General features: G+C 37.0%; 8 protein-coding genes across 11 annotated transcripts; 6 read left to right on the plus strand and 2 right to left on the minus strand.

The window, feature by feature from the left end:
- Window positions 1–4,045: 4,045 nt before the first annotated feature.
- Window positions 4,046–32,797, minus strand: LOC140165644 (osmotic avoidance abnormal protein 3-like). Of its 2 annotated transcripts, XM_072188938.1 has the most exons (14): window positions 32,659–32,797; window positions 26,554–26,782; window positions 25,577–25,862; window positions 24,227–24,466; window positions 23,316–23,465; window positions 22,558–22,785; window positions 18,315–18,490; window positions 16,042–16,186; window positions 14,491–14,701; window positions 13,145–13,367; window positions 12,003–12,128; window positions 10,589–10,852; window positions 8,531–8,630; window positions 4,046–6,299 (listed from the first exon to the last, which is right to left on the minus strand). In XM_072188938.1, the coding sequence occupies exons 2-14, from the start codon at window positions 26,776–26,778 to the stop codon at window positions 6,115–6,117; spliced, it is 2,559 nt and encodes an 852-aa protein (XP_072045039.1). In that variant the 5' UTR covers window positions 26,779–26,782; window positions 32,659–32,797; the 3' UTR covers window positions 4,046–6,114. The 2 variants fall into 2 exon arrangements, with proteins under 2 accessions (XP_072045039.1, XP_072045040.1); XM_072188939.1 differs by lacking the exon at window positions 8,531–8,630 and having other exon boundaries at window positions 6,166–6,299.
- Window positions 32,798–33,405: 608 nt separating this feature from the next.
- On the plus strand, window positions 33,406–66,050 carry LOC140165645 (L-fucose dehydrogenase-like). The gene is made up of 9 exons (XM_072188940.1): window positions 33,406–33,635; window positions 38,544–38,582; window positions 40,650–40,747; window positions 42,854–42,920; window positions 47,527–47,618; window positions 48,305–48,409; window positions 52,491–52,558; window positions 64,342–64,438; window positions 65,736–66,050. The coding sequence occupies exons 1-9, from the start codon at window positions 33,539–33,541 to the stop codon at window positions 65,898–65,900; spliced, it is 828 nt and encodes a 275-aa protein (XP_072045041.1). The 5' UTR covers window positions 33,406–33,538; the 3' UTR covers window positions 65,901–66,050.
- A 9,233-nt stretch (window positions 66,051–75,283) lies between these two features.
- On the minus strand, window positions 75,284–140,255 carry LOC140165647 (integrator complex subunit 11-like). 2 transcript variants are annotated; one of them, XM_072188942.1, is made up of 20 exons: window positions 140,249–140,255; window positions 137,580–137,665; window positions 135,906–135,979; window positions 135,057–135,168; window positions 134,062–134,121; window positions 133,123–133,179; window positions 132,348–132,446; window positions 131,098–131,132; window positions 130,115–130,195; window positions 126,381–126,503; window positions 124,443–124,497; window positions 122,031–122,126; window positions 119,770–119,982; window positions 85,008–85,045; window positions 84,647–84,771; window positions 82,791–82,969; window positions 80,674–80,801; window positions 78,794–78,863; window positions 77,546–77,599; window positions 75,284–76,331 (listed from the first exon to the last, which is right to left on the minus strand). In XM_072188942.1, the coding sequence occupies exons 2-20, from the start codon at window positions 137,616–137,618 to the stop codon at window positions 76,251–76,253; spliced, it is 1,719 nt and encodes a 572-aa protein (XP_072045043.1). In that variant the 5' UTR covers window positions 137,619–137,665; window positions 140,249–140,255; the 3' UTR covers window positions 75,284–76,250. The 2 variants fall into 2 exon arrangements, with proteins under 2 accessions (XP_072045043.1, XP_072045044.1); XM_072188943.1 differs by lacking the exons at window positions 135,057–135,168; window positions 135,906–135,979; window positions 137,580–137,665; window positions 140,249–140,255 and adding an exon at window positions 134,921–135,023.
- LOC140165298 (toll-like receptor 6) lies at window positions 95,969–97,933 on the plus strand. Its single transcript, XM_072188639.1, has one exon. The coding sequence runs from the start codon at window positions 96,078–96,080 to the stop codon at window positions 97,158–97,160; it is 1,083 nt and encodes a 360-aa protein (XP_072044740.1). The 5' UTR covers window positions 95,969–96,077; the 3' UTR covers window positions 97,161–97,933.
- Window positions 111,916–115,496, plus strand: LOC140165646 (uncharacterized). Its single transcript, XM_072188941.1, has one exon. The coding sequence runs from the start codon at window positions 111,934–111,936 to the stop codon at window positions 115,219–115,221; it is 3,288 nt and encodes a 1,095-aa protein (XP_072045042.1). The 5' UTR covers window positions 111,916–111,933; the 3' UTR covers window positions 115,222–115,496.
- Window positions 140,256–157,458: 17,203 nt separating the features above from the next.
- LOC140165649 (ceramide-1-phosphate transfer protein-like) lies at window positions 157,459–164,317 on the plus strand. The gene is made up of 3 exons (XM_072188944.1): window positions 157,459–157,616; window positions 159,820–159,960; window positions 162,299–164,317. Exons 2-3 carry the CDS (start codon window positions 159,848–159,850, stop codon window positions 162,813–162,815), a joined length of 630 nt encoding a protein of 209 aa, XP_072045045.1. The 5' UTR covers window positions 157,459–157,616; window positions 159,820–159,847; the 3' UTR covers window positions 162,816–164,317.
- Window positions 164,318–175,001: 10,684 nt separating this feature from the next.
- On the plus strand, window positions 175,002–208,077 carry LOC140165650 (RUN domain-containing protein 1-like). Of its 2 annotated transcripts, XM_072188945.1 has the most exons (16): window positions 175,002–175,149; window positions 181,891–182,063; window positions 183,155–183,175; window positions 187,064–187,208; window positions 188,720–188,812; window positions 190,439–190,546; window positions 191,406–191,558; window positions 191,887–192,009; window positions 193,338–193,448; window positions 193,994–194,130; window positions 200,447–200,555; window positions 202,944–203,039; window positions 203,790–203,906; window positions 205,021–205,211; window positions 206,753–206,847; window positions 207,658–208,077. In XM_072188945.1, exons 2-16 carry the CDS (start codon window positions 181,933–181,935, stop codon window positions 207,762–207,764), a joined length of 1,737 nt encoding a protein of 578 aa, XP_072045046.1. In that variant the 5' UTR covers window positions 175,002–175,149; window positions 181,891–181,932; the 3' UTR covers window positions 207,765–208,077. The 2 variants fall into 2 exon arrangements, with proteins under 2 accessions (XP_072045046.1, XP_072045047.1); XM_072188946.1 differs by lacking the exon at window positions 183,155–183,175 and having other exon boundaries at window positions 207,658–208,075.
- A 31,089-nt stretch (window positions 208,078–239,166) lies between these two features.
- Window positions 239,167–245,790, plus strand: LOC140165651 (uncharacterized). The gene is made up of 3 exons (XM_072188948.1): window positions 239,167–239,418; window positions 242,956–243,161; window positions 243,753–245,790. Exons 2-3 carry the CDS (start codon window positions 242,964–242,966, stop codon window positions 244,467–244,469), a joined length of 915 nt encoding a protein of 304 aa, XP_072045049.1. The 5' UTR covers window positions 239,167–239,418; window positions 242,956–242,963; the 3' UTR covers window positions 244,470–245,790.
- Window positions 245,791–288,358: the final 42,568 nt, after the last annotated feature.

Raw genomic sequence — 288,358 nt, forward strand, 5'->3', positions numbered from 1 at the left:
CTCTCGCACTTCAAACCACGGCGTGAACCACTAGACCATCACAACCTGCTATACCATACTCGTATCTTTTACAATCTTATTTCTCATTCAGGGACTCGATCAGCGATAATATTTTTAAAACTGCTTTCAGTTCGGTCAAATGAGGTGATACTACTTTTATATTGACTTCAATATTTTGTAAGTCAATGCAGTATTTTCTTGAATAAATAAATATCACTGGAGTCAACTGGACGATTCTGGCGATTATTATTCGATATAATGACAAGGCGGCTGCTATTTTGCTAGTGACACTTGTCACTAACAGGTCGCATAAGATTGCGACACGGGGCTGTTTTTGAGAGTAACTTTCCAACCTACGACTCGATTATTCCACCAATCATTTTCGCTGAAAATTTAATACAAGCTAACGTTAGTTAATATCTATCATTAGAGAAAAGCATCGACCGGCGTTTACTCACTGTTGTAGATATAAGCATTTTGGTGATCGTGACATGCAATTTTCTCATTTTCCCGGCCACTTTGGACATGTTCAAGCTTCTTTATTTTCAATATTATTCAACTTTTACTCGTTTTTTTGTTCTTTGCACAAATGTTTGGTATCTTATCCGTGATCATAGTACATAATTTAAGCAAAAAGCGACCCGTGTCTCCATTTCTGGAGCTATTTAAGCTAAAACATGTTTGCCGGTCAAATTTTCAACATTTAGTTACGTAACCCGTGTTCACCAACCCGTAAAAAATTTCTATCGAACAAAAGAGGTCACAAAGTTGCCGTCGTACTGATAATAACTACACAAGTATTCATCACAAAATGGGAGCATTGACTGACACTTGCCCCAGTCTGCATGTAGCTTCTGATCCATGCCCAATATATGTGTACTACACTCTAACGGTACTGTTGTGGCACCAACTGACCGTATGTACAGTCAGCAATTATGAGATATTCTCATGGTTATTTTTAGAGTGTATAGTTAACTATCTGTTCCCAAGTCATGAGAGGCTTCTTGTGGCATTGTGGTTCTCAGGAAATAGCAGTTTTAGCAGGGAACAGGTCTATGAGGTAGACTAAGAAAATAATGGTTGATAAATACTTTTGATCAGTTCCAAAGGGCATTTTGAACCGACAAAGAGCAGCATGGAGTTGAGAACAACATACACATGCCAAGTAATGTAGGGTTTATTTCATATACAGAGATACACCAAAACCCACACATTTCTTGTCTACTTTGGAACTGATCACAGTTATATGCCATTAAGATTACACATTAACATTGATTCAGACAATAATGAACTTGTGCGACAGGCACTTTGCTCATCTCATCAATCACAAGCTTCAGTTAAGTTAAGAGTTATATATGTGGATGTATGCCTAGCCCTACTCTGGGCGTGCATGTCCACAGTCAGTTGACTCATAGAACAATATCTTGTAACGTCATGCATCCTAATAGTGCATCCACTTTGCCTGTTGACTGAAACTTTTTAATTCAAGAGCAAATGTACACCAGTGCACCATACAATAACCTGCATTTCTGCATGTCAAGCTTGTATTCAAGTGTGCAATTAACATGCACCATTCTTATTCAATGGGTGCGTCTTGTAAAGAATTCACGTAATTTGATTGGTTTTCTGGTGTATAATATCTCACAATAGTTGAACTTGATAGTGATATTAGTCAGGTAGCGCTCCGCCCGCATAGCGGCACGCTTATTGCTCCTAAATGACCGTGCGATAATGCGTTCGCGTAATACGCGTCGGCGAGAACTAAAACGCGATTTGGCGGCTTGGATGTTCGTGATGGTTTCGTTCATTTAAAACAACGGGGATGTCCTCACAAAAGTAACGTTATTTTTTTCTGAAAAAAGGCAGTTTTTCTCGCAAAAATTTCATTAAAACTGAATAAGAATGAGAATAAAAGATAGGATTTTGTCTTTTGCCTATCCAATATCGTGTCATAATGGATGGGGTGGCCAATATTTTTATCGTAGTGTGCGCCAGCATCCACTACTCAAAATATTGGCTAGCCCATCCATTATGACACGATATTGGATAGGCAAAAGACAAAATCCTATCTTTTATTCTCTAACTGTATCAACTGGTTTGTGCTTCTAAAATGTTCAACAATTAGTAACTATTATTCACCTGACTTGCATGTAAGTAACGATGTTCGATAAACGATGTGTGCATCGACATGACATCGAGTTCTCAGGTGTACTCACAAAGGCATATGGTCCCAATCAGGGTCCACAGTGTCTATATCAATGCCGAGTGTTGCATGTTGACTATAACATACAACTAGTTTTACATTGAAACCCAGTATTCTTTTTGAGCAAGAAAAAATACGATAACATTTGGAATACAGCAATAAGGTAACATAATTTGGAATACAGATAAAACATAGGACGGAAAAGTTGAACGCAAGGTGAGAAACAAATACTTTATATTGCAAACCAGTAAGTTTACAGAGAAATAATAGCCACACACACAAAACACTAGTACTACATATGGAAGCAATAAATATCAAGCCTATGTACATCATTGACCATTGGCAAGTACTGAAATCACTTTCCCAGCGTAAATCTTCATCAGTAGTACTACAACAATGAGAAAGTGTCACCAAGTGGTGGTCATGATTGGGCGGGCAACTCTCCTCAATATCAGATTTGGCTAAAAACAGACTCTTGGCAAGTTAGCTTACTTCTCTACATTTCTAAGCACTGCAATTGTCTGCTGGACCTTTAATTACTAATTAAAACCTGTTAATTACTTGTTGAGAGAGAAATCGGGCATACCATGGCACACCCATAAAGGTGCTAATGCATCCAATTCACAAGCTTCATCAGCTATTCAGTTCTAGGATATTAATTTACAGTAAATATTTAAAGAATATTTGGTTGGCACTTCAACATTAAGGAAAATTGAAAAAGATGTTAATAACTGATCTGCTCTTTTAACCAAACACTAACTTTGGCAAGTATGACAAAGTGTGCAGGTCAGGCCTAAAATAAAGACTTCGTAAATACTAAGCACACGTCAAGTCTATTAGCTCTTAGCAATGGGTATCTATACTAAACCATGACCTAATACCTATAGTAGTACACCAATTATATACACATTTTGTTTACTATATTATGTCCAGAAGCCTGCTTCAAGATTAGCAATGATGGCTATGTAGGCTCATACCGAGTTTAGTTACCAAAAATATTAGCAGGTAAATATTTATTTATTTGCCTTCAGTTTCCGTTGAAAGTTTTAAAATTTTCTTGGTTATTAGCAATGATCTTTTATTTCATTTTATAAAATTCAATACTTGATAAACTGAGCTTGAAATCGACTGCAAGTTTAGTGGAAAGAATTTTCATGCATTGAAACCTGTTTCAATTGTTCCTGCCATATCATTGACTTAGTATATGTAATCACCACATTTAAGTGAATGAAATAAGTCCGGGTCAATACTAGTTCTAACATGTTATATCACCAACTGGTAATGGTCCAGAAAGAATGTGCAGAAATTTGGACAAAAAATAAATAAATCAGGTTTACAACTCGCAATTCTCATGCCAGTTCCCAGTGGGTTCTGTGACTTATGATGGGTAACTCTTTCTGATTCAAGAGCAATACAGAATTTGAGTTTCATTTTATGAGAGGATCCTAAGCTTAGATTCTTTTTGCCAGTTACATCATTGGCAATTAATTGCAGACGTGTAAGCGAGGTAACGATCCACTCCCTGAAAAACATGCGAGCCAAAGGCGAGCACCTCGCCAAATTTCTGGAAGTGCACAGGGCTTGTCCGGGGAATAGGCTGCAGGGTATCACCCCCCTCAAAAAATTTTTGTGCTCTTTTTATGACAAATTATCATCATATAATCCCGGAAATGTAAAAAAATAAAAAAAAAAAAAAAATAAATTAAAAAAAAAAAAAAATTAATTTTTTTTTTTTTTTTATTCCTAATTTTTTTATTTTGGCCACATTTCGAATTCGGGAATTTCGGAAGACTTACACCTCTGTAATTGGTCAGGGCTGAAAGCCATAGTCCTGCACCAAAATCAGAGAATGGTAGCAGCATCCTTACTAATAGACTAGACAAGATTTCAATAAATTGGATTTCATAAGGCATTGTTATTAAATGTTGGTCACCTTGGTATCTCAACTAATTTAACTTGCACCTGCTAAATTAAAATTAAAATTAAAAGGGTGGATTACCAATTGTTATTTTGAGTCCATGGCCCTCAAAATGCTTTTGAGTGAAATCAGAGCATCTTTAATTCAAAGACTCAAAATAATGCTTGGCAACCCCCAGGTCCAAATTAATTGTGATACCTACAGGTAAATTAAGTAATTCTTGGCCAAGCTGGAATATGTGTTGTGTCCATGTAGTGTACTAAGCGTGTACATAATGTAAGACACGAGTATGCTTTCTTCTGTACCGTGCAGAGCCACTACCGTTCATAATATTTAAGCTTGACCAAGAATTACTTAATTTACCTGTAGGTTACCAACTATTATTCAAAAATGCTTCAACTATTTTTTGCAAGAATATATTTGAGATTTTTCTCTTGTATAGAAGTGGCGACACTATTGGTGGGAGCAAAGAACATTTAACAAATTTGTGAAAACAAACTCATACACAGTACAAGCACACCTGTAGAAGAGTATAACCACAAAAGAAAACATTCAATGTAAATGATGTGCAGATCAAATTGCTCTATAATAGCAGATTTGGGTGGCAGCCTACCCAGGACCATGTAAAGTGACAGACAAAATTAAACATTAATTGATAAATACAGGAATGTGTACTAAAATTCTGCCTGACAACTCAGTGTTCAGCACTCGGACACTATGCATTATATTAACTAACAGACTTGATCATTACAGTACAGCAGATTCGCATCTCTTCACCTAAACATACTTATCTCTGACAATCAATACCCCTTTTTCTTTTTTTAGCACATTTCTATATTTTCGTTGTAAAAAAATCCTCTCTTAGTCACCATTACTCGCCAAATTTCGATGTATGATCCAAATTAGGAATGTCCAGCCTTTTAATTGTATGCAACAATGCTTGCCTTGATGCTACATACATGTAACAGGGGTCAAATGTCATCAGACAGCCCAAGTTTCAATTGATCTTTTTCTTAGAATGGAATATGACAAGAATCGTTTGCTTCCACAAATAAATTAATGTGTACCTCAAAAGGTTACCAGCAGCAACAGTTACAAAACCGATGGGTTAGTGCGAGTAGGCCCTATCTACAATAGCTCCCAGATGTTATATTTTTAGATGTAAACAATATAAAATGCAGAATTTATAAAAATGTCTACAGGGCAGCTATTGCAGATAGCGCCATCTGGCTCGAAAACCTCAAAAATCTTTCTCAGAAGTTATTTGCAGATGTTCACTGAAAATCTATCTGTGTGAAAAACTACTGTTTTGCCAATCCTTTTATAAGGTAAGCATACTGATAACCGTCTAGCGCTTGCACAAGGTACAATGTGCGCGCTTACCGTTGTGCGTATGCTATACAAGGACTAAGCTTTGTAAGGATTTGGTAAAACATATCTCCTGATGAATGTGAGATGCTTACATTTTGATAACACTACTTAGAAAATCCAAGTAGGTGATTAATTTCAAAAACTCCTTGATTATTACTTCCCCTTAGTAGGTAACACAGACCATAGAATACAGACTGGACACCCCTGTTAAGCTACATCAGTATATGTAATATTTCTCTATCGCCATATATTATATCACATACACCCTACCAACATTTCTAATCTCATAATAAATAAAAATATCATATTCATATGAACAATGCATAAGATTTCTTTCTGATACATTTACAAATGGACGGTAAGTTCACAACTTGCACATAAGATTTCGTTTTGCACATATATATAAATTTACCCCATTCGTTTTCGTTCCTATCCAACCGTCAAATATACACAATTTCAAGTTAGTTACACATCAAAAAGTCAGACGTGGAAACGAAAACAAACGTGAGCAGTTTAAAAACATAATTTTTGTCTATAAAAAGTCACAATGAATAAATTAAAGCTAGCACTATATAAAATAAAATATAATCTGATCCAATTCGATGCTCGATATTCATAGCACTCATAGAGGTTCTAAAGCGTTGTGCGATTTCTTCTTGCTTTTCTTCTGTTTACCAACCGGAGCAAGAGATGTGAGCCTTGTGGGTTTACGCATCGGAACATCGTTAGGTCCTAATTGTCCATGCACTGCAGCTGCTGTGAAGTCCACAGATGACAAGCTAGCTGGAGGTCCTATCGGGGAATGATCTGTGAAAGAAAACGGTTAGAACATAAGTTTCAAATTTGACTCGTATAAAAATTTAATAAAGACTCTTTTAACAAAGGTCTGTTCATATATTTGATCCCATGGCTCAATAGTACTTAGTTTGCAGCCAACATTAATTAAAATTCTTAAAATATAACCAATTAACCATCTTTTTTGATGTGGTTACATAAAATACCAATTACAACTCTCAAGTTTTTATCTTACAGATCAGTTCAACATATTTTAAAATGGCTGAATATTAGGAATAATGCATGCAGTGAGGTGCAGTAAGTAACCCATTACTAACAACATTGCAACAGCTCTATAATATTGGTTAGGCGACAAAAAAAAGAAAACCATGTTCTACGGGCCAGACCGACCCAGATTTTGAACAAATTGGGAAAAAAATGCCAACCCAAATTTTGGACATTTCAGGAACAATTTTTTTTTCTTTGTATTTTCTCAAATTGCAAATTATTTACAGATATTGGTGACTTTTTTGTGTCTTTTTCAAAAAAAAAAAAAAGCTGACCGACCGACCCTACTTGAAAGGTCCGTCCGCCCGTAGAACAGGGTTTCTTTTTTTTCGTCGCCTTAGTGACTGGTTGACAATATTAGTCCACCTATGTTAAAGAAATACCATTTTACATTGTAGAAATATAACAATAAATATAATAATTATAAAGTCAGGCCATGCACAATTAGCCATGCACTGTTATCAATTTGTTCTATCTAAGTAATTGGGAGAATTGTTACATATTTATAACAAAAACATGCCATGCTGTGACAAACAGTGTAGGGGTGTGAAATTAACCAAATCTGTGTCATAAGATTGCTTTGGTTGAAAGCTGTAATGTGTTCATAAACTGGCTACTTTTATTGAATTAAACTGTTGTGATTTTGATATAATACCCAATAAGTTTAGCATATTTTTGAATCGTCTGTGAAAAGGGTGGTAACTTAATTAATTTAAAAGGAAGAGAGCCAGAGGGTAGCATATCAATTATTAAAAGGGAAAAATATTTATTTGGTGTGTTAAGTGAGCTACAGAGGGTGGCATACATGGTTACATCTACTCCCTGAGAATTCATGCGTATATGTTAGCAAGAAGACAAAGGCTATTTGGCATTCTGCAATCACCCCCCCCCCAAAAAATGATATAACATTACTTGTCAGACAATTTGCTTGCTCAGTTATTCGAGAGGAAAAATCCCATTGATTGGAAATATTTAATCATGGAGTAAGAAGAAATGATTAAAAAAAGCTCAGAGATTTATAGTGTGCTACGCACAGGCACAACCACTGCCAAGGTTCTACCCACAGCCAGGGTTTGAACCCACAACATCTCGCCTTATTGATTGAGTTAACTTTACCAAGTACCAGCAATCCATCAGTGCTGAAGAAGTGATGCTCAGATGAGCCACGAAAAATTCACGTTTGTTTTCTACTTGCTTGTGTGAATATAACATCAACCATGCATGGTCATCTTAGTTTGTCCTGATTTTAAATCTTTTCCTCAGGGGCCCTAACCTTCAAACTACGCATGATTGATCTTGCATTCTCCTATAACTATAAGACACAAGCACGGTAGTTTGATGTACAATGAATATGCAGTGTTTGAAGCACCTGTAAGGCTATGCTTATTCTAATGGGTATTGTAATTTATAAGGAGCTGCCATAATTTTTGAATTTGAATTTGAATTAAATTCTTACATTTGATGACAGAACCGTTTGATGGAAGAAAGGTTGCACTTTGATTTCAAGGAACACAAGGCGTTTTTTTTTAAAACCACAAATCTCACCTGCTTTGGCGAGATAATAAATATTCGTTTGTGACAATTCATGTCTTCTTGATTACACATGCACTGACTTAACATGATGTTATATCCCATTTCCAACCCAAAATATACTGGGGTATATATCATTAGCCTGGCTTCGGCCGAATGTTATAAATAAAAAAAAATAAATAAAAAATTATCTATGATCTGTATAATTTGATCATTTCAATTAAAATAAGAAATAATTGCAACACACTCATGCATGGACTATAAACAGCAGCCATGCTTGGTTTGGTGTGCTGTGATAGTGTTACAATATCCTGCAATATTAAAATATTTTATGCAAAGTTTCTTAAGCAGGGGAATACAGTACTTCATTCATATTGACACTGTCAGCGAATAAGGGTCACAATACCTCTGGTCATTTTTTCTGGGCATCTAACCCTCACACTCACCTATCACATTCTTGTTAGAATCAGTCTTATTCAAAAGTTTATTGGCTCGTTTGGGTTTGAAATAATCCACAGCCTGTTCATGACTGGCACGATTCAGTTTCTGTTAAGGTCAAAGGTCATGCAAACACACACAAGAAAGAAAAAAAATATGATGCAGGATGGAAAAAACATGGAAACATGCAAAGAAAAAGAACAATGGGCTATTCCAATTAAAATCCACACTGCACCTGTGAAGATTTTGGAAATATCTTCCACAGGGGGAGTATGAATTTCAAATGGAATTAACACATTAGGCAGCTCCATTTGAAACACACCCTCCCTCAATGGAAGATTCAGATTGAATCTTTCTCAGAGGGTGTATGAAATTCAAATGGAGACCTAATGTGTTCATTCTATTTGAAATTCATACTCCCCTGTGGAAGATATTTCCAAAATCTTCCACAGGGGGAGTGTGGATTTTAAATGGAACAGCACAATTCTATCTATCAATGAGACACCAAATTTAGCATGTTACTTCAATCTGTCTTTTACACTATTTAAATAAGGAAACTCAGGCCTTGCCGTCTAGATTTTAAAGGCGAGTGGTCAATCACTCGCTAGCATGATGCTAGGCGAGTGTTCGAATCACTCTCTACATTTTAATCGAATCACTCGCTAGGTCTGAAAAATTATTCATATATACTAATATGAAACAATATTACACACTGTTCACAAAGCTTCACAACCTTTCTTTCGTATCCAGGGTTTAAGGGTAACTTATTACGGTAGATCGGATACAGGATACACTGAAGTGCTGAAACTTACATGTAAATTGATATTGGATTATTTTGGGCGATTCGCAGCGAGCGATATTTAGTGTCTTTGGCGAGATTAAAATCACTCGCTAGAAATTGAGTTTGGGCGAGCGGTGGCGAGCGAGAGCGATCGCTCGCCTCAAACGGCAAGGCCTGGAAACTGTTTATTTTGTTATGACATCATTAAGGCTGGTTAAATTGTTATCTTCATATCACAATACAGAAATCCATCAAGCTTCTAAACATGTCACATCCTTAAACCAGGACTAGTCTCAATCATGTTACTATCAACAATTTAATAAGTCTTATTGGTTAGAAAAATAAGGTATACTAAAACATGAAATACACTGCAATATTGTACAATTAACTTCACATCTATCATTTGGAATGTATTGTTATGTTATATTACAAATAGCATTACTTTTTGACAAAATTATATGACACAATATAATTTGAAACTTCTTTTTATTTTAACAAAGGTTTTATGTTTTTCTTGGAAAAGAACTTTTTAATTTCTGAAGATGTGCCAATTTGCCTAATTCAAAAATGTGATTAATGTGCACTTGAATCAGAAAAAGATACTCATGAACCAGAGCAAAGTAAAATAATATTATAATAAAAACAAGTACATGTAAACAAACATGCTATAATACAATGCAAATGTTGATCCCAAGGAATTTAAAAGGGGGAATGTATACTACACAATACAATGTTTCACTCCATGATCAGCGGCAGCATGGGAATGGGGCCCCAATCAAAGAACTCAGAAAAATTAATACTCATGTGGCAAAAAAATGACCCCCCTGCTGATGGTGATTGCTAGGTTCTGTACACATGTGCACAATTTGAATGCTTAATCATCATAGTTTTTGCTTTTGCTGAAACAATACACAAGGTACACAAATTTGGCTTCCCCAATGACCTAATATGACAGACAAGTGCTCATTTGAAGTTTTCACTTCCCTTCTTAAATTCCTTGATCCACTCTATTATCGAGGGTTCAGAACCAGAAAGCCGTAACTCACTTTGACCAGCTCTCATAAAATGAGCATAAAGTTGGCTCCTTGCTTTGGCCTTCAAAAATCAATACTTCCTCCACAATGCCTTCTATTGAATTTTGTCATGATTAATGGACTGTATCTTCTATAATGCCATTGCGACTTTATGCTCATTTTGTGGGAGCAGGTGATAGTGAGTTGAGGCTTTCTGGCTCTCAACCCTCGTTGTGTCAAATAAACACCATGTTCTTATTGGCAATACCCACCTGTAGATACCTGTCCTCTTCCTGTGAATCCATAGAGCTAGGTCCAATCTGATGTCCACCGCCATTACCTGCAGGACCATAACCATTGACCATACGTCCTTGGGGTGGGGGTCGACCACCTGGCATAATGTTTCCTGGTAGCTTGGTCTGAGATACTACTAGATTAGGTAACTGCCATAGACCGTCTTCTTCATCCCATACACTCTCTGCTTTGATTTTATCCATGTTATAATAGTTACAATCCCGTCGTAAGCATGGGTGCACCTGAAATGGTAGGAATACAAGACAGTAATATGTGACTTTTCACCTTTTTGGTAAATCCCATAAGCCTTTGCGGGTAGACCTGTGATGTTGTCACGCCGAGGTGTGCATTGTTACTGCGCACTTTGGCACGGCTTTCAAATGCACAGTAACAATGTGCACATTGCCATGACCTTGGGTCTACCCGCAAAGGCTTATGTGTTGTCACTTTATATGATGTTATCAAACACTGTGTGCCAGATTTGAGCTATTAAAAGAAAAAAAAAAAACAATTTTGAGATGGGATCAAGCAAAATGAGTCGGATGTTGGAAATATTGACCCCAAGATATAGCCAATAGTAGTATTCATCTTCCTTTGTATTTTATTGCTCTGAGTAACACTAAAATGGTCATATCTCTGGAACAGTAAGTCTAATTATGATAGGATTTTCAGCAAAATAAATCTCTGAGAATGGCTCATGTAATGATATAGAAATTGAAAAAATCGACAGACTCATTTAGCTTGATTGCATCACAAATTAGTATACATCATTCATTTTGTGTTAAAGAAACTTGCATTGAATATGGGTGGTATTTGAATCATGAAATGGGGAAAAAACCCACTTTTTATAAAGTCTCACTGCACTAAATTTTGCTTTATCAAATAACAAAATGTAAAAACTTTTTCTTGCTTTAGGTTTACATTTGTTATCCAGCCTAGATAAATAAACAAAGATTTACTAGATCATTAAATTACACTGAAAAAGATTCTTCACAATCAATGTTGTGCAAAAACCCTTTTGATATGTATTAAAACCTCATCGCAAATTTTTTGTGCAACTTAAATCTTGATATTGGGTCAGGATTATTAAATGAAATAGGTCTAATTCACAGTTTTATTCCAGGCGGCAAGTGGCATGATAGAGCCGGCAACTTGTGAAACTGCCCGGCCGTATGGCATTTTCCATATACTCGGTTAGTTTTGTGGGGTTCATTATCGAACACCAACGGTTTTAGCTTGTATTTATATTATTTATTAACATAGGCCTATTTGTCTGTGATATTTCAAGCGTTTTAAAATTTCAAAATAATCCCATTCAATTACACAGTTGACGATGGAAATTTACTGAATTTAGAGAATGCACGGCGCATACTACCTGGTTTTATTGCTTACTTTATCTAGAATCTGTTGGAACAGCTTGAGTTGTTTCTCCTGTTTTCGTATCGTGTCAAGATAGTCAATACGTTCAAACTCAAACTCAGAGTTCAAATCACTTATTTCACACTCAGCAGCTCGCACCTGTAAGAAAAGATGACATTGAAAGTGATTGTGATGATTGTCATTCATCCAGTTAGTAATAACTATGTGAAATAATGCCACTCATAGAGAGTAGGTCCATTAGATTAGATTAGATTAGATTATAGACATTAAATGTGAGCATTTTAATTCCCAGAGTTGGGACCCTATACTTTTCTCATCATAATGCCAGCTCGTAATGTTAACTACCGTATTCATTCCAATAAGCGCCCATGCCCCAATAAGCGCCCACCCAGGGTATTTTCAATTTGCCAAAGAGTACCATTAATGTTGAAGTGACAGACAGACGTCAATACAGGGAAATAGCTGGAGGACTACAAGTCCTGTGTTCACTTGCAATACATTTTCTGCATCAGAAAAGCTACTAGATCGTCTCAGGACCCTTTTATAACCTACATCAATTTGCCTCTAATAAACGCCCCTTATGAAAAAATTAGGTAAACCAGGTAAAAAATAAGCGCCCATGCAAAATGACTTTGTTAAGCGCCCTGGACGCTTATTGGAATGAATACGGTATATCATTCCTAACATGGGTCTTCTTTTCAGGCCTCACATGTCACTGGCAGGGGAAAAAATAACCGCAGGCACCAAAGTCAATTGCCTTGGGTGCCCCATGCCTTTGCCTTGGTGACCCTCAAAATGTTTATCTTTGGATGTATTCTTTAGCATGTGATTGTCACGGTGCTCCATCTAGCAGGTCTTAGCAGAATTGCCTGGCTGCCCTCACAAATGTCAAAATGAAGTTTTTTCCCTGCACTGGGGTTATAAGAAAAATAATAAGCTTTCACCTGATACCAAAATCTGAATTTTGATGAGGTGAAGTGGGGTCACATATGTTTAATTGAAACACACATTATTTAAGGTTTTCTCCGCAGAAGCAAAGATGTATAGATCTAGAAATAATGTTTTGACATCTTAGCATTATCTTATGCTATCATGTCTAATGAAAGAAACTGACAAACATTATTTCTTACACACAAAACTCATTAATGACATACCTTTTCTTTTTCCTTTTCAAGTAACTGGTTTTTAACTTTTAATTCTTCTTCAATATTACTATAAATGTTAATCATAATTCCTTCATCGTCCATCTTGGCAATAGCTTTAGCCAGTTGCAGCTTACGCATCTCCGAATGTTTCAGTTTTTTACGTCTCTTTTCCTTGAGGTCTGAGTCTGTAGCACGCTCACCACCCACCATCTCATGCTCCAAAGCTTGTAACCTGAAATGAAACAAATTTGAAAGATCTTTGAAAATGAAATCCTACGTACAATAAATGTATACATTCAGAAACAATAAAGTCATAAATGTATTAAAAAAGTGTTAGTCAAGACTAACAGAGTTCTTGCTAGATCTAAATATAATGGGGACCGTCTTCTGCAAACTATATGGGGTCCCAAATAATTGCTTTAGGTATGTGGACACAAATTCTGACATAGTTATCAAGTTTTCAGTCTATTATGGGATCCAGGTAGACCCTGTAGTCTTCAAAATTTGAAAAATACAGGGTCCCTCATGGTTTTACTCCGTAAAAGGACCCAAGGACCCCACAACTCGGTCTAGCCAGAACTTTGTGAATATTGTGGTATCATGTTGTGCATACTTAGTTGCAAAGTTACAAACTTTATAAAAGTCCATTGTCATAAAGTCCATTGTTTTTATATGTTTTTTGCTCCTTATTTTTGCTCCTCAATTTCATTATTGCAGACTTTAGTCTGATTGGATCAGATCATGTCACATATGGGTATTATTGCATTTTCCTTTCTCAGATATAAATCATAAAGGCTCTTATCCGGACACCTTTTATATGGATCACTGTTATCCGGACATGTGATCTTCATAGAAAAACATGTTTTTCATGTTTTGAGAACTTGATTTCATGCACTGAAGCATTTAGAAGGACATAACTATGTGGCATACATAACTCAAATACCATATTTCCGTGTTATTACCCTATTTTGAGTAACCTTTGCTGTTTCATTTTTGTTAGCACTTCAGACGTTAAATGCAGAATCACATGTAATTCACTTATCCAGATTTTTCACTTATCCGGTCAATGCTTGGTCCCATCATAAGTACAAGTATAAATCATCAATGTACAAAAGTATAAGATAAGCAAACAACATGATTACCTTTTTCTTATTTCTCACAAACTTTGATTGCTTACCGAGAGGAAGCTTTCTTCCAGAATTCTCTTGGACGTCTTCAGCCCCAATAACTGGCATGTGGGGGCGCTGTTGACACCAGACGGTGTCAGCAAACGACATGTTTATCTACCACTTGCATTTAAAAAAAAAGAGCATGCCAAGAAGAATGTGCTAATAAAAAAACCCAGCCAAACCAACCTTTTCATAGCCTCTTCTTGGTCAAGTACTGGTCTTCCTTCTTTCCTTGCCATTGTTGGTGATGATCTTGGTGCTGCGACACCTTCATCATCTGCTGCTGGTTTGGCCTGCTCAGATTTGATCTCTGCTTGTACCGTCTCCCTATGGTCCTGGTCTGATGATACACTCATAACCTCATCCTGTTGGACATCTGTCACTGATTTATCTGCAGCTGAAATAAGAGATGTGTCAAGTCAAAGTTATTATCTCCCTAGTAAGGACTTTTTCTTTGTAGTTTGTAGGAACATTAATTAGCACTATAATAACAAAGCAAAGAGTGAGCTAAGTGAGGCTAGTATCTCATATTTTTGATTTTACCCCACTAAAAGGTCCTAGTGGGAGCCTGAGGCAAAGTTGCAGCAAGGCCTCAAATTCGATGAGAATCACAGAATCGATTCTCGCAACATTTTTTGCAAGAGTCAACTTCTTATATTGAATCATGCAGTAAGTGAAGTGACTCTGATTGTTTTTGATTCTCGCAAACTGTGCAGCATAGGTCCATGAAACAGAGCAAATGGGAATGAGAATCATTCATGAATGCAGTGTAACAATATGGCTGGGTGCAAGAAGGTTGTAAGTGCTTTGCTTCACCAGGGCATAGAACAACTCAGGAACGTCATTCCCAAACATCATAAGTGGCAAAAAATAATTGGGATGACTTGTAAAATGCAAAAAATTATTACATTTGCCACCAATTTCCATGTGCAATTGTAATTTTGTATTGTCTAATGCTCATATTAGTGCATCAAAAGGCTATTTTTGTAGCCAGAAAAGCTTAATGTATCCCTAGTATGTTAGACAAACTGTTTGACTCCAAGAAAATTTCTGATATTTGTTCAAATTGGCTTGTTAGTTCCCAGAAAAGTAAAATTATTTCTATGGTCTGACACACAAGAATATGACCATGCCTACTACAGGGTGTATCAAAATTAAGTATACAGTTTGTAAAATGCCGCTAGATTAAAAAGTATGAGGTCTTTGGTCAAAATTCTCTAGTTGATAACTTAATTATCATCTTGTCCTCCTACAGCTGAAAAATCACTGGTGTGTGACCATTAATAAGGATTTGGTGGCTGCTTTTGTGAGCCGAGTACAAAAAGTAGTTGCGCGAAGTCAACTGGGTTTAAATGCCCGGTGCTTGTTATTGTTGTGCAGCCAAGAGAAGCATGCAGGTGTACAGATCATTTGTCCTCATTGTTAGGGTTCCAATCCTGTGCATGTGTGAGTTACATATCACGTGACTTTTGGTAAATCTGGGCAACTATCTCCTTACAACTTTGGGCAACTTATCTCCTTATGCTAGGGTTTACTTTTTGTGCTCGGTTCACAAAAGTAGCCACCAAATCCTTATTATTGGTCACACGCCAGTGATTTTTAAGCTATAGGAGGACAAGATGTTGATTAAGTTATCAACTAGAGAATTTTGACCACAGACCTCATACTTTTTAATCTAGCGGCATTTTTTAAACTGTATACTTAATTTTGATACACCCTGTATATTGAGGTACATACCTTTAGGTATGCGCTTGCTATCTACATCAGATAATTTAGACTCATAGAACATCTTAAGTGCATCCATATCTTGCTGCATCTTGGCTTTAGAAGATTGCTCTTCCTGATATCTGGCCTCCATCTCAATGATCTTGGCTTCATATTCCTTAAGAAATCAAATTAAAAATCATTCAGTTAGTATTACGGAAGCACAGTGGGTAAAAAAAACCCAAAAACATCAGCACTTATAGAATGCTTCTTGCAATATCATTTCCATGATTTCTTTTCAAAGCCACCAAACTTTCACTGAACAAGAGGCAGTTTAAGTGTGTAATAATATTAGCAATATTTAAAGGGGCATTTCGTGATCCACAGCCTCATCCCCCCACTTTTCCTTAAAAAAAGTTGAGATTTTTACACCACTGGATACCTCTGGCTACATAATGTTTATGTACCAATTATTTCTTGCAGATTAATTCGTTTAGCAAAAATATCGCCAAATTTGAATTTCGTTCTGGTGCACCAGAACGAAATTACAACACATTGTCTATGGAGCAGTGTAAAACACATAATCATGCATAACTCGCAAACGCAAAATCGGAATCAACTGAAATTTTGAAAATAAGCTTTTTTCGTGGATATCTACTGAAAAATGTCATAAAAAGAGGATGCTAGGATCACGAAAACCTCCTTTAATAGTGTAATATGACCATTTGTGTAATTAAGTAGCAAACCTTTTTTTAAAAAATTGTGTGAACATGGCCTTAGGCTTATTTGGCCAATGTTGCAATCAAAATTTTAGTTTTCAAATGTGTATATAAAATTGAAATGCTGATGAAATTTCTTACTGTATCAATTTTAGTGTGTTAAAAATCTTGATTGTTTTATAATTTGAGAAATATGTTTATTTAATTCAAATACTAAATGATGAATTTTCTTGTTATGTAAATTCTATTGTGTCATAAATCTTAAACTGTGTAAATTATTTAGTTTCCAAAACATGTCTTTTATGCTGTATTTTGGCAAGTATAATGGAAATCTGAAATTTCTTTCTTGAAAAAAATTCTGAATTCTTAATTTTATCTTTGATAAAAACAATTTGTAGTTAAATTTGATGCGCTGTGTTGGTTATGTATTTTATAATATGTATTTTATAATATGTAAAATATGGGTTAGTTTCCCCATTTTAAATTCATGATTGTGTATGCTTATATATCCTATGTATTTAAATATTTTGTTTCATTATTTTGATGTATTTTAATGTATATTTTTATGTGACCCCTGGGCCTCATGGAAGAACAGAGGATACCTTAAAACATCCACTGAATGAGTAACCCAGGCAAAAGAAGAAATAAAACAAACAAACAAACAAAGTTGCTTGAACGGTTCTTTTCAGAATCACCAAATCTTCAGTAGGAAAGGGGGGACCTATTACAGTGGAACCACATTAATATAAAATTGCAGGTGCCTTGGAGTTTGTGTTACCAGGTCATTATATTATACATTGGGACTTCACCAACATTTTGTATTATTAGGTATTTTGTGTTAACAAGTTTCCACAGAATAACTGACTCTTTTCAGAGCCACCATTAGATAAGGGGTACTCTACTCACACATCATTGGGCAAAGGGACAGGACACTTTGAGACTCTTGTAGACAAGGGGCAGTGTATCTTGAAAAAATCTTGAAAGTTTCGTGCTTTTATACTGAACCAATGATTAGAAGAAGGTAAAAGATGTGTGTGAATTTTGAAAAGAACTGAATGATTCCGATAATGTCCAAATTGAGAGTATCCTAAATTATGAAATCAACCTACAAGTATTTAATGGATGGCAACCTGTATATCTAACTGACTTTGTCAAGACTAAATAGCAGAGACATCAAATGTGACACCTTCATGTGCACTGGCTACTCTGGGGAAAGATTAAAATTTGTTCATCCTATTAACCCAGAGAACCAATTATAATAACTTATGTGACTTTGTGTATTTGTTATAAATATGCAGTTCTGATACCAGCGTGCCTCTTTAGCTTAGTTGGTTAGAGTGTTGTGTTAGTATTAAGAAGGTACCCGATTCGAATCCAGCCAGATGCACTGGTTTTGTTTTTTCAATGTTCATGTGCACTGGCTAGCTACTCTGGGGAAAGATTTAAATTTGTTCATCCTATAAACCCAGAGAACTAAGTATAATAACTTTCAGTGATCTTGTTTGTTTGTTTTTTGTTCCACTCAGCATCTCTAGTACACTTCCTACTGCATGAATGTCAACACTGTAACATAGATATTGAACTAACCAGTCTAAGTGTTTCAGCCTCTTCATTAGACTGTGGTGTAATTACTGCTGTTCTATTATCTGTTGTTGCTGCTGCAGGAGCTGCTAGTGCTGCTTGTGTTGGTACTGCTTGTGCTAGTGCTGCCTGTGCTGGTGCTGCTAGTGCTGGTATACCTGCCTTTCCAACTAATGCTGCCACTGTAAAATGAGTTAATAGTATAACATGGTACGATGAAGTATATGGATTACAAGTCATTCAATCATGGTGCAAGGTTATCAACAGCTTTGAATATTGTTGCATATTGGGCTCTTCAGAAATTTTTTGAGTATTCCCCTAAAGAAGACATCAGTGATACCCCTGACCTTGTAAATCATAAGACAAATCAAAAGAAAAAAAGAGAAAAAGAAGAAAAAAGATGCCAGCAGGGCTAGTATATCCAGTATCATGCTTCAAGAGATCATGATCGCAGTCTTAACTTAGCATGCTGCTAATTGTCAAGCAGCAATTGAGTTGGTGTGTGGGAAACAAATGATAGCCGATAATCAATGACCAATTAGTAATTAATTAGATTCTAAAACAAAATATGCAACTGATAATCACAGACATGAACAAGAACTCTTGAGCATGATACTGTGTGTACTGCTGGCTTTTTTTTCCCTTGTGTTTCCAGACATTTTTGGCACCATCCCTAAAGAAGACATGGGAAAATCTTCTTTACGGGGTACAGAAGACATTGGGATCCCATGTCTTCTTTAGGGTGGATGCCTTTAAAATCTGCAATAGTTCATTATATGTGATGGTTTCAAAACACACAAGAAAGAAAGCAGATAGACTATCCTGCATGTAAGCCTACACCAAATTAGCCTATAATCAGGACTCTATTGAGGGATTATACAGCTTTCCGTAAGCTTTATCATCCCAGTCTTGATATTATGCTAAGTCTGTACATGCCTACATGTAGGCCTACATGAAGGTAATGCTGAAGACATAGGTTAAAATATTGTCTGAAAAATAACCTAAAACTTATTCAGGGGTATGGGGTCGCATGAAAAAAAAAGACGTGTAATTTCAATTATAAATTTGGCATCATTTTCCTTCATCAGGCCATACATATATCTATAGTATTTTAGCAAAAATTAAACCAAACTGTGTGTGCTAGAATCCCAGTCCTTTTGTTTGTAGGAGGAAATGTTTTAAGTGAAATCTAAATGAATCCTAAACTGGACCCTTTGTGAACCCATACTCAATCAAGTTATCACTGAACCAAGTAAACAAATCATTTCTATGAGTTCGTTTCAATTTTTCCGTTGCTTGGATTTATCATTCATTTCATGTGATCCAATGCTAACATTTTGAGGTGAAACACTCCCCTTCAATGTACACGAGTAAGTAGCATCTCTAATAGCAGTAATGGAATTTCCAAACAAGCTTTCTGTTAAAACCAAAGAGATTAAACCAAAAGAGCACTGCCTCAGAATTGCACCGTGCCAAATCCGCCATATTGTTTTGCCACACTTGGGGTCAAAAATAGTGTTAGCTCTTGCATTTGCTATCAATAGCACCCATTATCGGCACATGTACGATGCACACAAGCACACTCTTTAAATCAAAGTTTTATGGGTACATGATGAACCCCGGAGGTACATATTTTGCCCTCCATGAGTGACACATAAACATGGAGGAGTCTGTTGTCTTTGGTTGTAAGCTCTTTTGGTATACCTTGAATCAGGAGCAGATCCAGCATTATGAAAAACAGTCAAATTATTGGGGGCTAAGAGGCTCAAATTGGAAGAATTTGCAAAGGAGGTGTGAGTGGAGAGCAGGGGGGGGCTGGCTAGTGCCTCATCTACCCCTTCTCCTGAATCTGTGTCTGTTGAATTAATTATCACAGTAACTGGCTGTAGTTATGTTGAAGCCATATTTTCATTTACACAAGCACATGAAATTTGATCATGCAAAAGCCATTTCCTGAATACACAGCCAACAATAATTCTGCACCATATACTCACTTTATTTACAGTGTAATTCAAAAGTTTTGATATTGTTAAGATTGTTAAGAACACATCAGTTTTCAAACACACTCGCATTCCTGAATTAGTTAGTTTCATAAAGGTGGTCAGATGATCATGAAATTGGGATGGCTACATTAATTTACAAGCAGGTAGTTTTATAGATTATGTTGAAATACAGATATGTTAACTTATATTGTACACTGGTATATCAAAATTAAATATACATAATGCAATCACAATTATTGTGTTGAGTCAAAGAGAGAGAAAAGGTTTATGCCATGGTAAAATTTTATTCTTTCCCTTCTTTATGTTAGTATAAACTTGCATCCTGTTCATTATCTAATTTGCAACAGCCAAACTTAAACCCTGTTCATTATCTCGTCTTGCAACATTCAAATTTGCATCCTACTTGCACATGTACTACCTCATAATTCCCTGTTGAACTGTTGACCCCCCTTTACATGCATAAACCAACAACTCTTGTGAGCGCATCATGCCTAGTTGAAAGAACACAATGAAATTTAAATGGCAAATCACATGACATGTCTATGAGATGCTTACAATTAAATAAGTCATCAATGACATTGCTTCCAGAATATCTTTACATTTGTTATTCTCTTTACAATTTTTGTTTTGAAAGGCCTCAAACAAAAATTGATGTCAATGACAAATTTCAGAGTGTTCTTATTAAGATCAGTGGAAGGTGGGTAAGGATCTTCAGAGGTCTCACACTCACAGCAAATGTAGAAAACAATTAGTATGTTATTTCAAAAGTTTAAAGTTAGTCATCATAACCAGGACTGTGCTTCTTTTAGTTTTTTCTGGCTTGCAGCAGCTAGCAGGATGATGAAGTTAAAATACTGCAATGGCAAAGCCTAAGTTATTCCCTGTCGTAGTGCATTTTAGAATATGACTGTTGATAGGTCAACTGGCTCACGCTTTCTTTGTTACGAACCACTGATCGAGATGATCACAACACAAAGCCTATAGCATATCAAAATTCGGAACAGGCTTGAACCAGTAACCAGTGGTTGATAATGTGCACTACGGCAGTGAATTATTACTTCAGTTCAGAATAGTATGTCTCCATTAAATTCTCATTTGGAGCGACCGAATGGTCAAACTTGTTACACAGCCCTAGTTAAGATCACCAAGAATCATGGTTATAATGGAAGATCAAAATCATAACTATAATAGTATATTAGTTGTATAGTCAAGAGAATTGTTAATATATCTTTTTGTTTGAATAATATACACACATATACATCTATAGTTCACCACAGCTACTGATATACTTACAATTTATACCTCCTAAGTCTTAATAAGGAGAGAATATTAGAGGAATGAGCAAACCCAGTCAATATTTAAAATGGCATACAAACAGGTACAAATGCAAAAAAGCAAACAAAATGCACGAAAAAAAAAAAAATAATGAAAAGGCTTCCTTTGCACTAAAACAAACATCTGTCTCTAAAATGTAATTACTTTTACATGTTAGGGTTCAATTGTTAAATAAGGGTCAATCCTTCATAAGGGCGGGCATATGGGTTATAATTCATGCGATTAGTCTATTATTATTTTAGGTAAACTGATGAGAATAAGAATAATGTTTGGGTAATGGGCCAGGGTAGAAAACATGTTACAATCTGATTAGTCTGATAATTTTTTAGTTATATATCAAAGCTTTTGTATGAAAGTTACTTTACTGGCTGACATAAAGCACAATAAAACTTTGCATCAAAATGACATTCAAAACACAAGGAATCAGTTAATATGTTGATTTAAAGGTTTCTCATGCAAATCTACTTTTCTGTTGAAAATTGACTCTACTGGGCTTTATTAAATACAACAATGTACACATCTGATGACGGTTTACTTTTGACACGATACCACAATTTTCTCAAAACTCTCAGCATCTTTTTACAAGTTGCTGCACATTATAAGTTTCATCGTAATGCCTTTGAGTTCTACTTTTGACTCATTTTTTTTCAACTAGTAAGCTAGTAACATACACTATTATAGGCTGGTACTATTTCATGGTCCAGCAAAAATGGATCCTTGATGTACAGCGTATTAAAATGCAGAAAGTTTCACAAGGTAGTTTGTGCAGCAACTTAGTAACATCTTTTCAACTTAACCAGACAAACATGATGTCAATATCACTTCACAAAGATGCTGTGATTTTTAGAAAAATTGAAGCAAGGATGTCAACTCTCCACAAGAATCATGTTGATGACATGTTTACAACTTACCATCAAGACCTCCTTCAGGAATGGGAATCTCTCCCATTAACATAGCCTTCAGCTTCTTGATCTCATCCTGATATTGTCTAAGAAGAGCGTCTTTGGGATCTTCATTAATCTTGGGCTTATTCTTGATGTTCTTGGCACGGTTGGCGTACCGTAGAGTACTCAGGGTCTCATCATAGTTGTTGTCAGCAGGAGACAAACAGGCAACCATTAATGTTTTGGTGTTGCCACCTTGAAAGGAAATAATAGTCAAATGACAGATTTCACAAGGATACTATGGTTTCATTATTTGTCTGCAAACACTTTCTTGAATTATACTACTTTTGTTTGATAACAAGCCCTACTACTTCTTACTCAAAAATTCAAAAATCAAACTTTTCAATTTGCCCGTTTTTAACCGCATTATCGGAAAACCATATTTCTAACTATTTGTCTTCAGCATGCTAACAATGAGAAGTTATATATGGTTAGTTGGTCTAAAAACATCAGCCATATGTAGGCTAGTTTAAACTTCAGTTACACATGAAATTGAAATCTGATGTGCTTGATCATTTATTACTATTTTGGAAGATTTGCTTTCAACCACTTAATGCTATTGATATTAGTTAGTATTAATTTTAATGTAAATACTTGGGTAACTCATGAACTAGTCATTAATCATTCCCTTGAATCCACAGTGATCCATATTTAAGTAAAATATTGTGATCTAAAAAGAAAGATTAATAATAATAATAATTTCAAAAAAAGAATATGATACGTACCAAGTGAGTCTTGTAGTAACCGAGTAAGCTTGGAATCTCTGTATGGAATGTGTTTAGATTTACCATCAACAAGAGCCGAGATGACGTTACCCAAAGCTGACAGCGACAAGTTGATTTTGGTTGCTTCTTTAAGTCGATCACCAGTGGCACCTAAAAAACATATGAAATTCTGCAAATGTACTTCATGGTTTGAAAAACAAAATCATTGACTGCTTACACAAACACTGTGTTACAGAGGGAGAAAGCATGAAGTTATGATAGAGTTGGAGTCACCTGTGTTTCAGTTTATAAATGGTAGCAATTCATACCAAAATGTTTCATGACATGATCTAAAATATCTTAAGGGTTTCGCTGGCTCGGCCAGTGATTCTGTGAGTATATATGACTTAAGGTGATTGCATCATTACATCAAAGCCTGGTGGTTTTGCTTGTGGTATTTCGTAGTAATTATGGGTGTTAGGGTTCATATAGACAGTAAATTACAACTGTTGTAACCAGGGTCTTAGCTAGAAATTCAGGTTTGCCCGTCATTTGAATAAATTTGCCTGTCCCAATTTGACCTTTAAAACATTTACCAGACTTCTACAGCCCATTGGGGGTTCAAATATGTGCTGCTATAGCCTTGTTTGGCAAACCTGGTCTACTAAAAAGGTCAATAGACTTTCTAAACACCTACAATTATAATGTAGCATCTGTCAAAGGCATTAATTTTGCCCGTCCCAGGAGCAAACTCCCCATCTAAAATGATGGCCAGACGGATGGCTAGCTAAGACACTGGTTGTAACTTTCTGTAAAAACATTGATGGCCAGTACAGTGGATCCATTTTCATTACAGAGTGAGGTCAGCTTTATTTATAACAAAACTAGCTGTGTTGATAATGCATCATCCATCTTTTGGTTTGCTCCCTTACCTGTTTTTGCTTGTCTTTCACTACCAGCCAAATCCACCAGATTGAGTTTGCCAGCTTTGATTTTATCTTCCCCATCAACACTAGGGTCCGCTTCACACATCTCAATGTGTATCGTAAAGATGGAATGTGAACGTGACGAGTCTGCATTCATCAGAGTTGCTCCGACAGAACGATTCTTCCAACCTAATTCCATCACTTTTTCACATTCTCTCACGTTATGTACAGAATGCATGGTCAAGTCTGAAAAAAACATGTTTGGAAAATTGTGAATTAGAACTTGATGGATTGGATTAAATTTGCTGAAAAATGTAAATGTATGTCTATTTGCGACAAAAATAAGTGTGTGATTCAGATATGCACAAGACAGAGGGAAAAATACACATGCCTGTGGTTTGGAAAAGCATATGAAATAGATGCAGGGTTGTAGCTAGGCCAATTTCTATGCCAGGTGGCAAATTATTATGGCCGAGCGAGCGTGAGCGCGTGGAGCTCTCAGACTTACGGCCGGGGTCCAGGGGCCCGCTTAAGGGGTATCACCCCACTAAAAATTTTTTTTTGCTCTTCTTATGATGAAAAAATCATTTATTAAAAAAAAAAAAAAATTAAAAAAAAAAAAAAAATTATTTATTTATTTTGTTTGTTTTTGGTGCCGGGTGCCGGTCGGCCCCGCCCGGCAGCGCCCGGCGTAGCTACAACCCTGAATAGATGTAAATGTAAACATAGCTGTGGTTCAGATATGCATAAATATACATGTAGATTGAAAACTCGGAATTGCTGAAAATATTTCCTGGTATTAACATTTGTGATGTGCTTCTCAACAATACTAACTCACTTGTGTGTCGAGTTCAATTTAAAAAACAATCATAAATAATAGAAATTGACACAGATGTCCAGAGGCATACCAGGTCTGGCTCGAAATAGCGGGACAAAATTTACCAAAAGTTGTAATATATGCATCCTCCTTTGGCCTGGTTTTCGGCCACCCTAATTTTGACCCATTTTACTGTCAGGTCTTATATTAAGTATGCTGGTCCCAGCGATCGAATTCGACGGTATCGCATCGCAAAATGCGATGCAATTTCCATCAACTGCTATGCACTTTTCCAAAATGCATAGCTAAAAGGGCTATACTGCTATGCAAACATGTGTTTTGCATAGCACAAACTGCGATGCAAAAAAATTGACTGAATTCGAACCCTGGCTGGTCCCAAAGATGGCTCCTGGTCCTATAGGTTGTAGTGTAAAATAGTGGACACACAGGAGTAAAAACCGGGCAACCTTGGGGTAAAAAAAAGCATGAGTACTTATAAGCCTGTTTACCATTGTTAAACAAGTGTAAACCATACACACCTTTAACATATACACCTCTGTCAGGATGTTCTTTCAGCTCCAGTTTCACCTTGTGATCTTTCCCCAGAAGGTCCCGGACATCTTCGTTGTAAATCTCCAGATAGGATGCTCGTACTAAATATTTGACATTTTCCGTCACCTGAATGGTCTCAAATATGTGCTCAAATGCACGGGGAATGATTCCACGTTGGGTGGGTGGGTCGGTGATGCCCTGCATACTGAAGGATTTACCACACCCTGTTTGGCCGTATGCAAATATAGTTCCATTGTAGCCTTCCAATACACCCTAATTTAAAAGAAGGAAAAAATTTTTTTTTATGTTGGCATTCTCAAAGTGGCCGAGCGGAACGAGCTCCGACTCATAATCGGAAGGTTGCGGGTTCGAGCCCCAGCGACGCCATTGTTGTGCCCTTGCGTAAGGCACTTTATCTCGAATACTCCTCTCCACCCAGGTGTATAAATGGGTACCGGTATTCTTAAATGATGGGAAGGTAACAGACTCGCTGTAGAGGAGGTGTAGCGATCCCCCTATAGCAACATTACATCCATGGAGGAGTCGGGCACAATCGCCAATGAAAGAGAAATGGGGACTCGGATCTGGATGTAATGTGTTTAGATTTAACATCAACAAGATACAGGATCGTCTCCTTTACACAAACTCATCTAGCAAGAATCAAGTGAGAATCAATCAGGGCCTAGATATCGACAAGAATCACAGAACCGATTCTCGTAAGATTCGGTTGCGAGAATCAACCTCTATCATTGTATCATACTGTAAGTGCAGTAACTAGGATGGATTTTGATTCTCGCAAACCAAGACGAAATCTAGGCCCTGTCAACTGATTGCCGAAACTTAATTATCATGTGTAATTTTGATTCTCGCAAACCATGTTCATGAGAATCATTGCAAAAAATTGATTCCCTGCCATCTTCGAATGCTTTTTCTTTTTTTACGTATACAATGTACATGTACTCACATCAACAAGTGGATAGGCAATATCAGCATAAATAGTTTCCGTTGTTGAATCTACAAAGTAGGCACCATCAAATGTGAACGACTTTGGAGGATCTTTGGAGGCAGGCTTGCTAATTGCACAAAATCCTCGTCCACCGTCCATTTTCACCACCGTCTTGCATTTCAGATTCTTTTCTCGTTCATTTAGAGGGCGACACCGCACGATTACCTTCACTGCTTCAGCCATGGTTCTGTGAATGAGAATCAGGTAAATCATGATAGTATTACATGTGCAATATTAGTATAATATAGAATCCACAAGAGTTGCCCCCGGTGATGCTTTTTGAATCAACAAACCGACCCTACAGCCTTCAAAGCATGTCTACATGAAATCTAAATAAGTGAGCAAAAAAGCACACATCCGGTTTATTTTCCCCACCTGGGGTGTGTAACTGTAAAGAACTTGAACTTGAAAAAATCTTAAGATTGGCTGCCTCTTCAAGAACGCCGCAGATGAAATAGAATCTCTTGATTTCATAAGATCCTGAACAGCGTTATAGACATTGAATACACAAAGTTAAGCACTGGAGAAAAACACAATTTTAGAAGACAAAAAACGCGACCCGCCCCAAAAAAAATTATAAATTCTGATATTTTTTTCAATCTTAACACTGGCTGCCTCTTCAAGAGCGCCACCTGATTTCATATATCCTGAACAGCGTTACGGACAATGATTACACAGAGTTAAGCACTGGAGGAAAATGCAAGTTTAGAAGCCAAAGATTTCTCCCAAAAACACTGCAAAGTTAAAAAAATAGTTAATTCTGAGGGTTTTTTCAAAGCTGGATACAGATGTACCGGTATTACTAAATTGCTTCAAGAACTATTGAACAGCTAGCAATGCCATTGCATTCAATATGTTCCTGACTGTTCAATAGAAGCAACAGTGAAAACGTACAACTTTATCCAGCTTTTGAAAAAAAAACTTTTTTTTTTTAACTTTCATTTTTTTCCGGGAATCACATTTTATGGAAAATTATGGTCACTGCCACTGGCTGCCTCTTCAAGAACGCCACAGAAGAAACAGAATCTCCTGATTTCATAAGATCCTGAACAGCATTATGGACATTGACTACACAAAGTTTTACACTGGAGGAAAACACAATCTTAGTATCATTTTTGCGATCAAAAACACAATTTAGTAGTCTTTGGTCTGGACGCATGGACATACTACTATTTGTCAACATCGTGGCAAAATGCATTATTATAATTGCCAAACAATTAATAGAATGGAACATTTTGATGTCAACTATAACTTGTCAAAATATTGAAGAAATGTGCTCCCCAAACAGGTGGAAAGTAGGCAAAATAATTCCCATTCAAACGAGTGTGGAACTGAAAGTGCATAATCCCGGCTATTTATAGTTGATAGTCTAAAGCTGAATTTATACTCGATCGCCAAGCAATTGCGATTAAACGCTTTTGAAAAGCGATGGGCAATCGCCTAAATTTTGCGATGCATCGCCCGTCGCTTTTAATTTGCAAGTTGAAGAAATCTCAACTTCCCAGCGATATCGCTGACTTGCTCAAGAAGTCTAGCCAAGATTTTGCTCACCGATAGCTTCACATTAGAGACCATTGTATTCAAAATCTAGTCGGATTCGCTGAAGCATAACACTGTGTAAAGCAATGGAAGTTAAGAAGTAAACACAGCCGATCACGACAGGCGACTGCATCAAAAATGTTGCTAAAATTACACTTCAGCAAAATTTTAGACTGTCCAAAAGGCAAAAAATTGCAACGCTGTCCGACCGAAAAACAATAGCAACGCACTCTAGCATCGAATGCGTAGCTATCGTGTGCAAATTCGAAGCTAGAGTTCTCGAGCAATGCTTGACACGTGAATGCGTCAACCTATCATATACAACTGGATCTATTATTTTGCTAATTAATTTACCTTTCTTGATTTTTAACTTTTGGTGATGAATATAATTCAAAGCAATAATAATTATTGACAGCAACTAATGTTTTAAAAATGTATTTTGTGGCATTTAGAATATTTTAATTGTCGTCTGCAATCGCTATCGCCGTAATAAGTATAAATGCAAAAGCGACGGGCGATGCATCGCAAATTCGGCGATTGCCCATCCCTTTCCAAAAGCGTTTAATCGCAATCGCTCGGCGATCAAGTATAAATTCAGCTTAAAGCTGAATTTATACTCAATCGCTTTTGCAGAAAAGCGATTTTCGCGCATGCTCAATGTTTACTTAAATTTCCAGAGCGTCAAGCCGATTCAAATCGCCGAGGCAAAAACGACATGAACGACGTCGCTTTTCTTTCTTTCTTTCTCCCTTTGAAGTGCAGGCTTCATAAAAACGAAGATAACTCGCACTACGTTGTAGTTGTACACATGCGTCGTCTCAAAGGCGACAGAAACTTTGTTCTCGGTGCAAATATATATACAAGGTGCAAGTAAAAACTGGAGATGAGGTGATGGAGCTACTTCAGCAGGAGGTCCCTCAGGGCGGCCTTGAAGACGTCGAGGGATGTATACTCAGCTGGATCCACAGATAGATTGTTCCAGTCCCTGATGGTTTGGGGAAAGAATGAGCTGGTATAAACTGAAGAGCTGGTTGATGGAATGAAGTACCGGGAGTTGTGACCTCTGGTGGATGTTCTGAGTGGGGTGAGGTAGTTGACACTTGATGTCAACCAGGTCATGATGGATCTTATAGAACATCAGCAAGCGGCTTTGGAGGCGTCTTTCTTGAAGGGAAGGCCAGTTGAGGGCGCTGATCATATCAGAAACACTGCTGGTGCGTTGATAGTTTCCAACAACAAATAGAGCGGCGCTTCGCTGAACTTGTTCGACCTTGTTTAAATGTGTGTGAGGATCCCATGATGGTGATGCAAATTCCACAGTGGGGCGGACGTATGTTGTATAAGCAGCCTCCTTCACTTGATTACTGCAATGGCTGAGATTAAGTTGCAGGAATGCTCTTGTACAGTTGGCTTTCCTGGTGATGGCATCAGTATGGGTGTTGAAATCCAGATGACTATCCATGTGAACGCCCAGATACTTTGCTGAGCTCACCACCTCCAAGACTTGGCCATGAACTGTGTAGGAAGCTGGCAGGGGGTTCCTCTTGTTGGTAATTTGGAGGACCTGGCATTTGGCGGCATTAAACCTCATTAGCCATTTAGATTCCCAGTCTTGGAGAGCGTCACTGTCTTTCTGGAGTTTGATGGAATCAGCACTTGACGATATTTGGTGGTACAAGATGCTGTCATCAGCAAACATTCTAGCAGTGGCAGATGAAACACACTCAGGTAGATCATTAATAAAGATCAGGAAAAGGAGGGGGCCTAACACACTCCCCTGTGCCCGTGTGGAACACCAGATGTTACATAGGCTTCCGAACTCTTCTGACCATCCACCAGTACGACTTGTGTTCTGGCGTGAAGGAAGTCGCTGATCCAATGGTATGTGCTGCCATGGATGCCATAATGCTTGACCTTTGCTAGGAGATGGCGATGAGACACTTTGTCAAACGCTTTTTCAAAATCCAGGAGGATGACATCAGTTTGAGATTTCTTGTTGATTCCCTTAGCTAGATCATCTACAGTGGCAATTAATTGTGTGTCGCAAGAACGTCGTTTCCTGAACCCATGCTGGGCGTCTGACAAGATTTTGTTGTCAGAGAGGTGACGGATGATGGAACAGTGGATGATATGTTCACATAACTTGCTTGCACAGCACTGAAGTCAACGAAATAGGGCGATAGTTGGCTGCAGAAGAATGACTTCCCTTTTTAAACAAAGGAACAACCAGCGCCTTCTTCCATTGAGATGGAACTCTTCCCTGCCGAATTGATGCCTGGCACAGAAGGGTGACTGCAGGAGAAACTTCAACAGCCGTCTCTTTCAGAAGTTTGGTTGGTATACCGTCTGGTCCCGAGGCAGTGTAAGGCTTTAGATTCCTCAGAAGCTTAATCACACCATTCTGACAGACTGTTATATCATCCATGGCAGGGTGCTGGACTTCAGGCAAGTCGGGAAGAGGAGACCCATCATCGGTGGAAAATACAGAAGTACTTCTTCTACTTCTACTTCTGTACTCGGTAGGATCCACATGTGGATGTATAGCCGAGGGACTTTGTCCATGAGCGGTGCAGGAGTGAGTGTGCCAGTGCGTATAATACAGTGTGCGAGTAAAAAACCAACAGCTGCAGACTAGATTGATGCAGCCACAGCTCCCCTGAAAGTCTCAACAGACGGTGAGACTAGGATGGTACCGGGAAGCGAGTTCCACCACGTGACTGTCTGAGGAAGGAAGGAGTTGGAGTACAATTGAATTCTGGCTGGAAGAAGCTGGTATTTGCTGGGGTGGTAGGCTCTGGTGTTGGTTGGAAGAGCTGGAGACAGATAATGATTCGGGTTTACTGCAATGATGTTGTTTTGCATCTTGTACAAAAGGATGAGGCTAGCAACTTGACGTCTCTTCTCTAAGGTGTCCCACTGGAGAGTGTTAAGCATGGCAGACACACTTTCTGTGCGATGGTACTTCTGAAGGACAAATCTGGCAGCCCCTGCGTTGGATTGCTTCAGTCCTTGCTATGTCTTTCTTTGTGTACGGACTCCACACCGGGCTACAGTACTCGAGGTGGGGTCGAACAAGAGATACATACGCTTGCTGGCGAATTTTGGTGGAGCACTTGCGCAGATTACGCCTCACAAGGCCAAGCATCCTATTTGCACGTAATGTGATGGTGTTGATGTGTTTCTGCCAAGACATATTATTTGCGAAGGTGAGTCCCAGGTACGGATAATCGGTTACAGTGGCAAGGTTTCTCCCTCCAAGATGGTAATCAGCCAAGGTGGTATTACGGCGAAGGGTGAAATGCATCGTAAAACACTTTTCAACGTTGAACTGCATTTGCCATGTTTGAGACCAACGATGTAGGCGGTCAAGATCCTCCTGTAATTTGCTGTTGTCTTCTGGTTTTGAGATGGTGCGGTACATGAGGCAATCGTCCGCAAATAGACGCAGATGTGAAGAGATGCCATCGGGAAGGTCGTTGATAAACGAAAGGAACAATAAGGGCCCCAAGACTGTGCCCTGTGGGACACCTGACTGAACCGGAACCCATTCAGATGATTGACCATCTACTACTACTCGCTGACTACGTTGCGTGAGAAAGTTCTCGATCCACAGGAGAAGTGGCCCTCTTATGCCATAATGATTTAACTTGGACATCAATCGCTGGTGGGGTACTCGGTCGAAGGCTTTTGAAAAGTCTAAAACCACAGCATCTACTTCCTCCCGGTTATCAAGAGATTTGGAGAGATCATGGGCAGTGATGAGAAGTTGCGTTTCACACGAACGGCCTGGACGGAATCCATGTTGGACATCAACTAGGACGCTGTTCTTATCATAGTGGTCCATAATGCTACTGAAGATTATATGTTCTATCAACTTACTACAGATGGAGGTGATAGATACTGGTCTATAATTAGATGGGGTGCTTCTATCCCCCTTCTTGTAGATGGGAGTGATATTGGCCAGTCTGTCTGTTGAGGATGTTTGATTTGACTTTTGCAAGTTGAAGAATCTCAACTTCCCTGCGATATTGCTGACACGTGAATGCGTCAACCAATCATATACAAGAAACGATCTGAATCTATTATTTTGCTAATTAATTTACCTTTCCCGATTATTAATTTTTGGTGATGAATTAATTCAAAACAATAATTATTGACAGTGGCTCAACTGATGTTCTAAAAATGTATAATTTTGTGGCATTTAGAATATTTTAATTGCCGTCTGCACATGTGCAATCGCTATCGCCGTGATCAAGTATTATGCAAAAGCGACGAGCGATACATCGCAAAATACGGCGATTGCCCATCGCTTTTCAAAAGCGTTTGATCGCAATCGCTCAGCGATTGAGTATAAATTCAGCTTAAGATCATGAAGATCCAAGACATGAAGATGAACATGAATGATGAATGAAAATGAACCGGTATTTCACGGGCGGCTTCATAACAGATGGGGAAGCTTATACGTTTAATTAAAAAGAAACAAACATTGAATATATTGCAAATCAATTGAAAACTAAATCTTACCTTTCCTTTTATCGCGTGGTCAAGTCTCGAAGGGCAGGAATGTTTTTTTTATTTGTACAAAATCTCAATAGAAACATCAATTCACAAATTCCGTCTCCTTCGAGACGACGGCCATATTTTCTTCGGACGTCAATTGCGCCTCGTTCTAGTATAGGTGTTAAAAATTAACAATAACCATATAAATAAAATATATTATTTGACTTAATTTATTTACTTAAATAAATTTATAGCTATAAAAATATTTTGAATTTTAGAAATCTGATGCAATATTGGATATATTAAATTTATTCTTATTACCTAAGAAATATTGTGTAAACGAGACTTCAACTTTGGAGTTTACTTCTATAAAGTAGGGGTGTTTATATAATTTTGATCCTCAGTATCTGTAAAAATCACCTAAAAATGATTGATTGATTTAATTATAAATACTAGCAGAAAACTGTATTATTTTACCACTGTGTTTGGAATTTGTTGTTATTCAAAACGTGAATTGCTTGTTAATGCTTGGAAAAATACAATTGCTCTACCCTATTTTAATATTAAATCACTCCAATCTATTTTTAGAATTGTTAATCCTATTTTGTGTTTTTACTTTTCACCTAAATCATGCCTATTTTATTTTGGTTTCTTTAGCTGAAACATCTTTAATATTATCACACCTTAGATAAATACCTGTTTCAGGTTGAATTTATTATAAACGAATAGAAATAAAATTGGATTGTATTTATCATTCCATCAAATTAGGGAAATCACACCAGCTGATCCAATCCTCTGTGGGCACCAATGACAGTGGCACCACGGCTCCACTGATCACCAACAGGAATCCAAAGTTCAGCGAAGGGGTGTAACTTGAATAGCTTGTACTGTAGTAAGAATCAGAATGGCGAGCGAGACAGGAGGATTACGGTACAAAGATAAAGTAGCACTGGTTACTGGGGGATCAAAAGGAATTGGTGAAGGGGTAGTACGAGTTTTTGGTAAGTAATATTTGAGGAAGTGTCAGCAACATAGTTTGTGTACGGTACTGTGTTATGCGTGGGAAATACAACCAATACAAGATACAACAGAACAGGCTTTTCCATACAGTGAACAATAAACAAGAAATTGAATCCAATGTTAACATATATCTGCACAAGTGACTGATAGCCTATCTTTAGTATTGATGCTTTCAGGCTTAGACTGCCTAACTAGCCTGTATCTCGTTTCGGCCAAAGAACGTCTGTAATACATACCTGTTTTTAATGACTTTGCAACAATGTTTCTATTGTCAGCAATAACAGCTTGCATTCACACTTTTGAGTTTATATGGTTAATTTTCGTACACATCATAAATAAGTGAAATCAGAATATCCTGAAAGGAATTTAGGTAAAGAATTCAACGACACTGACCTCGCAGCAGCTAATGTTTTCATGTAAACATGGCGTCATTAAACATTTTTAGCCTCACGTTTCAGTATCCTACTACCGGATCGTTGAAACAACAAAACCTCAATCCCGGCCTCATTCACGAATTCACTCACCTTCCTACACCACCAGTTGAAATAAAACTCGAAACATCCCGTGTTATTCCTCAAAACTACATGCACCTTCATTAATAAAAAATTGAAATCCTAGTAGAAATCCGTTATCGAAAATTGTTTGATATAAAACGTCACCAAAAGTAATTTTTCTGAAGAGTAGATACCAGCGTGTCAAAATGGCGGCCGCAGTCGCATCCCCCAGCTTTGTACGTGTACCCAGGTCACGGTATGTCACGTGACGAACAGTCAAGGTCAGAGAACAGCGCAACCTGTCTGCTGTAATATAATGGCTCCGCCCAATGAACGGCGCTGTCAATCATCCTTATTGCCTTTGTCGAACAGACTTTTACGCAGGTAAGAGCTCACGCTGTCCTCACTTTTAGGATCGACGAGCGTCAGGCCGACACAAGCTGGTTGTGTAGGAGACTATCATTGTGATGCCCACGTTGCAACCATTGGATTACGGAAGAAATATTCATACCAGGACTGAAGCAAATGTGGCCATGTCTATGTTTGTACCGGGCATGTACCGGCCAGCTTTCAACACGGAGCTAGCGGAAAATACTGCAAATTCGGCCCAAGGTAAGCAAAGGGTTGGGGATCGCATTTTTAACTTTGACTAAACTGTTTCGGAGTTAAGGCACGCTAAAAGTAGACCATTTCGGGGCTGTATTTGGTGTACATGGACGTTTTGAACAGAGTAAAAACGACCACTTATTCGCTATTGCTGAAGTATACCCGCCGAATCATGTACCAATACACAAGGTATTGGTACATGAGATCAGGTATATTTCAGGCTTTAAATGATAGCAAGAAATGGAAATCACCCCAAAGGAAAGATTTTAATTGTGAAATTGATCGCCACATCAATATGGATTCACATTTATAATACGTCGAACAACTGAATACAAGCACAACGTATGGACCAATATATTTTTGTAAACATTTTAGGCCTATAACAAAATGTATATTTCGTTCAAATTGTACAACTATAGTTTCTACCCTATGACCTATAAAAGTTACCTGTTATCAAAGTGTCCGCAAAAAAATGGTCATCGCAAGTATCTTTGATGCTGAAAACTAAGGATATTCACGCAGGGACAGGCCAAAAACCTTACCTCGATCGTAAAATCCAGCCGATGCATGTCATAAATAATTCATTATTCCATTGTGTAAATGTCACTGATTGTGTCCATGTATGGTTATTGCACCTGCGATCTCGCGCAAGAGCAGTTGTCAACCTGAATTTATACTCTATCGCTGGATCACCACGTGAATTCGCCTCTCGAAAACCTCTACGAGGTTGTTGCATCGAGCACGCTGACTGGCTTAGCAATTATCAAAGTAGTTTTGTAAACCAATCAGGTTAGACGTACTTTACTGGCGAGTCACATTAATTAATACCGTAAAAGGCCGTCGCGTTCATTGATTGGCTTACGATTTCAAAGAATGACTTTTGCAACCAATCACAACACGGGTTATATGACGCCCGTCGGAAATTTTGCATACGTCCCCGATGACGTCATGCGCCTAGCGCCACGAGGCTGGCTTTTCTGCGAAAGCAAGCGAGTGGTATAAAGTCAGTTTCACACCTGTGATTTAATGGAGCACATCTACAACGCATTTGACAGATAAAAATGAAATTGGCAATTCTGAGCAACGGGATTCCATGAAATGGACGATTATGTAAGTTATTCTACAGGATCGGTAATAATTAACAGCTGGTCTGCTGTATTTGAAGTGCATATTGAAGTTTGTAAGTTTGTGACTTTGTATGTTATGTGCAATTGATATTATAGGAAGCTTAAATTGGCAGGCTCTCATGCAATGTATCCGTCTCTTCCGAACATATATGGACGTTCAGGGCAAGTCATACTGAAGTATGACTTGCCCACACAGGGTATAGATTCACATTAGGCCAAATAAAAAATAAAACATCTTTCCCGTCCCCTCCCGCTTCCTTTTTTGAGGTTTCTTCAATTTTATTTTTTATTTTTTGAAATTCAGTTATAACTTTTCAAAAAATATGTCTAGGAAGTAGAGGTGCTTTCTATAGCCTTGCTAAGATACAAGAAACACTTTTATAAGGTTTTGTGATAGTTAGAGGGGGCCTATCTCTCAGAACAACAAATAAAAAGAGGCCTCCTCCTCATTCCAGGCATTATTGTATACGCTAAAATAGCTCTAATTATGGGTATTTACACCGATTTTGCGATAAAAAATAAAAAATAAAAAGCCCCCTCTTCCTCCTTTTTTTTAAAATCCCGGACGTGAAACATGTTTTTTATTTTATTTGGCCTTATCCTCCGGCGGAACTGTCAAACTGTCAATTACAACGTCTACTAGCGGACTGGTTTTTAAATCCACTCTTATCAAACTAATCAAAACTGTTAACTACAATTTTATCGAAAAAATCAAAAGAAGAAATACTAAATATTGCTTAGTTTCAATGATGCTTACCGATCGAGTCGCCTTGATGGTGTATTTCCGATCATTTTGCAACGTGGTTAGAAAAATATTTCCAAGACCGTAAAAGATGTGAGTATCGCCATTAGGCATGGCCCGGTAACCTGGACAAAATTTAACGCAATCGATCGTCCAATCCTAGTTCACCTGAGTGATTATGTGGTTTGCCGAATGAAGCCGAATGAACGGTATTGGTGTCGGAACAAGGATTGTTACTTGTAAACAAATCGTTTCGCCGGCACGTTTCAAGAAATTAAATTTACGATCTTTTGATAATTAGTTAGGGATCGTCTTATTTTAACCTCTGGCATGAGAGATTGAGAATGTGGGTTAAAGATAAGCCACTCTGTGTTCTCATTTTGCAACTAAAATAGGCTTCTCATAAAGCTTAAATTTGCGGGCCATTATGCTGGCCATCCTTGTATTTGAAACATGGCGGATATACCAAGCACCCTCACTACGTTCGGGTCTGTGAGGGTGCTCGACCAGGCATAGTGTACTGTATCCATGACCATCATCATGATCATGGCATGCAACCAATGCAATCATGCAATGGCTGCTTTCTCAAGTTTAAATGTTGATGGCAAACTGGACAAAAGAAGCGCATGGTCATATCATGGGAACACCTCACACTCACACTCACAGCTTTTTAGTAATCCCCAATTCTTCCCAAGCGTCATTTGCCTGTGGAACACACTACCAGCTTCAGTCGTATCTGCCCGTCTTTGGAGACTTTCCGAAGCCGGCTGAGTCCACTGTCGCTTCGTTAGACTGGAAGAGGACTTTTTTACTCGCATATCAGCACCACTTCATCTGCACATCGCACACTTTGCACTGCACACAGTACAACTATATACTCAGGAGTGAAAACTTTTAAGTAAGAGGACTGTACTTATTGGAAGAAAGAAGATGCAGCGTGAATCACAATTTAGAAGGCAAACCGTGCCCTTGGTTATTATAAAAAGAAAAGATAGGTAAAAGGAAACCTATATACATAATATGTTGTCTATACTACACTTGACTCAAATATATATTAAAATTTCATATTTTGTGATGAGAGAATCGCACATGGAATGCTCTATCATGAGAATTTGACGAAATTCAATCTTTGACAAGATGTAAATTGCCACAGAAAGTGCTTTGACAAAACGGTTTTCAGTTTTGGCTTTCTTTACAAGAGTTGTAGACTGTGACTTGTGACTTGACTTGCAACTTTTGCAAATGACTTAAGACTTACTTGTGACTTGGACAAAATGACTTTGACTTGACAAAAATGACAAAAATGAAGTTACTTTCCTGTAAAATGGATGAACATAGAATTTATGAATTTATATACAATATTACATCATGAATTATCATTTTGCTCTACAGATTCGATCATTGCCACCTCACCACACATTTCCTCATAGGTTTTTTTTCTTCTTCCAAAACTACCATCGTGCCGATTTTTATAATTATAAAAGAAAGCAACATCAAAACCAGACTTGTTTGATGATGACATTCTTCTAGATGATTTTAAAGGGATCAATCTTCTTCTTCTTCTCTTCCTCATGGTAAATCACCTTGACCTTCAGCCGATCTGATCGCGTCTGCCAAATTATGATCAACCGGGACAAGACCAAGTCTTTTCTTTACAATCTTCGCTTTTGTGGCCAAAAATATTTTTTTTTAGATTTTGTTTTTTTCAACATGTCGGAATACGTGCCGATGTCGGCATGTCGACGATGGCCTTTATTTGAAAGTGAACTTTGCTTTTCTTTGTATGCACTGCAAGGCACAAACAGATGCCTGAAACTGATCATGAGCCACACTCTATGCAATCCAAAGATATTTGCCTTATTCCCACAGAGTGGTCAGTTAGTAGATCATAATTATTTTGTCTTTCTTTTTGCTCTACAGTTCGAAATGGAGCCAAAGTAGCGTTCTGTGCAAGAGGAGGTGAGTATAAAGTTACTTATAGTACAGTAGCTTCATGGAGCAGTGCGCTTTAGGTGCTGAAGCCACCCGCAATTTGTTAAAAATCATGTAAAATCAGCCGTTGTTTTGCCAATTTTAGCCATTAAGCCCCCCCAGCATAACTCTGAAAGCCCCTCTGAGCCCCCGGAAAAGATCCTGGGCACACCGATGTGGAGGTTAACCATATAGCTATCTAGGCACCAACCTGTCAGCTTTATACCATAATGAAAAAACCTGTTCATGCCTTGATATGTCTTCATGTTAAAAATAATAATTTTGTTTTGTCTATTGTAACTGTAAAATCATTACCAGTATTTATGTAAAATGTATTCTTATTTGAAATAAGATTGGAAAGGTGATCTTATAGGATAAAATAATAATACCAAGATAACTCATTTTATTCTTGTATCATTATTTTATTCAATTAAAATACATGCAATATATGGGCAATTCCAAGCGTTGCGGAATGATGCAAACTGCCTTCGTACAAATTTCTTTTTGATGCAGCGGCCAAATATGTATTAACAGCATAAGGTGAATAGCATAATGTTAAAGTATTTTGGTAAGTGAATGATTAAGGTAGGAGAAACCTTTCCAAACCACCCTAATTTCCTAATTTGCATATGCAAAGTTCGTGTTATGGAATGATGCATACACGGGAGCAGTATTTTTGCACTAAAACATTTTTGACAAACTCTGTGAGTTTAGTAATCTGAGATATTAAATTTGCCACTTAATGAAAAGCTTGGGATGTAAACTGACAATTGTCAGTATCGATTAAAAACAACAACTTGGCATCGTCTCTTTATGCCAAATTTGCCGACACTAGGTCACGTTGCGGAATGTTGCAAGGAGCGTTGCGGAATGATGCTGTGTGTAAAATCCCATAGGAAATGAAAAGCAATCCATGTTTGAAAATAAAAATAAATATATCAATAAATTTGAGTAAATTGTGTTTTATATACTTAGCTACTTATGTTAGCTGACAAATATCAATATTTATCCAAAAATATTTATCACCGATTTTTTTAATCCGATAACTTGTGTTGCATGGTCACATTTTGAAACTAAAATTATGTCAACATTCTGCTAGTCTAAAATTCTTGGAAGTGAAATTTAGCACTGGATGTTAGCCATAGGATGTAACATAACAAGTATCACCATCTATCAAGAAATAATCATCACTGTTTTTATTTTATTGTAAATTTAAAGAAAAAATCCTTGCAATCCATGAATCCTTATGGCGTTGCGGAATGATGCAGGGGGTTTTGTGGAGAAATGTCACTTACAATGGTTCAGGCAATGCTGAAACATCAATTACTGTAAAGATAGTTTTGTGCAATGCATTTCAGAAAGTTCTAACCCAAAATTGTGAATATTTTTTTTTAATTGTCTCATTATGAATTATGCATCATTCATAACGCTATGCGGAATGATGCAACTTTAATTGGTCGTTACGGCCGCAAATTAGACTTTTTGAAAATTATTTTTGTTTCATTGGATAGGGATGAATAAATTTGCTTTGCATTCTAGTTTCAATGAAAATAAGCCTTCTATTAGAATGGCAGTGAAAATAAAAGATACTATTGCGTTGCGGAATGATGCTTTTAATCGTAAAATTGGTACTCAAACAATGCTGACGAAGCTACACATTATAAAATATGAAAATTTCTGGTGTTTATATTTTGATTTACTTATAAACTTTATATTCACATGCATAATTTGTTTCCAACATTTTATAGTACAGAGCAGTTGCTGTGTTTTTAGTTTTGCTGCTTTTACCAGTCAAGAATATGCAAATGTATGCAAATTAGGATGTTTTTTCTAACAATGGACACCATTTCTTCCTAAAAAAGTACATTTTCAGAAAATATAGCTTTTTAGCTATAATATGAGACCAAAATCACATACTTGACTTGATTTTTAAATTTTGACAATTTGGGCGAGGTTGCTTGGAATTGACCATATTTTACATGTCTTTTTCTTTGTTTTAAGTTTTAAGTTACTTATTGTTCATTTAATCAACTTTAATATGTTAATGCATTTCAGTTGAGGCAGGTAAAGCATTGGAAGCAGATGTAAACAAGACGGGTCCAGGGGAAGCTTTCTTTATTCAATGTGATGTGAGAAATGAAGCAGAAATCAAGGTATTTGTAGGCTAGTGCACAAAAATGTTTATGTGTTTCCTGTAACCAAGAAAATGCTAAAACTTTCAACAGAAACTGAAGGCAAATAAATAAAAATATTAACCTGCTAATATTTTCAGTAACTAACTTTTACCATCCTCAGGCAGTATAATGATTGGCTGGCTGATTGTTTTCTTCACAGTTGGATGATTTACAACACATTTTATGTTATACGCAAGTTCCAAATATATCAGGTCACCTTCCTTCAATAGTTAGTCCTAACTGGCAATAAAAGTCAGATTTTACTATTTGGTCAATATTTGGAAATATTAAAAGGGCCAAAAACATGCATTTTTAGGGTATATTTCATATGCTGTGACAACCAAGTCTAATGACTTGTATGAAGTCTAATTTCAATAATTTTTGGAAAAGACATATTTATTCTTATAACAAATAATTTAATTAAAGTAACACACAAAAAAAGTGAAAATTATAGCAACATTTTGGAATAAACACAACTTTTTGCATGCTTAGACTTGTTCCAAGTCTTTAATTTTTTGACTTCATTGTCAGAAATCACACCGAAAATGCATGTTTTTGGCTTTTGTTTTTTCAAGAAATTAGTAGAATAGTGAAATTTTTCTTTTATCTCCAGTTAGTACTAAATGAATAATTAGGATTGAGCTATGTTTCATTTGGCAGAACTTGATAATATTTTTTAATCCCCCAAAAATAGTGCTGTATTTTTCTGGAATGCATGAATGGGGAGTAGGTATTTCTCGAAGAGGGGGGGGGGGGTCACTCACTACTTGACTTGCTATGCACCCGTGTCCAAGAAAAACGTCTAAAAGGGTATGTTTTTCACCACACAGCGGCGTCGACGTCTTTGAAGGCATCGCCATTTTTAGGGGTCCTTTTTCAGCCAAATCCTTGGACATTTAGGGTCAGTAATATTATTGTTTGAGTGAGTTTGCACTAATTTGATAACAATCACCACTTTTTAATTGATTCTTGTTACCTTTGTGCATGTTTTCTTTAGTATCTATATGTCTGCAACATCAAAAAGACACCATGGGTATCAAATTATGTGAAAATTCGCCATTAAGGGTGCATTTCAGAGGTGTTCGGACGCGGGTGGGAGGCACTTTTATGTGAGAGTGACCCCGGCCTTCATATCCATGTTTCCGGTAGCATATGAACAATCTGTCACTCAGCTAAATATTTCATTTTTCAAAATATATTTAGAATTCCGGCCACATACTGTTGAAAAATGACTTGGTTAGTCATGCAGAAAAACTAATCACAAGTAGCTAGCCCTTCTTTTTTGGCACATTTTCCAATAATTAGTGATATGGATTACAACAAAAGACCAAGTATGTTTTGCACATTCAATGTACTTCGAGTGGAAAGATACAGATTTTAATGTTGCACTGAAAACCTATGCAAACCATGGAAATACTACTATTTCCATGCTCAAACCAATAACATGACATTCTCTGCATGAATGGATATGAATGACACAGCACAAATAACATTTTCATTGGATTTATTAGGTGGCAAACTTGGTTACAGTGTGCTGCACAGAATTGCTTTAAAATAATACAGGATTGTTTATGTTGATAAGAAAAATTTACTTAGTAAGTTTTTCCAAAAAGCATTTTGACTTTTTTTGGGGGGGCAGGGGCAGAGTGAATTTCAGGGGGGTACATTGGGGAAATGGAACGATATGAAAAATATTGATAGAATCCCCCTTGCACCCCATGCCCTCCAGGCAAATCCTGTTTAGCGTATGTTTTGAAAATCTCTGGTCGCGCATGTGTACACTATGAAACTTGATTGGTCCCTTGGGATATAATGCATGTGGGAAGTACAGTACACAAGATGGCTGCCATGGCATGAGTGATTATTGGATGTGCAGTAAAGGTCATTTTGAAATGGTTATGAAGTAATTGACCTTTTCGGTAAATCCCATAAAGCCTTTGCAAGTACACCTGAGAACTCGTCATTTGACGTCACGCCGACATGAAATGCGCAGTGATGATGTTCGATAAACGATTGTTGGTGTATTTATGTGATATGAACGAAGGAAGTGTTATAATAAATCATCATAAGTGATTAAAATTTCAGAACACAATAGAGAAAACCATAGAGAAATACAACCAGCTGGACTGTCTAGTCAACAATGCAGGATGGCGTAAGTACCCCATAGCAGCCCTGGACCAAATAAAGCACATTAGAAATGTACTTTATCTGTACTTTATGGGTACTTTAACTGTACTTTCTGGGTAATTAGTACATATAAAGTGTACTTTAAATGTGCTTATTTTTCATATCCTGGAAAAACTGTGTACTTTAAAGGTACTTTAAATGTGCTTTATGTGACTTTAATTATACTTTATGAATATTTTGATAAATATGGGAAATTTTTTATGCTTTAACTATACTTTATTTGGACTTAGTTTTTTCCCAGTGTCAGTGAGTATACTTTAATTGTGCTTATTTTGGACTTAACCAAATTTTGAACATCAGTGTGTACTTTAAATATACTTTATCAGTACTTTATGTATACTTTACCTGGATTGGTTTTCCCCGGTATTGTCATCAATGTAAGAGTACTTAAAATGTGCTTTTCAGTGTACTTTAAATGTACTTTATTGTGGACATCATGGATATATGATGTTTACATGTACAAGCAGGGGGGTGACACTAAATTCACGGCTTTTGTTTAGCCACGCAAACCTATGGCAAATTTTGTTGGCTTGCTCTCAACAAAGTGAGGCAAGGTATCGATCGGTTATGAATAATTCACATCGACTCTTACTCAGCCCATGTGATTGAGGTCACCACATAAAGATGTCGTAAGTTTAGCGAATCGAACCTGTTGAAGATAGTAAAAAGCGCCCCCAAGCAAGGTTAGACCGGGCGGAAGTGGGTCACCTACTATGATCCCATCAGGCCACAGTGATTTGTTTCTGCAAGAAAGTCTTTTAATTTGATAAGGGAATGTCTTGTTGATATAGTAATGTCGAAATTAAGACTAACTATCGATAATACAAAGGAAATATACGACAAGCATAAGATATGAAATAAAGTGAGTATTTGAAGTCACAAAATCATTTGTCACTTCACGTGACCTTCAAAATGGCGCCCTGCAATAGTATTTGCCATGTGCTTCCTCCCTGTGGAAAAGTATCCCGAAAAAATATCAATCTGCACTAAAACACTTATTGGTGTAGCCTGCCAGTATGAATTATTGTTGACAAGTAGAATAGCACCGTAATTTTGACATTTAATTGTATACCGCCACTAATAATCCAAAAATCCGATCTTTTTTATTACATGTAGCTTTTATTCATCACGTCTATTGGCTCATTTTCTTACATTGAACTATTATAGGCACTTCAACATCGATGATAACCAGCGTACACCACAAGACCCCAGAAAAAAAATCATAGGCTCACGTCAAGCCGTCTGTACACCTGTCTTCAATCGTAATGATAGATTGAAGACAATGCCGTTCATACCGCTCTTTTCAAACAGACTAATCTTACAGGTGCAAGTGATTAGCGTTTTTTTGACATACATGTATATGGTTCAATGCATCGGTAGGTCCTACCACATGAACGTGAGTGCGGGCGATATAGTCAAAATTGTATTCATCTATTGTTATGGTAGTTAATCCGATTTAAGTACATCACTTCGCCAACGTACGTATAAACGTATTCTGTTAGGGAGTAACCTACATTAAACAATTACAATTTCAAACTTTGTGATTGGCAATAGGCCCCTATACCGGTAGGCCTACATTAAAAAGTATGCATGAGTGACATCCAGGAGCGATTATAATATTTGTTTCCTAGCTACATCATATTTTGATTGTTTCCGTTTGCCATAATTAAAACTCACTGCAAAGTAACATTTGCTGAAAATTCAACAAAGTTTAGGGAGTGTTCAGAAATACTTTGGTGGGGGGGGGGACAATGTATTTTTTCGTGTTACAAATTTTTAACCCCCCTATCCCCTCTTCGTGAACCCAAAACTTTGTTGACCCCCGGTCTCACAAGTTAATGGACCTAAAACTGTTATAACCCCCACCCTCATATTAAGTACAAAACTATTTTGCCCCCGACCTGTACCATTGTACATCAAACGATAGAGGAAATAATATTATTAAATAATACTAAAACTTGTATTCATGTCAGTGTTGTGAGTCGGTAAATTACCGGTTAATTTACATGGTACCGCCATCTTAATTGACCGTAGTAAAATAGGGTAATTGTTTTAAATTAAAACTTCAAGTAATATTGTTTTTGTTTGTTTATTTTAGATGACAATTACATTTTCATGCAAAAGAGTTATGCAAATACTTGAAAATGTACGTTCGGCACTATAGGCCTACTCGTCATGGCCTACCCTGCCTGGCGCAAAGCTAGTCTGGTCGGAATGAGCATAATAATTATGTTTCGTTCGGTAGCCGATACATTTGGAAACTACTCTGTCCCTTGATCAAACGTCTATTATATTAACGCCCTCTGGCCAGGTCAGACCATCATTTTAATAACAATATGCTATTAACATATGAATTGGACACATGCAAATTACGAAGTGTCACATCCTGATTTAATAATCCTTGGTACAAGTCACATGACTACATTCATCTAGATTTGAAAAATACCAACGGCCATCTTGTGCTAAGGTTGTATAATGCAATGGATGTATAAAACTGTTCATATTTATATAAAATGAGGGACTTAATGGACTTACAAATACAGGCTTGATTACAGGAGATAGGTATGTGAACATATAATTGTGTTACCAATACTTTGATAAGCTCCATAAATGTGGTAAGCTTATAATTATAAGTAAGCTTATAATTATAAGCTTACTGTATGCTTCAGTATGCTTTAAATGTACTTTTATAGTCATTGTGCTTTATTTGTACTTAAAAGGTACTTTATCGTCGTTCCAAATGTCGCACATTGGAATGTTGTTTAGAAAGCATATTTAAAGCACAGTGCTTTAAATATGCTTCTTTGGTATAAAGTACAAATAAAGTACAGTACTTTAAATGTACTTTTTTCAGTATGCTTTAAATGTACTTTTCTGGTCATTGTGCTTTATTTGTACTTTAAAGGTACTTTATCGTCGTTCCAAATGTCGCACATTGAATGTTGTTTAGAAAGCATATTTAAAGCACAGTGCTTTAAATATGCTTCTTTGGTATAAAGTACAAATAAAGTACAGTACTTTAAATGTGCTTTTTCAGTATGCTTTAAATGTACTTTTCTGGTCATTGTGCTTTATTTGTACTTTAAAGGTACTTTATCATCGTTCCAAATGTCGCACATTGGAATGTTGTTTAGAAAGCATATTTAAAGCACAGTGCTTTAAATATGCTTCTTTGGTATAAAGTACAGTACTTTAAATGTGCTTTTTTCAGTATGCTTTAAATGTACTTTTCTGGTCATTGTGCTTTATTTGTACTTTAAAGGTACTTTATCATCGTTCCAAATGTCGCACATTAGAGTGTTTAGAAAGCATATTTAAAGTACAGTGCTTTAAATATGCTTGTTTGGTATAAAGTACAATTAAAGTACAGTACTTTAAATGTGCTTTTTTCAGTATGCTTTAAATGTACTTTTCTGGTCATTGTGCTTTATTTGTACTTTAAAGGTACTTTATCGTCGTTCCAAATGTCGCACATTGGAATGTTGTTTAGAAAGCATATTTAAAGTACAGTGCTTTAAATATGCTTGTTTTGGTCCAGGGCAGGATTAAGATTGAATTTAAATCTGGTCAACCATACATATCTCTTTTTGCCGGATGATGTTGTGACTGAAACTTTCGGTCTTCAACTGAGTTGTGATAAAATGACCTTGTGGACCAGTAACTTCTGGTACAGATGACAGTCAGCGAGGAATGTCCTTTAATGATTCTGTCCCAGCCGTGAGGAAGTTTTGCCCGGACTCCACCAATGGTGTTCACTGGCTTTCAAATATGTGACCCCTCGGCACAACTGAGCCCGGATGTCGCCAGTGCCACTATTGAGATATGCTCCATCGAACTTAACAATAAACAATAGGAAACAAAGGATTTATTGACTGTTTTATTGATTTTTCACTACTTAAATGTCAAGTACTATAGACATGATATACATCATTTTAAAGCTAATTTCAAGCAGAATATTTTGGTTGAATATCTCAAAAATGATGATTGGCGACTTCGGGCTCAGTTGTGCCGAGGGGTCACATGTAGAAAACAGCCGAGTCATTTCCACTTGAGCAGGAATTTGTACTGTTCTGAGCACAGTCAAAACAGCTGCACATTATTGCCACAGGTTAAAAATACTTAATATATATTTAAAATATTTTATGCTGATATAAAATTTCTGATATAATATTAAGGCTACACAAAGCAGCCAAAAAATTGGTTTTAATTATTTAAATCAATATATTATTGAAAAATAACACTTTGATGTTTTGAAAAAGTTCATACAAATCATATACTTTGAAAACTTGCTTGCTAACCTTAATTTGGTCTTATGATGTTGTCATTGGTATGTGTATTTAAGGTTATTAATTATTTTAAACTGTTGTGATTTGGTAGTTCACAGCATCTTACGAATGGTAGTGAGCTTTGGCAAAAACTGCATTGCTCAATTCATACCGAGTGTGTAGAAGAATTAAAATATCACAGATATACTTTTATATGTGCTGCGGTTCTTGAGTTCCGTTGTAAAGAGGGCTGAAACAACAGCACTTTTGTAAAACGTACAATACATTGATTTGATTATTTGACAGATCCACCAGAGCAATTTATTGATGATGTCTCAGTAGAGGAATTCACTTCACTACTCAACTTTAATTTAGTCAACTATTTCACATTCTCAAAGGTATGAAATCATATATCTACATATTCATCACTTTAGGCCATGTAAAAAGACCCTGTCCTACAATGTACGGTGGATGGACTTGCCATGTAAGGTTGGTCAGTCAGGATTTTCTTTTCTGGATATATACCCTAAAAAATCACAGAACGCTTGAAAAATCTGAAAAAAATCTGGAAAATTAATGTTTGGAACCCAAATTTGAAGCTAATTTTGGGATATTTGGAGGGAAATGTAAGTATAAGTCTGGGGTATAAAAAAAAGAAAAACCATATAAAAGAGTTTTGATTCAAACTTTTTAGCTTGACAAATCCATTAAATGAGTACTCACGACTTAAGCTTTCGCCATCATGCAGGGCTGATGGCTTGATCACAGGTGAATTGGTCCACTGCTTTTCCCGAGAAACGGCTTGTTGACATTTCCCGGAAGTGAAGATGTTTTTGTTTTGAGCAGTGGATCGTACACATGCTCGAGAGATACAAGATCTTCGTCGTGGTTGATTGCTTTGGCCCCCTTTTTACGATTGTAGATTGCTTCCCTAAACTGATGGCGAAAGCTAAAGTTGTGAGTACTCGTTTAATGGATTTGTCAAGCTAAAAAGTTTCAATTATTTATCTACAATCCTACAAATGCATGTATTTACTGATATATGAGTTTTGTTTACAAGCATATTTTATCTTTTATATTTCAGTATGCATTACCACATTTAAGAAAAACTAAAGGAAATATTATCAACATGTCTAGTTTAGTAGCCAAGATAGGCCAATCCCATGCTGTACCCTATGTCACCACCAAGGTATGTATGCAAGGTTTAAATAAACATCTCAAAAAAAGTAACTAACCCCCCTTAAGGGATCTGGAATGAGCGTTTCAACAGTATTTTTTATGGGACATGATAGCACCTCAGTCGTATCGAATTGCATTCTGAATACGAAGCATGTCTTTCTGATATCAGATAATTTCATTTTTTGAAAATCACGATATAATACAAATTTTATGACAAATTATAAAATTTGATATTTTTCAAATTTTGATATATAACAGTCGTTGAAGTAAATTTTATAAATCTAATGATATATTCTTAACGTGTATGTAGCTGGGAGGAAAAGCCGACGATCAATTGAAAATTTTGACCTTTCATATTGAAGATATGGATTTTTTTCCCAAAAGACCTAATTTTTTTGGTGTTTTGCGAAAAAAAATCCATATCTTAAATACGAAAGGTCAAAATTTTCAACTGATCATTGGCTTTTCATCCCACCTACATACACGTTAAGTATAAATCATCATATTTATAAAGTTTACTTGAGTACTGTTAAATATCAAAAATATCAATTTTAATGATTTGCCATAAAATGTGTATTGCATTGCGAATTTCAAAAAATCAAAATTATTTGATATCAGAAAGACATTCTTCGTATTCAGAATGCAATTCGATATGTCTGATGTGCTCTAATGTCCCACAATAAATACTGTTCAAACGTTCATACCCCTTCCCTTAAATAATGACCATTATTAAAAAACGGGGAATTGTATTACAAATCAGTAAAATGCGTTGGAAGCAGAATTTATTTCTGCACATTTTGACACCTCATTTGTAGCAGTTGACTAAATATTGACATCACAGCGTACATTTAAATCAATGTAACCCAAGATTTGAAAGTTGCGGTAAATTGTATTGATTTTGTATTCAGTATAATGGAAGGAAATCTGTGTAATAATATCTGAGTGTTTTTGTATCGTATGTAAGTGCAACTTTCAAAATCTGGACCTCACTACATTAAATTGACCAGTGTTTTATTGTTTTCTGGGCTATCGTATCAAAATGCGCAGACATAAATTCTGCTTCCAACCCATTTTACAGATTTGTAATATAATAGCCAGGGCTGTCAACTCTCACGCATTGGCCGTGAGTCTCACGTATTGGGTCACTTTCTCACGGTCTCACGCCAAGGTAGTATAATCTTACGCCTAGGTAGTAAATCTCACGCAAAAAGCTGGAAAATGAGTACAATCTCACGCATCGTCATGAATAATTTGTTGCTCCTACCCCCCCCCCCCCACCCCGCTTTTCACATTCTCGAGTGCTGTGGCTCAAATAATCATGGTACAAAATGAACATTGGAGTCCGCAAATCCCGGTACGCCTCTGTCTCACGCCAAGCAATTCCAAAAAGTTGACAGCCCTGTAATAGCCCCTTTTTGAATTATGGCCATTATTTAAGAGAGGTTAGTTACATTTTTTGAGATGTTTAGTTGATGAATGTTCTCAGTCATCAAGTTGTAGTAACATGCAATTTAGAATTAAATCAAAATACTCGACTTACTATTTTTAGCAATGCTATGTTGCGTGTGAAACCATCACACTTCATCAGTCAACTGTCCCGCTGGACTGGTCATGTCGTGTCCAGCGGGTTAGTTGCCCGATGAAGTGTGATGGTTTGACATGCAACATAGTATTGCTAAAAATAGTAAGACCAGTATTTTGATTTAATTCAAATTTCTAGGTTTAAATAGTATTGATTCTATGTCACAAAAGAAATGTATCAATACAAAAAGTATTGATATTGATATCGGGGGGAGGGAGGGGGAGGGGACTGTTCCAGTTTCCAGTTGAAATCCATAATTTCCCTATGGAAGATATGACCTTAATCCCCCCACACAGGAGGTATAGATTTCAAATGGAGTTACCCATTCAGGTACCGCATTTGAAATTCTCACTCCCTATGTGGGGATTAAGGTGGTATTGGAGGCATTATGAAAGTGCTCCAAGCATGTTGTAAACAGATTAATTGAGTAGAGCAATGCATGCTTATCAATATGCCTTTTGTTTGAAGCAGATCGGACATACGGTTTTCAAAATATATCAATTTATATTTTCTTTATAACTTTTTGTTTTTATCAATAATCAATATAGCTAATGAGCTAAAATGACTGGAGAAGCTCATTAACATATAATTTTTGCCAATATTTTGCTAAAAATCCATGCATAAATGTTCAGAGTACTTTTTTTTGTGCATTCTTTTGCCTTGAAACTTGGTCAAAGTGTTCCTAATGTGTTCTAATGTATTATATAATGAAGCCGCCCCTAATTTGCATATTTGCATAATTAATTAGCATTTATGCAAATTAGCTCATTAATTATGCAAATATGCAAATTAGAAAGCTTCACTATTTAATACATTAGAACATGTTAGAAACACTTTGACCAAGTTTCAGGGCAAAAGTATGCAAAATAAAAGTACCATGAACATTTATGTATTGATTTTTAGCAAAATACTGGCAAAAATGACATATTAATGAGCCTTTGCAGTCCTTTTAGCTCATTAACTATATTGATTATTGACAAAAACAATAGGATACAAAGAACAAATAAATTGTAAAACCGTATGTCCGATTTGCTCCAAACAAAGGGCATATTGATCAGTGTACATTACCCTACTCAATTAATCTGTTTAAAACATGCTAAAAGCACTTCCTAATTTCTAGAAAATGCATCCAATACCACCTTAAGGTCACATCTTCCATAGGGGGTGTATGGATTTCAACTGGAATAGACCTATGAAAAATAAGACTTGTCTTGAGTTTGACCCACAATGGGCTATTCCATTTAAAATCCACACTCCCCCTGTGGAAGATTTTGAAAATATCTGCCACAGAGGGAGTATCTGTGGAAGATTTTGAAAATATCTGCCACAGAGGGAGTATGAATTTCAATTGGAATAAGCACATTAGGCAGTTCCATTTGAATCTCATACACCCTCTTAGAAAGATTCAACCTAAATCTTCCCCTGAGGGAGAGGGAGATTCAAATGGAGCTGCTAATGTGTTAATTCCATTTAAAATTCATACTCCCTCTGTGGAAGATATTTCCAAAATCTTCTACAGGGATAGTGTGGATTTCAAATAGAATAGCCCAATGTGTACCACTTTCCAATTGAAGTTGGATTTGGAATGAGCGTTTTGAGCGTTTCGACAGTATTTTTTATGGAACATGAGAGCACCTCAGACATATCGAATTGCATTCTGAATCTGAAGCATGTCTTTCTGATATCAAATAATTTTCATTTTTGAAAATCACGATATAATACAAATTTTATGACAAATTATAAAAATTTGATATTTTTCAAATTTTTGATATATAATAGTCCTCAAGTAAATTTTATAAATCTAATGATATATTCTTAAAGTGTATGTAGCAGGGAGGAAAAGACGACGATCAATTGCAAATTTTGACCTTTCATATTGAAGATATGGATTTTTTTCCCCAAAAGCCGTTATATTGATCGATCACTCCACTACTTTAACCAAAGCAGCAGATCGCTAGGAGTCGAATTCAAGTCAACTCTGGAGAGCGGCTCTGTTGTATGAGAACAGGAAACATTCTATTTGGCATTGCTGAATGGCTACATTGGCTTTCATTGCAGTAAAGCACGGTGGTCCAGTGGTTAGGGCGCGAGCTTCATAATCGAAAGGTTGTGGGTTCGAGCCCCACCACGGCCAGTGTGTTGCGTCCTTGAGCAAGATAGCTTAATTCCCAATTGCTTCACTCCACCCAGGTGTAAAATGGGGAGCTGCTAGGGGTAATCACAATCTAAGTCGCTGAGAGTACCTGCGCATCAGTTGCGGACTTGGTGAGGCGGAAATGATTCTGATATATCCTAATGGCAGCGGAATAAATTGTTGAAGTGTGCTGATAATTAGGTCATACCTAGCTGAAGCGCACGTTAAATCAAACAACATTTATTTTATTTTATTTTATTTTAAAGTACAAGCTGCACGATGAAGCGTCACACCGCTCAGCGGCAAGCGGCAGAAAGTATGAAACCAGCATTAAACTGGCAGCGGAGGATTAAGTTGTTATATATTTTGTTTCAGGGAGGTATAGATGCTATGACGAGGGCCATGGCAGTAGATGAAGCCAAATATAATGTCAGAGTTAATAGGTAAGCTAAGAATTTGAAAGTGGACCCATAAATATACCAATTTTTCAAGAAATTTGGACCCATTGATATACCAAAAGTCAACATTTTCGGCTGAATTTAACCCAAATTGTCCTAGTTTTTACAAATTTTCCCAAAATTGTGGGAAAATTTTGAAAATTTTGGCTAAATTAACAAAAAATTAGGCTATTTTCCAAAAAATTGACAAAAATTTGAAAAAAGGACCCATTCATATACCAAAATAGGCTTTGAAAAAGGGGTCATTGATATGCCAAGAGGCTGAAAATGCTACCCATATTTGAGGCACGCCCCGTATGGTCATTTGTACTGAGTACCCCGAATTCCTGAGGCAGCGAATCTGTATTCGCCTTCTTGTAAATTTATGCAGCATTGTATGCATGGATTATTTTTGAATTTTGGCCTTACTTGCTTTTTGATCATCTCCTCCATAATTGTCTTTGTATTATTTTATGTTTTAATGTGTAATATCAATGTATTTTTTTTTATTATGAAAATAAAGATTGATTTATTCATTCAATTAGCGAACGAGGGATCAATGCTTTAGATAATAGAGGGCAGTGTATTAATATGTAACAGTGAACTGCAGGGGTGGAATTTCGGCGGGAGTCCGAGAGTCGACTCTCGCAGAGACTCCCGTAAAAGTCCTATTGCGAGAGTCCATGTGAAAATGATCAGCTAAGCGAACTTACGTTTAAGTTCAACACGCCTTAAAACTCAAAGCCTGCAAAATATAAAGGAAAAGTCGCCAAAGATGCAATGACATATATGGAAGTGAGAGTATGATGACACATATATTAAAAACTTAACTTTATTAGTTTATTTGTTAGTTTGTTTGTTTGAATGCATTTTTCGTAGGCCTACATATAATACCTTTTGGACTCCGCAAGATTGTACAACGCGAATCCATTTACGGGAATCCATGGACTCTCGCAAAACTCTCTTGCGAGAATCCACTTGGACTCCTGTGGCACTTTACGAAATTCCACCCCTGGCGGTGCAGTATGGTCAAGGATGATTACTGTTAAAAAATTGATATGATGCCCTCTCTAACTAAAGTATTAATGCCTTCATGTGTAACATAAATTTACTAAAAGGCAAATACAGATTCGGCAATCTGACAAACTCATATTGAAAGTGTGTATTTTTGCCTCACATGATGGATCGTTTCAAGTTGTATGCATAAAACAAGATATATTAAAATGCGCATTACGCATGCAGCGTCGACGTGCTGCCTGCCAGCTGCAGTGATGCGTAGGCTGGTAACCGATTTCATAACAAAAACCCTGTTTTTACCCATATTTTCACTGTTTTTACAGCCAGTTCTTGACCGTTTCCAACCAAATTTTGGCATAACCGTCTCGGTATATTCCTTGATCTCCCGTATGAATTTGGCGACATTTGGATCGAAACTGACGGAGCCTTTTCACTTTCATACATAGATAGATACATAGATAGTAGAAAATTAACTGCGTCGACATTTAATGAAGAAAGCAAACACGTAGAAGAATAATTATAATGTCGTAAAAGAATATACCATTATTGTCACCTGATGAAGGGTGAGGCCCGAAAATTTGTGTAATAAATATTCTTTTACGACATTATAATTATTCTTCTACGTGTTTGCTTTCTAGATACATAGATAGATACATAGATACATACAACATTCCCCTATTTATAGTAAGATTCCCATCCATGTTCCATTTAGAAAAAAGAATTGACCAGATTGCTGAATTCTAATTGGCTGTAATCACTTTTCCATTTGTAAAGTTTGTTCAATTTATGTAAGGCGGAAAAAATAAGACTCATAACACAGCGTATTGATATTGAATGACATGCACACAGTTGGGCGCAATGCTTACACTATAGATGTGCGGTGCGTAATGCTTATGAGATACTTTGTAATTGCTAATTAGGGGACAGTCTGGTATTGAAAGCTTGCGATTATTATTTAAAAAAGGAAGTGAACACAAAAATATTTATTTATTACGTATAAGAATACAAGAAGGCAGTTAAAAATTGATACAAATTGCTTAAAAATCAAAACATATAAAATATATACATGGTCGCATGTCATATATTGATCTCTGTAAAATGTGAGAAAAATCACCAATTCTGTGGGTCTGAAAAATGTGGACATCCTCAGTTGGACGTCCTTGTTCTTTGTGTGTCCACCATTACGGAGCTTTTATTAATGAGTATGTCCACGGTTTATGGTGAAAATAACATACCACTATAAAACACCCTGACTGACACACCTCATACACATCTGCACAAACCATACCTACTTTCCCCAACACACACACCCCATACCCCACCATGAACCCGCACACACCCTATACGACATATGCATACACCCCTACCCCCACACAAACCACCTATAGCTACCCACCATATACACCCCCTCACACACAACACATCGCATACCCATACAAGCACAATTAAAGTCAGTCCGTATTCCATAGTGGCGTATAGTGGGCGCCGCTTGAATAAACAACTTTTCGAGAAAATCGGGTTTGAAGAAATGCCAATTTAAAATCGAGTTGTGTAAATCAGACATTCATTATATTTTGTAAATGATGTAAAATTTCTGTAGTAAACTAAATACATTTTATTGTTATATATTTTTCAAAGGAAATAAATACATACTATTGCTGGCAAACTGACAATAAAACTATACGTCACTATGGAAAAGCGAACAAAACGCATAATACCCTAACCTTACGTTAACCGTGACGCCACCTCGGTCGCCGTGTAATCCCTATGGCGTTACTTTTCGTCGTTCAGTATTCCATAGTGGCGTATAGGTCCGATACGCGTACGCGCCACTATGACATACGATGTTTTTCATTTTTGCCGATATTTCATAATTATAAAATGTGTATAAAAAAAGTGGCGTATGGTCGATACGCCACTATGGAATACAAAAAATGTCACTTTGTAACTATACGCCACATTTAATTAATTAATTAATTACTAATTAATTAGCTAATTATGACTGATGAGACTTGGAAAAATGAAAGAGAACATCATTAAAAACATATGTGCCAATTTTCAAAAAATGACCAAAAATCACTATACGCCACTATGGAATACAGCCGATTTAATTCTATAAAGAAGCAACATTACACATCATCATTCATGATCATTATGTGCAAAAAGGAACTGGTGCATCTGACTTTCTTTGCACTCAGCCAATTCGCCCCATGGCTACTGGTTCATGCTTGGTTTGCACACCTGTTAGCAACCCATTTACTGTGTGTTGTGTTCATCTTGATTGTAGTTCCAAACACAGAAAATCTGAACCAGTTGACCTACAATGTAGCAACAATCGTCACACTACAACGTTGAATGGTATTCGCCACATGTTAAATAAGTTTTGCTGTATAAATATATTTTGGTGTCAGTTAAAATTGATCTGTTTGGATTTTGAGCAGTTTCACTGTGCAATATTAACTTTGTTCTTATTCAATGCATATTTCACGTTTTTACCATGCTTTTTTGCTCTTGATTTTTGTGCATTTTCCCTGTGTAATATGCATTGTAATGTATTAAAGTTTGCCATTTATTGAATTTTACACAGTGCTGTTTTCTGTTCGTGCGAAATATTTGCCATACTGCATGTGTAATATCCATTGATGTGCTTCATTCTCTCTGTATTCGAGATGCTTGATCTTATTTTTATTATTGTATATTCAAAATATCTTTTATTGTGTTCATATATTTTATGCTTGTAAAATGTTCAGCACCTTGAGATTTTATTGTAATGCGCTTTATAAGAATAAAATATTATTATTATTCAAAGACATGCTCAGCATCATAGATTCACATAGCATTTAGTTTATTGGGTCCTGACCATGTGATCACCCTATGATCTCCTGATTGGCTGGAGTGGAATGTTTTCTTGCCTGTTCCTTTTGTTCTTACTCAAAATAAATGAAACCAAAGTATATAGGAATGGATTAATTGAGGAATTGATTGGTAAAACAAATGTTGCTATCCAGACATAGGCAACTGGGTCAACTTCTACTGCCCCAGCTTGGACTAGAATTGACAATATACCTACTGAAATCCAACAACAAAAATCTGTAAAGACTATGAGAAAACATTTCATAGCCATTCTGATTTCTTCATTTGTATTGGTGGAACGACCAGCTTTTTGAGCTGTTTGCCTGGCAGAAATGAAAATAGCTAGATAGCAGTAACCTACAACAAAAAAACACCCCAGATTAAGGATTGTGAACACAGCAATTGAAAAATACATAGCTGCCCTACTCCCAGTGTACACAGCATGGGAATCAGTTGTTGTTATGAAATTTCTGTCCCATACACTCATTCGACTATGTGATGTTTCATTTGTACTCTGAGAATGATATCTTGATATTGGTAACCCTACACAAATTTCAGAAACTGCGTAGATGTCCAAATTGCCTTGTGATAATGCAAATGTTGCTATGCTTATGGCTAATGCTACAAACCACAGCAGGGCAACCATAATACGGGAAAGTTTAGTGCTTATTTGATACCTGAATGTGTACTTCACCCCCAGAAACCTATCAATGGTTATCAGTGTTATGAAGAACGCCGATGCCTCACTTGATAACACAGATAAGGCACCAGCTATTCTACACAACATACTAGATCTCCATGATTCAGAAAATGTTGGGAAATAGTGTGTGTAATATATGTCTGCTGAAACTAAAATAATCAGATATATACCCATACAGAAATCAGATATTGACAGATTTGTGATCAGCAAGGATTGGACCTTATTACTTTGCTGTTTATGCTTGAATTTAACATACAAGACCAATATATTTCCAATCAGAGAGCACCTATAAACCATACAGCTATGCGAAGACCATTATATGGCAACAAACGTTTGCATGTCAGGAATGGGGATGGAGCTTTGTTACATATGCAGTTAGCTGATGTAAAACAACAGATTGAAGGGTCACTTACAATTAAATCTACAGTTTCATTCAACCCTGCAAATGTATTGGGCTCAAACCACAAAACTGGATTGTCAGTCAAGTCAATTCTTTCCAATTGAAGACAATGAATAAATAGTTCAGTAGGAATGTGAACTAAGTTATTTACTGACAGGTCTAAATGTACCAGCTGGCTCAGGTTGTAAAAAATATCTTGTGGAAGGAACTGCAATTGGTTGTGATCAATGTCAAGATATCTGAGTTCAGTTTGATTTTGAAATGTACCAGAATGAAATATGGAAAGGTTATTGTGTGATAATGATAGGCGGAAATCTTGTGAGGCATATGTGCTATTTATAACGTAAATTGTTAATTTGCTGCAGAATTCACCAAATGCACCAGGAGGTATCTCAGTAATGTAATTGTTTGAAATGTTCAATACAAACAAGCTTGGCAGATTGCTAAATATACCAGGCACTATTTCGGTAAGATGATTGTTTGCAAGATGTAAACCTCTTCAAGTTGGTGAATGCACCAGGTGCTATCTCGGTGAGATTATTGTTCGAAAGGACCAAGGCTGCCATGTTAGTCAAGCTGCTGAAAATGCCAGGTACTATTTCTACAAGATGATTGTTTGAAAGGTCTAACCTTCTCAAGTTTGTCAGGTTGTTGAATATACTAGGCACTATGGTAGTAACATTGTTGTTTGAAAGGTCTAACCATATCAATTTTGTCAGGTTGTTGAATACACCAGGCACTATGTCAGTCAGATGATTGTTTGAAAGGTACAACCACTCCAAGCTTGTTAGGTTGTTGAATACACCAGGCACTATGGTAGTAACATTGTTGTTTGAAAGGTGTAACTCCTTCAAGTTTATCAGGCTGCTGAATACACCAGGTACAATGACAGTAACATTATTGCTTGTTAGGTCTAACCATTTCAAGTTTGTCAGGTTGCTGAATACACCCAGCACTATGTCAGTCAGATGATTGTTTGAAAGGTACAACCACTCCAAGCTTGTTAGGTTGTTGAATACACCAGGCACTATGGTAGTAACATTGTTGTTTGAAAGGTGTAACTCCTTCAAGTTTATCAGGCTGCTGAATACACCAGGTACAATGACAGTAACATTATTGCTTGTTAGGTCTAACCATTTCAAGTTTGTCAGGTTGCTGAATACACCCAGCACTATGTCAGTCAGATGATTGTTTGAAAGGTACAAATGCTCCAAGCTTGTCAGGTTGCTGAATACACCCAGCACTATGTCAGTCAGATGATTGTTTGAAAGGTATAACGTCTCCAAGCTTATCAGGTTGTTGAGTACACCAGGGACTATGTTCGTTAGATCATTATCTTGTAGGAATAGATACCTCAGAATGGTTAACCCATCAAAAGCTCCTTGTTGAATGTACTGGACCAGGCGCGTCGCAAGCGGGGCGCCAGGCGCCCATGGGCGCCCCACTTTTTTGCAAAGAAAAGAAGAGAAGAGAAAAGGAAAGGGGAAAGAAGGAGAAAAAGAGAATAGAAAAGGGAAAAAAAGAGGAGAGAAAAAAGTTAAATTGCGAGTAGTCATGATAGTAGGCTCATGCCTAAAAAACCGCGCAGTCGGGGCGATCGGAAGTAAGTCTTATGATGTATACCGGGATACCGTAGCCCTGCAATTATTTTAGGCATTGCTTGAAGGCGGGTCCCGGTTCCAGCACTCCGTGTATACCGCTGGTCACTCATGCTCGTCGCGAACTTTGAAAACACCCCTTTTGAATCTCATTTTCGCGAACTTTTCAGGATAAAAACAACCCTATTTTTAGCAATTTCGCGAATTTTTTGCCCTTCTACAATGCCCTTTTTTTTTTGCTAAAACGCGAATAATATTTCTAATATACGGTACCCCTTTTTGATGGAAACGCATTAATTAATGTACGGCACCCGCGGTTGTATATGCATCGTATAATGTGACCTAATGTAATGTGCACCAAACGGAAAAATGAAACTGAAATTTGTAAATGAATTGAATAATGAAACTACGATGATTTATACCTGTGATTGGTACCCTTTTTCAATTTCGCGAACAAGTGTATGAAAAATGACCCCTTTTTTCTTACTGTATTTCGCGAATCGCGCTTCTTTTAGTGCAACCGGTGCGGATACACTGAGTGCCAGAACTGGGAGGTGCGCGGCGAGTCCTCGTCATAATTAAAAGCACACATAAAAGCATGTGAAAATTACTGCCGGCCCGCCGATTTGCAGGGCCCGTCACATTTTGTCAACAAAGTCGGTATTATTAAGACGGACTCCATGCTGAGTCTTAACTTAAATAGTGTAAAAATGATGCACCAAAATGGCTTCAATTGGACCTTCCTTTTGCGAAATTTCTTAAGTTCTGAGGGGGGAACATCCCCCTCAAACACCCCCTGCATAGTAGGTAAATAAGTGCCCATTTTCGCTTCTGCTTTCAACATTTGCCAGTTTAGGCCCTATGTTTAACAGATTTATAGGCCTACAATAATAGAGAAAACTACTTGTACACGAAAGGCTTCATGGACCGTCATTTCACAAATTTTCGGCTTTTTCAAACTAAACTTTTCTCACTAATAGTGCTAAAATGGTCCACCAAATCGCTTCAATTAGGTCTTCATTTTGCAAAAGTTTCTTACTTCTGAGGACTTACAGACACCCCCCTGCGTAGTGGACAAACAAGTGCAAATTTTCGCTTCTCCTTTCCACATTTGCCAATTTATGTTTCAACACAATTTATAGGCCTACAATAATAGGGAAAACTTGTCCACGAAATTCAAACTAAAGTTTTACACACTAAGTGCTAAAATGGTCCAACAAATCGCTTCAATTGGGTCTTCATTTTGCAAAAGTTTCTAACTTCTGAGGGGGCCACATCCCCCCTCAGACACCCCCCTGCGTCGTGCAAGCACGACGCGATGGCCTCTTCGCGGCCATTTCTTTACATTCAGTTTTCAGTGTCACATTGAGGTACATTGGGTCCGTCTATTGGGCGCCCCACCTTTACACGCCTTGCTACGCGCCTGTACTGGACTCTGATATTGTTTAGATGTAGTCCATCTAATATATCAGCAAACATTGAGAATGTTTTTGGTTTGACAGCATGCAATGTGGTGTCAGCCCAGCTCAGATAAGTCACATCAGATGGGTATGGGATTGTAGTCTCAGCTATGTCTCCATTAGTGCAGGTGCTTGACACTGTATAGTTACCAAGGATACATGTGCAGTCTATGGGACAATGGATGTGACATTTTGTACCATTACCACCTGATGTATAGGATTTATATCCCCACCACCAGTTGGTAATATCCTCTTCTTCACATGTTATGGATATGTGCTCTGGATGTTCATCTGCAGCAGTTGTGTTGTAAAGTACCATAACAAACAGCAACATTATCAATGCAGAGATATTGTAATAACCATACCAAGCCATGATAATAGTTAAAGGTGGTCAACGTTGCTCTTACAAAATGTTTTGTCTTTCAATATGTTCCTATATCACACTGCTCTTCACACTGCAATGGAACAAATGGTGGCATCCAGTACATATCGTTATGAATTCGGCAGACGGCCGAATCCGTATTCGGCTTTTGGTAAATTCATTTTACGCATGCTTAACATTTGAATTGGAGAACAAGGGATCAATGATGTACATAATAGAGGGCAGTATATCGGTTTTTTAACGGAGATCAGATGATAACAGCATAATAAGTAATCAAAAGAGGCGACATACAGGGTTAGCTAACGGTGCATCGAAAGTGCGGTCAACAGCGATAACCGTTAAAAAATCGATATGCTGCCCTCTATAGGTAAACCATAGATCCCTTGTTCTCTAATTCAAAAATAATGCATGCGTAAAATGAATTTACCAAAAGCCGAATCTGGATTCGGCCGTCTGCCGAATTCATAACGATATATAGTAATTGGTGATTGGTGTTATCTGTCTATGATTCAAGTATAAGTCATTCCACACCAGCAACTTTGTCTGTTTATAAATCATACATAATATGTGATGCGATGAAGCAAAATCAGACGGAACTCGGAAATATTGATTTTGAAATATAGCCAAACAAAGCGAATATTTCCTTTTGTTTCCTGCTGTTGCTCCTATCTTTGGAACTGGTTGTCCAAATTCAATGAGCCACTATAACAAATACACAGTCTCTTTTTTAGCACAAGTTGTAACTTCCAACGAAGATGCGCTTATGAGAAATGCAACACGTAATGTGATTATATTTTATCTTATACAACGATGGGACGGTGTATTACAACAACGTATCATGCTGTTTTTGTAAAAACAAGAAGAGTATATATTACATCAATTAATTTCCGCACTACAATCATTAGAGCAGAAAGAGGCATGAATCCCTTGTTTATATGACATGATTACTTTGAGCGGGTAATGCTACAGTTTACAATAATATCAAAGCTGAAAAACTATATACAAGTTTTGTCTTGGGTATTCCCTTTGCTCATGGGTCATGATTATGTTACATGTAACACTCATATCAATGGTGAAACTATATACAAGCACTGTCAGGGGAAGGTATTAGGTGATAATTTATCGCCATTGACAATTTCCGATCAGTATAGAAGCATTAGGTTATTCTTGATGAAATCCATACACCCCATATGAAAGACATGATCGTAATAATCTACACAGGGGGTGTAAATTTCAAATGGAGTCACCCTTCCAGGTAGCCCCATTTGAAATTCACACTCCCTGTGTGGAAGATTAAGGTCATGTCTTCCATAGGGGGTGTATGGATTTCAACTGGAAAACCCTATTAGTAGCATTAAAAGGGCATGTAGAGATAGTTGATAAAAACAACTTTGCCTTACTGCTACATTAGAAAAAGGTTTTTTTTTAAATATTTTCTCATAATAATAGATATACTATTAGCATTTTTGCTGAAATATATAATTATGATTGAAATTCAGACAGGGGTCTGAAGGCAATTAATAATAACATGATTCATGCGTCAGACCAAAAAGATACTTCCTACCTGAAAGTTTCAGGTAGGAAATATCTTTTATATATATTTCAAAAATTAAAAACTTTTAAAATGTGTAATTAAGGTTGCTATATAATCAGATTTGATCCATTGTTCTCTTTAGGGCAAACAGTTATTTCCAAGGACAATTTAAAAAAAAAAGCAAACTCATGTTTTTACAAAATGAGCGAATCATGATGTATGCAAATCATTTACATTCTGTACGGGTGGTGCAATAATTATGTGTACCCTGGGTTATTAATTATACGGGGGGATTTGGCAGGCCAAAAGCAGGGGAGCTAACATTTTAGGCAGGTCAAAAGGGATGGGACAAGCATTTTTTGGGAGGTCAAATGAGGGGAGGCAAGCAATTTTTGGCACAGATGTTTTTGGCACAGTTTCTATATTATGCCCTTAAAGCCATATTATAACATTTGCTAAGGAGAACGCCCTCAATTTTTTTTAAATTCTGGTTTTTACATGATTGTAATGTACTTTAGTCAATAAAGATACTCTGCAAAAATCAAGACTTGAGGGGACTCGATCTTTTGTCGGTAATTATAGAGGGTCAGTGGATTCACTCTATCATTAAAAAAATTATTTGAAGAAGTCAAAGAGCCCTAGGAATAAAAATTGTAGTGTAATTCACGCCAGATACAATTTCTTTATACGACAAAAATTAATTTTTGTAATCGATCAAAAAACAAACGTTTTATATCAATTTTAAATTTAGCCTGAATCCGTAAATATGGTACCTCTCGCCCTTTTTTTAGGTCAAGGCTATTTTTACCATTATGCAGCGAACCATTGTTGAAGCTATTTCACATACATGTACAAAACATTCTAGAGAAAGAATGAGGATATATAGTGTTGAAATATCTTTTGTTGATTTCGAATGATAATGTCATGAAGTCGTAAATTTTAAGGTCAAATTCCTAAAACCAAAACAAAACATTGCGACGCAGATAATTCCAGACTTACGCAATTTCATCATCACATCAGTGTCTTTATTATTTGTTTGAAACCTTTCCCAAACGTTTGTGCTATTTATGCATAAAACGGCTAATCTATCTTTACAAAACGCGTCTTTTTTAGTAAACAAAAGGCTAAAGATGGCCTTATGAGATTTATCTTTTATCATTACACTCATCCGCTCAACTGCCACGGTGGCCGAGCGGTAAAGCACTAGATGCGTAATCGAAGGAAGTTTAGAATCGCTGGTTCGAGTCCCAACGAAGCCTCTGGAAACTTTATTTCTTCAAAATTCATGATCGCATTCCAAAATGAGTCACTTGTCGGTAAATCATGTATCGTATCCTTAAGGTGCTGTGGTTTTGTCAAAATCCGAGATTTTGAATAAAACGATGGAACCGGCGTTTTATTATTACAATGGAAATATTAGTCGAACACGTATGCACAGTGCGTACACGGTGTGCGGGATACACATACACACACACCCCGAGGATCGTACCATATTACAACTACGGGAGTAACATGCATGGGCGCTAGTAGTAAATTCCAATTTTCTATGCTTTACCTCACTTGTTCGGCTCATAATTAAAAGGGGATATATCTGACAGTAAAAGCTAACATTTTATGGAAAATAAATACTAATCTATTTTTACAGAAATGTTATAATATGGCTTTAAATGGTGAAGGAAAATATTGGGTTATGCAAAACTGTGAACTACATGTATCCACCACAGGGGTACACATTAATATTGCCCATAACAGTAATCAATGTTATCTTTTTCATTTGAAACTGGTCCATGTGTTGGTACCACACACACGTTATTTTTTCATTCAATAATTTTTGTTTTTGCTCAGTGTATCACCAGGCAACATCTGGACACCATTATGGGAATCTGGAGCGAATGCATCGGGAAACCCAGAAGCTATGATAAAGGGTGGTGCAGAGGCACAGGTATGCAACACAATAAGGGACCATTCACAAACACTTGTAAGGCCTGATGCAAAAAGTGGGGCCCTGAAATTTTTTATCCCTCTGAAGGGGAGGGGGGCTTGAAAATATCACCTTAATTTTTCTTGTAGAACATGAGTATACACTATTTTCTATGGGGTTGATGCTCATTTTCCATGGCCAAAAAGGGAGCCCTGAAAATAATTTTAGGTCCAAAAGGCCCCCCTGTTACAAGTTTTTGTGAATGGTCCCTAATGAAGAATTGTGTGACTTGATATTTTTCTACTACTTTTATGTCAAAAATTGTGAAGTTTTTAACTGTTAAGAACCTGAGTCTATTATAGCATACATAGTTGTAAAGCTGCAGGCTTTTCATTGAACAAATAGGTTATTCCAGTTGAAATCCATACACCCTATGGAAGACATGACTTCCACACAGGGAGTGTGGATTTCAAATGGGGTTACCTGAATGTGCTACTCCATCTGAAATCTACACCCCTCTGTGAGAGATTAAGGTCATGTCTGCTATAGGATATAAGGGTATACACATATTTACTGCTCATGAGGGATCTGGTTGAATCTTTTGGTCCCCGAGGTGAACTGGACACCGAATTTAGAGCAGTAAATATTTGTTTTATATCCTTCATTAATTTATTCTTTGTTCATTGATTGGTTAAAATATTAGAAACATAAGCCCTTTATTTATCATAGACATAGGCCTAGCCATACACTAATCTTAATTACCGTATTCATTCCAATAAGCGCCCAGGGCACTTAACAAAGTCATTTTGGGTGGGCGCTTATATTTTACCTTGTTTTTAGTCATCAATCACCGTCTGAAAGTATTTAGTTACTCACAGTTAGTGCGCCCTCACAATATTATGTGTCTTAATTTAATATTATATTGACAAAATGTTTTGAGGGCGCACTAACTGTAAATAAATAATGACACTGGCATGTACAGCAAAAAATACTAATTTGAGACAGAATTAGCTAAAAGTTGGCCTTTTAAAGGCATTTGCAGGTGGTTATTGTGAAGTATTTTTAATATCTATACATCTGCCCACTATGAAATAGCGTCATAATTTAAATTTGGTGCACATTTTGGGTGCTTTTGATGCTCAATTTCCCTCATGCATGCATGTAAAATTACTCGACAGGTAAGCTTACTGGAAGTATTTTGACAGGTAAGCTTACTGGAAGTATTATTGGGGCATGGGCGCTTATTGGAACGAATACGGTACCTCAACTATTATCCTATCCTAACCTGACTCTAACAAAAAATTATTTTCCATTTCAGTTGACCGGTAGATTTGGTACCTTAGAAGAGTCGGGTCAGATGTGCCTATTCCTGGCAGCAGAGGCTACCTTCTGTACTGGTAATGATCTACTGCTGAGTGCAGGAGCTGAACTCAACTATGGATGCAAGACACAGATGAAGGAACGCACTAACATCTATGAATAAATAACTGCCTTTCACTTTTGGGTTTCTTCCCAGCATCCTTTGCAAAAACCTGAGACTGTCATTGTCGATGCGCATATCATCATTGTGTAAGTTGAACTGGTCAAGTGTAACACGCTGAATAATCAGAGACTGAATCAAAAAGACTAGTATGCATTTTACGTCATTTGTCAATCAAACTTGGAAACGATTTGCTGACTATTTGTCGTGATGATTGAAATTTCTGAACACAGCAGAGTAAAATAGCTTGCCCTATGCTTAATTTTGCACCTTCAAAACATCTCAAAATTAGACCTTATACATGCAATAGTAATAGAAAACTTTCTTTTTTAGGCACTATTTCAACTATGTCTAGAAAATTGCTTTTGCCTTGTAAAAGTACCGACATTTTTCTCCATTTTCTGCAATTCCTTTTCTCCGATGAAGGCACCAGATGAATCAACCTTCCTTTTCACCGGCTGTGGGGAGTTGATCATCAGACGCAAACCAGTCTTTTAAATTCAGTCTCCTATTATAGTCACATTGAACTGGTGTGCATTGGTGCTGACATAGTGATGGTTTCTTTGCAAAGTGTCCCAAAACTGCAAAAACTGTCCCACAGTGCATTGCAAATTTCCAATGCCAATTTGGCTATTACCCAAATGGTGTATCCTGGTGGGTCAACTCACAATTTAGACTTTCACATGTGAGAATTACCCAAATGGTCTTAAAATGGTTTTAAAAGCCATTTTGTTATTTTCTTTAAAAAATCAAAATGACCTTGAAATTGTCCAAAATAGAGGTTTAATTGGACTTTTGGGTAAGATATGTGCCATTCTTGAATACAGAGTTGATCCACCTGGCCGGTAATGTGCTAATTGATACCGACATATTATGATACAGCTCATAGATTTGAATATGACTTAAAATCATATAAAACCAAAGTATATCAAATGATTGTATATATGAATGTTTCATTTATTTTTGATTTTCATTTGTTTGTATGAAGGCTGAAGAACAGTAATATAGCAACTGATTTTAATTACTAGTATTACAAGAATTGGATAGCTGATTTAATATTCATACACACTTAGATAGCAAGAACCAATCGGAGCAAATATTAGCAAACATATTAGCAAATATTAGCAAAAATGCTAACCATACATTAATTGTGTATAATGTGCGGGCACACACCCCAGGGCGCACACTCTGCATACTATGAGCAGTGCTTTTGGACGTGTTCATTTTTCTTGCAGGTTGATGTTTTTACATTTTTAGTGACAATTTTGTTTTGAAAAGAGCAAAAATCGTGGGATTGTACTGAGATATTGATGCCTCTAATGCACCCCCTGCAGGGCTTTTGTATTCGACACATCAACATCTCAATATATGTGAAAAATTTTGTATAATTTCACTCCCAACCCAACAAGTGATACGCATTTATTAACCTATAATCAGTCACAGACAGCAGACAATGCTATGAAATTTACTATACACCAATATGTGCCAGATTCTAGATAGAAATTAATCATAACAATTCCTCAGTTAGAAATGCATTTGAGAGCTTTAACACCTTTGTTTCAGATGGATATTTTATTTTTGAAAAGACCACACATACATGTACAATGCATAAAAAATAATTTGAATAGCCTCTTCGAAAACTCTACTTGCTCAATTATCATAATGTGCAAATTTTATTGCAAAATTGTATGCATTTATATTTTATGGGCCTTAGAAGGCTGGTAATTAAAGGTGCTATAATTTAATTTCAGGCCATTTTATCAATCCATCTGTGGCACTTACAAAGGCCCATTAAAAGAAGAACCACATATAATTTTGTAAAAAAAAATTGCACATGATGCTACTTGAGCAAGTATATATATAATGAAATACTTCCTAATTTGCACATAATGGTACTTGAGCAAGTATGTATGATGAAATACTTCTTAAGTGGGGATATAGCCAAAACAAAAAAGAAGGCTAGCTATACATTATTGGTTATGTAACAAAGGTGTGTAGAGGAGTGTGAGAGGGATCCCTCACCATGGCTCTCTTTATGTTGGTTTCATATCGTCATGGCCAGCAATCAGGCCCGCAATGCCAGCGGTGATCGGTGGCAAGCCGATATATCGATCACTCCTGTGCTTTGCTCAAAGCACCAAATCGCTCAGAGTTGACTTATACCACAGAGTTGACTTATACCACAGAGTTGACTTATACCACAGAGTTGACTTATACCACAAAACAAAGAGTTGACTTGATCACTCCTGTGCTTTGCTCAAAGCACCAACCAAATCGCTCAGAATTGACTTCAAGTCAACTCAGGAGCACTGCCGCTCTGATGTACAGCACTGGATACGATCTTTGGACACAACAACACAGGCTTTCAGAGTTGTGCCGCTGCATCTGAGCGGTGTGCCCTTGGATCATGCCGAATTATATAAAACCAAAGTATATCAAATGATTGTATTTATAAATGTTTCATTTATTTTTGATTTTCATTTAATTATTTATTTGTTTGTATGAAGGCTGAATAACAGTATATAGTGACTGATTTTAATTATTACAAGAATTGGATGTAGCTGATTTAATATTCATACACTCTTAGATCGCAAGAACCAATCGGAGGCAAATATTAGCAAAATGCTAACCATACATTAATTGTGTATAATGCGCGGGCACACACCCCGGGGCGCACACTCTGCATACTATGAGCAGTGCTTTTGGACGTGTTCATTTTTCTTGCAGGTTGATGTTTTTATATTTGCTTATATATATTTTCAAACATTTTTAGTGACAATTTTGTTTTAAAAAGAGCAAAAATCGTGGGATTGTACTGAGATATTGATGCCTCTAATGCACCCCCTGCAGGGCTTTTGTATTCGACACATCAACATCTCAATATATGTGAAAAATTTTGTATAATTTCACTCCCAACCCAACAAGTGATACGCATTTATTAACCTATAATAAGTCATTGACAGCAGACAATTCTATGAAATTTACTATACACCAATATGTGCCAGATTCTAGTCTAGATAGAAATTAATCGTAACAATTCCTCGGTTAGAAATGCATTTGAGAGCTTAACACCTTTGTTTCAGAGAGAAATTTTATTTTTGAAAAGACCACACATACATGTACAATACATAAAATAGCCTCCTCAAAAACTATACTTGCTCAATTATCATAATGTGCAAATTTTATTGCAAAATTATATGCGTTTATATTTTATGGGCCTTAGAAGGCTGGTAATTAAAGGTGCTATTAATTTCAGGCCATTTTATCAATCCATCTGTGGCACTTACAAAGGCCCATTAAAAGAAGAACCACATATAATTTTGTAAAAAAAAATGCATGGTACTTGATGAAATGATGTATGATGAAATACTTCCCAAGAGGGGTATAGTCAAAAAAAAAGAAGGCTAGCTATACCTTATTGGTTATGTAACAAAGGTGTTTAGTTACAAGGAGAGTGAGAGAGATCCTTCACCATGGCTCTCTTTATGTTGGTTTCATATTTCATATCGTCATCGTGACTTCGCTAGTCCAAAGGTTCTGTTGGTTTAGGGTTAGGGTTAAGGTTTATGGTTAGGGTTAGCGAGCCTTATTCTATATACGGACTAGAGAACCCGATATTCGCATAAGCGAACCTTTTTCAGAATTCGGACTAGCGAATAGTAAATTACGTGTTCGGACTAGCGAATCTTCAGACTAAGGAGCCTTCGGACTAGGGAACCTTCGGACTAGAGTTGTCACAATCGTCATGGTCAGCAATCGGGCCAGCAATGCCGATATATTGATCACTCCTGTGCTCTGCTCAAAGCAGCAAATTGCTTGGAGTTGACTATCGCCACTCTGACGTATAATAGCACCGGATATGATTTTTGGCCAATGAGCAAAGAGCAACAACCATGGCTTTCTCAGAGTCTGCGCATTGCCCTTGAGGGCTTGAGTTGGCTCTCTCCATACACTGCCATAGGAGAAGCAACTTTGATAGTGTATTTTATGCAAGGTTAGAACACTGAAAATTATTTATATTTTTGTATAGCCCGCAACACCATTATTTACTCATCAAACTGGGGCTCTCATCCAATGAAATCACAAAACTGATAAACTTACTTCTGAGGTACATGTGAAACTCTATATCGCTTTCTGTTTGACTGCTAAATGCGATGATTTATTCTTAAAAACAAACAAGAAATTGTTTACTAAAAATGACTTCCAGCTGGTTGCCAGGTGGCATGGCAACTAATGAATTATATTTTATTGATTCAAACTTTATTACAGAAATACCCCCAATAAATATTCATATGATACAAGTATGCTGTGCATAAACAATATTATGCAGGAGTTTGAGGAAGGAGAATTGAAATAATTTTGTGTGTTGATGAATAGTGCATTAACCTAAGATATTAGATTGGCTTTATAAAATTCTGATGTATATTTTTGCAATAAATAGATAATTTTGACATTGGTACTAACTTCTTGGTGTGGTCACTGGTCAATTATTTTGTTTGTACTTCATAATGCACCAAAAATCGCACAAGTCCAATTTTATTGAGTCCATCTTGAATTTTAATTTATTGGTCAAATGTTTGACATTTTCACTATAATTGCTCAAATTTTCAATTGCATTTTCAATATCATATTTATTATAATAGGCCAGTTTTCTATTGTGCCGCTTGATCTTCTAATTCTAATATTATTATATGGTGTGTTGTCAACATGAATCCAATTTGTTGTATAAGTAGTGATGTAACAGGATTACCATAGGTATGGGTGAAAACAATATTTGAATGTCTGTCATGTCTGCACATGTGTAATGTGAAATTTCCATAGAATTATGATCCAGGTATTTATGCGATGGTGTGATGCAGAGTTACAGTGTACATCTAGTGCAGGGCAATGCATTCAAATATTGTTTTCACCTATAGCTCTGGTAATTAATCCTGTTACATCATTTCTATGGTGAATAACTTCAGACCAAGAGCCTTATTTGGTTGTGCTTGGGCTCTCTAAATACATAGTGCATTTATTTGACTTATTTTAATCTCCAAAAGATTGTAGTGATTTATTTGTTCAATTTCTTGCTTGTTTTATTATTACACAGCCGTGACTAACGTCACGGCTGTGTCTTTTTTCTTACAGGTTCTTTCTTTCTTTCTTTCTTTCTTTCTTTCTTCTGTCAACCATTACATTTGCTCTAGCACTCACATGCTTACATCGATTTTGACCTAACTTGGTCACAATGATTATTGACCGTGCCCCTACATGTCACATGAAACTCGTCGGGTCAAAGGTCACACTTGAGGGGTCACAGGGTCAAAAAGCGTGATTTCAACTAAAAATGCATCTTCTCCCACAACTTACGTAGGACAGTAACCCCACTTGCACACATGAATTGTTATTACCCAGTGTCTATGTAGTGTACACAGATTTGGGGTCAAAGGTCATTAAGGGGTCACTTCCGGTATAAAACGAAAAACCTTCAAAAATTTTTATTAGCTAAATAAAACATAGCACAGTAACGGTATGTTCACATATGATCTGCAGTCACCCAATGTATATGTGGTATTTTTTTTATTTGGGGTCAAAGCTCATTAAGGGGTCACTTCCGGTATAAAAGGAAATACCTTTAAAATGCATCTTCTTCAACAAATTATGTGGGACAGAGACGCCACTTGCACACATGCATTGTTATTACCCAGTGTCTATGGGGTGTACACAGATTTGGGGTCAAAGGTCATTAAGGGGTCACTTCCGGTATAAAACGTAATACCTTCAAAAAATTTTATTAGCTAAGTAAACCATGGGACAGTAACGGTATGTTCACACATGATCTGCAGTCACCCAATGTATATGTGGTATTTTTTTATTTGGGGTCAAATCTCATTAAGGGGTCACTTCCGGTATAAAACGAAATACCTTTAAAATGCATCTTCTTCCACAGATTCTGTAGGACAGAGACACCACTTGCACACATGCATTGTTATTACCCAGTGTCTATGGGGTGTACACAGATTTGGGGTCAAATGTCATTAAGGGGTCACTTCCGGTATAAAACGAAAAACCTTCAAAATTTTTTATTTGCTAGGAAAAACATAGGACAGTAACGGTATGTTCACACATGAATTTTGATTACCCAGTTTATATGTGGTATTATTTTATTTGGGGTCAAAGGTTATTAAGGGGTCACTTCCGGTATAAAACGAAATACCTTTAAAATGCTTCTTCTTCCACTAATTACGTAGGACAGTGACACCTCTTGCACACATGCATAGTATGATAGTTATAACACAGTGTCTATATGGTGTACACACATTTGGGGTCAATGGTCAGTAAGGGGTCACTTCCGGTATAAAACGATATACCTTCAAAATGCCCCTTCTGCCACAAAAAGCATAGCAATGTGATGCCACATGGACATGTGCATTGACATTAGTACAATGTCTATGGGGATTTCATATAGTTTGGGGTCAAAGGTGATTAAGGGGTCACCACACGGCTGTGTTCGTGGTCTTAGACCACAGCTAAGTCTAGTTGGGTTTGTTTTTGTAAAATGAGGCAGTTTTAATTATTGACCTTCATTGGTTTATTTAATTATGTATCAATGTTCAAAGTAGCTAGCATTATTGGGTCCAGCGTTCGAAATAGGGCCGGCCATTGGCCTGTAACTTTTTGACCTGGCCGGTAACTTTTCTGACTGGCATCTAGTTGCCGGCCCGGCTGGCCAGTAACTTTTTAAGGTCAAGCCCGGCTGGCCTGTAACTTTTTGAGGCATATTTCGAACACTGTGTGGGTCATACTCTCGATTACAAAACAAAATTGAAATGTGAAATAATTTCTCATTTCTGAGTAAATACCATAAAATAATTGATTTCTGCTGTGAAAAGTTTGGAACCAATTTGTATAGCTGGTGACCCAGTTAATTATAAATTTAATGTCTTCCAAAAATGACTAGCATTGAGATAATCCAATTGAAATCCATACGCCCCCATGGAAGACATGACCTTAATCTCCAACACAAGGAGTATAGATTTCAAATGTAGTTGCCTATTCAGGTAACCCTATTTGAAATTCACACTCCCTGTGTAGGAGATTGAAGTCATGTCTGCCATGGGGGTGTATGGAATTCAATTGGAATAGCCACTTTTGATCAAAATTAAAATTAAATCAAAATTAAAATCAAAATGAAAAAAATCAACAGTAACTACAGGAAATAGATTTTGTATAAAAGTTGACAATAAAGTACAGATTATGGAATATTAAATAACCTCAAGTACGATGTGTTCTTATTATGTGTTTGTCTCCACATTTGTTTCAGTTTTTCAGTTAGAATTAAATGCCATGTCAAACCAAAAGCTGAAATATATCAATATAATGCAATTTTGTTTAGGATCAAATCTGCAAGTTAAACTTCTCTGATAAGTAAACCACGCAGACGAGCCGGACGCGAGTTCTTAATCGGTGATGAACAACGGTGAAACATGATTGAATCCCTTTCAACAACGAAAACAAGCTAAAGATCATATAATTCATATGATTATTTCCCTGATTATTTCATGAGGAATGTCAGTTAATCATTGACAGTCAGCCTTACAAAAAGGTCGGTGATTTCTGTTGATATCAGCAATAAAACTGAATAAAACAGCAATCTTTATCCGATACTTCCAAAATACTGAATTCAACTTGTAAGCATGATCGCACACAGATTCCAGACATGGCGAATTTTACGCGCTCATGCGTAACACGGATGTGCGCTGGCGTTCGCGTATACGCTTACTGCAAAAGTGTTGATTCATCGTGGATTAACAACTGTTGGGTCCTGTACAAAAGTATAGGAAGAGTTGTTGAATATATAAATACTACATCTACCATGCTATGGCTGGGCATGCCCAGCTAAATACACAATAGTAATAATGGACCATGCTCAAGAATGCGTGGAATGTGGGTTAAGTCTATGCAAGTTTCGAACTTCAATTATTTTCAAAAATCTGCATACATGTATAAACTTTTTTGGCACACCCGCTATTTCTAAAGCAATTTGCAATTTGTGAATGCAATAATATCAGTAGCTAAAAAAATAATAAAATAATTACACATGAATGAAACAACATGAAATGGAAGTAGACTTACAAAGCATTTCTTTCTGAATGTTTATTTGAAGAAAAATATTCTTACATTTAAGACGGGTTTCAAGAAACACTGTTGCATGTTGAAGTGCGCAGAGGCGTACTATGCCCGTTGATGGCACAATGCACACATCACATTCTAGTCAATTTCGTTTTTTCACTGAGGAAAGGGCCGATTTCCCTCTGAATTCCTGTATAGAGTCAAAGCTCACCTTGATGTAAATATCTCTTACTTGGCTGAGAAAAAATCTTGAAGAAAATGCATTCTTACATATTTCACACATTTTGGGGCAATATTTTTGCTGCTCTCAGCACCTTTTACTGTAACCTTTGGGTGTTATAATACCTCTTCAGCATTCCTTTATATTTCCTATTATATAACTGTTTTCCTTTTTTCCCTTAAACCAGAAAATGATAGAGTCCAATGGAAGTAAACTAGAAGTGAAAATAAATTAAATGACACATGACAAAATCACCAGAAATACGTACAAAATCGCTGAAAAGCGAAACCCCTTGTGCTTGGCATGCAAGGGGACTAAGGTTCGATCCAGGGGGTACCAAGTGACTTCTTTGTTCACCTTCTCTCCTTTTTGCTCCTTCTTTCCCTTCCAATAGTAAATAACCATGGGTTCTGTTAGGGTTAAAATACAAAACATTTCCAGCCCTATATATCAGGGAGAGCTGATGGTCTAATGGTTTGGATGTCTGCCTTGCACACAAAAGGTTCAGGACTTGAATCCTGTGTTAGTGCATTCTATGATCTTTTATCTGGGGTTTACGCTGCCACTTATTAATTTTTATTTGTCTCAAGTTTTAATTGTAACACAGTAGGTGGGTTAACTGTTCTTTTCTGTTGGCACAAAATATTTGTTGTTTAAATCCTTTCCATCTTACAGTATTTTGATCTTTGTAAACACAACAATGTTAATCTATTGTATTTTTCAATTTCAGAGGAAAAAGGACAAATCTTGCCCCTGTATCACTCAACAGAAATGTAGTGGCATATCGCTTCCTCAATACTAAAGGTAAAGGAGACGATCCTGTATAAACAGTGATCGGAGTGCCCATCTCTCTTTCATTGGCGATTGGGCCAGACTCCTCCATGTAATGTTGCTATAGGGGATCGCTACACCTCCTCTACAGCGAGTCTGTTACCTTCCCAGCATTTAAGAATACCCATTTAAACACCTGGTGGAGAGGAGTAATCGAGATTAAGTGCCTTACTCAAGGGCACAACACGATGGCTCGAACCCGCAACCTCGGTGCCCTCAATGCTACATTGCTCAAACTGTATTAGCTGCCTTCCTCTTCTTACCTAAGTTAGCAGGACATTTTAATAAATGTCACAAATTTCTGACACTATAGCATTTTTTTCAAAATTGTAACACAGTAGGTGGGTTAAACTATTCTTTTCTGTTGGCACAAAATATTAGTTGTTTAAATCCTTTCCAACTTACAGTCTTTTGTTCTTTCTAAACAGAACAATGATAATCTTTCAATTTCAGAGGAAAAAGGATGTGGACAAATCTTGCTCCTGTATCATTCAACAGCAATTTAGTGACATAGGTTCTCCACATACAGCTTTCTTAGTCCTAAACTGTTCTAACTGTATTAGCATGATGTCTTTATAAATTTCGATGACACTATACCATTTTTCACCCTGATATGACAGTAAAATCGGTGTGCATTTCACTGGGCCAAGCATCAAATCGCTAGCGTTTGATGAAAGCGCTGAAGTACACGCGCAGGCACTTAATGACACTGTGATGCGCGAGCAAAACAGCTGCTTCAATGTGTTGACGTCACTGCAACAAAAATGGTACAGTGTAGCGAAGGTCAAACTAATGAACATTAAGTACCAAAGATGGTTTAAGAGAACAAATGAAATATCTGGCAGAATGGATAAGACTGCCACAGAAATTCACCATCTACATCAGAACAGTTGGAGTCAGTTTCTGGATGATATTTACAAGCTTGTCAAGTCTTGATGTACATCTGAGTTGCATATACATGTACCAACAGGGATGAAAACAGACTGGCATAAACTTTAATATTTCCTGAAAATGTGTATTTCCCTATACTTTGTACAGGGAAGATCCAAGCAAAATTTCCTGAAATCAGGAAATTTCCTGAAGATTTACATCCCTGTACCCAACACATGCTTTATTATATATGCAACAATGTTTTTGAAATAGTTAGCAAAGTTCAGCATTCCACTTCCCAAGTAGCGTCAATAGTCTCAATAGGCTTGTAAATCAGTTGAGTGAGATGGTAGGCCATGTTGTAGCATACTGAATAGAGAGCTCCCCAAATCTTCCTCCTGGCAAAGACCAATCAGATTAACAAGATAAGATTAATATTAAGCAATACACAATTTGATCAAGTCTTAAAGACACATTTTTATTTGAAAGCCTCACTTTTGTTTCAAGCTCCTTTGGGAATTAGTAAAGGTTAAAATTTATCCCTGTAAATTCTGTTCTGTCTGTCATCAAAGTAACAGGTGTAAGTCAGTTCTTCTGTGGAGAACTGGGCAAGTGGGGCTTCCTGTTTAAAATATGGACAGTTGTCCAAAAGGGTTGTCTGATGATTAATTAACACCGTTATTACATACAGATTTCTATAGACCACTTGACATCATTGTTTATCAACAAAGGCAAGGGATTGGTCTATCGATATGCTCCAACGAACCGCTTCACTGTTCAATGGCTTTCTTGTACTATATGAAATGTGGTGGGAGATTTAAAATGCACATGCCCTGAGCAAACTATGATGCGTACACACACTGCAGGGCAAAGAACAATGGAAAGTGCCATAATTTGTGCGCATACTGCCGGGCAATGATGTCACATGTCAAGTGGTCTATACTGCAGCTTTGAAAGAAAGCTCTTACCATTGTCCACAGGGGCACAAAAATATTTTTAAAATGTTCCAATTTTGATCAAAGTGATCTCAAATTGTTCTGCATGGAAAAACATTTAAACCAAAGAATAGCTTGCCATGTCTTTGGTGTTTTGTTACCTGGGTAACAGGGCAAATATTTTAAAGCCCATTAGATCATGTTAACCTTGACCTATTTTGTGATGTTACCCAGGTAACAAAACACCTGAGATATGGCAAAATATTCTTTGTTAAACAATTTGAGACCACTTTGATCAAAATCAGAGCATTTTTTAGTTTCTTACTCCTGACAATGGTGGAGGCCAAAATTTAACATTTGACCTTGATGCCTATAACTCAAGAAATGTACATCACAGATAGGTCAAACTATATTTTTTCTGAATCCTACTATAGATGGTTTTTATCCATATTCGCCCAATTTTGAAATTTGAACCCTGCATTAGCGGCCGGTTTGGATATATGCAAAATACCATTTTTTCCCCTTTTTCTCCTTTTTTGGATGTTGTTAAGGAGGGTGTTTAGAATCACTAGCAAGCAAAAACATTGATGTTCTAATTTGAGCTCAAACATAAATTGACTCGTCTATTAAGGTCTCCCTCAGGCGACCTACAAATGGAATGAGGAGTGGCTACCTACCTGATACGGCCATGACACCAGTAAATTGAGGGCTTCTTCTGTCTCTTCTGACATCTGTCAATCAATAAAATAAATAAAACCTCCAATCATTAACAGTAAGAAACATGTAATGCTTTTTTTTGTAATGTAATTAGATACAGATTTTTCCACATTCATATAAATAATCATGCTGAAAATCCAATCAAAACATTCCAAAATTCACAGTGATTCCTTCTTTAAAATATTCATCATTAGAAGTCCTGAACTCATATATGTGTGCGCTTTTGTAAACGCTGTAAATCAGACGGACATTAGGAAACACCATGTGAGTAGGAACATCCAAGAACAATGGATGTTCTACACTTGGTGGACCATGTCGATACAATACAATACAATAAACGGAATTTATATAGCGCCTTAGCATAAGTATGAACAAAGCGCTTTACAATGATCTTAAAAGTACAACTTACACTACATCTTAGGCTACACTTAATGTACAACTTAATTAAAAATAATTTGGAAACAAATAGGTTTTCAGATCAGATTTAAAAGTGGCCAGACTATGTGAAGTACGAAGTTTTACAGGTAATTTGTTCCAGAGAGCCGGCACAGAATTGCAGAAGGCATTATTCCCATATGTTGTGTGAGTTCTTTTACATTCAAGCAGACTGCCATCAGCATGTGATCGTAGGAACATACCATCAGAAAATGTATGAGATTTTAAGAGATTTTGTATGTACAGTGGTGTTGTTTCATGTCTACTTAACATCCAAAACAGCATAAACACACATTACAAACAATGTCCACAGTTACAGATGCAGTGTCAGTCCAAGTTGGAGCGAATAAAAGTGAAACAGCACCAGTTTGGTGAATGAAACTCTGAGGAAGGATAGTAAAATGTAAAGTGTGTTTTGCTTTCTGTGTTTCCCTGTGGTTACACTTATGTGACCTGCTCCCATGAAAAGAGTTTAATGTTGCCAAGTTGGGTGTTTCAAGATGTTCCATCTGTTGAGTTGATGTTCTTGAAGACACCTGTATTGGCAGTGGTAGGTCCTTTGTGAATGGGGACAGAATTGAATATAGTACAGCATATTATGTCCCAATTCACATTCATACCATTGACTATACAGCTGTCTTCAAACAAAAAAGAACAACTCAACAATTGGAAGGTCTCGAAACTTGCCACTCTACGCTTATTGCATGGGAGTAGGTCGCATTTGTGTGTATTGTGCGTACATACTTGCGGATACCACAGGACGTGTAACTTACTTTGACTAGTACTGAGCTGATCATGATGGAACCATCTGATGTGAGTTGCACACTATGCATTGGAAACCTCCTGTAAATTAACAATAGCACCAGAATAGAATAAGATTGCACACCAAACTACTTAAGGGCTGGGGTATGAACGTTTGGACAGTATTTATTTTGGGACATTAGAGCACATCAGACATATCGAATTGCATTCTGAATATGAAGAATGTCATTCTGATATCAAATAATTTTGATTTTTTGAAATTCGCAATTTAATACACATTTTATGGCAAATCATTAAAAATTGATATTTTTGATAAACTTTATAAATCTGATGATTTATAATTAAAGTGTATGTAGGTGGGATGAAAAGCCGACGATCAATTGAAAATTTTGACCTTTAGTATTGAAGATATGGATTTTTTTCCCAAAACACCCAAAAAAAATTAGGTCTTTTTTGGAAAAAAATCCATATATTCAATATGAAAGGTCAAAATTTTCAATTGATCGTCGGCTTTTCCTCCCTGCTACATACACTTTAAGAATATATCATTAGATTTATATAATTCACTTCGAGGACTGTTATATATCAAAAATTTGAAAAATATCAAATTTTTATAATTTGTCATAAAATTTGTATTATATTGTGGTTTTAAAAAAATGAAAATTATTTGATATCAGAAAGACATGCTTCTTATTCAGAATGCAATTCGATAGGTCTGAGGTGCTCTCATGTACCACAAAAAATACTGTCGAAACGCAATAAACGCTCATTTTGGATCCCTTAACTTAGACCTAAAAAAATTGTTTGATTGGCGTAACCCGGCCTACACTAAAAACTTTTTTTCATATTTTTTAGTAAAAAAAATTTAATAAAAAAAATCTAATTAAAAAAAGGGAAAAAAAGTTCCAAGTTCCATATGCAATTTACAGCTTAAAAAGTGTTTAAAAAGAAGAAATTCCTAATGATCTACCCTAATTTTTCTTTATGTTACGCCAATAAAACAATTTTTAGGCCTTATACAATACAATACAAAATGTAGCAAAGCCTAATATATTGCACAATACCAAGACCACAAGGTCTCAGCACACTTAACAGATTGTCACTGACCACTATGGCCTTAACCTTTCCATAAACCATTTCACAGCAACTTGGAGAGCCAGTGATATTAACCATGCCCACAAGAAAAAGAATTTGATTGAGATTTACGATTTAGGATATGACGTCTGGCGATGTCAGACATGAGATTTTAGTGTGGTGGATTTGAAGAAAAAATGCAGAAAAACTGAATAACACGTAAAAAGCAGGCAATTTTACTAATGAGTGTGGACTATTAAATTAAAAGGGCATTTCGTGATCCATAGGCTCATCCCCCCACTTTTCTCAAAAAAAATTGAGATTTTTATACCACTGGAAACCTCTGGCTACATAATGTTTATGTACCTAAAATGTCTTGCAGATTAATTCGTTTAGTAAAAATATCGTCAAATTTGAATTTCGATCTGGTATACCAGAACGAAATTACAACAGTGGCCTATGGAGCAGTGTAATACACATAATCATGCATAACTCGCAAACGCAAAAATGGAATCAACTCAAATTTTGGGAATACGCTTTTTTCGTGGATATCTACTGAAAAATGTCATAAAAAGAGGATGCTAGGATCACAAAATCCTCCTTTATAATGACCTAACAGCAGCAACCATAACAATATAGTCAGTCTTAAATTTCTTTTATAATTTGCACTTTCAAACAGCTATACACTATAAACCCTATGGGTCAAAAATATTTTCCCATGCTTTTTAAATTTGCATTTTGAAGCAGTTAAGGGCTCAGATAGATACGTCGCTATCTGATTCCTCAAGTGAAAAGCATGAAATCAAAAATGTCCTACCTCTTGAGTTTCTTCTGTAGTACCTCCATTGTCATGGGTGATATGGCAACGGTGGATGTAAAACGTATCTCATGTTCCATCACTCCTAGCTGCTGCATCACTTTGCTGGGTTCATCTAATTGCAATTTCTGGAGGTCAAAAGGTCAATTCAAGTGAAAATCAAATAAGAGTTACCTGCTGAGTTATTGCAATAGGCTATTCCATTTAAAATCCACACTACCCCTGAGGAAGATTTTGGAAATATGTTCCACAGAGGGGTAGGAATTTTTAAATGGAATTACGATAGGCAGCTCCATTTGAATTTCATACACCCTCTGAGAAAGATTCAATCTGAATCTTCCACAGAGGGTGTATGAAATTCAAATGGAGCTGCCTAATGTGCTAATTCCATTTAAAATTCCTACTCCCTCTGTGGAACATATTTCCAAAATCTTCCACAGGGGTAGTGTGTATTTTAAGTGGAATAGCCCAATTCCAAACAGATGGGTCAGGAGAATAAGACTACTTGTAAAACTCTTTTCATTTCACATCAGTTCATGTATGGACAAACAGTATTTATTAAGTACAAATATTTCTTAAGCACCAAAATGTTTTTTGTATCCAAAACATTCACTAACTAAAAAGGTCAAAATATCTTTTTGATTCACAAAGAAATCTTATATATCAAGTAATTTCTGTCCAATAGGGAACATGATTAGGGCATCAACTTCTGATTGCAAGGGTGTGGTTTCAAATCCAGCATGCCCAACATGTTGTGCACTTGGGAAAGACCCTAATGGGAGCTGTTAAGGGTAGCCATATACTGGTGCCATTGTTGGCAACCACACTGTGAGATATTTCCCAGCAGCAGCGGAATATATGTGACGTGTCATGTCAAAAGGAGACACTTTTGGGCAGGTTATCAATTTTGAGGTTTTTACATATCTTAAATATAAAGATATTTTGCTCCACAACGCCGTTTTCCCCAATGAAATCAAACATTCCTAAGCGAAGATATTGAGTTTGTAAGTTATGGTATTATAAAATTGGAAATTGAGATATCGGCCTTTGAAAATATTATTGACAATGGTGAGAGTAGGAATTACCTTGAAAAATGTCTCAAAAAATACAAGATGCCACTTATATTCCGGTCTGAAACTATCAGACAATATTTTTAACATTAATAGCATCACAAATTCGCAATAAACCAAAATTGTGAAAAAATCACCCCAAGCAGATTTTTGTCTATTTCTCCATTTACGATCCTGCCCAAAAGTGTCTCCTTTTGACATGACACGTCACATATAATGTAAAGTGCTTTGAACAAATTGAAAAGGTGCTACCACAGTCAGATCCACAATTAAACTCATTATTGTTGCCCAGCAATAATCACAAAGGTTGGGACAATGTATATTTCATGCATCCCCACTCCTGGTCGATCCTTCATGTAATTATTTTGTGTAAGCTAATCCTAACTCTAACCCTAATCCTAACCCTAAGCCTAATCCTAATCATAACCCTAATCCTAACCCTAATCCTAACCCTAATCCTAACCCTAAACTAACCCTAACCTTAACCCTAACCCTAATTTTGTGTAAAATTACATGAAGGAATAACCCCACTCCCCTTAATCAATGTTCAATGCTGAAAAATAGTGTAAGGTGGTTGCACTAAATGTTAGCTCCATCTTTACTTCAAGAGGAGAGAGGGTAGGAGAGTATAGCAAGTGCATAACATCAACTATGAACATATCATATTTTACCACCTCATCTAAAATTAAAAACACCAACAAGTGTCCTAACAATTTTCGCACAAGATGCATGGTTAGTATCAACTGCTACCAGAATAGTGTTTCAAGATGTGACATACATACATTCGAAATTGATACCATACACTACGTGCATTTTCATTATGATTCAGATTTAGTTGAATGGGATGATGACCAGCCAAGTTTAGTAATAAAGTGATAATGTTGTATATTATTGTTGAGTGACTTTGTTACTGATTGTAGCAACAAAACTGGCTACCTTTTTGATTTTATAAATTCCAACATGCATCTACTTCCGTAACTGTGTTTGCATAATGTTTAACAATTTAAAATCTCTTGCATTATCTAGTCAATTACATGTACAACTCACATCATCTGATATGATCATAGCTCCATGCATGGTCTTGGGCCTCTTGACATCATGTGGCCCTGTGCCAAGCATTGGGAATGTGCTCCTTTTGAGTAGATTGAGTGAGACGTCTGCGATGACATTAATTTTGCCTGAGATTAGCGCTGTCTCACCATTGGCTGGCATGAAACACCCAATACCTGCAGAAGAAAAGATACAAATATTGGCTGGTTTGAAAATGAAGTTTTCATTGAAAAGTTTTATCTGTACATGTTGGATTACATTATTTTGCAAAGACCCTTCAAACTGGCTAACTACTTGTCCTGATCAATCTGTTAAAAGAACAGGTCACGCCTGGGTCATGTGATAAGCTATGCAGCTTGTTCGGCGAATAAGGTGCTGATGTGATGATGATGGGAATATGGGATTCAAGTGGCCAATCAGAACCCACTTCCTATTTACACAGCAAACAGCACCAAATCAGATAGTGCGAAGGGTATTTGCAAAATAGTGTAGTATTATTATGAAAACAAATCTAAAACTTGTTTGCAAATCACATTCCCCACCACTGATATCAAAGGAAGCAGTGTACCAAATAATGTTTGAGAAAATAAGCTATCATCTAAGAGGGTCACAAAAGGTTAAAGCTAGCACTGTGTAACAAAATTCCAATGAAGTATTCATGTCAAGCTAAGGATTGAACAGATTTACCCAACAAAGAACTAATTCACCTAAATAATGAAGTACATTTAGGGTGGGGGTGGGTGGACAGACCATGAAATTTTTGCATCATTATATTGGACAGATGTTTCAAATGGACAAATCATATATCAAAATGTTAAGTAGAGTCTGGAGAATCTTTTCTGGCATGTTGTCAAATTTGTAACCTGTGTGTTTTATTCTGTTTCCATGGCAATGGTCACACTATTTAAGGATTTTTAAGTAACTTTATTTTTCCTAGTAAAAAGCAGTTTCACTTATACAAATTACTTAAGGGATCTAGAATGAGCGTTTATGGCGTTTAGACAGTATTTTTTGTGGGACATGAGAGCACCTCAGATGTGTCGAATTGCATTCTGAATCTGAAGCATGTCTTTCTGATATCAAATAATTTTCATTTTTGAAATTAGCGATATAATACAAATTTTATGACAAATTATTAAAATTGGATATTTTTCAAATTTTTGATATATAACAGCCCTCGAAGTAAATTTGATAAATCTAATGATATATTCTTAAAGTGTATGTAGGTGGGATGAAAAGCCGACGATCAATTGAAAATTTTGACCTTTTATATTAAAGATATGGATTTTTTCCCAAAAAGACCTATTTTTTTGGTGTGTTTTGGGAAAAAATCCATATCTTCAATCTAAAGGTCAAAATTTTCAATTGATCGTCGGCTTTTCATCCCACCTACATTAACTTTAAGTATAAATCATCAGATTTATAAAGTTTACTTCGAGTACTGTTAAATATCAAAAATATCAATTTTTAATGATTTGCCATAAAATGTGTATTAAATTGCGAATTTCAAAAAATGAAAATTATTTGATATCAGAATGACATTCTTCGTATTCAGAATGCAATTCTGATATGTCTGATGTGCTCTAATGTCCCACAATAAATACTGTCCAAATGTTCATACCCCTTCCCTTAACTGAATGACAATAAAAGATAGGATTTTGTCTTTTGCCTGTCCAATATCCTGTCATAATGGATGGGCTGGCCAATATTTCTATCGTAGGGGACACGCCGGCATCCACTACTCAAAATATTGGCCAGCCCATCCATTATGACACGATATTGGATAGGCAAAAGACAATAATCATATCTTTTATCCTCTAATTCATACTCGGTGATAATTACCAATCTCTTACCGAATTCTTGAGTGATCTTATTCTTGAGGAATTCCATCTTCATTGCTTCTCCGTGCACTAATAACACATTCCTGGGTTCACATTGCCTGATTAGCTGCATTATACCCTTAGCATCAGCATGAGCGCTGAAATGAACAATATCATACATGAATTGAAAATGATAGCAGTGACAAAATTTGTTCAACAACACACTCGTAACCAACCTGAATGGAGAAGGCCAGTTATTAACAAGCTTGTATTGGTTGGAGGTCAAACAGAATCTAGAAAGGCAAGATTTCACCTCAAAATATTTCCACCTGACAATCTATTTATGGATGGGGGAATCAAGAGATATATGTTTGCACTTATAAACAGTACTTACCTGAAAGACATGTACTGCACTGAAAGCTTGACCTCAATCTGAAGTTACAAAATAAAGAAAATAATCAGTTATTTGGTGCGATTATTAAAAGACTCATTTTGCTTGATTATGCATGTATCCTGTAAAGTGTGCTGAGGCTTGTAGACTATGCCATAGTCTATTTTTGATACTAAATAAAAGCATGTTATTAATGTTAATCATGATGAAAGCTTCTCGAAATTATACTGATATTTATTACATCAAAATATATACTAGTATAAAATTGTTATGAAAAAGTTTATATAATTATATTAATGACAGTAAAAGTAAAGTGTACGTAGGCTTATATTATTGAATGCAACATAAATGATCATAATGTCATAATTGTATTGGCACTTCACTGAACAATCTGCAAGTTTATTAATCATAAAATTCCAGGTTAAAAATAGACTATGGACTTCCAATTTTAAGCGGGATTTTGAGTGGGCAAAGTCCCTGACACTCATACTGTCAATCACACTTGTTTATCAATCAAATTTAACCGCAAGCAAATACAATACGCGCTCATGCACATAGTGACGCGTTCATGCAATTACACAACACAATGGCGGCAGACTTGTGTACCATGTAGTTATTAATGGTAATGATAGGTACCGGAGGATTTAAACCATAACGAGATCTGGGCGACCAATCACAAGCCAGATCCATTTAAAGATGCATTACATCATGGCCAATTTTAGTAGGCCAGATTTCCGACAATCTCATCCATAGAAGCTCATAGACAGCCGTGTTAAGCATCTCTAACCGCAATCCAATGTCAGTAGTCCACTTGGGGAGCTAACAAACAGAGGGTGTAGGGTGACTAAAAAGATCAGATGTGAAAATCTATCAATTGTGCACACATTAATTAAATCAGAGTTTTAAGCCCAAATACAATACCCAGAGTATATGCAGAATGGGCAAGTGGACTACGGGGTAGTCTATGAGGCTTGTGGATCACTGTCTGTGCGTAGCACACTATAAATCACTGCAATTTTAGTTGCATTATACCCTTAGCATCAGCATGAGCACTGAAAATAACAATATGTGAATTAATGTGTGAAATCATGTAACCTGTAAAGTGTGCTGAGGCTTGTGGATCAACGTCTACGCGTTGTGCCTGTGCGTAGCGCACTATAAATCACTGCACTTTTTAAAATCTTGTGTACAGTACGATAAAATAGAGCAGCACGACCAAGTTAAAATAGCAAAAAAGAATCTCCATGAGGGAAAATCATGAGGGTGAAATCACTCTTGGAGAGTGAAATCACACTTGGAAAGGGAAATCACTCTTGATGAGTGAATCAGTCTTGGAGGGTATAATCAGTCCTGGGGAGTGAAATCACTCTTAGGGATGAGTCACTTGGGAAAGCAGTAGTAAAATACCTGAGGTTATCTGTGGTATTAAACATATATTTTTGCAACCTGATGGGGTTATGCCCCTATGATGCTAGGTCACTGGGATAAATAAGTAATTTCATTTGACAGTGGGTGAAAGCCTGGGTGAGTGATAAGTATGGTAAATAAATAAATAGGGGGACTTGTACTTTTTCAAAGTGGTTTTGGACACTTTTTTTAGGAAACAGAAAACCTTTGCACACACTCATCCCCTTCAGAAGGACTGGACATATAAAACAAAAGAATTTGAAGAAAGTTAAATACTATTATTGGCTATAATTATTATCTCAAAATCAATAAGCATAAAAAATCAGGAACACCAACATTTAATTGACCTACATGTATAACATCATGCATTATTTTCCTCTATCCCAGTCTAGTTTTATATTAATTCTACATGCATCAAGGCAGGATGTAAATAAGCACCATAACACTTGTGCAGTTCCTTTTAGTACATTTAATACTTGTGTATAGTTCCTTTTACATGAAATACATGTTCATAGTTCCTTTTACATCAATTACAAATTCAAAGTTCCGTTTACATCAAATACTTGTTTATAGTTCCTTTTACATCATAGAACCTTGTCAGAGATAATTCTGCCAAACTAAATCAAGGATGCTTAAAGTGAAGCAATTTTCTCACACACACTGGTTTTCTCCTTGCTGATAAATCAAGTCTCCATGATTTGTTTTCACTGATCCTCTGTTTGAACACATATTTACTGCAGATCAAGTTTTCATCATGACGTTCTCACTGATCTACCTGTTTGCTATTTTCATTTCCACCATGGAATCATCCGGTGAATTCATCTACCCAAAAGGATTACCTTGTAAAGTACACAACAGGACAGCCTTAGACTGTAGCAACAGGAAACTTACAAATATTCCACTGCTGAAAGAGGACAACATCAAGAATTTAGATTTGAGTTATAATCAACTTGAAACTGTCATTGGCACAAGTTTTATTCATCTCAATTCACTTCAAGAGTTAGATTTGAGCCACAACATTGTGACTAACATATGCTTTGAAATAGACTTATCCTTGCGAGTGTTGAACTTGAGCTACAATAAGATTTTTAGGAGCAGCACCACTGCATTTACAGGACTGAAAAAGTTGGAATTTCTACAGGGTGTATCAAAATGATTGGTACCGAAGACTTCTCATTTTTTGCCGATTTTTTTTACTATTTTTGTGTCATTTTGGGGTTAGTTGTTTAAATATTTGTAAATATAGTAGTTTTATCTTCTCTAAGAATTTTAGATAATAAAGATAGCATATTCTATTTAGAAGTTACATGATTCTAAAGGAAAGTAGGTGTTTTGACACTTTTCATCGTAACGCTGGATCAGTAGCACACCATTTTCAAAGCTCTATTTTACTGCAAATACCTTGTGAGGATGATATGTTGAAAATCATGGAAATGTTTAATATTTTCTTTGCCTATTTCTTCATTCATAATATATATAAATGTTATAATCAATATTTATTGCTTGAGAGTAATATTATTGACTTGAATAATTTAGGTGGGGTGAAGAAGAAGTTTGTGTATCAACACCATCCAGGGCGGTAATTTAAGTTGTATTATTGAGATTACTAAGTAGATGGTGTGTCAGAATGGCTATAGACTGTAGACAGCGTTGGTTAGTATAGACCTGGTAAAAGTTATTGGAATGGCTCCACAATATTCGACACTTCAGTGTGCATTCATAGTTAAGAATTACTGGTCGACACGAAGCTATGGAGAAGTGCAGAGAAGATTTAGGAGACAGTTTCTATAGGCAAGGCGTATCCCATGCAAACATGCAATAACTTGCAATGCTTCAAAATTTGATATGGGCAGTTACAGAATGGACCCATCCCAGGTGTTAAGTTTTTTTCAAGATAGGGCTTCACCTCACACTGCCAGAGTCGTAAGGCAGGGACTTCAGGAACTATCTTTCTAAAAGCATGTGTAAAGCAATTTTATGAATTGAAGAGTATGTATGCAATAAATGGTTCAAGCAGTGAACATATTCAACTTGTGTTGTGTAAGTCAAACCATGATTATGTCGATCTTCGTTTAAATGACAATAGCTCCCAGATGCATCAACCTATCAACTTCAGATTAATAGATCAACAAGTTAACATATGCCCTTTCTATTTATAGTACAAAAACTATATTAATTAGCAATTTTATATTTTTTATATATTTTTGAAAATGTCACATAGCCCGGTACCAATCATTTTGATACACCCTGTACATCTAAGCCATCAAAATGACCTTACATTACATAAAATCACGTTTCACTCTACTACATCACTGAAAAGGCTAGATATTGCTCACTGTAGTTTGGACAGTCTATCACCAGCAGTATTCAATGAGCTACATGTATTGAAGGAGCTTGATATATCTCATAATTTCATACAATCTTTACCTCGATCAGTATTCAAAGGACTGACCAGTCTTACTCACTTGGATATAAGCAATAATTTCAGAGCAGCATTAATAGATTTACCAGCTGGCCTGTTCAAAGACCTCATCAGTCTGAAATGTTTAGACCTGCATCGGAATTACATATCAAGTTTACCAGAGACATTGCTTGTGAATCTCATCAATCTGCAACATTTAGATCTATATAGGAATGGCATATCAAGCTTACCAGAAACATTGTTTGTGAATCTCACCAATCTGGAATATTTAGATCTGCACTCGAATGACCTATACAGCTTACCAGAGACATTGTGTGTGAATCTCATCAATCTACAATATTTAGATTTATCCGACAATATCATATCCAGCTTACCAGAGACATTGTTTATGTGTCTCACCCATCTAACATATTTAGACATTTCTTGGAACTCATTAACCTCTACACCATGTAAGGCAATAGAAGGTCTCAAAATGTTATCAATGCTGAATATGGATGGCAATAAATTTGACTATGTAACTTGTCCTATTGGGAATATGACTGATCTCAAAGAGCTGTTTATATCAAAATCTATAGGATATATGCCAAAATATACTGAATATTGGAATGAAACCAAATGGTCAGAACTAATTACAAGATTACCAGCTTCACTAGATACCCTGCACCTTGAGGTACATCCTTGGGATAGTGTATTTCAAACTGTCAGGACTGGATCAGTATTGAACTCATCTGTATCATCATTGTACATTTTGCATTGTGGTATGGGTATATTTGATGATGCCTTTACTATGTTTCCAAATCTGCAAAATTTGAGTATTACTTTCAAATGTTCGAATTATGTTGAAAATGCCATAAATGCATTTAAATATGCCTTTCGCAGCTTATCACAACTGAAGTCACTGGATCTCAGTAGGAATGGTTTTACTGAATTTCCTGGTGAAGTATTGGCCGTACTTGCAGACTCACTAAAACACCTGAATTTAAGCAATAATAACATAAAGGGTCTATTCAATTCTACACAAAAAATCAGTTTACAATTGGAATCTCTGGATGTCTCACATAATCCCATATCTGAATTGAACCTTGACTCACATGGCAATGTGACTGATGTGCATTTGAATGATATCGCTACATATGAGATCTGGATGTATCACATCAATACAGCCCTTGGATCTATTGACATTTCACCTGAAGAAAATAGAGTTACAGTTTATTATGCAATCTCTCAGCCATTGTGTACAACAGCACCGGGACTAAAGGAAATTAAATTCAATAAACTAAACTTCCTCAATGATACATATCAATTTGTATGGGGTAAATGTTCACATCTCATTTCACTTGCCATATCAGACTCAGAAGGAAGCATTTTTGATAAACAACAACTTTCCCATTTTCCTCACCTAAAAAACTTGACAATGGCCAACTGTAAACTGTCATCAATTTACCAATTCTTGCTAAAGAGTCATAGCCTGCAATATTTAAATTTGAGTAACAATAACATAATCAGCATTAATGGAAATGACTTTTCTTCACTAGTAAACCTCAAGCACATGGATCTCAGTCATAATAAGCTAGAAAGCTTGCCAGAAAAGCAATTTCATCATATGTCAAATCTGGTCTACCTTAATTTGACAGGAAACAAACTTGTCAATTTGAATGGTTTGAAAGGTCTTCATAGCCTACAAACACTAACTGTGTCCATCAATGCACTGACTACACTTCCTACCTTCTTGATAAAAACACCATACAACTTGCTGCATGTTGACTTTGGCAACAATTCCTTTACTTGTACATGTGATATAAAGCCCCTACAAGACTGGATACTGACCAATAAGAGAACACACATAGATCCGAAGCATTGGTACATGTGTCAGTCTCCAACAATCTATTATGGACTTGGTATCACACGATTTAGTTTAGACTGCAGTTTGCACCTTGCATACTACATTCTCATCAGTAGCTTGACAGTCCTGATTGTAATTTGTGTAATAGTTGCTACCATTTACAAGAAATATCGATGGCGCATACATTACAAATTCTGGGTTTTATTTTATCAGAGAAGATATCAACGATATGTAGACAATGATGATGATGCTGACATCATGAATAGCGATGATGAGGATGATGTTGATGCTGATCACAGATATGAAGCACCAATCATGCGGCGTCAATATCATGCTTATGTTGCCTACCACAGGGAGAGTCAAGCATGGATAGATGATCAACTCATTCGAGTCATTGAGGATGGACAAGAACAGTTCCGCCTTTGTCTGAAAGAAAGAGGCGACATTCCAGCGGGGCACTATATTCTCAATGCCATATGCCACGGTATTTATAAAAGCCGCAAAACTATTGCTGTTTTATCAGAGAATTTCATGGATGACGGATGGTGTCATTATCAGCTACAGATTGCACAAATGCGATTGGTTAGAGAGAACGATGATGTACTTATTCTTGTACAAATTGGAGAAATTCCTGATGACAAAAAGACACTGTTGCTTCGTCAGATATTATGTAACAAGGAAGTGTTGAAGTGGACTGAAGATCCAATTGGACAAGAATTGTTCTGGAATCAGTTAAAGATGGAACTACGGAAACCAGCGCGAGTTGATCGTAGATTTGAACAAATTTAAAAATATAATTCATAAAAAGAATATTGTTTTAAGAGATTTCCAGACTTAATAATAGTCTGATAACAATGATTGTATAAATAGTTGTGATATTAAGAGCTTTTCGATAATTTTATTTTATTTTAACAGCGCTGTGTAAATATTAAAGTGGATAGATAAAGGATATATATTACTACTCTTGAAGTTCCTTGAATCTGCTGTTATGGCCTAAAAGTTTTTGAGTTACTAACTCTGACAAAATCCGGAGGTTTATATAATTTAATAAATAATCACCATTCAATTGGTGCTTGCATATTGTTTTAAAGAGTTGAGTTGAGTTGAGTTGAGTTCCCTACTTAACAAACACTGAAAGAAAAATTTCAAAATTTATAACTTTTTATAGGTATGCCATCTTTTCAAGCCTAATATAACTCGAAAATATGTTCAGCAACTTGTTCAGGATTAGTAGGACTGTGTCACATTATGTTTTCTTACATATTGACAGATATCTAAAAACTCATAAGAGTTGTTAAGGCGAGTATACAATGTTTAAAAGTCCTTAAACTCTCTACAAACTGGTCCAATTGCTCATTTCACTATGCTATTGTGAATTTTGAAAACAAGTTTTCCAAAAACTGACTTGACACATAAGTGTCAGCTTAAACAATTTAATTAATTTAAATACTTTGGTGTTGTTCTTGATTCTTTAATGTCTTGGTCACAACAAGTAAATAAAATGTCAGCATATATCTTTAAATGTTGTATTAAGGTGTCTTGCAGGATCACTCAAAGTGGGAAATTTTAGACAGTGTTTTGTATTGTACCGAGTGTCCAAAAAAAGGTTACATGTAGATTTTTGAAAATAATCTAAGTTAATGTTAACAAATACAAATGACCTTTGCATGACAAAATCTATGTACCCTCTACTAGTACCCCTGTGAAAGTCAAGCTCATAACTTGCATACTTAGTCTGCATTCAACACATTCCTGAGCAAGCTGATTACGTGCAACACAAAGTTCATTACCACCGTCACATTCACTGTGCATATTTTGGCGAGGCATTTGAGTAGACCCAGTCATAGCATGGCAGATGCAGTATTTTATACTGATGCGCAGATATAAAACCCTGTGTTTAACTCTCAATTAATCATTGAGGTTAGATTGAAATGAGAACAAATAGATGCCATATATATAATTGAGAGCTCAGACTCAATGATAAATATTTGATCTTGGGCACAGCATTTGTGATTATTTGTAAGTGCCAGTGACATTTATTAGCATGCTGCATGTGTAGTGTACACCCTCTCTGATATTTATCACAAGTATATTACCTACAAAACACCAACATCAAATGAGAAATCAACATCTCTAAGCTCAGCAATCTTTTAAAATGTGACACAATATGGTCCATGGAAGCCAAAGGCGGCAAATTTGAAATTGAAATAAAGCAAAAATATGGAGTAAAAACAATAACATACATAAGAAAATACATATCACAAACCTTCATAACTTTTGAACCAAATATGCTAAACCTTTGGTGTTTTCAGTATATGATAGCCTATTTTGTATTTGGTAAAAATTAACCAACTCAATTTTCAAAACTGACTCCTTGGCCTCCATGGACCAACTTGTGTCACAAATACACTACTAAAAAAAATGTAAGGTTGGAAACCCGACAATCCAGATTTGCATCCATTCTTTTCGGTTCTTGTGGTGATGCCTGAAGTGTTTTACAGTGTCATGGACTTCAATATTCAGTGGTGTGAGTGTTCTGTTGTCTAATCATTACTTAATGAAATGACACTCATCTGATTTACAATGTTAATGTTGTTTTGAAAAATAAATGCTAATAAATAAGTGTGACTCTTTAATTTTTTGAGTATGTAAATTTCCAAATTACCACTTTGGGGAACATATATATATACACATGTATTTGGTATACATGTAGGTTTGTGTCTGTAACAGTCTATACAGGATGCTTGATGGCCAATGAACTTGATTTAATAGAGAGAGGATGAGTTTCCTGCATAAACAAAACCTAGATGTCCTTCATGCCATCACGTGCATTATTTCCTTTCAGTTCTCAGCTTATGTATTCATTCCACATTGTGTAGGAATGAAAACAAAACCTAAATGTCCTTCATGCCATCACACATGTTATTTCCTCTTGGTTCTCAGTTTATACATTCATTCCACATCGGTATAGCAACGAAAACAAGTTATTTCAGTATTAAAGAAAACTCCCAAAGATAGTTGCAACATACTAAACAAGGAAAAGTGACTGGACAGTGGAACACAATATTGACACAAAATCAAGGATAAGTCTTCTTCACAATTCAAAAATTTTCTATTTGATGCACATTTTGTAAATCAAGTCTCCTTGATTTGTTTTCACTGATGCTCTGTTTGAACACATATTTGCTGCAGATCAAGTTTTCATCATGATGTTCTCACTGATCTACCTGTTTCCTGTTCTGGTATTCGGTGTTGAACCATCCAGCAAATTTATCTTCCCAAAAGGATTACCTTGTAAAGTACACAACAGGACGGCATTGGACTGTAGCAATAGGAAACTTACAAGTATTTTGCCACTGATCGATGACAACATCAAGACTTTAGATTTGAGTTACAATCAACTTGAAATTGTCAATGGAACAAGTTTTATTCAATACAAATCACTTCAAGAATTAAATTTGAGCCACAATTCTGTGAATAACATCCATTTTGAAACAAGCTTGCCACTGAAAGTGTTGGACTTAAGCTACAACAAGATTCTAAGTATCAGCACTGATACATTTACAGGATTGGATAAACTGGAAACTCTACATCTAAGCTATCAAAGCCATCTCACATTGCATGGAAGCCCATTTCACTCTACCACATCATTGAAAAAGCTAGCTATTGCTAACTGTGGTTTACACAGTCTACCACCAGCAGTATTCAATGGGTTACATGTATTACAAGAGCTTGATATATCTCATAATGTCATAGATTCTTTCCTTGAATCAGTATTCAAAGGTCTGGCCAGTCTAACTCACTTGGATGTAAGCAATAATCTAAAATATCCGGTAATTTACTTTAATTTACCAGCTGCACTGTTCAAAGACCTCATCAGTCTGGAATATTTAGATTTCCATTCCAATTACATTCATTTCATACCAGAGACATTGTTTGTAACTCTCATCAATCTGCAACATTTAGATCTATCTACCAATTTCATATCAAGCTTGCCAGAAACATTGTTTGTGAATCTAACCAGTATGGAATTTTTGGATCTGCACTGGAATCGCATATCCAGCTTACCAGAGACATTGTTTGAGAATCTCATCAGTCTGCAATATTTAGATCTATCTTCGAATAACATATCAAGCTTACCAGAGACATTTTTTGTGAATCCCACCAATCTGAAGTATTTAGATCTTTCTTGGAATGGCATAACAAGTTTGCCAGAAACATCATTTCTGGGTCTCGCCAGTCTAATATATTTAGACATTTCTTATAACTCATTAATCTCTACACCATGTAAAGCAATAGAAGGCCTCCAAATGTTATCAACAATGAAGATGGATGGTAATGAATTTGACTATATAACATGTCCTATCAGGAATATGACTGATCTCAAGGAGCTGTTTGTATCACATTCTATAGCGGGATATGGACCAGTACAATACACTGAATATTGGAATGAAACCAAATGGTCAAAACTAATTACAAGGTTACCAGCTTCACTAACTAATCTGCACCTTGAGGTATATCGGAGGAGTGTATTTCAAACTGTGATGGCTGGGTCATTATTGAACTCATCTGTGTCATCACTGCAAATTTCTTATTGCAGATTGGACCATCTACCAATTGAAGATGATGCCTTTAGTATGTTTCCAAATCTTCAAAATTTGAGTATTGAAAACTGTTACTCTTATTATGAAAGCACCATAAATGTATCCAAGTATGCCTTTCACAGCTTATCAAACCTTAAATTGCTGGATCTCAGTAAAAATGGTCTTACTGAATTTCCTGATGAAGCACTGAGAGTGCTTGCAAACTCACTAAGATACCTGAATTTGAGCAATAATAAGATACAGAAACTATTTCATTATAACCAGAATATCAGCTTACAATTGGAATCTCTGGATGTCTCACATAATCCCATATCTGAATTGAACCTTCACTCACTTGGTAATGTGACTGATGTGTATTTGAATGATATTGCTACAGATGAGATTTGGATACATGACATTAATGCAGCCCTCAGAGCTATTCACATTTCACCGAACATCTATGTTAATATAGCTACAGTTTACTATGCAACCTATGAGCCATTGTGTACAATAGCACCGGGACTAAAGAAAATAACCTTCAATAAACTTTACTTCCTCAATAATACATATCAATTTGTGGGGGTAAATGTTCACATCTCATTTCACTTGCAATATCAGACTCTGAGGGAAATATTTTTGATAAACGAGAACTGTCTCATTTTCCTCACATAGAAAACCTGGCTTTATCAAACTGCAAACTGTCATCAATTGACCAATTTCTTCTGGAGAGTTCCAGCTTGCAATATTTAAATTTGAGTAGCAATAACATTGATAGTATTAATGCAAATGATTTTTCCTCACTGGTAAACCTCAACCACATGGATCTCAGTCATAATAAGCTAAAGAGCTTACCAGAAAAACAATTTCATCACATGTCAAATCTGGTCTACCTTAATTTGGCGGCAAACAAACTTGTCAATTTGAATGGTTTGAAAGGTCTTCATAGTCTACAAACACTTATTGTGTCCGATAATGCACTGACTACACTCTCTACCTTCATGATGAAAACTGCATACAACTTGCAGTATGTTGACTTTGGGAACAATTCATTTACTTGCACATGTGATATAAAACCCCTACAAGATTGGATACTGACCGATAAGAGAACATACATAGATCCGCAACCTATGTATAAGTGTACATCTCCTAAAGCGTCTTATGGACTTGGTATCACACAAGTTAGCTTAGACTGCAGTCTGCATATTGCATACTACATTCTCATCAGTAGTTTGTCAGGTCTGACTGTAATCTGTGTAATAGTTGCTACCATTTACAAGAAATATCGATGGCGCATACATTATAAATTCTGGGTTTTATTTTATCAGAGAAGATATCAACGATATGTAGACAATGATGATGATGCTGATATCATGAATAGCGATGATGAGGATGATGTTGATGCTGATCACAGATATGAAGCACCAATCATGCGGCGTCAATATCATGCTTATGTTGCCTACCACAGGGAGAGTCAAGCATGGATAGATAACCAACTCACTCCAAACATTGAAGATGGACCAGAAGAGTTTCGTCTTTGTATGAAAGAAAGAGGTGACATTCCAGCGGGGCACTATATTCTCAATGCCATATGCCACGGTATTTATAAAAGCCGCAAAACTGTTGCAGTTTTATCAGAAAATTTCATGGATGACGGATGGTGTCATTATCAGCTACAGATCGCACAAATGCGATTGGTTAGGGAAAACGATGATGTACTTATTCTTGTACAGATTGGAGAAATTCCTGATGACAAAAAGACAATGTTGCTTCGCCAGATATTATGTAACAAGGAAGTGTTGAAGTGGACTGAAGACCCGATTGGACAAGAGTTGTTCTGGAATCAGTTGAGGATGGAACTACGTAAACCAGCGCGTGTTGATCGTAGATTTGAACAAGTTTGAAACAATAGTACAAGAAACTTAAATAGTCTTAATATTAACAGTTTTTAACACTTTCATAAGTTCATTTTACTTTAACAAAGCAGTGGATGTACTAGAGGGAACATGTCAAAGATATAAATTACTGCACTTCACATTTCTGCAATGAATGAAATTGAAAATTGAAATGAAAAATATAAAAATTTGTTCACCTCACAGTTCTGTTTGTCTTTTTGGATTTGAGATATTGCATATAAAGTTTGTAAACATTTGCAATGTGCTCTGACAAAACTGCAACAAGTGTAATATTGGACATTCAGATATTGCAACATAAAGAGAGCACCAACCATTTTTTTAAATGATACTAAAGCTACCTTGAGATGTATATACACTTTCTAAGATACAGAATGATTTTGTAAATAGTATTAACCTTCCACTGCTGTTATGAGAAATTTGTCAAGTATAGTCCGTATACCTTCCTTGAGTCAGTAAAGCAAAAGGAATCTGTTATGCTAGTTGGATTTATTGCATCATTTCCTTGATGAAAATGTATACTTTTATATAAAAAAGTAAAGGTTAAAGGAGACGATCCTGTATAAACAGTGATCGGAGTGCCCATCTCTCTTTCATTGGCGATTGGGCCAGACTCCTCCATGTAATGTTGCTATAGGGGATCGCTACACCTCCTCCACAGTGAGAATGTTACCTTAACAGCATTTAAGAATGCCGGTACCCATTTATACACCTGGGTGGAGAGGAGTAATCGAGATTAAGTGCCCTACTCAAAGGCACAACACTATGGCGTCGCCAGGGCTCGAACCCGCAACCTTCCGATTATGAGTCGGTGCCAGTTCCGCTAGACCACCATGCTTTTCATCATTACATTAAGAGATACAATAAAAAAATATTATCTAAATTACTGACCAGAGGCCGGTATACAGAATACAGTTCTCTACTCTACAGGGAATGTGAACTTACATAACTATTATTGAAATATTAACAATCAGGTATTTTCTTACTCAATAATAAACTTTGAAGGAAACAAAAGATTTTTTATGAGTCATCTTTGAATCATGTCTGGCAGCTTTTCACCTACAAAATATAGGATGCTAATTTTTCAGGAATTTCCATGAATTTTTAGAATTGGTTGACAATGGCAACTACATCCTCCCTTGCATACAATCATACATTAAATTCATCAAAAGTAAATCCCATGCATCAAACTAACTGCCATCAACAAATGTTCCATTTTCACTGTTCCCCTTAAAGACCCATCAGTATACGCCCATCTTTCCTTTCAAGAAGCCCCTCAAAACACACCGCTTTCCTTCCAGTTAACTTCTCCCTAACCCCCATGCTTGCTGTTCTATTCAAACTGTGGGGAGCTAATAACTCAAATCGTCATTTTTGAAATTGAGCTTACTCAAGTTAATTATTGTTAAAATCAAATGTAAACATACTGTCCTTATTAGAGATTGGTTTGATGCTTTTATTAAAAGCCTATCTAGAGTAGCTGCAGTTAGAGAGCGAGCTTGTGTAATATGTTGCTTGGGGGTTGGTGATCACCTACTCCACACAGGCTATGTTACACCAAACTTCTGTTCTAATGGGTGGTTAATAAGGACGGTAAAGTTACATACAAAGGACATATTGTGCTATATCAAAGGAATTTCTGAACCACTTAACAGAAATTTACAGAAACTTGGCATAAGAGAAGCATTTAGGGCATTGCACCGATTGTTAGTGGAGCCAAAAAACAAAACTGAGAAAAATGATGTCACTGGTCAGATAAATTTTATTCCATGCCAGGGGCAGACCACAAGAAGAACTGCCAAAAATCATACATTGTAGAGACTGGACGTTCTCTCAAGACCAGGTTTCTTGAAAATAGAAATCCAAGTTTCCTGCTAAAACAAAACCTAAACCTACTTAATATGGGTCATGTCGTAATAATGCATGTCCTTTCTCTCTATCTCGGTTTCAGTATTCATTATATGTAAAGCAATACTAAGCAAGGCTTTTCCATACCAAGTAGAGAGTATACAGATATAGACTGCTCATGAGGTAGATGGTGAGAACTGTTTCCCTGAGGTGATCTTGACACCATGGGTCTTCATTTTCCTGAGAAAACAAATAGCTATAAATAGCCCAATGCACCTGTGTATATCATGATTCATAATATGTGATTGACAGGTGGCTGTATAGGATTGCAGATTTACCATTTCCTTGACTGTGTTTGTTTTCAAAAATAATCTTTTTATCTTGAAAAAAGCATGCAAATTTTTTATTTTTTGAGTCAATCTGGAACAGGCAAATAAACTTGGTTGTTTTTAGGATTAAATATTTTGTACAATGTTGAAAATTGATCTGTGACCATAAGCTGATTGGCAATTTCTCTCAAACCAAGTTCCATTTAACAATTTTAACAGGATGCATGATATAATAGACTGTATTTAAAAGAGAGAAAGAATTTCCCACTAAAACAAAACCTATATATATATCCTTCTATGATTTCTATCTCAGTTTCAGTATTCATTATATATAAAGCAACACTAAGCAAGGATACATGTCAATCATTCCATAAACACCATGTAGTTATTTCATTTTACATAACTGACAACTCACTGTGAACAAGGAGGAGAAAGTAACTGGGCATATAAGTATAACGATTCTTCGAACAATCTTGGATATATCAAATAACTTCCTTTACAATTTGATCACTGTCTATTTGCTGTACATTTGTTGGTACTGATCAATCAAGTTTCTACAATTTGTTTTAACTGATCCACTCTGTTTGAACACATATTTTTTTGCTGCAGATCAAGTTTCCATCAATATTAGATTTATCTTATTTTGTTTACCATATTTTTCTATTTTCTCTAGTTTATCAAATTGATAAATACCCCGTATGAAACGTTTATGTTAATTTGATTTTCATTAAAACATTGAACATCACCATATCGTTCATTCTTCTTTAAGTTTTCATCATGGTGTTCTCACTGATCTACCTGTTTCCTATTCTGGTATCCAGTGTGGAATCATCCAGTAAATTCATCTATCCAAAAGGATTACCTTGTAAGGTACACAACAAGACGGCATTAGACTGTAGCAACAGGAAACTTACAAGTATTCCACTACTGAAAGACGACAATGTCAAGAGTTTAGATTTGAGTTATAATCAACTTGAAACTGTCAATGGCACAAGTTTTATTCATCTCACTTCACTTCAAGAATTGGATTTGAGTCACAACACTGTGAGCAACATCAGTTTTGAAACAGATTTATCCCTACAAGTGTTGGACTTGAGCTACAACAAAATTCTCAATATCGGCATCGATACATTTACAGGACTACAGAAACTTGAAACTCTCGATCTAAACCATCAAAGTCATCTTTATTTTTTAACACTGCATGGAAGCCCTTTTCTCTCAACCGTATCATTGAAAAGGTTAAACATTGCTCAAAGTGATTTGTTAAACCTACAACCATCAGCATTTAGTGGATTACATAAGCTGCAAGAACTTGATTTATCATATAATTTAATCAATTCTTTACCTGATTCCATTTTCCAAGGTCTGACTAATCTGACTTACTTGGATATAAGCATTAATAAGATCACATTTTTACCAGCTTCTCTGTTTAAAGACCTCATCAACCTTGAATATTTACATCTACATGATCTACATATATCAAGCATTCCAGAGACAGTGTTCACAAATCTCATCAATCTGAAATATTTAGACCTATCCAACAATCGGGACATATCCAGGCTACCAAACACAATGTTTGTGAATTCCACAAGTCTGGAACATTTAGATATATCCAGGAATGATTACAGCTTTCCAGGGACAACATTTGTAAATCTTACACTCCTGAGACATTTAGATCTTTCATGGAACTCATTAACTACTACACCATGTAAAGAAATAGAAGGGCTGCAAATGATATCAACTCTAGACATGTGCCATAATGAGTTTGACTATGTAACTTGTTCTATTGCGAACATGACTAGTCTTAAGGAGTTGAGAGCTTCATATAATTCTAATTTATATTCACCTTTTGATATTGAATATTGGAACAAAACCAAATGGTCAGACCTAATCACACGGTTACCAGCTTCACTATCTACTCTGTATCTGTTGGTAAATGATAATTGTGTATTTCAATCAGTGATGGCTCCATCATTATTGAACTCATCTGTGTCATCATTGCAAATATTTTATTGTACTTATTTCGTTTCTTCTCTATCAATTGAAGATGATGCATTTAGTATGTTTCCACACCTACAAAATTTGACTATAACAGCCCCCTGTTGGAATAATTTTGAATATCCAATATTTCTATCCAAATACGCTTTTCGCGGCTTGTTACTCCTGAAGTCACTGGATCTCGATACAAATGGTCTTACAGAATTTCCTTATGAAGCACTGGGAGTGCTTGCAGACTCGCTAAGACATTTGGATTTGAGATATAATAACATGCAGGATATATCATCAGATAAGCAGAATATCAGTTTGCAATTGGAATCCCTGGATGTCTCACATAATCCAATTGGTGAATTCAATCTCAGGTCATTCAACAAACTGACAAATATGCATTTGAAAGATATTAAAACAGATGAAATTTGGTTATACTCGATCAGTACAGCCCTGAGATCTATTTACATGTCAACTAACGAAAATATAGCTACTGTTTATTATGCAATTTCTATGCCATTGTGTACAATTGCACCAGAACTGAATGAAATAACCTTCAATAAACTTAACTTCCCTAATGACACATATCAATTTATATGGGGTAAATGTTCACATCTCATTTCACTTGCCATATCAGACTCTAAGGGAAATATTTTTGAAAAACAACTTTTCCATTTTCCTCACCTTGAAACCCTAACATTATCAAATTGCAAATTGTCATCAATTGACCAATTTCTTCTTGAGAGTGCCATCCTGCAATATTTAAACTTGAGTAACAATAACATAGTCAGCATTAATGGAAATGATTTCTCTTCACTGGTAAAACTAAACATCATGGATCTCAGTCATAATAAGCTAGAAAGCTTGCCAGAAAAAAAGTTTCATCACATGACAAATCTGGTCTACCTTAATTTGACTGGAAACAAACTTGTCAATTTGAATGGTTTGAAAGGTCTTCATAGTCTACAAACACTTATTGTGTCCATCAATGCACTGATTACACTCCCTACCTTCCTGATGAAAACTACATACAACCTGCAGTATGTTGACTTTGGAAATAATTCATTTACTTGTACATGTGATATAAAACAACTGCAAGACTTTATACTGAGAGATAAGAGAAGATACATAGATCCAAAGCATTGGTACATGTGTCAGTCTCCTGCAGACTATTATGGACTTGGTATCACACGATTTACTTTGGACTGCAGTCTGCATATTGCATACTACATTCTCATTAGTAGCTTTTCAGGTCTGCTTGTAATTTGTGCTATAGTTGCTACCATTTACAAGAAATATCGATGGCGCATACATTACAAATTCTGGGTTTTGTTTTATCAAAGAAGATATCAACGATATGTAGACAATGATGATGATGCTGACATCATGAATAGCGATGATGAGGATGATGTTGATGCTGATCACAGATATGAAGCACCAATCATGCAAGCGTCGATATCACGCTTATGTTGCCTACCACAGGGAGAGTCAACCATGGATAGATAACCAACTCACCCCGAACATTGAAGATGGACCAGAAGAGTTTCGTCTTTGTATGAAAGAAAGAGGTGACATTCCTGCAGGGCATTATATTCTCAATGCCATATGCCACGGTATTTATAAAAGCCGCAAAACTATTGCAGTTTTATCAGAAAATTTCATGGATGACGGATGGTGTCATTATCAGCTACAGATCGCACAAATGCGATTGGTTAGGGAAAACGATGATGTACTTATTCTTGTACAGATTGGAGAAATTCCTGATGACAAAAAGACAATGTTGCTTCGTCAGATATTATGTAACAAGGAAGTGTTGAAGTGGACTGAAGATCCGATTGGACAAGAGTTGTTCTGGAATCAGTTGAGGATGGAACTACGTAAACCAGCGCGTGTTGATCGTAGATTTGAACAAGTTTGAAACAATAGTACAAGAAACTTATGTTTTAAAAAACATTTCCTAAATAGTCTTAATATTATCAGTTCTGAAATAAATGAAATTTTGTTAAATAGATTTGAAGAAGTTTGAAACAAAAGTCACAAGAAACTTAAATATTCTTAATATGCCAGTTTGTCTGAGCTTCATTTCTTTAATTATTATATATTTTCTAAGGCATGAATCCTCTGGATCCTCACATTTAATATTTAATGTCTCATATTGACTGACGTCCTGCTAGGGCACAGCAGATAGGCCGCCCTCTCTAATTATAGTCTTAATATTAACAGTTTTTAACACTTTCATAAGTTCATTTTACTTTAACGAAGCAGTGGATGTACTAGAGGGAACATGTCAAAGATATAAATTACTGCACTTCACAGTTCTGAAATGAATGAAATTGAAAATTGAAATGAAAAATATAAAAATTTGTTCACCTCACAGTTCTGTTTGCCTTTTTGGTCTTGAGATATTGCCTAAAAAGTTGTAAAACATTTGTGACTTGCTCTGACAAATTAAACTGCAACAAGTGTAATATTGGACATTCATATATTGCAGCATTACATAATATGAAGCTTCCATAGCTAACTTCAGAGTACAGGGTGATTTAAAATGAACTGTACCCAACTTCGCCCAATTTTTATATATATTTGCGGATATTGTACATATCAAAAAAACTATCATAGATAGCAGTTATAAGTGTTCTGTAGCAGAAATTTTGAATTTTGATAGTAAGTGGTTTTAGTCAGAATATATCGCATTTTCAATTTATCATCCCATTTTTAGACCAACACACAGAACTAAGTTTATCCGTGTTCTCTACCGCAGTAACAAAATGCAACTACCATTCTACGTACATGTACAGCAAACTTAAGACAAATGTTATTTTTGCATTATTAAATCAGGTTTGCAAATATTACATGTTAAATAATACATGTAGAACAAAGGACCCGTTGATTGAAATTGTATAGGGAAATTTGAATTCAAATAGAAATGGTGCTGGTGCAATATCCATTCACTCGTAATTGAGACCTGATTTTTTCACCAATAATAGGAAATATAGCCTACTACCCTATTACAGCTTGCAATATAAAATTATAAATGTCGGTAAGTATTTAATTTTAATTTTAATTGTATTTATTTATCAATTCATCTTATTTTCATTTTTAAATAAACATGCGCAATTTATGTTGAACTGAAAGTGTCTCAGGGCAGTTGAGTGAGCAAAATGCTGTAGAACAGATAGTTTGAATAAAATACTCATCGGTGTGCAACATCGTTTTTGGTGTGTTTTCTAAAAATGTACTTTTCTTCAAAACCATTTGAGGTAAAGACATGAATTTTTCACCAATAATAGGAAACATACTATCCTGTTACAGCTTACAAACACAAATTATTTAAATGTCGGTAAGTATTTTGTTTTAATTTTTGAAGTTGGGTACAGTTCATTTTAAATCATCCTGTATATACACTTTCTAAGATATAGAACGATTTTGTAAATAGTATTCCTTCCACTGCTGTTATGAGAAATATGTCAAGTATAGTCCATATACCTTCCTTGAGTCAGTAGAGTAACATGAATCTGTTATGCTATTTGGATTCCTTGCATCATTCCCTTTATGAAAATGTATACTTATATATACTTCTCGTCATTATATTTAGAGATACAATAAAAAACAATATCTAAATTACTGACCAGAGGCCGGTATACAGAATACAGTTCTCTACTCTACAGGGAATGGGAATTTACATAACTATTATTGAAATACTAAATAATCAGGTATTTTCTTACTCAATAATAAACTTTGAAAGAAAAAGATTTATGAGTCATCTTTTGAAGTCATGTCTGGCAGCTTTTCACCTACAAAATATAGGATGCTAATTTTTCAGGAATTTCCATGAATTTTTAGAATTGGTTGACCATGGCAACTACATCCTCCCTTGCATATAATCATACATTAAATGCATCAAAAGTAAATCCCATGCATCAAACTAACTGCAATCAACAAATGTTCCATTGTCGCTGTTCCCCACCTGATCATACATTAAATCCATCTGCCATCATAGCAAACCGAGCTTACATCCCATCACTTGAGGCAAAACCTTATATCTGGTGATGATCATCTGATTCTAGAAATCCCATGCATCAAACAAACTGCCATCAACAAATGTTCCATTGTCATTGTTCCCCACCCCCACATGTGGAACTTGTTTCCACTAAAACACCCATCAATACATCCATCTTCAATTTGAGGAAGGCCCTGAAAACACATCCCTTTTATTCCAGTTAACTTTCCCTAACCCCATGCTTACTGTTTGATTTAAGCTGGGGGAGCTAATAACTCAATTTGTCACTTTTGAAATTGAGCTTACTTAATTTAATCGTTGCATCTTGCTCAAATAAAATGTAAACATACTATCCTTATTAGAGATTGGTTTGATGCTGTTGGGCTTACTGATTTTATTGAAAGCCATGGAAGGTAGCCGCACTTAGAGAAAGCTTGTGTAATATGTTGCTTTTCTTCAAAAAAATGCTTGGGGGTGATTGATCACCAACTTCATATGACATGTATCACACCAAACTTATGTTCTAGGTGGTTAATAAGGACAGTAGAGTTACATCCAAAGGAGAGATTGTGCTACCCTATATCAAAGGAATTTCATACACTCCTCCGGGACACTCATATATCAAAGCAGCCAATCAGAAAAGCGGTTAGAAAAGTACACAGAGTGCATTGATTGTGTATAATGGCACTTTTGCACACTATCATTTTTTCGGGTGGGTTGATGGATAAATAATCACATTTTTTTCTTGTGTATAAAATAGCTTAATAAAAGCATATTACCTGTTGCTTGAGAAATTGTATGAAATAATGGACTTGTACTGAGATGTTGATGCGTCACTCCCAACTTCTGAACTCCTTCATTAGACACGTCAACACCTAAGTACCCATGCATTATTTTGTACAATTTCACTCCCAACAAGTAACATGTGTTTATTAACCTATAATTCAGAAGTATTCACCGAAATTTCCAGATATTTGGCATTAGAGTGGCATTTACTAGGACATTGCACCAAAAGACAAAATAGAGAAAATGGATGTCACTGATCTGGTATATTTGATTCCATACCAGGGACAGACCACAAGAGGAACCTGCAAAAAATCATACATCAGAGAGACTGAATGATCTCTCAAGATCAGATTTTTTGAACATAAATGTCCAAGCAGCAATTTGTCCTATGTATATTGACTCAACAGGCCATCAAGTTGACTTTGAATAGGGAGCTCTGTAGTTTGAAAGCCATCCACATCAGGGCCAAAGATGGGGGGGGGCTCTACAAGTTACCAAAGGTCTATAACCCGATCAATACATCACACTACAAGAGTGCATGATCATGTCATTCTGCTTCCGAAGGCTGTAGTAGAAACAACTGAATACAGGGTGTCCCAGAATGATTTATACTGTGTTTGAACAAAATATCAAAAATATATAGTCAACAGTGTATCTAATCCTAATAAGTGCAATACAATGCCACACATGTCTCCTACTTATTCTGTGACTTTCATGGAAATAGTTTGATTCGTTTTGGCGTGACATTGCTATTACTGAAAATGGACAAAAACTGCATGTGTATAATTTACAGTGCAAAGGCATCATAACAACTGAATATTACAGAGGTAACTATATATTTGGTATTTTTGGTATTGATGGTCATGGTTTATTTCTAATTCTTAGTCAGTGGGAGTGCTCTAGTTCGTAGACACATTTCTGATTGGACAATCGCATGATTTGGTGCCGTCTATCAGGCCGTAGAGCGACCCCACGTCATCATGCGTCTTGATAATGCGTAACACGCGTGTAGAGGTGCGCGTATGTATCGTGCTGGATGCGAGACTAGTGCGGAATCTTGTGAACGCGCTAGCAATACGCCGCAGTAGAATACGTGAAGTTGTAAACAAGTTTCGTTCATTTTATAATGAGGGGAGTTTTTATGACGGTAACTTAGTTTTTGCTTAAAAAAATTTGTTTACAGTTATTAAAATAATATTTAACTGACTAAGAATGAGAATAAGCGATAGAATTTTATTTTGCCTATCCTCTACCTATGATAGACGACAGGCAGGTCCAATATTTTTATCGTAGTGGATACCGGCTGTGCCGGCATCCACTACTCAAAATATTGGACCTGTCTGTCGTCTATCACACGGTAGAGGATAGGCAAAATAAAAATTCCTATCGTTTATTCTCTAAGTTGCAGATTAGAATTTCAATAAAGTTGCACCATTTTTTTTACTGTAAGAAAAACAAACATCCTTTCATCTCAAATACTAGCAGGTGAGGTTTGGATTTTTTTGGTCAGTCTAAAAGGGACAAACAAACCTCTATTTAGGACTTAGTTTCAATTAACTATTTTAACAGGATGATTGACATATTTCTAGACTTAAAAGATAAAATGAGTTTCCTGCTAAAACAAAACCTGTTTTTACATTATGGTTCATGTCTTTATCCCAGTTTTAGTATTCATTATAAATCAAAGCATCACTAAACAAGAATGCATGTCAATCATTCCATTAACACCATGTCATGTGACTTACAAAACAAGGAACATATAGTAATTGGGCATATATACCCTTCCATTATTTCTCACTTTCAATATTCATTATAAATCAAAGCAACACTAAGCAATGATGCATGTCAATCATTTCATTTACATCATGTCATGTGACTTACAATACCCTTCCATTATTTCTCACTTTCAATATTCAATATAAATCAAACACTAAGCAATGATGCGTGTCAATCATTTCATTTACACCTTAGAGTTATTTCATTAAAAAATGATTGACAGTGATAGCTGTGCCCTTCAAAACAAGAAAGTGAAGTGTGGGTCAGGGGTGTCTATTCTTCCAGAAAATTGAAATTATTCCCTCACCCTGCCGCGCTGTGTCACATCCGTCCCCAGATTCTTCCCCAACTGAGATCCAAACAAATGGACCCAAAAGGGAAAATTTTTGGCTAGTTGCTATCGGCATGTACTTATCCTTATTTTCTTGTTCCCTCCCTCCCTTGTCTGAATATAAGTGTGTTGTCAGACCCAGAAACTTCTTTATACAACTGTTAGGCTAAGTTGTGAGTTGTTTTATTCTATCTTCCCTAAAAACATTATGCTTTCCTAGATGGTACAGTCTGGACACTGAACCACTGCATCTAAGGACTAATGGTTCAAAGGGAAGACAGACTGGCAAACATCTCTAGGCTCTTTATTATTTTTAGAGCTAGCTGTGATTTATTATTTACTGAGTGTGAGAGTTCAGCTTTGTTTGTTTTGATTTTCAGCTTTTTTTTGTACCAGTACACTTGCTCTGTACAAAAGTATAGTCCTATTGCAGCTTTTTGCTAGGTGTTTTTAGCTTTTTGCTAATTCTGTTTTCAGCTCTTTTATATAGGTGAATCACATGCCCCTGATTAATAAAGCCTTAGAATTGAAATTCTTCTGTAGCAGAGTTCGGAGATTGCCACTGACTGAACTATTGCATCTAGGCCTAGGAAGGATAATCATTGGATTTGGATATGAAGCTGAGGTTTAAAAGGGAAGATAAACTTGGACAATAGAGCTGTTAACTAATTGATGGTTCTGCCTTCCCTTAGAATCCCAAATGCTTCCCTAGATAGGCAGATGTCCAAACTAAAAAGAAAATGGATTTTGTATGAAATATGCAAAGCAGAGCTCCCTTAACCTTTGTGTTTATTACCTATAGTATGACCACTAGTCACTATTGCCCAGGCAGGGAAGAATTACTGACCCAACTTTTCCCTGTTTTATGCTTAAGTCCATGGTTTCCCTCATAATAATTATTTTTGGGATGGGAATGGGTAAAAGCCAAGCAGGGGCTATTTTAACGTGCCTCACTGTCACGTTCGTGCAATGAGATAAAAGTGTTGATGAAGTAGAGTGCGTTTCAAAAATAAAAAATTGACATTTTTACCTGAATGTGACCGTAAGAAAGGCTCTACCATTGTCTACTATTAAAGCATATCTACACGGATTGTTAATTGTCACTGCACGAATATTTTATCTCGTGACGAACGTGACAGTGAGACACGTTAAAATAGCCCCTGAAGCCAAGGGAGCACTACATGTATACTAATGCTATGTACCCATTATAATTCTTCCCTAAATTACACTTGATGAATTACCTACCCTGTAGAGCAGTCACTGCCAGCCAGTGACCATCTATTCCATTCCAAAAATAGCCATAAAACATGTTCCAGTTAAACATTCCCCCCCCAAGTTTGTTATTTTTAATCTTCCTTGAATCTTGTTGACTTTCTTCTGTTTTTCCCCTCTATTTTTTTTTCTTTTTCAAAATGCAAAATTCTTCCCCAAAGGGGTAAAATTATTCCCTCCCCTTTGGGGGCGATTAACGGAAGAATAGACGCCCCTGGGTGGGTATTTGGTGGGGAGAGCACCCTAACACTTCAACATCATTTCACCTACTACACTAGGTCATTCAACTGAACTATTCTTTCCTTTTTAAAGGAATTAACAATTCCTGTTCCTAGTTATTCCATTTTTTACCCTGATGTGGCAGTGACGTCAATGCGTTGAGGCAGACGTTTCATGCACACATTTATGCAGTGTCTTTAACTCTGTGTGTATACGCCAGCACTTTGAGCGAACACTAGCAATTTCAAGCTTCGCCCAATGAAATGCGCACTGACGTTACTGCCACATCAGGGTGGCAAAACGTGATTGACATTGCATGAATTGTTAGATGTATTTTTTTCGTAGATATTGGACGATACCCCTTCCTGAATAAAAAATGATACCCTTCGGTTTCCCATACTAAGTAGGTAGTACTGAGCTTGTGCAATTCTTTGAATTGAAATAATGTAACACATTTTTTTAGCATAAAATTTGACAGTAATGTCAGGAATTAGTACAGATATCAAGTTTCACAAATAAGAAATAACATATATATAAGCCTATAACAGTCATACATGGAATAATCTGAATACTAGAGTCAAATTTGAAACTAGGAGTAAAATACTCTCCCTCAGTGTTTAAAATAGTTAATAAGCTAAGAAAAGAGGTTTGTTTGCCCTTTCACAGCATTAAAAAAATAGGGATGGTGGTCCCAGATAGATCGTCCGAAGATATGGGTAGTGAACACTACACATAGTAAGTATTCATGGGAAACATTTTTGTGCATTGTCGTGAAACCCTTTTTTTCATTTTCAGGCAATTTTACAAGTCAACCTCAAATGACCTTTGACCTCAGCATGTGACCTTGAATACTACCATTACATGAAAGCTCCCATAATGCAGTTTTGCCTCAAGTCTGGTTGTAATTTCATGTTAACTGTTCATGTGAAACCAGATTTTGTATTTTCAGCCTATTTACAAGTTGAACTCAAATACCCTTTGACCTCAGCATGTGACTTTGGACACTATCATTACATGAAAGCTTCCATATTGCAGCTTTGCCTCAAGTTTGGTTGTAATTGCATGTGAACTATTCACGTAAGACCAGATTTTGTATTTTCAGCCTATTTCCAAGTTGACCTCAAATGACCTTTGACCTTAATATATGACCTTGAACACCACCATCACATGAATGTTCCCTCAATGCAGCTTTGGCTCAAGTTTGGTTGTAAGGCATGTGAACTGTTCAAGTGAACTGTTCATGTGAGACCAGATTTGGTATTTTCAGCCTATTTAAAAGTTGACCTCAAATGACCTTTGACCTCAGTATATGACCTTGAACACCACCAATAGATAGGGGTTCTCATAGTGCAGCTATGACTCAAGTGTGGTTGCAATAGGAATTTTAACTGTTCCTGAGACAAAAAAAAACACCTTACACAATTGTTGATGGACACACACACAATTTTCAGCCTATTTACAAGTTGACCTCAAATGACCTTTGACCTAAGTATATGGACTTGAACTCCACTAATAGATAAGGGTTTCCATAAAGCAGCTATGACCCAAGTTTGGTTCATATGAGATCAGAAAGCCTAGCTTACAAAACTGTTGACGGACGGACACACGACTCATGATGCCATAAGGTCTTTTCCTTCGGACGACCTAAAAAGAGGTAATAGACATGTCAACGAACATTATTTACCATCCTAATGGTTGAATAGATATATCCATTAAAAAAAAAGCTTATTTCCAAAATTTCAGTTGGATTAGGAACTTCCTCTAATTGCATGTATTACAGTGCCATGTTGTAAGTTGATCTGTCAATCACCCACCAGTAACCTGATCTTAAAGAGAGAAAGATTTTCCCACCAAGATGAAACCTATTTTATATCTTTCTGATTTCTATCTCAGTTTCAGTATTCATTATAAATCAAAGCAATACTAAGCAAGAATGCATGTCAATCATTTCATTAACACCATTTAATTATTTCATTTAACATAATTGACAGACCATTGTGACTTACAAAACAAGAAACAGAAAGTAATTGGGTATATAAGTATGCCAATTCTCAGGACAGGACACACTTGGATACATTTGATATTATCAAATGTCCTCATTTACAATTTTATCACTGTTGGTACATTTGTTTCTAGTACTGATGAATCAAGTCTTCATGCTTTGTTTCCACTGATCATTAGTTTGAACACATATTTGCTGCAGATCAAGTTTTCATCATGATGCTCTCACTGATCTACCTGTTTCCTATTCTCATTTCCTCTGTGGTATCATCCAGTGAATTCATCTACCCAAAAGGATTACCATGTAAAGTACACAACAGGACGGCATTAGACTGTAGCAATAGGAAACTTACAAATATTCCACTGTTGACGGAGGACAATGTCAAGAGTTTAGATTTGAGTTACAATCAACTTGAAACTGTCAATGGGACCAGTTTTATTCATCTCACTTCACTTCATGAATTAGATTTGAGCAACAACTCTGTGATGAACATCTGCTTTGAAACACACTTGTCACTGCGACTGTTGGACTTGAGCTACAACAGAATTCTCAATATCAGCACTGATACATTTACAGGACTGGACAAGCTGGAAACTCTAGATCTAAGCCATCAACACCACCTTCCATATACCCACCTTACAATGCATGGGAGCCCATTTCTCTCTACCACAGCATTGAAAAGACTAGATATTGCTCACAGTGATTTACACAGTCCATCACCATCAGTATTTGATGGGTTACATGCATTGCAAGAGCTTGATATATCAGGTAATCCAATATATTCAACCACGTCAGTTTTCACTGGTCTGACCAATCTAACTCACTTGGATACAAGGTTCCTAGATAATACTTTAGCCATATCAACACCTGATTTCTTCAAAGACCTCACCAGTCTGAAATACTTAGATCTAGCTGTTTGTAGCATATCAAGCATATCAGGTACATTGTTTGAGAATCTCACCAGTCTGCAACATTTAAATCTATCTACAAATTCCATATCAAGAAGATTACCAGAGACAGTGTTTGTGAATCTCACCAGTCTGCAACATTTAAATCTATCTACAAATTCCATATCAAGAAGATTACCAGAGACAGTGTTTGTGAATCTCATCAGTCTGCAACATTTAGATCTATCTTGGAATTACATACTCAGCTTACCAGAGACATTGTTTGTGAATCTCACCAATATAACATATTTAGATATATCTAGGAATGGCATATCAAGCTTACCAGAGACACTGTTTGTTACTCTCACCAGTCTGCAACATTTAGATCTATCTGACAATTTAATACCCTGCTTACCAGAGACATCATTTGTTGGACTCACCCACCTAATATATTTAGATATTTCTTGGACCTCAATGACCTCTACACCATGTAAAGCATTAGAAGGCCTCCAAATGTTATCAACACTAGACATGCATGGTAATCATTTTGACTATGTGACTTGTTCTATTGGGAATATGACGAGCCTCAAGGAGCTGTTTGTATCATATTCTAAACAATCTTATGGGCAACAATATACTGAATATTGGAATGAAACCAAATGGTCAGAACTAATTACAAGGCTACCAGCTTCAATATCTACTCTGCACCTTGAGGTATATTGGCAAAGTGTATTCCAATCAGTGAAGGCTCCATCATTATTGAACTCATCTGTGTCATCATTGCAAATATTTTATTGTAGATTTTTGGGCTATCTACCAATTGAAGATGATGCCTTTAGTATGTTTCCAAATCTGCAAAATTTGAGTATTGAAAACTGTTACGATTATAATGGAAACACCCTAAATGTATCCAAATATGCCTTTCGCAACTTAATACACCTGAAGACACTGGATCTCAGTAAAAATAGTCTTACTGAATTTCCCTCTGAAGAACTGAGAGTGCTTGCAGACTCACTAAAACACCTGAATTTGAGCAATAATAACATACAGAATCTATTTAATTATAACCAGAATATCAGCTTACAATTGGAATCTCTGGATGTCTCACATAATCCCATATCTGAATTAAACCTTCACTCACTTGGTTATGTGACTGATGTGCATTTGAATGATATTATCAGTGAAGAGATATGGATGTATGACATTAATACAGCTCTCAGATCTATTGACATTTCACCTGACAAAAAAATATGTACAGTGTATTATGCAATCTCTATGCCATTATGTACAATAGCACCTGGACTAAAGGAAATAACCTTCAATAAACTTTACTTCCTCAATAATACATATCAATTTTTATGGGGTCAATGTTCACATCTCATTTCACTTGCAATATCAGACTCTAAGGGAAATATTTTTGAAAAGCAACAACTTTCTCATTTTCCTCACCTAGAAAATTTGGCGTTAACAAACTGTAGCTTGTCATCAATTGACCAATTTCTTCTTGAGAGTCGCGATCTGCGATATTTAGATTTGAGTAACAATAACATAGTCAGCTTACTAAAAAATCAATTTCATCACATGCCAAACCTCACCTACCTTAATTTTGCAGGAAACAAATTTGCTAGTTTGAGTGCTTTGAGGGGACTGCATAGTCTACAAACACTTATTGTGTCCGTCAATTTACTGACTACACTCCCTACCTTCTTGATGAAAACACCATACCACTTATTGTATGTTGACTTTGGCAACAACTCCTTTACTTGTACATGTGATATAGAGCCTCTGCAAGACTGGATACTGAGAGATAAGAGAACATACATAGATCCAAAGCATTGGTACATGTGTCAGTCTCCTGCAGATTATTATGGACTTGGTATCACACGATTTAGTTTAGACTGCAGTACTGGTCTACACCCTGCATACAACATTCTCATCAGTACCTTGTCAGGTCTGATTGTAATTCTGGTAATAGCTGCTACCATTTACAAGAAATATCGATGGCGCATACATTACAGATTCTGGGTTTTGTTTTATCAGAGGAGATATCAGCGATATGTAGACAATGATGATGATGCTGATATCATGAATAGCGATGATGAGGATGATGTTGATGCTGATCACAGATATGAAGCACCAATCATGCGGCGTCAATATCATGCTTATGTTGCCTACCACAGGGAGAGTCAAGCATGGATAGATGATCAACTCATTCGAGTCATTGAGGATGGACAAGAACAGTTCCGTCTTTGTCTGAAAGAAAGAGGTGACATTCCTGCGGGGCATTATATTCTCAATGCGATATGCCACGGTATTTCTAAAAGTCGCAAAACTATTGCGATTTTATCAGAGAATTTCATGGATGACGGATGGTGTCATTATCAGTTACAGATTGCGCAAATGCGATTGGTTAGAGAGAACGATGATGTACTTATTCTTGTACAGATTGGTGAAATCCCCGATGATAAAAAGACAATGTTGCTTCGCCAGATATTACGCAACAAGGAAGTACTGAAGTGGACTGAAGATCCAATTGGGCAAGAGTTGTTCTGGAATCAGTTGAGGATGGAACTTCGTAAACCAGCGCGAGTTGATCGTAGATTTGAAGAAGTTTGAAACAGAATCCATGAGAAGGACATTGTTTGGAAATATATCCCGACAGATAAAAGTTTGACTGCATCAGTTGTGTTATATTAGTCTTTCGAGAACATTCTTTTATTTCTATTGGACATAAGCAGCCGTGTAATTACTCACTATTTACACTTTATTTTGGCTACATAAAGACTTTTATCTGATACAGTACTAAATACATTGTACATTAACAAAATTGCACTTCTGGTTTATTTTCCATATATTTTCATATTGTAGCATGAAATTAACTACCAAAGAAAGTTTTGGTTTACAAAAATAGTGTTTGTCTGCTCATTTAAGACTTATTATTATCATGTAAGATATGTGACACGATCTGGTCCATTGAGGCAAAAGGCGGCAAATTTGAAACTGAGATAAAGGTAAAAATATGGAATAAATAAAGAATAAAATACATAAGAAAACAGACATCAAAAACTTCTTAACTTTAGAACCAAGTATGCTAGACCTTTGGTGTTTTCAGTAAATGACAGCGTATTGTATGTATAATGTAATAATTACAGTAACTCAATTTTCCAAAATGCCTCCTTTGGCCCCCCATGCACCAGATCGTGTCACATATGTTAATTTGATGTTTTATCTACATAAATTTGCCATATGTTTAATTCTGAACCTTGACTTCCCTTTGAGCAATGTTTCCACATCATTTTCACATTTTTAACATATGAAATAAGTAGTTTTTTACAGCAATGTTTCACTATATTTTTCATGAAAGTCAAGGTGATTTTGGAGATTTTTGCTACAAGAGTTAGCAATAAATTATACCTTCAAAAGGCATTCTGAGGGGAAACCACCATCCATTTTAAGCAATTTACAAAGGATTGATTAGGAAGGATCTTTACAAGTGCAGGTACTTACAAACAAATACTACATGGTACTCAATACTCGCTTAGTCTCGCTACAAGCCTATCACCCCTCAACCTCTGGATTCAGGGCAAAGATCAGAACTAGTGTACTATGTACATGTTCACGTAACCTCCTTCAACTCATTTGCATAGAATTCGATACCAGGATCATATTCTCATTCGTTGAACTTCTAATTAGCATACTTTTGGATACCTCCATATTTGGGTTTACCTAATTAATTATTAATGATGATTATGATGTTTACATCATGACGTCATTATAGCTTGTCACTCGTTCGAATCGAAACATAAAAAACATTTGCACTTTTCTTTCCATTAATGTTATATCGTGAAATACCATATAGCGGAGGTGTTAGTTTTTTATTTAAAGAAAATATTCCTGGCGATGACCCCATGTTGACAATGGCTAAATATGCTGTAAAAGTTCTGGAAAGGGTCCGGCGATATGTCCACCATTTTTTTTCTTCAGATTTTGAGGTCATTTAGTAGACTTGCTTACTAGTCGTTTTCATTATCCTAACTACAGTTTGCACATTGAAAAGTGAACTTCGATGGACATGATGCGAAAAATTCTTGCTGTACCTTTTTTGATTCATTTTTCAGCCGGGACAATTACGTTTGCGGCCACGCATTGGTATATGGATGACCAGTTCTTGTGTATATTAGAATTCTATGGTTCAGAGTGACCTATAACCCCTTACCCTCTGGGTTTGGGATGTCAAACCCGTAGCCAGTACTTCTGAAAAATGGTTTGCTCTACTTCCCTGATAAACCAAGTAGTATTTGATTTAATGCATTGTACTTTGACTATGGGGATGAATGAGGATGTAGGGAAATAGTCAAAAAACTATTACTAGAGAAATAGTGTTTGTTGTTAGTGATTTAGAGGTTAATAACGGCACATCGGTTATTTACTGATGCAAAGTTATTAACCTCATTCATAACTGTCACTTTCATCTCTTCACTTTACCAAATAACACAAAATGTTCCTCAAAAATAAACAATTTTTATGTTTTGCTTTTTCAAAAATCGATCAGTCTAAAACAGGACGACCAATAACAAAAGTGTGAATCACAATCTGCGCAAATATGGTAGCGCGCAATCCAAATACGGTGACCAGCGCTCTCGCAATTTGAATGGACAACAAGGCACGCGCGGAGGTTACTAATATTTACATTGACGGCGTGGAGGTCCACTGTTGAATATTAGTGACCGCGTTCAGCATTTGAGTTTTGGTAAATAAATAATGATTGGACCGCATATATTAATGAGGTTATGAATGACCAATAAATTTGCATGACTAGCTCATGAGTATTTATGAGATGCAATAATGTTTATTATTTAAGAAATAAAGGGTGCAGCATTATCCTTTACACCCAAATAATGTGTCCGAGGCAGTAAAAACGTAAATAACCCATTATTAAACGTTTTTACTGCCGAGGACACATTATTTGCGTGTAAAGGATAATGCTACACCCTTTATTTCTATTCTATTACCAGAAAATAGTGCGATTTAAAGAGAAAATATAATTTTTGGCACAAATATTTTAAGTTGTTTACTTCAAGGTGGAGCGCGTACGCGTAAGTGACAGTGCGTATCGCGGAAATATTGCATGTGTAACCAAGCGTAATGCTGTGTGCGTAGAATGTGTTATGGCGATTGACCCATTATTGCAGAATAATGTGCTCTCACGTGATGTTGTTTTAACAAATCACAGTGCGTGATTTTGAATAATGGGTCGTGAGAGTAATATAATCTAGAATAAGCCACTTGTTTGTGCAAGTGAAGTCATTCACTGATCTCATGAATATATAATCCACAGATGTGCAGATGATGCTACAAAAATGTAGACTTGAATCAAAACTGAGTGTCAAAGGGATCTAAATTTTTCAAATGAAAATTAGTGAGAAACTCAACAAATAAGTAAATTATGAGTTTATCATTCTCCCTATGAGAAAAAGGTTTCATAAAACAACAGTTGTGTTACAATCGTAACTGCACTCACAGATCGGGGACAATAAATTTTAAAAAGTACAATAAAATGTGGCAACTTTCAATCAAAATTATGGGATAAGTCTGTCCTGCTATTGAAGTAGTACACAAGCATTGTTGGATTTACATATACTCATCAAAATTTTAGCCTAAAAATCTCCAAGTTGCCAATGAAAGTGAGTATGTGATTTCATTGCTTGTGCAGAACGTATTATCAGAGTGTCACCTCCCAGGGTCACCTCCTTGTTCTTCTTCAAGGCCCTTCCTACTTCTTATTTTTAACAATGGTGCACATAACCATCTATCTAATAGGTAGATTAGTAGATAACATGGCGCATAAAAATGTGCCTGCCAGAAGGGCGGTTCTTTTGCGGAAGAATTAAAAACTTTTTTTAAGCAAAACTGAACAAATTTGCACAATGACCTCAAGTTACCCCTAGATGACCTTTGACCTCACACCTGTTGACATCAACATGTCAATGTACCCAAGGGTCATTGTGTCCAAAAGTCTCATTAAGATCCATCAAAGCATGTGGGAGAAATCAAAAAATGAAGCCAAGGGTTAACATTTTTACAACAGGCCACTTCAGGGATCTTCCTCCACTCCAGCTAGTCCCCTACGACATTAGTCTCTTGCCTGCTCACATTTCCCCCAACTGCCCAAAGACACAGGCAGTGGTTGATGCAAGTTGGCAGCTTATTGGCTAATGCAGTCGCAGAGCACAGAATGGGAATTTATTGCATTGCTAGCATCACAGTTGCGTACAGCAAACTGAAAATGATCTCCTTCCCAACCTGCATTAACATTAGTCTGCTGTGTTATTTTACACTACTTTAGTGCCTGATCGGGTTGAATTTTTGGGGAAATGTGCACCTTGCTCCTTTTCTTTTTCTTCCTGATTTTCTCTTTTATTATTTTTCGGGGCACTTTTCTCTTTCATTTTTTGTCGGGGTGGGGGGAGGCATTCTTCCCCCTTCCCACTGGCTAAACTACTAGAATAGTGACAAAAAATGTAGGTTACTGGACACAAAAAGTCCCATTGCGCTCAACCCCTGCCTGCGGTCTTGGTCAGTCTGAGCACCGCAGTGAAGCACCAAGATTTCAGGGTATCAGCGTACACTTACCTATTCTCCGCTGTATCAAATCTGTTTTATCTGCCAAGAATCTTTATGTCCTACCATGCCAGCTACACATTACCCAGATGAAAGTAGTTTTCCAAGTAGAGTGTTGGATACGTGCCATTAGAACATTAGGCCAATAAAATAAACACCATGAAAGACAAAAGTCTTTGAACATGGACTTTAGACTTTTGTTGTCTGACATGGTGTTTATTTTATAGGCCTATTGGTCTAACAGCATTTATCCAACACTTTACTTAGAAAACTACTTTTTATCTTTTCCTTTGCGTGCCGATGTAGCAACCTTGTCTTCTACACATTACCCTGGCCTGATCACCAACTCATTATACAACATACATCAATATCACACAATCAGAGTTCTACTTCTACTCACCACTTGTCTGTTCTCCATTTCAATCCTTTTCTGATTGTTGAGAATCTTATGTCCCACCGAGCCGGCTACACAATACCAGGCATGACCACCAAGTCACTCAACATACATCAATATCACACATTCAATTTTCTACCTCTACTCACCACTTGTCTGTTTTCCATTTCAATCCTTTTCTGATTGTTGAGAATCTTATGTCCCACCGTACCGGCCACACAATACCCTGGCATGATCACCATGTTATTCTCATTAGAAGCCCATCGTTTGAAGATCTGCAATGATAGACCAGCGTGAAGCATTCCTGGTGTTGCAAACACTACCATGGCACCTGGATTGTCTATGTAGGCTCTGTCAAATACCTGGTAGGTAAAACAAACAAACAAACAAACAAATCTGTAGTGAGCCTTTATTATGAAAAAAAGCGCAGTGATTCATAGTGCACTATGCACAGGCACGATGCCTAGACGTTGATCAACAAGTCTCAGCACACTTTACAGGTTGTCGCTGACCACTACGGCCTCACATCATTCCATAAACCATTTAACAACAATTCAGGGACTTTGCTGCTACAAGAGCGTACACCCTAGACATTCCACAAATAACCTTCGCAACCAGGATCAGCTCCTCGAGTTTCGTACGAGTTACAACAAGACAATTAGCAGTAAGTTCCTGGTCCAGGGGAATTTCAAGCTAACTCAATGAAGCATTCCCAGTGTCGCTCAACTATACTATAGTCTGCCTTTTTTTTCCAAGTTTAGAGTAATGCCATTTTGGATTTTGTAGTGGCAGATTCAAATTGCACGCGCTAACCTAATCCTGCGGTTCATATACATATACACATGCGTACAAGGAAGATTTATCCGTACGCTGGCAAACTGGCACACTGATTCGAATCTGCCACAGAAAATTCAACATGGCATTACTCTCAACTTGATATGAAACACACTATACTCAACAAAATGAAAGGATCAGACAATCCTGATTTACATCCTATCTTTTGCATTTTTAGTGTCACAAGAATTCACCTCATATGTACTTTTGGCCCTTGAACATGGATAAAGCCTTGTAGGTGTAGACTTTATATTGAAGAGGTTGCTTCATCCATGTTCAAGGGCCAAAAGTACATACAGGAAACACTTCGTATTTACTTGTGGCCCTTGAACATGGATAAAGCATTGTAGGTTTAGACTTTATATTGAATGGTTTGCTGCATCCATGTTCAAGGGCCAAAAGTACATACAAGGTTTTTCCCGCCCAGTGATGATGTGATCTGTTGGCTGGAAATTACTGAGTGATTTACAATGTTATGCTGTTTTTGACATATATTAATAAATAAGTCTAGATTCTTTAATTTTTGTGAAGTTTAGATTGATGCATAACTTACCCCATAATATATCCTTTATATCTTGTACCATACTTGGTGATTTTACTGCCTAGTACCACTCTGTCTAGAGTGGAGTCAAAACCCATGTACCACTCCCATGTACCACTCCAGACGTAACCAGTCACATGGGAGATTACTTGTCCAACCCTCTAGTATAAACTTCAAAAAGTAAACACACCCACCCAAAGAGTGGTCCTACTCCAGACATAAAAACATGTGACATGGTAGACTACTTGTACCATCCTCTTCCATTTGGGGGTATACTTTTAGGACACAACCATGACCTCAGCATGTTTGTAAACATAGATTGTCAACATACAGCATTTAGTGTAATAAATAGCAGGTGTTGGCCAGACAGTGTTCCTTTTGGCCATGTATCACTCTGGGCTGGTACAAGTAACTTATTCCACTCGTGGCCTGAAGGCCACTCGTGGAATAACTATTACTTATTCTATTAACTCCACTGTCCATTATTCAAAATCTTGTGATTTGTTCATATGTATCATGTGAGGGTACACTATTCTGTAATAATAAGCCCTGATTGCTTCTGAAACTGTGGACTGCAATGGACTATTCAAGTTGAAATCCATACCCCCCTTATGGAAGACATGATCGCAATCTTCCACACAGGGAGTGTGAATTTCAAATGGGTTTACCTGAATGGGTAACTCTATTTGAAATCTACACCCCATATGAGGGAGCTTATGGTCATACTGCACCCTGCGTCATAAACTGTAGACAACTTAATAAATTTACTGCTGCCAGATCTACCGTAAAAACTCTATAGTTAGCATATGTGCTTACTATCGAGCGCTTTTGAAAATATGAAATTGTTCCAAAGTTTGGCGCTTTACCAACTGTACTAACGGAGTTGAGACAGAAATTTGCAGGTTTACTTGTTTGTTTATAACTATGTGTATTGATGATTTGATCAAAACCTTTACACTTTTGTGGATAGGGCACTTCATGTTTGCATGTTTTAAAAGCACTCGATGCTAACTATTGAGTTTTTACAGTACTCACCTTAATGTGTTCAAATTCAAAGAGATTCTTGTCTACAAATGTTTTCTTGATCTTCTGATTGGTCCATGTGATGAACAGTTTATAGTAGTGATTTGCCTATATAAGAAAATAGAAATTCAAAATAAAATATACATAATACTCAATATACTTGCCTTGGGGTCAGGGGTTAATTCTGTCACTAGAAGATAATATTGTCACAAACCACCCAGCCATTACGCCTAATTTCATCCTGCGCGTATCTCCCAGTCACTCGGTCCTGGCGAGCATCAAACCCACGATACTATGGTGAAAAGGCGAGTGCGCTCGTGTATAGACCAAAAGAGGACTTCCCTGTCTTGTCTATGGCACTAACACACTTACACTTTGGCGACAATGCTCCCCTTCTTCCTAAACCGGATCCTTGTGCCTTAAGGTCTGGTCGTCCTTGATACAAGGCATATACTCAGCCAGGCATTTTTTATTAATTCCTAACTCTTTCCAATGGATAGGTCCGGCTGGTGTTAATAAACACCAGGGACCAGCGCTGCCACTATTTTGTCACAAACTGCCCAGCCATTAGGCGTAAATTGACCAAGGTATCATGCGCTATCTTCGAGTCACTTGGTCCTATCTAGCCTTGAACCCAAGATCCTGTGGTAAAAGGCGAGCTTGCTAGTGCATAGACCAAAAGAGGACTTCCCTGTCTGGTCTACGGCACTAACGCACTTATTCCTCGGTTACAATATAATACCACATTCTAATGCATAAGTACCCCGTCACAGATATCTTATAAAGCTTGTTGCTGGAGCCAACTCAACTATGTCTTAGATTTAGCTACAGCAACTTTCTTTGCATTTCAGCAACCTAAGGTACATGTGCACAACCGAGCTTTGCCAATTTCTACAGCAGTATTAAGCCTAATACCGTACTATAAACCTTTTTCCAAAATCAGGGGTGTGATTGGTGCTTTTTGAAAAAAACCCCAAGGCAATGAAATTGCGAAGCGGAGCGTGCGAAGCGGAGCTCTCGCCTGTTGCGGCGGGGGTCCAGGGCCCCTGGTGGGGTCCAGGGCAACGCCTGTGGGGTCGAGGCGAAGCCCCTGAAGCCAGAGGGGTTTTACACACTTGAGCACCACTGGAGATGCAATTTCATGGGGTAAAATGCAAAATGAGAAACTGTTAAAATACTTCACTTTATAGTATAAAAACATTTATTATCTGTGAATACATACTTCCAGTATCACATCATTCACATACACATGAAAAATTGCATCACCATTTTTGCACAGTACAGTGTGTCTATAAATCATCCAGTCAGGGTTCTAAGGAATTTTCATTTTAAAATTGGAGATTTTCTCATATCCGGAACAGAAAATTCTGGAAATGTGACATCTCTGTTAAGCATTTAGCTCTTGGTCCAGGGCCACTCCAAAAGCGGGAAAAAAAAAATTAAAAAATAAAAATAAAAAAATAAAAAATTTTTTTTTTTTTTTTTTTTTTTTAAATCGGATTTTTTTTTTTTTTTCTTAATCCCAAAAATCCGGAAATCCGGAAAAATCCGGAAAAATCACACCCCTGCAAAATGCAACATACCACGCTGACACGATAAGTCGAGTGTTGTGTGATGAGCTACGCCATGTGCATAGTGACGAGCTTGTGATATGTGTTGCATTCATCATGCTGTTATGTAAACAGACTTGATAAAAATAAAGATTGATTTTCAAACAGCATATAATGGTAATGATTTTATGTTAGTTTATATTGTAAAAATTAATGCAATTTGGCCTTTGGGCCAGGATGTTATTTTTATAAAAATTGAAATTGAAATAGCATCAGATTATTTTGTATTTCTTTTACATTATTTAGGATCAAAACAAGCTGAAACAATAAAGAGCTGCATATGTTCAAACTATAGTTTTGTGGAAGTGCAAGTAAAAAAGACAAAATCAAGGAGAAAATGAGCAATGTAGTGTGTTTATCACATTGCATCCACCGGTCCCTGGGTAAGCATATGTGTTGTTGTTTACATCTGGACCTAATTTGGATTAAGTGACATCACAGGCAAAATGTCTCGATACAATATTACACCCACGAAATTAAAACCAGAGAAACCGGACTGCCTATATAGCCACATTCAGTAGTGCCGTCAGCTATGAGAGGAAAATTGGGCTATTCGGATCCTTGCCTACGGTGCGCGGCAATGAACAAAAACAATTCTGTGTCATCGGAAGTGCAATACATGTAGGTATCGTGTGAACTGCATCGCCCGGTATCCATAACCTCCATCTCTCAAATGCTTCTAGTGTTCAATGTCACTCTACAATTAAGAGCATTCTGAGTGAAAGCAAATACCCCCAAGTTTGGAGCCATGCAGATATCAAGATGGCAGTTATTTCCGGGTTTCTCTGGGTTTAATTCTGTAATTACAACAAACCTTTTCTGTCAATCCAGTGGAAAAGTAAATAGGCACCTTGAGATTCATTCTGTCCCTGAAATAACAAGATTCCAAAAAGATAAAGTGTATTATAGCCAAAATATTAAATTCTCGATAATGAGAGCCAACTTGGGTACGCACAGTTATTTGCGCCGAGTGTACTACGCAAATACCGGCGCTTACGGCGCAAACACACCTTTTGAGAACTGACCAATCACACAGTCGTTGCTAGGCAAGGTCAAGGTTCGGTAATGCAGGTCGCGCGATCGTGTTATTCTATGAAAAGTACGCTAACACAGAAGGTACATCCTCTCATGATCGAGAAATTGTTATTTTGGCTATAGTGAACTACAGATTTCTTAACAAACACACCAATAAAAATGATGAACAGTTTTGTTTGAATAACCTTTCACTTGTAATTTTAAACATCAATATGTTTCCTTAATTTAAAATTATCACCTTATAAAAAGTTTTCTATTCTAATTTGGTATTAATTTGAAAATTGCACACATGAATCCAAAATTTATTATTATTATATTATTTATAATGGTTTTAACGCAGTGAATGCACGGCCGCATATGCCAGGAACTTTCAATACAAGTTAGCTTATTTATTGAGTAAGTTGGTAATGGTAATAACTAATAGACCAAAAGAGGACTTCCCTGTCTTGTCTATGGCACTAACACACTTACACTTTGGCGACAATGCTCCCCTTCTTCCTAAACCGGATCCTTGTGCCTTAAGGTCTGGTCGTCCTTGATACAAGGCATATACTCAGCCAGGCATTTTGTATTAATTCCTAACTCTTTCCAATGGATAGGTCCGGCTGGTGTTAATAAACACCAGGGACCAGCGCTGCCACTATTTTGTCACAAACTGCCCAGCCATTAGGCGTAAATTGACCAAGGTATCATGCGCTATCTTCGAGTCACTTGGTCCTATCTAGCCTTGAACCCAAGATCCTGTGGTAAAAAGGCGAGCTTGCTAGTGCATAGACCAAAAGAGGACTTCCCTGTCTGGTCTACGGCACTAACGCACTTATTCCTCGGTTACAATATAATACCACATTCTAATGCATAAGTACCCCGTCACAGATATCTTATAAAGCTTGTTGCTGGAGCCAACTCAACTATGTCTTAGATTTAGCTACAGCAACTTTCTTTGCATTTCAGCAACCTAAGGTACATGTGCACAACCGAGCTTTGCCAATTTCTACAGCAGTATTAAGCCTAATACCGTACTATTGTTATTTTGGCTATAGTGAACTACAGATTTCTTAACAAACACACCAATAAAAATGATGAACAGTTTTGTTTGAATAACCTTTCACTTGTAATTTTAAACATCAATATGTTTCCTTAATTTAAAATTATCACCTTATAAAAGTTTTCTATTCTAATTTGGTATTAATTTGAAAATTGCACACATGAATCCAAAATTTATTATTATTATATTATTTATAATGGTTTTAACGCAGTGAATGCACGGCCGCATATGCCAGGAACTTTCAATACAAGTTAGCTTATTTATTGAGTAAGTTGGTAATGGTAATAACTAAATTGTCCAAGTTAGGTCTAATTGGATCAGATCATGTTCACATACATATGGAAGTGGGGTCCCGATAGGCTCATTCAATCAAGCCGCATAGTAATGTGACCCTACTGTGAATGTGACCTAGTGATAAACAGGGAAAACTATTCAGTAAGTGGCAAAAGAACCTTTCAGAGAACTGTAGTTTGATACCCAACATATACATTCCAGTAGGTTTTTGATAGGGTGTTTGTGTAGGTGCACAGGAGGTTATCTATCCTATCAAAAACCTACTGGAATGTATATGTGGTGAAGTACAGCATGTCTGGCAATGCCAACTCAACTAGGACCAGAACCAGAACCAGGACCTATAACACCCCCACCCCACCCCACCCCACCCACACTTACCAATATGTTTCTAATAAGATGCACAACTCTTGTGCTCTGCCTAATGCAAACACTGGAATGAGAACCTTGCCTCCCCTGGTCACACAGTCATGAACCTTCTTCAGAAAATCACGCTCTCGACATCTATGTAGAATTAAGCAAAAACATATCCGTGGAAAGAAATAGGTCAAATAAAGTATGTTACGCGATATGCCAGGTTGGCACCCGGGGGGGGGGGGGGTACTCAAGTTTGGTTTTGGTAGAGACATGCCGCTGAGAATTTAAAAGTGGACCCATAAATATACCAATTTTTCAAGAAATTTGGACCCATTGATATACCAAAAGTCAAAATTTTCGGCCGAATTTAACCCAAATTGTCCTAGTTTTTACAAATTTTCCCAAAATTTTGGGAACATTTTGAAAATTTTTGCTAAATTAACGAAAAATTGGGCTATTTTCCGAAAAAATTGAGAAAATTTTGAAAAAAGGACCCATTCATATACCAAAATAGGCTTTGAAAAAGGGGTCATTGATATACCAAGAGGCTGAAAATGCTACCCATATTTGCGGCACGTCCCCGTATGGTCATTTGTACTGAGAACCCCCGGGTTGACACTGGCGCCAGTGTTTAATCAATTTTCTAGTGTACGTCTGTCTATCAATTGGAGGTTGATAACTGTGCATCGAATATTTGGGGGGCATTGTGAAAAATCTAAAGACATTTTGCCTTTGGAACCGAGGAATATATTCAGAGTCCAAAGTAAAATGTTTAGATTTTTCAGAATGCCCGACATATTACCGATGCAAAGTTATTAACCTCATTCATAATCGTCACTTTCATCTCTACACTTTACAAAATAACACACAATTTTCCTCAAAAATAAACTTATGTTTTGCCTTTCCAAAAATCGATCAGGCTAAAACAGCACGGCCCTAACAGAAGTGCGAATCACAATCTGTGCAATAGCGCGCAATCCAAACACGGCGCACGCAGAGGTTATTTATTTACGCTGACGGCAGAGAGGTCCACTGTTGAATATTAGTAACTGTGTTCAGCGTTTGCGTTTTGGCAAATAAATAAAAATGATTGGATCACATATATATTAATGAGGTTATGAATATTTTCTAAATCATCCACCACAATGGATGAATATGGACAAACAGTTTGCAAAAAAGCTACTTTTTTTCCTACATTTAAGATTTCTGTATGCTATATTTGCCTGTATTTTTGTGAACAGCTACTACTTATCGTGCAAGGCAGATTATTTATTAACTGGATACCACTTCATAAACTGCCGCTCCACGACGATCATTATTTACTTAACACTAATTGCAAATAAGTCAAATTTTACTCTAGTTACAAATAAAAGCCCCTACAGACTTTTTAATGGATGTAGAATATTCAATTTAACAAGTCTTCATTATTTGTGACGTGGCATGTCAATAACAGACACTTTTGGGCAGGTTATCAATTTTGAGGTTTTTACATATCTTTTTTTGGATATATTTTGCTCCACAACACTGTTTCCCCCAATGAAATCGGACATTCCTAAGCGAAGATATTGAGTTCATAAGTTATGGTATTATAAAATTGGAAATTGAGATATCGGCCCTTATAAATATTATTGACAATGTTGAGAGTAGGAATTACCTTGAAAAATGTCTCAAAAAATACAAGATACCAGTTATATTCCGGCCTGAAACTATCAGACAATATTTTAAACATTAATAACATCACAAATTTGCAACAAACCTAAATTGTGAAAAAAATCACCCCCGGGCAGATTTTTGGCAATTTCTCCATTTAAGCTCCTCCCCAAAAGTGTCTGCTTTTGATATACCACGTCACATTTAATCTATTCTTATTCTACTTCCAGTAATGTTTAACTTCTAACGAATGTTTGATGACGTAAAATTGATGATATATTTCCGCCCGATATTCTACATGACATATTATCAATTTTACAACATCAAATATTTGTTAGAACTTAAACATTACTGGAAATAGAATGGGAGTCTGTAGTGGCTTTTATGAAGAAAAACAATTAAGTGTTTTGCATGAAACAATCAAATAATAGTAAATGAAAGTATGTGCATCTTTAGGTAGGAAATGATGCAAGGAATAAGTAATCAGGATTTGAAAAAAATGAGATCCATTTTCAAAAGAAAATATATAGATATAGGGTAAAACAATATAATTATGGGATGTTGATGCTTAAGGTGGTACTACACCCCCTGATAAATTTTGTGATTTCTTTTGGGATTCCTTGCCCTTATAATATACGAGGGGCAGTCAGTATGTTTTAAGAGTTGACTCGTGAAGTCATATGTCGATTGTTTTCATGGCATTTCTCAATGATTACATAAACACTGTACCTTTGTCTTTCAAACAACACATGTAAAAATTATATCATACACATGATTACGTAACAGCATTAGCATAAAATCAATATACTAGGGACACTGCCAAATCACGCAAAAAGGCGGGCCTTTTAAATTACATAAAAAACACGTGTTTACAATGTCCGAAAACAGCAAAAGTCCTCCGTTTGCATGTGATAAAATATGGGACTTGCCATTAAACTTGGGTGGAAATGGGACGTTTGGAAACTTCAACAACTTTAGGGCTTGAATGGAAGCAAAATTATTCTGCAAAAATTGCGAAAATGAAAAAGCAGTTATTACAAATGACATTAATTATCTGCAAAATGAAACAGACTAAAATATAATGACTGGTCACGTGTGAGAGCTAGTACTCAGTGCAATAATAACTGGTGCAAATGGAACAACAATCTGCGCATGCGCAGGTGGGATGACCCATACAACATGGTGGAAATGCACGAGAATTGCTAAATTCCATGTAAATAGGGCCTAAAATATTACAAAATGCTATGAAAATTGTAATTTAAATATTCATATGAATTTTTATGGATGATCTCAACCTGAAATGAACAGAAAAGTTTTAAAATAAATTTCTCATTCAAACGATGGCCTCTCTCTTTGTACCACTACTTTTTGTATAAATGTAACAATGGTACAATAACAGTTATATTTTAATCACGGATTCAAATATTTTCTAGGGAGACTCCCGTTTAAATGTTTAGAGATTAGTCAACAGAACTGGCAAAAAAATTTTAATTTCCACGTTTGCTATTTTTGGCAATATCAAGATTTGTAAAGAAAGAAAAGCCTTGTTTTTGTCAAAAATAAGACAAATTTGACCACGCATTTTAAATAAACTAAAACCTTTATAGCCCAACAAACATGGTTTAATGATTTGGTAGTTTGTGTTCTATTACTGTTCCAAAAGGCAGCATTCTCCATTCTTTAATTCCCGAGAAAATATAGAAAATACAACAATACCTCATTTCAGCCTCTTATTTCCCCTAACAAAAACGCCACAATTTCACCAGGTGACTCTAGACCATTGATTTTATGCTAATGCTGTTACGTAATCATGTATGCGATAGAATTTTTACATGTGTTGTTTGAAAGACAAAGGTACAGTGTTTATGTAATCATTGAAAATGCCATGAAAACGGTCCACAAATGACGTCACGAGTCAACTCTTAAAACATACTGACTGCCCCTCGTTACTGTACATAATCTTTGTTACCAGTGTGTTATTATTTTTTGAGAAAAATGCAAAAATAGTCACAAAGTACCACCTTAAGCACTTCATCAGTCATAGTGTGCTGATTGTTCACTGTGGGTTGGTCCTATGTGCTAAAATATTAAGAAAGAAAGAATTTTACCTTTTTGAGTCTCGTATTGTGGTAGCATATGTAGATTCTGTTATCAGTAAGTCTGGTCTACATTTGTCTATCCATGCAGCTCTGAATACAATAAATTGAAAAGGTGTACATGACAAACATTTTAGGTTTTTAGAGATGTCATTATTAAATATTTTAAATTTATGAAAACTGCAGTTTCGTCACAAAAAGGTTGTGTAAAGCGCCTAGAGGCATTTGCATTAGGTGCTATGTTAAATCTGTCTTTATTATTATTATTATGTGACATGTTCTCACAAAATTAGCTTAAAGTTGACAAAATGACTTTCTGGCATGTTCCAGATATGAAATTCTTATTTCATGAGATTTAAAATCACACTAAACGTGTGAAGATTGCTGCTTGCTTTGGTTTCAAAAATCGATATTTCATCCAAATATTCATTCATTTTCTATTGAAATTTTCCATGTTTAATGGACTGCATCTTCTACAGTAACCTGACGACTTTAATAATGCTCATTTTCTGGTAGCAGGTCACGTTAACCTTATATACAAACGATGATATACAAACTAGATGTCCATAACTATTGCTAGAAATTGCACCTGCACTGGAGCTGAATGAAAAGGAATGAATGATATCAATTCTCGCGATTCATAATACGATGCACCGCCAGCGGTTGCTCTTGTCAGTCCAATTTTTGACCTCCAGGGTCGACATAGCCTTTCTAGCCACCATAAGATTTTCATGCGAGTGTGATAATAATAATGATGTTGAAAACAGCTCCATCAAGGATTTCATGTAATCAATAGATAGAAAATGGATCTACTAATGTGCTTTCACGTATAACATAATTTAAACACACAATCGACATATATATAATGTTCGTTCCTGTTGTATTCGTATTAGCAGGCTTAATTTGGATGTCAACTTTTTCCCATGATGCACTGCATATTTTGGCCTCCGCTGGAGGCGCAACATATTGTGAATTGACCGAATTGTGAAGCTTACCCTAAATGCCTGTCTGGTGTCATGTTGTAATCTCCCTGTAATAAAATAATAATTATGCTTTTATGATCTATTTTTTTCTACAATCCTGAATTAATAAAACAATAATTATGCTTTTATCATCCATTTTTTTCTACAATCCTGAATTAACCAAAACCCAAAACTATTCTCAACAATGTTCCCCTCTCCCTTTTATTATAATGATTGATATGGATATTGTCACCGTTCATTCAACATTAAATGAACGGTGAACAGCCGGGGAAAAGAAGGATGTACAATGTACATTGGGATATATTCATGCATCCCCTATGTAAGACATGACCTTTATCTCCCAGACAGGGGAGTAGATTTCAAAAAGAATCACACTTTCAGGTAAGCCCATTTGAAATTCACATCCCCTGTGTGGAAGATTAAGGTCATGTCTTCCATAAGGGGTGTGTGGATTTCAAATGGAACAGCCATTGCAAAAAGAGATGTAGTTTCACAAAAATACACATTTACAAAATGGCTTGTACTGGAGCATGGAAAACACTGAAAGAAAGATGTTGATGTGCCAACCATTTTTTGTTTCCAGGATCTCAGTTCAAAACAATTTAAATCACAAATTCTGTTTCAGATCTACACAAGATGTTCAGGAACCGCAAACGTTCGCCTGTACTCATTTCTCATGTACAGACTTCACATTAAATAAGGTACAAGTTTTGTAACATGATCCGCAGCAAATGGGTAGATTTTGCAAATCAAGGTGACAACAATGTGCGCAAAGATGTTTTCTTTAATTTGAGATATCAGTGACAGCAAATAATGCAGTATCACCAAGTTATGACACAAAAAAGATGGAGATACAGATTCAAAAGTTTTCTAATTTAGTCAATGTTTACCATTGTCAGAACTCACCATGCATGTACTTGTACTGATTGACTAATTCAGTAGGCTTTATCATGTAGCACTAATAATGTGTACAAATGAACCTGCTGGAGTAAAAGTGAGAAATCGCACCTTTTGAATTGAGTTAGTACATTCCATCGGTTTTTGTGTCATAACTTGGTGATTTCGGTATTGTTTGCCATCACTGATATCTTAAATTAAAGAAAATCTCCTTGCACACATTGTGATCACATTGATTTTTGAACTCTACCCCTACTTTGGCAGTGGGATCATGTTACAAAGCTTATACCTTATTTATTGTGTAGACTGTATGTGTCTCCGTTTGGCAATGTTCCCAAAAGCAAACATACACACATACTACTTACTGTGTAGACTATAGACTGTTCTCCTACTTTGATGTGAAACATGGCGGCCCCTAATACATGACCTGCATAATAGGCTTTAATCTCCATTTCATCATCAACCTACACAAAGAAACAGAATTAGACCAGTATTAATATTTGGGATGTAAGATATAGGATTTTGGGATATAAATCATTGCCCTTCCACAGTTTTTATCAGTAAAGCTGGTTTCATACTTTCTGCTGCTTACCGCTGAGCGGTGTGACGCTTCATCATGCACTTTTGAATTGATTGAACACTGCCTGACATAGTCTGATGATCTTTTGCGTACACTTGCGGAAATGAATCCAACCATGCCATATCACTTGTTTAGCAGTCAAGCTAGCTCAATCAATAAGGCGTTCGACTTTGGTGCGAGAGATTGCAGGTTCGAACCCTGGTGGTGGCTAGTACGCTCTCGTGAATAAATTGAGTTAGCTTGAAATTCCCCTGGACAAGGAACTTACTGCTAATTGTCTCGTTGTAACCTGTACGAAACTCGGGGAGCTGATCCTGGTTGCAATGGTCATTTGTGGAATGTCTAGGGTGTGCCCTCTTGAAGCTGCAAATTCCCTGTGTTGTTGGTAAATGGTTTATGGAATGATGCGGGCCGTAGTGGTCAGCGACAATCTGTAAAGTGTGCTGAGGCTTGTGGATCAACGTCTAGGCATTGTGCCTGTGCGTAGCGCACTATAAATCACTGCGCCTTTTTTTTAATATAATATATTTCATGTCATTTCCTACATGGATATTACTTACTTGTACTGTTTGATGGAGATTGACAACAATAACTTTCTTCATGCAGTCTTTGATCATCTGAACAATAAAAAAGACAAACAAAAACAAAATATTATTCACATGAAAACAGTAAATTCCAATGATATGATACAAATACTTTGTAATGCATTAGGCTATTCCAGTTGAAATCCATACAACCCCTATGGAAGACTTGACTTTAAACTCCCACACAGGGAGTGTGAATTTCAACTGGGATTACGTGAAAGGGCGACTCGTTTTGAACTATACTGTTAACACCCCCTGTGTGGAAGATTAAGGTCATGTCTTCCATTGGGGTGTATGGATTTCAATTGGAATAACTTATTGTTATTATTGTCAATGATTAATACGTCCAAAGGATTCAAAAAGTGGTATAGTTCAATCTTGCTCATACTGACCTCTTTTATACAGACCTCTGTTGTCATAGGCAAACACATGATGTTTTTAATTTTTGACACCTGATTTTCATGCTCTGAAGACTCTAGATGGATATATAATATGTTGCATACCATCTTGCACTGTTATTACCCCATATTGAGTAATCTTATGTTGTCCCAATTTTAGGACTTCAGAAAATCAATGCAGAATTACAAACAATTCACTTATCCATATTTTTCACTTACCCAGCCAATGCTTGGTCCCATCATGGCTGGATAAGAGGTTGGACTCAGGGTTATAGCCATGCTAGTCGGGGGTAACCGGCATGGACCGGCACCGACCGGCTCTTAATTTTTTTAATTTAAATTAGATCCCACAAATGATTTATTCTCCATAAAAAGCCTATTTCCCGATTGTGCCCTGAGCCGACGCTCTAATTGGATAGTAAAATTAGCCGGCACTCAACTTGGGCTAGCTATAACCCTGGTTGGGCTGTAAATAGTAATTTGACTCTATGCAAAAGTAACAGTGATTTACACTTACAGCAGATGTGAAGAAATTTGTTTCTCCTTTTCGATCCACAGATATCTTCCTGAAATCCTCCTGCAATGATATAACAAATATTCATGTAAACTGAGAATTGGTGCATGAGTTATAAGGCACCACATCAAATTTGGTCCTATAACACTATAGGTGCCTGCTTAGGTACCGATGACACTTTCTATCATACCCTGTTGAAGTAATAAAAGCACTGTACAAATTTTCAGGGTACAATCGAAAGAGTCATCGGTACTTATCGGGACACCAATAGTGCTATATAACAAAATTAGATTAGACTACGGTACATCAAAAGGGGTGAAAGTGCACAGGACAAATGGCGAAACAAATGGTCAGATATGAGCAACAAGTGGTACATGTACTAGTTTTACAACGTATAGTTGTTCAAATTTATTGTTAATATGTCAAAGCTGCTCTGGGTATGAACAGCAGGTATCTATTTCGGTAACATTGCCAGGTTGGCACCTAAATAGCTATTAACCTCCCGCTTGAAGATCTGCAAAAACTGATTTGAAGCTACATGTGCTGGTAGGGCATTCCAAATGCCTGTAGAATATGGGAGAAATGATCTTCTGTAGGAAATCAAGTTGGATCCTGGGATTTGCACAGCAAGATAGACAGACTGTGACAGACTGGAACAAGCTTCATGGGGACACCACTTCAGCAGCCACACTAGAAATCTTCAAAAATAGAGTCCAAAAGTAGTTAATGTAGTCATATCAGTATCAGCTTGAGCAGCATCAAAGTTGGCGAAAGTACAGCTAGTCTGAACCTGCCGACTTAACCAAGACAAGACAAGACAAGATAGTATGACCTGATTCGTTACCAAGAATAGAATACTTACCAATAGAATTGGACAAATAGCTTTGGTGGGTTGTGTCATGTAGATAGGGCCATCATAACCAACCATCTCAGACATATATGGTAATGCACCGCAGTGGTCTAAATGAAAACACACACGTCACTCATACAACACTTACCAATAGAATTGGACAGATAGCTTTGGTGGGTTGTGTCATGTAGATAGGGCCATCATAACCAACCATCTCTGACATATATGGTAATGCACCGCAGTGATCTAAATGAAAATGGCTGAAATACAAAGGTATAAATACACTGGAATGGTAATGATAGTTATAGATTAAGCCTCCAACAAATATACAGGGGGAAAGAAGAACCACACATTACACACTGGCACATTTTAACATGAAATTACAATGGAAACTTAACATACATAACCAGATAAACCAGAGAAATAATTCCGGACATACCTGCCTGTGTGAGAATTTGAACCCCAGACCTTCAGATAGTGCATCTGATGGTCTAACCACAAGTCTGAACTCTGGTACTCATGGAATAAGCGGTCAGGGTAAACAGGACAAACAGTACACAACAAACCAGCGTACAAGATCAATTTAATGATGCATACCCACCAGCTTAATGTACAGATAAGCAAATAATCAAGGGGAATGAGTCGGATGTCGCTAATATTGTTTTTGAGATATTGGCAAAAACAGTGTTCAAATTCTTTTATTTTATATTGTTTTTAGTCATTGACAAATTGCTCATAACTCGGTGACCAGATGTTCGATTTTGATCGGGTTTGCATCAAAATGTAGCATTTGTAAAATGCCAGAAAATGATGAAAACCTTTTAATTGAAAATTGTCGACATGTGACTCATTCCTCTTGATCATGTCACAAATAGGTTATTGACATTTTAAAAAAGCGCAGTGATTTATAGTGCGCTACGCACAGGCACAACAGACGTTGATCCACAAGCCTCAGTACACTTTACAGGTTATACCCTGTATAATTGATCAGACCTACCTAACTATGACACAGTCCAGATGTTCTGTCAATTTTCCCGTCCTTGTGATGTATGAAAAGTCAGGAAACTTCCTCTGTAAATCAAACAAAATATATTGCAATAAATTCATCATTATTACAACTGAGCTTTTCACATGCCACCTACATGTAATCAGAATTTTGGAATACAGGGTGTCCCAGAAAAAATTACCGAGTGAATAGAATTGAACATAAGTCGAGAAATAGACATTAGAATCAAACAATTTAAAATGTAGCGCATAGCCTATTTTATTGTGCATCACATGCAAAATGTTTATTTGATTCGGTTGACAGGTTGCGAAGAATTTAACGATTACATAATACGATCATCAATGCAGTTCATTCCAAGTTTGATCAACAGCCGCTTTTTTCATACTCGCTCACCGCTTCCTAAAGTTTGTGTATCTCATTAAATTTAGCCCACATTATCTACTTTATAATCCGACGGTGTTATGTTATTCATGCTTTCACTGAAGATGAATAAAAATTTGTCCGAAAAAAACTTTGATTTCTGCAATTGGAAGCTTTTCAACTTTAGTTTCTTTAGGTTGTGCAAATATGTTATATTTTAACTTTCCAAAGAACATTTGAGCCAAGAATGATAATGATCAAGTGCTTACAGCTTTTACCGTGTGATTTGTGATACCATGCAACATTAATGTTGAAGTTTTAAAAGATTTAAACTTTGCATTACAATTTCTTGGAAATATTCCAAAAACATTAATGTGTGTGAGAAAGAATTTAAGCCAGCTGGAATTCTGTATCTGTATGTAATAATTCTTTATGCAACATTTATATCAACATTAACGAAAAAAGATATTTACAAGTATACCTAACCCTTACATGCAAGCTTTCATTTTCAATATCGTGCAGATTCTCAAATTTGAACACAACCTAATTAAATGTTTTGCAAGAAAGATTTAAAAAGAACAAAAAGGATTTCACCGAACAAAAAATGAAGCCGATTGACAATTAACCACTAGTGCGCATTGTGTTGAATGATCTTTCTTTCAAACTTGGAATGAAGTGAATTGGCGCGCGTTATGCAATCGCTCATTTCTTCGCAATCAATCAACCGATTCCAGTAAAATTAACGTATAAAATGCAGAATAAGATGGGCTACACGCTGATTTTTAGATTTTGGGATTCTGATGTACATTTCTTGACTTACGTCCAAATTCATTCGCCCGGTAATTTTTTCTGGGACACCCTGTATAAGCAAGGACAGACAAAGATAGTGCCTGTCTCTCTTTCATTAGCACTTAGGCCAGACTCCACTGTGAAATACTGCTGTGAGAGGATCACCAAACCTCCTCTACAGCAAGTCTGTTACCTTCCCAGCATTCAAGAATGCCGATACCCATTTATACACCCTGGTGGAGAGGAGTAATCGAGATAAAGTGCCTTACTCAAGGGCACAACACGATGGTATCGCCAGGGCTCGAACCCAAAGTGCTACCTATGAAGGAAACCCTGTCAATTGATTGAGCTGACTCAGGACTTAGAATATATATTTGCATTTTGTGTATGCTTTTCTGGACTCATTGAAGTGCTAACAATAAACTGAGCTGATGACACTTCATCACCATTGAGCAAATAAAAAAATATGAATAAAATTGACCTCAAATGATAAAAATCAAAATTCAATCAACTTACATTATCTTCATATCCCATATGCATGCCACAGTCAAGCATCACATTCTTCCCTCCGATAGACACCAATATACAGCTACGTCCAACATCTGAAATAGGTAGTAGGCATGTGTTATTCCGTTTATTTTCTCGAACATTTAACACATCAGCCTGATGTGTGCGTTTAACGTTTAACACGCATCAATTCCAGCCCCGTCTGGCGGCAAGATTTCATGAATACACGATAGGTGCGGTGCAAACAGGAATGTCTAACAATGGTGCCGTACATGAGGTCAAATTTGCGATGGCCCTAACATGTCAGAAACTATGCATTATTACGACATATTATTGTTAAAGAATGAATGTTTTGAGCAAGTTTCATGTAAATTATTATGGTCGTCTTCCAATTTTGTTACTTTCAACTGTTGATACACATCTACCGCAATTGCTAAACGTTTAACGGATCATGTGTGCGTTTAACGGTACATGCGTTTAACATTCCCATGCCTAATAGGTAGGTGTTCAAAGTACATCAAGTCAATTCCTAATTTTCATTTGCAGTTCACTTCAAATGACAGATTTCTCAGAATTCACATAACATAATCAAAACTCAATCTGTCATCAGTTGGTGATTGATCATTTTTTAAATGACATTTCTTGTACGCCATCTTTGTCAATAGGGTAATCATTCAACAATCATTTAAGTCCTTCAACATTATATGCATTGGGTAGTTTTTAGCATAAAATGTATATGTACATGTACATGTATGTGTGCAAATGATAATGCTTGCGTACTACTACAATAGTGAGGAGGATTGATCATCGATGGTAACTACAAGATAAGATAATTCCACTACTGAAGCAGTATGCACATTACTTTTAGGCCCAAAACTCCCCAGCCAATCAAATGTGAAATGACTTTACAGTTTGTACAGGGATCGAATATGAGTGTCACAGCCCTGTTAGGGCCCCAGGTCTGAACTCATTTGACATTTAATAGGGCTTACATTTTGAGGGTTTAGAAAGCTGTAACTCACCATGACAAAATGAGCATCAAGTTGACTTCTTGCTTTGGTCTTCTGAATCAATATTTCCTCCACAATGTCTTTTGTTTTCTATTGAATTTTGTCATGATTAAAGCACTGCATCTTCTATAGTGCCCTGGCGACTTTATGCTCATTTTGTGTGAGTAGGTGATTTTGAGTTGAGGCTTTCTGGCTCTCAACCCTTGATTTAAGGCGATATAATACCCCGATTTTCATCAGTACCCCTCTTCTTTTTTTTCTTGCAAATTTATTAAGTACATATATATGTTTATCACCTCATGTCCTGAACTTATAAAATATATCTACATATAAAGTGAATTTCAACAATTTTTGTAAGTCATTTTAGCCCTATATATTTTTTGTTTACTGTAACCTAGTAACTCAGATCTGTGTTTCATAACAAACCATAATTTATTCTTTTGAAAATGTTCAAGTAGGGTACATGAATAGAATACATTAAATCCTTTGTTATACTCTCTATAGAAAATCTATAGTGGTGCATGCAAAATACCTACCATGATATAACACTGAATAAATTAAATAAACACTTATACAATGGATGCATAGTCATTAGTTGTTAGGAGAAGAAAAGGCTATTAGGTCACCGTATGTCAGGTTATAGGTCAATTGGTTCAGGTCAAATTTAAGCATCAATTTTGAATACACATGTGAGAGTCTGTGATATCATATGAGGCATAATTTTGATATTCTGTCTTTAACTGGATATATATCGAGAAGTGCATGGTGGATATACTAATATACCTTGGGATGTAAATGGTGAGTACAATTTAGAATGCCTAGTTGAGACGGATTTCACAAATAAATATAAAATAGTTACCAAAATCACAAAACTTAAGCTTACGGAAAACTACCCAATATGGTTGTATAGGTGACAAGAAATACAATTTTTTTCATCATTGCTGTAGTATGGTTGTTGTAACCTGTTACCTATGGCTTAATTAAGTTTCAGTGCAATAATGTCGCAAGTTAAAAATGCAAAATATAGCTCAACATTGAAAATAGAAGCATTTTAACCAGTTCCTTTTTGATAGTTGTGGAGCACCAAGTTCATGAAGTCATAAAAGAAATCAGGAACCACTTATTCCCATTTTACATATCAACTTTATTTCCCTAATGTGTTGGCAACACATATCCAAAATTTTAACGAAATCCGTTGATAGTAAGCTTTCCAAAATGAAGTGAATTTAAATCATCAGTGATGTACCTCCTTTTGGCTTCTATCTGTAAAAGCATGTAAGCTACATTGATACCGATACCACCAATAAAACGAGAAGATTTGCCCCTTCATTTTGCATACCACTTTGTCCAATTTTTTTTTGTAATTTCTTCACAAAATGCAAAAAAATGCAAAAAAAATCAATGGGTGTAGTACCCCCTTAACTGTAAAGATTTCATGTTACACTGGTCCACATTTTGTGACACCTTCTAAGACTTGTGATTTTAAATCTACAACTTGCAATGCCAAATAGAAGTGAAGGGTTGATGTTGAAGTCTGTATTGAGTCCCTCCATCTTGATGACTTTAGAACAACATTTCACTGGCTCTGCAAGTCTGCAGTGATTTTCACGGGATTTTAATCCAAGTTGGCCTGCCTTATTTCCCCATGATACTTAGAACTTTTCTTACCTTGTCCAGCTCCTGTGATTGGAAGAACAAAAGAAAAGAAAAAGTAATCATAATTATAAATAGGCACAAAAATTAATTTTGTTTAGCTGAAATAAGTTTGCAAAGTAAGAGAAATTAGTCTGTTTATTTTGTATGGGTATACATTGTGTACTTTGCAACTATATTGTTCATACTCAATCTGACAGTTTGTTTTAGGATTGAAATTGGTGGTATTTGTGTGATGAAAACAAGTGAAATGAAAGTCAAAATTAATCAATTATAAACATTATTATGTTTTCAGGGTTATAATTAGTTAAGAAAACCTAATAATGATAATATTGGATGGCTTATTTCACATGATACCATAACATATCGGATTTGTCATACAAATATCGAACTCACCGTTGGCTCGTCCGATATTTTTATGACTCATCCGATATGTTATGGTATCATGCTCAGCCATCCAATATTATATCATTATCTGAAGTCAAATCTTCATACCGTAATCCTAAGCCTATGCATTCAACGCCAGAAGATATAGTAATTATCTAGAGTCATTGACTCATGAGGAAGATCAGGCCTACCAAATGTGTAACACATGCATTCAAAGCCAGGGATATAGTAATTATCTAGAGTCAATGACTCATGAGGAAGATCAGGCCTACCAAATGTGTAACACCTATGCATTCAAAGCCAGAAGATATAGTAATTATCTAGAGTCATTGACTCATGAGGAAGATCAGGCCTACCAAATGTGTAACACCTATGCATTCAAAGCCAGAAGATATAGTAATTATCTAGAGTCATTGACTCATGAGGAAGATCAGGCCTACCAAATGTGTAACACCTATGCATTCAAAGCCAGGGATATAGTAATTATCTAGAGTCATTGACTCATGAGGAAGATCAGACCTACCAAATGTGTAACACCTATGCATTCAAAGCCAGGGATATAGTAATTATCTAGAGTCATTGACTCATGAGGAAGATCAGGCCTACCAAATGTGTAACACCTATGCATTCAAAGCCAGAAGATATAGTAATTATCTACAGTCATTGACTCATGAGGAAGATCAGGCCTACCAAATGTGTAACACAGATGCATTCAAAGCCAGGGATATAGTAATTATCTAGAGTCATTGACTCATGAGGAAGATCAGGCCTACCAAATGTGTAACACCTATGCATTCAAAGCCAGGGATATAGTAATTATCTACAGTCATTGACTCATGAGGAAGATCAGGCCTACCAAATGTGTAACACCTATGCATTCAAAGCCAGAAGATATAGTAATTATCTAGAGTCATTGACTCATGAGGAAGATCAGGCCTACCAAATGTGTAACACCTATGCATTCAAAGACAGTGATATAGTAATTATCTACAGTCATTGACTCATGAGGAAGATCAGACCTACCAAATGTGTAACACATATGCATTCAAAGCCAGGGATATAGTAATTATCTAGAGTCATTGACTCATGAGGATGATCAGGCCTACCAAATGTGTAACACCTATGCATTCAAAGCCAGGGATATAGTAATTATCTAGAGTCATTGACTCATGAGGATGATCAGGCCTACCAAATGTGTAACACCTATGCATTCAAAGCCAGGGATATAGTAATTATCTAGAGTCATTGACTCATGAGGAAGATCAGGCCTACCAAATGTGTAACACCTATGCATTCAAAGCCAGAAGATATAGTAATTATCTAGAGTCATTGACTCATGAGGAAGATCAGGCCTACCAAATGTGTAACACCTATGCATTCAAAGCCAGGGATATAGTAATTATCTACAGTCATTGACTCATGAGGAAGATCAGGCCTACCAAATGTGTAACACAGATGCATTCAAAGCCAGGGATATAGTAATTATCTACAGTCATTGACTCATGAGGAAGATCAGGCCTACCAAATGTGTAACACCTATGCATTCAAAGCCAGGGATATAGTAATTATCTACAGTCATGAGGAAGATCTGGCCTACCAAACAAGGGTGAAAATAAGAGAGCTTGAACCAGGGGCCACTTTGGCAAAAAAGTGCCCCCTGGTTCACCAAGATTTGGAAGAACCAGGGGCCATTTCCAATTACCAAAGGGTCAATAAAAATAAAGATGTACTGGATGAGTTAAATAAGCACTATTTGCTTGTAATTTGATATTTTTGGTTCACTATCCAGGGGGCCAGTTTTGTGAGAAAAGTGTCCCCTAACTAAAATTGAGATGGAACCAGGGGCCATTTCAGAGTTTCTGGGGGCCGAACGGCTCCCATCTCCCACTTAATTTCACCCCTGTTACCAAATGTGTAACACCTAGAAGTATTACAGAAATAGCACACACAGCTTGTGTGCAGGTAAACACAAAAGAAATGGCATAACTCTTTTGTATATACATGTATGCCAGTGTGATTATGTAAGTGTGACCTTTTGTAAGTAAGATCTGTATCTTCAACGTAACTTTCCTATACGTTGATACTTCCTTATTTAAAAAATAGATTGTATAGATTCTGTACTAGTAAACTCACTGTGTAGTAGTAATTAGTGTAGAACCGACAGTGTTCCAGCCACGCCGGTCTGCACCGGTCAGAGATATCTCTTAATCTCACTCCTTACACACAACTCAGCTAGCCTAGCGGTTAAGGCATAGGACTGTGAACCCAAGGGTCAAGGGTTCGAATCCCAGGTCCGGCTCTTTGTGTCCTTGAGCAAGACACTTCACTCTACTTGCTTAGTGCTTCGGAGGGCACTTTAAGCTGTCGGTCCCGTGTACATGCATATTTTCTCACATTAATGTAGTGTGCACGGTAAAGAACGTCACAGGCTATTCGAAAAGAGCAGGGGATCATCCCGGTCATGTTGACTGTACTTCAAAATACACTCATCTACTCTAGGTTCCAGAGTAAAAAAATAAGTACAGCTTGTCTGTACGCAGTGCGACAATACTCATACATATGAGGGAGGCACTTATAAGGAAGAAGAAGAAGAATTAGCCGGCACTAAAATTGTGCTGGCTATACATGTAACTCTGAGAACTGATTACATTGTAGATCATGATTCATGAGGTTCTGAATTGGGCTGATTTTAAACTTATCTGATCTGAATCTGAATCGGTAGAAATTTGTTACTTTCACCGATCTGACAAACCGATCTAACGCTTTCATAATAAAACAATATTCAGCATTAATTTTTTTCGAAAACAGGTGATTACATCTTATATTTTCAAAATTTTGCAAACAAATACTTATGATAAATAAAGTGCATTACCGACGATTTTGTATGGTAATAGGTAAACATAAATTTGCGTAAATATGTGCATCTCAAAACTAAATTGGAATATATTTTTTCTGAATGCATCTTTCATCTTATCCATTCTGAAAATTTACATGCACGTGAGCAGGTATGTTAGGAAAGCTTGATCTTCCGTGAACAGCAAACAAATTGCGTGCATTTTGTGTGTATGCATGCTGTATTTTGAACAAAGTTCCATGGCCGTGATTACTAAATGTATGAATAAGAAATCTGAATCGGATCGGCCGATCAAAAACAAAAAGGATCGGCGATCGGCCGATGCAGGCATGATCGGTAGTAATAGTAATGGCCAGTGCACTATTAAAGCCATATTGTAACATTTGCAGTGTTTGCTGCTGAAGACGCCCTCAATTTTTTTTTTAAATTATGTTTTATACAGGATTATATTGTACTTTATTAAACTAACATACCCTGCAAAAATCAAGACACCAGGTGTTGTAGTTTTGTCAAAACTGTTTTGAATAAAACGCAGGAACTGTCATTATTACGATGTTAGTCGAACGCATATATGCAATCTTCATAACACAGTAAGTACAGAAGTTTAAGGTGGTATTGGATGCATTTTCTAGAAATTAGGAAATGCTTTGAGCATGTTTTAAACAGGTTAATTGAGTAGGGTTAAGTACACTGATCAATATGCCTTTTGTTTGGAGCAGATCGGACATACGGTTTTCAAAATACATCAATTTATATGTTCTTTGTATCCTATTGTTTTTGTCAATAATCAATATAGTTAATGAGCTAAAAAGACTGGAAAGGCTCATTAATATGTAATTTTTGCCAATATGTTGCTAAAAATCAATGCATAAACGTTCAGGGTACTTTTATTTTGCATACTTTTGCCCTGAAACTTGGTCAAAGTGTTTCTAATATACTCTAATGTATTATATAGTGAAGCCGCCCTCTAATTTGCATATTTGCATAATGAATTAGCTAATTTGCATAAATGCTAATTAATTATGCAAATATGCAAAATTTCTACCGAGGTTCCTACATTGTGTAAACAAGATACATTCTACCATGTAAATGGCAGGGACTCCAACTAATCTGACTATATCCTCATGCGCTGCGACGAGAGACTACCATGGGGTACAACTTGATTTCTACCAATGTGTCTGATAATAATAATAATAATAATAATATTTATTTCAATTGTCACAAATTACAAACATGAAAAAAACAAAAACACTAAAAGCAATTTAAATGACAATCCAGGAAAGAAGAAATAGACTAAACAGTCCAAACACAATGTGTTCTTCTTTCCTGATTATAAGTACATATAAAAATAATAATAAATTCAAGATACATGTACACATTAAAATAAAAAACATTTTTAGAAAAAAAAAAAAAAAAAGAGTGAACACTCTAAGACATAACATATGCACATAGGATGTATCAACAGTGCACAAGATAGGCCGCGGCAGCAAAATAAATTAATACACATGTGAACAATGTTACTACCTTAGAGTGGGCCTACATGTAACTCAAATTATACAACTATTGGAACTATGTAAGTTTCCAAAACATTTTTAGATATACATGCATATGAAAAACATAATTACATCATAAAATGTTCTTTACACATTGCCTTAATCATGTTCCAGTCAAGGTCGAGATTAGCATCAATGTTAATCCTTCTAATGGGAGTGGCAGAGCTGCCAGCAGATCTTTCATGACTCTACCTAAGATAAAATGGTCTAATATTGACCTTGACAAGTACCAAATCCTCACTACAGGCTCTTCTGTACATGCTGGCCATGTAAGGGAGGACAGTTTTATGGTCTACTTAGCTCAGCAATGCTTTGCTGTCTTCGATAATGGTTCATGTACGCTAGAGCGTTCGATAGGAACAAGCTAACAGTATACGAGTTTGCTGATATCTATCGGAGCGTTCAGCAGAGCAGCAGGATTATAAACACGGTCGATGGTAAAACCAAAATCAATTTCCTTTGTGTTCAGTAAGTACATAACGACCCACTCATCAACTACTCAAGTGGTCATTAAATACGCATGTCTCGGGTCCTGTCTGTGGTCAATAGAAAGTAAATAATGTGTGTAAGTTTATGTTTACATAAAGTGGTGTAATTAGGTTTCAAGGGGTTAATTCAAGCATGGTCGTAAAATTGATTCGATCGATATTTTGGTCAATGCGTTGTATCGGAGCAGAGTTGTCAATTGAGCGGAGCCTAAAAGAGTTTGCTACAGGCTTTAATGGGTTTGGGCTTTGATAAACGCCAGGCACCTCTCCGATACAATGCGCTATCGGAGACAGCAAAGCATTGCTGAGCTCAGTAGACCATAACAACTGTCCTCCCTAAAAGATAATTGTGACCTTGTTTTTGCTGTGGAAAATCTCACTGCAGCACTCAACAAGGCTGCAAATGACAGCTGCTATGTTCCACCAAAGAAACCTAAGAAGTCTAAGAAAGGACCTGATATATGGACACTTGAAATAGCCCAACTTGTGAAGAACAACAAAGAAAAGCATGGTGCTTGGGCTAATCCAAAAACAAAGATCCAATAAGACTTCCAACACAGATACACTCATGACCAACAGAAATCAGATGGTTGGTGATGACCAAGTGATGCTAGGATTCAAAGAACATTTTGAAAATCTTGCTACACCTCAGGAAGAGACTGATTTCTCGGGTGACTACAAGCTGACCTCCGAATTCAAAGAAGGGCTTCTCTCTGACCTGTGCAATAGTACCGATCATTCCATTCCCGTTGAACCACTCAATCTAGATTAAATCAAGCCAGGGTGGAGCCTCTTCCGCACCCATCTATAAAGCATATACCAACCCCTTGCTACACCAGCTGGAACAGCCCTCGAATCAACCCACAGCACCCATGGCATTTTGCCGTGGGTGCCCATCCCCACTGCCGTAATGCCCTGAAAATATGTCCTTTACCCAAGGCAGTCACTTGCCGTGCCCTCTAATTAAGTTGCCGTCCGTGCCCCAGCCCTGCCCCTTCATTATAAAATCATCTATCTATGTCTGTGTGTGTTTTCTTCACTTTTGAGAAATTGCCTTGGTGCCCTTCTCAAATTTTCAACATACATTACAATATTACAAACTGCCATGCTGTCTTGCCTTTTCAACTTGCCCTAAAAAAGTTGCAGTGCCCCTTCAGATCCTTTTAAATTAGAGGGCTGAGCTGGAAGCTCATCATCAAGCCTACAATATTGGAACCATCAACATCCCAGCCCCCACATGTGCTGATGATATGGCCATTATAGCTCACCATCCTTCCGATATATGCAAGCTGCTATTGATTTAGTTGGGGTGTACTCGAAGAACCATCACTACAAGATTAATCCTACCAAAAGTGCAACTCTGGTGTACAATATTTACTAAGGTCTAGTCTTCAGTTGAGTTGGAAAGCAGCGAGATTCCATATCCAGATGACTACACTCATCTTGGGGTCCTGAGAAACCAAGCTAACCAAGTTAACTCTGTCAATATAGATGACAGAATTCAACTGGCAACAAGATCTATATATATATGCACTAATGGGCGGTGGCATGCATGGCAAAAATGACCTTGCACCTCAAATATTTCATCATTTATGGATGTATGGACTCTAGGTTTCTTCCTACAAGTTATCAGATCTGTCCAAACTCGACACTTTTTAGAGGAAGACGCTTCTTTGTTCAGAGCAAATCCTGATTGGTCACCGAAATTCTGTGCCGATCAATTGGGGCTGTTCCGTTTTGTGTCCAAACTCCCTGGCCAGGTTGTTCATGTTCATTTTTTTTATATTCATGTGTGGGAGCAAGTATATTGAAGAATGTCCTTTCCTCTAAAAAAAAAAAATTTAGTCAGTGGAACTTGCCCTTTCACAAATAGGGAGGGAGTAGAGTGGATGTAAGAGAGGCGAAATCGCCGAGACATCCGGTCTGAACCAGAGCAGATCAGTTCTGAAGGGTCTTTCGTGGGCTAGAGACGTACATCTGGTTTTGTTTTAAAAAAATTTTCAATTTGTTTGATAGGTTTTTCATCTGAAGTTAGTGTAGGAATAATTCCACTTTGAGAGTGAATTCCCTGCACAAGTTTGGTCAAAAATTTTAGCTCGACCAACGTTGAGAAAACAAAACAGAAAAAAATAAACATGTGTGAAATTTTGAGATCAAAATGGCATCCAATGCCCTTCGCTACAGAGTTAATTGATGTATTGGTGAGTGTAAGTAAACCTTTAAAATCTGTTGAATTGGATCTAGCTCAAAGATAGCTTGCTGTGAAAGACATGGAAAAGTAGGAGTTGGTTCATACAAATTAAGCAGCTTCTGCTCAAATATGATCTTCCATCCGCTTATGAGCTGCTGGATGCCCCACCTAAGAAGATGGAATGGAGATCATGCAGTCAACTTTTACTGGGATCAGGAAACCAGAAAAGAAGCTTCTACCAAAACGTCCTTGAAATATCTCAATATTGACGCCCTTGAAATTGGCACAATCCATCCTGTATGGCGAAACCCTCTCAGCAAACACAAGGGAAGTTGAAATGGCGGCTGTAAAGGCTAGACTTCTTACTGGTACCTATGTACTACAGCAAGTAAACCGTGCAAAGTTTAATAAGTTTTTGTGATTGCATAGCAATTGGGCTAGATTATGTAGCAAAATGCGATGCGATACCGGTTATATTATGCCCTGCTGTACGCACAAATCACTTGATAATGACGCATTTCTCCTCAACTGAGCACACTGAGTGACGACATTGAGCCTATGACCAGACGCTTATGTTTCAGTCTACATGCGAAGAGAGCATCGCTTCTGAACATCTATGATCTACATTGGCTAAGGCTAGACTGCCTAACTAGCCTGTATCTCGTTTCGGCCAAAGAACGTCTGTAATACATACCTGTTTTTAATGACTTTGCAACAATGTTTCTATTGTCAGCAATAACAGCTTGCATTCACACTTTTGAGTTTATATGGTGAATTTTCGTACACATCATAAATAAGTGAAATCAGAATATCCTGAAAGGAATTTAGGTAAAGAATTCAACGACACTGACCTCGCAGCAGCTAATGTTTTCATGTAAACATGGCATTATTAAACATTTTAGCCTACGTTTCAGTATCCTACTACCGGATCGTTGAAACAACAAAACCTCAATCCCGGCCTCATTCACGAATTCACTCACCTTCCTACACCACCAGTTGAAATAAAACTCGAAACATCCGTGTTATTCCTCAAAACTACATGCACCTTCATTAATAAAAATTGAAATCCTAGTAGAAATCCGTTATCGAAAATTGTTTGATATAAAACGTCACCAAAAGTAATTTTTCTGAAGAGTAGATACCGCGTGTCAAAATGGCGGCCGCAGTCGCATCCCCCAGCTTTGTATCGTGTACCCAGGTCACGGTATGTCTCACGTGACGAACAGTCAAGGTCAGAGAACAGCGCAACCTGTCTGCTGTAATATAATGGCTCCGCCCAATGAGCGGCGCTGTCAATCATCCTTATTGCCTTTGTCGAACAGACTTTTACGCAGGTAAGAGCTCACGCTGTCCTCACTTTTAGGATCGACGAGCGTCAGCCCGACACAAGCTGGTTGTGTAGGAGACTATCATCGTGATGCCCACGTTGCAACTATTGGATTACGGAAGAAATATTCATACCAGGACTGAAGCAAATGTGGCCATTTCTATGTTTGTACCGGGCATGTACCAGCCATTTTTCAACACGGAGCTAGCGGAAAATACTGCAAATTTGTCCAAGGTAAGCAAAGGGTTTGGGATCGCATTTTTAACTTTGACTAAACTGTTTCGGAGTTAAGGCACGCTAAAAGTAGACCATTTCGGGGCTGTATTTGGTGTACATGTGACGTTTTGAACAGAGTAAAAAACGACCACTTATTCGCTATTGCTGAAGTATACCCGCCGAATCATGTACCAATACACAAGGTATTGGTACATGAGATCAGGTATAGGCTAAGGCTACCCTTATTAAATTTTGGCATTGTGGCATTTTTTTTCTTGCATGTTTCTTGCATATCTTCGTGGCTACATATTTGAATGGACATATTTATTGTGACGGAAGATTGATTAATGCTGATGGTTGACGCTATTTGTGTATTTCTACGTGTCTACCTGTTTTTAAATGGACATTTCTTTATGAACTAGACACAGTTATATATGTGGTGCGCCTGTATTAAAGGCGGAAAATTCTACCAACCAACCAACCAACGTATGGCTTTAAATTGGTCTGAACTTGGCTCGGAACTTGGCCAAAGTCCAAAAAGCACTGCCACTGTAGTACAAGGAACGTATACGATGTCCTCATTCACAAACTGATACTATCTGTCCATCGTATATAAGACTGTTACCGTACGGCAGCGTGTTGAAGGAATATGCAAGTCCCACATCATCATGTTTTTTTACTGGAGTTAAGCTAGGCTGGTTCTAGGTACATGTATGCTCTAGGTGAATTCAAATTTACCATCAAACTGCATCATTTTATATCAAATTAAAGCCCTTGAGTAAAGAAAGCCAAAACTGAAAACCTTTTTGTCATAGCACTTTCCGTAGCTAAGTTACTTACATCTTGACAAAGATTGACTTTCATCAAAAAGATTCTGCTAGCAAAATATTGAAAATTCCACAAAACAGCATTTCGGTGGTGTTTCTAGATCTTAGTCTCATGATGATAGCAGCTTTTTTTAATGGAATTGCTATCAAAATCCCTCTCAAATTCCATGTGCGATTGACATTAATATCACCATAAAAAAATGAATATATTTGGGTCAAATGAAGTACGGTATAGAAAACATATTTATGTAGGTTTCCTTGACCATCAGCCTGTTCTTTTCAATTTCTATGTAAATTTATAAAAATGTATTGTGTTTGGGCCCCGGTCTAGGCTGACTATAGCAAAACTAAGCCAGGTTTGCCTCTCATACCTACTGGTTCACTTCACTAGCATCATTAGTTCACCACATAAACTTGTATGGCTCAAAATTCGGACCGCTCGCCATTAAGTTTACTGCTTTCTGTGTTTTGAAATTTGTTGACGTTTTAATGATCCCCGATTTCCGGTCGATTATTTTAGCTGTGTCACGTCACATGCATGACGCTAGTGGGTACGTGTACCAGCCAAACTTCAGAAGAAAAAAAATCACGATCGCCAATATCGATGTGATATGGGATCGACTTACATAGGATTACACAGTGATATTTCTTGCCAAAATTTGACCATTTCTAGGTAGCTTGGCCCTATTTTGTCTGCGTTATATGAAAAAGAACAGTCTTAAGTAAGTAAATGTGCAACGCTTTTGATGTTTTGATGTTTTGGGAGACTGGGAGGGATCAGAACAAAAAAATGATGGAGCCTATTCTTGACTGTGTAATATTCCTGCACCACACTGCCGCGCGGCAATAACCTTATACGATGGAGAGATAGTATCAGTTTGTGAATGAGGACATCGTACCGGTATAAATTCCTTGTAGGCCTACTAGTACTACTATCGTCATGCACGTGACGTGACACAGCCAAAATAATTGACCGGAACAAATTTCAAAACACGTAAGTCAGTAAACTTAATGGCGAGCCGTCCGAATTTTGAGCCATACAAGTTTATGTGGTGAACTACTGCCACTGTCATTGACTGGGTTATTTGATTTTGACTTTGTCTTCATTGTCTTTGATGTAGGTAACCCAGGCAAACCTTAGTTAACACATTTGCTAGTCAGTCAAATTCGCCGACAATGTCAATGCATATTTACATAGAAATTTAAAACAACTGGCCGAAGAAGGAAACATACATAAATATGTTTTCTATACTTCACTTGACCCAAATATATGATTTTTTATGGTGATAAGTCACTCGCACATGGAATTTTAGAGGGATTTGGATAGCAGTTCCATTTAAAAAAGCTGCTATCATGATAATGAGACTTTTTGGTTGGTGCGCATGCGTCGACGGTAGATGCTTTTTTGTAGACATGGAGGTCGGGGGATTTTTATCCATCAGAATCCCTAGTTTATGTTTTCCATCCACCATAAACTCTTTCCAGATATTGCTCTTTGACATCTACTGAGCGATATAGTGTGGTTTGTTGGTAGCTTTAAGACTTTATTTTCCTCAAATTTTGTGTTGAAGTTTTGTATTTCGCCGACCCAGTAGCGGCCATTTTGACATCAAGGTACAATCTACACACTGTGCAGTCACTCTGTCAACGAGGGGTTCCTTCGTCTAACTGAACCCAATTGCATAGTTATGGCTGGCTAGACCAGTAGTGCCTTGGACCGCGGGACGGTAGTTGTGAGATACTCTACCGGTGGGGTTAGGTTGTCCCTCTCATATGCCTTGTTTTGAGCATTTTCATGCTCATGTTTACATGCCTCTTCATGTTGTCGAATGCATGAATGTATGGCCCTGTATTGTTTACATTGCATCTTCATTATGCATACCCTTATATTGATTGTATTTTGCTTATTTATTGATAATTGCTTTGTATATATATAGTCTTGGCGTGCATACGCCAATTGCGTTAGTGCTAGCTTAAAATATTATAGCAAATTTGTGGATTTTGAATTATTATGATCCACATTGGCATTTGCTTGCTTGTTATCTCATGTATATATTTGTTTGCTGTATTTATATAATATATGTAAACATCGCCAACAGCGTTGTCATTATTGTTCTTTGATATTTATGTAATTTTGTACCATACTTCATTGCTGTGCGTATGTGCCGACGCACCATAATTCTTGCATCAAAATCTTGCGCTAGTGCTCCATTGATTGTAAGTTGGATTGTATGAATTTTGATATTATCCTACCTGTCATTTGCCAGACAGGCTTACATGTTTTGCATACTGTATTATTTTGTTATGTATACATCGCCAACGGCGTTGTCATTGCCATTTAAATATATATTTTTGTATCATATTTATATTTGCTCAATTGCGTGCTACATGTAATTGCATATTTCTAGTGACACTGATTGCTAGTTGATCTACATTGTATACTGTATTATCATACATGTATGCATTGCCATCGGCGTTGTCATAGTACCATATATTTTTGTTTCATATTTATATTGCTCAATTGCGTGCTAATTGCATATTTCTTGTGACATTCATTGCATTTCATATTTGCAAGCGCTCTTATTGTATGATAATTGCACGCAAGCATGATTGATTTGCCTTGCCTTATTTGGGCTCTTGTGTTACTATCTATGCATACCATTGTATATTATATATTGTGTATTTATTATTTTTAAAATATTTTGTGCTCGAAGCCGAGGGTAAAGCTTGTCAAGTACACCACACTTGCGCCCAATTTTGGTTGACTTTGTAGTGTCATCACTACACGTTCTAGTCCTGCTTTAAAAGATCGCGTGAGCGTAGTTATCCCGACGCTAGTTTTCATCAGCCTAAATCTCTTATGCTGCTGTGAAAACTCCCCTCGCATCATGAGACTTGACATTGTTCTCGTCTCTTTATTATTCGTTGTTGGATCTGGCTTACAGATCCACCAAACCTGGATGGAACATATGCCTGATACTCTTCAGTATCAACCCTCAATGTCAAATGAGATCAGTTTAGTTAGTCAGAATTATTTTGACCACTTCCGGCCCTATTGGGAGTCCTAAGCAACACAGGACCCCAATCGGGCCGGGAAGATCACCTTGTGTTATATTTCCATACTGATGCTCGCACGCGTGCAGGTGACTTACATCCCAATCCAGGTCCCTACACACCAAAATTCCCATGTATGATCTGCAACAAAGCGGTTAAATGGAAGCAGCGTGCGCTAGGGTGCGACGGGTGCATGGAATGGTGCCATTCGGATTGCCTGAACATGGACCTGTCAGTTTATGAAGCACTTGCCAATTGCAGCGTCTCCTGGATTTGTATTAAGTGTGGACTGCCAAACTTTACTGACTCATTCTTTAGTACATCTAATGTCACCGTGTCCAACTCATATTCAATTTTGTCAACCGATTCTGATATAGAAACCAACACTAGCCACGCTAGTTGTAATAGCTCTGGGCCAAAAAGCCCTCCTCTGGCGGCATCCTCGCCTAGAGCGACCAGTGGTGTTCATACTAATCGTACTACTCCTGGCAATAATAACAGGCCAGCCAAACGTAGTACCCTGAAAGTGTTAGTCATCAACTTTCAAGGTATACGGGCAAGATTTCTGAATTGGCTTGTTGCATAGACACCAATAACCCTGATGTCATCATAGGGACAGAAACCCATGTGGATTGCTCCATTAATAGTAGTGAATTGTTCCCACCACAGTACCAAATAGTCAGAAAAGACCGTGACTTTGGTTCTGCTGTTAGAGGGGAGTTCTGATTGCAGTTAAGAACGACCTCATCGCCACTCACAGAATTGACCTCGATTCAAACTGTGAAGTTGTCTGGATTTCTATCTCAGTCCAAGGGATGAAACAGATCATTGTTGGTGCTTTTTATCGATCGCACCAATTTGGTAACACCACTGAGTACTTGGACCAACTTAGGGATTCGCTCAGCAAGATCAAAAGATCTAATCGTAGCCATATCTGGCTTGCTGGCGATTTTAATCTTCCCGAGTCGACTGGGATTCTCAGAGTGTCACCCCTAATTCCCAGTATGTTGGACTTTCCAAACACATGCTTGAGATTGCTGCAGACTTTGGCCTTGAGCAAATGGTCACTAAACCTACTCGAGGCAAAAACATCCTTGACCTATTTTTCACCAACAATCCAACCCTGGTTGAAAGGTTTTCACTTATCCCAGGGTTGAGTGATCATGACGGTATCCCCATGATCATAGTCAGCTCTAAGCCCAAGGTGATCAAAACCAAGCCTAGAAAGGTCTTTTTATATCAGAAAGCTGACGTCAGTGCCATCAGAAATGATCTCAAGCAGTTTAGTGATACTCTGACTTCTAGTGATCCATCATCGTGCTCTGTGAGTGACCTATGGGCTGATTTTGAGAAAGCGGTCAAGAATTCCATGGATTCCCACATTCCACTCGCATGGTCAGCAAGCGTTTAATCTGACCCCTTGGATAGGGAGGAATATTAAGAGACAGCTGAAAAAGAAACAGCGTGCGTTTAACCATAAACAGAAAGTTGGGGACCAGGAATCTCTTGATCGCTTCCATGATTTGCGCAAGGCCACTCAGAAAGCTACGAGGAAGGCTCACAGAGAGTTTATCAACTCTGTTTGTCTAGATTCCAGCAAAAAGTTCTGGTCCTTCATGAAGAATTTGAAGACCGACTCTGTTGGCATATCTACCCTGAGATCAAACTCAGGTGTTCTGGAATCTGACAACCATAACAAGGCTAACATTCTCAATGACCAATTCAAATCTGTTTTTACCAATGAAGATGACACATTACCAACATTAGGACCTAGTAATTATCCCACAATACCAGACATTCAAATGTCACAAGAGGGCATCATTAAACTCTTACAGAACATCAAGATTCACAAAGCCCCAGGGCCTGATGGTATTCCTGCCTATATACTCAAGGTTGCAGCCGAGGAGATAGCCCGGCATTATGTATGATTTTGAAAGATCCCTAGAGTCTGGCGAACTACCACCTGATTGGCTTAGTGCCAATATTAGCCCGATTTTCAAGAAAGGAGACCGAACAGCTGCCTCGAACTATAGGCCCGTCTCTCTCACAGCCATATGTTGCAAGGTCTTAGAACATGTCATCCATTCACACATCATGCATCATTTTGATAAACATTCTGTTCTCACCACAAAACAACATGGCTTCAGACGCAACCACTCATGCGAATCACAACTTTTATTAACAACTCATGACCTGGCCCTTTCACTAAATAACAGACAACAAACTGATCTTGTAATTATGGATTTTAGCAAGGCATTTGATACGGTACCACACAATCGCCTTCTGCTTAAATTACAACACTATGGCATTCGCAATAACATTCATACATGGATAGCAAACTTCCTTAAGCACCGTAAGCAGAGGGTCGTTGTCGGGGTGAACACTCGGCTTGGACAGATGTGTTATCTGGCGTTCCCCAGGGCACGGTGCTAGGACCTTTGCTATTCCTCATATATATCAATGACTTGCCACAAAACATACAGTCTGAAGTCCGGCTCTTTGCCGATGATTGTGTTATCTATAGGCAAATAGTTCACAATCATGACCATGTTCAACTCCAGGATGACTTAAACACACTTGTCAAATGGCAGAATGATTGGCAACTACATTTCAACATCCAAAAATGTTTCGTCATGAGGATCACCCATGCACGCTCCACTAAAATGTTTGATTACAAACTAGGAGACAGCATTTTAGAAGAGACAAAATGCCATCCCTACCTAGGAGTTGAGATTTCCAACAATCTTTCATGGTCAAATCACATCAACCGCAACACATCATCTGCAAACAGACAATTAGGATTTGTTAGAAGGAACTTATACTCTTGCACCAAACAAATCAAACAAAATGCCTACATGTCACTTGTACGTCCCCACATTGAATATGCCAGTTCAGTGTGGGACCCCATCAAAAGGACTTAAGTAACAAAATTGAGATGGTGCAGCGTCGGCAGCCGCTTTGTTATGAATGACCACAAAAGAACTAGTAGTGTCACTAACATGCTGAAGGAGCTGGATTGGTGTTCTCTTAAAGATCGTAGAACAGCCAATAGGTTAACCATCCTCCACAAGGCTAGAGAGGGTCTCCTGCCCCTACCGGTCGACGACCTCCTTCTGCCGGTCCATCGTCCTTCTAGGCACTCCCATCAGAACTCATATCAAATTATAACAGCAAATAAGGACTGCTACAAGTACTCGTTCTGGCCAAGGACAGTACAAGACTGGAACAAACTACCCTACCACATCACCACGATACAAGACTCAAAAGAATTCAAGAATCAAGCAACCAACCACCTAAAGCAACTACAATAAATAGCATTCCGCATGTGCACAACCATTTCCTGTTCGTCTGGCTTCACCTGAAGCGTTGAGCAGTATTGCTACAGATACAGATACAGATACTAAGATCTAGAAACACCCCCGAAATGTCGTTTTGGGGAATTTTGCTAGCTGAAACTTTTTGATGAAAGTCAATCTTTGACAAGATGTAACTTTGCTACGGAAAGTGCTGCAGTTTGATGATGATGCAGTTTGATGGCAAATTTGAATTCACCTAGCATACCTATTTTTTGATGGGGAAGTCATTCAACTTTCAAGAAAAGTCACAAGAACTTACCAAGAGGAACCACTTTTATGTCAGACATGATTATTCAGCAGGCTTACAACGAAGACTTAACGATGTAGGCTTTACAAGTCAATTGTAGCCTTTTAGCATGGTGTCAACAACACCAATTCAATAAGCTTAAAGCTTTTAGCCTTATACACAGTCAATTTAACCGGCAAGCGTGACAGAGATTTGTTTCTTCTTATCATCCGGTTCGCGCTATGTAGCTATGAAACAACGCATAGTTGATGCAGGAAGTATAATACTTAACAGCCCTAAAATACTAACAAAATCTAAATTTATTGATAGTTATTGAAATTAAGCTCTTACATCTTTTTAATCAAATATTTTCAACTTGAAAAATACTCTTTTTTTTGTTTGAAAAACTGTTGATAGAATAATGGTTGGATTATTTTAAACTTTGTTTTAATACAACAACGGCACGATTTAAATTTCCCCAAATCAATCAAGTGACAACGTTTGACGAATGCAAAGATATGCAATGACAAACAGGTGTTTTGAGGTGAAATGTCATTTTTGTTGACATTGACATGGCATAGATAAATGAAGCGTGTTCAGAAGCTAGACAGCGGCCTAGACAAGACTGATAAACAGACTTTGATCTAGATTGAAGCGCCGGCTTCCTGTGGGTGTCACTTGTCCTTGCCTTGCACAATGATCAATCACTGCACTTCCTACTACTATCTGAGATTGCAGTGAATTCTATAAGCTTTAAATATAAACTAAAGTTTTACTTCTAAAGTAAGAGTCAGACTTTAACATAATAATTCCATAATTCAATTCAAATTTCAATTGAAGTGTCTTCAATTCAGATTGAATTTGCATGTTTGTCCGGCTTCTATTCTAGTTCTAGCAGAAGCAGGTAAGTAAAGCTTATATAATTATTAAGAAAATTTTGTAGGAAAAGTACAAAATGCCTGGTCCTGGACAAAGGGGAAAGCGCAAGGGATTGAACACTGAACCCAGCTACGACCTCATTACATCTTAAAGTGGTTCAGTCTTATTTCTAAAGAATGGTACACATTCATGCAATTTCTATTGTGCTATTTCTGTTTGTGTCGCACACACAGCTATTCAAAGATAATTCAATTCAATTAAAAGATAACATATTTGTATTGTTCTAAAAATCACTGGTTTTCTACCTAGATTAATGGCACCCAAGCTGAAATATGTAATTAGGTTTACATAACTATTTTACTGTAAATGTAAACCTTTTTTTATAGATATGGTGTTAAATTAAGTAGACCTGCACGTCATTAGGGTATCAAGAGCTATACTTTGATCAGCTCTTATTCGGCGGGAAATGTATTGTTAGGCTTTTAGCACTACGCCCAAAAGTATACCCACATAATTAAGAGTGCTATAGTTGACCTGTCTGCTCTATATTTTGCAAGTTGTAGTAGACACATTTATAGGACTTAAATAAATAATTCGTTATGCTTCTGGTGAGATGCCACAAGACAATATATCAATCCGCGATGTAACACGGCCCGCTGATTAGTTATTACGAGCTGATCAAAGTATAATCGAAGGCTGTACTCTGGTAAGGGAAACCACATTAGATGGGAGTACTTTGGGGTTAATACAGACTTGCAGTCACCATCAAATATTATTGTGTGTCATCTGAGCGCCCCTTACATGCACATATAGAGACACGGAGGCACATGATTCTGCAGTAGCATGTTTTGTAGAAATTGTTTACTATTTTTAGACCTACCAGCAACACCAGAATACTCTGGGTGACCTCAGATAGCTCATCTTACAAGATTTTACATGAGCTGCAAGGTATTGTTCAAAGTATCAAAGGCTTTCAATGCTGTTTGACATGACAAGAAATGCAGAAGAATTGAAAGGCCATAGCCTACATTGTATGATCTGAAGACTTAGGAGGGGCACACCATTTGATTTTGAAGTTTGGAGGCATGGGAGTTTTTTGGTTTTTTTAAACTTCGCCCACTAGTGAGACGGAACAACTTGTCAACTTAACTGCAACCAAAAACTACATAGACTAAGTAACAAGCCACCTAAGACACAACAACGCTGTGAGTAAGGCTAATGAAAGTCAATTCCCAGTTTCCCGTTACATAATTTTTCATGACTGTGTAGGTGACCATTTCATTATTCATTATTTTATACCATTTCATTATTGCATCTGTTACAGGCATAAACCAATAACTGCCCATGTATACATGTGATAAATCACAGTTTGTAGTTTACAGATGTAGTTTACAACCACATGAAGGTGATTATACAACTATTATCAAAAGTTTCACAATATTTTTTACGGGATGAGATCAGAGCAGATCAAAAAGTGCGGGACAGAAAATTGAGTAGGTATTCATTATTAATTCATTATTAGCCATATATCATGCTCCTACTGCAAAGAAAATCCCTGAAAATCAACAGAAAGAGATTTATGATATATTTAAAAACACAATTATTTATTTGTATATTAAAAATTTTGTTAGAAATCAACATTTATTCAAAATAATGAAATATTTGGCCAGCAATTTGTTTTGAGCGGAGTAGGGTAACGGGAAACTTTGAATCGACTTTCATTAGCCTAATCAAACACCTGCGTCCTCACATCCCATCACAATTGGCTTCTGCAGAAACGTTGTGGAGTAGATTCTCAAAGTCAACGTCAAAAACTCTGGAAAGGTATACATTAAAATTGAAGAAAAAAAATCACAGCTGAAGGTGGCAAAACTCAAATGGTGCATCCCTATGCAGAATGATGATAAACCACTTATTAGATAGTCCCCCTTTACCCCTGACACAATCGGCAAGAGGATGTGGTGCATCAAAGGTAAATCAAGGATTGAAGGATATAGCAAATTTGATACACATAATGTGTGGAATTAACTCCCTGCAGTTGTCATTAAGAAGATTTAAGCATGTGTTGCACTCTGATATTTATGATCAACACCAATAAAGCAAGTTCATACCCAATCCACGAACATGTTCAAGAATTCAGGGATAGGGTTGGAGACTTTGCAAAGAGTTCTGCAATAATTGTAATTTACTTATTCAATCAAACATTTTGATTTCTCATTCCTGTGCAGATATTTTGAGGTGCTACAAGACATCACCATGGGAGAACGTGTTGATATAGAAGTGATTATACAGAAATTCCAAGAGGCCAAGAACGAAGATGGTCAGATACTTCTGCAACCATTTCTGAAGGGCTATGCTGAGATTATATTGTAAGTACATTGTATCTGGACTGAGGTTGTTATAGATGGTCAGATACTTCTGCAACCATTTCTGAAGGGCTATGCTGAGATTATATTGTGAGTACATTGTATCTGGAATGAGGTTGTTATAGATGGTCAGATACTTCTGCAACCATTTCTGAAGGGCTATGCTGAGATTATATTGTAAGTACATTGTATCTGGAATGAGGTTGTTATAGATGGTCAGATACTTCTGCAACCATTTCTGAAGGGCTATGCTGAGATTATATTGTGAGTACATTGTATCTGGAATGAGGTTGTTATAGATGGTCAGATACTTATGCAACCATTTCTGAAGGGCTATGCTGAGATTATATTGTAAGTACATTGTATCTGGACTGAGGTTGTTATAGATATTGGTCAGATACTTCTGCAACCATTTCTGAAGGGCTATGCTGAGATTATATTGTGAGTACATTGTATCTGGAATGAGGTTGTTATAGATGGTCAGATACTTCTGCAACCATTTCTGAAGGGCTATGCTGAGATTATATTGTGAGTACATTGTATCTGGAATGAGGTTGTTATAGATGGTCAGATACTTCTGCAACCATTTCTGAAGGGCTATGCTGAGATTATATTGTGAGTACATTGTATCTGGAATGAGGTTGTTATAGATGGTCAGATACTTATGCAACCATTTCTGAAAGGCTATGCTGAGATTATATTGTGAGTACATTGTATCTGGACTGAGGTTGTTATAGATATTGGTCAGATACTTATGCAACCATTTCTGAAGGGCTATGCTGAGATTATATTGTAAGTACATTGTATCTGGACTGCGGTTGTTATAGATGGTCAGATACTTATGCAACCATTTCTGAAAGGCTATGCTGAGATTATATTGTAAGTACATTGTATCTGGAATGAGGTTGTTATAGATGGTCAGATACTTCTGCAACCATTTCTGAAAGGCTGTGCTGAGATTATATTGTAAGTACATTGTATCTGGACTGAGGTTGTTATAGATGGTCAGATACTTCTGCAACCATTTCTGAAGGGCTATGCTGAGATTATATTGTGAGTACATTGTATCTGGAATAAGGCTGTTATAGATGGTCAGATACTTCTGCAACCATTTCTGAAGGGCTATGCTGAGATTATATTGTGAGTACATTGTATCTGGAATGAGGTTGTTATAGATGGTGAGATACTTCTGCAACCATTTCTGAAAGGCTATGCTGAGATTATATTGTAAGTACATTGTATCTGGACTGAGGTTGTTATAGATATTGGTCAGATACTTCTGCAACCATTTCTGAAGGGCTATGCTGAGATTATATTGTGAGTACATTGTATCTGAACTGAGGTTGTTATAGATGGCATGTAATAAATGGGCAATCCAGGAAACTCATTCCAGGTAAATTTGAAATTTTTGGGGAAAAGTTTATTTTTCCATATAAAAAATACAAGAAATTCAAGAATATTTTGCTCTCTTTGAATAAAATAAATTGGCTTATCTTACTGATAAACATTTTTTTCCAGTCCTGCTCCTCCTAAAATGGTCTCAGGATCCTTTTTTTTAATAGACAAGTAGAACCTTCAGTTTTCTTGATTCAGCTGAGTTGTAATAATTTATTGATGTAATTTGAAGATGCAGTAATAATCAATCATGGATGTGGACATTGTCATGGACATAATTAGGGGTTCATTCATAGGATTGAGGGCATGATCGCTGTTTATGCCCGAGGCGTGAGCCGAGGGCATAAATCAACGATCATGCCGAAATCCTATGAATGAACCCGCTCATACATACCCAACATTCTGAACATTGTTAGCAATCCAAAACAAATGAAAATAATAAGGTTTACAAGTTTAAATAACATTTTCATACCGTTTTCCTTCAAAAGTGGGAGAAAATGAGTAGGCCTACTTGCAGGAAGCAGCTCGTGAGGTCAACGGCCGGGAGTCAACGCGTTCATCTCTTGCGCTCCGCGTGTGATGGGCGCGGTGACATGCGCGTGTGCGCAACACTAGCTAATCGTGTATCGCGTTAATTGGGTTCCAACTTTGCGTGACGCAGCTTGTTTATGCCCTGCGTACTGGTCATAAACGGTATTTATGACCAGCAAAAAAGGGCGCAAATCCAATCAGAAACGTCGTTATATCGTGAGTATGTATGAATGTTGGTTATTTCAAGTAAAACGAATGATAGCATTGCAGGGGGCATGTTGGCATCCGAATCAATCAAGAAATACGGGAGCCACATTAGGGCTACAATGTGCCAAATTTTTTGGCAAATCGTTGGACATTGGTTAGAATTTCTTATATTTATCTTGTTTTTCTCTTCCTACGATTTATTTGACAGGTTTTTTGACCTTCTAGGAACTGCATTTGGATTTATAGGAAAAGACCTCAAGGATAAATCCCGAATTATGTCTCAACACCTTGCTGAAAATCCTGACAACTTCACCAGTGTTCAATCCATGTTATCATATGAACTGGAGAACAAACTGACCAAGAAAACCACATCTTCTGGTCTCCTGTCTGGTTCAAGGACGTACCTTAGACTCCATCGAGCGCTAGAATTCTTCATCAAATTCATAGCTGCACTCAGAGACCTCCCAATGGACACCAAGATTTCAGGTATAGCGTCTGAGTCCTATTCAGCGACAATAGCCAAGTATCATGCATGGTTGATAAAGCAAGCTGGTTATTTAGCGATTAAGACTTTGCCAACCAAGGAAGTGTTTCTTCAACGATATCTTAAGCAGGATGCTGATAGAATTCATGAGTTGGCAGAACCTGTAACAGCAGCTATGCAAGATATATTTGATACGGCGCAGGCTTTGTATGCAAAAGATGACCTTCTTGATTTGCCTTAGACGTGGAATTCACCAGGTTGTGTATGCCAAAAAGGTCCACTTTTTACTATCCACTTTTTGGTGATACTATTCCAAAAAGGTATAATTTTTATTAAACATGTAACAAAGTCCACTTGAATGTGTAAATCTTGTGGGTACTACTTTGTGGCCATTGGTACAAATGGTCAGAAAATCAGCACCCCTAAAATCATTTATATCCCTATTAGATACATGAAGAGTTCAGATGCAAAATCACTATTTTTTGCCCTTGAACATGGATGAAGCAAACCATTCCATAGTAAGTCTACACCCTCAAGTCTTTATCCATTTTCAAGGGCCAAAACTAAATATGAGGTGTTTCCTACATGTACTTTTGGCCCTTGAACATGGATGAAGCAGCCTCTTCAATATGAAGTCTACACCTACAAGGCTTTATCCATGTTCAAGGGCCAAAAGTACATATGAGGTTTTTCCCGCCCAGTGACGATATTGAATATTTTTATTTTATGTTATTTCACATTTTAGTGTTTGTATCTTTGTTTCTTTTTTGTATAATGATTGATTCCAAGCTTTTAATACCACTAGGCGGTTACCCGTATTTCGCCGTTCTCGGCTGTCATGGTTATTGGCTTTTGCAGATATCAAAATCAGGGTGTGTCCTTTGGCCTCACAGCTGAGCTGAGCTCAATTGCAGCTTTTTGCAATATAACAACACTTTTGCCCTCAATTTGAACAGATTCTGGTGAATTATAGTAAGATACTCGCACTAATTGTTGAGTGTGCTGGTACTTACATGTAGCGCATGTTACATCACCGACATTTATTTGTTTATTTTAATAAGTGTCCCTATTAAATTAGTTATTAATATATTAACATAGGGGGCACTAATTAGTGTTAGTATGGTATTAAATGCTTGTAATCATTATTATACACACACAAAAACACCAAAATAGAAAATAACACTATCAATAACAATATTGAATTTTACTTAAATAACATAACTTTTTGTGTTTGAACTTTTCATATACTTTGATCAGTCTCAAAAATGCAGACCCTTGTAACTCTGTAGAATCAACTCAATATATAGGTCTGTTAAATTAATAGACAATGACACCGCATAACACTGTAAAGCACAATGAATATTTTTATGGCACAAAATAGTCACAATTTGAAAGAACCATTATTTTTTTTGGATGTAATTTTTGCTAAATTGATGAAGTTACTTTTAAAGGCCTGTATCAGAAAAAGAATCATTTTCAAGTTTGTGAATCGTGTCACTCACAAAGTTTATGAAATTTTCATGGACATACCGTAAAACCTCGTCTACAAGCATGATATATAGTGTTTTTGATGAAAGCGATACATGCGTAAATATACCAATACAATAGATTGGTCTTACAATAATACTTCTTGTATATGTTTGGATCTGTCATTTATTTGCTTAAACTCCATAATGGCGCCTGGATTAATTTAGCTTTCATTTGAAGCTCTCTATATGCTTGTAGATGAGGTTTTATGGTACATGCTTTATGGTATATCAGTCAAAAAGGCTCGAAAGATTGCTTTGACGATGTCTAACTGTAGTGTATTATGATACTACAACATTTTGGACACTGGACAGGAATCCTTTCACTGTGCCCAAGGTTGGATCAATTGAGCCCATATTTATTGGTCGAGCTATGAATTTTAAAATATTGGACGAGACGTAGTCGAGTCCAATATCATAGCGAGACCAATAAATATTGGGCGTAAAGCATCAAATTTTATCATTATTATGTTTTGGATCCAATATTTTCACACACTTGGATCCACCAAAACATAATAATGAATAAAATTAGACTGTAAACAATGTTAGACATTGTTGAACAAAACAATCTTGTCCAAGCCTTTTCCCTTACCGTTAACATGTCAACACATTGCAGCATGCACATTAATCATCATGTGCTTTATTTTTTTCACATAATCTCCTCCCTCGGCCTCACTCGCGCTCAAAATAATGTGACAACATTTGCCAAATTTACCTCATTTTTGAAATTACCATGGTCTTTTGTGTATAGTTGCACTGTGAAATTCTGGGAGTGAGTCAGTGGAATGCCACAACTTTGCAATTTTGTCCCCTTGGAAATTTTGTCAGCACTTGATAGTGTGTTATATTTAGAGAATAAAGGTATTGGTTTTAGTCCCTGGTGTGCATCTATCGTCTCATATAACACGGGCGACATGCTTCGCCTCGTTGTTTTACGCCAAAAATAATGATAGATGCACGACAGCAGCTAAAAACAATACCTTTATTCTCATTCTTAAACACTTCAATTCAAATAGAAATATCATAAGTATTACAAATTTTAATCAAATTAAATCCTACATTTTATAAGGAACTACTTAGGGCTTAAAATCAATCAGTCCCGTTGTTGCTATGCGCCTCCGATTGGTTCAAGTAGCGAGTACGCGTATCGCGTTGATGCACACGCGCTGACCTATGTGATATCGTGTCATATCACACGGGTAGGGTAAGAACCAATGAGATTGCAGGAACGTTCTCAAGTGTTTAAGAATAGTCCACAAATAGGAAAAAAGTGAGCCTACATTTATATTTAGGCATAAAAGCAAACATTTTAGTACAATGTACTTCCTGCCTACTTCAAAAGCATAGATACATGTAATTCCACTACTTTCATAGCACAGGTAATATTTTTATACCATTTGTCTTCACTCATTACTGAGTGACCATAACCTAATAGTACCTCACAATATTGTGTGATCATGCCTTAAGAAGATTTGGGAATAATAAGCTAATTCGATAATTCAGAACAGAGTGCATTGTGGGTAATATTCTTGGCCAGTTTTGGGGATATAATAACACAATCCTCCCATAGATGGCTGTGGGAATGGACTTTGACTGATCAAGAATTCTTGTGATTTTATTTGTCATTTACAACATTGGTACTTAGGTTCAAACTATCTTTGTATGTTATATAAAAGTTCTATGGGGACAATCAGACCCAACAACTTGCCAAAAAAAATCAAAAAGGTTCGTCACCATTGAAATACTGTGTGAGGCCTGGCTGTGATATCCCAACAGACTTTCACCCACAATGCACTCTGTTCTGAATTATCGAACTTGCTTATTATCAAAAGAATCCATACTCCAACCCTAAATACTAACCTTAAACAAATCTTTTCCTAAACCTTAACCTTAAAACACATTATTGGAAGGGTTTTCTACAATGTAGATCTGTAGTTCTATCAATATTTGTAACCTCGCTAACATGGAGTTAAATTCACAAAACTTACCATAGTTAATAACTCATCCCATTCCCAAGTGTTAAAATTGACAATCAAACTGAATAAATAAAAAAATTTGACCATATTTTAAATTAAATGTTAGCAATACAACTGACTTGTTACCAAGCAAATCCAATAGAACAGTAATGACTGACAACCTGAGCGCAAAGAAGACCGTAAGTCCACTTGGCCCTTGAACATGTATACACTAAAGTTGCGTATAGTTTGAATAGTTTGGTAATGTTTTATACATGTTCAGGGCCAAAACAAATCTTTCACAACCTTTCATGATGTTTTTACCCTGGAACATGTATTAAACATTATAAAACCCTAAGAAACTATACGTAACTTTAGTGTATTCATGTTGAGGGGCCAAGTGGACTTACGGTCTTCTTGCGCTCAGGTCTTCACTGTTACAGATTGATATGATGGATCTGCATCATAATGGGTCCACAGTTCTAAGTTCCCCTAAGACTGTTTAAAATCAATTGAAAAAATGTGGATTTTTCACAAAATTATAAAAAAAATTATGAAAGGTATTGTTTGACACAACCAGTCCAATTTACAATGTCATATTACCTTCAGTCATAATCAGGGGTTGCATTCTTCTGTGTCTGCTCGCCCTGGGACCCCTTACTTTCTTGTTTTGGAACAGTGACATTGACCAATGGATCCGATCAAAACCCTTAAGTTTGGTTTTTGCAGGGCTTAAAGGGTCCGGTAAAATTAATTGGACCTTTTAAATTTTTGAGCTCACGTTATTGCTGGTCATAATATGTAAGGAAAGATACAGTTTTTAAAGTTACACTTTGGCCCATTCAATATATTACCTTCTGCCTGCTTAATGAGACTTGAATGGACCAACATGCAACTGTTGACTTTCATAACTGCATCTTTTCTTTAGTAATATGTATGGTAACTGAACGCAACAATGTGCTACACTTTAAGTATAAATTAGACCAGCAGTGTAAAACAGAATAGGCTACAGATAACTTTATATACCGGTAATGTTTTAATTTCGTAAAAGGAGTGAACTTAGAACTTACATGGATCATTTATTTTCATAAAACTCTGTAACAGTTACAGTGGAGGAAGTCCCGGAAGCTGTCCCATGACAGTGCATTTTGCTGTTGTGTCAGTTGGACAACTGCTTGGTTACTGACATGTGTATTGAGTAGAGTATTAAAGTAATGCTGTGTGTAATTTTGGTTCATTTTGATTGGCAGTATTTTAAGATATGACCTTGTGATAAAAAAAAAAAAAAAAATTATAAGTTTCTTTTTGAGCTCAGTTTATATGTATACTATACATGATGTATAAATTTACATTTATGTAAGGACAGTATCTATTCAAGAAACATCACAGATTTGTTAAGGACTAAAAAATGTTTGTATTGCCCTTAAAGTTCTAGGGTCGGGTGGTTGGTAATACCACATGTACACTGGGTTTCAGAGAAGAACGGCAGTCCCTTGCTCAGATTGATGCAAGCGCCCTGTTAATGATCAGCATACGTGGAGCTTTGTGTTCCTTCAAGCACCGATCTCGCTGACCAACGTTTTGACACATAATCGGCCAATCAGATTATCTGTCTGTTGCTATGATTGGCAGATGATTGATTCAGCCAATCAGAACCCTGTGTTTATGCACTGCATGCTATCAAAATGTAAACTACATGTAACGTTCTTCTCTGACAAAAACTGTATGATTTATAATATATTTCAGGCTGGTTTCATTGATATACATCCCGCTTAAAGAGCCGTAATTGGTGACCAGGCCAGCCAAGCACCATATCTGTCACCAATACATGTAGTACCCATAAAATTTGACCTTATTGACCTCTTTTCTATTTCTAAGATTCAAACCTGTTTACAAACTGTCAAATTCCTTTTATTAGATCGTAAAAAATGTCATTATCCAATTATGAACACCTCCCTGGTGTGTGTAGTTGGGGTGGTCAATACGGCCCTTTAAAAATCTGAACAACGCATAGCATGATATAGGCCTACTTAATCAGTGTCTTAGCTAGCCAACCGTCTGCCTGTCACTGAGTTTGCTCCAGCTGGGATGGGTGAAATGAATGCATTTGACAGATGCTACAAAATGTACACTATAATAAGATGTTGAGAAAGGCTATTGACCTTTTCAGTAGACCAGATTTGCAAAACAAGGCCATAGCAACACATATTTGAACTCTTTGAGCCCCCAGTGGGCTGTAGAAGTCTGGTAAATGTTTTAAAGGTCAACTTAGGACAGGTCATTTTATTCAAATGGCAGAGCAAACCTCAATTTCTAGCTAAGACCCTCCTACTTAATATTAACGATATACAAGATACTGTATTAATGGTCACTGGAGTGTGAAGATACCTGCACTTGCATGTGTGTCATTCATACTGAGAACAATGTGTTCCAGTGTCGAGGCACGATACTTGAACTTGAAGAAACTTGACACTTGTACACACACAGGGGATGAAACTGCATAGGGTTAAATGTCGGGACCTAGGTCACAATTTTCCGACCAACAGCCATTTGCGGAAGTAAAAAGTCACATCTATGACATGTACCATAGTCTGCCTATTAGAGAGATGATTAATATCCTGCATATTTAATGCCTCATCAGTTACTTGGTATAACTGATTTACTATAGAATAGTTCTTATACGATGTTTTAATATTTTATCATACATGTATTGATAAATTGTGGAGCAAATATTTATTAAATATCTTCCGGGGTCTATGGTAAGACCGATGTGCCTACTAAGCATGCCGGGAAATAAATTGACCTATGTCAATTCAGATCGTAGAGATGAGGTTCGACTTGCGTGAATCGTGACCTTTTTCAGTCGCAATTCTCGGAGATCTAAGTTCCCTGACACACATACTGAATGACAGACGTTCAAATTTTTAGGTGGGGAGTATAATCAGAGTTGTGCGTATTATAAACAAGCAAAACATTTTGCAATTGCAAAGTTTATAAATGCGACCCTATTTTTTTAGATATTAGGGTCGGTTGGAAAGGGCAATACAAATCTTTTTTAGGACTAATGAAACACTGAAATATTTTAAATTAATCATGGTAAAAACAATTTCTTGTACAACTGCTTTTTTATTATGGACCAAATACTATATTTGATAACTGCAATAATTGCATCATGCAATATATACTTACAGGGGCATTTTGTGATCCACAGCAGCATCCCCCACTTTTCTCAAAAAAGGTTAAGATTTTTATACCTCTGGAAACCTCTGGCTACATAAAGTTTATGTACAAAAAAAACATTGTTGCATATTAATTTGTTCAGGAAAAATATTGTCAAATTTATATGTTCTACAATCAGTGCAATACACATAATCATGCATTACTCACAAATGCAAAATCCGGAGACTCAAAAAGAAACTTATAATTTTTCACAAGGTCATATCTTGAAATCCTGTCCATCAAATTGAACCAAAATTACACACAGGTTTACTTCAGTACTCTACTCTTAATACATGTCAGTAACCAAGCAGTTATCCAGCTGACACAACAGCAAAATGCACTGACATGGAACAGCTTCCTGGACCACATTCACAGCCCAGCCCTGTTTCATGAAAAAAGTGTATGAAAAGCAGAAAGCAGCACCGTTTTATCATCTGTGCAAGGATCTTGTGTGCATTCTCACAGATTTTTTGTGCTGGGTGCCAAATGTTGGGCTGTGAAAGTGGAGGAAGTCCGGAAGCTGTCCCATGACAGTGCATTTTGCTGTTGTGTCAGTTGGACAACTGCTTGGTTACTGACATGTGTATTGAGTAGAGTATTAAAGTAATGCTGTGTGTAATTTTGGTTCATTTTGATTGACAGTATTTTAAGATATGACCTTGTGATTCACAAGTTGTAAAAAATTATAAGTTTCTTTTTGAGCTCAGTTTATATGTATACTATACATGATGTATAAATTTACATTTATGTAAGGACAGTATCTATTCAAGAAACATCACAGATTTGTTAAGGACTAAAAAATGTTTGTATTGCCCTTAAAGTTCTAGGGTCGGGTGGTTGGTAATACCACATGTACACTGGGTTTCAGAGAAGAACGGCAGTCCCTTGCTCAGATTGATGCAAGCGCCCTGTTAATGATCAGCATACGTGGAGCTTTGTGTTCCCTTCAAGCACCGATCTGCGCTGACCAACGTTTTGACACATAATCGGCCAATCAGATTATCTGTCTGTTGCTATGATTGGCAGATGATTGATTCAGCCAATCAGAACCCTGTGTTTATGCACTGCATGCTATCAAAATGTAAACTACATGTAACGTTCTTCTCTGACAAAAACTGTATGATTTATAATATATGTCAGGCTGGTTTCATTGATATACATCCCGCTTAAAGAGCCGTAATTGGTGACCAGGCCAGCCAAGCACCATATCTGTCACCAATACATGTAGTACCCATAAAATTTGACCTTATTGACCTCTTTTCTATTTCTAAGATTCAAACCTGTTTACAAGTTGTCAAATTCCTTTTATTAGATCGTAAAAAATGTCATTATCCAATTATGAACACCTCCCTGGTGTGTGTAGTTGGGGTGGTCAATACGGCCCTTTAAAAATCTGAACAACGCATAGCATGATATAGGCCTACTTAATCAGTGTCTTAGCTAGCCAACCGTCTGCCTGTCACTGAGTTTGCTCCAGCTGGGATGGGTGAAATGAATGCATTTGACAGATGCTACAAAATGTACACTATAATAAGATGTTGAGAAAGGCTATTGACCTTTTCAGTAGACCAGATTTGCAAAACAAGGCCATAGCAACACATATTTGAACTCTTTGAGCCCCCAGTGGGCTGTAGAAGTCTGGTAAATGTTTTAAAGGTCAACTTAGGACAGGTCATTTTATTCAAATGGCAGAGCAAACCTCAATTTCTAGCTAAGACCCTCCTACTTAATATTAACGATATACAAGATACTGTATTAATGGTCACTGGAGTGTGAAGATACCTGCACTTGCATGTGTGTCATTCATACTGAGAACAATGTGTTCCAGTGTCGAGGCACGATACTTGAACTTGAAGAAACTTGACACTTGTACACACACAGGGGATGAAACTGCATAGGGTTAAATGTCGGGACCTAGGTCACAATTTTCCGACCAACAGCCATTTGCGGAAGTAAAAAGTGACATCTATGACATGTACCATAGTCTGCCTATTAGAGAGATGATTAATATCCTGCATATTTAATGCCTCATCAGTTACTTGGTATAACTGATTTACTATAGAATAGTTCTTATACGATGTTTTAATATTTTATCATACATGTATTGATAAATTGTGGAGCAAATATTTATTAAATATCTTCCGGGGTCTATGGTAAGACCGATGTGCCTACTAAGCATGCGGAAATAAATTGACCTATGTCAATTCAGATCGTAGAGATGAGGTTCGACTTGCGTGAATCGTGACCTTTTTCAGTCGCAATTCTCGGAGATCTAAGTTCCCTGACACACATACTGAATGACAGACGTTCAAATTTTTAGGTGGGGAGTATAATCAGAGTTGTGCGTATTATAAACAAGCAAAACATTTTGCAATTGCAAAGTTTATAAATGCGACCCTATTTTTTAGATATTAGGGTCGGTTGGAAAGGGCAATACAAATCTTTTTTTAGGACTAATGAAACACTGAAATATTTTAAATTAATCATGGTAAAAACAATTTCTTGTACAACTGCTTTTTTATTATGGACCAAATACTATATTTGATAACTGCAATAATTGCATCATGCAATATATACTTACAGGGCATTTTGTGATCCACAGCAGCATCCCCCACTTTTCTCAAAAAAGGTTAAGATTTTTATACCTCTGGAAACCTCTGGCTACATAAAGTTTATGTACAAAAAAAACATTGTTGCATATTAATTTGTTCAGGAAAAATATTGTCAAATTTATATGTTCTACAATCAGTGCAATACACATAATCATGCATTACTCACAAATGCAAAATCCGGATCAACTGACATTTTGGGAATAAGCTTTTTTTTGTGGATATTAACTGAAAAATGTCATAAAAGGAGGGTGATAGGATCACAAAATGCTCCTTTAAGAAATTATGTAAGTTATTATGAAGTGATCTCTTCTTTTCATATAGCTTAATATGTGTGTTTGATTATTTTTATATAATGTGTGGCAATACAATAAAAGTGATATAGAATGTATATTGTTAATGTGTGTTGAATTAATATGAATTTGTTTTACCAATCCCGGGGGCCACTCACATAAATGGTCTGTACGCATGCGTGACCAACAAAACAAGTAAAAAGGGGTGTTTTTAGGCAAGGCAAGTTATGTGTGTGATGCATTTAGGGTCTAAAGCTAAGGGTAGTTTTCTGAAACTGAACCACTTATTTAGGGTACCTTTTCAAATTTTTGGTAAAATGAGTCCAAAAAGGGTACATTTGTTGGATTTTTACTCAAAAACTCAGGGGGTAAATTCTATATTAAATTTTGAAGAGGGTTGTAATTTTCTTTGAAGGGGCAGGCAGTGTCAACACCAGAATATTTTCTGGGTGAGAAAATGGCCACATGCCTTCAGGCTCCACCCACTGGTTGGGGGTCCCAAATATGTGGGGTCAAAATAACAGTGTGACATAATTAAACTAGGGGTTGTCATAAGATTGTTAGTACACAAATTTGTGAATCATGAAGCTTTTTTCTTTCCAAGTACAATTGAAATAGGAAGTTTTTAAAATGAGCTTCCAGAGGCTCCATCCTAGAACCCACAAATATTGTATTAACATTTATGAGCTTATATCCGGTGCATGGTTACAAAAAAAAATAGACTTGTCTCACTCCATCAGAATGGCATTCTTACTCCTGAAACTGCTTGTCCCTAATTAGCTTCCCAAAGCCCAAGGGGCACATAAATTTTGAGGTGGTGGGTCTTTGGGAGCTTACAGGGTACCGGTAAAGGGGGTCTTTTAGAGCTGCAAACAAGTAAAAGTGGGTATTTTTGAGCTGCAAACAGTCAAAATGAAGGGTCTTACAGAAATGGCCTTTTATTGCTGAAATTATCCAAATTAAGCGGCTTTCGGAGAGCTAATTTGGTCAAATTTAAGGAGTCTTTTGGTGCTGCGAAATCCAAAAGGGGGGTCTTTCCGGGGGAACATAACCTGTACGGTCATTTGTGTTAAGTGCCCCCCAGCCCCAAAGGGTGATAGTATCCTTCTATAAGGTTTTAACTTCCCAATCAAGTTATCCAGTTTAGAGAGGGGGAAAGCAGTTTAGAGAGGGCCCGGTGGGGGGGGTCACTCCCATTGTGGCATGGACACCATCCGCGATAATGAAAACGCATAAAAAGGGTAGTTTTTCGTGGGTAAGCACAATACGCGCGTAACGCAATTAGGGTGTCAAAAACATGAAATATTGGGAAAAAGGGTAGCAAAATTGCAATTGCTAATATGCGGAAATGAAATTTAGGGTATGAAATTTGATGCAAGGAATAAAATCCCTGTTTAGGGTATTGTTTTAGCCAAGGGTTAAATCCTTGTTTAGGGTGCTTTTCAAAAGTTGATTATCGCGGATGGTGTACAGGCCACAATGGGAGTGACCCCTCCCCCCCTTTTTTTAACGGAAATTACCCAAAAAGCTACCAAAATCTGCACATTGTGCAAATTTATTGAGATAGCATGAGTGAATGTTCATATGTGTTGGTTATTCAAACAGCAAAGTAAGTTTAAACAGTCATTCAACACAAAATTATTGAGATCCTGACACTAAACACTTTGATTAGACCTAAGGTCACCTCAGGTCAATCGTGAGGCAACTCCTTCACAACATCTTTTGAGTTCTCCTGATGAGGATGTGTGTCACACGTCGAAATTGAGGTTTAAAATACCGTAGCTTTTCTCAATAATTTTGTGTTTAAACTCGTAGTGAACTGTGCTTCATTGAAGTAAGACATGCTTATTTTGCTCTGAGCTTATCTTGTTTGCTACTGAGTTCTAATGCTTGCCTTAATTTTTTGACTTGAATTTGTTTTTAAACTACACACAGCATGTAGTTTTCGTTGTTTGCTTTTATATTTTGTTGTCTGTCCCTGAAGAAGAGCAGTTTATCTGCTCGAAACGTCGGTTGTTTTTTGTCTGTTTGGTTTTGTTTGTCTGCTCCAGGTTATTTTGTACTGTTTTGCTGACACTTCTGTGGGCCGCGTCTTAAATTGGCAATTTTTGGCCATCGAACTTTGCCTGTTTTGGTACCTAGTGGTTGTTTGGTTTACCGAGTGTGCACAGTGATTTACATCATTGATCCTTGTTGTTTTTGCAGGTACTTAGCACTTTTGTGAGCCTTGGAACTAGTCATTTTTGGCTATCGAACTTTGCCTACTTCCTATGCCTACATTTGCTGGTTTTGCCCCCCCCTTGCATACTTGTCTAGTCTGTATTTTACATGTTTCCCCACATCAAGTTGGTGTACCTTGCTCGTTTTCTTTTCTGTTTAAACTTACTTTGCTTATTTGAAATAGGCCTACCTCAAAAGAAAAAAATGAAATTTAGGTATATAACGCATTCATCTGTGCAGAAAAAAAAAAAAATCCTCAATTTTAACCCCAAATTGGTCATTCCTCATTTTTATGGTTTTTCGCACCTAAGCCAAAGACCATCCCCTTTACCAGTACGCTGTCAGCTCCCAAAGACCCACCATCCCCAATTGCCAGAGGAGCATACCCCACCCAAAAATTATGGTGTACCCCTCCCCCAGTTGTTTGCAGCAGTCCAGGCCTCCCCGTTTTTAAAGGCACTTCTTGTTTCACGTTGGGGAAAGGTCGTATTAATTAGCCCTATGACGTCAAACTTTTCAGTCAGTCCCGTTTGGCTGTGCATGATGTCATTGATTTGATGACGTACATGGATCATTTTTACAAGGCGAAAACACGTCGATTGCCCATCCTCCATCTCCAGCTGCAACATCGCTGCTGTGTATTTTGGTGAAGGAGAATGCAACATATTTTGACAGAATACTGGATTTCAAGAAAATGCTTTTTCCTGCATTTGAAGTAGAGTGTAGTCTTAAGACGTATGTAATTGAAAATCAGTAAGTACATGTACAGAGAACGTTTTTTTTTTTACAAATCGACAACGTGAACATGTTGTTGTTGTGAATCGTGAATGAAATGATAAGCTTACCTAAATTTTGGTTCATATGACGGATGTGGCTATTTCGCTCGCCACCCAAGGGTCGCGCTAGGCTGCGTTTTTGCGTCCCGGACCCACCAAAACCCGAATCTCACGCATGAATATTGCAAAAGCAGTGAGTTATTGCGTCCCGTCGTACGCAACAAAAATTCCCACATGTTGTTTTCTATATCCAGGTTTCATAAAACTAGGCTCAAAAGTTTCCTCAACTTGCATTATGCACATCATTTTCGAAGCAACTGAACCCTGAAATACCAAATTATGGCCTTATTGTACTACAATAATTAATATTATGCACAGTAATACTGCTTTATGAGTGAAAATTTTGACAGCAAAATAGCTGTGATATCGCGAAAATACGGCGAGATCTCTGGCAGCCATTGTATGTTTACTGGTAACTACAGAAAATAGAGGGCAGTATAAAAAGTATTATTGGGCAGCCAGTGGCGGGCGGTAAATATTAGGTAATTATACTAATTTGATTGAAATAAAAAAATAAAAGGAAAAAAAAAAAAAAAAGAAAGAAGAAAAGAAAAGAAAAAGAAAGAAGAAAAGAAAGAAAAGAAAGAAAAAAAAAAAGAAAGAAAAAAAGAAAGAAAAAAAAAGAAAGAAAAAAAAAAAAGAAAGAAAAAAAGAAAGAAAAAAAAGAAAAAAAAAAGAAAAAAAAACAAAAGAAAAAACAAAAAAATACAATAATATTTAATAAACCCCTGCCCCCCAAAAAAAAAAATAGTATGGTATTACACAAATAGATTGAATTGGCTAGACAATTATGAATAGTTGGGACCCCGATATTTCTTTAGGGACCCCCATTTTGCATTTTCTGTTAGCTCGGGGTCCCTTGGGACCCCGAGCTTTTGGACCTAGCGCTACCCTTGCTCGCCACAGTATCAAATCACGGGCGTAAAGGTAAGCGCCCTGAGTGTTCACACACGCGTACGTGGGCGGATTGTTGACATGCTTGCGGCGCAACCGCGAAATAGCATTGACGTAACTAGCTCGTGGGGGAGGCGGTAGTTCACCACGTAAACTTCTATGACTATGGCTCAAAATTCGGACCGCTCGCCATTAAGTTTACTGCTTTCTGTGTTTTGAAATTTGTTGACGTTTTAATGATCCCCGATTTCCGGTCGATTATTTTAGCTGTGTCACGTCACGTGCATGACGCTAGTGGGTACCAGCCAAACTTCAAAAAAACAAAATCACGATTGCCGATAACCAGGGGTAGCGCTATACCCTGTGTGGGCAAGTCATACTTCAGTATGACTTGCCCTGAACGTCCATATATGTTCGGAAGAGACGGATACATTGCATGAGAGCCTGCCAATTTAAGCTTCCTAAATATCAATTGCACATAAAATACGAAATCACAAACTTCAATATGCACTTCAAATACAGCAGACCAGCTGTTAATTATTACCGATCCTGTAGAATAACTTACATAATCGTCCATTTCATGGAATCCCGTGCTCCGGGGCACTCACATTTTTTTTGCGTAGGGGTGTGCCACCGCCAGTTTCGAACTCGAGGTCTAGGGAACTGATCGCCCGTCAAATAGGGAGGGTCTAGGGAACTGATTGGCCGGTCAAAAAAGGGGGGTCTTGGGAACTGATCAGCCGCCAATGGGGGTCTCGAGAACTGATCCAGGGTAATTTTCAATTTTTTTTGTTGCATTTTTGCCACAGATTTTCGAAAAAAATCGATTTCGATTCTTGTCAAAAATTGTGCATCGAATTAAGTATATCGGGATGAAAAATAAATCACACTTGAATCCAGATTAGGGACCGATCGTTATTTACGGCAGGGTGGGGGATGGGCGTTTTGGAAAAAAATATCAACAAAAATTTTCGCGTTCCCCCCTCGCGTCCACTCAAAATTTCCGCGTTCCCCCTTGTTTTCCCAATTTCTCCATTTAAAACGTCACAATTCCCCCTCCTGGTTCAACTAAAAATTTCAGGTTCCCCCCTCTCAAGACTAAAAAAAAATTGTGTTCCCCCTAAATTTTCCCATTACCCCCCTGCCATAAATAACGATCGCTCCCTTAGTAGGGAGCATACAGGGATCTATTCTATACGATGATTTTTATTTTTGGGTGGATCATCTAGAAAGGATAAAATTCAAATTGAGAAAATATTCTAGGTATGACTTGTACTTACCAGAACACGATCATGTCAGAAATTAATATTTTGTTCTGGGTCTGATTATTCGGACTAACTTGTACTATAACATCCAGATCATGTAAGAAAATGACAAATAGCCTAAATTCCCTGTACTGGCCTACTTTCTCACCTACTGAATAATTATAGCAGCAGTACTACAAGCAAACCTCAGACCTGAGATTGCCGCAAAGAAAAACATTCTAATTAATAGTTTCATGACTGTGGATCGAGCCATAAATGTCAAGTGTGCAGAATTCGGCAGTCTTTCCACCAGGCTGATAGATCGAAAATCACTTCTTAATTCACTATTCGGGCCAGCCAATGAAGTGTACATAATATTTGAGGTACTAATTTAGTCATAATATTTACTTCTAGTTTTAAGTCAGATGATTTTCAATGTCATGGCCACACACACAGCACAGCTCGCTCAAGTTTCGAGTTATGTTTACATTTTGAAAACAATCACAAAACTGGCCCAGTGTTGCCTAAAAAGGAGCCCAAAATTCACCTTATTCCTTACAATGTGTTAAATGGGGAAGAAAATGATGGAAAATCCCCATTGAAGGAAGCTTTTGGGCTTGCAAAAGTAGCTTTTGGGCCGAGATTTTGGGCTTGTAAACGTAGCGCGGAAAACATGCCAATCTATTGTCAATGAGAGCGGAGTTGATGAATTCTGTGAGTCTAGCTTAACGGCTAGAAAAAAAAAATTGAGTCATCAGAGCGGCAATCAATGAATTCAGGGGTCTAGGGAACGGCCAGCGGCTCTGAAAAAGGGGGTCGCCGCCGCGGCACATACCCGTATAGCTGGCAAATGTGAGTGCCCCCGGGATCCTGTTGCTCAGAATTGCCCATTTCATTTTTATCTGTCAAATGCGCTGTGGATGTGCTCCATAAAAAATCACAGCTGTGAAACTGACTTTATACCACTCACTCGCTTTCGCAGAAAAGCCAGCCTCGTGGCGCTGGGGCATGACGTCATCGTGGACGTATGCAAAATTTCCGACAGGCGTCATATAACCCGTATTGTGATTGGTTGCAAAAGCCATTCTTTGAAATCGTAAGCCAATCAATGAACGCGACGGCCTTTTATACGTCGAACAACTGAATAAAAGCACAACGTACGGACCAATATATTTTTGTAAACATTTTAGGCCTATAACAAAATGTATATTTCGTACAAATTGTACAACTATATAGTTTCTACCCTATGACCTATAAAAGTTACCTGTTATCAAAGTGTCTGCAAAAAACTGGTCATCGCAAGTATCTTTGATGCTGAAAACTAAGGGTATTCACGCAGGGACAGGCCAAAAACCTTACCTCGATCGTAAAATCCAGCCGATGCATGTCATAAATAATTCATTTAATTCCATTGTGTAAATGTCACTGATTGTGTCCATGTATTGTTATTGCATGTGCGATCTCGCGCGAGAGCAGTTGTCAGCCTGAATTTATACTCGATCGCTGGATCACCACGTGAATTTGCCTCTCGAAAACCTCTACGAGGTTGTTGCATCGAGCACGCTGACTGGCTTAGCAATTATCAAAGTAGTTTTGTAAACCAATCAGGTTAGACGTACTTTACTTTTGTTATAGGCCTAAAATGTTTACAAAAATATATTGGTCCATACGTTGTGCTTGTATTCAGTTGTTCGACGTATAGGGTAGCGCTAGGTTGCTTTTTGGGGTCCCTGACCCACCAAAATAGAGTTCGGACCCCCTGTTTTTAAATTTTCTGCAAGTTCAGGGGTCCCAGCAGACCCCCCGTTTTTCAATCTAGCGCTATTGCAGACATACTATTTGTGCAACTCGGACTCACCAAACTCTACTCCGGAGTCCGGACCCCCCACTTTTTAATTTTCTGCAAATTCGGGGGTCCCTGCGGACACTGGAGTGTTTTAACACTACCCTTGCCGATAACGATGTGATATAGGATTACACAGAGATATTTCTTGACCATTGACCATTTCTAGGTAGCTTGGCCCTACTTTATCTGCGTTATATGAAAAAGAACAGTCTTTAAGTAAGTAAATGTGCAACGCTTTTGATGTTCGATGTTTTGGGAGACTGGGAGGGATCAGAGCCTATTCTTGACTGTGTAATATTCCTTCACCACACTGCCGTACGGCAATAACCTTATACGATGGACAGATAGTATCAGTTTGTGAATGAGGACATCGTATAAGTTCCTTGTACTAGGGGAGGGGGGGTAGTTCCAGTAACTGTAACTCAGTAATCTTTATGTTATGACATTATCTGATTACTGAACGACCCAGTAAATGTCAGTATGTTGAAGGATATGACCAAAGACATGCAGGCAGGTCTAGGGAGGGGGGCTACTCTTTTTCTTTATAATTTTGCTTCTTGCCATTGCCTATTCTTAGTCAGTGGGAGTGGTTTAGTTCTAAACACATAATCTGATTGGACAATCGCGTGATTTTGGGTGCCGTCTATCAGGCCGTAGACGACCCCACGTCATCACGCGTGTTGATAACGCGTAACACGCTCATAGAGGTGCGCGTATGTATCGCGTTGTATTCATAGACGCAGTGCGAAATACTCACACACGCTAGCAGTACGTGCAACAAAAGATGTGAAGATGTAAACAAGTTTCGTTCATTTGAGAAAAAGGGGAGTTTTTATGATGGTAACTTAATTTTTGCTTTAAAAAATAGTTTACAGTTACTAAAATAATATTTAACTGACTAAGAATGAGAATAAACGATAGGAATTTTTTGACTATCCTCTACCTATGATAGACGACAGCCAGGTCCAATATTTTTATCGTAATGGATTATACCGGCTGCGCCGGCATCCACTACTCGTCTATCACACGGTAGAGGATAGTCAAAATAAAAATTCCTATCGTTTATTCTCTAATTAGCTTTGCTCGTTGACAAATAATGTACTATACCAATTGTCAAAGAATCGGCCGTTCTGTGTCACTGAAAAAGCATGTGAAAGGGCAAAACTCCAGCTCCCAGGGGCCCTCCCTTAACACACTCTGCTCACTCCTCTCACTCTTCATTTTGTCAGTTCACTACAATTGCTTTCCCCACCAGTACCAAAAACCAGCTACGCCACTGGCTGAGACCAGTGGCGTACCGTCGGCCGCCCCAACCCCGGGGGGCTGAAGAAAATTCAATTTTGCCGCCCCTTCCTCAACAGCCCGAAAAGGTTGACCTAATTTTGTTCTCGCTCGTTTGAAAAGTGAAGAGCAAAAAAAAAAAAAAAAAAAAAAACGGTTTCAGGCGCAAGCGCCCTAAAAGCAGCACATTTTTGTTGTATAGTACCATTTTTTAAAATTTTTTTATGCTTTATCAAATTTTTCCGCCCTTTTTATTTACTAATTCTTTTTGCCGCCCCCTTCGTTTTTGTCGCCTCTGTTTTTGCCGCCCCTTCTTCTTCCGCCGCCCCTTCATTTTGACCGCCCCTGCTTTTACCCCGGGGGCTGCCGCCCCCAAAGCGCCCCCGAAATACGCGCATGGAGACTGTAGCTCGAGATATTCTGTCGGAAATTACAGGTTTACATAATCTGACATTTTCTTGAGCTGTATTTCAGCTACCGGGTAGTGTAGAGCATCATGTGTCGAAAACCATGGGGCAAAGTTAAACAAAAGAAACTCCGTTACAAAACTGCGCAGACTCAGATTCTGGGGAAATCCCAAAAAATGATTTACCCATCACAGGATGGCTGACTGAACAATCAACCTTGGGATAATGAAACAGCCTACAGAACAATCACAGGACAAAGGAATAGAGGTTATCTGTGTATAAGCTGCATTTATATACCCTGTTTTGGACTTTCAAAAGAAATACCTACATGTGCAACCATGACTGTTTCAAAGTAGCCCACCTAAGTCATGCAGGTAACTCCAAGGTCATGCATTGAATTGAGGTTGTGCGCCTTTTGTTAGAAATCACACATGAGTAAATGGCTAACCTCTATAACAGAACAGCTGATTGAATCATAACAGGACAACTGACTAAATGACTAAAAGACCTGAATACAGGGTAGGCCAACAGGGCGGGTTACTGCACTGGACACAGAAAAACTAATACTTGACTTGAATAGTGCATTAGATACTCTACTGTTTAAAGGGATAGGTCTCACTTCAACTTGGCATTAATTTTCCCTAATACAGTGGCAACTCATTAACACGAACTCTGTTAACATGACATTTCTGATAACTTATACATGTATTTTATGTTATAATGTAACCTGATAACACAAATTCCTGATAAACTAAATCACGAGGCCCAGACAAGTTCGTGTTAATGAGTTGCCACTGTATGTTATAGGCACCTACCGAAATCAAATGTGAGTGCCGTATCCCCACCCCATGCTATAACATGCCTGAAATTACATGTAGGCGAGGTATGCAGACTTGCATCATTTTATGCATCGAGCTGTCGAACAGTTATTTCCAAGCATGAGATGACCTGCATTTAATCATATTCATTGTCTAATTGTTCTTCAGATATTAACTCCTTAATCTTGGCTGCATAGTCTGTGGCACAACATGGAGGACACAGTCCTGACCGATGATTCCCTGGACAACTTTGATGATCAGTTTGGTGAGCGACCCAGGGAGAGATGGGCTCCTGTAGGCGCCGTTGCTAGCCCACCACCATCTATTACTTCAGAAGACAGGTGAGGGCAGTAGTAATCAGCAAATGATAAATTTCGGTTGCAATATATGTTGCGTTTTTCCATTTGGGGGGGATTATTCCTTCATGTAATTTTACACAAGGTTAGGGTTGATTTAGGATTAGGGTTGGGATTAGCTTACATGAAATAATTACATGAAGGATCAACCATTTTTTCATGGTTTTTTTTCAGTCTTCAATCTTGTAACATGGAGGTCATTGGAGGCGTATCACAAAAACAATCTAATGGTTTTAAGTTAAATGATTGTGGTTTGGATATTATAAGCAAAAATATGTATCGCATGGCCCATAGAACAGTATGGGTGCAGACCACCATGGGAGATGAAGTTACAACTTTTTTGTTTGCAAGAAAATCCCATCTAAAGCCCGATCCTGAATCCACATCGCAGCGCGATGCTATAAAATAATAAAAACTGTAATCTGAGCCAGGTTTTTACGAGCCCAGCGGTGAAAATTCTCATCGCGCGTTGGAAATTTCGATCCGCGATGGAGTTAGAAAAAACTTTTTCGCATTGTGCTGCGATATTGCAGCCGTACACGTTTGTGATTGGCTGCTGGAAAATCAAGGTCGGTAGAATGACCTTAAAAGGAGATGCAAACCCCACATGCTTTTCAAACATCACAATATCACGCAATGAAAGTAAAATGTTCATTTTTGAAAAGCATCGCAGCATCGCATCGCGCGGCGAAGTGGAGTCGAGAATCAGGATCGGGCTTAATGAAAACATATCTGAGGTTTAAAATTTTAATTACATTATGATATGAGCAAAATATGAGCTTCTTCAGATGTCAAATTTCAATTCTGAAGTAGGGAGATGAGGCTGTCAATGGGGTCACCCACAGCAGTGACTTTGCTAAAGTATCCAACACCGAGTTTTGTTAAATTTTACCTGAGGTAGCATTTTTGGTAAAATTATCATTGTATTGCCATAGAAGTAGAGCAAGCATGACGCGCGTAGTTAATTGATTTTGTTTCGGAAAAGGAATGCTAGATCCTGTTTTATATGTGAGATCTATTTCATTGTTTGATGCTGATCTTGTTTGAACCACCTTTTAATTTCTTTTTATCTGTAGGAAAAAACTTAAGTTTAGCCGGTAAGATCTTACAAGTGTATGTATTTTTGAGTTGGGGAGTGTATGCCTGGGTGTATGGCTCACGACTCCCATCAATTTACCACAGGTTTTTTCGTTCTTTTCTTCCCTTTTTTTTGTAATTTGATTTGTATGCTGGATATAAGTCACTTATTATTTTCAGACAGGGATTATCATCAAATGATGCACTTTTTTTTAAACATTGACTCCAAAATTATATTATTTGGATTGCAGTGTAAGGGACTCCTATGTGTGTGGTAATCATGGTACAGTATTAGAGGTTGTAAACTGTTATGGACTTACTTTAAAAGCCCTTTTAAACTGGGAGCACAAGTACAAAATTTATGTTGCAATTGGTCTGACTGGTGCACTCTTCTGTCTAATTCTCTAGTCTCTGTGTTTATCCCTTTTTCTCTCTCAAAATGGAATCCCATCTTTTAGTTCAGCGGCAAAGAGACGTATGTACATACATTGTAGCATGAAAGATTGAATCCAGATAACCCATGGCTCAGTGGTACAAAGATGCATGTCCATTATCCACTGTGCATCACTGTGAACTAAATGGCTCAAAGAGCTACTGTGCGCTATAATGATAAGCTCTACACAAAATTTTGTTTCATTTATTTGCACCTTTGGAGCTCAATGTTTTTGTGCTGCTGTGCTCTACAGGAATGCAAGGCTGCATCCTGCTAATGGACATAAGTTTTTGTGCTGCTGAGACCCGGCTATCTAGATGTTATGGCTATCTAGAACTTTGCAAGATCACTCATAGGCAGCTGTGGACATATGTCTCTTTGCCACTGAGCCATTGACTTGAACATGTATGGGGATGATGTACATGGTAGGCCTACTGTATCAGCTATGGATTACAAACATATTACAAAAAGATGTATGATACTGTATCTCTGTCCGCGCTATTTGATGGAGTTTTAATTGGTGCATCTCAAAACTACAGACAAGATTCTTATTGCGGCCATCTGCAAAGATACACCGTTGCCAAGGTACCTGACTGGTACACACTGAGTACCTACACAGTACCAATGCTGCTATTGCACAGGACCCACCAGCAATGGTACTGCACTGATACTACACAGGTATTCCCTGGTGCATACTGCAAAGTACCAGATGGTGTACCTGTGCAGAATGCCCAAATAGGAATCTGGTAGTGTAGTCATTTTTGTCCCCTGCATTAATGTTGCATCATAAATTTAAGTAAAAAACAGACCTAAATGGCTATTTGGTTTTTTAAAACAAATTCTAGTGTTACCATACCAACAAGTCCACTGGAAGCTGAAAGCTTGCGTTTCTTGTATATATATATTTGGGGCAACCCTTTTAAATTATGTTGTCAATACTTTGGGCAATTGGTAAGAGCTCTACTATTTTCAAATCAGCACCCTCACCCAATAATGCTGGTTATAACCTGTATCAGGATTTCTACAGTTTGCTTCATCTCAAGTGTGATTGTGACGTTTGTGCTTTGCCATAATGTATGATTTCCGTCAAATTTTAATGTTGTCATTTTTTACCCAAAGTGCTGAAATAATATTAGACACAACTAATGGGAAGGGTGTCTGTCCATTTTAAGCATAAATAACAAGTGAAAGAAACCATACTGGCTATTTGGCTGTTTATCATGGAGTTCTATGGCAGATTTAACTTTATGTCAAAATTGCTCTGTTGACCTAAACACAACAAAGTTAATCAATTACATTTAGGTACAAGTTGGGACTTGTGTAAACAATACAAATATTTAAAAAATCAGGTTTGAAAATTTGAAGAAAAAAAAATCTTATTATGTTAGATTGTACATGATGGCTTTAAAATGGTTAAGTCGCAAGTGTGCCAACAAGCCGCCCTAATTCGATCATTACTGCCGCCAGAAAATATGCACTTATATCACTGTCATAATCCAGATGAAACGAAGTAGGCCTTTATGTACGTAATTTTAGTGCAGACAACAACACTTAAAATATTTTCCTTGACCAACCTTGCAGGTACCATGCACTATTGTTTTTGTTTACCAGTAATTATTACAGCCCTGACTTGTGCAGAGAAATAATTGTGATGCAGTCATGCAAGCCAATGTGAAATAAGCCAGTAATTAAATGAACCAATAGCAAGTAGCATCATATCTTGTGGCATAGGTCAAAAACATCAATTCAACAGTCATACCCCAAGAGTTGACCTCAACTTGTACTGGATTATGAGTTCTTAATATGCTCAATGCTTTTAGAGTTCATTCTATGCATACTGAGCATCAAAAATTTTAAAGGTCCAGTTGATTTTTTCCGGACCCTTCCGGATCCGTATGCGCAACCAGGAATATGTGGTAAATTGTCAAGGTTGATGTTATTGTTATTGTGTTGTCATTGTATTGACCGATTATATTCATGATTTTTGAAGGCTCTATTCGGAAAATTTCTTAGGTTATCTCTGTCATAATTGGTTCCTTTTTTGTATCGACAATGACAAAAAATTTATGAGCAACTCGGCAATGAATTACATGATAAAAGCTTCCGTGTATCGTAAAATTGAAGGGGTCCATGAAGTTTTGATCGGACCTGTTGGTCAGTTTCAACTTGTAATTTAAGGGGTCCAAAACAAAAAGTAAGGGGTCCTGGATGCACAGGCGCACAAGAATGCGACCCTGCTGAGCATACAAACATAGGATTGTAAAGAACTCTTAAATAATATATACCCAAGTTAGAACTGCAAGTCCAATTCTATTGGTATATATGTAACATATTGCGACCTGCTAATTTATGCGGTAATATCAACTGAACACATCAAAACAGATTTTGCAAATAAAAAATATAACAATTTGCTTGCATGTGTGACAAGTAACTGTTTTTCAAAATAATTGAAAATAAATTTTCAAAATGAAGTGTATACATATATGATTACACGGAAATTGATATTAGCTTTTGAGTTTATTTATTGTTAGACAATACAAACAACTAGACAAACTTGACTTGCGTTATTTATGTCCGCTTACATCGTCAGCTGGCCAGTTCCCACAATACTAAAATGCACTCACAGATTTACATGGGTTGTATAGTATATGGCTTCATACATGTAACTCATTTGTAGATATATGTGGTTCAGTTTTGTGGAAATTTGCCTCATTATAGGAAACCTTATTATAGGCATTATGTATTCACATGTTATCAAGCAAATCTCTAGCCCATATTAAAAGGCCCCTTATGACCATCTGAATTTGACAAGAAAAAAATAATATTACAGCTGGGCATATGATATACTAATTTTGCATGCACATACTTAATTAGTAATTATTATTTATATCGGGATTTTGAGCGATACAACAAAACTGATGAGTATTGTACAGCTTTTGCAAAGTACCCAAATATATTGTATTTTCATCACGCATCATCATGGTCTCAGCACCATCATGACACAGCACCGGTACCGGCTTACAGGAGATTTTTAAACAAGTAAAACAACAGACTTCATTTGTGGCATTTGTGGATGATGAATAGCTTCAGGAAATATAATCCGCTTATTTTATACTACAGATAAAGCTGTACATTGTTGTACATGTACATATTCCAAATTTGGCTGGGGGTAAGCAAAAGCAAAAAACAAGAAGGTCAAAAGGTAGCTTACAATACAGTACGCATAATAATTGCATATGTTAGGTCTGGTAGCTAGGTAAGCTTACATTTTTATTTTACAGCATAGCGAAAGCCTGATTAACAACAATATCATATTGAATGGCTTATTTTGCGTGTGATACAAGAATACTTTGCTTTTGATAAAAAAATATTGCAATCGTCTTCGACTCTTGCTCTTCTTAGTAGAACATCTTGATAAACAGCTGTGGAAGGGTGAAATCACTGTGAATGACTTTATCATTATTGTATCTTTCAGTCATGTGCAAATGGCAGATCAACTAAAGCATTTAGAAGAGGAACAAGAGCAGTTGAATTCCTCTCTCCTGGGTCTGACAACGCACTTTGCACAAGTACAGTTTAGACTCAAACAGATTGTCAATGCACCCATTGAAGACAAGGAGGTAAGTTGTAGTTAGGTTCAAAAAGAGTAGGGATTTCAACTGTGATATAAAATTCTGTCCTAAAAACATGGTTGTTTTCCTCTATTTTAGTCAAGAATTAAGATGTGATGTATTCATTCCATTTCATTTCATTTCATTCCATTCCATTCCATTCCATTCCATTCCATTCCATTCCATTCCATTCCCGAATTCCATTTCATTTCATTTCATTTCATTTCATTTCATTTCATTTCATTTCATTTCATTTCATTTCATTTCATTTCATTTCATTTCATTTCATTCCATTCCATTCCATTCCATTCCATTCCATTCCATTCCATTCCATTCCATTTTTCATTATGTCTTTAAACTGCATGTTTAAGAGCGGGCAAGCGATTTCATTTCATTTCATAAAACTGCAATTTTTTTTTTATTATATCCTGAAAAGGTGTAGAAACATGTTAGGAAAACTGTAAAATATGCTCAATTTTCTGCGTGCTATGCTTGCATCATATGTTTAGACAAAAAATCTGGCATGTGTCAAGGAGGGGGTTTCACAGATTTGTTGGCATGTCGAAAGGGGAGGGGGAGGGCTTTTGTGTCATGTATCTTGTTTAGGAATTTAGCAGCAATCTACATATTGCTTGCTTGCATTATTTCTAGATACAATATGGTGCATATAATGCTATGCTATACTGTATATGATGGAAGCATTGACATTTACTGTCTTACAGATAAACAACAAACAGTTTGTCAAGTATACTCATGAGAGAAAAAAACCAACCCTGCTCCTGCTGTGACATTTAGGGCATAGTTATAAATCCAAAATTTATTTTATTTATTTATAGTATTTTCATGGCTCATGTGATAGACTTGTAAACATTGCAAAAACTGCTATTCGATCTTAAAATTTAAAGCATTTTGTTTGAAATGTTACTGTATTTTGCTGTGCGCTTTAAAATATTATGCCTGGGACTTGTTTCAAACGAAGAGGATCATAGTAAAGTACATGAAATTTTGTTTTTGTTATAACATTTTATGAATAAATCCAGATGTGTTGGTTTCTCTTCAACAAAATCGTGAAATTTTGTGCATAGTGATAGTGTTTGTAGTAGGGCTCTCAACTAACGGGTAATTATGTGCTCGGGTATCCGATTGAATTTTCAGGTGTAAATTTCGGATACTTTGACCCGTGAATTTTGACCCGGGTAGGCCAAGGACGAGCGGGAACTCAAGTACCCGGGAATTGGTTGTTGAGAGCCTTAGTTTGTAGTTAGATATCAAGCACTCATATTGAATCAGATACCATTTTTAGTCAATATTGTATTTGTATACATTTTTCAGTGGGGTCTACTAATTCCACACACATGAGTATACAACATACATGTATAGAGCTAATTACAATACAGCTCTCAGGGATTACAAACACTCTGTTCTTGTATTATTAGATTTCTACTGTGTATGCTAATCAGTTAACCATATGTGTCTTGAATAATTGTCTCTATTTTTTTTGTCTCTCCTTGCTATAACAGAATTTATTGAAAGATTTAGAGGAGTTTGCCTTCAAGGGATGTCCTGATGTGAGAGGATGCAAGTCCCAAGATGCACAGATGCTGGAAGATGCTGTGAGTACTCTCATCTCACAATACTCAGTTTGTTAACCCATATCATATCACTCGATGAAACCATTTAAGTTGACCTCAAGTTTTGGTGTATGAGTTTTAGTACCCATTACTCTCACCTCACAATACTCAGTTCATTGACCTACAATACTCAGTGAAACCATTTAAGTTGACCTGAGGTTTTGGTGTACATGTATGAGTTTTAGTACCCATTACATGTAAGGATATTCAGTATGAATGCTGATTGGGGTTCAAGAAATGTTGTCTGAGAGAGATATTGGTGTGCGTGCCGGTTGGAATATTTCAAAACAACAAAATTTTCACAATCATTTGAATTTCTTGATTGTTACTTGATTTATCTGAGATTGAGTGAGTTCCTATTTTTTAAGTTCAAATTACATGACAGATTTTCTTAAATTTATGATAATAAATCAATGACTCTTGCCTCCATGAAATTAATTGTCAGCGAAAATTAAATAAAATCCAGTGGGCACATATGATAGTTCGAACAGATGTTTCATATCCTGTAAACAATAACATACAGTGTGTGTCTACTAAGCGTATGGCTTTTTTGACCCGCTAGTTTCTGGGTACAAAATACCGATCATAATCGGATCCACCGTTACCTAGCATGTTTCTACTGAGACCAGAAAGCTGTGTCTCTCACGGTGCACAGTGTTTTTTTGGGGTAAACCAGGAAGTAAAGCAAACAGATTTTGGCGAGCACAAGGCATCACAGTTTTATCCTAAATTTAAATGTGCTAGCTTGTCAGCTCATGGCGTAAGCACGTGTAGTGTTTTCATTAATCCACAAAATTGCATCAATTTACCAGTGGATCTAGTAATTGGCTGTTATGATAATTCATAATACAGCCAAAATATAACTAACTCAATTAACTATATAGAAGTACAAAAGTAAAGTTATATCCATCTTATTTCATGTGAATCACACATGTTGCTAGTGTTATATAATGCAGCAATTTACAGACTTTATAATATTAGAAAGAAGGAACCTACTATATTACGCCTACTATACAGGTAGAATATATCCCTGGTATAGAATTAATCTGCGCTCTTCAGCCATTATGCATGACCTCGGATCCTTACCCGGCAACTGACTCGTTTCTACTGCGCGGATCACACGCTTTGACCTGGAATGATCAACCACCTCTTGAAAGGCGTAAACATGACCCGGCATAACACAACAACTGATTAACCACTACTGTTTCTACTGGGCATGTTACCTGCTAATACATGGCATAGAACGAAAAACAACCCTCAGTAGAAACACACCGATATATTCATGGATAACAATTCTTTCTTACAGTTAAATATTGTGGACGATTTTGAGATTTTGGCGTAACTCACATGATTTATTAAAAGTAATTAACTTGATATCACCCAAAATCAAAAATGAAAATTGTCAGCAATGGTCTCATTCCTTTTATTTGTGTCATATTTGTATGTAGATGCTATACATGTAAATGAACAGCCTAAAGTTTCTATACGTTGGCAAGCTTAAAGCCAGTTATAATTAACATATGCATGTAATGTACAAAGATGTTATGATGCACTCACCATTACATAATAAGTAATAAAACACTATTATAATTACAATTTTATTTTCAGAGTGAAAAAGAACATGAGAGTAAAATCACACAGCAAAGGGAAAAACAAATGGAACTCATCAGCCAACTTAAGAACCAGCTGGATGATCTAGAACAGTTTGCGTATGAGGTATTGTACACGTTAAGACCTGTATTGTGCAGTGTACTCTTATCTTGGATCAAATTTGCCCTGAAACTATAGATAGTAGATCTGTTTATTCACTGAGATCTGTTTGGGTCAATAATGAGAATAATAAAATATTATGAAATTGGGATATATCAAGGAAGGCTCAGGTGGCTGTTTGAGATCTTAAAGTGGGCTTCTTTTATAGCACACTTGATCTCATTTGCCTCAAAGACAACTACTTAGCCACTATTTTTTCACAAAGTCCGGAAAATCCCTGAACCATAACTCACCAAAAGCTGGGGTCAGGTCATGAAATTTTGTTCATATTATATTTAAAAAACAGAACAGGAAGATAACAGACAATTGTCAGGTAGGGGGAGGAAAATTATCACTCCATATAGGACAGGTCTTCCCCAACTGGATCGCAACCCAAACATGAGTCGCGAGCACTTCTTCAAGTAGTAGTTATGCTTATGCGTAATAAAAAATAGAAGAGATCCAAATTTGAGTCAAGGTTCCATGCAGCTTTCGTCTCTAATCACAAGCAATGTGCAGGGTACCAACAATGAAAGTCAACTCTGACCTGAGATGTGCAGTTTCCACAACACTGCCGGACTTTGAGACCGGCTCTGGACAAATAAGCAACATAATTTTGTATTATGCTGTGGGTCGCCTCATATTTTTCTCATCATATTTGTGTCACAAGAAAAAAATGTTTGGGAATCCCTCCCATAGGACTCTATTCCTGTATACTGCTAAAAAGCACATATACGACGTATAGGCTATTCTTTATAAAATACAAGGATAATTAATAAAGCGTCTCTCTGACTACCAAGTTTTTTGCTTATTTTACTCCAATTAGGATGGGAACATTGAATTACCGCAAAAGAAGGTGATGGAAAAACAAAGTGCAATCATTGACGAGTTACGGGAGAAACTAGATATGAAATTAGACGATTTTGACAAGTTAACAACTGAGGAATTGAGAACCATGGTGGACAGCGCTATTGGAAGGGTAAGTGTGTAAGGATGACTGGTAAAATACCAAGGCAGCAAAAACAGGTGTGAAACACCAGTGTTTATCGGTAAATGCCATCACTTTTGGTGAAGTGGGAAAACCCAAAGAGATTATTCCCAAAGATTCCAATTTGGCTTGTGTGTAATGCTATGGCAAATCCCCCATTTTGGTTTGTCACTCATGGAGGGCAAATAGTGGAGAGGAAAGAAGGAGTTGAGTGAGGGAATGGGGGAGGTAGAGAATGAAGCTGTTAAAATAAGTAGTCTTGTTATTATATATATAGAACTATATGATAACAACATTAAACTGATTTCTTAAATTACAGATAGTCAATCCTATCAAAGTAAAAGAACAGGTCATAGGTCAGTTGAAGAACCAAATAGGAGACTTGGAAAGGTTCATTGAGTTCTTACAAGATGAGGCAACTGCAGAAGAATTACAAGAAATGGTAAGTAAAGCAATGAGTGATACAGATTGAGTGGGAATGTTTATATTTTTATTTACCTCTAACAAAACACTTTCCTTGCGAGTGCGACAACATATTTAGCCAATCGGCCATTATTTGGTATTCCTATTTTCCTTTCAAGAGACTTACTGATATCAGTTGAGGACCAACAAAAAAGTCCTTTAACAATTGAATACCTGAGTGGAAGAAGGGCCCAACTCCATCAAAACTGTTTTTGAGATATTAAGAAAAAACTTCATATTTGGAAAAGTTTTATAGACAGAACGTTTTCATCTTCAGGGGACCTTTAATACATGAACATACAATAGTACATACATTCGTAATTATATTTGATGTTTCCATGGCAGCGGTACAGGTCTTAATACGAGTTGGAGTTGGGCCCTTCTTCCACTAATATACTGCAAGTGCCAGTTCTGTGTTATAAATAGCTACAGAAATTACGTAATCACCATTAATTGCACAAGTAGAACTCATGTAATATGTTAGCAAGAAAATGTATTGTAGTGAAAAGCAGATTTCATGGATGAACAAAATTCCTCTTTAACCCTATATTTGTGGAAGAAGGGCCCAACTCCATGGAGTTGGGCCTTTCTTCCATAAAAACTCATGAGTAAGTGTACGTGAAAGACTATTTAGAGAGTGGATTTTGGCCCATCTTTCACACACAAGGAAGATCAGTCTGCTGGCAATAAAATGCTGGGTCTAACTCATTTTTGTAAAAAATTGGAGTTGGGCCCTTCTTCCACTCAGGTATTCAATTGTGGATGAATCGGGATAATTCTCCTAAACCATATTTTTCCAGAAATATTGACATCTGTCTCTGAAATTGTATCACTATTGAATTTGCATAGAATTCCTTATTATGCCTGAAATTAAGATTTTCTCTCTTGACCTAAAATACAGTGTCTGGCATATTCATTTTTATAGTGGTTAATTACTACATTGGTAAATACCGTAAAACCTCGTCTACAAGCATATAGAGTGCTTTTGATGAAAGCTAAATTTATCCAGACGCCATCCATCAACAAAATTATAATATTATGGAATTTGAGCAAATTAATTACCAATACAAACATATACAAACAAGTACTATTGTAAGATCAATCTATTGTATTGCACGGCGGTCTCGTTTGAATTTAGCTTTCATCAAAATCACTATATATGCTTGTAGCAGAGGTTTTACAGTATTCCAAAGTGCAAAGAAAAATGTCATTTGTTGGGAATGGTGTAGTTTGGGATTGAGAGATCTCTTAATGTCGCAGGGGAAAAAACTGCAATCCTGATTCTTGTGTGTATATTTTTTCCGGCAGAAATTACTGAAAGATGATGACAATGATTCCACGACAGGACAGTGTTGTGCATCACCGACATCTAGAAGAGCCAAGGCAGAAAAAACACTCAAGAATGCTGAAGATGTTAAGGTATGCTTAAAAATCTCTTGATTTAATTTGTTTATATATTTATGCATCTTAGGGTGAACAACAAGAAAGAAGTTACATTAAAAATATTGTATGATATTTAATATTTGTCATTTTTTTTGACATTTAATTTTAATTTCCCCTGAAAGACATTTTGACCCCACCCAGAAAGATCCCAGCTATTGCCACTGGCACTTGCTACAACAGTTGTTGTACACATAACATGTGAAGGTAAAGGAGTGCCCATCTCTCTTTCATTGGCGATTGGGCCAGACTCCTCCGTGTAATGTTGCGATAGGGGGATCGCTACACCTCCTCCACAGCGAGTCTGTTTACCTTCCCAGCATTTAAGAATGCTGGTACCCATTTATACACCTGGGTGGGGAGGAGTAATCGAGATAAAGTGCCTTACTCAAGGGCACAACACGATGGCGTTGCCCGGGCTCATAACATGTAAGTGCACATTTATTGCCAGTACCTTTTGTAGAGTGCATTTTCTACTGGATGACTATTAAAAGTGATACAAAGTTTGTGTGATTGTTTTACAGAGAGTAAGAGAAGAAAAGTTGACATCAATGAAGAAGGCATTGGCATTATTACAGTACATAGCTATTAACCAGCTAGGTTGTGGCGTGGAAAGGACACAAAATAAACAACCAAAAGGAGAGCCTGGCCTTGATTATTAGTAAGTCACTCATTTCTTACTTCTGTCAGTAATGGATTCTTTCCCTCATTTGTATTCTTGTTAACCATTCCTGTATCATTTCTTCTGGATATCTTTGCTTCCTTGAACTTTTCATGTACATTTCATTTTCTTTATCACATATGTTTTCAGTCACTATTCATTGTTTCTAAGGGTGTGAGTGAGTCCCGGGAATTCGAGTCCCGCCCGATAATCCTATTACCCGGGCAGGAAATTCCCTGCCCGGGTACCCAAAATTAAAAAAAAAAAAAAAAAATGTCATACTCTATTAATGATATCAAAATGCATTGAATTTGAATGCATTTTGATATCATTAATAGAGTATGACATGAAAACTGTGTATCAATTTTCAGATTAAAAACACAAAACAATGTGCAAAATTCATTTTTTTTTATGTCAACCATGATCCTAGCATTTAGGTCTAGGTCCAGAGACACTACACTTTTTATTTTTTTATTTTTTATTTTTGTTGCAATTTGGTACCCGGTTACCCGCTCGAAAAATGCGCTTGGTACCGGGCACAAAATTACCGAAAATCACACCCCTAATTGTTTCAGGCTAAACATAAACAAAACAAGACAATAAACAAGTTTGTTTCTGGTAGGACATGCACATTTTATGTTGAGGAACAATTAAATTGTTTTTTAAATAAAACTGGTGGGTTTTTTTTGTGGTTTTTTTTTGTTGTTATTTCAGAAACCCAGAGTTGTTTTTATTATTTTCATGCATAAAATGCCGAAGAAAAATATGAGGTGTCAAAATATTTGTGAAAATGTTTTTTCTTATAGAGTTTGTTTGTGATGAAATCAATAACACATTGAAACATTGAGGGGGGAAGGGACAAGGCAACTTTTAAGGGGAATAAAATTTGACAAAAAATGGGCTAAAGCCTAAAAATATCAGGATGGCCAGCATCCCACAAATCTTAAATATCAGGATGGCCAGCATCCCACAAGAAGCGGGGGGAGGGCGAGACTTCTTGCAGGGGTCCCCCTTGTCCACCCTGGCTATGCCACTCTTCATAATAATAATTAAAATTAAATCACAGATAAACAATCTGGGCATCAAGTTTCATTGGTTGCTGAGGGATGCAAATCTTCAGGAATTTTCCTGATTTCAGGAAATTTTGCTTGGATCTTCACTGTACAAAGTTTAGGGAATTGCACATTTTCAAGAAATGTTAAAGTAGTTTCAGGAATTTATGTCAGTGCTTGTTTCCATCTCTAGTTGCTACATTAGACTATTCAAGTTGAAATCCACACACCTATAGATGACATGACCTTATAACCAGGGAGTGTGAATATAAAATGTGGTTGGAATAGCCCATCTATTCTACAATAATTCCTCTCATATTTACTTTGAATTATTTTACATCAAAAATGTCCACTTAGAAATTCATAACATATTGAATAGTAATTTGTGCCCCCGTAAAATGATTTACGTATAAGTGTTCGAGCTGTCAATTAGGTTGATTATGGTAAACATTTTGAACAGGTTGCATAAAATAGGGTTAGGCCTTGAAGTTATTAACTACTGTAACATTTGGCAGCAGTCAAACCTATACATTATTAGCGGAATAACAGGTCCCTGGATCAGTTATTATACTGCTCAATTGGTCATCGAGTGTATCATTCTCAAGTTCAACCACCATATCTGTGGGGAAACAATTGCCAATTGCATCCTGTATTACTGTGTGTCAACGTTCTCATTTCATACATGTAGTTCAGTAACTGTCGTATCTCAAAAGTTGTGCATTTTGTACCCAATATCAGGGATGTCAGTAAATCTTCAGGAATATATTTGGAAATAGGGAGAGGTGATTAAAAATCTTTTACATTTCCAGAATTTACTGAAATTGGAAGATGGTATTTCAGCAAAACATTTTTTAGGGTTTAAATAACAAAGACAAATATATAAAAGTATACATTTTTGGAAAGGGAATGATTAACCCTAACACTGGACCCTGCTTTTTGGGATCGGAAGTCAAAGAAGATCCGAAAAAGTCAAGGAGAAGAAGAATTTTGACTTGGCACCCCGTGATTGAACCTTTGACCCCTCGCATGCCAAGCACACGATCACGGACCGGTAGATACACAGGTTATTGCTGCCCGGCCAGCAATTCCGTGAGCACATAACACTTAGGGTGATTGCGTCATCGCAGACCCTGGGATTCATGCATGCGCACATTTTTTCATCATAAGATTTTGTAAGATTTTTGGGTGTTAGGGTTAAAGGAATTCAACTGTACCTACAAAATTTGGGGAAAGTTCCCAATTTCTGAAAAAAGTCCAAAAAGATGTTCTGCAGTCATCTGTTTACTGCTTTCTCAAATTTGGCTTATTTGTCATTATATGGAAATTAGCATATTTTTATTTTTGTACCAACTTCTTTGATATTTTTAGCCATACAACAAATTTAAGGACCTAATTAAAAAAACGAGAGAGTAGTAACTATAGTCAAAATTTCATTTGAATGAAAACGGCTGCCAACAGCTGTACTTGGTTCGACCGGAATCAAATTTCAAAATAAAACATGACCGCATGACCTTGGATACTTATGAAAATACTAACCAATCACAAGTGAGTTGGTTCACTAACACGTAACGCACACACAGGCGTTCATCGCGTAGTGTACACCGACAATCATCATGTTCATTCAAATGAAATTGCTATAGGCCTTTGTCTCTAGATTAATAATATACAGTATTATTTTGAAAAATAAAGCGACAAAGTAAACAAAAATGTCCACCAAATGCAATCCTACATGCATCCTTTGTGCAGAATGTTAGCAAATGTATCACTACAATGTATGAGCCAAAATATTCCCATATGTACCATGACACAGTTCACCATTTTCCATTTAAAGGGCATTTCGTGATCCACAGCCTCATCCCCCACTTTTCCCAAAAAAGTTAAGATTTTTACACCACTGGATACCTCTGGCTACATAATGTTTATGTACCAAATATTTCTTGCAGATTAATTCGTTTAGCAAAAAATATCGCAAATTTGAATTTCGTTCTGGTGCACCAGAGCGAAATTACAACACATTGTCTATGGAGCAGTGTAATACACATAATCATGCATAACTCGCAAACGCAAAATCGGAATCAACTGAAATTTTGGAAATAAGCTTTTTTCGTGGATATCTACTGAAAAATGTCATAAAAAGAGGATGCTAGGATCACGAAATCCTCCTTTAATAACCATAATTTAACATCAAGTTGTGGAGTAAGAGTTTAGGCAAATGAGATTTGATTCCCAGTTTCCTGTTACCTGACCCGGTCCCGGAAAATTACCGGTAAAACAATACATTATTTCCAAATATTTCATTATTTCATATTCGTCAAGAAAAACATATTTCAAGCATCTTTTTATGGACATATAGGGGGTATATAATGCACTCAACTGACATCGTTCATGGCTAGCGTTGCACTTCTGCTATCCTTTACCACCTGCTCTCCTTTATCACATGCTGGTTTGGACACTATGCACCGCAATCATATTTACCATTTTCTATATAATGAAAAAATCACCCACTGAAAAATGTAACTGGGAATTGAGAATTGACCTTTCTGTACCCAATTCGTACAAGGTCATTGAGTGAGTGTACAAGCATATTGGGTTTTAAAAACTGTGTCCTGGTAGATGAGCATGTTTCAGATCCTGTTTGCATTACAAAATTGATTTGTTGATGAAAGGAATAAAAAAGGAACAAATAAAAGCAGACCAGCAACAAAAAACAACCCATTTTTTCATTCTGAGTAAGAAATTTTCTAGCGTCAGCTGGATGGAATTACCGGTGAACATTATGTATATCATGTTGTTTTTACCAATTGCCTGAGTATTTTCTGATTAAAGGGACAACTGTCAACTGTATGTTTAAAATGTCACATTTTGACTTCATGATGATTTGGGGAAACTCTCTGGATCTCTGAATTTTTTCAGGATCACCATAAATTTTTTCATCAGCTCTTGCCTACAACTTTCCTTCAGCTCGTCCTGTGATAGAGTGTACATCGTCACTGGGCGGGAAAAACCTCATATGTACTTTTGGCCCTTGAACATGGATAAAGCCTTGTAGGTGTAGACTTTATATTGAAGAGGTTTCTTCATCCATGTTCAAGGGCCAAAAGTACATGCAGGAAACGCTGCATATTTACTTTTGGCCCTTGAAAATGGATAAAGCCTTGTAGGTGTAGACTTTATATTGAATGGTTTGCTTCATCCATGTTCAAGGGCAAAAAGTACATATATGAGGTTTTTTCCGCCCAGTGACGACATGCAGTGTGTGTGTGAATATTGTGATGTTAGAGAAAATAACATATGAAATAAAACTGTGATAAATGGAATAGAGTAATTGTGATTCCAAGGAAAAGTATTAAATGACAATATGAGCTATGTACATGTAACATGCCAAAATTAGTTGTCCTGAAAATTTTACATCGAACTAGGGCAATTATTTGACAGTCCAGTTAGCACAGTCAGTAAGGTGATAGTGACAGCAATCAGTTTTGTTGACAAATAAACAAAATAAATTTTGACAAATTGTATATCAGGCAACGAAAAAAGAAAACCCTGTTCTACGGTCCTGACCAACCCAGATTTTGAACAAATTTGAAAAAAAAAAATTCCTGTACAAATGAATACCAACTCAAATTTTGACAATTTCAGGAACAACATTTTTTTTTGTATTTTCCCAAATAGCAAATATTTACAGATTTTGATGGATTTTTTGGGTCATTTAAAAAAAAAAAAAAAAAAACGCCTGACCGACTGGCCGACCCTACTTGAAAGGTCCGTCCGCCTGTAGAACAGGGTTTTTTTTTTCATCGCCGTATTGCATGTTACACATTATTGCCAGCCAACCAGTTTGTTAATACAGTGATTGTGACCACCTGCTGCCTGTATGGTGTGTGTGTGTGTGGCTATCTGGACTATTCTATATACATGTACTATCATGTAACACTATGTGATTTGTCGAGTCGAATTTGACCACCGGTATGAGCTGTTTAGAGGATAGAGCCCATTTTGTCGCCCGGGAAATGATTAGATGCACGTTAAGATGGACAATTACTGATAATTTAGGCACTTATCAATTAGTCAGTGATGGCGAGGGCTTCATTTGCATGAAGTAAGTTGATGATATGATTTCATGAGAGTTGTATAAATTTTTGAGTTAAATCTAAATAGCTTTGTAGTAATTATTAACATGTGCAATAATAGAGTGCATCGTATGTATGCATGCATGATCAGATAATGCAAGGGATCCATCAGGTTTAGAAGATTTTACTTTTATTGTAAAAATTTAACAGGAAAATTTACAGCAATTGTGAAAAGTAATCGTACAGGTTCAAAAGAATAAGCGACATCGCTGTTTCAAATTTGTAATGCATTATGGGAGAGTTAGATACAGATGAACTCTGACCTTTCAGGAAAATTACAGTAATTGTTAATTATTTATTATTGTAATTATGTTATCATTAAAAATGTTTTACATAATTAATTTTATGAATTAAGAATATTTTATCTGTTTTTTTTTAAATTTTAGTAAACCATTTTGCACAATATTTTATAAGCACAAAAAAAATTGCTGGTGCGTAAGAGTTGCCCAAACCTTCCCACAATGCATTTGAATTTGTAATACCGATATCACTTATTCAAATTTTAAACTCCATGTTCAGAATGGTTATGATATAGGTGTCAATATATATGTTTTGTCTCTAGGGCCACCAAGAGCCATTATGGGTTGGGTATAATTGATTAATTGTTAATCCCAAATAATTTTGTCAGGGTGCTCAAGATTCAGGGGGGGGGTTAACAAAATCTCTTTTCATTACTAACTACAATGTAGTTTTAAAACCATATTGCTTTTGTTGCTTTTTTTACAGACCCTAAGGTCTTTTTTCTTTGCTTTTACGGGCCCATTAAGGTATTCCTTCTTTAATTTGACCTTTTCTTTGCTTTTTTATGGACCCTATGGTCTTTTTTTTTTTTTTCTTTGTCTATGGGCCCCTAAAATCTCTGGCCAGTTACACCCAGACCTGGGGGTAACACACCCCCTTACCCACCTTGTCAGCAGTACTGTTTGTCTTTGAACACAGCTTACCTCAAAGTTGATTTTAGAGGGTAATAATTTACACTCTAGAAAAATCCTTTAATATACCCCTGATAAGTTATATTTTCTGTTTAACTTAAAATCAGGTTTTGCAGGAAAGGGTAGAAGTGGTAATGATATTAATATGACCTTACATTGTGTGCATATAATTTGTAATATTGATATTTGTTTGTTTTTGCAGTGATATGCTCAGAAAATTGGACAGAGCCATCAGTCATGTAGCAGAATTAGCCAAAAGGAAAGAAGAAGAACCTCCACCTGACAGTGACTATACAAGTGATTCATCTGATGTGAGTACCCAGTGATACTAGCAGCATATACTGGTATCAGTCTCCTTTATTCGCTCCTTAAATGCGAATAAAACATTTTCTTACTCGCTTACGCCACATGTTTTTACACAAAACACTGAAATCCTTGTACTGGGGACTGGAGTCGCCTTACAGTACCGCAGCAGCTAAGGGCCGGAGTCTGCAAATTACTAGGCCTGACATTATTGTTGGCTTCCTTATTACTGAGACAACACAGATCTGAAACTTAACCCACTTTGCAGACAGGTAGATATTTACCTGATACATAACTTCGGAAAAATGTACCGATGTAGCTGGTATGAGCAATAGACATAAAGTGATAATAATGTGTCCTATTTTTGGGTGATAAAAAAATCAAATTTGTTTGATGTTTTCATACTCGGCAGTCTACGCTTTTTAATGCGTGCCGGTTCGAAATTCTGAAAATTGGTGAAAGCTTGGTGGTTTAAATTTTTTGGGTGAAAAGCGTGGAATGATATAAAGCGTGGGATTAAAATAAATAGCGTGTGGCTTCTTCTAACTTACAGTATATTTTTATTGAATGATAAAATAATCATAGTTCCAAGAAAAGTCGCCAAAACTCGCACACCATGTCGCAAGATAAAATTCCATTTGATGCAGGCTAGCGCTTGTTTACGAGTGTTCAGCGCAATGTACACAATATCCTCCCCGGAACTGATATGCAAATGTACGATTTTCCATGACGTGTTATTTTTCTTTACATTGATCGTATATGAGTGACGTCATTAATCATGCATAATTGATTGAGCGAAGAACTCGGAAGAAGTAGGATATAGTCGCTGAACACAGCGCACGTCAAGTTTCATGACAAGAACAACATTTGAACGCCATAAAAGTACAGTTATTCATTAAAATGCTTATTATACAGTACAGTAGTAGTTTTTTACATATAATTTGCATTGCGCACGTAATGTATCAACTTAATGGAGAGAAAAACATCGGACTCGCATGTGTGAAATAGGTGCAGAATTCGGCGTAATTGATTTACTTCAACCAAATTGCGTTTGACTTCGTCAATGTTTACAAATAGTGGTGGGGTCAAGAATTTTCAGTATAAAGGGTGCCTCAGTAAAAAGCGTGGGGGTCAGGAATTTTCAGTATAAAGGGTGCCTCAATAAAAAGGGTGGGGGTAAAATAAAAAGAGTGGGAGTCAAACCCCACTGCCGAGTATGGTTTTTTGCTTTTGAAAATATGTAGCTACAAATTAGAAAACCTCTGCCAACTTCAAAATTCGCCATTCTAATCATGCAGCTCTTGAACACTGGCACCATTGGTTAACTCAGTGAAATGGCTAATTCATAATATTCAGAACTGGACATGGTCAACAATTGTACATCACAGCATACAGTGTGCTAGTGGTGGTCAGTAGATCTTCCTTGATGATACAAATTAGATTTAAACATGACAAGTCAAAACTTAATGACAAGTGTTATTTATTTATAATTCTTAGTCAGTGAGAGTGGTCTAGTTCGTAGACACATTCCTGATTGGACAATCGCATGATTGCGGGTGCCGTCTATCAGGCCGTAGACGACCCCACGTCATCATGCGTCTTGATAATGCGTAACACACGTGTAGATGTGCGCATATGTATCGCGCTGGATGCATAGACTAGTGCGGAATACGCTAACGCGCTAGCAGTACGTGCAACAGAATACGTGAAGTTGTAAACAAGTTTCGTTCATTTTATAATGAGGGGAGTTTTTATGACGATAACTTAGTTTTTGCTTAAAAAATCAGTGATTTTAGGACAAAAGGAGAAGTGCTATTTTTGAACTCATCATGCAGCGCTTACTACCCGTCAGCTGTGCCATAGACAAAATAAATTGAGGCATGTCTGCTGTCATGTTTCCAAAGAACCTTGATCTCCCCCAAAATATGTTTTGCTAATAGTGTGCAAGCTGCAATTAAGTGTACATGCCAAAGTACACCAGGTGCATTCAATTGTTGGTGAAGACCAGCTTGCTACGTCAGCACAAAGTAAATTGCTGATGGTCCATAAACCAGCAAAATGTGCAAGTTAAGTGCATTTGCACAGATTTATCATAAAGTGGCTTTTTCTGTTTTATGGGAAATGGAAAAATGCAGAATTGGAGTAGGTGGAAATCACAGAAAATGCAATTTTGTAAAATTAACCATTTTGAATGTACATTCAGCAAAAGGCCTAATAAAACCACATATTTTTCTGATATTTTCATCAATTACTTTATTTATGTGCTTTAAGGCCCATAGAATTGTTGAATTCATGGATTTAAAAAAAAACACCAGGAGTTTGAACTTTCAGAAAATTGAAAACTTGCAATTTATCTTGACCTGTGGTTAATGATTTGTATTTGTCTTATTCCTCAGAGTCCAGTTTGTCGTCCTCTAGATGAAGTGACAATAGCAGTAAGAAGAGAGTTAGCACCTATCATCAGAGATCTATTTGAGCATGGTATGGTCAGAGTAAGTACCAGAATCCTCATTATTTAAACAAGCAATACTTGTTACAATTCAAGGAGTTAAACTGTTCTTGTTGAAATGGTACTTTATAATTGCCCATTGTAATGGTATATGTATAACATGTATGTATTCAGTGGCGTGTCCACTGCTTTGGGTGCTGAAGCCCCGCACTTTGTTAAAAATCAGCCGTTTTTTTTGTGGTGATTTTGACCATTAAGCCCCCACCCTGCCGCATAACTCTGAAAGCCCCTCTGAGCCCCCCACAGGAAAAGATCCTGGACACACTGGTGGTATTCCCCTGCTTCATGTGCTCAGGCTGGTAGACAGTCTCTTGTCCATCCAGTGCGAGCCTTGCAGAATATGCCATTTTGGTCCTGTTCATGTTCAGTTACACTTGAAATTCAGAATAATACTAAAAGTAGACCATGAAGACATACATTTTTATATTTTCATCGTCCCAATTTTACCTTTTTAATAATTTCCAGCACCCTTTGCACCCCTGGCTACCCTACTGCATGTGCTCTTATGGAATTAAAAACGGACATGTTTTGCTTGATGATAAGTGTGTATCGTATCCTATAAATATAAATTTAAAATTCGTAGCAAATTAAAAATTGCTACTATTTTTTTGGGGGTGGAGGGAAACACACTATTACTGTGCGTATTCGACCCAATCGCTCTTCCCCTAATAAGGGCTTTTAGTATATATGATTTACAACTATTTATTTGTTCCTTTGTTTGATCTCATTTCAGTTAACTACCAGTCGAGCATTGATGACACCACTTACAGCTTGTTTATCACCACCAAGACCAGGAAAAGAGAGTAAGATGCATGCATGGGATCTCTTCCTCAAGTACTTTGAAATCAAGGTAAGAATATAACCTAAACAGCTGGTGAACAGACTGTTTGCCAATTTTAAGGGTGACATCAAGATTTCCCAGTATTGTGATCACGATATCATGATATTGTTATCAAATTCTGCACCGATTTGGACACAAATTCTAGTCTGAAATCATTCTGGTGCTAGATTTACTGTCACCTTTCTGTGCATGCTGTTTCTGAGGTGAATCAGAACCTCACCTCACCTCACAGGCCGTGTCACCCACTGTCGGATGTAGCCCTCCTCAAGTAGCTTCCATTTACTTCTGTTCTGTGCTTCTCTTGCCCAGGTTGTACCCAGATAGGATGTGAGATCATCACACAATCTTCATTTTTGTCTTCCCCTTCTTCTCATTCAGTTAACCTCTTTGTCCACCTATTGTCCTCTCTATGAGCTATGTGACCCGCCCATCAGAACAATGTGACTCAAATCTTAATTGTAAAATTTAGGCGGGTCCAAATTCAAGTTTTGTAATCTTTGCAAAGCAAAAAGACTGTTAGACAGACCATGTGAATAATAATAATAACTATGTGTACTACTCTTAATTTCTAAACCGTGTATGGCAGATCCATGTGATGTATATTCCTAACACTAATATCCAAATTCTTTCACAATACTAGAGGGTCTACGATGTACCTTTTTTTAACAGAATAAATTCCTTATGGACAAGTCACACTTTCTTTTGGTGCTTTTGTATTAAAAAAAAACCAATTTGTCAAAAATCTGCACCCCTCACCAATTAAATCCTGACTAACCCCAAGTCAAGATTTAATTGTTACTTTGCACCTTAAAGGAGTATTTCGTGATCCTGGCATCCTCTTTTTATGACATTTTTCAATAGATATCCCCGAAAAAAGATTATTCCCAAAATTTCAGTTGATTCCGATTTTGCGTTTGCAAGGTATGCATGATTATGTGTATTACACTGCTCCATAGGCCACTGTGTTGAATTACCTTCTGGTACACCAGGACGTAATTTAAATTTGGCGATATTTTTGCTAAACAAATTAACCTGCAAGAAATTTTTTTTTGTATGGGGGGGGATGAGGCTGTGGTTCTTGAAATGCCCTTTTAATTAAGTTGACCTAATCTTTACCTTTCAGCATGGTAAGCAATATGCCAAATCCACAGCCAGAAAGCTATCTCAATCTTTTGATTTGGAGATTGTAGGAGGCACAGCAATCACAGCAAAGCAGACATTATTAGCTGCAATAGACTATGTACACGGCTCACATGACCCACTCAAGAGAAGTAAAGATGCTCAATTCAAGGCGTTTGTATGTCAAGCTTTAAAGTAAGTACTTATTGCTGGCTTATTTCAATTATTTGGTCGGTTTTAATACATTTCGGATTTTAAATGTGCGCTTTGCAACTTTTTAATTCTGTGACATGGAATTTCTGATTGCCATTCTAATGTATAAGGAAAATGTCAATGTTATGTTGAGAATAATGAGTTGGATCAATTGTCTTTGCACATGTTTGTGTGTGTGTGCTTTTGTAAACGATGTCAATGAAGGAAATGCTTACAAGAATAATCGCTGTATAATGCATCCTGGAAGATGTTGATAGGCTATGGCAATAGAATCTGATTGCCATTCTAATGTATAAGGAAAATGTCAATGTTGTGTTGAGAATAATGAGTTTAATCAATTGTCTTTGCACATGTTTATGTGTGTGTGCTTTTGTAAACGATGTCAATGAAGGAAATGCTTACAAGAATAATCACTGTATAATACATCCTGGAAGATGTTGATAGGCTATGGCAATAAAATAAAAGTATTATTAACAGTATCCATAGTTGCGGGTGAAGTGTCTGTCCACACTCATTGGTAATAATTCTAACAGTCCACAGTAAGGGGAATAAAACTGAAATGAGTGTCCACATTTAAATGATAAAAACCCAAAGAGTGGTGTACCGCTCTCCGCATTTGCTGGTGTTGTCACATTTATGTATGTGTGTGTCTGTCTCAGCATTCAAAGCGAGGACAAGAGTGAGTTTCACACATTCAAAGTGGGGACATTTTTCATAGCATGGACATCTCTGAATAGCACATACAAAGAGAGGAAATCGTCCATACCTCCCCTATACCCAGTACAGAAAGAGTGTCATCCAGTGCACCTATTCACAAAACGAGGACTGGGATTTTGTCCTTACTATGCCAAAATATCCTCACTTTAAATGTGGGAAACTATATCTTGTCCATGCATTGAATGACTTGGCGAACACACTTAAACACACCCCTGTCTGTGTTTGCCTCCAAACGTGGACATTGTGTTTTGCTATCTAACCGAGGACGTGTGTATGATGTTTTCATCGCCTAACCGTGGACTAAAATGGCGGATTTTTTGTGTGTATAATACGAAACGGAATTTTAGCCATCCCCCTGCGGACGGTAGTTTTTACACATGTGGTCCTCGGTTTCAGGCAAATAGCGTTTAAAGCATCTAGCATGCATTTGAGGTCTTTTGCAGCAGTTTGAGACCAAGGACAGTCCTCGGTTGGAAGTAGGTCCACAGTTTAGGGTGAAAAATCTTGTGTGTGTCCTCGTTTGTCGGCGAACACGTACGCATCCATACACTCTTTGAATGCTCGTGCATGTAGGGGTGTGTGCAAGCGTGTGAGGTATGCATGCTTGGGCATCTATCTGTGTATGTGCTTTACAAAAGCCAATGCTTGACAAACTTGAAATATGATACAGTGCATTGATTTTGCCAAACACTAAACCATAGCTAAATTATCCAATGAAAACCTCAGTAAATAAACTCAGCATGCTTGTCCAAACAAGCTCCCTACTGACAGCCAATGTAATCCAAGTTGACTGCATTGTTTTTCAGTGAACACAGACTAGCCCAGTGGTGTAGGCTAATATGTAGGACATCCTATTTGATAGAGACATATTATCAACCTTGGAGTTATATGATCAAAACAGGTGAGTGCTGTAATTATATGGGACCTGCTCCCACATAACATGGTTTTTTGTTTAATTAAGCATTGACAGATGACATTTCCAAAAGAATTTTCAAATTGGGATCTGTATGATTATTGAACGTGGGACTAAGTTTGCTTTCAAATATGTGATATAGAATTTGAAAGTATTTAATCAATAATTAAAAGTCCATTTGTCCTTTGTAAAGTAGAACAGTAGTTTGCATATAGCACAGAATGGCTGCGAAGCTCAAGTATCAATGAAGACATCCTTTACAACATTATTCTTGATGCTTATGTGGGGGAAAATTTGATTCAGATGTGACAGATCTTTACATGTTCCTCTAAGCATTCAAACTCACACAAACATCCCAAATCTCAAACAAATTTCAGGTGAATTGAGAGACTAGGCATGAGTAATGAGGGTGAGTGGAACTCAGTCCCTGGTTTTTGAGTCTATTAATTTCACTATAGTCTATATATCTTCCTCAGGTCACCCGCACTAGCTTTAAAGTTAAGCGTGTGCTGCGTTGGCTTTGTGTGGTACATATTGCGCGTACATATGCAGCATGTTGATCGCACGCGTAAAAGTATGTATACACACCAGTAACACTAATCTAATGCAAAACATGCTGAACTTCAGCTAGTGCCGGTGACTTGAGGTAGATATATAGACTTTAAACAAAATCTTTATCATATCTACGCATGATCACTGACCCATACAGTTTTCTCTACTTGAATTATTGTACCGGTAAAGACAGCCTTGAACATGAGAACTTACTGTTTTCCCTTCTCTTTCTTTCTGTAAACCTAGGTTTCGATGGAACCTTACAGCTATTGGACAAGCTCAGTGATGTCAACTTTACTCTTCCAGTTGATATTGCCATCTTGCAGTTCTACAATATCAAAGATGCATTCTAGATGGTCATCCAACAGAGATGTGTGATTGGTATACATGGTAGCTATTAATGTGCAGCTGGCTAGTCAGGTTATTTGATTAGACCACATAAGCAGTCAGCATGGCAGTCAGGCATGATGTGTGCTACACAAATAGAGCAGATACATTCCATGGCTACATGTAGAATATGCAGTGTGAGCATGCGTCAGCTAAAATAGAGCAGATACATTCCATGGCTACATGTAGAATGTGCAGTGTGAGCATGTGTCAACAAAATGCAAGCTTGTGTTGGTAAAATGCAAGCTTGTGTTAATAAAATGCAAGCATTTGCTTGTAAAATGCGAGCTTGCATTAGTAAAATGCGAGCTTGCATTAGTAAAATGCAAGCTTGTGTTGGTAAAATGCAAGCATTTGCTTGTAAAATGCAAGCTTGCGTTAGTAAACTGCGAGCTTGCATTAGTAAAATGCAAGCTTGTGTTGTAAAATGCAAGCTTGTGTTAGTAAAATGCAAGCTTGAGTTAGTAAAAGCAAGCTTTTATTAGTAAAGCTTGTTTTAGTATAATGCAAGCTTGTGTTTTTAAAATGCAAGCTTGTATTGGTAAAATGCGAGCTTGCATTAGTAAAATGCAAGCTTGTGTTGGTAAAATGCAAGCATTTGCTTGTAAAATGCAAGCTTGCGTTAGTAAACTGCGAGCTTGCATTAGTAAAATGCAAGCTTGTGTTAGCAAAATGCAAGCTTGTAAAATGCAAGCTTTAGTAAAATGCAAGCTTGTGTTGTAAAATGCAAGCTTGCGTTAGCAAAATGCAAGCTTGTGTTGTAAAATGCAAGCTTGTGTTAGCAAAATGCAAGCTTGTGTTGTAAAATGCAAGCTTGCGTTAGTAAAATGCAAGCTTTTATTAGTAAAATGCAAGCATGAGTTAGTAAAATGCAAGTTTTTATTTGTAAAATGCAAGCTTGTTTTAGTATAATGCAAGCTTGTGTTTTTAAAATGCAAGCTTGTATTGGTAAAATGCAAGCTTGTGTTAGTATAATGAATCTAGCGTTATTAAAATACAAACTTGCGATAGTAAAATGCAAGCTTGCATTAGTAGACATGCACATGTTGCATAAACATGAATTATACCTGCATAGGTGGAACTAAACAGGATGTCCATGTAATATGGGCCAGATACATCTTTCCTACCTTCTCAGCCACAGTCACCATATAGTACCCATGTCACCATGTAGTACCCTTGCATCCCCAATTGTGCACCATGATGGCAGAAATGCTGGAAGGCTGCATTTTGTTGGGTCATTGTCACCACATAGTAGTCTACTGCTGGGTGCAACGTCAGGTGCATTTTAAATGCATCCTACATTCTTCAGTCTATCAGAAAGTGAGATGCAGCATACTGGCATTGAACTTTATACAGGACTTTAAACCAGGATGCCGAATAGAGAATGGGGGGAGCTTTTGAGGGACATTTGAAAAATCCAAGCTAATCTGATGCCCTGTCAACCTGCTCACCACATATTCTGCTAACACATGGCTTGATCATTCCCTGAAGTTTGTGATTTATTCTGTATGCTATACATGAGGGAGCTTTTAGGGGACGTTGGAAAGATCAAAGCTACTGTACTGTCCTTTGGAAATGCCCACCAGATATCTGCTATCATGTGACTGCTGGAGGGAAAGAAGATTCTGGCTCATAATATGTGTAGTTTCTCAAAATGATACAGTTGTGGTTATAACATTGCCCTTTTGTTTCTACATGTCTAGCTCAAATGAGCTAGAATGCCAAGTAATCAGGACACTTGGTGATCAACAGTCATTGCAGTAGCGCAAATCAGATGTTGAAACTATAGCACATGCATGGAAACACTTAATCTACTGTGCACTGAATCCAGGACAGAGGCTAGTATTTCTGTAGATATAGCACCCCTTTGTATTATATGATTTTTGAATGGACGTTTGCGTGACACTTAAACAAAAGAGGTTAATGTTGGTGCCAACAACTGCATCATTTTCATATGTTGCCACACATACACAAATTTATATACAGGGTGTTGAGAAAGTCAGCTTTAATGAAATGTGCTACATGAAGCTGTGATTACTTGCCAAACAATGCATTGGAATAACACAAGTTATTCTAAATATGCATTATAGAAATAAATAAAAGTTAGAAATCTAACTAAAAATTAGATGGATATATATATAGTCCTTCTGTAAGACAGGTTAGTGCATGAAGGCCCTATCTGCAATAGCTGCTCTATAGACATTTGATGATATCTGTATTCTACAATGTACACATCTGACACCTGGCAGCTATTGCAGATTGCAAATTTATGTATGTCATCTGTCGAGGGGTTAGTGCATGAAGGCCCTATCTGTAATAGCTGCCCTATGGACATTTGACAATTTCTGCATTGTATATTGTACACATATGAAAATGTGACATCTGGCAGCTATTTCAGATAAGGCCTCAATAAATGATTACACCTGCTATATAGTACTGCATTCATAGTACTTCAAGGGATTAGAGCTAAAGGGCCCTATTGCAATAGCTGCCCTAAAGACATTTGACAATATCTGCATTCTATATTTTAGACATATGACACCTGGCAGCTATTGCACTAACCCCTCAAAATGTTTCTTCCAAATTTTAAATCAAGCGCAAAAATACTATTTTCCTTTACATGTACATTCCAATATTGTTGTATTTGTTGTTTTATTTCAATTTTGAAAATCAATGTTCAAATTTAACAAACTTGATAATTCTGTGTTGGACCATGTTGTATTTCTGTAACTTTAAAATCAACTGATATTGTTGTATTTCATGCATGTACGGGCTTGACAAAAGTATATTAACCTTTGCTTGAATTTATAGTACTATAATTATTCAAATGGAAGTCACAGATAAAATTGTCAGCACAAGTCTGACTGGACACGACTGGTCATTTAACAGCATTTCTGATTGGTTGATAACTTGAAATGCTCATTTCAATTGCCAATTATGACTAGGCTTTAAACTGTTTATGGTCAAACTTGCATTTGCAGATGATCTTATTAATACCATCCTTGATTGGTTCAAAATTGGAAACAATACACATTTAGGCCAATCGGCAGGTAGTTCTCATGGGGGTTAAGAGCATTTGCTAGTAAAGGTGACTGGGCCTGCAATTTGGTATTACCTCTGCAGCTAACTACATCATAACCACAATCCCAGTCAAAAGTAGTCAAAAGGTTGGACTGTGGTTAAACCTTATTTCTGTAATATTGGACATTCCAAAATCATGCTTTCTTTGGTGTGAAGTCTGAACCATTTCCTACTACTACAACAACCAACCCCCTGCCCCACCAATCAATGTTTGATGTCTCTGTAAGCAACAGGTGTATGCTGATATACTGGCCTACTGCAATGTGTATATCCTCACATTCTTGTATTCTCCCACAGCTGGTACTCCACCAGATGTCACTGATTTGTTAGGCAACCACCCTAAACCAATCAATGATACAACCAGAGTTGATATACTCTGACTTGCCTTCCCCACTAGAATGTGTATTTGTACACAACCCTTCCCATCCTGATCACCACAAGCAGCATATATCTCCCTATTCTTCCCAAAGGAAACGCCCCTGAATTCCCACCCATCAGCAAGTACTCCACCAGATATCACTGATTTGTTAGGCAACCACCCTAAACCAATCAATGATACAACCAGAGTTGATATACTCTGACTTGCCTTCCCCACTAGAATGTGTATTTGTACACAACCCTTCCCATCTTGATCACCACAAGCAGCATATATCTCCCTATTCTTCCCAAAGGAAACACTCCTGAATTCCCACCCATCAGCAAGTACTACACCAGATGTCACTGATTTGTTAGGCAACCACCCTAAACCAATCAATGATACAACCAGAGTTGATATACTCTGACTTGCCTTCCCCACTAGAATGTGTATTTGTACACAACCCTTCCCATCTTGATCACCACAAGCAGCATATATCTCCCTATTCTTCCCAAAGGAAACGCCCCTGAATTCCCACCCATCAGCAAGTACTCCACCAGATATCACTGATTTGTTAGGCAACCACCCTAAACCAATCAATGATACAACCAGAGTTGATATACTCTGGCTTGCCTTCCCCACTAGATGTATTTGTACACATAACCCTTGGTCAAACCCTGATCAATACAAGCAGCATAAGCAGCATATATCTCCCTATTCTTCCCAAAGGAAACACTCCTGAATTCCCACCCATCAGCAAGTACTCCACCAGATGTCACTGATTTGTTAGGCAACCACCCTAAACCATCAATGATACAACCAGAGTTGATATACTCTGGCTTGCCTTCCCTACAAGATGTGTATTTGTACACAACCCTTCCAACCCTAATCCCCACAAGCAGCATATATCTCCCTATTCTTCCCAAAGGAAACACTCCTGAATTCCCACCCATCAGCAAGTACTCCACCAGATGTCACTGATTTGTTAGGCAACCACCCTAAACCAATCAATGATACAACCAGAGTTGATATACTCTGGCTTGCCTTCCCTACTAGAATGTGTATTTGTACACAACCCTTCCCATCCTGATCACCACAAGCAGCATATATCTCCCTATTCTTCCCAAAGGAAACGCCCCTGAATTCCCACCCATCAGCAAGTACTACACCAGATGTCACTGATTTGTTAGGCAACCACCCTAAACCATCAATGATACAACCAGAGTTGATATACTCTGGCTTGCCTTCCCTTCTAGATGTGTAATTGTTCACACAACCCTTCCCATCTTGATCCCCACAAGCAGTATATATCTCCCTATTCTTCCCAAAGGAAACACCCCCTGAATTCCCACCCATCAGGACTCTTTATTGCACACATCTCCTTACAATGGGATTACAAATGGGAAGGGATTGACCCAACATGTACCCCCCCCCCCTCTACCGAGGGATATACCCAAGTGTCGGGAAGTTTTCCAACAATTTTGACCAGGGTTTCAGATTCAATCAGGCAGTCTGGACCATTTACACCAGGGGTGTAAAACTCACTTCCTGTGTGCCACTTTTAAGGATTAGATAGCCAAAGTGAAGAGAGAATGTTAATGGATATAATTACTGTGCAATTCACTGCAGTGAAGTGTGCAGTAATTATGTGTGCATCAGCGTGATGACACCAAAGATCTAAACACAAAGGCTTAATGTATTGAACCAAAAAGTAAATTTGAAACTACATATTCTAAATGCAGCAAAAATGTCTACTGTACCTGCAAACTTTGCTTGGTGAAAATATGCTATACAGTACTTTTGGTGGCAATTTTAATGTGATTTCATCTGTTATATCTGGAATAAGTGTATCCACTATATAAAAAGTATATTTGATATACTGGACTATTATAGAAAATCAGTATATGTTGAAAGTACAAGTGCATGTATGGTAGTACCTTCTTCAGTTGTCCATCAAGTACAGAATGAAGATTTATATCTAAAAATATATATCTTAAAACACAGACTCTTACCTTAAAGCCTTAATGTACGATCTTATAATATGAAATTGGTTAATTTTTTTCAAACCTGATTTTTTTGCATAATTGTAATGTTTACATATGTCCCAACTTGCACCTAAATGGAATCGGCCAAATTTGTTGTCTTTGTAGGTCAACAGAGCAAAAGTTCGACATGTATTATCATAATTTAAATATTATGATAATATGTCCTCCCATAGAACTACGTGTTTGATGGCCAAAATAACCAGTGCGGTTTCTTTCACTTTACCTTGTTATTTCAACCTAAAATGGACAGCAATCCTTCTCGTCAGTTATTACTAATATTATTTCAACACTTTGAATAAAGAATAACAAAATCAAAATTTGACAAAAATCGTACATTAAGGCTTTATAAGGTCTGTAATTCAAATGTATATGTTTGAAACAATGCATGCCACATATTTATACTTGGACTACATGTATGTCCTTCCTTTTGCCTTGTCGCCAATGAGGGTGAATTGTTACTGAAAAATTTGGACCAACCAACCAACCCAAAACTTATAAAATCACTTTATTTTTTATTTTCTTAATTCGAAAGTTAAAATTGTTGCTTGATTATTGGTGGGGTGCTTAAACTTAATATTATAAAAGGTTTTCAGTATTACTTTGCACCCATTTATGTTTTATATTTGTTTTGGACGTGACTTAATTTTATACATCATGATTAATGTATCATAATTTTAGGGGGTAAATGTAACTTCTCTGATGTGATGGGGAACATATATTATTGTGGAATAATTGTGCCATAGCTTACCATAGGTGATGACAATATTGAAATATGTTAGGGCCTATAAAATTTAGGGTCATTTTGGAAAAAAATGATAAAATCTTACTTCAAATAGTTTGAAATTTCTTTGTTGCTGTCACTGCTTTGGGATATTCCAGTTAAAATCCACCCCCCCCCCCCTGGAAGACATGACCTTCAATGTCAACACAGGGAGTGTGAATGTCATGTGAGGTTACCCAGAATGGGTGACTCCATTTGAAATCTACACTCCCTGTGTGGAATATTAAGGTCATGTCTTTCATAGGGGGTGTATGGATTTCAACTGGAATAGCCCGATGGCTGGATACTTCTTAGTAGTTAATGTCTCTGCTTTGACAAAATGATAATATGTGACATGATCAAGGGGAATGAGCCACATGTCAGCAATTTTCAATAATTAGAAGTTTTTTTGGCAAGGGGGTACTACACCCCTGTGGTAAATTTGTGACTATTTTTACATTTTTCTCAAAAAATAATAACACACTGGTAACAAAAGTTATGTATATTATTGGGGCAAGGAATCCAATTACTGCACTGAAATTTCAGTGACTCAAAACAAGTGGTTCAGTATATATGATAGGAAATGAGGTACATCCTAGCGGTACCTTATTTCTTATCATAAATAACGAACCGCTTGTCTTGGGTCACTGAAATTCCAGTGTAGTAATTGGATTCTTTGCCCCTATAATATACATAACTTTTGTTACCAGTGTGCTATTAGTTTTTGAGAAAAATGCAAAAATAGACACACATTTATCGAGGGGTGTAGTACCCCCTTAACATATTTTTTTATGTACATTTTAATGTAAACCCCATCCAAATCGGATATTTGGTTACCAAGTTTTGAGCAATTTATCAATGGCTGAAAACAATATAAAACAAAAGAATTTGAACACTGTTTTTGCCAATTTCTCAAAAAGATTATAAGCGGCATCCGACTCATTCCCCTTGATCATGTCACATATATGTATTGTATGTGGAGACAAAGAGACAGATTATTAGTAAACTTTATGGGTATTTGTGTTCATATGTACATATCGGTGACAGATCGAAATGATATAACAGTACATGATTTTAGGTGCAACAATTAATGCATGTATGTATCATATTATGCCAGTGCTTTGACGAAAGAAGCGTAGAATGCCCTAACTGAAGCAGGCCCTAATTAATACATAGGGAAGACATGACCTTACTGTTCCACACAGGGAGTGTGAATTTTAATTGTGGTTACCTGAATGGATGACTCCATCCACACCTGTGTGGGAGATCAAGGTCATGCCTTCCATAGGTGTATATGGATTTCAACTGGAGTGGCCCAATTTGTTTCATTTTGGCATTTTCAGAAGATTCATATCCTTTTACATCATCTGGTATGTATTTTTTTTGTATGTCACACATTCTGTATGCCAGTGTTTTGAAGCCATTGACACATTTCTTGGGCCAGCTTTTTATGGGACACCCTGTACAGATGTTCCTGTATATTTAAGTGCAATAGTTATTTATTTTAGAAAGTATTATGTTTCAAACAAGTACTGTTGGTGTATAAAATGATTGATGTTTGTGGTTGCCATTTTAGTTGGGATTTTGGGAAATGTATATTGTATGCCATTATTTGTTTTGTATTTATACAATCTTCCAGAGGGGTTGTAGATATCAAATGGAGTAACCCATGAACGGAATTGTAACTTGTTGTGTTAGTCTCACATATGTAAATTTATGTAAATCATATTTATCCACAATGTTATCTAAGATTACATAATGATTCCTGTTATCAAATAACATATTCATTCCTATTGTTCCTCTCTCATTTGCATATCTTAACCCCCTGAGCACTACTTGCCGATCTAACATTGCCTCTGATTACATGATATCTTCAGTTTAATCACCAATCAGAATGGAGCTTTGCAAATAATTCACCCCAATTGTTTGTGTGGTGAAATTATTCTAACAATTTTGCTGATTGGTCCAATTGATAATGAAAATTTCTTTTTGGCCAATCGGCAGGTAGTTCTTATAGGGTTAAGTAAGTCTTTGTATTCTATTGTCTATCATATATCACCATGGTAATCCAGCCAGCCAAAGTTATAAATATGTGCAATCATCAAATGTGATATTAAGCAAACTGAGTTGGGTGTCAGGAAAATTTGGGTTTGAAGTAAAAGACAAATGTGAGGTATTCATTTAAAATAATAAATGGTAAAATAAGTTACTGCAATTACTGCAGTTAATGTGAGATTCCAATTAATAAAGTATGAACATCTAAAAGAATATCCACATTTAATTTCTTTATTCTTTATTCAATCAATTGCATTTTGTAATCATATAGCCTTTGAAATGGTCATGAATGAATTATGAAAATTGAAAAATCCTTGATTTGATTGATTGACAAATGACACATGTTTGCTTTATCACATAATATATAAACACATCATGGATTCTAGTTGATTGTAGTGGTTTAAGAAAAAATAACCCCAAATGAAAAATTCTCCCACAAACTCTCCCTCACTTAGCACTTGTTTGGGAAGGAAAACGTAGAGTTGTTATTGATACATACAAGTACAAGAGAGTGAAATTTAATATGTTGACTTTTGTGTATGTATATCTTGATATCTAACCCTGACCCTAACAAACAAAAACAGGTGAAACAGAAAGAGAAATATGAAAAAAGTGAGCATTCTGTTAACGACTTTTGAGCCAGATACTGGGTGTTAGTCTTGGGCACCAAGATATTGTGGTTGGGGATTTGACTATTAACTGAAGAGGGTAATCTTCAATCAACTGGAATCCACAGTGTGTTATTGTGACCAAAAAGAAAACCTATGATATTGTACTCCATATTGTACTCCACAATTGGCAAAGCTTTAAAATCACATTCATACTAAATTATATTTTTGAAATATTCTATATATATATTATTGATTGCCATGTACTCTGTTATTTATTAATGCTGGGATGAAATGTATATAGGCTTCTCATACATGTACATAGGTGGTATGAATAAATATATATGTAGATAATTATATTTATTTTGTTCCTTGTGTTTTTATAGTATTCCAAACTTGATATGGTTACTTATATTACTCCAGATTCCAGAAAATACAGCATTAAAATTTTTGGATTTTTGGGTTTTTCCCATTAAGTTGTACATGCACATGCTATCTACAGTAGACGGCATTCACATTTCCGTGCACATAATGCTATCTACAGTAGATAGCATTAAATAGTACATGCACATAATGATATCTACAGTAGATAGCATTAAATGGTACATGCACATAATGATATCTACAGTAGATAGCATTAAATTGTCCATGCACATAATGCTATCTATAGTAGATAGCATTAAATTGTCCATGCACATAATGCTATCTACAGTAGATAGCATTACATTGTCCATGCACATTATGCTATTTACAGTAGATAGCATTACATTGTCCATGCACATAATGATATCTACAGTAGATGGCATTAAATTGTCCATGCACATAATGATATCTACAGTAGATGGCATTAAATTGTCCATGCACATAATGCTATCTATAGTAGATAGCATTACATTGTCCATGCACATTATGCTATCTACAGTAGATAACATCAATTTGTACATGTACATACCATCTACATCTAGATAGCATTAAAATGTGCATGCACGTAATGCTATCTACAGTAGATATACTTAAATTGTCCAAGTACTAGCATTAAATTGTCCATTAACATAACGCTATCTACAGTAGAAACATTCAATTGTCCATGCACATAATGCTATCTACAGTAGATAGCATTGAATTGTCCATGCACATAATGCTACATACAATAAATATCATTAAATTGTCCGTGTACTAGCATTTAATTATCCATGTGCATAATGCTATCTACAATAGATAGCATTAGATTGTCCATGATCATAATGCTATCTACAGTAGATATCCTTAAATTGTCCATGTATTAGCATTAAATTGTCCATGCACATAATGCTATCTTCAGTAGATAGCATTAAATTGTCCATGCACATAATGCTATCTACAGTAGACAGCATTAAATTGTCCATGCACATAATGATATCTACAATAGATAGCATTAAATTGCCCATGCACATTATGATATCTACAGTAGATAGCATTAAATTGTCCATGCACATAATGCTATCTACAGTAGATAGCATTAAATCGTCCATGCACATAATGCTATCTACAGTAGACAGATTAAATTGTCCATGCACATAATGATATCTACAATAGATAGCATTAAATTGCCCATGCACATTATGATATCTACAGTAGATAGCATTAAATTTTCCATGCACATAATGATATCTACAGTAGATAGCATTAAATTTTCCATGCACATAATGATATCTACAGTAGATAGCATTAAATTGTCCATGCACATAATGCTATCTACAGTAGAAACATTACATTTTCCATGCACATGTTATCTAGTAGATAACATTAAATTGTCTATGCACATAATGCTATCTACAGTAGATAGCATTAAATTGGGCATGCACATAATGCTATCTACAATAGATAGCATTAAATCGTCCATGCATATAATGCTATCTACAGTAGACAGATTAAATTGTCCATGCACATAATGATATCTACCATAGATAGCATTAAATTGTCCATGCACATTATGATATCTACAGTAGATAGCATTAAATTTTCCATGCACATAATGATATCTACAGTAGATAGCATTAAATTGTCCATGCACATAATGCTATCTACAGTAGAAACATTACATTTTCCATGCACATAATGCTATCTAGTAGATAACATTAAATTGTCTATGCACATAATGCTATATACAGTAGATAGCATTAAAGTGTGCATGCACATAATGATATCTACAGTAGATAGCATTAAATTGGCCATGCACATAATGATATCTACAGTAGATAGCATTAAATTGGCCATGCACATAATGCTATCTACAATAGATAGCATTAAATTGTCCATAAACATACTGCTATCTACAATAGATAACATTAAATTGTCCATGCACATAATGCTATCTACAGAAGATAGCATTAAATTGTCCATGCACATAATGCTATCTACAGTAGATAGCATTAAATTTTCCATGCACATAATGCTATCTACAGTAGATAGCATTAAATTGTCCATGCACATAATGATATCTACAGTAGATAGCATTAAATTGTCCATGCATATAATGCTATCTACAGTAGACAGTATTAAACTGTCCATGCACATAATGCTATCTACAATACCGTAAAACCCCGTCTACAAGGATATACCTAAGAAACGCCCTCAATAAAATTGGTTGCTTGTTGTATTTGGAGTTTGAGCAAATATATACTGGCACTGGGTGGCTATGCATTCCATCTAAGTATGTTGTAACACCAATCAATTGTATTGACATAATAACGACTGCTTCAGTATATCAGGATCGATAGCTCAATTGATAGAGCGTCAGACTTTGGAACTGAAGACATGCTGAAGAGAGCATGGTCCGGGCACCGCGGTTCCGTTTTTTCATTCTCGTTTAATTTTAACTTTTTGACATGTTCTTTTTATCTTTCTTCAAATCTACCTTTCTACTTTTAATTTTAGGTGCGCTTTTTGTTTTGTTTTGTTTTTGTTTTTTTTAGTTTTTTTTTATAGTTTTTTTTTTAGTAATTTTGTGGTTTTATAGAAACTAGTAAAAGCATTTATTCTAAATAATAGCGAAACCCACGGTTAGACAGATGTGTTGTAACTACTTGTCTGTCCTCGTCTTTGCAATAAAAACCTATGTTGCACCTTTGTGCCATCCCAATTCTTGAGGTAGGGTGCGTTTTTGGCTTAAGCACGATTTTGTTTCTACTTGAAATGAAATCAAAATAAATATTGTTCTGTTGCCACAATTGCAGTTTTTTCAATAAAAAAAAAATAGATGAGGAATAATAATTATTCCATATTTGAATCTATTGTCCCATCAAGAATAGAGTGTCTTCAAAAACTTCAATCAATTCATCTGACAAAGGAAACTATTCTGGTCATTCAATTTTGTTTCACTTGCACCTGTTATATCACAGGCGTTGGTAGAGAAGGCACACTTCTCTTGTCTTCACCGAAGTAGTGATGTAAACACTAACATGATTAATTACCATAGCTAGTGTTGCGTGCCGAGGTTCGGGGCCACAACGACAAAAGGGTGATGAGCAGAATAACACAAATTGGTTTCATGGTTTATTTCAGGAACAGTTTTATTAGCCTTTTATTATTCATCTTAAAATCATTAACACATGCGGGATGCCATCGATCTTTCTTCCCTATTTTATCCCGCTTTTCGGGGGAGAACCCAACAAGAAAAGTCGGAAGAACCCGCTTTGGCTGGAGGGGGCGCACGACCATACATCTCCACATAACCCCCTCGCCCTCCAAGCGAGATCCACCGAGCTGAACTTATTTACTTAAAACTTTGAACGGCATTATTGCAATTGTTACTTGATAAAAGACAACCACTCCAAATTGCTCACCACCCAACCAATGAAGGCAAGATTGTGTGCAATTCTTTTTTAACATTAAAACTGACAAATATCCTGAGATTTAAAACATGGAAAAGGTAACATCAAAGTGAAAATGTGGTAAATAACATTTTAAGTAAGCAGTGGTAAATCACATTATTTACAGTGAACACAGGTATATTACAAGGGTTGAGAAATGATACAAGCACCAAAATCTACATCAGTGGAGTGTGGCCACAAACCACCAAGTAGAAGGGAACCTGGGAGGTGTATTCATAATTCCCAAGGGTGATCAAGCCCAAGAAACCATGAATGACAACAACCTAGGATACTGAAAAAAAAAGAAGAAATGTGAAAAAAAATTTTTGTGAAAATTTCAAGACCCAAGTGAACAAATCTCCCCCTTTAATTTTTGTAAGTGAACATGCTCAAAAATCTGAAGAAAGTTACCCATACCAAAAATATGGCAAAAGACCAGGGATGGGTCCACGGGATCTCTTTTTAAAAGCAGAAATACCGATTTTAACCGAGATATTTACAAAGTGCAAACTATGCACCAACATGGAAAAATGGGCAAATTTGAAGTGTCTGTATCATTTCTGAAAAACAAGTTCTCGTACTAGAAATGATTTACATTATCAAGTATTCCATTTATACACCATGTTATAGTGTTTGTAGTGACACAATACATTACAAAGATTATTATGAACAGTACCCCAAATGGATTGGTATCTCTAAAAATGGAGACAATTAGTTCTGTATCATAATACAATAATACATTTCACTGTGTCATCTATCTGAGGAAGCACATCATCCAGTGAATAAAATGAATCCTAAACCGCCACCTGTTGCAAGAACTTTCCATAGAGTATTTTGGAACTCTGCATAAAAGAAAGTCAGAAGTATGCACAAGGTGATTTAGAACACTTATATTATAAGACACTGGAGTAAAAACTTTAAACGGTAACCTGATGATTTTATCATCAACATGAACTTTCCACTTGGACAATTTTACCTGGCTTGCCCATATATGTACATTGTACACATCACAGTACTCCTACATGTACATATCAGAACTTACAAAAACCTATTTACCCAAACATCACACTCACATACATGTGTCCCTTACACTGTACATGTATGTAACACCCATTTCATCACACATTTTGAAATGAATACCAAAACCTTTCATACACATTGTATACAACACTATGTAAAACATTACTTGAAATGACAGGACTTGTAATGTCAACCTACATGTGTCAAAATCCCACCACACCAGTGGTTGTAAATATAAAAGCAAAAATCTGCTTAGTTAAAATTGTTTCTTATCACTTAAATTTGGATCTCAATTTGGAATGTCACCAAATTAAAAGTAAAACTTTATAATCATCTGAAAAAGATGTTAAAACATCTAAAATGTTGCTGTACTTTCAGCAAAAACACACCATTTATGCCACAGTAGTAGGACTTAAAGCAATCTGAACTTCAAGAAACAAAATATCATACCATGACAAAAATATAAAATTAATTTGTACCTATTTTAACAGTCATGTTGCTCCTGAATCACATTGTACTGTCAAGAGCAGGTAAAACATGTAACTTTTATATATGATAGACAGTTTATCTAGCGAATGTCCACCGCTTTAATACTAATGTAAACAAACGACAGTTTATATAGCGAATGTATACCGCTTGAATCCTAATGTAAAAAACGACAGTTTATATAGCGAATGTCTACCGCTTGAACCCTAGAAATGTAAACAAAAACACAACAATTTATATAGCGCATGTGCATCAAAATAAAGTCATTTTTACAGTCTTTTGAAGCCTCGCCATTTCACCATGTGAAGGCCTAGAGTCAAAATAATGGATTTTATTGCTCAAATATAATGTATGACACTTTGTCAACAAGAAATTAAACATTGTATGTGTTCTGTACCTCAAAATTATGTTTACCATTTGATACATGGCTCAAAACACCTGTCTGTGGTGATGTGCTCACATCGCCTTACAAAGGCACCCAATGATTTATAAAGGTACATTTTGTCATACATCATATGGACACAATCAGACTTTGTACAATGTACAATATCAAACCCTGATTCATTGAATCATGTTTATAACAGCAGCAAATTTTGTGAAAGAGAAAAGTATCAATTGAAAACACACTGAAATTTCTTGCAAATACAAACTTGTGTACTGGTGATGTGGGAAGGTGGGATTATTTACCTAAAACAGAGATGACACAAATTTGCAAAACCTGGTGATACAAATTATACTTGAATCTATAGAGTGAACACCGCTGCAGTACACATAATAATACCTCGCCAAGTTTGTATAGAACACTGATACATGTACTTACATGTATATAGATTGACACACCCAGGAATTTATTTTTTTTTACACATGTCTTGGACATAAAATCACTTTGTACCATGACTGTTCATCTATCTGACACAATTAATTTACACATGTTGTGTACCAAAAATCATTTTGTACCAAGAGTGTACATCAGGCATGAAACTGCACTTTCCTAAAAATTTTAAAAATGCACATGAAATTGGGCAAAAGCACCAAAAACAGGCCTAAATTAAGTAAACATGCAGAAATTTTGACTACACTGAATTCAGTCTTAAAACTGATTATTCTCATGCCTGTGTACATGTATCAATAATATGCACCATGTTGATATAGTAGGGATGAAAGTCCACTTTTTTTTTTTTTTTTTTTTTTTTTTTTTTTTTTTTTGCCAAAACACAGAGAAACAGTGTGAACTCTACCAAAATGGTCTCAAAACAATACTGTGCAAATCTGGACTTAGTACCAAAAAAAAATTGCATCCCTATTATAGTGTACGCTTTTTCGTGTTTGTGCATCTGCTCGTGCATACAGGTATCTTGTCTGTAGAAGTTTTGACAAACTGCTGACAAGAAGGATTTAGGTCAACAAACTTGACCCAACTATTGTCTTTTGTGGGAAAATTTTCGCCATTTAACGCGATACTCCCAGGCATCATCTAGTGATGAGTATCGCTTTCCCACAATCTTTTCAATTTCAAAGTACACATTTGTTTGCGGGGCTGATTCACAATTATCTTTGTGCACTGGCACTGTGGTGTCTTGATCTGGTACAGAGCTTGTAGCCTGCCCAGTGTCATCGCTGTCATTTCCTGGTGCTACTCTATGGATTACTTTGTCAGGTGCAGCGGACACCTGGCCTGTACCACTTTGTCGTGGAGAGTCATTTTTCTCTGTTTGTACAGGTTGGTCCATGTCAGATGGGTGTGTCATATTGTCCGCAGGCTGTGCCTGCCCACATCCATCTAACTGGTTATCTGGACGTCTCTGAACTGCCGGTTTCAGGCGATTAACATGAATCAGGCCAGTAATTAGCATGTTATCAGCTTTTCTTGAGACGGACATTAACATCAGACAATTTCTCACAAATGTAGTATGGTCCTGTCCATGGAGACATAAGCTTGGCTGACTGCTTGTTGTCGAGAACAGGTAGATATAAAAAAACCTCATCTCCGACTAGAAAGTGTGGATCATGAGCAGTGTCCTTCCACTTATCAGCCATGTATTGTTTGCGGGTTTGCATGGTAATTTCAGCATCCTCTCGGGCACATTCAACCAGATGTAAAAGCTCTGCTACATATTCCTGTGCAGACCGTGGTGGATCCGGGATTTGGGGAAGCAACGTGTCGAGAGGAGAGCGTAAATGTCTTCCATATGTCATAAATGCAGGGGTATAACCGGTACTATCGACACACGGCGAGGTGTTGTGGACAAACTGCACCAAAGGCAAATGGCGGTCCCATGTGTCATGCTGCTGATCTAGTCTCTTTGCCAATGATGCCAAAATGACTGACATACACCTTTCTGATTGGCCATTGCACTGTGGGTGGTAACTACTAGTTTGTGTCTTGGTGATCTGCAAAAGTTTGCAAGTTTCCTTCACAATATTTGACAGGTAATTTGTCCCTCTGTCAGAGTGGAGAAATTTGGGGGTACCATGGCGACAAATAACTTCTTTGAGAAATGCCCATGCTACAGTGTGTGCTTTAATGTCAGGAACAGCCACAAACTCTACATACTTTGTAAAATAGTCAATAAACACAATCACATAGCGGTTGCCTGTGTGCTGACAAATAGGAAGTGGCCCCAAAATGTCTGTACTGATGCGCTCAAACGGCATGGTAGGCACTGGCATAGGTATGACCTGTGCACGCATTCTCACTGGTGGGGATTTCCTCTGGTTACATGGGATACAGGATTTGACCCAATTAACAATGTCACTGTACATTTTGGGCCAAAAGAACTTTGTGCGCACTTTTTCCATTGTTCTGGCTATCCCCAAGTGCCCACCGGCAAGTGGTGAATCATGAGCTTCTGTCAGGACTTGCGGAACAAGCTGCCTAGGTATAACTAACTGGACATGACTGCGTAGATGTTTTGTCTCCTCTACCTGGTTGTACCCACACATGATACAGCAGACCATCTACTAGCATATAACTACTGAAAGTCTTGATTACAATGGCTGCCGTTGTAGATTCTAATGGAAGTTTCCCCGACTGCAGAAATGTGATGACATCTTCATACTCTGGGTCTGTTTGTTGCAAGTGCTGAAGATTTGGCAGGTCAAAGTTTACCTGTCTTGCTTTGTCTTGCATTTCTGGTGCCACACATTTTGTTGCTCTTTGCTGAATCTTGGCTACACTTATAGCTGAAATTGTGGCCTTTTTGGGTGGTAAAGCATCTGGAAAGTCATACTCAGACCCGACAAGTTGCAGATTGCACTCATCAAGTTGAAGATCTTCTTGAGATGATGGTGCATAGTCTCTCCTGCTTACACCATCAGCATTTTGATGAACGCGACCAGGCCTATGTACAATCTCAAATGAGTATGACTGCAGGTGTGTCACCCAACGAGCAAACTTTCCTGTTGGCTGTTGTAAGGAAAAGAGCCAACGAAGTGACGAAAGTGATCAACAATGGCTGTAAAATGTGAAAATCGAAGATAACAGTCTAATTTTCTAACACAATATACCAGTGCCAGACATTCTTTCTCAGATATCCCGTAATTACGTTCTGTGTCTGATAACGAGCGACCAACATAGCATATTACACGTTCTCTACTCTCTGTGTCATCTTGGCTCAAAACACCTCCCACTGCTTGAAGGAACTAGCGCCTGTAAACAATTTGAATGGGCGCCATAATCAGGATAGGCTAATACAGGGGAACATGTCAATGCATCTTTCAATTGTTCAAATGCTGAATGACATGGTGGGGACCACACAAATTCAATACCCTTTTGGTGAGGGCATACAAGGGGCAGCGGCAGCTGCATAATTCTTGATAAAACGCCGGTAGTAGCCTGAAAGACCTAAAAAGGCTCTGAGCTGCTTCACATTGGTGGGTGTGGGGTACTCTTTGACTGCTGATACTTTAGCTGGGTCTGGGGAAATACCAGTGCTGTCAATTACATGTCCTAAATAATGAATACTGTCTCTAGCAAATTGGCACTTATCTGGTCTTAGCTTTAGACCCGCTATGCTAGGCGTTGCAAAACGCTTTCTATGTGTTGTAAATGTAAGTCAAACTGTGGCAGAAAATACACACATCATCCATGTATACCAGACAGTACTTCCAGTTTAAACCATGTAATACAGCTTCCATGACCCTTTGGAATGTGGATGGACTATTTCGGAGGCCCATGGGGAGTCTCTTAAATTCAAAAACACCCAAATGACATCGGAAAGCAGTGTAAGGAGTGGAACTAGGATCTATAGTTACTTGGTAAAATCCACTCTGTAAATCTAAAGTAGTAAAGTAGGTAGGATGTGAGGATCCAACACTGGTAAGAGCTTTTCAGTTAGAGAATAACGATAGGAATTTTTATTTTGCCTATCCTCTCGTGTGATAGGCGACAGGCAGGTCCAATATTTTGAGTAGTGGATGCCGGCGCAGCCGGTATCCACTACGATAAAAATATTGGACCTGCCTGTCGTCTATCATAGGTAGAGGATAGGCAAAATTAAAATTCCTATCGTTTATTCTCGTTCTTAGTCAGTTAAATATTATTTTATTAACTGTAAACAAATTTTTTAAGCAAAAACTAAGTTACCGTCATAAAAACTCCCTCATTATAAAATGAACGAAACTTGTTTACAACTTCACGTATTCTGTTGCGCAGTATTGCTAGCGCTGCTGGCAGATTCCGCACTAGTCTACGCATCCAGCGCGATACATACGCCGCACCTCTACACGCATGTTACGCATTATCAAGACGCATGATGACGTGGGGTCGCTTCACGCCTGATAGACGGCACCAAATCATGCGATTGTCCAATCAGAAATGTGTCTACGAACTAGACCACTCCCACTGACTAAGAATGGTAGGCAATGCGTTCGCTTCCAACTCAATCAACTTATTGATCCCGCGGTAATCAACAACAAATCGATACCCTTTGTTGTTGGCTTTTGTAACCAACAAACATGGGGCAGCCCAGGGGATGTGGAATGCTGGATAATATCCTGCCTTTGCATATCAGAAATCATATCTTCCAGGATAGCCTTTTGTTTTGGGGCCATTGGATAATAGCGCTGCCTAATTGGTTTGTGCTGTGGATCAATCTGTATCTTGTGTTGGATAACATCGCACTTACCTAACTTCTGATCTGGCCCCACAAAGACATGTTCATACTTATCAATTAAGGTACACAGTTGTTGTTTTTCTTGGTCAGTAACTTTCGACTTTGTTAAATCAAGATTTTGTGACACCCTATATGCTTGAGAACTACATGTATCACCATGATCACTACTAGATTGTACATTTGTCGCACCCTGTACCTGGTTAGTCTTGGTGGCACCAACATCTGGAATTGAGACATGACTGGTATTGGGCACATTAATATTTTGAACAGTATCTTGTACAACAGAACTTGACTCTTGTTTACCAACATGTACTGGCACGGAATCTACATGTACTGTAGCAACCTGTGTGCCCACCTCTCTATCATCAGGTATATGATACAATTCATGTTGACGTGATAGGGCTGTAAACTTACCAAGGTTTGCACCCTTTGAAATTAGCACTGGTTCATCTGTGAAATTTGCACATGCATACTGTATTAGTCCATGTTTGTTAACAGATAATGACTTGGTAGACAAAAGCCCCATTGACAACAAGTTAGATGAACCCAAGTCACGCCACACACCTCCGGGGTAGGGGTGAGCCTCAGATATCGTGCAATAAATGCTACCTGTGACTTTGGGGGTACAGTGACCTGGGTTGTTGACACAATTTGACGTTTTGGGTTTATTGACAATGACATCATTCCGTCTCTGCCAAACTGCAGTCCAACTTCATACGCAGTAAGAAAATCTTGCCCTAATAGGAGAGATGGCTGAACATTGGGTACAACATAAAGGGGCATTGAATCATGTGACCTGCAATTTTGCACTTGACAAAAATCATACCCTGAATTTGTGTACGGTCACCGTGGCTGTTTCTATGTAGTCCCTGTCTGAGGCATGAATTTTGAGCCTCTGAAATTCACGATATTTAAACAAGTCTGGATTGAAACAGCTAATATCCGCTCCAGAATCAACCAGAGCAAACAATTTGAGTGTTTGAATCTGAACGGATGTATAATTGCCTAAACAAGGTGACTTAACTGTATGGACCTTTGCAACACGGGGTTTATCACAAGGAGGACTGCAGTTAGGGACCTGAGAAGAAATGTGTGATATAGGCCTACACATATGAGACCCAGACTGATTACCATCACTGCAATTCATAACATTGCCTGTACTAAAAGTTACACCTGGATTGGTATGTACATCATTTGACTTGACATGCAAATTTGAAATATCATTATCAACATTATTTGACACATAAGTTTCACCATTTGATGGAACACACATACTTGGCCTAACATTCTCATTATTTAACATGTCACTCACATTTGCATATTTATTTGACATCATAACAACATCATTGGGCAAAACATCTACTGACTGTGTACCTACATGCACATGTTGACCTAGATTTGTATTTGTATTTGACTCAACATTTGTTTTTGATACCAACACATTGTCATTTATAGTAGCTTTTATTGTTCGCTGTACTTTATTATCACACATGTTCATTGGGCTAGCAGTTTTGTGGGGCCCAACCTCCATTAGCGCCGGCCTTGAGGTTGTTGGGGTGGGCCTTGTCCGTTTCCCCTGCAAACATTCACGCCGATAATGTCCAAATTGACCACACGCATAGCACTGCACTTGGTTGCGAGGAATCCTGGGGCGCCTGGTGGGGGTGGGGTGGGGAAGGTACATGACAGAACATTGTGGTGCGACATGTCCATAAGCATGACAAAGTTGGCATTGGGGACTTTGCACTGTCGCGACCATGGGAGCAGCTGACGTCGATGCTTGGTCTGCAGGACTGCTGACAATTGCTGCCGCCGTTTCTTCTGCTATGGCTGCTTGGAGTGCCTCCTGCAGGTCTGCAGGTTGGCAGCGAAGAACCTGCTGTTTAATGTGCGTGCGTAAGCCACTTATAAAGTGGTGTAACTGCCCATCCTCGTCAATTTGCAATTTATGGCAGAGATTGGCAAGTTCCTCCGTGTAGTCTTTTACAGCGCGGCAACGGTGTGTCGTATTTGCAAGCTTTTGACGTAACTGAAACATCTGAGCTGGTTGGAGTTTATACTTCTCCAACACTGCCTGACGCAGCGTTTCGTAGTCATCAAGTTCCTCTGCTGCTTGTCGCCGCAGCCATTGCGCAGCTGAATCTTGTAGTAAAGCCCGCAGAGCATTGAAGCGCATATTGTCGTCCCCATTCTATGAGTCCGCATACCGGACAAAAGAGTCTAACCAATCCTCAACATCTTGATGTGAGCCTTTAAAGGGGGTCGGTTTGAATGCGTTTTGACACGCCATTTTGTGGCAGGTAAATCAAAATCTGACTGGACAGTTAATTAATTAAAGTCATCATCATGGTCATGAAAGTTATATCAGTTTAAACACTGCGGGGATAGCTCTTACGGTGCATGGTGAGTCCTGCATGCCTGAGTCACTCGCTTGGCTTGGTCTTGGCTGCGTGAGGTACCGTGTACATGTGTACTACAACTTACAAGTCATAATCGCCGGAATCCTCCACCATATGTTGCGTGCCGAGGTTCGGGGCCACAACGACAAAAGGGTGATGAGCAGAATAACACAAATTGGTTTCATGGTTTATTTCAGGAACAGTTTTATTAGCCTTTTATTATTCATCAAAAATCATTAACACATGCGGGATGCCATCGATCTTTCTCCGAGAAAAAGAGATAGAGAAGCGACACTCTGTACAAACTGCCTATACCATGCTATACAGCAGTTGAAGACATGCAATTCGCAAGCGTCGTCGCCGGCCAAGTCTTACTACGAACGTGTAATGAGAAGATAGTAGCCTGAGTCCCTTGGCCCCGACCTCGAAACAATTCAAAATGGCGGAATAAAATGGCCGTTTCTCGTTCGGGGCCTGAGAACGAAACATGCAAAAAAGTGTCGAGAAATTTCTTTTGTATTTTATTGTTTTCACGACGGAATTCCGGGGTGCATGCGCAGTAGCTCAATAGAAACTAGTCAAACTCATCAGCAGTATTATCGTTGACGCCTGTGCAATACTTGTTGTACGGCCAGTAAGGGCTTGTAAAAGAGATGATTACATGATTACTTATTCATGAAATTGAATTTTTTTGTGAAATCAGAGCAGAGAGATGCCATCAGCTTGTCTGTGTGAAAGTGCATAGAAAAAACAACAAAATATGTTTTATTTCAAACCTGATTGTCAATGGTGAAACTTTGGCTGGAGAAGTTGAAGGTGACGTTGCTTGTTATCTTTTAGACCGTTTATCTGAAGTCATGGGTTCTTTTAGAGCAAAATAGGAGGCATTTTTGTGCCAAACAAACGGCGATCGGCATGATTTTCTAGTTTGCAATTCATGAATTGGATGTGCACTGTCAACAAGCAGCCTGATAAATTCAACTATACGGATTGTACACACACCGAGTGATTTGTATGCTATTCATTGGTCAGTGCAGGCTAGGCACCTAAGCATGTAAGTACTACAGAAAGCTCAGTCATGCACGGTCTCAAGAAAGACAAAAAAATTCATTGTCGTGATGATCATGAATGCATGATAGTATCCTGAGTATGGCATACATCAATGTACATCAGATTCAGACATGCATAATTGACAAATATGCTGCACGAAGTCAGAATGTTGTCATGTTCTTGAACCCGCCCAGGGGTTCATGTCATATTAAATCAAACCATGAATAGGCCAACAATGAATAGCACCGGGGAAAAGCATGAACAGTGTGATCGTGATGGTGCTGGTTTACAAATTTAAATTACCATGAATACGATGTCCCAGTGTTTGTCATGTCTGAATCGGAGTATGCTTGTCACTGCATGACTGTCAATCACGCTGTGAAAGTTTAGTGCCAACCTGTCAATACATTGTAACTTGCCTCACCGAGAACTGTGCTGTGCAACTGCACGTCTCCTTCATCAGACGTTGCACTGCACTTGAAATCGAATGGATGGTATTCTTCATGTTACAAAAGGTAAGTTCATGTCTTCATGCCAAATCATGGGTTGGATCTCCAAGTCTCAATTTTACAAGACAAAGACTCGATCCACAAACGGAATTATGACTAGGCCTAGAATGCCTAGGCTCGGGCTTCATGGCTTAGGCTTAGCCACAAAGTATTCAAATGTGAGTAGGCCTAGAAGAATGATAGGCCTAAGCTAGCCTGTCATGATATGTTTTGCATGAATGTAGGACAAAATACTGGTCCTGCTAGGCTGCTAGGCATAGCAGTAGTAGTAGTACCATGACTCTGTACGGTACATGTAATTCTATTTACCTAACCTTTTCCAAGACGGCTGGGCCTTGCACGCATTTCACCATTAAAGCATTACACTTACCGTAGTCTATGGCTGGGCCCTCATGCATCGCATGCACTGTCAGGGGCAGGCATTATACTTGCCGTAGTCTACGCATACACACATTAGTCTAATACTGGGCCTATTATACACACATCGTATCGTTATGTATGCATGGTGTAAGTGTGTTACACTTGCTGTAGTAGTCTACAGCCGGGACAGCCGTGGGCCTACTGTTATCCTACTGTTATTAGGACGTAAGTTGCGTAACATTGTGACGTAACTTAAGTTGCGTAACACTGTGAGTTGCGTAACATTGTGTGACGTAAGTTGTGTGACGTAACTTACATTAGGCAACGTAAGTTGCGCGATGCAACATAAGTTGCGTGACGCAACATAAATTGCGCGCGCAACGCAACGTCAGTTACGCTGGGTAACTTAACAACGCAATGCAACGTAAATTACGCAACGTAAGTTACGTTGCATAACGTAAGTTACGTTGCATACATTAACAACGCAACATAAGTTACGTTGCATTAAACGAAGTTACGCGGCGTAACTTAACAACGCAATTAATGCAACGTAAGTTACGCAACGTAAGTTGCACAAAGCAACGTAAGTTACGTTGCGTAAATTAACGATGCAACGCAACGTTAGTTACGTCACGTTAGTTGTGTGAGTGTGACGTCAGTTGCGTAACATTGTGACTACAGTACCGTAACACTATACTGACTACCAATCCCGTACCGTAGTCCTAGGCCCACTCCCAACTGCACATTTATACATGACTTACAAACGGTATAATCTAAGGGGATGTCATTTTCTTCGAAGGGGGGTCACATATATGTCGGTGACCGGAGTGATTTTTTATGACCCCCTATCGCGGGCTAAATTTTTACGACCCCCCCTTAGGGGCTGTGCAATAATTATGAGTCCCCGGGGTAAAATTTCCAAATGGCTCGCCAAAAATCGCTTGCCCACCCCCTCTCGGCCCGCCAAAAAATCTTTGCCCCCCTTGAACATGCCAAATTTTGGGGATCCCTATTGCTTCCCCCCATTTTGGCTTGGCAAAATTTCTTGCTCCCCCAATTTTACCCTCCTCCCATGGCTCATAATTATTGCACAGCCCCTTATATCTCGAGTCAAAAAGTTTAATGCATATTTTTATTATTTTACAAGTCGAAGAGCATGGGGACTGAGATGAGTGACAACTCAAAAATGAGACTGAGATGAGACTCAAAAATGCATGATTTGCTTCTGAGACGAATATACCTAAGGTATATTCGTCTCAGATTTGCTTGGTTTGTTATTTAAAAGTAACATTATTTTTTAATCAATAAAATAGAAATAATATTATTTAAAATACGGTTAAAATAGTAAACACTTTATTTATTTGTTATTTTTTAAATATCTTGTTTATTTGTTTGCCATTCATCGTATTTCGTAGTAAATTCATTCATAAAAAAGTTATTACACCCACGTGATCACAACTAATTAATTATTCATGAGTGCGTGCGCTCGACACTTTTTGAACGCAATCGTTACCAGTCCTCACCTGCAAGCACAACCCGATGACCGTGCGTAAGCAGTTGAAGGACTGGTGGATCAAGTCTAAGAAGATAGTACCATAGAGTCCTACATAGAGATCTGAGGAAGAGACGGTCCGAATTGACCTAGTGACCTATAATTTATTAGAGAATCACATTTTTAGAGTATAAGTCCGCCCACCGCTGTCAATCATTCTAATGAACAAATGAAACAAGCTCTGGCATTCTGGCAATGACGTAATCCTAATTATAAATGAGAAAATCACATTGTACATGTAACTGTCTGCTGTACTTCATGTCTTCCAACAAGTGCCGGAGTGTCGCGGCCCTGTCTTTCTTCCCTATTTTATCCCGCTTTTCGGGGGAGAACCCAACAAGAAAAGTCGGAAGAACCCGCTTTGGCTGGAGGGGGCGCACGACCATACATCTCCACACTAGCAATGGACATACACCATTTTTTGTTCCACTTGAACCCATACTATAGGCTATTCGCTGTCGATGTGACGTAATTAATCGGATTAACTACCATAGCAATTGATGAATACAATTTCGAATATATAGCCCTGCACTTCATCGTTCACGTGGCACCTATGCATTAAACCATAGTTGTCAAAGAAATGCTAATCACTCGCCATGTAAGATTAGTATTTATGAAAAGAGTGGTATTCAATCTATGTTTGGTGACATACGCGGGTGATTATGTGCAATCTGCTTGATGGTAGTTATTGCGATTATTACGTCACTTCGACAGCGAATTGTAGTATAGACGAATCCAACAAGCCAAGTGATGGTCAGAATTTATTCGGCCATTATACGCTGGTGAAGTTGCGTAATTAATCGGATTAATTACCATAGCAATAGGTGAAAACAATTTTGAACATATCGCGCTGCGCTACAAGCAGGTTACACTCATCACCTGTACTGTGTATGTCTGCAATCATAGATTGAATACAATACTGGTCTTTTCAAAGATCTTACAGGTGCAGCATGATATGGTTCAATGAAGAGGTACCGCCTGAACGTATCAGTGTATAACCAGAGAAGATGAGAAAAGAGGAGATCGCTCGAACATTTAATCCGATTACCCACAGTTAACCTCCATTCACTTTTCTTTGTTTGGGGTACTTAAAACACCACTTGAAACTTCCTTTGTGGTAATCTGTTCATCCGACACACGCTCGACTGATTCGGTAGTTCTCTTAGTGGAGAAAACATTCCACACACGGAAGTACATCGTTAGATTCCCAATTTCGCAGTCAAATCATGCTTTTTTTCTTTAAAGAAAAATAATAGGGCCTACTAACCAGGGTGACCATGATTTTTAAATGAGTGAAAAAACATCATATATATCGCAACTCCCATTAAAAAAATCAAAAGGTTTGTTAAGTTATGGAAAGACAAGCATAATTAATTTTCCAGTAAAATTAATATAAGGTCAAAGGAAAAGAAATTTAAATGATAAGCATTTGAATATTTGCGGCAGTTTACGGAAACTTAAAACTAGTTTAATCAGTAATTCAAATTCGTGTCAGTTTCTCCATGTACTCCCGTTTTGTGTCCAAACGTGTCCAAAAATGCTATTTGGATCCAAAATGAGGGTCTTTTTCACAGGGATCTCGGGTCAACCTTAGCAGTCGGTCATGCCAACAATACAGAAATTATATTTCGCGGTCAACTGACGTAACAAATTGATATCCGGGCATGCGCTGTTTAGAGCTAGACAGTCGTGACTCGCACAGCCACTTATCGTATTAGTTGATCAATCGGATTAGATCATTATTTCCATCAATAGGCGGATGCACACATTATTTATTTGATGTAGGCAGCGAGCGACCTCCTCTTTTATCATCTTCTCTGGTATAACGCGGTATATTCAAAATTGTTTTCACCTATTGCTATGGTAGTTAATCCGATTATTACGTAACTTCGCCAGCGTATTGGAATAAAACAGGAGGATGTGAGTTCATAAGGGCAATGTCGGGGATAGGTCACAATCGATGTGGAGAGATGAGAGGTCCGACCAACAGCCATAGCGATTCAACTAATTCCAGCGGACGGTCTGTGGCTAGTAAGGAATCGTCTTTGACCACATGCGCAGATCTGTCTCGTCAGGAAGATATTTAATATCCCGAATTTATAATAGGCCTATGCCTACCAGTTCCATCGTATAACCGATCTGCTAGAGAATATTTGTTACCATGTTTAATAAATTCGTATTTATCGTATAATAAAATGTAGCCAAATGTATATTATGTGTCACACGGTTTTCTGCTGAACCACTAGCAGGCTATGTTACCACATCTATGACAATGACAAAGGTGAATTTTGATGATTTTACGATCGTCCGGATGAGCAAATCACTGAATGGGTCTTTAGTTCCTCCTCTCCTTATCCTGCCAATATTATATGAATCAAAGAAAAATAAAGAAAAAATAAAATTAAACAAGAAAAAAGACAAAGAAAAGAAACAATAAAGAAAAACAATAGAATAAATTAAACTAAATATGAAAAAAATGATCACGAAAGGAGTCTTTAGAAAATGCAAGAAAATATAAATGAAAAGTTTGAACAATATTTTGTTTATAAAAGTTTGTGTGACCGTGATGAGGCTCGAACTCACCATCTTCCGATCTAAAGAACCAAAGTCTTATGCCTTGCCAAGTGAGCTATGCTCGTGAGATGCGAAATAAAGATAAAATAATACATTGTATACCTGCTTGTGTCGGTAAATGATTTGCTCAAATTCCATAATGATATAATATTGTGGAGGGCGCTAGCGTGAAATATGCTATCATCACAGTCGCTTCTATTCCTTATAGACGGGTTTCTACGGTAGATAGCATTAAATTGTCCATAAACATACTGCTATCTACAATAGATAACATTAAATTGTCCATGCACATAATGCTATCTACAGAAGATAGCATTAAATTGTCCATAAACATACTGCTATCTACAATAGATAACATTAAATTGTCCATGCACATAAAGCTATCTACAGAAGATAGCATTAAATTGTCCATGCACATAATGATATCTACAGTAGATAGCATTAAATTGTCCATGCACATAATGCTATCTACAGTAGATAGCATTAAATTGTCCATGCACATAATGCTATCTACAGTAGATAGCATTAAATTGTCCATGCACATAATGCTATCTACAGTAGAAACATTCAATTGTCCATGCACATAATGCTATCTACAGTAGATACCATTAAATTGTCCATGCACATAATGCTATCTACAATAGATAGCATTAAATTGTCCATAAACATACTGTTATCTACAATAGATAACATTAAATTGTCCATGCACATAAATTTATCTACAGAAGATAGCATTAAATTGTCCATAAACATACTGCTATCTACAATAGATAGCATTAAATTGGCCATGCACATAATTAAATTGGCCATGCACATAATGCTATCTACAGAAGATAGCATTTAAAAATTGTCCATGCACATAATGATATCTACAGTAGATAGCATTAAATTGTCCATGCACATAATGCTATCTACAGTAGATAGCATTAAATTGTCCATGCACATAATGCTATCTACAGTAGATAGCATTAAATTGTCCATGCACATAATGCTATCTACAGTAGAAACATTCAATTGTCCATGCACATAATGCTATCTACAGTAGATACCATTAAATTGTCCATGCACATAATGCTATCTACAATAGATAGCACATAAACATACTGCTATCTACAATAGATAACATTAAATTGTCCATGAACATAAATTTATCTACAGAAGATAGCATTAAATTGTCCATAAACATACTGCTATCTACAATAGATAACATTAAATTGTCCATGCACATAATGCTATCTACAGAAGATAGCATTTAAAAATTGTCCATGCACATAATGATATCTACAGTAGATAGCATTAAATTGTCCATGCACATAATGCTATCTACAGTAGATAGCATTAAATTATCCATGCACATAATGCTATCTACAGTAGATACCATTAAATTGTCCATGCACATAATGCTATCTACAGTAGAAACATTCAATTGTCCATGCACATAATGCTATCTACAGTAGATACCATTAAATTGTCCATGCACATGCTATCTACAGTAGATAGCATTAAATTGGCCATGCACATAATGCTATCTACAGAAGATAGCATTAAAAAATTGTCCATGCACATAATGATATCTACAGTAGATAGCATTAAATTGTCCATGCACATAATGCTATCTACAGTAGATAGCATTAAATTGTCCATGCACATAATGCTATCTACAGTAGATAGCATTAAATTGTCCATGCACATAATGCTATCTACAGTAGAAACATTCAATTGTCCATGCACATAATGCTATCTACAGTAGATACCATTAAATTGTCCATGCACATAATGCTATCTACAATAGATAGCATTAAATTGTCCATAAACATACTGCTATCTACAATAGATAACATTAAATTGTCCATGAACATAAATTTATCTACAGAAGATAGCATTAAATTGTCCATAAACATACTGCTATCTACAATAGATAACATTAAATTGTCCATGCACATAATGCTATCTACAGAAGATAGCATTTAAAAATTGTCCATGCACATAATGATATCTACAGTAGATAGCATTAAATTGTCCATGCACATAATGCTATCTACAGTAGATAGCATTAAATTGTCCATGCACATAATGCTATCTACAGTAGATACCATTAAATTGTCCATGCACATAATGCTATCTACAGTAGAAACATTCAATTGTCCATGCACATAATGCTATCTACAGTAGATACCATTAAATTGTCCATGCACATGCTATCTACAGTAGATAGCATTAAATTATCCATGCACATAATGCTATCTACAGTAGATACCATTAAATTGTCCATGCACATAATGCTATCTACAGTAGACAGCATCACATCGTCCATGCACATAATGCTATTTACAGTAGATAGCATTACATTGTCCATGCACATAATGCTATCTACAGTAGACAACATTACATTTACCATGCTCATGATGATATTTACAGAAGATAGCATTAAATATATCCAACTAGTACAGCAGATTTTTGATAAAAACAAGCTGTTTTTGAGAAAATTACCAAATTTGATTTTTCATGCCAATTTGTTCGTCCATTATAACAACTTACTTAAATTTCCAAATCGATTACGAAACTACTCACATTTTAGCTTTTTTTTCCCCTTCGATTAGAAAATATGGGTCAAAAAGGGTCAAAATTTAACTCTTTTTCAGTTTTAGAATTAGGACGTTATAAAGTCGTTATACTATTTTATACCTTAAAATATCTAACAGTTTTGTCAAAATTGATATAAGTCAAATTTTGATCCTCTCTGATTTTTAAATTTTAAATTGAAGCAAATATTATCAAATATGAGGAGAAAACTGTTACTAGTTTTGTGTCTTTAGGACATGAATATGCCGTTTTTGGGGCTTTACTCAAAACACGCTCGTTTTTTCAGAAATCTGTTGTACTAGTTGGACTCCTTGCATCGTTTCCTTTCTGAAAATGTATACTTTTATGTACTTATCATCATTACTTTTAAAGTTACAATACAAACAATATCTAAATGTGTCACTTAATATAATTTAGTAACCCTGCATGCGTGCCCCTTAGACTAAAAAAAAAAAAAGAAGATTTCTATAAAACACTTGCATGAAACAATATTTAATCAATTAACTTTTACTGGGTTTTTTTTCAGTGGTAGGCCTATATTTTAATTTATAGACTATACATATATTATATAAACAGGTATTTTTACGTTAATGCACAAATATGCACAAGATACACAAAAGGCTAGACGCCGACCTATGACCGTAATTATTAATTGCCATTTACCTGGTACGTGGGTATTTGTATTGAATAAAGTTTGCGGTTCAATGCGCGCCATTTATTGAAACTAAAATCTGTTGCACTTGACTATGAACTTCTAATAATCTAATTTGGTCAAATTATTTAACCGTGTTTATTCCATTCATCATGTTAAATAAACGTTTCTTTGTATTTTATTCAGTTCAAGCCGTTTGTAATAAGTGTGTTTAAATTAGGGTTAATTTACGAGAAAGTTGAAATAGTTGTGATCTATTTTCAATAATTACAATTTTATATTCTAGAAATAACGTCGACATAAGCCACAACTAACATATCACAATTGAAATGCATAAATGACCCGTAAAACTTGGTTAATCTAAAATTGCGGAAACAACTCCACGTTAAATGTGACGCCCTACTAAGTATACAATACATTTATAAGTTTGTACACAAACATGGTCGAGAAAAATGGTTCCAGAGGATATTTCCCCCACTTATATTGAATTTTAACACCATTTTGGACTTCGATAATACAAGGACTAGATAAATGATATAATATAGGCATGATATAGCCGGTAGCAGGTAAGTGGCGACTTTGCCTTTTCTTTACCTAACCTGGATTGCACACATGATATTTATTTAAACACGGATATTAGTATTACCAATAATGGAATTTCTTGTAGTTTATTTCTCTCTCATTACTCAGGTCAGACGAATTTTTCATCGCATTAATTAATATAATTTTAACTGTATACGGCTAGGGCAATGGTGAAATACGTTCCAGAAATATATATATGGTAGGCAAATTATACTTTATTGTAAAATATCTACTATCTTCAATCGACGGTCGTATGAGTTCCGAAAGTGTTTAAATTATGTTGGCTGTACATGTATTTTGGGCAGTGATCATTTAAATGTTTTTCCAATGCATGCGTTGTTTTTTTTATTCCGATTTGCAAATTGCCTCTAAGAATAATAAAACCATATATAGTTTAGACATGCTTAAAAGTTATAGACGATATTTTTAAAAATACAGAACACTGTATAGGTTACATTGGTTTGTAATGTTTTATATATATACCAGTGCAGTTTGCTGTGTAGGCTATAGTTGTGTTATTGTTATATTATGTTTTCTTTAACTAGAAATCACCTGCAGTGTTGTGTAGTAATTTTAATGTCAAACCCACAATATATTTTATAATCCTCTGCGTAAGGTGTGAAATTAATGACGAACTTTTGTATGCCGAGAAAAAAGGTTTTCATGTTTACACTACCTCCCCATGCACACGTAGGCATGTCATTATTCGGATTTTGTTTGTTTCCTAAGTTCTTTTTTTAGTAGGTCAATGCTAAACCATGCACAGGCCTAATTACCTTAATTAAAAAGGCATAAATAGGTATGAATTAGCTATATATAATAGGTATATCGAATACATCAATACTATATCACATTATTAACAGGGTCTGTATTCTCTTCTAGGCTTACCGTAAAATCTTTTCTCCCAATTTTGAGGATGAGAGTCAATGCAGACAAACAAACAACCTTTTTTTTACCCTGTGTAATTTATAATACTCGTGCATCATATCATGGCATAACACAAAATTCCTGGACAAAATGTCGTTTTCACTTTTTCAACAAGAAATTCTTTGAAACAATAGTAAAATCAAGAATCAGGAAAAATGAAAAAGCCAACATTTATCATTGCTCATGCCATTTTCATTCATTCATTCATAGAATTTTATCAAGTACGTAGGCCTCCAGCCCATAGTACAAAGCAAACAATAATTACACGGTGACAGACATTATTTACATGCATATGAAAGAAAAATCAACAATTTAAATAAATAGAGAAAAATTATGTTTCAGAGTGCATATTATATCTGAGCTTGAGAGCAATATAAATAAACTCTGAAAGTGTATGAATAACATTAATATTTTCATTTTCCATAAAAGAGATAAACTTATTAAATGATGGATTGACTCTATAAAAAACAGGAATGTACTGACTACTTGTCTCTTATAATCTGAAAAAGGGACATACCAAAACAAAGTGATATTCATTTTTAACATTACCAGCATTGCACAATTCACAAAACCTCTCCTCGGCGTTTATTTTATTCCACCTGCCAGTTTCAATTCTGAGAGGGTGATCGGAACATCTTAATTTTGCCATGGCCCTTCTTTTACCAAAATTTGTAATCAATAATAAGTACCTTTCAGGAGCAAGGAGTGATTTGAACTGAATGTAGGTTCTTAATTTATTCCTTGAACTCATATCAGAAAACTAATTTTGAAAGGAAATATCTCTAATTCTGGTGGCAAAAATATTCAAAAATAATTTTAAATCACCAACTTCTTGAGTTTGCCACACCACACCGAAACCAGACGTCTGCAATAAGTGTTTTATATTTGTAGTCCAATTTGTCATACCACGTTGATCTAAATTAAAAAGCATCAGATAACATTTCCTTGGGTATCTATCATTTGACATAAACTTAATTTCAACCAGTATTTTATACAACGCACAACCTGAAAAGTATACATAGGGGTCTTCCGCACTCACCCAAAGAAGACCTATTTGATGTATTGTAATTATGATACCCCTAAACACTTTTTACAGGCCTTAAGGGCTGGGGTATGAACGTTTGGACAGTATTTATTTTGGGACATTAGAGCACATCAGACATATCGAATTGCATTCTGAATACGAAGAATGTCCTTCTGATATCAAATAATTTTGATTTTTGAAATTCGCAATTTAATACACATTTTATGGCAAATCATTAAAAATTGATATTTTTGATATTTAACAGTACTTGAAGTAAACTTTACAAATCTGATCATTTATACTTAAAGTGTATGTAGGTGGGATGAAAAGCCGATGATCAATTGAAAATTTTGACCTTTCGTATTGGAGATATGGATTTTTTCCCAAAACAACAAAAAAAAAAAGGTCTTTTGGGAAAAAATCCATATCTTCAATATGAAAGGTCAAAATTTTCAATTGACCGTCGGCTTTTCCTCCCAGCTACATACACTTTAAGAATATATCATTAGATTTATATAATTTACTTCGAGGACTGTTATATATCAAAATTTGAAAAATATTAAATTTTTATAATTTGTCATAAAATTTGTATTATATTGTGATTTTCAAAAAATGAAAATTATTTGATATCAGAAAAACATGCTTCGTATTCAGAATGCAATTCGATAGGTCTGAGGTGCTCTCATGTCCCTCAAAAAATACTGTCGAAACGCAATAAACGCTCATTCTGGATCCCTTAACATGTACATTCTCAATAGTATCATTGCCATTTTACGCAAGAATATTAGTAGTTTCTTCACCTTAAAGGGGGTACTACACCCATGGCCAATTTTGTGCCTATTTTTGCATTTTTCTCAAAAATTATAGCGCATTGGTGACAAGTAACATATGTATATTTTAGGGGCAAGGACTACAACTATACTGCTGGTGATAACGCCTTCACTTCCTTTGGTCCTCGAATTTGGAACAACCTCCCATGCAACATCAGGGAGGCCCAAACACTGGCCAGCTTCAAACAGCTTTTAAAAACCCATCTTTTTCCAATTTGATCCATTTCTTGTTATTGCTATTTCTTTCTTTGTTTTCTCTTATTGTAATGCGCCTAGAGCTAAAATTGTATAGGCGCAATATAAATCGATATATGTATGTATGTATGTATGTATGTACTGCACTGAAAATTCAGCAACTCAAGGCAAGTAGTTATTAATTTATTGATCAACTACCCGGTAATGGTTTTCCCTCATTTTTGAATGTAACTCCACAACAGTTGTCTGTGCTAAAATAAAATTTCCAGTGCAGTAGTTGTAGTCCTTGCCCCTATAATATACATATTTTACTTGCCACCAATGCGCTAACATTTTTGAGAAAAATGCAAAAATAGACACAAAATTGGGCAGGGGTGTAGTACCCCCTTAATGCTTTCGACTCCCATTGGGTCTATTTCCATCTGTTTTTCTTTTGATTGTAATACGTTATTTCATTTTGCTTTTTGATGTTTTTACCGAATTTGTAAAATAAAATAACTTAAAAATACGATAATATACTAATCCTTCCGTATGTCCCATTTCAGATTCCATAATGGAGTCAATGAAATTATCGGACACGTTGATAGTTGTGGTGAGCGTAGTCCCTACATTATGTGTCCTCGCCATAATCATCGGCATCATAGTCTACGTCTACTGTAGGAGGAAATCGGCAAAGGCAAGGAAAGAAAAAGAACGCTCCCAGGTCCAGTCTCCATTTCATGCAGATAAAAAGAAAAATGATCTGTACACGGTATGTATCTGATTCAGATTTTTGATGTTGCCATTCTAAGAGTCATCCGTATGTGGTGGCACCCCCGGGGTGACACCGTGATTTATTTCCTGGGTCAAGGGGAAGAGCGGAGAAAGGTGAACCCGGGGGAGTCCGTCGAAATTTGGAAAATATTGAGATTTTCAGTGATTTTTATTCGGACTGATGGGGGGAAAACCAGGGGAAAACCCTAGTTTGTGCATTACAAACAGTTTTTTACAGATAGATGATCATTTTGTATACAAATAGTATAATGTACACGCTCATATTGGGTAACAATTGACCAAGGACATTTCCGTACTTGGATAATTCTGTATTTGGGAAATACAAACAAAAAAAACCAAAGAGGAAAGAGATCATGAGCAAAATGATAGGGTACATTTCATTGGTACAACTACTAATACATTTTTATTACCGAGATAAACCAATCAAATTAAAGCTATAAGAAAAATTCCTTTGAAATTTTAGCAAATTATATCAGTCCAATAAAATCCTATCATGCTGTTGCTGATCGGGCAGAAAGAGGTTTGAAACTCATTTTTGACCCAGTGTTGTAACTTTTCCTTTACATAGAAAAAGACGACACCCAGCGATTACAATCTGGCTAGAGACAACAGTATGAAGAGCAGGGCCAAGAGTGTTGAATTCACCTACTTCGATGAATCAGGAGAAATAGAGGAAATTGTGGGATATAATGACGAAGATTTAAAACGTCATGAAGGAACAAATGGCGACACTACTCGCACAGACATTTATGTGAACCAAACTCCAGATGACAATGGTAACTTACGCCCATCGCAGATTCAGGGACATTTGAACTTGGGGTTAGAGGGTGAGGTTGATGGGGGAGTATATCGTGGAGAGATTCAGAATGAGAGACATTTGAAATCTGGTGATGACAACACAACAGTAGAGGGCTACTTACGGATGTCAACGGCTACTGATGCTAGTGACGCTGACGAATATGTCATACCAGATATCCCTGGGGATGATGTTGTTTATGTCAAACCAGATCCTCCAGACCGCGTGGAATATGTCAATGATCCTAATAAAAAAGCCTATGTAAATGAAGCCTTCTTGGAATCGAAAAATCAAGACTTTGTCGAAGAAGGAGATTATATGGAGCCTTCTCATCATGAATATAATGATGACGGTTATATCGGACCAGACCCATCGTCCAAATCAGAGACATCTAGGCCGGTGTCTTCAGACTATGCCTATGCAGACCTCCGCAAGGAAATATCTTATGCAAAGGACGAACATTCTTATATCAATGCGCAAAGAAACTAAGGGATTTTCATTTCTACCAGTTGTCTTCGATAGATTTTCTGTTTTGAAATCAAACACCGGGAGGGTCTTCAAAACTTGTTGACTTTCTAATGCTGAATTTCACTCTACCTATTTTTTGCTGTTTTTGCAATTCGCCAGCGAAGTGGTTTACATATCTCCCTGGTAACTGGATCACACACCTTTTGGAATTGATAGTACATGCATAGACTTTGTGTTGCGATCATTTCGATCATGGTGCAGAACTCAAAAGCGTGATCGCGTTGACATGGTGATAATCGGATTACACGTAACACTTCGCTGGCGAATTGGGGGGCTTTGGTCGTCATTTAAAACCACCCATCTATATACCAAAATCGCTGAAAGTTACCCCAAACCGTGGCACATCCCCATACACCTTCAACCAGGGTGGACCACAGAGGATGATTTAAGCACTTCCCACCACGCCACTGTGTTGACTTGCGGTTAGCACAGCTGTGTGAGTGAACATGACACCACTGCTCGCACATTGCATTGACGGGCAGGGTTAAATTTGAATTTCGACTGATATATTTACAATAAAAACGCATTCAAAATGCTAGTCGATTTCACATTTTATGTTACCTACAGAAGGTGTGAATTATCCTTTATGCATACATCACTTTTGTTCTGAAATCGACCAAGTAATAATGACACACGCACAATTCTTAAACAACATCTTTTGCACAGAATTCAATGGGATTTGAAAAGTAAAGTGGCAGTTGAAACTCTAGTGATAACACGTTTGCAGTGCATGATGGGGCTTCCTTAAATCATCCTCTGGGTGGACCAGAAGGGTTTTTGCTTCAGTCTCATCGGAAAGCCAAGTACAAACCTGAGCCAGCATGTCCAAAGTATGTGGAGCATTATAACCGAAATTATATCGAGAACAACCCGTAATCCTAGCATTCAAATTAATATTTTAAGATCAGCTGCGGAATGTCGGTTTATATGTACCTAATTACGGTCAAGAATGATCATGACTTTGTCATGAAGGCCACATGTCACAGGGGAAGTTGCCCAAAGTTGTCAAAATTCTCCAAAAATGCCTGAAATTTTGCAACATTTTTAATGATACGTAAAGTTCCCCGAAGCTGCGTAAGATTGTCATGACCTGTTTGTGCTGCATTGGAAAATTGTGGACAATTTTATGAAATCCGCGCCCACTTTACGCTGCTTGCGCGGAAGCGGAAGCAATTTTGAGTAATCTGAGCATCTTTTCAGCAACTTTAAGCAATTTTATGAAACTTACCGCAATTTCCAGTGGCGTACCGTGGCCGCTCCTACCCCGGGGGGTTGAAGGAAATTCAATAGAGAGCTTGCGAAATGACGTTACGTTAACTTTAACTTTAACTTCTAGAGGATTATAGAGGATTATGTATTCAAAACCAAGATAACCAAGATGGGTTTGAATACATAATCCTCTAGAAGTTAAAGTTAAAGTTAACGTAACGTCATTTCGCAAGCTCTCTAGTGTTGCCGCCCCTTCCTCAACAGCCCGAAAAGGTTGACCCATTTTTTTTTCGGTCGTTTGAAAAAGTGAAGAGCGCCCTAAAAGGAACACATTTTGATGTATAGTACAATTTTTTCAAATTTTTTTATACTTAGCAACATTTTTTCCGCCCTTTTAAGTTTTATATTTACTAATTCTTGCCGCCCCTTCTTCTTCCGCCGCCCCTTCGTTTTGCCGCCCCTTCTTCTTCCGCCGACCCTCCCCCCCAAAAAAAATACGCGCATGATTTCGAGGAAGTTTTAAGCAAAACTTTGAATAACTTTGTACTATTTTGACCATTTTTGACCACTTTGGGCAACTTCCCCTGTGACATGGCACATGGGGCCTTCATGAGCACGTACTTATTTGTCCTGTATAAGGAGAACCCTTGTCGTGGTTCTTAAAAGGAATTAAGAAAGTCTTTTTTGTCACTCTGAGGAACATTTGCTGGTTCTTCAAAGAGCATACATAGCCTGTAATGGTTCTCTACAGGGTTCTTGAATTCTCAGTAACCATGGTAACCTTTTAACGCCCTCTTGGAAACTTTTTTTCTAAGAAGGATAATTATTCATGCACTTGATAAAAATTTTGTATCAGGCCCCCCCCATACAAGTGTTTGTACTGCTGTAGATTTTGATTGTACAAGTGTGTTAATAATGGTAGCAGATGTACTTTGGCGTAAAACGTCTGTATGGAGCTGTATGGTCAGAGGAAAAAAACGTCAGCCGTGTTGGGATTGTACCGTACATAGTCTCGGTGACGGAGGGTGACGGAGGACCACAAGCCGGCTGGGAATGAAACAAACGAGACTATACCGTAAAACCTCGTTTACAAGCATAAAGAGTGCTTTTGATGAAAGCTTAATTAACCCAGACGCCATCCATCGACAAAATGATAATATTTTGGAGTTTGAACAAATTAATTACCGATACAAGCATACCGGTATACAAACAAGTACTATTGTAGGACCAATCTATTGTATTGGCATATTTACGTCTGTCTCGTATTAAAGCCATATTATAACATTTTCAAACAAAATAGATTAGCATTTCTTTGCCATAAAATGTTAGCTTTTACTGTCAGATATATCCCTTTTATTTTTGAGCCGAACAACTACGGCAAAGCAGAGAAAATTGGAATTTACTACCAGCGCACATGTCGCCAATACGTACCACTCCTTCGGTCATGTTGTGGTACGACCCTTTGTTGTGTATATCACCGTCCCGCACGCCGTGTACATACTGTGTGTTATGAACATCGTGTATGCATTCGACTAATAATTCCATCGTAATAAATAAAGCGCCGGATCCGGCGTTTTATTCAAAATCTCGGATTTTGACAAAACTACAGCACCTAGAGTCTTGATTTTTGCAGGGTATATTGGTTTAATAAAGTACAATTTAATCGTGTAAAAAATGGAATTTTAAAAATTCAGTGAGGGCGTCTTCCTCAGCAAATGTTATAATATGGCTTTAATTTAGCTTTCATCAAAAACACTCTAAATTATGCGTGTAGACGAGGTTTTACGGTATATGATGTGCTCAAAACTAGGTTATATGGTACCGTATATTTACTAATAAACACGCTTAACATGCTTAATGCATGGCTATACTAAATCCGTGTAATCAAGATAATTTAAGAGTGACTAAGCTAATTATCAATGTGACATAGTTATACCCTTTCTTTTACAAATGTGATGATAGTGATAGGACACTTCTATTGATACGAAAATGCAATGAAATTGTAACTTTTGAAGGTGTAATAAGTACTATGTAAGCATGTATACGGCAATAGTTTCTACGTGAGTTTCTATTGTCTTTCCTTGGCGACCAATAAATTCATCATATTATAACAATATACTATTGGTCATAACAGTACCATTATGACTACTGGGATGAGGTTGTCAATCTGTCATTCACCTGACCCCTTTAAGGGATCTGGAATGAGCGTTTCGATAGTATTTTTGTGGGACATGAGAGCACATCAGACATTATGAATTGCATTCTGAATACGAAGAATGTCTTTCTGATATCAAAAAAAAAAACAATGTTAAATCATCTAGGGCTATTGGAAATGTAACTGCTATTATTTGAGACATGACTCAGATTTTGTTGATTTTATTAAATCAAAAATTACTGAGTTTAAAAATATCCATAGTCAATCTCCTGCAAACCCAAACATCATTTGGGACAGTTTGAAATGTGTCATTACAGGCCATTGTATTGAATATACCAGCAGAAAGAATAAGGAACGAAATCAAGTAAAGTCTAATCTTCTAAAAGAAATTGACAAAGTGAGAAAGGACATTTCTGAATTTTCTAATATCAATAATGATGTTAGTCTTGATGTCTTGGTTGAACGACTTAGTTCTCTGGAAAGTGATTTAAATAATATTATTGATCAAGAGATTGCTGGGCTAGTTGTCAGATCTAGATTAAAGTGGGTTGAGCATGGTGAAAAGAGTACCAGATATTTCTGCAATCTTGAGAAGCGCTCCTCAGAGAAAAAGGTCATCCGGAATCTTATGAAGGAAAACGGTACCATTCAAACTGATCCTGTTAACATTTTGAAAGACCTTCATGGTTTTTATGATGATCTTTATACTTCTCGCTCTACTACAGCATCAGACCAAGCTGCAAGTACTTTTCTTGATCAGCTTGAAATTCCTCAGCTGTCTGAAGAAAGTAAAGAGAATTTGAATAGACCTGTTACAAAAGCTGAACTGCTTTTGAATTTGAAATCTTTGTGCCATAACGAAGCACCAGGTTTAGATGGCCTCCCAGTGGAGTTTTACATCGTCTTTTTAATGATATTGCTGATATGTTAATTGCATCTTTTAATTTTTCCTTTGAACAAGGCCTTTTGTCTCTTTCCCAAAGAAATGGTGTTGTTACTTTGCTTCCTAAAAGGACCGTGATCCTATTTTTGTTAAAATTTACCGTCCTATTTCCTTATTGACGACTGATTATAAGCTTATTGCAAAGACCATGGCTAATCGTCTCAAACTCGTTCTTCAGGATCTTATTCATGATGATCAAACTGGTTTCATGAAGGGTAGGAATATAGGTTGTAACATTCGTAACATTATTGATTTGATTGAATATTCCGATATGAATAATATCCCAGGGTCTATTGTCTTGTTAGATATAGAAAAGGCTTTCGACAGCGTTGAACACAGTTTCTTATTTCAGGTTTTAAGTCGGTTTAATCTTGGGGATAATTTTATTCAGTGGGTCAAAACTTTACAATTGCCGGAAAAGTTATGTTATCAATAATGGTTTTCTCAGCAATCCTATTGACATGTCTCGTGGAATTTTTCAAGGCTGTCCTATTTCACCCTTTTTGTTCCTTTTTGCCATTGAAATTTTGGCTATCGCAGTTCGCAGTAATGAAAAAATCACAGGTCTTAAAGTGGGTAACATAGAAAAGAAAATTAATTTGCTGGCTGATGATACCACATGTTTCTTACAAGGGATTTAGAATCTTTCCAATTTCTCTTCAACATCCTTGATAAATTTGCTTCCTTTTCAGGTTGCAAAATCAATATGTCAAAATCTGAGGCCATTCATATTGGCAGCTTAAAAGGTTCTGATTTCCATCCTTTTGAAGATATTGGGCTGAAGTGGAAGACAAACACCTTTAAAACCTTAGGTGTTAATTTTTCTCTTAATACACATGCTCTTTTTGAGCTCAACTTTACCCTAAACTTCATCAAATTGAGCAAACACTCAATTGCTGGAGGAGTAGATATTTATCTCTCTTGGGCAAAGTTACAGTTGTAAAATCCCTGTTGTTACCCCAGCTCTTGTATCTCTTTTCTGTTCTTTGTATAAACATTCCAAAAAGTTTTTTCAAGAAACTGAATAGTATGTTTTATAAATTCATTTGGAATGGAGGGAATGACAGAGTTAAGAGGGATGTCATGTGTAATGATTATGATAATGGTGGTCTTCGGATGATTGACCTTCTTGTGTTCTCACAGGCTCAAAAATTTGTGTGGGTTAAGCAGCTGCTTGATCCTAATTATTCTAGTTTTTGGAAATCCCTTGAACTTTCTGTTTTATCTTCTTTTTATCCAGATTATACTGTCTTGTTGAAGGCAGATGCTCCAGATTGTGTTTTAAATACCCTGTCAAATTGTCAGCTAATTGAGACTATCAAATTATGGTATTTATACAAATGCAAGATGAAGGAAAAATTAAACTGGTCTGATTTCCATCTCCAGGACCCAATTTGGTGGAATAAAGATGTTCGGTTAAAAACAAAAAGTTTTTCTTTTACCCTACTTGGGATGAAAAAGGGATCCATTGCATTTCAGATCTTTATATGGGTCACAATTTAGTTAAAACCTTTGAAGATTTGGTTTTAGAATTTGATATTTCCATTAAAGACAGGAGAAAATACAATTATTTAATGAATGGGATTTATTTGGATTGGTTCCAGAACCCTAAGAACATTCAAGAAAACATTTTTGATACTATTTCTGCTTCGCTTTTAGATGCAGAGAAGGTTTCAAAACATGCCTACTCAACTCTTAGGAACCAAGCCACTGTTGAAGCTGAAAACAAATGGGTTGATTGCCTCGATGTGTTTGATGAAATTGAATGGAACTGTGTGCATAGTAGCAATTTTAAATGTACTATTGAAACCCAGTTACGATCTTTTTATTTTAAAGTTTTCATAGGGCAATTTGTACAAATAATTTTCTTCACAGAATTGGTAGGGTGGATTCACCCAATTGTTACTTTTGTAATGAATTGCCCAGAAACAATTTTGCATTTATTTTGTGAATGCAAGAATGTGTCTCCCATGTGGGATGAACTATGTTTTTATATCAACAGTGTCACTGGGGATTCTTTTACATTTTCCAAATTTGATAAAATGTTTGGTATCAGGGATACCTCAGAACATGACCTGTGTATTAATTTCCTTTTTCTGTGCCTTAAATTTTACATTCATAAGTGCAGATTTAAACAGACTAACCTTAGTTTCAATGCTTTTCTGAATTTGGTCAAATTGAAGCAGAAAATTGAGTATAAAATTGCTGAAAGTAAAGGTAAACTGCGGCTCCATTTCAAAAAATGGACCATTGATCTTGAAGCATCTTAAATTGTTGTCCTTTTCTTCAATTATTTTCTAACTGATTATGGCAGGATCAAGATGGGTGTAACCAAGTAATGTGTGCACTTGTTTGACACAAGACTGGTGCTTGTGTTTTGTTTGTAAGAGTGAATGTTCTCTTTGTCCATCGTCTTTGTCTCTTTTGTGATTGTCCTTTGTACCTGTTCTTAAAAATGTTGACTATAATATTATGTTTTAATTCATGATCGTTGGGAACTGGTGGCCCATTGTGTATGTTTTTTCTCCCTCCACCAGTTCCAAGAACAGGGAATAAAAAACTTCAACAAAAAAATTGAAATTCACGATATAATACAAATTTTATGACAAATTATTAAAATTTGATATTTTTCACATTTTGGATATATAGCAGTCCTCGAAGTAAATTTTATAAATCTAATGATATATTCTTAAAGTGTATGTAGCTGGGAGGAAAAGCCGACGATCAATTGAACATTTTGACCTTTCATATTGAAGATACGGATTTTTTTCCCCAAAAGACCTATTTTTTGTTGTTGTTTTGGGGAAAAAATCCATATCTTCAATACGAAAGGTCAACATTTTCGATTGATCGTCGGCTTTTCATCACACCTATACATACACTTTAAGTATAAATCATCAGATTTATTAAGTTTATTTCGAGTATTGTTAAATATCAAAAATATCAATTAGAGAATAAAGGATAGGATTTCATTGTCTAGAGAATAAAAGATAGGATTTTAGGCAAAAGACAAAATCCTATCTTTTATTTTTTAATCATTTGCCATAAAATGTGTATTACATTGCGAATTTCAAAAATCTAAATTATTTGATATCAGAAGGACATTCTTCGTATTCAGAATGCAATTCGATATGTCTGATGTGCTCTAATGTCCCACAATAAATACTGTCCAAACGTTCATACCCCATCCCTTATAAGGAACGGGTACAATTGTGATAAAAGCATGGGAGTTTCCACACATTATAAAACACATGGTCCAAAGTTTATTTTAAGATATGGAGGCCTTTTGGATTTGACCCCTATTGACCGTAAGAGGACACAAAAGGTCACACGGGGGTAAAAAATTGAAAAACCTCCAATCTTGTCGACAGATACACCAAATTATTTGTTTGATCACATCACAAGGATTTCAAAAATGTATAGTTTGTGCTATCTACGACTTATCGTTATAGAGTTATTCTACAAAAACCTCATTTTTAGGTACAAACAGCATGTTTTTGGTTGCACATGGGTAAAAATTTCAACTTGCTCCGATTTTGCCAAAATTGGTGCAAGCGGTTGTTTGTCTTGACATAAGAACCAAGTAACAGTAAATAGTACTTCTACCATCTAAAATGTACTCTTTACTTGTTATTTGCAGTAGAAGTCAACAATCAACAGGTATGGCCAGCCAATGGCATTTAACATTTTCAACCTCTAAGTAGGTTAACACAGAAGATATACAAAACTAATCTTTTTCTGATTCGTGTCAGCTAAATGGACAATTTGCCACCATATTTTGTCAAAATCGGAGCAAGTTGAAATTGTTACCCACAACCAAAATGTGCCATTTTTACCCCATTTTTTAGTTTGTAGATAGCACAAACTATAGATTTTTATCACATTTTTACCCCTGTGTGACCTTTTCGTGACCTCTAGAGGTCACTAGGGGTCAAATCTGAAATGCCTCTACATCTTAAAATAAATTTTGGACCATGTACTTCATGTGTGGACTCTCTCTTTTATCACAAAGTGCACAATGATTCAGCTTAGCAGCTGTTCTATGAATATACAGCCGAAAACGATTTATCACTATTTTGGGCCTCTTTTTGATTGAATATTCAATCGGGCAATTTAAGAAAGTAAAGCTTTAAAGGCTAAAAGCTGCTGAATTATATTAGGGGTGCGTTGTATATAGTCCTAAAACACCATCTCGGGAATGTTGCTAATAGATCAATTTAATGTCATATCAAGAAATAAAAATTCCTTTAAAAAAGGAATGGGGCGCCCAAATTATGTGAGCTTGGACGTGATATGGTGAATTCCATGGCATGGTGTTTAGATTTGGTCCTGGGATTTGGTATCATAATGATTTTTTTCTAGGGAAGAGTAGAAGATGATCAAATGCAAGACAAATGTGTTTGATTGGGGAAGGTGTATCACAGGACCGTTTTGGATGAAATAAATTGAATCGGAATGAAGCTGTCGTGTCAATTTGCGATTATGAGGGGGGGGGGAGTTCAATTTTGGGGCATATTGTAGTGATGATATTGCTTTGGATATTGAATATTGTTGAATTTCGTTATGCAGGGGTATATGATGGATAGTATAGAAGAGGATCTACCCCTATGTTGACCAAAAGAAAAGTTTTTATGAATGTATAACGTCTGTGATACATATACATCATAACGTCTGTGATACATATACATCATCTACTTGCTAATACACTGAAAATCTAATAGAGATGAAGGATAAAAGACAATTACAGAACATTCATTCTTCAAAAGTAGCTATATGGGTATACAATGTTTACAAGATAAGAACGTTAATGTTTTGTACATGAACGTAACATCTTTGATACATAGTTGTTAACACACTAAAAATCTGACTAGAGATTTACAATTTGATGATATCCAAAAGAATACTTACTAACTTAGCATTGAAGAATTAAAATAATTACAGAACTTTCATTTGTTAACATACACGTAGCAATGATTAACAATGTTGAAAATACAAACGTAACGTTTTGTTCATAAACATAACATCCTCGACACATCTAGGATCCGCATAATTTGTTGATTAATGTCATAAACAGTCACAAAAGATTTATGGTCTGATCATTTTATCATTTTAAGGGGACCCGATATTGCATTTGGAAGAACCAGGCTTTTCAATTACTATCAAAACTGCTGGGTACCAAACTTTTTGATACAGCTTGTATAGTAATTTGTTCTAATTTCCATGCAAAAGGAGCCAGTTGTTTCATCCTTAAAACAAATAGGCTACACCATAATTTCCAATTACCCCATGCAGATAGATAAGACCTTGGTAAGATAAGCGTGTTAATTGTTATGTCACTATCACTATCTTGATCTTGATAAGATGCCTGACTTTGAAACTTTGGGTACAAAAACTCATACTCTGCAAGTTAGGTCAAATTTTGCACTATGATTGTTTATTTGAGCTTATTGGACTATGCCATTCAGATTAGGCTATTGTAATCCAAAGTGTTGGTCACCGTCTATCGGGTTCTAAGAGGCGGTAAACTGGTTACAAAGGTCAAAGTGGTTACAAAGGTCAAAGGTCTCGATTTATTTGGTGTTTTTACAAATCCATTAATTTTGTCTTTTAAACAAAGAATATACGCACACCATTTTATCCTGTGCATAACAGAAAACAATAATAAAATAAAATCCAAGCATATTGTGGATTTATTTCTGAGCAAGGGCATAATTTTAGCAAAATAGCACAACAATTGCGGAGTAAATCTAGTAAGACTGAAATTAGAAGCTACTCACAAGTACATGCCAATATTGTGGGACGCCTCCGTAGAGGGCGCCCCAAAAATCACTTTTTGATACACTGCGAATCCCCAACTTTGGTTGAGATGAATTGTTTTTGAGAAGGATCGCAACGACATCAGGAAAACCGCGAAGAGATCCGCAGTCCAAAATCAACACCATGCAGGGATACGAACTATCTCCAGTATAATAACTGTTTGCCGAGATAAGAGAAACCAACTGGCAACTCTAGTAGAAGAACATCTAATAAAAATTCCTTTAAAAAAGGAATGGGGCGCCCAAATTATGTGAGCTTGGACGTGATATGGTGAATTCCATGGCATGGTGTTTAGATTTGGTCCCGGGGATTTGGTATCATAATGATTTTTTCTAGGGAAGAGTAGAAGATGATCAAATGCAAGACAAATGTGTTTGATTGGGGAAGGTGTATCACAGGACCGTTTTGGATGAAATAAATTGAATTGGAATGAAGCTGTCGTGTCAATTTGCGATTATGTGGGGTGGGGAGTTCAATTTTGGGGCATATTGTAGTGATGATATTGCTTTGGATATTGAATATTGTTGAATTTCGTTATGCAGGGGGTATATGATGGATAGTATAGAAGAGGATCTACCCTATGTTGACCAAAAGAAAAGTTTTTATGAATGTATAACGTCTGTGATACATATACATCATAACGTCTGTGATACATATACATCATCTACTTGCTAATACACTGAAAATCTAATAGAGATGAAGGATAAAAGACAATTACAGAACATTCATTCTTCAAAAGTAGCTATATGGGTATACAATGTTTACAAGATAAGAACGTTAATGTTTTGTACATGAACGTAACATCTTTGATACATAGTTGTTAACACACTGAAAATCTGACTAGAGATTTACAATTTGATGATATCCAAAAGAATACTTACTAACTTAGCATTGAAGAATTAAAATAATTACAGAACTTTCATTTGTTAACATACACGTAGCAATGATTAACAATGCTGAAAATACAAACGTAACGTTTTGTTCATAAACATAACATCCTCGACACATCTAGGATCCGCATAATTTGTTGATTAATGTCATAAACAGTCACAAAAGATTTATGGTCTGATCATTTTATCATTTTAAGGGGACCCGATATTGCATTTGGAAGAACCAGGCTTTTCAATTACTATCAAAACTGCTGGGTACCAAACTTTTTGATACAGCTTGTATAGTAATTTGTTCTAATTTCCATGCAAAAGGAGCCAGTTGTTTCATCCTTAAAACAAATAGGCTACACCATAATTTCCAATTACCCCATGCAGATAGATAAGACCTTGGCAAGATAAGCGTGTTAATTGTTATGTCACTATCACTATCTTGATCTTGATAAGATGCCTGACTTTGAAACTTTGGGTACAAAAACTCATACTCTGCAAGTTAGGTCAAATTTTGCACTATGATTGTTTATTTGAGCTTATTGGACTATGCCATTCAGATTAGGCTATTGTAATCCAAAGTGTTGGTCACCGTCTATCGGGTTCTAAGAGGCGGTAAACTGGTTACAAAGGTCAAAGTGGTTACAAAGGTCAAAGGTCTCGATTTATTTGGTGTTTTTACAAATCCATTAATTTTGTCTTTTAAACAAAGAATATACGCACACCATTTTATCCTGTGCATAACAGAAAACAATAATAAAATAAAATCCAAGCATATTGTGGATTTATTTCTGAGCAAGGGCATAATTTTAGCAAAATAGCACAACAATTGCGGAGTAAATCTAGTAAGACTGAAATTAGAAGCTACTCACAAGTACATGCCAATATTGTGGGACGCCTCCGTAGAGGGCGCCCCAAAAACTATAGGGTTGCGCGACGCGACTGCTGAATCTGCACCAAATAGTCGCGACTAGTTGGCTATTTACGACTACCGTATTTGGAGGTCAAAAAAAACTCTTAGTTTCATGCACCCAAAATGCACAAATCAACATGTGTACGGTATGATTAAGAATGCAGACTATATAATAATGCAAAGACACAAGGAATTGAAACAAAAATTACAAAACTTGCTTTTAATTTTTCTGGTAATCAAAAAATCTATATTTGTTTATATATTATATTATCGTCATTAGTTTATTATTACCAAGTCATAGTCGAAAGTCGCGACTATCGCTATTAGTCGCAACTACGACTATTGGCGACTTCGTCGTATATAGCCCTTTACTAAAAACACTAATCTCAGCATCCTACCCACAGAGGAAGGAACCAGACGGTTTCTAAATTATCTGGGAAACAACCTGGTGAGTGCATATTTAAGTTGCAATCTTTGTATATACTTTTAACTCAAAGCAAGTAAACTTGTTCAGTTATATTAAGGGCTCGCTCACCCACCTTTGCACAGTATTTTTGTGGGACCTGAGAGCACATCAGACATAATTATTCCATTTTGAATACGAAGAATGTCCTTCTGATATCAAATACGCGATATAATACAAATTTTATGGCAAATTATTAGAAATTGATATTTTTGATATTTAACAGTCCTCGAAGTAAAATTTAGGTCTTTGGGGAGGGGGATGTGTATATTCAATACGAAAGGTCAATTTTTTCAAATGATCGTCGGCTTTTCCTCTCAACTACATACACTATGCGTACATATCATTAGATTTATAAATTTTACTTCGAGGACTGATAAGTATTAAAATATATATATAACAATTTCAATTTTTAATAACTGAATTTGTATTATGTCGCCAATTTGAACAAATTAAAATTATTTGATATCAGAAGGACATTCTGCGTATTCAGAATGCAATTCGATATGTCTGATGTGCTGACATGTCCCACAAAAAATACAGTGCAAACGTTGCTATCAGATTCCTTAAAGCTGGAAGTTTAATGATTCCTTGATTTCCTTCATGCAGACAGACATTTATATTTCTTGGACCCGCATGAAAAGCAACGATCACGTTGATAATTGTTAAATGTACAAAAGGTTTTTTTTTAAAGGAACAATAATTAATTGAAATAACAATCATAATAATTATAGTCTCTAATCATGCTAATCACTATGGTTATATATAACTTACTCCCATGCAGATCTTCAGAAACAAACATTTCTGGAAAAGGTGCATATTGTCCATAGTTTGCCGGATTGAATCAGTGTCTTTCATATTTGAGTGGATAGTAACACTAATTAATATTGTGGGATATTTTTATGATAAGTTAATCATTTGTTTACTGTAAATGTATCAACTGATTAATTTTGTCTAATTAGTTCTGAGAATGTATTAAAAAAAAGTCAGTGGTCAACCATAATGAAGCACAAGGTATACCAATAAGATTAATTGAGTTATTGTCAACACACAGTGCTCCAGGAGCATATGGTTGGACCTATATGGTAGGGGTTAGTGCTCAAGCGGCACTATGTGTTGACTATAACACCTTCTTGCCATTGATGGGGGTGAACATTGATATCACATCGGTACCATGTAGCCTATAAAACAACGAAAGAGAGTCAAGAAGAGGTTCAGGGTTTCGCAATATTATTTCGTTGTTTAATTCGCTGTAGAAGTGACATAGGCCTAAAGCTACCATAACAATAGATAAATACAATTTTTGACTATATCGCCCTGCACTACAACGTTCACGCGGTATAGATGTCAAAGAACAGGGATAAAGACCTGGATTGTAATTCTATAGACCACTTGGCATCTGACGTCATTGCCCGGCAGTATGCGCGCGCATTATGGCAATTTCAATTGTTCTTTGCCCTGCAGTGTGCGTACGCATCGTAGTCTGCTAAGGGCACGTGCATTTTAAATCGCCCGCCACATTTCATATAGTACAGGAAAGCCATTGAACAGTGTAGCGGCTCGTTCGAGCATATCGATAGACGAGTCCCTCGCCTTTGTTGATAAACAGTGATGTCAAGTGGTCTATAGAATATGAATATTATGCTGATCACTCGCACCAGTAAGAGTGCAACCTGCTTGTAGTGCAGGGCGATATAGTTAAAAATTGTATTCGTCTATTGTTATGGTAGTTAATCCGATTATTACGTAACTGTTACAGCGAATAATCCCGTGATACCCTTCTTGACCTCGCTTTCGTTGTTTTATAGTGCGTGTTTATATATTAAAGCTCCATGAGTACGTAAAATCGATGTTACCCCCATCAACGGCAGGATGCTGCCAATTATAGGAATGGTCTATAAACGCATAAGATTGAGTCCAATCATTTGAATTCAAAATATATCATGGATTATCAATTTCTAAATCCTACAAATAAATACAGTCTTTCATTAAATATATTAATTATGATTTCCTTAAAATATGCTCTGTATTAGAGTCACGCGGTAGCCGTGACCAGCAAGTTTTTAAAAAAAGACTGATAAAGAAGACTAATAACAGATGCTCCCGCGAGACTATATTTACACGTAACATTAAAACACTTGACTTCTATTGTTCGATGTTATTTTTCGCTGGGTACAAAATGTATCTAAAACCATGCTAAATGTTATTTACAGTCCCAGGTGTAATATCGTGACAACTCATTAATTCCAAAAGGGCCACCAATCCTACAGTCAATCATTGTTCGTAATAAACAAATATTTTTGCTTCCATTTCACGCGGTATTTCATAGCGAAAATTAGTTGCAAATCATACTGATCCAGAATTTTTGGACACTGCTACAGGTCTACCTGGTTATCACCTTCACACTACTTTTTCAGATTCACTTCCAAATATACCCTAGCAGATTCCTGGATACCCTACATACAAATTCTGAGCCCCATTCGCCAAAAAATCAAGTTTTTCACAATTCTTTTGTTCTTATCGGACGACGCATCCATTTATATAATAAATGCTGTATTTCGACACAGTATTTTACAGCAGAGGTCCGTGGCCTAATGGTTAGTGCGCTTGACTCCAGATACGCTATCCCGAGTTCGAAACCCGGTGACCAACTAAATTTTTTTTTCAATGTTTTATTAAACAATTTATTGTCATTAATCAAGGATAACATAATTTTAAACATCCAGTGCTATTGTGATATTATTTTTTTATTAAAGCAAGTTGTTTGATTTTCATGGAAATTGTTTTTTGTGTTAAGGGCCTATTTAAAAACACAGCATAATGTGATACAACACCATCAAGGATCAAAAGAAATCTGAATAACACAAGAAACCAGATCAGGTATTATAGGGTATGCAATACGACGTTACTCATTGTTATTCTCATTTAAATATATTTTGTCCTACCACGGGCAAATTCGCATGATAATAGGACAATGATGATTGTGATATGTATATATATATGAATGGTTGTTGAATCGATTAAGAGACCTGACTCTCGGTCATCTTCAGCTATCGTAGAACATGACAATTGTCATACCGTCCCGGTAGGTTGATTACAAACACTCTGTAGGTGTGGAAAATTGTTCCGCTAGTATGGAAGGCCAGCAGGAAAAAAAAAAATCCAAATAACATTTATCAAGCATATATAGTACGGAAACGTCTATGTGACACAACTTGACAAGATAATTATCTTGCCATGTCGACTTATTATCAGCATTATGTCAACATGACGATATAAAATATCTCGCCAAGACAACTGAACAAACAAGTCAATATGGCAAGATAAATTATCATGCTAAGTCGACATACCAAAATGGATGTCTTCTTCCCGAAATAAATTATTATGCCAAGTCAATTTAGCAACAAATTAATGTCTACATAGCAGGATATTTTGTCACGTCCAGTTGACTTAACAAACAATATAAGTCAACATGGTAAGATAAATTATCATACCAAGGAATAGTAATTTTGACACCGTATAATTTAAATTATTGAAAAGCATCCTCGGGATGTAGAGGAGGGGCGGCCCGAACTTAAAGGGAAAATTAAAGCCACAAATCTCCAAAGACCGCCGACAACCGCCGACAACCGCCGCTTAATAGGGATATCCAACAGATTGCCCCGCAGGGCTACAAAGAACCGCAAACCGCGGAATTTCGATATCCAGCTAGATTGCCCCGCAGGACTCAGGAACCACAAATCTTGAAATATGGATATCCTGCAAATTAAAACCACAAACCGCGAAAAACCGTCAACAACTGCCGCTTAATAGAAATATTCAACTATATTGCCCGCAGGGCTACAAAGAACCACAAACCGCGAAATTTGGATATCCAACTAGTTGCCCGCAGGGCTATAAAGAACCATAAACCGCGAAATATGGATGTACAACAAGTTTTAACTATAAATTAGCCCTCGATAGAGGGCTAAGCTTGAAGGATTAGGGAAATTATAACCACGAACCGCGAAAGTTGCCTTAACAAACAATATAAGTCAACATGGTAAGATAAGTTATCATACCAAGTAATAGTAATTGTTGACACCGTATAATTTAAATTATTGAAAAGCATCCTCGGGATGTAGAGGAGAGGGCGGCCCGAAATTAAAGGGAAAATCTCAAAAGACCACCGACAACCGCCGCTCAATAGGGATATCCAACTAGATTGCCCCGCAGGGCTACAAAGAACCACAAACCGCGAAATTTGGATATCTAGCTAGATTGCCACGCAGGACTCAGGAACCACAAATCTTGAAATATGGATATCCTACAAATTAAAACCACAAACCGCGAAAAGCTGCCAACAACTGCCGCTCAATAGAAATATCCAACTAGATTGCCCCGCAGGGCTATAAAGAACCACACACCGCGAAATATGGATGTCCAACAAGTTTTAACTATAAATTAGCCCTCAATAGAGGGCAAGGCTTGAAGGATAAGGAAAATTATAACCACGAACCGCGAAAGACCTCCAACAACCACCTCAATAGAGATATCCAACTATATTGCCCCGCAGGGCTACAAAGAACCACACACCGCGAAATATGGATTTCCAACAAGCTTAAACAATAAATTAGCCCCGATAGAGGACAGGGCTTGAAGAATAAAGGAATACCACGAACCGCGGAAGACCGCCAACAACCGCCGCTCAATAGAGATATCCAACTAGATTGCCTGCAGGGCTACAAAGAACCACAAACGGCGAAATTTGGATATCCAACTAGATTGCCCCAGTGCTACAAAGAACCACGTACATTTTAGTTATAGCTACATATACTCGTATTTTTTATTGTCATAAATCAAGGATAATATTATTTAAACTTCTATTTTTCGCTTTATTCGTCTTATGGAGTATTTCGTAACCGGATGACTTTTCAAGCTTGGAGCTACTCGGCTTCATTCATAAAAAGAAACGAAATCTACCAAAAAACGTTGACAACGTAAAGAAAGCAGCAAGTTTAAAAGCCCCCACCTCGGCTCACTTTTTGAAACTTGGTCCCATTGTAAAATATACTGATTTAAACTTTGTCATAATTTAAAACATTTCCAGAAGTGTTATGAATCTTTAATGTGCCGATGCGATATATTACTTAAAAGTTGTTAGCATTCTGGAACGATCAGAAAGTTTATTATGTTGTTCTTGGCCAATATCCTATATATGTTTTGTTTTATAATAATTATTAAGTTCATGATCAATGATTGAATTAAACGAATAACAAGTAGGCATGTTAATGGCAATGATGCTAAACGTTAAAAACACCGATTTGCTGTTGATATTCAAAATGGGACCAAGTTTCAAAAAGTGAGCCGAGGTGGGGGCTTTTTAAACTTGCTGCTTTCTTTACGTTGTCAACGTTTTTTTGGTAGATTTAATATAACAGTTTATACCAGTTTATCAAGACAAGACAGTTGCCAGTGTCGCCTCATTCACACGTACGTTTCAGGTTCACTGCAGATTTTGACCGACTTATAATCTGCTACCAATAACGTACCATCCGACGCAAAACACACGTCATGCGGCCCCTGCATGCTAACGGCAGCTTGCCCTATCCATTGCCCGGTACTACTGCAATACTGGTCGATGGTTCGATTCCCCGAGTACACTTGAGAGTTATCTTTGCTAATCATGATACTCCCTGTTTCTTCATCAAAACACATGCCTCTTGGTCCGCGAACGAGAATTGAATGGAGCAATAAACCTGACTCTAGATCGTGAACTGATACACTATTTGCAGACCACTGGCTAAATACGATATGTCTTCCATTGGTCGCCAGATCCCATGGTTTGATATTGACCTGAAGTGACTTCATGATAATCGTCCCTGTTGCATCATGGACTGTGATGGTTGATCTCTCGATATTGCCAACAAGGATTCGTTTACCATTAGGTGTCACAGCAACGCTAACCACTCCATGATCGATTTCGTCCACAGCACGCGATGACCGAAATCGACGCTTCTGGATCTCGCGGGTATTGAAAGACATGTCGTATTCACCTGTGGAAGAATAAACCTCTACCCCAGTCCACCTAGCAACTAAGATCTTATTATCTGGCGTGAAAGCCACCATTTGTGGTTTGTGCTTGTTATCAGCCAACAATTGCACTCGAAATTTGACTTTATATTGTTCATCTTCTAACGCGTAGATAGGGACCTGTTTAGCATTCTGATCAGTCACTGCAACTAACCCGGATGACGATATATCGATACTTGTGGCGGATTGAAACCTTCCGAATTCTGCGACTGATTCCAAAGTTCTGCATCGTCTCGCTAGTCCCCCAGATTTAAATTCTGTCAAAGTGCTTGATCGATTGCGTCTGTTTAAAGCCACGTTGAGTCCATATGGAACGGATCCTGTAGAATTACTGCGTCTGAGCAAGCTAAACCGCGGTGATGCAACGGGTCTCCCACCTTTTCTAGGCTTTTTAGGTGATACTTTAGGTTTTTCTAACTTCCCCAGGACAATAGCAGCTTCAGATACTGCTGGTTCAAAAGTCACGACGGATGTATTTCTAGTAATCCTTACTGGGTTAGGATCATTAAGTAGAGTTGTTACACTTGATAGTAACTGTTCGTGTTGCGTCATATATTCAAAGTCCAAAGCAGTGTCCACTTTACTTTTAGCAGATGTTAAAGCCGACTTTAGAATCTTCAGACGCTCGCTAAGATGTGCCCTTTCCTTCAGAATCCTTTCAAATCTTGGTTTCTCTAATCGTCTTAGCTCGTGTTTCAAATCTTGGCCTTTCTTGCGAATTTCCGCCACTATGCTCTCGACGCGACTATCAATTCTGCTTTCTTGAAGTCTAATAGCAGTGTCCAATTGAAGCTTAACCTTGAGCAATTCTGTCTCAGTTTTAGCGCACGTTTCTGCTTCTAGTTCTGCTTCATATATGGCATGCTTCATCTGAATCTTACACTCCTTCCTTTTATCACTTACACTTTTTACATCATGTTCATTTCGTCTGTGTTTATCGATCAGACACAATGGGCAGATTAATATATCGCAAGTCTCGCAAAAGAAGCGAAGTTCTTCTTTTTCATGATATGAACACATACCACTTCCAGTTTTTTGTAGTTCAAGTTCAAACCTTTCTTCAGCGAAACCCCTTAATGTCATGTTAGTGTCCATGGATTCTACGCCAGCTCTGGGTATATTGGTGACATGTCGACATTCAGGGCAGCTAACTGACATGCTGCCACCTGAGATAATACGCAGCAGACAATCCTGGCAACAGGCATGGCGACAGTCTAAGTCCTTTGGATAGCGAGAATGTACGTATAACTGTAGACACATTGGACAACGTAAGTCTTCAGGCTGCACTGGAAATGAAGCGGCCATGTTGAAGATCAGATATAGTAGAAGTTAATACAGACAAAGCATTTGATAAAATACACAGATACTGCGATATTATATTTGATGACAAGCCTGGGAGGACAAGTCTCCGGCTATAAAGTAGATGATGGATGACACAACTGCACTATTAATGCATTCGCATTTAGAGTAGAATAAAATGTCCCATTCCAGCATATTCAAGTATCCAAATAATAGCCGACAAATGGCATCAGACAATAAAGAAATTTTCACAGTAGAGCGAATACAACTTGTTCCGTAGCCATTTATTATTGTAGAGTTTAGAACTCTAGTTCACCCGGCTGTTGAGAGTTGCTGACCCACGAACACCCACACACATGTAACTATGGTAAATATAAAGCAGAAAACAAAACAAAAACATAAAAGTTTGGCATGTACTTTTCACTCTATGTTCCATTCCATTTTGGCGCAGTAGATTTATGCACAAGGTTGCTGAGATAAAAATAGAAGACGTTTTTAAACATTCGCATTATTAGTAAGACACAGTGACCCGTAAAAACATATGTGAATCCAGAAGTACTGATAATCAAGTTCCTTTGGTAATGAAGATCAGTACCAGAATCTGATTGGTGAATATGGCAATATGTTTTATATAAGTGAGGTTATTGAACTTACCCGTTGAAGATGAGGCTAATTTATTTGAAACTTAAGCTAGGCCCCTATTATGTCTACTAGCACTAGGGGCTCACATCCAATCTCTATGACACAGTTCCTTAACCCCAATATACTTCTACACTCAAAAATGACCTTTGGATGTGTTGGGTACAAAAACTCATACCCCACAACTTGATGTCAAAGTTGAGCTTTGCTTGTTTAATGTGGGTCAATGATCTATGCCGTTGGGATGCGATCATTATGGTTCATAGTTTAGGAAGGATACACCAAATTGAGACTTCCTCTTAGTACGGTCCCCTGTTATGACTGGTTACTTAAATAGGAGATGATAACAACATTACTGCCTACAAGTGATTACCGTGACGCCCGCCGAGAAAAATAAGTTTTAAAGTTTTTTGTTGCGTAAAAAACCTTAAAAGTCTAAAAATGGTGGGTGTTTTCAAGAAATTGCATAGTACTGAGACCACAAAGACAGTCTGAAGGAAATTATGCAGTTAGACGAAGTTCCTTGATATAATTGAAAAATATTTTGTTTAGTCCCACACAAGGTAATGAAAATCAAAACATTTCTTATTTTGACACAGGCTTGATTTGAGTGATCGACATCGCGACATAAGTTTGGTGTTCCAGAAGAATTGCTATAGGTTCAAGCAGAGAAGATGGCTCAAGTTAGTCCTAATATTACTGCCGCTGAACTACATTGCTACAAGTACAGCAGCACTGCTACTTTAATTAATATACACTATACTTTTACTTATTTATTTACTATTTAATAATATCGTGCTGAACACTTTATTCATTCTTTTAATTCAATCTTATACTGCTTTTAAAACATGATTAAGCAAGTAGATAGAGTGCCCAAAATAGCCATGCATAGGGCTTCCCAAGAACAAACCGGATTTGGAAAGCATGGGGTAGTATATACACCGCGTATAAACGGAACCGTCCCCTCGGAAGGACGGAGTATTCTCTCGGTTCATTTACTAATTTTAAATTAACAATGAATTTAAACTAAATATATTGCCAATTAAATTACATAAAATAGGACTACATAAGTATCCTTTCTAATGTCAGTCTGCTATTATTCAGTGGTCAGTGGTTTCCTCCTGGACACATGCTAGACGGTTGCCAATACATGGCAAATAAAACTAACATCAGAACAATGGATAACTTCCTCCAGGAAATACTTGGAAGTCAAGAAACAATTCAATCACACCGATTCCATCAATTACCAAATAAATTAAGAGAAACAATTATACAGGGTGTCCCGTCTGACACATCAAACATCAATAACATGCGCGTATTTGGGGGGCCTTTGGGGCGAGAGCCCTGGGAAAAAACAGGGGCGGCAAAATGAGGGGGGCCGGGGCGGCAGAAGAAGGGGTGGCAAAGTAAAAAGGGCGGAATTTCTTCTAAAAAATTGTGAAAAAATGGTACTATATATCAAATTTGTGTTGCTTTTGGGGCGCTAGCGCCTAGGCGCCTATAATCCTTTTTTTTTTTTTTTTGCTCTTCACTTTTTCAAACCACCGATTTTTTTTTTTTTTTTTTCGGGCTGTTGATGAAGGGGCGGCAAAATTGAACTTTCTTCAGCCCCCGGGGGTAGGAGCGGCCACGGTACGCCACTGATAAATGTGTTGATTTCGGAATAATGTTCGGACTAGCAGGCCACCAGCAAATACAAAAATGTTTTTAAGTTTTTTTTAAAAACGTTATAAACAGGTTATAAACACGTTTTGGTAAAAATATTATAATAACATTTAAATGTCGGGTTATATAAAGGTCATAAAAACATTTTATAAACGTTTTATATGAAAAAACACTACAACAACATTTTTAAAATGTTGTCAAAATGTTATTGCAAAAATATGTTTTGGCAAACATTTTTGCTAGATGTTTTGTCAAGTTAATTGCCCAATTTGGATATATCGTATAGGTGTACGGGTTTCCAGTGATGCCCAAATAAGTACAAACACAGAAAGCAAAATTATATACGCTACTCAAATTTGGTACACTCACCGGAGCGCTTTCACCGGGTCAACCGGCGTCTTCAGCGGATGTTATTGCTCTGAAGATTGCTGTTGCTAGTGATGAAGTACACCTCCGATGACGTCATAGATGTTGATGACGTCAAACTTGAAGATGTTGTGCCGCCCCCTTGGTTCCGGGGGGTCAGGAGGTTGTCCCAGACGGGGTCGATTCCAACCCTTTGTCACGGTTCAGTCTGGGTCTTTTAGTTCTAATGTGGATTGCTTCGAAGACCTGCGAGGACAGTCCTTGGACTCCCTTTCTAACACTTTTACGTTCTCCCAGTCAATCTGGCGTCCTTTGCTCCTGTCGATGTGTTCCTTGATCGCTGACTTGGAACTGGCCGCTTTGGATTTATGTTCTGTTAGCCTCTTTTCGAGACAAACATGTCTCGAAAAGACTTGGAACTGGCTGCTTTGGATTTATGTTTGTTAGCCTCTTTTCGAGACAAACATGTCTCGAAAAGACTTGGAACTGGCTGCTTTGGATTTATGTTCTGTTAGCCTCTTTTCGAGACAAACATGTTGCAATGAACGAAGTCTGATGTGAGTGATGTCCCAGCAAACACACAACGTTTTACTGAAAAGGTTTTAATGTCGGGTTATATAAATGGTATAAAAACGTTGTAATAGAATTCATAAATTTCATATTTGAAAAGGTTATATGTTGATAAAATATTTAGCAAAAATGTTTGCCTAAAATATTTTACAATAACGTTTTAAATACTTATTCATGACCTTTATATAACCGGACATTTAAATAAACGTTTTGAAAAACACATTTTAAGAACATTTTTGTGTTTGCTGGCATGGGGTGAAGATACGGACACCCTGTTCTACAAGGTATGGTATAAACTATACGCCATTATACAAATATTAACTGTCTATGAGTGTAATGGTCGAAATATAATCACGAGGTGAAAGATGGATTGTTCCATTCCACGAGCCGGAACGGCGAGTGGGATGGAACAATACATCTTTCACCGAGTGATTATATTTCGACTATTACACGAATTTAAGACAGTTAATATTTGTTTTATATCACTCATGCATAAATTATATTACTAAAATACTATTTAAGGTAGGAAATACATTTATTCATCAACATAACACCATGATTTGCGGTGATATACTTCACATTTTGGGGTCCACCCCATAACTAAATCGGCGAGTCCAAGAGTCAGCGCACGGCTTGGCGCAGGCGCACTACGGCAAAGCACATGATGGTAAAGACTATCACACGGAGTGGGTGATGGTAAAAATGGCAAATGGTAGCAAATGGTAATCAACCAATGAACTGTCTAGAATTTATGTATGAGTGATATAATAGTTCCTCACATTGTCTATATATAAAATGATGGTATGAATTGTTCGTTGTATGAACAATTGAAATCGAAAACAATACGTCAAGGTTGGCGGATGCGAATTTCCAAAATGGCCCCAAATTTGATCCAATATCCCGAAAACAAGTTCCGGCATATTCTTTCACATTGCAGGCTTAGTGTCGTCTGTAAGACCAAATGGCCAAGAAATCTGAGTTGGTGCATGGGTCTTGATTCTAGCAACCAGAGGTGTTGTTCAGATTGTAAATTGTATCCGAGCTATGCTTGATATTAACATGAATCTGTAGCAATATGTTACAAAGCCATTGATCTTGTTTTTACCCTGTGGCATACACCCTCTGGTTATTTTACACGAGTCACCACTTCGAGTATCCGAATGGTTGCAACCTTGCAACCAGGGAAATTGAAGCACGACCTCCATAATGGAACCATAAAAAAGAGATATGAGCAAAAGCGGAGCAAAGGCGCTATTCACTGGCCATTAGAGAAGGCTGAGAGAATTGCAATTGTTTGATATGGTTACCATGGTTATTGATATATATCATCGCTGAAAAATTTACGAGAGCATATTTTTGCAATGGGTTCCTCATTATACCTGTACGTTCAAATCCCTATCAATTTGTATTTTGAACGATAATTGGAGATTACATAGATGATGCACAGAGAGAGTGTATTTTTTTTATCTTGATATATGTAGTATATATAGTATATAATTATTCTTACAATTAAATCGTGTTTCAAGCAATACATTCCAATTATTCTTCCTTTGCGGTAATTTTATTTCACAACTATAATGCTCAAAATAGTTGCAAACTAATAAGGGTTCGATCGTCCACCTTTAGGTCTACACAGTATTTTTGTGGGGCATGTGACCACATCAGACCTATCGAATTGCATTCTGAATACGTAGATTGTCCTTCTGATTTTATCATATTTAACAGTTCTTGAAGTAAAATTTATAAATCTGCTGATATGTACTTAAAGTGTATGTAGCTGGGAAGAAAATCGACGATCATTTTCAAAACATTTCCTAAAAAGACCTTTTACCGGTACGCCTTCAGCTCCCAAAGACCCACCACCTCAAAAATTCCGGAGGAGCATACCCACAAAAAATGTATGATGTGCCCCCCTCCCGGGGTTTGGTGTCACCTTAAACCACAAATCCATGATGATTCTGCATCAACTTTAATCTATTTGATACACAGTCATGTTCAACATTGAATAAACATGACAAACTTTTCTTGATAAGGGACGCACCATTAGATATTATCGGGGGGGCTAGGGAGTTTTTTGAAAAAAAAAGTTTTGCCTCACTGATGAGTAAAAAAAAAAAAAATTTTGCCTCACTGATGAGTAAAAAAAAAAAATTTTGCCTCACTGATGAGCCAAAAAAAAAAATTTTCCCTACCCAGCTCTGTATAAAGGTATACATTAAAATTGAAAAAAAGACAACTTTGCCGCCGAAGGCGGCGAAAAAAAAAAATTTTGCCTCCAAAGGCAGCGAAAAAAAAAATGTTGCCGCCTTCGGCGGCCAAAAAAATAAAATTCTGCCTGACCCAAACTCCCTAGCCCCCCCGATAATATCTAATGGTGCGTCCCTAACCAAACTGTATCAATCTGAATTAGTTTCCCTGTCTTTCTATATCACGATGTCGCATACCATAAGGCCCATGACAGCTGCTGTGTGACGGAGCGAGAGATGTCACCCGTCCATCAGATCAACGAAAAGGATGATTCAGGCTCCCCCGAGACAAAATTTGCTTCAAACCAAATTTTCTTCTGATTTACTTTCGATACAAATTTGTACTAATTTTGAAGAAATGAAATCTCGTCAATTTATTTGAATTGGCATATTACAGGCACGGACCTTTTTTCTATCCAATTGTAAAATCTTTCATAGCAGGCATACGGCCCTTCTTTTCTATCTAATTTTTATAACAGGCTGTCGCATCATTTCGCTTGTTGGCTTATTTTAACTTTGGTAGCATTTTTACATTGCCAAAGTACTAGACTAGGAGCCCAGACGATTTATTCAGCTCAGAAGACACAAAAGGTTTGATGGCCTGGTTATGTTAGTATAGGGCCAAGATTCAATATTCCATATTGCTGCCGGGTCACAGCCTGTACGTTCAGCCTGGGGGTTACAAAATAGGGGGCCAAAAAAAGCATTTATTCAGCTCAAGAGATACATGGACAAAACTTGTTGGATATCACTCCCAGGAGGATACTTTTCATGCCTATAGCAATGACAGCAGTTTGGGCCTGTACGGGGGCCCAGACAGTAGCCCCAAAGGGGCCCGCCCATACGGTGTTATTCAGCTGAAGAGACACATGGATGAATCTTTTTGCATTGGAATTATTACCCATTGGGGTTTACAAAAATACCAATGACAGCAACTTTTTCCTGTATGGGGGCCCAGACAGTAGCCTCAAAGGGCCCATGTCCCATAACTGATTTATTCAGCTGAAGAGACACATGGATGTAACTTTTTGCAGTGGAACTATTACCCATGGGTTTACAAAAGTACCTGCATCTTTGAATTATTGCGCGGTATAACTTGCAATCGGGTTCTCATTATGTCATGAGCTTCTCATTTAGTTGTCTGTGGATTCATAGCTGCCATTAAGGGGTGGGGTATGAGCGTTTGGACAGTATTTTGTGTGGGACATGAGAGTATATCGAATTGCATTCTGAATAGGCCTACGAAGAATGTCCTGATGATATCAAATAATTTTGATTTTTTTAATTCGCAATATAATACACGTTTTATGGCAAATGATTAAAAATTAATATTTTTGCTTAACGGTCCTCGAAGTAAACTTTATAAATCTAATGATAATTATGTACTTAAAGTGTATGTAGCTGGGATAAAAAACCGACGATCAAATGAAAATTTTGTATCGAAGATATGGATTGATATCGAAGATATGATTTTTTTCCCCAAAACACCCAAAAAAAATAGGTCCTTTTGAGAAAAAGATGTATATCATATCAATTAAGGTCAAAATTATACGTTTTGGCCAAAACCAACACTGTTATAACGTTAGGCCTAAACATTTTTGTATTTGTTGGGTTACGTCCTTTTTCACAACTTATTACGCTTACTGGCCGAAATGCTGACACACACCGATTTTGTATTTCGGTTTGGCTATTGAGCGAATTATGTGACCCTACCTAAAATAGGCCTATAATTAATATGATTGTTTCAAGTGTTACGTTGATGTATTTGGGGATGTTTGTACTTTTAAGTGGGGAGGGTCACTAATTTGGAGAGTTCAAGTACGGAGAAATATTACCTTACCTTATTGGAAAAGTCATGTTTGGTAAAGTTCGGATGGGGAGTGCTGTGTTCATGTCTTGGGAATGTTAGTACTTTAAAGGGGCGAATCATTTCATTCATTTAGAAAGGTCAAATATGGTGAGTTTTAGGCTTTAATTAAAAATTCTACAAAGTAGCGGGAAACAATTATTTATAAATCGGTATTGATACAATTCAAACAAATAATGTAAACTTTCTGGCATGTCCAAGTAATTTAGCCATCCTTCGTCAGGTACAAAATGATAACTAACGTGAATTCTATCGAATAATACTACTAAGATCAAAGCCGGGGATCAAAGTCAAATACAGCTATGGTTGTGTCATCCGTGTCTATACGGGACTCTATGGCTGTGTCATCCGTGTATGGCAAGCTAAGCGGCTCAGAACGTGGGACTAGCTACGCGCAGCTTCTTTCTCGTTACGTGCAGCTTATTAACCAATCAGATTCGCGGTTTTAAACACGTGGAGCTGATGTAAACATCCTCTCTCACAAATATTACGTTGTTAATTTTGTAAATGAAAATATCTGTAGTATATCAGCAAAAAATGGTATAGGTGCTATTAAAGTAATATCTGAACAGAATGATGATTGTTCTATATTTAGGGGCTATCATTTTCTTCGGAAGGGATCCCAAATATAGGGGGTCATACTTTTTGGAAAGAAAAATAAGGGGAGGGGGTCATAAATTGATAATGACAAAATGTAGGGAGTCACAAGATGACTACAGATAGTGTGTTTATTGTATTCGAAGAGACTGATTTCAATACAATTTTAGCCTGTCTAGGGGGTAAGGTGTATCGGTGGTGGGAGTCGGGGGTCATAACATTTTGATGCCGAAATAGTGAGGGCCGCAATTTATTGACGCCGACTTTTTGTAAATTTAGGAACCCCCCACAAAATAAAAAAAAAAATGATGACCCATTTTACTCTCTCCATATTTACACAGTGGCATGTGATATCGCTTTCCCTGCAATATATTTACACAGCGCTTTACATCAGTAGTAGTTGTTGTTTGACCTTCATATCCCCTGCACCGCTAATACAGCACGAGTATAAAGTTACTTGCTATTAAACACGGTGTAAACTTGGAAACACTAAATAAATATGCTTTGTGTCATTTTAGCCAGGCATTAGCAACATGTTCTCTTGACACGTGCTGTGATTTGGCCTCCTTTACCCGTTCGTTATCTATATGCTAATTCCGTAAATTAATTACAAGATAATAATTGTGAAAGAGGATACCTATAACTATACTACGCGCAGCTAACGACCCAACCACGTGATTAAATTTGACTATTTTGATTGGTCAAACAGCTGCTCGTAACGAGAAAGAAGCTACGCGTAGCTGTTCCACGCTTTTGGCCCCCTTGGCTTGCCATATCCGTGTCTGTATGGGACTGTGTAATCTTACGGGATTTACCCGGGGATTCTAGGAAATATCCCACAAATCATTCGGATGCTAGCTAGTTAAGTCGGTAATCGGTATAGCCTAGCAACGTGTAACTCTTTTATTATTTTTCATTTCATGACCCCGTTCATGACATGACACATGGTTAGTAGGAGGGTTTTTTTTTTATTTCATGACCCCGTTCATGACATGCATTTTTGTATGAGGATTTTCAGAGAGAACCTAAAATCGGTTTTTATTGTCCAAATTTCCGCACTTTCAGCCCAGTACATGTACCATGCAGGGCTGGATTTGCCATTGGGCGCGCCAGACAGGCTCCAGCCCAGGGCCCCCAAATAAACCCAAAATTGCCCTATATATCTTCCTTTTACGCCATTGTCGATCTCATACCTATAAACTTCGCTATACGTACACATGTCTTCCTCACGGTGAGTTTCGGGGCCTCCAAAAGGTAAATCCGGCCTAAATCCTAGATGATGTGCTTTTATATTTTCAGCGGAAGTGTGTTCCTAAATTAATCGTGTCAGCATTGCATTGTGGGAGATCATAAGGCCCTCTTTTTGTGATATAGATACCCATATCTTGGAATAATCCCTACCCCTGTGCCCATCTGTCACTCTACTCCTTAAAGCTTCCCTCGAGATAATATAGGATCATAATCATGATTATGAAACATAATCATAAATCACATAATTCATAACTAAGTCATCACAGGGTTTACATGTGAAACGTCTCTGAGTCGGGATTGATTCGGATTGGGCCTAATTGTGAGAGATACTCCCCTTAAAATGGTTCTAACCCTCCAACCTATACAAAATGAGAAGCATCAGCCCGTGGGTACGGTACTTCCTTTCGGATAGTGGGTGTGCCTCCGCAACAGGTAGGCATATATTGAAAGGTGTCCAGATGCGGCACCAGGATTTTTTTTTTGGGGGGGAGGGGCATGGGGGCAAAGTGAATTTAAGGGGGGGGGCAAAATCAACCAATTTTGCACAAAATTGCCGTAAAAGGCGCAATTTGTGTGATTTGTGATTTGGGGTTTACCTCAAAAGTGGGAGGGGAAAACTGGGGGAGGGGGACTTATATTTATGGGAGGGGCAAATGTCCCCCTTTCCCCCGTATCGCCGCCACTGAAGGTGACCGATATTTATAGTATGCAATATAATTGTATAAATCAAGACCCATTCAATTACCGTATAGTATAGTCCAAAAATATGGACACATAGTCATAGTTATAGTCATAGTGGTATGATGGGGAAACCCAACTGATTTATCATGTTTATATAGTATGACCAAAAAACGACCCATCCATATAGTAATTATCACACAAAAACGACCCACACCTATCCACCAATATGAATTAAAGAACAAAATCAGAAAATTGGGAACATTTTCAAAATTTGGGTCGCTCGCGTTTTCTTTTTTCTCGTCGCCTAAAAGCAATTTTTAACAGAAAAAATAGCCACACATACGACGATGATTTAGTCATCAAATCATGCCAATTAGTCAAGTTGGTTTTCTTTGTTTGTTTGTCAAAGTAGAGACCGCTTTTATAAAAATCACAATGCAACAAAATATGAATCGATAGAGTATATTACAAATTCATTTCGTTGGCAAATCGTTCTGTAAAATGTGATCGCAGTTCGTGATTTTAATCATGAAAGTCGTGTTCCTTCGAAAATACGGCAATGTTTTGTATAATGTGCCTTCGTTTCTAGCAAATAAATATACCGTAAACGTTCGCCTAATGGCGCTACGGAGTTCATGGAAATGAGAGCGCGCCATCCCTGTAAAAGCCGACTATTATCACTGATCATTAAGGGTACGTGTAGTTAAAGGGTTAAACCTATCTACACATACAATTATGAACAAGATCGAACAAACTTGTTCATGATAATGCGGTAATCATTCACCTGATACGTTGTGGCCCAGTGAGCAGAGCATTAGACTACAGTGCGAGGATAAAGAGAACTTGTGGAGAAGATTGATGGTTCGAATCTCATGCAGTTATTTCTGACAGATTATGATGTCTGTCAATGTTTTTTTTCTGATTTGAGGAAATTTTATTCTCTATTTCCTTGATTTTATCTTTAACATTGTTTATATAATTTTATTATTTTATCTTGTATGTGTCTTTTTTCATGATTCTTTGTTTTTATCGTTTCATTTGAGAGTAACTCAATCCATTCAATCAAATGTTGTAATGAACCTATTTGATTGTATAGGCATTTGTTATGTGTGTGAGACGAACTGTCAAGCGTGCGACAAGTCTTTCAATTCGCGCGAGTGTCCTTGCCTATGCATCAGTGGTCATAAGAGGTATATCATTTTATTCGAAAGGGGGGGGCAAATATACGGGGGTCATAAAGTCTTGGAAAGAATAATAGGAGGGGGTCATAAAATGTTTTATGACAAAAATGTTGGGAGTCACCCGATGACCACAGAAAGTGTGTTATTTTATTCAAAAAGACTGATTTCAATACAATTTTGGGGTTTGGGATCATAAAATTTGTGTTGCCGAAATAGGGGGTGCGCAATTCGCCAGCGAAGTGGTTACATAACTCCTTGGTAACTGGATCACGCACCTTTTGGAATTGGTAGTACATGCCATAGACTTTGTGTTGCGATCATTTCGATCGTGGTGCAGAACTCAAAAGCGTGATCCAGTTGACATAGTGATAATCGGATTACACGTAACACTTCGCTGACGAATTTTATTGACGCAGACTTTTTGTAAATTAGGGACCCCCCTTCCGAAAAAAATGATAGCCCTCTAAGAGGATTCAAAAGATAACCTCTGCCCCAATAATCCCTAGCTATATTTGTTTGAAACTGTTCCACGGAGGATGTATCATAATAGGCTCAGTCTTCAAATGATATAAATAAAATTTGAATGAGTGAACGAACAAAATCATACAACGACCAACTGAATAGAGGCTGTGCATATGACGTATCATCCCGTAAATATGGCGGACTACTCAAATGCATTCAACAAAATCATGATTGCATCTACCGCGACAGTTCGTCTCACACACATAACAAAATGCACTTCGATCAAATAGGTTGATGACAACATTTGATTGAATGGACTGCACTGCGCCATGATTACGGGGAAGAAACCGGTTCAAATCCTTTGTTTGGAGCCAATCGATAAACGCAAGGCCTCTATAGCTATCATTGAATACTGACTAGGATTCCACAACACAATGAGAACATGTTATAAGGCGCTTTGAAAGGCACACAATACCCCAATGGCTTTCCATATTATGTGCACTCAACAACTATTCAGTATCGAAGCCCGGTATCGAAGTTACGTAATGTTACTATGTCAACGGGATCACACGCTTAAGTAATGAACCACGATCGAAACAATCAGTACACAAAAAAGGCATACCAAAATAGCGTGATCGTAATGATCGCCATACAAACAGTGCTTGGTTCCGATACCATCACGGAGTTACGTAACTACTTCGTGGTCTGATAGTTATATAATCAATGGTCTAATCTACTTGGGTTCGATCCTTTTAAGAAAAAAAAAATAGCTGATCATTTATAATGCATAAATGCATAAAGTAATGTAGTTACACATTTTGAAACATTGAGGCCGTTCTATTTTTCAAAGGTCATTTAACTGTTAAATGTAGTGGAATATATCACGCATTGATAGGTAGCATGTGGAGCAAATTTTGTCAGCGGTTTTTGTTGCCGTTTGTTCGCAGTGCCTATTTATCTAAAAAAATAAGAAAATAAAAATTCACAATATTCGTTCGTAAAATGGGGACAAAATCCAAAAACATTTCTTGACCCTTCTTCACATAAAAGTGGGGGCAGAAATCAAGATTCGAACAAGTACCATTCACCATTCAAGGCGCACCCTCTACCGACTGAGCTAACGGGTCAGACAATAGAAGGGTGTAATTTTGAACTGAAGAATATTAAAAAAATATGAAGAAATTACAATGTTATAAAAAGATTTACCAAAATGAGTATGAATCGATTTACAAGTTAAGTCCAATGGCACTTTTAGAAAGAATACCCGAAGAAACCCCAAAACATTTGCTGCTCTAGCAACTAACCTAGTGACCTAAAGTATTGGGTCATGTCACGATATTTTTTCTGAGGCATTATGTCCAGGTTGCTCAATTTAACATACACGTATCCTTAATGCTGTTGAGATTTTACAAGGATGGCGCTCTCACATTTCTAAGAATCCAAAAGCGCCATTAGGCGAACGTTTACGGTATAAGCTTATTTGATATCAGAAAGATATTCCTCTTATTCATAATGCAATTTGGTGTGTCTGATGTGCTCTCAATCTCACAAAAATATATTGTGTATAAACGTCGCTATCAGAGCCCAGCTTCTTTCCCCGCACCATCCGGGAATGGAATTTTCTACCCGAAGCAGTCGTCAAAGCACCATCACAAGCTCTAAACAAGTTAGACTAAATAAGCACGCCGCACACACTCCGTGTCTGAGCCTTCATCAATGAAGTTGACACTAATTTGGAAGAAGAAGAAGAAGGATCGGGATTGGAGAAGCCAGACCTGGAAGAAGCTATAGGCTGCATGAGCCATATCCACCCAAGGATTAGCATGGTTATGCGCAAACTCATTCCGAGCAAAGATGGTATTCTTCGCACAATCTATGTTCCGAGCTAAAGACAAACTTGGATTAATATTCACTTATCTAATCTGACAATGGAAAAATTTGAAATAAAACATGTAGGATTGTCCTACAATTACAATGCTTTTAAAAAACATTTTCTTCTGAAGACAAATAAGACATCGTTCATCACCTCGTCGGGGCTTTGAGTCAATTTGTCTCATTTCCTATGTTAGCATAAGTGAATTGAATCATGAAATACAATCACGCGAACTGAGTCGCAAATAACATTCCCATGTCTTAAGGCTTCTTAACCACGTCACAAGTGTTTTGCACGTAGACAACTGATTCTGTATCTTTAAACTTTCTTTTGAAATATTTTACCAGGGACTTCGTCTGCAATCTCTGTCGTTTTGTTTACTTTCCATATCCAAAATGATGACTTCATTTTCCCAAAAGAACCAACCCAAAAAGCACTGTAGACCCAGACCCTAAATCAGCGTGAAGTTAAAGTGACGTTACTTCTCGCGAGATTTGCTTTTTTTACGTGTTGCTCATATCCCTTTGGTTTATTTTCGCGCTTTTTTCTCTCAACCATATCGAGCAGACGACAGTTTATTAAGGTGACACTCTATGGGTAACCTTTTTTTTTGCAATAACTTTCGGAATTCCGGTATGAGGGCCTGCTTTTGTTCAATTTTAACTTTTAATGTCTTTATTCATTATTTTATTTTTGGAGAGCAAAACATACCTTTACCATGTTTACGTAAAGTATAGGCCTATACAAGCATGTGGTTTGAACGGAGGACTTCGATTTTCATATATCAGTCGGTTTAGTTTATCACCATAACGTGTAAATTAAAGCAAACCAGGAACTGCACAATGATTTTCAACTCTGACATTATCCCTTACCCATAAAATAACAGACTTTTGAGTCACGAACCACGAACATGACGAAACATTCACATGATGCATGCAGATAAGCACATAGGTAGGCCTATATCATGATTAGCCGTGTTGTAGCCTTTTACATAGGTTATTTGGAATCATTCTGTTCATATCGGAGTGCGTCTGTGATTCACATATTTGGGGAGGGGTGATATTAAAATAACAGTTAGCGCTACATTAACTTTTTCTCGGACCTCAAACGTTATGTAAAACGTATACGTTTGACATAACGAGTCGATTAGGACTCGATGTGCCCCACGACTCACGGCTGTTGTTTTGCGAGGCAGCTGCCTTTTACCGCCACATGTTTAACTACGAAAAATAATTTGGAGAGGTTTACAAGTTTGTGCTGTGGGAGATTATGTTTAATATTAGGGCCTATTAAAACGATTTTTTTCTCAAGTCGATATGGTACAGTGACCACAACCTTAGCTTTAGGGTGTAAGTGAATGTGCTTAAGAGGCGTAAGGTTCGTGACGATAGCCCCGAAACATCTTCAAATCTATTCGTACTATACTATCAACTAAAATATATTCTGATAATTTTTACCAAAAATGGCACTAATCCGTCCGTGCCTTACAGCGTGTAATTTAATTATTAGATTTGACTATTATTCATAAGTTTATTAAATTATGCATGTAATACACAAAGAGTATTATTTTATGACTAAGACATTGCCGAGTTCAATTTATCCAGCACCGCAGAATTGCTTGATATGTGCTTTTGGCGACAATTAAATGAGCATGCACATTAACTGATTTTTAAAGTAAATTGTGCACAGCGATATGATTGGAAGATAAGTCCTGTCTATAACATTAATTGAGTTATAAAAGTTTTTTGTTCTTCTGTATTCTTTTCTTTTCTAGAGCTTCTGTTTACTATTGTTCCTCTTTTTGTTTGTCATGATTTTTCTTTTCACTCCTCTTTTTCTTCTTCTATACCTCTCAGTGGCGTACCGTGGCTGCTCCTACCCCCGGGGGGCTGAAGAAAATTCAATTCTGCCGCCCCTTCCTCAACAGCCCTAGCTAGCGCCCTAAAAGAAACACATTTTGATGTATAGTACAATTTTTTTCACGATTTTTTATACTTTTTCAAATTTTTTCCGCCCTTTTTTCTTTACCAATTCTTTTTGCCGCCCCTTCTTCTTCCGCCACCCCTTCGTTTTGGGCGCCCCTGCTTTTACCCGCCCCAAAGCCCCCCCATAAAAAAAAATACGCGCATGCCTCTTCTTCAGTGGCGTATAGCCAGGACATTTTCAAAGGGGACAGGGGAGAAAGGCACCTTTCATGGGGGGATTGGACGAATATTGCTAAAAATGGGCTAAGAAGCACAAGAAAGGCCTAAAATATTAAAGATCAGGGCGGTCAGCATCCCACGGTGATGGAGAGAAGGGGAAAGACTTCCAACAGGGGAGCGGGTCCATTGTTCCCTTTGCTAATATTACTGCTCTTTTTCTACTTCTTCTTGCAAATATGCCTAATCATTATGTTTCACATTTAATCGAACCATTCCCGATAAGCAACTTCGAGCAATCAATCAATCAATCAATCAATCAATCAATCAATACATTTTCTTGCCAATCATCTTTATCATCATCACCATGATCACACTATATAAATGATGATTTGTTCGCATAATTATTCAAAGCAAAATGGCAACAAGATATGAATATTCATTAGATACCAATGACTTACAACAACGTCATGAGAGAATAGAAATAACTAAATTCTATGCATTTAATCATGTTAATTGTTCTATAATTATAATTAATAGGACAGAGCGGCATTTGATATCAACGACATATAACAGCGCTATATTTTACAAAAAGTATAGGGAATGAACTTTTTTTGATGAATTCTTTTATCAGTCCGATGTTGTCATCGTCATCCCTGCATGATGTCCCGTACAAATTAGTTTGCCCTAAATTACAGATAACACTAATCATATAATTACATTTAGGTACAGATAAACATCTACTTCACGCGGGGTTATGTGCACTTTGGGTTAACAAATGCGCGCCAATTTTCATCTCTTACGGGAGTCCCGTGTGTAAAGCAGTGATGAATCCAAGTTTGACATGCATGACAAGTTTCCAACATTTCTACATTTGTGTTCTGCGACTTTTTGCAAATGCGCACAGGATTTAAAGCTCAATTCTATTAGTTCATCTTTAGATCTGTGATTAAACATGTTAAATATGATGGTTTCTTATAGGATTTGTTTAAGTGAAATGCACTGCCAACTCTCTCAACACGTGATCTTTGATATTTATAGTTTTTACTTGGTGTTATGTTAATGCTCTGCATGCTAGCCATATAGCCTTCAACATATAAGTCCCAAGTTTTGAGATATTTTCTCAAAATATCAAGAGCTATCTCAAGAACCACTGAACCAATACCAGGCTTGTTTGTACTCATTTTAATGCATTGTTTATGCTGATTCCAAATATGGTCATGAAAATTCACATTTCTGAAATTTTTGAAATTTAATTTTTTTTTTGAAACTTGTCTGCAGTCGACACCCGCGTGAAGAGAGTTAAAGTGACATACATATTTTTAACCATTAAGCGAATATATATTAACTTAAGACGTGTTTGTGGTCGGACCTGAGGCCAATTGTCACGCTGCCTTCCGCTATTGTTCGTTTCCCATCTCCCTTATCATCATCATCATGTAATAGTGACTCCGTATCAAGAGCACGCGGACGATACGCGATGACTCACGCTGAAGCAACCCGCGTTTTCTGCCGCTCGAGCTCGCCAGCTCCAGATTTTCATTTGAAATCTTTTGTTGGTGAAACAACTGGCGCTAGACTTTATTTATTGTGAACTAGGTGGATCAGATACCATGTTTGAGTGGTATATATTCCACGCCACACCATACGGTCTGTCTATATCAGGGTTATGAAGAAAGAAAGAGCAGAAATGAATTGTATATAGACAAATGAATCACACTTAATGTTCATCGGGCGGTGGTAATTGAGTGTTGAATCATCCGTTGTTTCTATATCTTTGGGTCTGTGACTGCACACCGTCTAAAACCTTCAGGGAATCCCCCTGGACAAAGTGTCACACCACTGGGGACGTACAACTGGGGTATAGTGACGCAGCGACAAGTTGCGAGGAAGTTGAGCTAGCACTGGGTACAAGTGTGTCATGTTAGTTTTGTTGAGATTTTGTTTCCCCTTGTGTTAACGGATAGAACGTGAAGAAGATACAAGGACAAGATAGTGGGGAGAATGACCTTGGTGAAATTTAGTTATATCGTACTTTCTTTCTTATTAATCCTTAGTTTTCATTGCTCTCAAACCCTGACCACTAATAATACGAGTATGTTTCTATATTGCTGCACTGACTGTGTGTGTAATCAGTGGCGTCGATTTGTGGATGAAGAGGAATGGGTTTTTGGCATTGAGAAAACTAGGGGGGTTACAGGACTTTGGCATTTTTTCATAGGGCATTATGTAATTATTTATTGTTACATTATCCAGAGATGGAACCGAACCGAGACTGGGGCCAGTCTAATCGGGAGTAGGTCCTAAATGTCAAAAGCCGAGAATAAATGCACAATATCGGGTGTTTCTCTATTCAAATCTTGCAATATTTGAACGCGTACGTTTTCAAGATTTTGTACGCGTTGGACTTTGGGACTTTGCATTTGAAGGGGTCCGCAAAGTACCTGAACGCGTAAATACGCGTGTTTTGTGCGTTAAAGAAAACCCTGGGGGGACTATGAATTGCAAATCGATTATGAAGACAAGGTGGCTCAGTGGTTACGGCCTTGGACTCATAATCTGAAAGCTTGCTCGACGTGCGTGCATGGGTTCGAGTCCCAGTCCCAACTCCGTGTTGCGCCCTTGGGCAAGGCGTTTTGCCTCGCTTGCCTCACCCCACCCAGGTACAATGGGAAGCTGTTAGGGGTAGTCACAGTCGTTGTACTGATGAACCCTGCGCCATTTATAGGCAGCAGACGTGGTTCCGACATATTCCAATGACGGCGGAATAAATGTTTAAAGCGCTTTGAGGCTGTTACGGCATAAAGCGCTATTTAAATATCTACATTTATGTCTTCATTTTATTGGCACATTAACCAAACCTCACCTTCCCTCTGTGGAAGATTCATGTTAAATATTTCTCAAAGGGTGTATGAAATTTAAATGGATCTGCCTAATAATATGTTAATTCCATTTAAAATTCTTACTCCCCCGGTCTTCCACAGGGGTAGTGTGTATTTTAAATGGGATAGCCCATTATATACAAAATCTTGGGACTCAAAAGTGTAACAAAAGCATACAGGGTGTATCAAAATGATTTGTACCCATCAATTTCCAGTTATTTATGAACAAGACTACTACAACAAAATGCAACAGGAGCCTGCCTTATTTATAGATGAATGTCATGAAAGGTCATAAAACTATAAATCCTGTGCATTTCAAGAGGATCCAATGTTGCATATTGAAGAAGCAGGCTTGTCAATAAACACCAAAAACGATGGGTACCAATCATTTTGATACAGCCTGTATAGTATTCGCTTCAGATCGGAATATGAGCAATAATCATTTATATAAGGGATGAAGTCAAAATCAACCGGCGGTTACCGGCGGTTGACCGCCGTCCGGTTTCTCGATTGTTAAGAACATTAGAAACCGGCAGGAACCGAACTGAACCGACGATCAACCGCCGGTCGAGTTTTGATTTCATCTCTAAGTCGCTTCAAAATGAAAGACAGACAGTCAAAGAAATGCAACAAGTCCGAGAGCATAACAGAACTCTTTACAAAATAAGACATTCACTTTTATGAGTCCACTAACTTTCCAAGGGAAAACTGCAAAATGTTTTGATGACGTTATGCGTGCTGTCGATTCATATTTAACATAATCTAATTATTATTTCATATTTTAAAGTATAAGCCGCTTATTGTTTAGACTAAAAGGACCAGCCGTATAACCTGTCACCACAACGACCTCCATCTTATAATCTCACTAATTACCCAACAATATTTTGAATTATTAAAACCCATAATCAACCAAAGCGTCTTACAGATGTTGCTAATTGCTATGAATCACTCCCTAACACTACAACTCATTAAAGATTTTGCACAGTTGAAAGACTGGCTCAATTAAACCATGCACTTTTCCTCATAATTTTACCGAAAAAAAGATTACTTTTACCATGTTTAATTATTTTCAAACAACCAAGGTTTTTGTTGCGTTGTCGTCTGACTCATCTGATAATACAAATTGATGAAATATCATGCTTTTTTGCCGATTTTGAGTTAAATTTTGAGCAGATGCGGCCAATTGTCATGATTCATCGTTGATAGATGAGAAGAAGGGAATTATTGTGTCCTGTATCGGCTGTTGATATCCGTGACTCAATGATAATCCTGCTGCATAAATTCATGCTCTCCCGTCCTCTCGCCCGCCAAATTAAGGACGATTGAAAACGGGCAACAAATGGTCAAAATGCTCCAGGGTTATGACAAAGATCTGCTCATGCGCAACGCGCGGGAATATACTTTTTGGGCTCTTTGTTGGATTTTTGATTGAAAGTGTTATCTTTTATCTAAGTAAATTGTTTTTGCTTCATCAGTCTTTGGTTTCGTCTAAGTTTTACGCGTCCACTTTGGTCTCTCACTGATACTGCATCATACATGGTCTGTCTCAAGATTTGTGCAAGTTTCTTCACTTCTGTTTTTTTTATCATGAATACTGAACGTATTTTGATTTCCAACCTTTTCTAGCGAACAAAGTATTCTATGTTGTGCACAAAGTACAATACGTGTATAACTGTTAACAACATTTAAGCTGGCATTAATGTCACTCGTATTCTATATTTTTTAACTATTTATCTATGCATTTCACCTATGCATGCATTGGTACATTAAAATTTCTCATTCCATCAGGCAGGGAACTGGCCGTATACTGAAATGGGGCAGAGAAATGAGGATAAACACGTTGTAACATTCACCAAAATGCCTCAAACTTGGTCCACTCGAAAAAGTTTTTCCTCGTCTCTTCACGTACTCTCTCATCTACGCTCTCCCATTGAGGCTGCACGTCTCCATGCATACAAAGCGGGATAATAAAGCGGTCGTTGTAGTCGATGCTCTGCACTGATTCAATGAGTACTATAGCGCCCCCTTCCGACAGCTAAAGTTAATTACAGACTCAATTATTTACCAAACCCATTGAGTATTATTTACCAAACCATTATTTACTAAACCATGCTAACGTTTTATTGAAAGTAAAGAGAGAAGAATGATAGAAGCCCAAGTAACATTAAAAGATATTAAATCTGATATTGTTCTATTTTTTAATTATAATAAAAAATTTTTCACCCATGACAATCATGCAAAACAATATTCCAATTATACAAAACAAAAATGTTACTAAGTTAGTGTCAACGTTATGGTGTGTTTGGAACATTTTGAATATTTACCCGCAGAATAGGTCTACCGTAATTATTGCTTCCAATGAAACCCCAAAGTTCATCTTTTTCCCAGAAAATGAAAATAAAAGATGGAGCAACATCTAACAGTCACCATTTCGAAATGAAGTCATTCATGTACCATATTCAAATAAAGTCCACGTATTATTCAGAGTCAGAGCATGAATGAATGTATTTTATGAATTAATATTCTATTGTTTTAAAAAATTATTTAATTAATCAAAGCTTTACTAGTGCAATGACCACACCCGTCTGGCGCCAACAAGTCGATGAGTCGATCTAGCGGATAGTTGGCAGTGATGATGACGAAGATGGGAAGCCTGGTGATGAGAAGAGATGATGGGCTGGTCTTGGAGGTGACTTATAATGGAGAGATGGTGGTGATGACTTTGGTATCGATTTGAGGAAATGTTCCCAAAGCAAAGGTTAAATAATTATCTTCCTTTTGTTTATTGTTTTGGACCACGACGTTCACAGGCAAAGGAGGCATTTTGTGACAATTGAGTTATACCACTGTATACTGAAAACCCCAAATGTCTAGCACACTTAAGTTGTTAAAGTTTTGTGAAGTCTATTTTCTTATGTATTTTGTTGCTGTTTTTTTCTCCATTATTTTTGCCTTTATCCCAATTTCAAATTTGCCAGCTTTGACCAGCATGGACCAGATTGTGTCACATATACAGTGGGAGTGAATTATGTTGAAAAGTGTTACTTATATGAGTTCATTGTGTTTTTATTTTTATTTATTTTATTTTCAATGTGGGAAATTTTACTTGTCTCGGCTTTGTACCTCAAATCACTCACAAAGGAGTAATTTTCACTGTATTTTAGAGGTAAACATTAAACTGGACGTCCAGGTAATCGCGTAAAATTACCCGGACGTATGTCTTTTTTAAAGACAACTGTTGTTTTCTCTCATGCCAGGCCCAATTGATAATGGTTTACCATAAGAGAATTGTTAAATCTAAATTCGCATTGCAAAATAAGGATTAATTAACATAATTTAAAGCTAGCAAACTGTGTTAATATCTATAGATTATGAGTAAATATGAACATATAATATGACTTTCTAAAGTAGAGCGTAAACAAAGGGCAGTTTCCAATAAAATACACTAATTAGTTTAGATGAACCACCATGTAAGAATTAACCTCCCATACTACAATGAACACCCATCTAATGAGTAATCACACGAATCTATGACGAATACCTTACTACCAGCAAGCAGTCCACTATCAATATACATTATTAATACTTGGGGTTTAATTGGTGCATGTAATTGACTGTCTGTTATAATATTAGGCTATTGTTAATGACGACTGGGGTGGAAGACAAATACATGATGTGTGCAAATCGAAATAAATCATGAATAGGTGTTATGCTGTACGTTTATTTTACGTGATGCTTAGGCACAATATTATATCATTGAATAATGACTCGCGCGCCTATAACATGTTTGTTTAGTTTACTTGATTTCAGATTTTATGTGCAAACATTCTTAATATTGTAATTTTACACGAAGTACCGTATTCAGTTATCAAGGGTAGATGGTTGATGAACTTGAAGTATGTGCAATCAGGAGTAGCCTATTCCAATGAGTAATGTACTTTAAGAGGTATTATTTATTATTCAAGTACAATGTACTATCAGCAGTAGATAGTTGATGAAGTAGTGTGCTATCAGCAGTAGATAGTTGATGAAGTAGTGTACTATCTGCAATAGATAGTTGATGAAGTAATGTGCTATCAGCAGTAGATAGTTGATGAAGTAGTGTGCTATCAGCAGTAGATAGTTGATGAAGTAGTGTGCTATCAGCAGTAGATAGTTGATGGAGTAATGTACTATCAGCAGTAGATAATTGATGAAGTAGTGTGCTATCAGCAGTAGATAGTGGATGAAGTAGTGTACTATCAGCAGGAGATAGTTGATGAAGTAGTGTGCTATCAGCAGTAGATAGTTGATGAAGTAGTGTACTATCAGCAGTAGATAGTTGATGAAGTAGTGTGCTATTAGCAGTAGATAGTTGATGAAGTAGTGTGATATCAGTAGTAGATAGTTGATGAAGTAGTGTGCTATCAGTAGTAGATAGTTGATGAAGTAGTGTGCTATCAGCAGTATATGTTGATGAAGTAGTGTGCTATCAGCAGTAGATAGTTGATGAAGTACGGTAGTGTGCTATCAGTAATAGATAGCTGATGAAGTAGTGTGCTATCAGTAGTAGATAGCTGATGAAGTAGTGTGCTATCAGTAGTAGATAGTTGATGAAGTAATGTGCTATCAGCAGTAGATAGTTGATGAAGTAATGTGCTATCAGCAGTAGATAGTTGATGAAGTAGTGTACTATCAGCAGTAGATAGTTGATAAAGTAATGTGCTATCAGCAGTAGATAGTTGATGAAGTAATGTGCTATCAGCAGTAGATAGTTGATGAAGTAATGTGCTATCAGCAGTAGATAGTTGATGAAGTAGTGTGCTATCAGCAGTAGATAGTTGATGAAGTAGTGTGCTATCAGCAGTAGATAGTTGATGAAGTAGTGTGATATCAGCAGTAGATAGTTGATGAAGTAGTGTGCTATCAGCAGTAGATAGCAGATGAAGTAGTGTGCTATCAGCAGTAGATAGGAGATGAAGTAGTGTGCTATCAGCAGTAGATAGTGATGAAGTAGTGTGCTATCAGCAGTAGATAGTAGATGAAGGAGTGTGCTATCAGTAGTAGATAGCAGATGAAGTAGTATGATATCAGCAGTAGATAGTTGATGAAGTAGTGTGCTATCAGGAGTAAATAGTAGATGAAGTAATGTACTATCAGCAGTAGATAGTAGATGAAGGAGTGTGCTATCAGCAGTAGATAGCAGATGAAGTAGTTTGCTATCAGCAGTAGATAGTTGATGACGTAGTGTGCTATCAGCAGTAGATAGTTGATGAAGTAGTGTGCTATCAGCAGTAGATAGTTAATGATGAAGTAGTGTGCTATCAGCAGTAGATAGTTGATGAAGGTGAAGCAGTGTGTTATCAGCAGTAGATAACTGGTGATACTATAATATAGTTTACTTGCAGGAAATGGCTGGGATAATAAAGTTGTAGTATGCACCTATCAACATAATTAGTATTAGTAAAAGGTCGCTATATAGTAATTTAACTGTTGAAAGAGCATGCTACCTTGTAACAGATGTAGCCCAAACATAAAACATACACAAATAAATTTCTAATAAAATAATAACATAAAATGTCGAGGTATATTCTACAAATGGCTATAGCGCCACTCATCGTTTCCATGCATATACACGACTCTTCATGTAGTCGAAATCAAAATGAAATCAAATTTTCATATTGTGGCTCACCGCAGGAAA

This window comes from Amphiura filiformis, chromosome 12, assembly GCF_039555335.1.
Source record: "Amphiura filiformis chromosome 12, Afil_fr2py, whole genome shotgun sequence".
In the NCBI taxonomy this organism is placed as follows: Eukaryota; Metazoa; Echinodermata; class Ophiuroidea; order Amphilepidida; family Amphiuridae; genus Amphiura; species Amphiura filiformis.

Excerpts from the sequence above, each read along its gene's own strand:
- LOC140165650 (XM_072188945.1), top strand. The coding sequence starts at position 181,933 with ATGGAGGACACAGTCCTGACCGATGATTCCCTGGACAACTTTGATGAT. Across the intron at positions 187,209-188,719 it reads CACCCATTGAAGACAAGGAG|AATTTATTGAAAGATTTAGA; the intron begins GTAAGTTGTAGT and ends TTGCTATAACAG. Across the intron at positions 193,449-193,993 it reads AGAATGCTGAAGATGTTAAG|AGAGTAAGAGAAGAAAAGTT; the intron begins GTATGCTTAAAA and ends ATTGTTTTACAG.
- LOC140165645 (XM_072188940.1), top strand. The coding sequence starts at position 33,539 with ATGGCGAGCGAGACAGGAGGATTACGGTACAAAGATAAAGTAGCACTG. Across the intron at positions 47,619-48,304 it reads ACTATTTCACATTCTCAAAG|TATGCATTACCACATTTAAG; the intron begins GTATGAAATCAT and ends TTTATATTTCAG. Across the intron at positions 64,439-65,735 it reads AGGGTGGTGCAGAGGCACAG|TTGACCGGTAGATTTGGTAC; the intron begins GTATGCAACACA and ends TTTCCATTTCAG.
- LOC140165298 (XM_072188639.1), top strand. The coding sequence starts at position 96,078 with ATGGATCTCAGTCATAATAAGCTAAAGAGCTTACCAGAAAAACAATTT.
- LOC140165646 (XM_072188941.1), top strand. The coding sequence starts at position 111,934 with ATGATGCTCTCACTGATCTACCTGTTTCCTATTCTCATTTCCTCTGTG.
- LOC140165647 (XM_072188942.1), bottom strand. The coding sequence starts at position 137,618 with ATGCTTGACTGTGGCATGCATATGGGATATGAAGATAAT. Across the intron at positions 135,980-137,579 it reads ATATGGGATATGAAGATAAT|AGGAAGTTTCCTGACTTTTC; the intron begins GTAAGTTGATTG and ends TTTGATTTACAG. Across the intron at positions 82,970-84,646 it reads TAAGATCACTCAAGAATTCG|GTATTGGGTGTTTCATGCCA; the intron begins GTAAGAGATTGG and ends TTTCTTCTGCAG.
- LOC140165649 (XM_072188944.1), top strand. The coding sequence starts at position 159,848 with ATGGGAGAACGTGTTGATATAGAAGTGATTATACAGAAATTCCAAGAG. Across the intron at positions 159,961-162,298 it reads GGCTATGCTGAGATTATATT|GTTTTTTGACCTTCTAGGAA; the intron begins GTAAGTACATTG and ends TTTATTTGACAG.
- LOC140165651 (XM_072188948.1), top strand. The coding sequence starts at position 242,964 with ATGGAGTCAATGAAATTATCGGACACGTTGATAGTTGTGGTGAGCGTA. Across the intron at positions 243,162-243,752 it reads AGAAAAATGATCTGTACACG|AAAAAGACGACACCCAGCGA; the intron begins GTATGTATCTGA and ends TCCTTTACATAG.
- LOC140165644 (XM_072188938.1), bottom strand. The coding sequence starts at position 26,778 with ATGGCTGAAGCAGTGAAGGTAATCGTGCGGTGTCGCCCTCTAAATGAA. Across the intron at positions 13,368-14,490 it reads CAAGAAGAGGCTATGAAAAG|GTTACAAGCTTTGGAGCATG; the intron begins GTTGGTTTGGCT and ends GTTTCATTTCAG. Across the intron at positions 10,853-12,002 it reads TCCAACAGATTCTAGATAAA|GTGCACCCATGCTTACGACG; the intron begins GTAAGCAATAAA and ends CTACCATTTCAG.